The 288,358-nt window shown below is 36.1% G+C and overlaps 9 protein-coding genes across 20 annotated transcripts in view; 6 read left to right on the top strand and 3 right to left on the bottom strand.

The window, feature by feature from the left end:
* The window catches only part of LOC127153168 (NLR family CARD domain-containing protein 3), a 14,719-nt gene extending 12,772 nt beyond the window's left edge, over nucleotides 1-1,947 (top strand). Inside the window, exons 11-12 of the mRNA XM_051094125.1 lie at nucleotides 818-991; nucleotides 1,095-1,947. Coding sequence (XP_050950082.1) covers nucleotides 818-991; nucleotides 1,095-1,101 — 181 coding nt within the window. The 3' untranslated portion in view covers nucleotides 1,102-1,947. The remainder of the gene's footprint in view (nucleotides 1-817; nucleotides 992-1,094) is intronic.
* A 10,570-nt stretch (nucleotides 1,948-12,517) lies between these two features.
* On the top strand, nucleotides 12,518-91,082 carry si:ch211-126j24.1 (phosphofurin acidic cluster sorting protein 2). Of its 4 annotated transcripts, none has more exons than XM_051094777.1 (25): nucleotides 12,518-12,885; nucleotides 44,178-44,265; nucleotides 52,817-52,906; nucleotides 54,347-54,472; nucleotides 55,913-56,075; nucleotides 58,755-58,846; nucleotides 59,137-59,220; nucleotides 60,091-60,150; nucleotides 62,305-62,453; nucleotides 64,455-64,548; nucleotides 67,348-67,434; nucleotides 71,683-71,819; nucleotides 74,871-75,003; nucleotides 75,116-75,220; nucleotides 77,677-77,783; nucleotides 77,952-78,106; nucleotides 78,478-78,588; nucleotides 78,687-78,789; nucleotides 82,109-82,141; nucleotides 84,331-84,373; nucleotides 85,056-85,098; nucleotides 85,191-85,332; nucleotides 86,833-87,056; nucleotides 87,144-87,257; nucleotides 88,906-91,082. In XM_051094777.1, the coding sequence occupies exons 1-25, from the start codon at nucleotides 12,659-12,661 to the stop codon at nucleotides 89,019-89,021; spliced, it is 2,826 nt and encodes a 941-aa protein (XP_050950734.1). In that variant the 5' UTR covers nucleotides 12,518-12,658; the 3' UTR covers nucleotides 89,022-91,082. The 4 variants fall into 4 exon arrangements, with proteins under 4 accessions (XP_050950734.1, XP_050950732.1, XP_050950736.1 ...); XM_051094775.1 differs by having other exon boundaries at nucleotides 74,871-75,009; XM_051094779.1 differs by lacking the exon at nucleotides 82,109-82,141 and having other exon boundaries at nucleotides 12,519-12,885.
* Nucleotides 91,083-94,096: 3,014 nt separating this feature from the next.
* On the top strand, nucleotides 94,097-130,489 carry klc4 (kinesin light chain 4). 5 transcript variants are annotated; one of them, XM_051094423.1, is made up of 17 exons: nucleotides 94,097-94,252; nucleotides 98,287-98,329; nucleotides 102,233-102,506; nucleotides 102,699-102,929; nucleotides 105,072-105,141; nucleotides 106,092-106,320; nucleotides 107,840-107,927; nucleotides 108,260-108,361; nucleotides 110,639-110,812; nucleotides 110,905-111,004; nucleotides 113,752-113,801; nucleotides 114,514-114,578; nucleotides 114,772-114,880; nucleotides 114,968-115,087; nucleotides 128,105-128,223; nucleotides 128,360-128,423; nucleotides 128,526-130,489. In XM_051094423.1, the coding sequence occupies exons 3-17, from the start codon at nucleotides 102,258-102,260 to the stop codon at nucleotides 128,607-128,609; spliced, it is 1,854 nt and encodes a 617-aa protein (XP_050950380.1). In that variant the 5' UTR covers nucleotides 94,097-94,252; nucleotides 98,287-98,329; nucleotides 102,233-102,257; the 3' UTR covers nucleotides 128,610-130,489. The 5 variants fall into 5 exon arrangements, with proteins under 5 accessions (XP_050950380.1, XP_050950379.1, XP_050950381.1 ...); XM_051094422.1 differs by lacking the exon at nucleotides 98,287-98,329; XM_051094424.1 differs by lacking the exon at nucleotides 98,287-98,329 and having other exon boundaries at nucleotides 114,968-115,091.
* A 4,985-nt stretch (nucleotides 130,490-135,474) lies between these two features.
* On the top strand, nucleotides 135,475-143,179 carry soul4 (heme-binding protein soul4). 4 transcript variants are annotated; one of them, XM_051095156.1, is made up of 7 exons: nucleotides 135,695-135,757; nucleotides 136,434-136,500; nucleotides 137,234-137,424; nucleotides 137,599-137,690; nucleotides 138,718-138,859; nucleotides 141,439-141,622; nucleotides 141,722-143,179. In XM_051095156.1, the coding sequence occupies exons 3-7, from the start codon at nucleotides 137,265-137,267 to the stop codon at nucleotides 141,894-141,896; spliced, it is 753 nt and encodes a 250-aa protein (XP_050951113.1). In that variant the 5' UTR covers nucleotides 135,695-135,757; nucleotides 136,434-136,500; nucleotides 137,234-137,264; the 3' UTR covers nucleotides 141,897-143,179. The 4 variants fall into 4 exon arrangements, with proteins under 4 accessions (XP_050951114.1, XP_050951111.1, XP_050951112.1 ...); XM_051095157.1 differs by lacking the exons at nucleotides 135,695-135,757; nucleotides 136,434-136,500 and adding an exon at nucleotides 135,475-135,562; XM_051095154.1 differs by lacking the exon at nucleotides 136,434-136,500 and having other exon boundaries at nucleotides 135,605-135,757; nucleotides 141,722-143,178.
* Nucleotides 143,180-150,549: 7,370 nt separating this feature from the next.
* ptk7a (protein tyrosine kinase 7a) lies at nucleotides 150,550-186,925 on the top strand. The gene is made up of 20 exons (XM_051095269.1): nucleotides 150,550-150,954; nucleotides 170,988-171,284; nucleotides 171,735-171,837; nucleotides 173,863-174,047; nucleotides 174,163-174,310; nucleotides 174,577-174,707; nucleotides 175,343-175,609; nucleotides 178,051-178,187; nucleotides 178,392-178,527; nucleotides 178,706-178,825; nucleotides 179,262-179,411; nucleotides 179,538-179,682; nucleotides 179,802-179,929; nucleotides 182,881-183,081; nucleotides 183,166-183,315; nucleotides 183,432-183,661; nucleotides 185,131-185,211; nucleotides 185,296-185,447; nucleotides 185,730-185,908; nucleotides 185,994-186,925. Exons 1-20 carry the CDS (start codon nucleotides 150,873-150,875, stop codon nucleotides 186,152-186,154), a joined length of 3,183 nt encoding a protein of 1,060 aa, XP_050951226.1. The 5' UTR covers nucleotides 150,550-150,872; the 3' UTR covers nucleotides 186,155-186,925.
* Nucleotides 186,926-189,623: 2,698 nt separating this feature from the next.
* mark1 (MAP/microtubule affinity-regulating kinase 1) lies at nucleotides 189,624-248,240 on the top strand. Of its 2 annotated transcripts, XM_051094846.1 has the most exons (18): nucleotides 189,663-190,153; nucleotides 203,758-203,961; nucleotides 204,719-204,772; nucleotides 217,703-217,751; nucleotides 222,492-222,557; nucleotides 222,648-222,718; nucleotides 226,167-226,223; nucleotides 226,319-226,555; nucleotides 228,675-228,794; nucleotides 231,535-231,634; nucleotides 231,812-231,924; nucleotides 232,269-232,422; nucleotides 234,216-234,397; nucleotides 234,527-234,624; nucleotides 234,936-235,100; nucleotides 236,438-236,695; nucleotides 243,055-243,099; nucleotides 246,654-248,240. In XM_051094846.1, exons 1-18 carry the CDS (start codon nucleotides 190,103-190,105, stop codon nucleotides 246,994-246,996), a joined length of 2,367 nt encoding a protein of 788 aa, XP_050950803.1. In that variant the 5' UTR covers nucleotides 189,663-190,102; the 3' UTR covers nucleotides 246,997-248,240. The 2 variants fall into 2 exon arrangements, with proteins under 2 accessions (XP_050950804.1, XP_050950803.1); XM_051094847.1 differs by lacking the exon at nucleotides 243,055-243,099 and having other exon boundaries at nucleotides 189,624-190,153.
* Nucleotides 248,241-249,139: 899 nt separating this feature from the next.
* Nucleotides 249,140-260,478, bottom strand: zgc:172076. Its single transcript, XM_051094848.1, has 9 exons — nucleotides 260,334-260,478; nucleotides 260,187-260,233; nucleotides 258,643-258,841; nucleotides 255,091-255,251; nucleotides 253,649-253,781; nucleotides 253,237-253,393; nucleotides 253,035-253,158; nucleotides 251,634-251,823; nucleotides 249,140-249,680 (listed from the first exon to the last, which is right to left on the bottom strand). Exons 1-9 carry the CDS (start codon nucleotides 260,365-260,367, stop codon nucleotides 249,520-249,522), a joined length of 1,206 nt encoding a protein of 401 aa, XP_050950805.1. The 5' UTR covers nucleotides 260,368-260,478; the 3' UTR covers nucleotides 249,140-249,519.
* A 2,446-nt stretch (nucleotides 260,479-262,924) lies between these two features.
* Nucleotides 262,925-275,665, bottom strand: traf5 (Tnf receptor-associated factor 5). The gene is made up of 11 exons (XM_051095569.1): nucleotides 275,524-275,665; nucleotides 272,869-273,092; nucleotides 272,706-272,763; nucleotides 272,516-272,617; nucleotides 272,250-272,414; nucleotides 272,092-272,169; nucleotides 269,869-269,943; nucleotides 269,650-269,742; nucleotides 269,402-269,521; nucleotides 266,563-266,731; nucleotides 262,925-263,974 (listed from the first exon to the last, which is right to left on the bottom strand). Exons 2-11 carry the CDS (start codon nucleotides 273,084-273,086, stop codon nucleotides 263,409-263,411), a joined length of 1,644 nt encoding a protein of 547 aa, XP_050951526.1. The 5' UTR covers nucleotides 273,087-273,092; nucleotides 275,524-275,665; the 3' UTR covers nucleotides 262,925-263,408.
* A 1,440-nt stretch (nucleotides 275,666-277,105) lies between these two features.
* Nucleotides 277,106-287,754, bottom strand: rcor3 (REST corepressor 3). The gene is given in 13 exon segments (XM_051095252.1): nucleotides 277,106-278,635; nucleotides 281,840-282,081; nucleotides 282,167-282,224; nucleotides 282,337-282,414; nucleotides 282,512-282,631; nucleotides 282,633-282,731; nucleotides 284,417-284,495; nucleotides 284,613-284,734; nucleotides 286,122-286,283; nucleotides 286,365-286,417; nucleotides 286,508-286,585; nucleotides 287,222-287,278; nucleotides 287,378-287,754. Coding segments are annotated over 13 exon segments (1,626 nt in total). The 5' UTR covers nucleotides 287,502-287,754; the 3' UTR covers nucleotides 277,106-278,281.
* Nucleotides 287,755-288,358: the final 604 nt, after the last annotated feature.

Genomic DNA, 288,358 nt, shown 5'->3' with positions numbered 1-288,358 from the left:
TTTTATATACATGTATAGGCCATTAAATAACAAAGTACATAAGTGTAAGCCAAAATGAAACATACAGATAAATAATTACAAAAATTACAAATTGACAAGTCTTTCTCCAATCCATGAATAACAGATTTACATGTACTCAGTGGCACCAAGCCTTGTACATTTTAATATGTTTATATAAGAGGCAACAGAATACATAGATACAAGATAGGACAGGATAGAACAGACTAAAAGCTCAAGGATGAAAGGAGCAGTAGGCACATCATCTAAGACTTTTTGACTTCTGTCTATCGCAGACTTACCAAGTTGTATTGAAGTGACCTAACAAACTATACATTTTGTTCTGAACATAGAGCAGGCAGTTGACTTAAAGGCATAGGTTAACCTTGCACTATGTGACTAAGTGCAGACTGGCGAGTTTCTGATCATGAGATCCACTAACTCCGGCTGGCGTGAGACTCAGATGCGATACTGGGTCCCTGATGAATAAATAATTGAAACTAGGATGTCTAGAATAATCAATATTATTAATAATAATATGTCATAGTTATACTATAATGATACTCTTGTTTTAATATTATCACTTATATAGTATTACGAAAGGTTTGAAGAGTAAAGATGATAAAACTAATTCAGTATCACACTTGTGAATCATGTGCATTTAAATTAATGTCTTAGCTGCTGGTAAGTTCTCTACAGCACAGGTCTTGGTTTATAGAAGACGTTGTGCTCATACAAACACACACACACACACACACACGCATGAAAAATCTGACCATAAAGCTTAAACACAATCATTCATGTTCTTCACTCTCTGTAGACTGTGGCGCTGCAGTATTGGAGAGGGAGGCTGTGCTGCTCTGATTTCATCTCTGAGGTCCAACTCCTCGAACCTGAGAGAACTGAATCTGAAATATAATAAACCAGGAGACTCAGGAGTGAAGCTGGGCTCTGCTCTACTGGAGGATCCAGACTGTAAACTGAAGAAACTACAGTAAGTTATTCAGTGCTTTTATAGTAAGCTAGTCAATGCTTTTATTTATTACCTTGTATTAAAGCAGATCTTAGTGTATTTTATTTTTCTCTATATTGTACAGTATTTGACAGTGGAAACTCCACAAGCTCCAAACAAGTGAACCAAAACAACATTATCACCTGGACAAAGGATTTTTGTTATAAATTTTTATTCAGCCAAGAGTTTTTGCTCCAGTCTCATGGGAACTTTTTTGGCATACTAATCACACTGTAAAAAATTGTGTGTGAAATTACGTTATATTCCAGAGTAAAAGCTGCATTAACTCCCTGAGGTTGATGGTCATGTCGTATCAGTATCAGTGTCAGTATCAGTGCAAAATACACTAAAATACTTATCATTTTTGATGATACAGATATAAGCAATACATTATTGTCTATAGAAAGCTGTCTACTTTTAAATGAAATTAGAAAACATGCTGAAATCAAATGTTCTGTAAGTAAGTCATTATCTGTAATGTGTGCTATTCATACTATAATCATCCATGTGAGAACACCCATATTACCTCTGTAAACAAAGCATGAAGATTCATCAAATTCATCTCAGCTAATTTTCATTTCTGGAAAAAGACTCGTTGTGAGAAATACGAGAGAATTTACCTAGAAGAAGAAAGTGATGCGACGCGCGGCTTGACCCATTGGAGGCTTTCATTCTGATGAGTTTATTGCTTGCATTCGTTGTTGTAATTGTTAACATTGACACATTTTACTAGTTAGACTTTTCCCAAAATTCCTGACTACATGTATGAAATCAAATGAAACATTTTGAAATATGTGTCATGTCATTGCATCTAAAGGTCTCACAATGTCATCGTTTTATAATGTTCTATAACATAACAATGCAATATAAATGTAATATGACTGTTTACACTGCAATATTAGTGATTGTTAATGTTATAATTGCTCCTGATATCACACGGTAAGTGACTGTTCAAGTCTCAGTGTTTAGATCAGTGTGCTTAATAAAGTGTCTTTGACCTTCACTGTTTATTTTGATTATACTGTGTTGTAAATAACATACAAATAATAAAAAAAAAACATTATTTTAATGTTTCCAGACCTAAAAGCTATGCCTTGACCCCTTAACAGCTGCTTGATGTGTCTAGTCATCCATGGTTTACTGTTCTGATAATGTCTGATCCATTTCTAAACAGTAACATTATCAGTACAGGTGTAAATATAAAGCCCTACAGTTGTGAGCATACGCTGGGGTGAGAAATAAGGAAAGGTGGTCAGACTGGCCCAGGTGACGGCAGGTATTTGAGACTTTATATCCTTCCTTGATGTTACTATATAAATGATCCAGTGTGCTTTGACCTCTCGTCGAACATGTAACATACTGACAAAATTTAGGAAGGACGGTCTTTATATTTGCACGATTAAAGTCCCCAGCTACAATAAAAATCCTGTCGGGATGCACACACTGCAGTTTGTTGATTGCTACATTAACATGATATATATTGTACATTATAATATAGGCCTGAACATGATAAGAATGTTCAATACATTTCATTCTAATAATATGTATGACAATGTGGTCATATAGTTCAAGTCCTAATGCAGCCTCAAGAGGGAGCCATGAGATAAAATATCACAAGATATTTTGACAATTTATACTGTATGTAGTAAACAATTAATTAAATATGTAAAATATGAATAATTTAAAAATAGATCTCTATTTTAAAACAAATCTAACACTGGCCCATATGGGATTTCAGAAATCTTGGTAAATTGCTTTAAATATTTATTGCCAAGCTTTATTCCAATGAATATTATTCAAAGAAACTCGTAGTTCAGTTTTTCTTTTGGGGTAACTTTTTTGTGATGAAAAAAAATACTGTTTAATATCCACTGCTTTTCAAAAGTTTGGTATCAGTTTTTTTTTTTTTTTTAGAAAAAAATAAAGTTTGAATGTGCTGTTTTTTGTTGTTGTTGTTGCTGTTTTTACTTTTTAACCTAATCCTGAAAAAGTATCTATCTATCTATCTATCTATATTGTGACGCAGTTATGGAGGAATCCGGAGACGTTGGATCCATCTGCAACAACTTTATTTTACACACAAACGATATCGGCAGGCAATGGTCAACAACAGCAGACTGGCGTAGTGAAGGCAGAGCAAACGGGGTAGTCAGAGTCCATGCAAAAGGTCGGGGCAGGCGGCGATCAAAGGGAATAGTCCGAGGAGATAGCGAGGGTCGATGAAGGGCAGGCAGCAGAGATTCACATACACGATAAACAGTCCGGTTGGCAACGGGTAAGCAGTCCGATAGGTAAACGCTCGGGATTGATAGCATAACTAACAAAACTTCGCAGAGAACTGGCGGGCGCGACGCTCTAAAATGGCCGACAAACAAGAGTGAACCGGAGGGACCCGGAACCGGAAGTGGAGCCCCAGGCACGGGATTGTGGGAAATGTAGTGACTAGAACTCCGGGAGAGGGCTCCCGCTGGCGGGGAGAAGAGGGAGCCACAGAGACCGTTCTTGTAACAGAGCCCCCTGCGAGTGCCTCCTGGCACGAGGAGGTAACCGGCGCCCGGGGTCTACCCCTTCCGCGGGGTCCCGGTCGATCTGGGTGTGATGCGTGGAAGTCCGTGGTGAGAGAAGGGTCGAGGATATCTTCGGCAGGTACCCAGGACCTCTCCTCGGGGCCAAAGTCCTCCCAGTCGACCAGGTACTGAAGACGACCCCTCCGGCGCCGGGAGTCCAGAATGGTGTTCACTCGATAGACCTCCTCGCCATCGATGATCAGGGGTAGGTCCCTGCGGAGCGGTCCCCTCTAGGTTCTCCACTCCCTCCGGGCGGCCAGCGGGCTTTAACAGAGACATATGAAAGGTGGGTGAGATACGGTATTCTGGTGGGAGTTCTAGTCTAAATGATACTGGGGTTATCTGACGACTGATTCGGAAAGGACCCACGTACCTGGGGCTTAGTTTTTTGCTGGGTAGACGTAGGCGTAGATCCCGGGTGGAGAGCCAGACCCATTGTCCTGGTTCGTAGGAAGGCCCGGGCGGCGTCTCCGATCGGCCTGTGTCCGAGCTCGACGGACGGCCCGTTGTAGATGAACATGGGCCCGGTTCCAGGTCTCCTCGCTCCGTTGGAACCAGGAGTTGACTGCAGGTAGATCAGAAGGCTCCCCGGACCAAGGGAACAGGGGGGGCTGGTATCCTAGAATACACTGAAACGGAGTGAGGTCAGTGGAGGGTTTGCGTATGGAGTTCTGGGCGTATTCTGCCCATAGGAGGAAACGGCTCCAGTCCTCCTGGTGGTCTTGACAGTATGAGCGTAGGAACCTGGTCAACTCCTGGTTCAGCCTCTCGACTTGTCCATTGGCCTGAGGGTGGTAGCCCGAGGTAAGGCTTACATTGACCCCCAATAGGTGGAAGAAGCTGGACCATAACCTCGAGGTGAACTGGGGGCCTCGATCGGATACAATGTCCTCTGGGAGACCATAAAAACGAAAGACGGAGTTGCACAAGGCTTCTGCGGTCTCCATAGCGGTGGGGAGCTTGGGAAAGGGGATGAGCCGACAACCCTTGGAGAAACGATCAATGACTGAGAGGATGGTGGTCTGACCGTGGGAGGAGGGAAGATCAGTGATGAAGTCTACGGCAATGTGGGACCAAGGGCGGTTAGGGACCGGGAGAGGCTGCAGAAGGCCGGCAGGAAGTTGATGAGGGGTCTTGGAGGTGTTGCATACAGAACAGCTTTTAACAAAAGTGATGGTGTCAGCACGAAGGGATCGCCACCAGAAACGGTTGCGTAGCAGCTCGATGGTGGCTTCTATCCCAGGGTGGCCGGAGCTGGGAGTACAATGAACCTCTGATAGGACTCGAGGACGCAGATGAACCGGGACGTAGGTCAAATCAGCGGGGCAGTCGACTGGAGGAGGGTCCTGAGCCTGTCCCTCAGTGATCTCAGTCATTATATCCCAGGTTACAGGGGCCAGAATGACAGACGTGGGCAGAATGGTCTCTGGTGGCGTGGTGGTGTGGTCGGGTTCGTGGATGCGCGAGAGGGCGTCCGCCTTGGTGTTCTGCGAACCGGGTCGATACGTTATTTCGAAGTGGAAGCGGGTGAAGAACAGCGCCCATCTGGCCTGACGGTGATTGAGAACCTTGGCGGAGCGAATATATTCAAGGTTTCTGTGATCGGTTAGGATGGTAAATGGATGTCGTGCACCCTCCAGCCAGTGCCGCCACTCTTCCAGGGCGAGTTTGATGGCCAACAACTCCCTGTTGCCGACGTCGTAGTTTCGTTCTGCGGGGCTGAGCTTGTGAGAGAAGTAAGCGCAGGGAAAGGTCTTGGGGGGTTGACCCTGTCGTTGAGAGAGCACAGCCCCCACGCCGGTACTGGAAGCGTCTACCTCGACGAGGAAGGGCAGGTTGGGATCTGGGTGGTGTAGAATGGGTGCGGTGGTGAACCTCTGGCGAAGCTCGTCGTAGGCCTGGATGGCAGAAGGGGTCCAGGTGAGACGAGTCTTACCCTGTTTCAGCATAGACGAGAGTGGAGCTGCCACGGTGCTAAAGTTACGGATGAACCGGCGGTAGAAGTTTGAGAAGCCTAGGAAGCGCTGCAGTTCCTTGATGGTTCTGGGGCGTGGCCAGTTGCGAACCGCATTCACCTTGGTCTCATCCATGGCGACCCCCTCTGGGCTAATGACGTAGCCGAGGAAGGATATGCTCTGCTGATGGAACTCGCACTTCTCCTCCTTAGCATACAGTTGGTGTTCTATGAGGCGCTGAAGAACGGCCCGGACATGTTGAACGTGATCAGAGTAGGAGTTCGAATAAATCAAGATGTCGTCAATGTAAATGATGACCCATCGGTTCAGCATGTCCCGAAACACGTCGTTGACGAAGGCCTGGAAATAAGAAGGACTATTGGCCAGGCCGAAGGGCATTACCTGGTACTCATAGTGCCCAGTGGTTGTGGAGAAGGCTGTCTTCCACTCGTCCCCCTCACGGATTCTGATGAGGTTGTATGCAGATCGTAGGTCCAATTTGGTGTAGATCTTGGCCGAGCGTAGCTGTTCCAAGGCTGGGGGTACCAGCGGGAGTGGATAGCGGTACTTTATGGTGATGTCGTTGAGAGCGCGATAGTCGATGCACGGGCGCAGTCCACCATCCTTCTTCTTCACGAAGAAGAACCCAGCTGAAGCAGGAGAGGTTGAGGGACGGATGAAACCCTTGGCAAGCTCCTCCTTGATGTACCGATTCATGGCCTCCGATTCTGGCTGCGAAAGAGGGAAGATGCGTCCCCTTGGGAGGGACGGCCCCGGGAAGGAGATCTATGGCGCAGTCCCCCGGGCGGTGAGGAGGTAGCTGGGTCGCCTTGGTGGTGCTGAAGGCCTCAAGGAGATCCTGGTACTCGGCTGGTATGGGATCTTTGAGTTCGGTGGAGGTTGGCGTGGAGTTAGCTTGGTGGATAGGCTGAAGACAATGTTGCTTGCAGTGAGGGGACCAATGAGCGATGGTGCCTGCTGACCATGAGATGATGGGCTCGTGGTGGTTAAGCCATGGAAATCCGAGGATGATTGGTGTGCGGGGGGAAGAAATAATGAAAAACCGGATGGTTTCTTGGTGATGCGGCTCTAAGCAGAGGATGAGGTCATCGGTGGTGTGTTCAACTCTGCCGGTCCCTAACGGTCTCCCGTCAAGGGCGGCCACTGCCACAGGTGGAGCACAAGAGAGAATAGGCAGACGGTTAGTGTTGACAAAGTCCCTGTCTATGAAGTTTCCGGCGGCACCGGAGTCTATTAGTGCTGTAGTCTTCACAGAAATGTCCCTGGTCTTGAGAATTACAGGTACTTCACATTGACTAAGATGAAGATTACCAGAACTCACCGAGGTTGGTGGACGAGGTGGTCGGGTGGGGCAGGTGGCTCGGAGATGACCCGGCTGTCCACAGTACAGACAGAGATGATTCCTGATTCGTCGCTCCCTCTCCTCCACGGTCAGTTTAGTTGCTCCCAGCTGCATGGGTTCCGGAACGGTCGCGATGGGTGGTTGGGTCGGGGGTTGGGAGGTAAAGGTTCGGCCAGGTTTGCGGGCGCGCATCACGTTGTCGATCCGGATCGAGAGGTCGATATACTGGCTGAGCGTTAGCCCCTCGTCACGGCATGCTAGCTCCACCTGGAGGTCCTGGTTGAGTCCCTTACGGTAATGTAGTTTGAGGGGGCCATCATTCCAACCACTCTGGGCCGCCAGCGTACGGAAATCTAGCGCGTAATCGGCAGCTGTACGTCGTCCCTGCTTCAAAGCCACAATTTGCTCCCCCGCCTCGCTGCTCTCTGGCTTGGGCTGAAATACCTCCTTAAAGCTCTGTAGAAATGTAGCAAACGAGGGAAAAGCGGGCCGTCCCACATCCCAGACCGCGGTGGCCCACTCTAAAGCTCTACCAGTGAGAAGGGAACAAACGAAAGCAATCTTACCCTCATCAGTAGGATATAGATGCGGCTGCTGGCTGACAAACAGGGTGCATTGGAGAAGAAACCCCTTGCATTTGGATGGCGCACCGTCGAATTTCTCCGGGAACGCTAGCGGGGGCTCGCGGTGATGGGCGCGGCCGCCGCGGGTGGAATGGCGGCCGGAGGTGGAGCGGGAGGGGTCGCGACCTGCAACCCCGTATGGCCTGAACAAGCTGCTCGGTGAGTGCGGAGAGGTGATCCAATTGTTGCTGGTGACGCGTCAGAACAGAGGCTTGAGCGGATACTTCTGACGCGATCTGGCTCGTTGTCGCTGGATCCGTTGGTGGCGAAGTTTTCTGTGACGCAGTTATGGAGGAATCCGGAGACGTTGGATCCATCTGCAACAACTTTATTTTACACACAAACGATATCGGCAGGCAATGGTCAACAACAGCAGACTGGTGTAGTGAAGGCAGAGCAAACGGGGTAGTCAGAGTCCATGCAAAAGGTCGGGGCAGGCGGCGATCAAAGGGAATAGTCCGAGGAGATAGCGAGGGTCGATGAAGGGCAGGCAGCAGAGATTCACATACACGATAAACAGTCCGGTTGGCAACGGGTAAGCAGTCCGATAGGTAAACGCTCGGGATTGATAGCATAACTAACAAAACTTCGCAGAGAACTGGCGGGCGCGACGCTCTAAAATGGCCGACAAACAAGAGTGAACCGGAGGGACCCGGAACCGGAAGTGGAGCCCCAGGCACGGGATTGTGGGAAATGTAGTGACTAGAACTCCGGAGAGGGCTCCCGCTGGCGGGGAGAAGAGGGAGCCACAGAGACCGTTCTTGTAACATATATATATCTATATATATATATATATATATATATATATATATATATATTAATAAATATGAATTATTTCTGAAGGATCATGTGACACTGGTAGACTGGAGGGATGGCTGATGAAAATTCAGCTTTGAATCACAGAAATAAATTATATTTAAAAAAAATAATAAAATAGAAAATAATTGTTTTAAATTGTGATAAGATTTCACAACATTACTGGGTGTCTTTTTCTCGCTCTTCCAATTGTTGATCTCTAAATTCAACCTGAGCAAAAGATAAAAGATTTAAAAAAAAAAAAGCAAACAAAAAACATTAAAACCTTTAATTGTAAACCGTTGAACGGCAGTGTATTTATGGACATATTGGGTAAAAAAATATCTTTACCCCTGAAAAGTACATTGTATTTTTTTCTGTGCTAAATAGTTTTGGTGTCTGATAGGTTACACTTAAATAAATAAAAAAAAATAATATTAATAATTATTGATAAATACTAAGCAATTCTTTAGTTGTTCCAAGCCGTCAGGCTAAATTAACAACCTCAGTAATTTATCCCATGGTCATGACATTTACATAGAAAAATACATTTGTTGTGTATGATAATCAGTTTTTTGCCAAAGCATGGCATTTCAGGATACAATCAACCAGTGTTGGGGAAAGTTACTTTTAAAAGTAATTTTAAATTACAATATTGAGTTACTCCTAAAAAGGTAAGTAATTACATTACTTAGTTACTTTTTATGGAAAGTAATGCATTACTTTACTTTTGTGTTACTTTTTAAATCTGGGCAGGGCTTGTTTGTTTGTTTTTAATATAAAAAGTTCTATTTTTGGCAAATTTAAAAGCCTTTTCACACCAAAAGGCTCAGGCTTTGAGAAAAGTAAATTCACTTCTGTACAGTAGACCGCAGAAGAAAAAAATATAAACTCTTCAGCAATAAAAAATAGGAAAACAAATGTTAGATTATCTTGAGTAATTTTTGCTTATTAGTATGGTTGAATTGGATCATCGAAGGTGCCGTATGAAAGGATATTTGTATTATTTAACATATTTAATTATTGCAGGTTTGCCTCATTTCTAAGTTGAATTTCACTGTTTTTATTCATTTTGAGGAATACTGAATCTGTTTTTTGTGAGTGAGATGAATTAATTCATATTCACATTTACGCATTCTAAGTAACATCTTACTCCCGATTTCATTCAACATGGGGAGATTTTAATCAATAAATGGGGGGAAAAGTAACTGGCGTTACTTATTTGAAAAGACTAATTCCGATATTTTCTTGTCAATTAAAAAGTAATGCGTTACTTTACTAGTTACTTGGAAAAAGTAATAATATTACATAACTTCCGTTACTTGTAATGCATTACCCCCAACACTGCAAGCTACAGCATCCAGCAATATGATATGTCTTTTGTTTATTTCAAGGGACATGTCTTCATTTTTACTCTTCACCTGTTCACCTTTCATGTAATAAACAAACAAATAAACACAAAGATGTTTGGTGTCCGAGAAGCATCACAGATCAGAATCTTTGTGGAAATAATGATTTACAACTGTGAGTCAATCCTATTTTCAATTTTAACTGAATAGCACAAAATAGTTGGTTAAAATAGCTGTCTTCTATCACTCACCTTAGAAAGAGTAGATGGCTGGGAACTTCAGCTGTTGAGGTGTTGTGGCACATAAATTTAGTGATTTTCAGGATTGTGGATGTCCCTCATGGTCAGAAAGACAAACACATCAACAGAATGTTACTAAGACTTAAGTGGTTGACTGATTATGTGGGTTACTGATGCTGGTAAATGTCAGACATTCAGGTAAGTCCACTGACTTCCAGGTCTCTTGGAAATAGTTATTTAGGGAAAATAGCCAATTTGATCATAGACTGACTCTAATCCTCCAAGCATGTCTTGCCCCTCGAGTTGGCTCTTCTCCAAAATATCCAATATAGACCCAAAACAGCAGCCATTGGTACCCCTGGCCCTGAATTTGACCAATTTGCAATTACTTTATGTAATTGTGGCATCTTTATTCTTTGATGGATAATATGTTGACCCTGAACAAAATGGCCAGATACATCACAGGATTCACACATATTCACAAGCCAATTCATCTATGCTCTTTGGATTGTGGGGTAAACTAGAACACCCAGTTTAGGGCTATGTCCGAAATATGCCCACATACCCTTAAACTGGGGACAGCCATTTGTAGTGGTATCTGAAACCATAATGGACGTTATCAAATGCACTCATTCAATTCCATAATGAACCACAATAATGAGCATACAACCGATGTACACTTAACGGCTAGAGAATACCCATAATGCAGTGTGAGAGTCATGCCGAACGATTTCCCCCATTTCACCAGAAGATGGCACCTGCAGCTGAATCTTCCATCCATCCATTTCCAAATGGTCCAATGTGAGTATCGTAATGGTATACATTTCTTTTTAATTGATTATTAAATGGTTAAATTGAGATTTATACATGCTAGTTTTCATTACAGAGTTCAAAATAAACCTGTTAATTACAAGTGGAGCTGCCAGCTTGCTGTAAGTTTCAAATGGTTATTAAACAACCTGCACAAATTATGCAAAAGTGGCATCACAGTCAGTGTCCAAGTGTCCAAATTCACTGATTTTCATCAACTTTTTCAGCTGGACTGTATCAGTAAGTAGTAAATGATTATATGGGGGTGATTTTGAACACAGCACAGGTCTTGCACTCTCTTCAGCTGATGAGTTGAATCAAGTGTGTTAGATGAGGGAGACATATAAAATGTGCAATTTAATGAATGAGCTCCCAATACTAGGTTCTTGGAGACTCAAAAACAGTAAGAATACCCTTACGAAATACGAAAATGAACCATGGTTTAATTATAGTGTATAAAAGTGTAGTAACCATTTTTTTTTTTTTGGTGATTACCATTTATATAACCACTACTACAAATACCATGGTTAAACTGGTTAATTGGTTACCATGGTTTATCTATAGTAACCATGGTTTTTTGGTTTTATTTGTAGTAAAACTATGGTTAATTTATGTAAAAGTGCAGATTGATGCATGTAACTCAAATGGAGCAATAGAGCTACAGTAGAGTAAGGATACATTATGAGTTGACCTTAATTAACCTGTTGTTAACCTGTACACAAAATCACCAACTTATTAATAAGTGATAGCACTGGTTTACATACATCACACACACTGTTAGCTCTCAAAAATGCCAAATTTAACCCATCATTTACACCCCTACCATATAAATACAAACACACACACACGCACACACACACACATGCACATGATAAGGATTTGCCCATCATTTTACACCATGATGCTCATGCAGCACATGAGTAAAGAAATTCACATGATTGGAAAAGATGATTAAAACATCTTAGGCATTTAATTTAATTTAGACATAAAAAATAAAACGTTACTCAGTCCCACATTTCTTCTACAGTTCTGTATGTGAATGTTAATAGTAAAATAACATTATGTACCATTAATAATGGAATAGAAGAGTAATTTATCTGGGAAGTCAAAGCTTAAGCAATACTTTTCTCTACTACATGTGATGCATCTCACTATCACAAACATGAAATCAAAATGCCAGGGTTTGTTCATGATGTACAAATACATAAGCCATTGTGCCACAAATATAAATTCTGCAACTTTACACATAATTAAGACTTCAATTAATTATCATTTAATTTTGATGTCCTCAAAAACAAAACACTGTTTTTTATGAAAAAGACAAGCTGCCATTGGAACAGAACAAATTCATATTAATGAGGTGAGAATGTTCTTGGTCAAATTTCAGATCATTTGTTCGTTGGAACGATTCCGTGATTCATTTGAGTAATACCTTTTTTACATTAATTATTTCGTGCTTTTGTATTTATATTTATCTGGTTACACTACACTACTTTTAGTATTAACATTATGTTTCAACCTTTAGAAATTAGCAGTTTCTTCAGAATGTCTGCAAATTCGAATTCGAATTCTGTCTAAATTCTAAATTCTGTTGTCAAATGTTGCGTTGTTTCTGGCAGCCAATACGTTAAAACATGTGAATGATCTTACAGGTATATTCCCAAACAGATATATTAAGTTCTCGAATCAGTTCGACTGAATCACTTAAAAGAACGACTCGTTAACGATTGGCCTACTGAACTGGAAATGGAACCCGTGATTCAGCGCCGCCTGTCGACCGACCTCAGATCGCATCTGCTCCACATTTTCTTTCGAGGCGAAGCTCCGCCTCTGGACCATCGCAAATCTGTGTATGTGAGAGAGATGAGCAGGAGCAGAAAGCCGTCCGGACCGTGTGCATGATAAGTGAGGTCCACATCCATCCCAGTCCAGCTTGAGCGTCGGTTCGATGATGGCCGCGGCTGTGGAGAGAGGAGGGGTCCGGGCCGCCTTCATGAACCCGGGTGTCGGTGCACCCGCTCCCGCACCCGCTGCCGTTGCGCCCGGAGGATCAGCCATGGCCGGAGCTGTGGGTTCGGGCTCGGGTGCGGCGGGTTTGGGTCCCATCATGCCTGTGCCTATGAATTTATTTGCAACGTGGGAGATTGACCGCTCATCTCCGAGCTGTGTTCCGAGGTACATCAAACCTAATGCTATTGTTCATGTGTGTAAATAAAGCTTCAGTATTTATCAAACACTAATGCATGCTTTTCTGTGCATGCAACATGGGCTTTAACTTGCGCATGTTATGCTTATGGAGGTCAAAACAAAACTCATGCATTCAGTGTTGTGATGGTGAGTTCTAAGAACGCATCACTGAGAACGTGAATATGTTCATTTTAAAGGACCGTTATAGACATTTATGTTTACAAGTGTCGAATACAAAAAGCATCAATAGTTGACCGGATTAATGTGCATGTTTGGTAAAACAGGTCACAACAAATCATATTTATGCGACGTTGTGATGCTGAAAAACGTAATATTTATAAACATAATGCCATATATCAGAGTGTTTACAGGCATATTTCTTTATGTGTTTAGTTTGGTTTATATACACAGAAAATCACAGTTAGCTAACATGTTTTGGGTGTCACATAAACACACCCACTAAAGTTAAAGCATTGCAAACACAGGGCATAAAAAGCTTTAGTGCCTTATTTCAATATCTGTCATCTTTTGAAAATGCCATTTTGTCTCATTATTTTGCATTAATGTCATTTAAGTGCAACTTTGCATATATTTAGTGAAAATCGGTCTTGTTTTGGTTTCAAAATGAGGATGGGGCATGTTTTATAAAGCATGTGTTAATTGCACGGAAGCTTTTTAAGTCTAAAGCAATCAGTGGTCTCAAAAGCTCTTTTGTATTCATTACAGTCAAATCAATGCAAATTTGAGCTTGTTGTGATGACCATGAGTGTCATTTGTTTGGAAAAAGATGCATATTCAGGCTTTTGAATGAAGTGAGTCACAATTATTATCTGTACATCAGTTATAAATGCTGCATTACATGATTATAACAAGTCAGTAAACATCCAGCGTATCTCAACGTAATCTCGTTCGTCATGCTTGTGTTGTTTGTGAGAGAATGCATCATCCTGATATTTACAATATCACTATGTTATTCCCTTTCCTCTTCGCCCAGTGAGTTTCTGTGTTACATATGATGTATTTTGTCCGAATGACCCAAACCACATCCTGTGTTATGAATTTAAAATCCAGTTCTTCAGGGAAAATCACCATGACAGTGAAGTTAAAAGATTGGCGAGTTGCTTTACACATTCAAAAGTAGTAAGTGATTCTGTTGGGATTTAGTTAAGGGACCGATTATTATGAACTAGTTTTTTTTATTAGCATGCATATTGCTAACATATCGGCTGTTTATGAGTACTTATAAAGCACATATTAATGCTTTTCTGCATGATCATATTTTTATGATGAGTTTATGAGGCAAAAGTCGTGGTTAATAGTTAGAACTGAAGTGTGAGCATAAAACTTTAAGATTTTAAACTTTCTGTTGTATTCTGTTAAACTAGTGTGTAGCAGGTTGATGGATTGGCAATGCAAAATCTATTGTGTAATGGCAGGTTGGATTAGTCAAGCATTGTAAAGCTGAAGCAAGCAATTGTTGTTTTAAAGGGTGTTTTCTGCAATCTTTAGATCCAGCCTTAGCGCAAAAATGGATCTTAAAGACAGAAAGATAAAACAGTCATGAATTTTGGAAAGTTCATAATTTGGGAATCTAAAACATGACGCATTGATGTAATTGTTACATCAGCATCACTAAATTTAGCAGTTTATACATATAAATCCAGTGATGGATGCTGATTTTAATTTGTCAGTACGGTGTTTCATTCATGCCATAATGAATTAAGCTACTTAGTGAATTAGCTGCTTAATAATGTTTTGAGTCTGTACTATTTATGTAGTAATTGTGCATTTTGTCTAAAAATATCTTTTGGATGTTACTGTATTTGCAGTGTATCACAAGCCTTTTATCTAAATATGTAGCAAGTGGGGATGTGTGCCACCTTTCTGTTGTTTTTTCTGTTATTTTGGATGATGGGTTCAGTACAGCGAGTAATTGTCTTACTAAAAGCAAACCTGGTGGCACATTAAGCTCCACAGAGAGCTGTGAGAACTCGTGGGACTAGATTAATCAGCTCGGCCCAGATGTGTCTCGATGGCTTCGGTAATAAGAACAGGATGCTTCCTGAGACTCGGGGCGTCCCTCAAGTATCTGGACTTGAGCGGTTCACAGCTCGAGATCTGACGCTGCTGGCCGCCCCCAAGTCTTCTCAAAGAAAGGGCAAATGTGAATTTCACTGAAATGCCAAAGCTGTTTGCTTCATTTGTTCTGCTTCATACAGCATGGCTGAACGTCTAGCAGAAGTACAGCTCTGAGTCTCTGTACCAATCAGGGTTGGGAATCAAGAACTAGAAAATATTTTTATGATCTTCAGTTCTTCAGTTATTAAAGTAAAAAGACAAAAAATACAAAGACAATAAATATACACGTATTTTTAGAGAGGCACTGATTTTGATAAACAATATGATAACACTTTATTTTATAGTGATGGAGTAACACGTTACCTATATTTAGTAAAGCAACAGTAAATTATGCATTTTAATTAAATTACAAACAGCTATCTTTAAACCAAACCTTAACTTTAATGATAACCCAATACTAAGTACATGTAGTTAATTAATATTACTCAGTATTTAATTGTGTAATTACTCTGTAACAATGACATCTTAAAGTGTAACTGATAATTCTTAATTTGTGGTCATGATTTCTTAATTCAGCTTCATGTTATGTGCACAACTGAATTTGTGTCGATTCTTTTTAATGAATTGCTTACTGAAATGGTTAGAGCTGTTCTCAGCTTTCTCAAAGTTGCTATAAGAGTTGTTAAGGAACTGAATTTGAAATCAGATCCATGATTATTAAATCTCATAATATTGCAGTGAAACTTTTAGGTCATTGTAATTATATTTTTATATTTAAGTCTAATAATTTCCTAAAATGTTCCAGGTCAAAATGACATTAACGCAATTTGAGTTATTGGAAATACTGGGACTTTCATTTAGGGTCATACATTTTCAAAATTGCAGGGTCTGTAAGTTTCAATACTTTGAGGTGTTGTGGAATGTGTGCACGAAATTTGTTACAATTGTGACTTATCTGGTTAGCATTTAATGGTCAAAGGCAGTTGCACAGACCCAAAAGAATAAATATGTATATATTTTGTTACATCAGTTTCTTAACTATTCTATAAGGGTATTTACATTTATGCATTTGGTGGATGCATTTTGAAGAATTCGACACACTGTGTTTAAGGCGTGATTAACAATCCTTGCATGAATTTTGCTGGGAATCAAACCCATTATCTTTGGTGTTGCTAATGGCATGCTGTACTTGGGTGCATTTCCCAAAAGCATCGTTAGCCAACTATGGTGCCAAGTTCATCACCAACGTAGTTCAACGATTCGGTGTTTCCTGAAACCGTAGTTCAAACGAACATTCGCAAACAGCGTCACAAACTTACATGGTTGGAACTACAGCTCTTGACCTGTGGTTAGAAACATAGTTCCTTGTTTGTAAGACATATGGGCTCAATAAATTATGTTCTGGGGCACAATAAGCAAGGTAACATGCATTACAATCTATATCTTCCATTCTATCTAAATATAAATGCATTTCAATCTATGTATTTCTGAGTAGTTTGCATATGCATAAATGCCTAAGGGAACCTGGGATTAATGAAACATCAAGTAAAGTGAAATGACAAGGAACAAAAAATAGTAAATTAGTCATCAGGTGACATGTTCAGTATAGCTGGATTTTAGAGATCGCTAATCAGTTGTATAGCAGAAATTATTACTTCACCACAGCGTGTGAAGTCCTTAACAATGGCCTAGTTGTTGAACTAATTTGGTTCAAACGACGGAGATGCGACTGTGTTCAGGAAACAGTCGTGACTAGCTAGTTCGCACAATGATGCATCGTACTATGGAGGTTAATCAGTGAGTTACGTTGTTGTACAGGAAACGCACCCCTGTAACCCTGGACCACAAAACCAGTCTTAAGTAGCACAGGTCTATTTACAGCAATAGCCAAAAATACATTGTATGGGTCAAAATTATTGATTTCTCTTTCATGCCAAAAATCATTAGGATATTAAGTAAAGATCATGTTCCATGAGGAAATTTTGTAAATGTCTTTCCATAAATATATCAAAACTTAATTTTTGATTAGTAATATACATTGCTAAGAACTTCATTTGTACAACTTTAAAGGCGATTTTATCAATATTTAGATTTTTTTGCACCCTCAGATTCCAGATTTTCAAATAGTTGTATCTCAGCCAAATATCATAAACCATACATTAACGGAAATCTTATTTATTTAACTTTCACAAGATCTATATAAATATATAAATCTCAATTTAAAAAAAAAATACCCTTATGACAGTTTTTTTGGTCCAGGGTCAAAACTAAGAAAAAGAATCTGAGTTTTAAATAAAAACAGAATAGTGTTTAAAATATTTACATTTTGTGAATAATTTTTAAAGAGTACTTGTTAAAGCTTTTTTGTTTGTTTTCATGTTTACTTTTTTGTTATCTGTAATAAGTGTTCATGCAAAAAGTTTACTGTTTTCACCGTAAATTTTTTATTTCATAGTATGATTTTTGATGCAAACCATAATCATACTCAGAATTGAATCATATATGAAGAAGCAGGTCATCTAAATAAGGCAAACTCTGAAACCTGTGCAGCCAGAGCCGTTTCATTCACAATTTAATGAAATTGCCATCGCAGTGCAGTTTAATCGTGTCTTGTATCATGATTTTTAGCGTTTCGTGAGGTAGTTGTCTACGTCCCACGTAGGAGAATCAGCTGCCGTGTAGGTATACGAATGTTGAGGGCCGCTGGAAGCGATTTATAGATTCCTCCCCTCCTTCCTCTTGTCCCTGCGAAGACAAATGAGTGTAAACCCATCCAGGCATAGATCAGGCTGCCGTAATTAAACATGCGGCTCCAATCAGTTTATGCAGCCAGTAGCATGTCAATTATTCATGCTCGTTCATTGGGCCTTAATTGGTGTGGGACTCCGTGTAGGGTCATTATTTCTGACGAAACGCCAGCTGATGTCGGCAAGGTACATGATGTTGTCCTTTCCCGGAGATCCATGGGGTGGAAATACATGCATCATTGTACCTCTTGAAAACCATTGGTTTCCGTTGCTCAAGGGTCCCTCAGGAAATTAGCTTCACAGTTCAGACTCATTTTCTGTTTTAAACCACTGATACAGAGTAAAAGGACTTCGGGGCATCAGTAAATGTCAGCAAAAATGTCTCAGTGTTTATTTTGTCCATACAAGTTGTTGAAATATAAAAATACCTTCTTTTATGTTCTGCAGGAGAAAGAAAGACATAGAGATTTGGAATATAACGGTTAATGAGGACAGAATTTTCATTTCTGGGTTAATTTTCTAGGGTTACTATCAGTGTTGCGGGTAATGCATTACAATTAACACGAGTTAATCAGATTACTTTTTTCAAGTAACTAGTAAAATAATGCATTACTTTTTAATTTACAGGAAAAATATCTATATTATATAATTATGTACAGACATGAATTTATATTTCATTCAGCCTGAGGTTTATTCATTTGACTTTTGGTGTGAAAAGGCGTTTACATTTGCAAAAAATATAACTTTTTTATATTAAAAACAAACAAGTCCAGCCCAGATTTAAAAAGTAATGAAAAAGTAATGTAACGCAAATACTTTCCATAAAAAGTAACTAGATAGCAGTGGCTGCTACTAAAAATGATCAGCTGATTACTCTACGGATTATTATTGATATTGTCATTAATAGAAACTTTAAGGAACCAGAATTGTACAATTCTTTGTGATTCCCATTAGTACTAAACGTGCATAAATGACGCAGATGTTTACTTGCTTCGGCCAGCTTTTTACTCCTCTTATCACAGACTCGCAGGAACTTATTGGTTTCAAAGCTGTTTAGCGTCGGATCTGTGATTAACCGTCTAGTTTCCTGCTATTGGATGGTTTGATGTCTTTTTCACAGTACTCTTTTTAAGAGGTCATCTTCGGTATCTGTCGACTCAACGGGAGGCATTTTAATTAATTTCGGAGCGCCTCAGGACCCCGGCTGTGTCGTTTTGCGGTTCTCTTCCCCTCACAGAGCTCATGCAGCGGTAGAGCAGCCATCATTGGATAATGCTGATATGTTGGTGCATGTTTCTGATGCATTTTGGCATGTTCTGACCCAGAAGTGAGATACGGAGCGGCATTCGTTTCTAGAAGTTAATGGGATATTTGATATCATTAGCAGCGTCCTACTACTATCTATGTATTGAGGCAGACGTATATGGGTTGTTGACATGACATGGCATATTCACTGTCCCACAAGATAAAAATGAATATAAATAATATTGTCGTTATTTAAAATGCTCTAAATCATTAAACATTTCTTTGTTCTACATAGAACTGTTGTTATAAAAGCTGCAGTGTTATTGTGCAAGTCAAATGTCAAAATTGTCCTACGGTGTGACTGTCTCAAGCATGGTTTTATAAATTATATCGAAAAGCATAAAAATGTTAATGAATACCTCCGGCATAATTGTACAAGTGTCTATTTTAGTAAATGGCAATTATTTTTTTCATTCATATATTTCTGAACGCATAGGAACTTGATACATTTTGTCTCTGAAAACCATGTCCTCTGGTGTGACACCATATGCTGATTTTAAATCGGCCAATTCCAGAGAAAACTTTAATTAGCTAAAGGACCCCATTCATGATCATGTTACTGAAGCCCCTTGTCAATCCCATGACGTGCACATGGTCAATTTTTGTCTCAGAATTGTCAAATATTTAATTCTTTTGGAAGCACTACAAAAGTGTTAGATTTTGTTGTCCTTTGGAGTGACACCCCTAAATGATATTTTTTTAAATTAAAAACTGTATGTTAACCTACATAATCATGGAAAATTATGCAAATGTGTCTTGCAAACTGCTAATGACAGGTTAGCTTGTAATAGCAAGGTCATTAATGGACACAAAAGGCTGAAACGTCCTATAGTGTGACAGAAAATGTCCTCGGGTGTGACACCTGTGCTGTCACACCAAAGGACAGGGTCTCTTTAGGAAGCATTTTAATAATTAAGATTTGTTTAACTCCTTTTTATTTATTTCTTTTAAATTATTTTCAGTGTTCTTAAATGCAATAATTGCATTAATTAAACTGTTTTCTAAAGTTTTTGCCGAAAACTTGTACTGTTATAAAGTGTCATGTAAATATAAAATGTGATACTTTGTTTTTGAAACAGAAAGAATTAAGGGAAAGAAATTAGTGGAAGAGAGAGTACACGGAAATATAGACAGAAAATTAACAGGGATCCACCAGAAGGACAGAGATATTAAGAGAACGACGCAGAAAGTAAATAGAATCACAATGATGCCTTAAAAAGAGTAGTCATATTTAGCTGTGTCGCACATGCAACAGGGGGCTAGAAGAGTTTTAGTAACATACTGATTGACTGTGAGACTGAATTTTGTTGATGAAAATATTTTTTTGTTTTGTTTAAAAACATGTTGATATTGATTGTATTAAAATATTTTTTTTTCTTCTTTGACATGTTCAAAATTAAACACTAAATATAACTACCATTTCTGTCCTTTAGTGTGACGCAATGTCCTATGGTGTGACACACATAAAATAACCACAAATTTGTTAAAAAAAAAAAACAGCTGAGTATTGCAATAGGAGAAATATAAATATCACTCATCTTTAAATTGGTATAATTTTCAGTGGTGTTGAATGGATGACAGCAAAGTTTATCTCATTGTCAACGTTTGTCTTGAAATTGTCCAACAAGTCATGGGGAAAAATTATGTTAATCATAATTTCATATGAAAGAAATAACATTATGAAAATAAACGAGTCTTTTTTTTTCTTAAGTCACACTATAGGACAAATTAATAGTGCAGTTCAGTAAAAAAACAAAAAAAAAAACAATTAAAGAATTGACAAAGTTAGTGATCCTTTATATTTTCTCAAAGGTCAGACTTCACACTACGTAAATACCTGCATTTCTTCTTCAAAAATGGTCTTTTACAAAAAAAAAAAAAAAAAAAACTTTTTTACTGGCTATTTGTCAACTACCCATATGCTGTGCCATATTACAGCAGAATAACATACCTCTGATGAGCCAGTAAAGTCAGTATATACTATATACATTAACTACTCAGTAAACATACATAAAAGACTGTAAAAATGCTTCAGTAACCTGTTATTGGCTAACCTTATCATACACTGTGAAAACCTGTAAATCATTAAAAAATTGTATTATGTGTAGTTTTACTGTAAAATGCTGTGAAATATGTTTTTTGTGCATGATTTACAATATAATCTACAGAAAAAAACAACAAAAGGACATTTCCCAGAAGGCCCTGTGTGTTTCCTCTTGTGTTTGTGCATGTTCCGCATTCATATATCAGTCTGAATGAACAATATAATGGCGTTAAATGGAAGACTAATTTTAAAAAAGGAAGCATAAACAACGTACACACTTAGATATGACCACTTTGTTACATCAAAATAAGACTTAAAATGGCTTGAAAACATGATCTTTGGGAGTTTTTAGCGAGTAATCAGCTTGGTGAAATTTAAAGTAAATCTATTGAAAGTAAATCTGTTAAAAGTTATGTTAAAAAGAATAGCTGAACATAAGTTTACAAATAAAATATTGTTACTGCCTTGAGTTATTATTTCGTAATACATGTAAAATGCTTGAAACACTAACTTGATGACATTCATACTTGGCTTTAATAAATAGAATATTGCTAACATTGTTAATGTAAAAACACTAGGGTATAGCTAGGTAGTTCCTGGTATATTATTGGTGACAGCAACTTAACAAGGGTGTTCCTAAGTGGTTTTGAGGGTGTTTTGAGTGGTTGTTAGGCCATTGGTATGTTGTTGCTATAGGGTGATCAAAGTAATTATGGGAGACTGGGATGTTGACAGCACTTTAATTTGTAGAAGACAAATGCGAGAACATCAAAGTTTAGATAAATAGTGCAAAAAAGGACAAAATCTAATTTCCTATGGTTACTTACTGAGCAAATGAAAATGAGACATGGTGTATGTTTGGGGGCAGCAAGTGCGCTTGTGTTTTGAAGGGTCTGTTGTGTTCGTGCTTGCATGCATCGAGCTGCAGAGATTGTGGCTCATGTGGTGAGAATTAACTGAGTTTGTTCTCTTCCTCCTTTTGTTCTTCCTGTAACTGTATGCATGAAGACAGTATGTATGTACTGTTCAGAAGTTTGGGGTTGGTAGGTTTTTTTTTTTTTGAAAGAAATTAGTATTTTTAGTCAGCAAGGATTAGGGATGCTCATTTTAACCGGTTAACTGTTAACCGAATTTAGACAGATTAATACAATGAACAAACTGTCATTTTTTGAACAAACTGTCATTAACCTTTTTTGTTCAGCAATTTATTGATATATTTTTAAATGTTTGCTGGATGATTAAAATAAAATAAAATTGCATTTTCGAGAAAAAAATAAGATAAATCACGTAGGCCTATAACGTCAATTCATATTTTATTATTACATTCAGAAATAGACCTGATGTCGACGCAAAATGTTTACAAACACTATAAACATAGGCTAGACTATGTTAGTTCCCCTCACTCCACAAAAAAATCCGTTCATTTAGGCTGAAGCAAAACTAACGTTGGGTCTCTCATACGACACAAATCCAAATGTTTCCGTATTCGAAATGTATTTGAATGACAAAATATTATTTATTATGTAAACCTGATTTTGTACTTCACTCGCATTCCAATATCCTCATAAAACAAATCGTTTGGCATAATATCACGGCAGTACATCGATAACGATTAAGCAGTGTGATTTTTCCATGTTTGGCTGACATTTTATTGTGCTAATGGAAAGGCTGCGTTGTCAAGTTAGCAATGCTTAAAACTGTGCAGTTACTTGATTTTTTTCCCCTTCTAACAGTGGAAACTACTCATTCTAGTCATACAGATAATCGAAACGGTAAACAGTTTGCTTTTATTTGTGTGTATTCATAATAAAAACAAATATTTGTGCTTTTGTAAAAAATAAATAAAAATAGGATGCCGTTTTCAGCCATCTTCCTTTTGCGCAGCACAAAAAATAACCTAAACTCTGCATACTAGCTACTTCTTGTGCATTTTTTTCTTTTCGTTTTGTTAACTAAGTAGAAATAGCCTATTTATTTATTATATATAGGCTAAGGCTAGCCTAGCTTTATTATGTTTTTCTCTGTTTGCATGCAGAAGTGCTGCAGGTGCATCAGTGTAAATCATCATGTTCTGTTGTTTGCTGCTTTTTGCGCATGTCAAATTAATCCCTGGAAAACAAATTTTGGTATTTTTAACGGGTCACAGACACTTATCCTTTCTACAATAATTAATAATAATTAAATAATAATTAAATAAATAATAATCAGTTAATGAGCGTCGGCTGTCGGTTACAAAAAAACAACCAAAATGAACATCCCTAGCAAAGATGCATTAAATTGTTAAAAAATGACAAGACTTTTACGTTATATTAAAATGAGTCTTTTTTATCGAAGTATTTTAAACTTTCTATTTATCAAAGAATCCTGAAAAAAAAAAAATAACTGTTTGATTCTTTTGTTTCGCCAATCATGATTACATATTCAGGTCTTTAGCGACCCGGGCCTATATATCCAGCACGGATGGATCTCTAACTTATACCACAGCAAAAAACTCTCTTGATATATTAAGAACAGTTACAGAAAAATAAAATAAAACATATTTTGTTACCTTTTGAAACTTAGAAGGGTTCAATATGAGCAGATGATTTAACCATCGCCGTACAGTACATTCAGCATCTGGCTCATATTTGTGATCTCAAACATATTCTCAAAACTATCGACTTCAAAGTCAACATTTTGATCACTGGCATCGAATAACAGTGACATTTTTATTTTATTGCGTATAGCAATAGCATATAGCGTATAGCCATTCAAAACAGTTCAATTTTTGCTGATGATATTCTTTTGTTTTATGCCTGCAATAATAATGAGTGTAACTTCACGTCATTATTGTCTATTAAACAGTGCCACCTTGAGGAATAAAAGTGAATTGCACATATTGAGTCATCAGATATGTTCATATTTTTGCACACAGAAAATATACTTACACTATTACACACCTCGGGTCTCTAGCGACCCTATACACTTTATACAAAAAAATTAAGCAAGCAGATATTCTTTATATATATATATATATATATATATATATATATATATGTATATTTCTTGTTATATTGTTTATGATGAATAAAGTGAGGAATACTAAAAAAAGTTGATGTCAAACTTAAAAAAAGAAGGAGGGGTGCATTTAAGGGTTAATTAAGTTTTTTTCTGCATTATGATATCAGCTATTAGATAATTATAGATAATAGAAGTACGATTCAAGTGTACTGTCTAAAGTACTGCATTTATGGTAAACGTAAACTGAAAAGTACTTTATAATATCCATTGAATCTTGAAAGTAATTTCAGTATCTTTGCAATTGCACATTTGTAATGATGTTGCAATTTAGTGCATTTAAAATAATAAAAATAAATGATATATAGAAAAACAACACATATGCTACAGTATGTTAGTGGACACATCAAAATAAGTTTTGCTTAAAGTCAACAAAAACCAATGAAAGTAGAACTTTTAATTAGACATTACAATGTGAATTAAAAAAAAAAAAAAAAACATAAGTTACTTCAGAACACTTGAGTGGATTATTTGGAAATAAAGTTTTAAAAAATACCTTTAAGATTTGAAGTACACTACAAGTGTACATTTAATACAATTAAGCACACTTCTTTTTCACAAGGGCTACTAAGGTCCAAAACAGAGTTACTAGGGAAAGCAGGATTTGTCTCATCAGGGAAGACATTTCCTTCAGGAAGAAATTACGACTTTCATCTCTCCCACCTTCTTTCCTTTCATCTGCTTCTCTCTCTTCCTCCCTTTATCCATCAGAGTCACTCAGGAAGATATAGCACAGGTTTCTCTCTGAATCTACTCCTCCGCAAGTAGCAAATTACCCATGAGGCCCTGGGGCATCGCTGAGAGACGAGGCGACCAATTAGCAGTGCAGCGAGCGTGAAAGTCCTGAACTTTGATAATTTGCAGTAAAGTTACAGATCACTTACACATGCTGTGAAGAAACCCGCTCTGCTCCAGAGCCAAACCAGAATAAAATGTTTTATAATTAGGGCTGAATGAGAAGCACTAGTGATGCTTGCCTTAGCAAACACCTCTAAAAATACACAATATTATAGCGATTCTTGATAGTCCTACACTGAATACATAATTTCTCTCAAATATAGTCGTAGGGAAGACAGATGGTGTGTTTTATGAACTTATGATCACTTGTTAATTTGAGCATTCTGCCATATGAGCGCTTTTATTAACACTTTGTGGAGTATTTTTAACGTGGCGTATTTCATTATTGACTCACGGTGTGAGAATGTGTGTGTGAAGTCCAAAGGCATTCGGTTTTCCATAAGAAGTGTTTCCTCTTCAGGAAGGAGCTCCGTGCAGCCACTTCCTGTGACTGTTCAATCCATCCCGGCCGTAGTTTATGTATTTATTAATAGATGCTAATTAAGTCAGTGGTGTAAATGTGTGAGATTTAGCACCTAACAGAAGATTATAGTCAAAAACAACACATCTGAACAATGAAAAACAGAATCCACGTCCCTCGCTGAAGCGTTGCTAAAGTGTTCTGCCGCAAGTAAAATACACTAGACTATGGCATTATAGTATATCTGAAGATAGATATAATAGGAGGCTATCTGAACAGTGACAGCGGGGTGACTGCAGTAACGCGACAGAGAGTAGAGGCTAATGCATGTTCAGTAGCCTGATGGTCTGTAGCACAAATGCAGGATGAGTTACACGCTGACGTGAGGATTAAGAGTTTGACTAATGATGTAATAATGATGTTTCTTTTAGTAAACACCAAGGAAGAAACAGATTCGTTCCTGTGACTCAAAGAGCAGAACATGTGTTTGAATGCAAGACAAGTCACTCTGGGTAAATCTGTCAAAATGCATATTGTAAATAATGATAATAATAATAAATGGGTGTAATATTAATGTTGTTAATAATAAAATACACATCACATTGAGGTGATACTTAACACTTACATGTAAAAGTTCAATTTGGATAAAATTTAGATTTACCAAAGGCAAATGTATAATAATAATAATAATAATAATATGTTGATGTTATTATTGTTATTATACAATAATTACTATTGGATTTACAAAATGCATATAAGGTAAATGAATAATAATAATAATAATAATAATAATAATAATAAAACAACACAATGAGATTGTTTAAATTATGAAGATGGTACTCAACACTTTCATGTAAAAGTTTATCTTAGATAAAATTGGCAAATGCATAATTCAAAAGTAATGCATGTTATTTTGGTATTATTTATATAATATAGTATTTGTTAATATTAGGGTTGCACAATTAATCAAATTTCTAAATGTGATTACAATTACAGATGCCACAATTATGTAATCATTCAAAGGAGCAGTTACAGAAAATATATATGTATGAAGAGTTCAAATGCAAAACCAGCTAAAAGCCATCTCGGTCAAAAATGAGATAATGATACTGAGTGAATGCTCTCGACACATATTATACGTCCATCAAATACTTTTTCTTCAACCTCGCCAAAATTCCAGCCTCAGCCCAATCAGAAGTACCAGTACTTACATAGAAACCTATACAAAGTAGCCAGAAAGAAATGCTAATTTGAAAGAAATACGTCAGATGGATTTAGAGGCTTTTGCATCTGAATTCTTATATATATATATATATATATATATATATATATATAAATCCACTTACATTATTCTGCTTGCTTAACATGTGTGTGTGTGTTTGTGTGTGAGAGTGTGTGTGCTTTTCCTTCAGGTTATCTTAAATTCCAAAATGAATTCAGTCATTCAAATCATCAAACAACTATATCTTTATGTTCAGTCCTCATAATGATATTCTGTGTGTGTGTGTGTGTGTGTTGAAGGAATTAGATTTTATCTGCATGCAAGAGAGATCAAGACAAAGAGCAGTGCTCCAAATACCATCAGACAGCACTGAAACACACCGATCCGTGAGATCCATGAGTCACCATCACCATCTGTGTCACAGCATACAGATACATGTGTGTGTGTGTGTGTGTGTGTGTGTGTGAGTGAGAGAGAAAGAGAGACAGCCATATACTGTCGTTCAGCATCTTACACTAAAGAGCGATTCGGCTGAAATGAAAGAGGAAGCTATGTGGATGTGGGACTGGAATAAGGGTGTAAGGGCAGACGTTCAGCCACGTCATTGTTCTGAGCCAGTGGAGTGTGAGTGATGTGCATTAAACACAATGCAGTGATCAATAGGAGATTAACAGGACGGTTTTACTGCATTATCTCCCCCTTGTTTATTCCAGGAGATTGTTGATGTTCCTCTAATGACCATTATGAATATATTAAAAAATAACACGCCGGGACTGTCAAGGGCATCTGCAGTGTGTTGCATCATGTGTAACTGCATGTTACTATGTGGTTAACGCTGATTGGACGGTTTAAGTATCAGGTGTCCTTCAAATGAATTGAGGCTGATTTCATTTCTTTTTAGCATCTTTAGTGGTGTGGATGTTTAGAACTAGTCTGGCTGCCCTAACTATCTACCTACAGCTTGCCATATACAGCAACAAAGTACCTGTGAACAATGCAACATCCTGACTGACATTATATCTGTAATGACTGTAAGTGACTGGAAATTAACACAGACAGGATGAACTCACAGTTGAATTCCAATAGAGTTTGATGTTAACATTGCTAAATAAATTGTAGAATTTATAATTTAGTATTGTATGAAGTGCTATATAACTAAAGGTAACTTGACTTGACATGACTGCACACTGCAAAAAACTATTTGTTGACTTAAAATTTTAAGTTCAGTCAACTCAAAACGTTTAGTCAACTGGAAATTTTAAGTTGTACTAAGTGACAACTTGGATATTTAAATTGATTAAACTTAAAATTTTAAGGCAGCTGGGTAACTTACCCAGCTTTTAAGTTTAACAAACCAACATTTTTGTTAAGTCAACTTAAATGTCTAATTTGTCACTTAGTAAAACTTAACATTTCAAGTTGACTAAACGTTCTTGAGTTCACTGAACTTAATCATTTAAGGCAGCCAGGTAACAAATTATTTTAAGTTGCCTCAACAAGTTTTTTTGTTTGTTTTTTTTTTTTACAGTGCACAATAGTCCTGTAAGCAGAGAAATACACAGCACATGTATATGTTCAGCCCTCTTATATGCTACAAATATTTGATAAAATAAAAAACTTTTATTGATACTTGATGGAAGTGCAAAAATTTCAATGCAAAAATCCCCAAATTCTCCACAAAGGATATAAACAATGCTGTCTTGGCAAATAGAATGCATCAGAAAAATAAAATCAAGACACATTAAAATATTGTTATCATAACTGCTATTACGGTTATTACTGACATTATTATAATTATAATTTAAGGTTCACATCTATGCTGTAATCTATGCTGACTCACACAAACAGTTTTATTTTTAGTATTATTTATATACTGTTAAACTATTTATTATTATATTTAATTATCTTTTATATTTTAAGTTTTTATTATAGTAGTTTTAAGTTCTTCTGTCATTTTCATTAGTTTGTTGGTGTTACATTTCTATTTAGCTTTATTGTCATTTTAGTTTTAGCAATTTTAGTTCTTCAGCTTAAACCTATTTAGGTTTCTATTCAGTTTCAAGTTTTTCATTTAAGTTTTCCATTTATGTATTTGTTCATTTAGCTTTATTTCAAATATTTGTGAAAAAATAAACAATCTAATCTTAAGTCTCTCAATATTTTCACTCAAAAACCGATTCACAGCAAACGGTTTGAAGCGATTCACAGAAATGACTTCAGATGCAGTGAGATTATTAAAATTTCTTTACAATTTCACTGGCAAAAAAAAAATGTCCATTTGCTATAGATAATCTTTCACCTTTTGGAAAAATTCCAATTTGCATGGCTTTCTGTTGGAATGACTGAATTTCACCTGCTGTAATTTGCAGAATGGTAAATATGATCATATGCCATTTTTTTTGCATCTAAAAAAAACATGATATTAAAAATCTCTCATAAAACGAGGAAGAAAATAATTAAATCAGTCTATTGACACAGGAAATATTCACAAATACTCTGTTTGAGCACTCTAAGCAGTCTTCAGCTGAAATTATGTGTGTATATGAACGTTTATCCTTAAAAGAGCCAATGCTTTCACATGGAACTACAGCTTGGTGACGTTCATAGACTGTTTTGCTACATTCTTAAAAATAAAGGTTCATTATTGGCATTGATGGTTCCATTAAGAACCTTTAACATCCATGGAACCTTATCAATGCACAAAAGGTTCTATAGAGGCAGATGTTTTTTTTAGATCATTAAAATGTTCTGTTCACTGAATGGTTCTTTGAGGAACCCAAAATGTCAGTCGTAGGGTGTTGGGTAAGTTACTCTAAACAAGTAATTAATTATTAGTTGCTAATTACATATTCAACAGTGTAATTAGATTAATTACTCTCTCTAAAAAGTACTTAATTACTAATTACTAACAACCTTGACAAGTTAATGAATGAAACAAGGATAAACATAAAATGGTTCTTTAATTCCTTTAAATAAATAATACATAACTACATAAATTATTCTGATCACCCTTTAGATTAGGGTCCAATTCTCACTATTAACTAACTATTAACTATGAACTTTTTATGTAACTATACCTTTGCCTCAATACACTCCAAATTACAGCTTATTAATACGTAGTAAAGTAGTTGTTGGCAATTAAATTTAAGAATTGGTAGGATTAAGGATTTAGAATAAGGTTTTCAGAATAAGACATTAATATGTGCTTTTTAAAGGGGTCATTGGATGCCCATTTTCCACAAGTTGATATGATTCTTCAGGGTCTTAAAGAAAAGTCTATAATATACTTTGGTTAAAAATTCTCAATGGTTGTGTAAAACAACACCCTTTTTACCTTGCCAAAATCAGCTCTGCAAAAATCATCTCATTCTAAGGGGTTGTTCCTTTAAATGCAAATGAGCTCTGCTCACCCCGCCCCTCTCTTCTCTCTGTGGAGTGATGAGCCTGTTTACTTTAGCCACTAAACTTGCTAACTAGTACATTATTAGAAAAGGTAATCGCAAAGATTAATAAAAAAAAAACCTTATATTCACTTCTACTGTAAGTGAAGCTGGATCACGAATGATTCGCACAAACATAGATGGATATATGTAGATCGGGAGGCGCATTCCCTTCACAAACAAATGTAATCTACTGCATCTTCAGCAGATCAGATGTTGGGAGTAAATGATGACCACTATGTTCATTATTACATCCAGCAACACAACACCTCAAACGCTCAATCTGAGATATTCTTGTCTAACTTACATCCCTGCTCCGGCATCAAAACAATGGAGGTCTGACTGTTACAGCTGATTTAAGGCGGGTCTGAGGTAAGACGCTCATGTCAATCAACTATCATGGGAGTGGCCTCTGTCGGTGTGATTTGAAAAAGGGGATATTATTTTTACAGATTAATTAAAAACCACTCCATGGATTTTTATCATTATAGGGTAGATTTGTACATACACTGACAACACACATTAATGTTCAAACAACATGTAAAAGTGAACTTTGCATCCGATGACCCCTTTAAGTAATAATAAACAGCCAATATCCCAGTAATATTTATAATGCTAACAACCAACTAGTTAATAGTGAGAATTGGACGCCGAATTATTACCAATATTCTTACTAACTCACCAAAGTATATAAAGTGAGAAGGTTACATAAAAAGCATGCATTTTAAAGTTAGACTTTAAATTTTGATGTTAAATATTGTATTGTACTGTGTATAAATGTTCTACAGTCTATACACACTCTTAATTTACAGAAAATTAAGAGTAATCCCTTACTTTACATGTTCAGGGGAAAAGTAATTAAATTTCAGAAACTAATTACTTAGTAACTAGTTACATCCAACACTGCTCAGTCGCATCACTGCAAAAAAAAAAAAAAAAGTTTAATAAACTTTTTGGAACTATTAACTGTAACGATTAGTTCATCTAAAAATAAAAATTAGCCCATGATGTACTCATCCTCAAGCCATCCTAGGTGTGCATGACTTTCTTCTTTCAGACAAATAAAATCAGAGTTACATTAAAGGTCCCATATTGTCTGACATTTCCTGGCTTTTTTCATGATAACTGAGGTCTAGGGACTATGTAACTACCATATAAGTTTCAAAACAGTCAATCCACAGTCAAATGCACACAGCCTGCATAAAGTAGCTGTGCCTTTTCACAAGCCGCTGTGACCTCCGTAAAAATGTGACGTTCGAACTACTCAGTCACCGCCTTAAGTCACCACCCCGAGCACCAACCACCATCCCACCCTCCTTTTGCCAAACCCACAGACAACATCGCGTCCATGCCATTGCTGAGCAACAACAACACGGAAACAAGTTGAGAAAACACTGTTCAGTCGATGGATGTCAGGAAACTACATCATTGTACAGGCTTCCGAACAACATTAATATAAGAAACCAGTGGCACGTCAGCTGTAGCCTCTATCACACAGTGATTCTGGAAAATACACGGATAATGTGTCCCATGATTTGCTCCGGAATTGTTTAATTTGGTTCATTCACACAGTGATTTTCTGGAATCTGTGCGTGCTTTACACACAACCCGTAAAGATCCCGTAAAGACATGTGACGTGTAATGCGACGCGTGCGATCTACGCTTCGGCGCAGTAAGGAGCTCCCTGATCGCTGCTTTATTCCAGTTTGCACATACTTTTTTGTGAAGAGTCGCACAATGTCCATCATCACAACAACACAGCCTTTATGGCATTGGTTCTGACTTTTGTTCACACAGCGCTCGTTCCGGGACTGACCCCAGCAATGTTACTATGTTCCCAATCCGGGATCGTTCCCGGAATCAATCCCGGGACGTGTTTGCATTCACATGGAAGGCACTCTGGCAACTTTCGAGCAATTTTCCAGAATCAACATGGAGTGTGAAAGGGGCTTTACTAAAGCAATAGTTACGTAGCTTTCTGCATTCGGTGTTTTTAAAAAAATAAAATAAATAATTACCATGGTGAAACATCCTGTTGAGTATCACCAAGCCACAGCAGGCTACACCATACATGACCCTAGTTACTTGTGGTTGGCCTGGCCATATGTCACAAAATCAACAGGCCAATCAGAAGAGAGGCTCATGAATATTAATTAGACGGGCCAAAATCGACCTGTTTTTGACAGAGCTCCTAAGAGAGGAGCTGTAAAAATATATTGAGATGGTTTTTGGCACTTATACCGCAAATATATATTCTTAAGGACATCAACAGGTAAAATAAACCTCCAGAAAGGTGTACAATATGTGACCTTGAAAAAATGTCCTGGCTCTTTAAACCTTTATAATGGCAGTGAATGGCTGTTGATATTCAGTAGTCCAATATAAGCACAAAAAAGTGCACCCATGGGGTTAATAAAGGTCCCCTGAAGCAAATCAGTGTGTTTGTGTAAGAAAAATATCAACATTTAAAACTTTATAAACCATAATCTCTAGTTTCAGCATTCCGGTTTTGTTTACAGCAAAGAGAGATCAGTCTCCTCTTGGCTTCTATCGAAATCCTCTGACATTTTTCTTTACAAATCCTCATTTTGTACTTCTAATTCGTTTTGTTTTGCTCTCTCCTCTGTGCTTCTAATTCATTAAGTTTTAAATATGGATATTTTTCTTATGCAAACACATCGATTTGCTTCAGAAGGCATTTATTATTCCCCGGAGCCATGTGGAGCACTTTTTATGATGGATGAATGCACTTTATTGGACTTTAAAATCTCAACAGCCATTATAAAGCTTGGAAGAGCCAGGACATTTTTTATTAAAACTCTATTGTATTTGACTAAAAGAAGGAAGTCATGTACACCTAGGATGGCTTGAGGGTAAGCAAATCAGGGGGTGATTTTTAGGTGAACTGTCTCTTTAAGAGTGGAAATTACTATTTACCTTGAAATCTAACATTTAATTTGATTCGTGTGATGTCACTTTTAAATGCACTACTATTGTGAACACCAAAAGAGGTCACTTTCAGCTGCTTGACTTTTCTGCTGTACTTAAACCGGGTACTATATGTGAAAGCGCCCTTATTGGCCGAATGAAACAATGAGTGCTCTGTATATGTATATTTAAATGTTTGTTGAGAACCTACATTGTTAATATTGCCCAGCCTTAGTTTTGTCAGTGAAATATATTTGGAAACAGTGTTTTGTTTATATGGAGTGTTTGTTCCTTTTCCCATGAGCTATGAGAGCTGCACCGCACACATAGGCAAGAGAATGTCTTGCAATGCAAGTTATTTCCTGTTTGACTCAGATCCTGCCTGCCGGGTGGCCAACCTGTGGCCTGTGAGTCAGCAGAGAAAGGGGCATGAACTTGCCCTCAGAGCGATCACAAAATAGTCTGTCTGCTGAGTCAAGCGACGTGTGTTCGTTTCAGAAAAGTAGAGCAGGGCAGTCGGTCTCTGGTGCTCCACTAGTGACCGTTAGTTTGCATATCCGTGATGCAGCAAAGATTTCAGAACACTACCTCATCGTATGGAGATGAAATACACCATACTGGAAGAGCAACGTGGTATTTGTCTTGCAAATATTCTGGTTTTTCATAAAAATTTTACAGCCTGGCCTCTGAATGAGCGGGGTTTTTATTTTTCCGGGAGGGTGTTTATTATGCAAATGTAGCAGGTTGTTGTTCATTATGCTTGAGATGCTGCAGTTACGAGACAAACACAAAGCTTTGATCTCCACCTCTCAAAGGGGAACAGAAGAGGTGTTTACGTGCCAAAGTGCACGACATTGGCATGGCTGTGCTCAGAAGTGTGCTTTCCATGCTGAAGAGGCATCTATGGGTGCTGTTTGTGCAATAATAGGAATAGAACAATGAAAACTCTGTCGTTATTTACTCACCATCGTGTCATTACAGAATTTTTACCACTGTGGAAATGAAAAGAGGAATTTTCATAATGAAAATGAAAATGGCAACTGAAGGTCTGTTCACACCAACACAAATGTTCGGCTTGAAATTCGGTCCAATTTCACACATATCAATGTGGACGGGAGGTGGCGCTTATAGAAAAGCAGAAATACCCTGGTACACTGTCAAAGATTTTTTTTTCCCTAAATTTTAAATAAAAGTTATTGTATTACATTTTACAAGAAAATACTATTTCAGTATTTTAATTTCATGTTTAATTCAGTGTGTTACTTTTCATATCTTTGTTATTGATTGTGAAATTTACTAGCAATTTTGGAGTGAAAATTGCTTTCAAAGTAAATCCTAAGTTTTTTAATGTTCACAAAACCATGTGAAACCAGTGTTCACACATTGTCGAAGACAAGAAAAAAATATCGAATAGTATTTCAGTGTTTTTAAACAGTCAATCCGATTTAAACCAAATTTAAAATTTGTGAACTGTATCCCAGGTATTCTCAAGATGCGTGATAGCTTCTTGAAGAAGCAGACCAGAATTAGTAACAAAAAAAATCTCGGATTTTTGTTAAAAAAAAAAACAAAAAAACAAATCTGTGCAAAATAGAAAACTAAATCATGATTTGCAAGGCGTACTTTGCCCATTTGCAACAAATGTTTTAAATTTAGCAGCAGCTGACTGTATAATTTCAATATATAAACAACAGAAATCAAGGTGGTTTTGTCTGTGATTTAGGTTCAGGATGTCCCAGCTTCAGGTTCTAATGGAGTTCATTGATTAGCCCTGGTCATTATGGGTGTTGGACTTCTGTCCTGCTAATGTGATTTCCTTTAGTGTTACACCCCGAGGCGGCACTGAAAATCACTGCTAATTACAGCCATTTGCTCATTTTGGGAAAAGGCACGGCCTTGAGTTGCTTTTTGAAGGTCAGTCATGGTGTCACAGATTTCATTAGTACCGTCCACTTTTACAGCAGCCTTGGTTCTGGAAGTAATATTCATTAATATTCAACAGTTAAACAGTTAAAAGCAACAAACCCATCAACTATGAGGTGAATCAAAACACTTCAAACACTGTCAATAATTAATGATGTTTTGCTGTGTATGTTGTTGTGCTGGTATCTTGGCTGAATTAGGGCTCTCATGGATAAATAAATATGACACTAAAAATGCCAGTAGGTGGCAGCAAGTTCCTGTTTTAATAAATGATTTACTGAATCATTCCGTCAAACGGTTCGTTCAAAATGGCTGATTCAGATAGAAACTAAGCAAGTGACCACCTTTATGATGGATTATTAATCACTGGTTCACTCGATACAGTCAAAAACATTTAGAAACAAAACACCACAGTGTTGCTCTGTCGTCTTTTTAAGAACATTAAAAGTCATGCTTGAAGTATTTTTGGGTTTGTGCGCAGCTCGTTACAATATCAGGTTCTGATTGATCGCTGTTATTTAGTTTTTAATTATCATACGTGGAGAATTTAAATATTTTATTTGCATGATAAGTTTTACACAGAATTAATCTAGAGGGGATGGTAGTTTTACAGAGGGGGATGTTTTTTTGTCATTTTTGTGAACAAGGGGGATGCCATCCCCCGCATCCTCCCTCAATTTAAGCCCTGGGTACAAAGCTTGCATTTAACTGTTTTAGTGGTGAAATGAACTACAATCACATAAATCATTGTGAATGACATTTAAAAATTAAAACATCCCAAATGCGGTTGTAAACGATCCCAGCCGAGAAAGAAGGGTGAGTTTTTGTTCCAGTTCATGACAGTTAGGGAATGTTGAAAAACTCCCATCTCATGTTCTCCCTCAACTTCAAAATCGTCCTGTATCATTGTTTTACCTTTTTTGTTGTGGGTGTTTGATCTTCTTTGCATGTTCACTTTGCAAACACTGTGTCTGTACTTCTGCAGCGATGCAGGATGATTTTGAAATGATTTTTGAAGTTGAGGGAGAAAATACGATTGTACAGAAGAGTCAAGGTTTTAACTAGGAAAAATATTGAAACTCTTTGGTCATTTTTGAGCGAGATGCTAACAGACTAATCAAATTCAATGATCTATGCTAAGCTATGCTAAAAGTGCTACTGCCAGACCCGGAGATCGGCTGAATGGATTCGAAAACAGTAAAACTCAACTGTTTAACTCTAGGGGGAGTTGGACAATGAGCCTATTTTCAAAAAAAGTGGAGTGGTCCTTTAAGCATGATTATTTAAAAAAAAAAAATGTCGAAATACTAATGGGATTTTACAAATATTTAAGTGACATTATGTTGGTCAAGTGAGAGTAGTCAGAGGTTTTAAATTCCAGTTTGCACTTGTGAGTTTGACAAAATGTCAGACATTTCAAGGTAAATAGTGGTTTATACTCCTAAAATTAATGGATCAAAAGGACATATTTTCAGTGATGCGATTCATTAGATCAGAGGTTCTGAACTCTGCCCGCGAGATCCATTTTCCTGCAGAGTTTAGCTCCAACATTGATCAAACTCACCTACTGGTAACTTTCTAGCAATAATAAAGAGCTTGATTAAAATGTGGAGCCCAAAGAACCTTTTAGTGAACAGAACCATTTTAATGATCTAAAGAACCATCTTCCACTTTAGAACCTTTTGTGGAATGGAAAGATTCCATGGATGTCAAAAGTTCTTTATGGAACCATCAATCCCAATAAAGAACATTTATTTTTAAGAATGTAGCAAAGTAGTCTGCACCAAGCCATAGTTTCATGTCAAAGCAGTGGTTCTGGGCATAAAGTTACTCTGCGTTACATATCACACTTTGATGATAAGCTTATTGCAATAATCTTGTTTATGGCATTTTTCATTTGGCTACATTTTGCCAACCCTGCAATGCGTTGCTTTGGCAGTTTTTATAAGAATGGTTTACAAAGGATTTACCCAGAATTTCATTGGCTCATATTTCACAAATGAGGCTCTGCATCGTTTGAAATAATACCTTTCGAGGAACTTGCACCCCCCTCAATTCACATAACCTTCAGCCCACACTTTAGGATTGCATAATTCACATCCTGTGGCATAACACGCACGAACAGAGGAACAAGGTGTTTTGGCGGCAGATACAGATTTGTGTTTGTAGCCACGTATGCCTCAATCTGTATTTTTCACATGCGTGCCCTTAAGGTGTGCCGAGATTAAGTTCATAATCAGGGTCTTAGACAGAACAGATCAAAAACACACACACACACACACACACACACACACACACCTCCCTCTGGAAACAGGCTTTGTTGTTTGCTGAACAGATTGTAGGGCAGGTACAGACTAATACTCAGTTGTCTGTGTCGGCGGACCGTGTTTTAAGACTTAGCGGGCTATTTATCATGACAGATTTACAGTCACAACTACCTTCCCATCTGACATCCACAATCCTCTGTTCGCTGTGGGAATATGTCAGAGTATTTCATAATACTGTCATGGCTGCTGTGTGTGTGTGTGATGGTGTTTGAAGGCACTGTGTGCTGTCTGGCCCTGTGTGCCACGGGCAACACCATCTCTGTTAAGCTTCTTACAGTCGGGAATCATTAGGGAGCAACCTGTTTCCGTTCATGCCAAGAGTCTGCACTCAGATTAGCACATCCTCCCCAAACACAAAAAAATGAAACCAGACCGAAGGCTAAAGGTGTCGTCGCACTGGCTAATGTGGCTCTGCAGCGCCTCTAAATTGGGTTGCTTTGACCCTCCACGACCTAGAGTATATGAGGACATGTGCAGGTCACATTTTACCATTACACATTCAGTGTTTATTGTACATTTTGTGTGTGATATTACTGTGAAGTGTAATTATGTTGGGTTTTTTTTTTAGGTCCAGTAAAATTTTCCACAAAAAATATATTTGTTTGATTTTGTAATTGCCATTAATTTGCCATTATGCCAAGATTTATTATTTATTATTATTTATTTATTTATGCAATTTAATTATGGTTGTTATATGTATCACTTGATACGCGAAATAAAATAAATGTTAACAAACAATATATATCATTTTAATTCAGATAATTCCAGAGGAAAAAAAAATATTTTCATTTAGTTTATCTAAAATAAAAATAATTGTTATCTGAAATAAAATAATTGTTAACAAACAAACAAAAATATTTATATATAAAAAAACTAAAAAATTGTTTTAATTTATATAATTTTCAAAGAAACAATTCTTATTTTCATTAACTGAACCTTGATTTACTAAAATAACTGAAACTAAATGAATGAATAGTATAGACGTATAAAAAATAATACCAATAAAAATGGCAAAGCACAATATTATAAAAATTTTACCAAAAAATAAAATAAAACAAGAACATATAAGATAAAAACTAATCCCAAATATTAGTAAAAACTATAATAGTACGACACAATAATAGTAAAAAAACAAAACAAAAAACGATGCAATAAAAAAAAATACTGCAATTAAATAAATTATAAATGAAAGAAAATACAACAAATACTTTCATAATATACAGTGCTGTTCAAACATTTCGGGTCAGTCTTATTTATTTATTTACTTTTTTATTTATTTTATTATTGCATTTTAATTAGGATTGCTATAGGTAACTTTTGCTTCCTGAAATAAAATAAATGTATATATTAATATGTATTAAGAAACTAACCTAAACTAAAACTCATTTTAATTCAGATAGTTCCTAAAGAAAACAATTCTTATTTTCATTTGTTTTTCCTGAAATAAAATGAATGTTAACAAAAAACAAAAAAAAACAAAAAAAAAAAAAAAAAAAAAAAAAAAAAAAACTACTAAAATTTACTAAAACTGAATGAATGAATGGATAAATGAATGAATGAATAAATGAATAAATAATATAAACATAAAACCAATAAAAATGGCAAAAAAAACATAACATTATTAAAACTTCACCAAAAATTCAAATAAAACGAGAAAATATAAGATAAAAACTAATCCCAAATATTAGTAAAAACTAAAATAGTATGTCACTGAAACAAACAAACAAAAAAAAAAAAAATACTGCAATTAAATAAATTATAAATTAAAGGGAATACAACAAGCACTTTCACAATATACACTGCTGTTCAAAAGTTTGGGGAAAGTTTTATTTTTGTATTTATTATTATTATTATTAGTAGTAGTAGTAGTAGTAGTAGTAGTAGTATTTTTTTTTTTTTTTTTTTTTTTTTTTTTTTTTGGAAGGGCAAAATAAATTAACCAAAGGTGACAGTAAAGATATTTGTAATGTTACAAATGAATTACCATTTCAAATAAAAATTGTTCAACATCAGTCATAATAATCATAAATGTGAGCACCAACTCAGCATATTACAATGATTTCTTAAGTATCATGTGACACTGAATCTTTTAGATTTTTTTAGAATGCTTATACAGTATATATACACACGTTTAATACTGTAAAGCTGCTTGCTTCAAAGCAATCTATTGTATAAAGTGCTATTTAAAAAAAAAAAAAAAACAAGACATATTGTGACTTGGTTTGACTGGTGTGCCAAATTGCAAAGCTAACAGTAAACCGCTGCTCAGGTATTTCCAACTTTTTACTCCTAAACTGGGGTGTCCAAACCTGCTCCTGGAGGGTCACTGTCCTGCAGAGTTCAGCTCCAACCCCAATTAAACACACCTAATCCAGATAATCAAGGTCTTTAGACTTGCTAGAAACTTCTAGGCCAGTGTGTTGGGGATGGTTGGAGCTAAAATCTGCAAGATGTTGGCCCTCCAGGAACAGGATTGGACAACCTTGCCCTAGAAAGTTCGCTGTAAGTATATCAGGGCCTTTAAGAAGAAGAAGGAGGAGGCTAGAGACGTGGCTTGGCAGGTAGTTCACATGCCCTGACACATTGTGCAATCATAATTTATCGTCTTGTTTGGGGTCAGGGGTGATTACTCTCATTGTTTTTGCAGCTAAATGAAATGCTGGTGTGACTGGCCAAAGTTCTGATTGGGATGTTGTCCTGACGAGATGCACGATCAGCAGCAGTGGTCAGGATCTTATGTAAGAGTGACACTGGATCCTGAGAGACTGAGCCAGAACTGTGAATGTGCCTCTGTTTGTGCTTTTTCTCATGATCTCTGGCATGGAATGTTTGGCCGTTCTAGGGGCTTTTCATGCCACAGGGCCTTTCAATGGCCAGCGATGAATAGCTTCAGTCGGGTGCTTGTGTTTTGAGCTGACCCAGCATAAACGTTTCTCTGCCTGTTCTCCATCAGAGCCATGAATGAAGAGCGGGAGAGGTTGATGGGACTACAAATAGAGTTGCACATCCAGTTAAAGGGGTCATGTTATGGAAAACAGGATTTCCGTTGATATTTTGACAAAAGTTCTTGAAGGGTTTATGAAATAAAGGAAAACCAAGATATGTGTTGTTGTCCTCCCTTCTAAAACACCAGGATATCAAATCTACCTATTTGTGACATCACAACATACCTCTACACGCCCCTTAATATGCGTAAAAAACATAATAAAAAATAAACAGAAAATGTTGTCTTAACAACTTTTCAAATCTAGTTGAAATTTAAAAACAAGAAAACTTTATTAGGGTCCTATCAAATCCGTTTTATTTTTTTCCAAATTCTGTTATTTCTGTTTGAATTTTTCTCAACTCCTTTTTAATGGTAAATTCAGTTTTATTAATCAAAGAGCATGTCTTAATTAATTAAAATCATGAAACTTATACAATTTCACATCAATTTAATAAAGGTTTAACAAAAATGACTTGTTTAGGGCCCTATGAAATGTTTTATTTTTTTTTCCTCACCATATGTTTTATTGTTATCAAATTCTGTGTTTTAGCATGTCTAATTATTTATATGCATACTTAATTTATTCAAATTTATTCTTAAAATAGCCTTATGAAAGGTTTGTTTTTACTGGTAGTTCTGGTTGTCAAATGAGGCCTAAAACATTAATTTAATTTATCTTTTAAATTATTGAAAATTAAGCAAACTTTTTTTTTTTTTGGCAAACAGAGGGGAATTTACTATTAAAATTAAAACATGGAACACATGTTGTGTGATTATACCCTAAAAAATAATGTTTCTTTCATTTTTTAGTAGTAGTAGTAGTAGTAGTAAAAGTAGTAATATATATCTGTCACAATGTCTTCAAGTTAAACCAGACTTTTATTTTGACGGGTTGCCGTGTCTAACTTTACATTTCTGTGTGTATATAACGCTAGTTTTCCTAAAATGGAATGGTCAAATGCTGAAATCACCACTAGCGTCACACACACTTCAGTGTGTGTAGTAAACAAAACCGCTCGTCTGCCCCATTCATTAAAACAGAGACACGCAGAACATGCAGGATTCACATTTAAATGGTATTTTTGCGGTGTAATATTTACAGATACTAGTCCGTATTGCAGTTTGATTTAAATGTAATGACCTGCTTTTGATTAATTCATTCAAACTTTGAAAATTCCGTGACACACAATAACGCGATTCAGTAAATTCCGTTTTTATGACTGGATTCCGTGATTCCGTGATTCCGTCCACATTTTCCACATCGCGTAAATCATAGGGCCCTACTTTATAGTTAAAACTTGTGTTCTCACATATGAAGAGATTAGCCAATCATAACAGAGCTCATTTACATATACAAGTCTTAAAGTTGCAGTAGTAAAAACAACCTGAAAATGTTACTGCAAAAATGTAAATTATGGCTGTTTGTTGCAGATGTAAGTAGATAATGGACAAAAAGTGAAATTATAGGGTGAATGACATCTTTAATGACCTCACTACGCACAGTACATAAAGCGTGGCTTGTAGAGTGTGTCTGTAATGTAGGACTCAAGTGTCATTAGTGTGTGGTTGTGTCTTTGTTGTGGCGTTAGAGACCAGAGCCGGGCGTACAGAGAGGAAAGGAGTGAAAATACTGAAGAAGAAAAAAAAACAAGAGTGAGATATTTCAGTCCTCAGAGAGGGTGAGTCATACAGGACAGAGAAATCGAGGTGTGTGCGTGTATGGGTGTGAATCTCAGGATAAGCTCCTGACAGGCTCATTCTCAGTTACTGGAACGTGAAGGTGAAGAAATCTCAAGGATGAAAGTGTCGGCCGGGTGGTATTTGAAGTTCAAAGGCTTTTTTCATTTTCTGTTCCGAAAATGTTCGTTTCAGTTTTAACAGAACATTGAAGTGCAGCACGCGAACACATTTGGATATTTCGCTAAGTGCGAGGAGTAATTAAACAGATTAACATAAATTTCAGACTAAACCAACTACGTTTCTGTGCTACTTGAGGGCATGAAGATGTGTAGGGCACAGCTTCCTGTCTGGCCAAAGCCATTATTGATCCAGATAAACACGACAGAGTAATTAGCTCCCAGAAGACCGTAGAATGAGTTCATACCTTCTTAACTCCTGAATCCACAAAGACAGGCCGGCTAGTGTTTGGCAGGTAGAAACACACCTTTGAGGCAAAGTGTGTAGTTTCTATGACACTAGCAGTGGAGTCAAAAAATGTTGTTTCCAAACAGATTTCCCCAAACAGTCTGCCTGTCTACCATTGGTCAGACAAACAAGAAATACTGTACCAGACTCATGCCAGTGGTTGAGCAAATTGACATTTCATTCAGACAAACAAAGCCATGTTTTGAAAGCACCACAGAGTCCATATTCTTTAGGATGTCAATGTACCATCAACACCACTGTACAAGTCAAAACACTTTGTGTGTTTGAAATGGGTGGTGAGTGGTGACAAAATACTTCTCTACCTGGATCAAAATCTGCATTTTGATATTGCTAAACTCATAGTGTCCACAAAACCGGCTGCTTAGTTTTCAGGCTTCATTTTGTCCAGTGTCTGCACTATTTCTCTCCAGAATTTATGAATGATAGAAATGTATTTTTTTAAGTATTTTTTTACACTAGAGTTGCGTGAAACTCTAAACTCCTGAAACAAAGGTTTGTCAAAGTGGGAATCTGTTGTTGTTGCTGTCTCAAGCAGTTTTTTTGATGTTACAACTATGAAACAACAGTATTGGTATGTGTTGCCACCTTGTGGACAAACTAATTATCTCCAAAAATCAAAGTGCAAACGCGAGTATGTGACCAAAATGTACTTTTTGGATGCAAATGTTTAATGTACTGCACGTGTACAGCCAAACATTTAGCCTTTCAAAGTATAATTTATTTGATTAACGTGTCAATTATGACAATTCAAATGTTTTATCTTTGTCCAGTGTCTGTGCTATTTCTCTCCAGAAGTTATGAACGATAAAAATGCGTGAATCTGTGAACCCCCCTCTCTGAACACAAATGTTCATCAGTGCAGAAGTCTGTAGTTTTTGTGTTTTGTTATTGTTGTTGTTCCCTCGATCCCTTTTTTGATTACGCTGAAAAAGTAAATTGACATCATACGCAGTAGAGCTGCACGATTAATCGTTAAAAGATCGCAATCTCAATTCAACCCCCCTTTCTGTCTTACAGCCATTCATGTTATCACAGAAATACTGGGATCAAAGTTTATAGTTCAGATATAAACACTGATGTCTATGGTAGCAATCAAAATAGAGCATGCCATCTTTTGAACGTAACTGGCATTTCAAATAATTGAAGCAATATTTGAAGTGTCGATTACATTGTTGTGCCACTAGATGGTGAAAAGTGACTTTTAAAAAATGTATTTGTCATTGAATCATTCATTCAGGAGATTCGTTCAAAAACGCTCATTCATATCCAGTAATGAAACAAGTGAAGTATTCATTAAATCATTCTTTCAAAACACTTTTTCATAATTTTAATATAAAAAATTGATGTACTAAATATATTACATTTTATATTATATGGCATATATAATAAAATGTTTAATAACTCATTCAAATTAATTAAACACTTTTAAATAGTTTGAAATAGTGTCACACATTTATTTAGTTCAGAATCGTGGGAGAATCATGATCTCTATTTGAGACCAAAAAAATAAAAAATCGTGATTTTCAATTTATCCAGAATCGTGCAGGTCTAATACGCAAACTTAGTTTGTTATGTCTTTATTATGTATGTTACATTAAACAATTAATGTTTTTCCATTTTTGCCTCAAAATGCAATTTGGTGCTGATCTCTGAACATGCGTTTTAATAGCTTTGTCTCCATTTTTTTTTTAAACAATTTGGAGCATCCACATTTAAAAGGTCATGTGAGCAACCTCACGAATAAAGAAGAAGAATGGCACCAAATAATCTCGTCTCTCTCGATCTGTCTGTATCTCAGGTTGTGCAGTCTGACGCTGAAGAAGCTGATCGTTCTGAAAGAGCTGGACCGCGAGCTCAGTTCTGTGGTTATCGCTGTCAAGATACAGGTAAAATGACACTGTTACTATGTTTGTTCTGTGTATGTTCTGGTCTGTTAAATGTGGAGTGTTGCTGTGTCGCTCAGTGCTTGATATCACACGGCCTCAGAGCTTTACACAAGACACTGTGGTAACTGTGAGCTGTTGCCAAGGCGACAGCTTGCTCAGTGGGAAGATGGGATTGAACGCAATAAGATGGCATGTGGGGGGGGGCAGAAGAAGTGCATTTTGGGATATACTGAGGGGGTAATTTCAGAGCACTTGGAGGCCCTTAGCATTCCACGTAGGTCGCTTTGGTCACACTGTTTGTGTTTGGTACTATTGTAAAGCTTTAACAGTTTAAAAAGAGAAATATTTTGACTTCTATATTACAAATATTACTAGACATTAAGTTTCTTAGGGAAACAGTACCACCTGCAAGGCTAAAATATTAGTTCACGTTTTAGACTGCACTGGTGTGGATTTGGTGTCGTCATTAGACTCAGCACGTGTCTTGATTTCTTTAGCATGAGAATCAAACTATAATCGCAAAAAGAATGGAAATACCAATCACAATTCAGCAAGACACAATTCTTCATTTTTGGAAATGATGGTTCAATTTTAAAATGGCAAACATTTTATCAGTGTAATTTGAGGGAGATCTTTAAACTTTAGAACTTGTTCGCAACCAATGTGTGGTGTGAAAAATTTGATGCAATGAACAGTAAACAAATTAAATTAATTTCAGTTTAAATAAATGGCTGTTAATGCATCTCAACATTTGCATATCTGTCAATTCAACAGATTTTTAATCTTTTCCCCATTGCATTGTGAAGAAAACTAGCCAACCGATACGTTTTTGCACTTTATTTACATCCATAGCCGCCTTGAAGAAATGATTAACAAATTTTAACAGTGAATTTAACAGAAAATTAAGAGAGTTTTAGGATCATTAATTTTGTTCTATTATGATATTATTCATGCAATTAAAGGAGAAGTCCACTTCCAAAACAAAGATTCACATATAATGTACTCACCCCCTTGTCATCCAAGATGTTCATGTCTTTCTTTCTTCAGTCGTAAAGAAATTGTTTTTTTTTTCCATATAATGGACTGATATGGTGCCCCAATTTTGAACTTCCAAACTGCAGTTTAAATGCGGCTTCAAACAATCCCAAATGCGGTTGTAAACTATCCCAACCGAAGAAGAAGGGGTATTTTTTTAATCTCAAACGCTTGTCTTGTCTTGCTCTCCCTGAACTCTGTGTATTCTGGCTCATGACAGTTAGGGTATGTCGAAAAACTCCAATCGTATTTTTTCCCTCAACTTCAAAAATCCTTTCAAAATCATCCTACATCACTGCAGAAGTACCGACACAGTCTTTGCAAAGTGAACATGGAAAGAAGATCAAACACACTTAACAAGAAAGGTAAAACAGCAATATAGGATGATTTTGAAGTTGAGGGAGAACATGAGATGGGAGTTTTTCGACAGACCTTAACTGTCATGAACCGGAACAAAAACAGTCCAGGCAGATTAAGACAAAACGAGCGTTTGACATTAAAAAGTACAGAAACGGTATTATTTTTATGAAAATAACCGATCGTTACGCTAGATAAGACCCTTCTTCCTCGGCTGGGATCGTTTACAACCGCATTTGGGATTGTTTGAAGCTGCATTTAAACTGCATTTTGGAAGTTCAAAATCGGGGCACCATATCAGTCCATTATATGGAGAAAAATCCTGAAAACATAAAGAAGGCCCTATGATTTCTACAATGCGTAAAATGCGGATGGAATCTTAGAATCCAGTCATAAAAAAACGGAACTTACCCAATAACGCAGAATGTCAATGAAATTTGTCAAAGTTCGAATGAATTAATCAAAAGTAGGTCATTACTCTTAAATCAAACTGCAATATGGACTAGTATCTATAAATACTGCACTGCAAAAATACCATTTAAATATGAATCCTGCTTGTTCTGCGTGTCTCTGTTTTAATGAATGGAGCAAACGAGCAGTTTTGTTTACTACACACACTGAAACGCATGTGACGCTCGCAGTGATTTCAGCATTTGACCGTTCCATTTTAGGAAAACTAGCTAGACACGGCAACCCGTCAAAATAAAAGTCTGATTTAACTTGAAGACATTGTGCCAGAAATATATTACTACCATTACTACTACTACTAAAATGAAACAAACACTATTTTGAGGGTATAATCACACAACATTTCTTCCATGTTTTAATTTTAATAGTAAATTTTCCTTTGTTTGCACAAAAAAAAAGTTTGCTTAAATTTTCAATAATTCAAAGATAAATTAAATTAATGTTTGATAACCAGAACATTTTAAAATACACAACACAGAATATCTAAGGGTAAAAAAAAAATCCTTTCATAAGGCTAAAATTAAGTATGCAAGGAGTAAATTATGTATGCATTCAAATAATTAGACATGCTAAAACACAGAATTTGATAACAATAAAACATGGTGAGAAAAAATAAAATATTTCTTAGGGCCCTAAACATGTCATTTTTGTTAAAACATTTATTAAATTGATATATTGACAATTGTATACATTTCATGATTTTAATTAATTAGACATGCTCTTTGATTAATAAAAATTTAATTTACCATTAAAAAGGAGTTGAGAAAAATTAAAACGGAAAAAACGGAATTTGGGAAAAAATAAAACGGATTTCATAGGGCCCTGGAAATGTTTTCCCCAAAAAACATGGATGTGATCTTAGTCCAAAGATATAATAATGTCCGAAGATGATGTCCAAAAATATAATAATTGCATGTATTAGCACATTAACTTTAAAGGGGTAGTTCATCTAAAAATGAAAATCACCCTCAAGCCATTCTAGGGGTATATGACTTTCTTCTTTCAGACAAATACAATTGGAGTTAAATAAAAATTTCCTGGCTCTTCCTAACTTTATAATGGCAGTGAGTGGCTGAGATTTTGAACTCCAATAAAGTCCATCCATCTATCATAAAAAGTCACCTAAATACACCTAGGATGGCTTAATCCTGGGGTCATTTTAATTTTTGGGTGAACTATCCCTTTAATTGTGGTGTAAGCGATATTTAAAGCAGTCTGTGGGTGAAGATCAGCCTTGTACAGCCATTTCTTACACCGTCAGTTTTCATTCCCAACAGGAAATGATTCTGTCACTCATTCTGTGAGGATTAGAGCACATCCTCTTAGGTAACATGAAGTGCACTTGTTTCGCCCACTCATCTCTTCCAGATGGATCATTGAAGGTTTTAAACAGGTTTACAGTGTGCTCATCAAACACTGAAAATAAAGGTTGCGTTATAGTCCCACAGCGGCGCCTCAGCGATTCAAATAATGGCTGTTCTTCAAAAGGACAGAAGATAGGTTTCTGACAGATATCTCATTATTTCTCCTCTTCTGCTCACTGGAGTGTCCGCTTGAATCAACACTTTGAAGGCCGAACCATTCACAGCTCTTCCGCAGTCCGGACACAAGCGTGCATTTGCTTTCATTCAGAGCTTGTTAGTGCAGAGCATTTTCTCTGTCTCTTTGTTTTGAACTCAAGAAACAGAAGGGTTGAATGTGCTTTTGCAGAGAAACCTTGATGGATTTATTCTGTGGTTCCCAGAGAGCTTTTTCTCATCATGTTAGTTCTGTGAATGGGCATAGATTTGGGTTTGGACAGGAGCCTACCACATTTTGTGCCTACCTAAATTAAGAGACTACTGAAAAATCACTATTGGCCAGTGTTGGGAAAAGTTACTTTTAAAAGTAACACGTTATAATTAGGGTTGCAAAAGGGTGAAAATTTCCGGTAAATTTCCAGAAAGTTTCCAGAAATCCCTGGGATATTCCAAAAAAACTTCCCAGGATTTCTTTTTTTTTTTTTTTTTTTTTTTTTTACTTTTTTACAACCCTAATTCTAATATTGCGTCACTTTCTAAAAAAAAAGTAACTAATTACGTTACTTAGTTACTTTTGTGGAAAGTAATGTGTTATGTTACTTTTGCGTTACTTTTTAAATCTGGGCAGGGTTTGCTTGTTTGTTTTTAATGTAAAAAGTTCCATTTTGTCAGATGCAAAAGCCTTTTCACACCAAAAGCCTCAGGCTGAAGGAAAAGTAAATTCACATCTGTACAGTAGAACACAAAAGAAGAAAGTTAAACACTCTTCAGCAATAAAACAAAAGAACAAACATTTGCTTAATAGTATGGTTGAATTGGATCATTGAAGGTCAGCCACAAATATGCTGGGTAATTAAATGGGCTTAAATACATAAAAAGAATTTGTATTATTTAATTATTGCAGGTTTGCATCATATTCTGAGTTGCATTTCACCGTTAATATTCATGTTGAGGAATACTGAATCTGTTTTTTTGTGAGTGAGATGAATTAGTGCGTGTTCACATTTATACTAAAATTAAAGTAACATCTTACAACATTGGGACAGGAGAGCTTTCAATCCATAAATGGGGGGGGGGAGCAACTGGCATTACTCACTTGAAAAAGTAAACATTTTCTTGTAAATTAAAAAGTAATGCATTATTTTACCAGTTACTTTAAAAAATAATTTGATTACTTAACTCATGTTACTTGTAATGCATTACCCACGACACTGCTACCGCCATTTGTGCATTTGCACATCTTTTGTTTGTCTAATTTGTCTAATCTAATTTATCTGTCTAATCTCCAAAACGACAGATGGAAACTCAGTGAAAATGTCATTTGAACTAGCAAGAACCAAAAGCGAGTAGTAGTTTGCTGAGATTTTACATGTACCTACTGTGGTAAATTGTTCACTGGTATTTGGTTATATACAGAAAGGTGACAACACCAACAAATAAAATATACCAGAGTGTCACGGTGCATTGAGAAATAAGGACATCAAACGCAGACCCATATTTTTGAATATACTTTACTAAGAAAACGAGCGTAGAGCAATACATAACATAAACATCAAATAACTGACGAAGGACAGAACAGAAACAGGAGTTTAAATACACACATGCTAAATGAGGGAATTAATCAAGAACAGCTGGACAAGGATTAACTAATCAGAAGCCATGGCAACTAATGAGAAATCAACAGAGATGACTAGAGCTGAACTAAACTGAACATAACTGTGACACAGAGGTTTTCAACTAAGGGGACTGGGGCCCACTAGGGGTAAAAAAGTATATTGTGAAATATTATTACAATGTAAAACGACGTTCTTCTATATTAATATACATTAAAAATCAAATTTATTCCTGTGATCAAAGCTGAAATTTTTAGCTCAGTGTTACATGATCCTTCATAAATCATTCTAATATACTGATTTATTATCAGTGATGGAAACAGTTGTGTTGCTTAATATTTTTTTGGAGCCTGTAATACATTTTTCGGGATTCTTTGATGAACAAAAAGAACAACATTTATTTAAAAATATTTTCTAACAATATACACTACTGTTCAAAAGTTGGGGTCAGTACATTTTTATAAAGAAATTAATACTTTTATTCACCAAGGATGTGTATAAAAAGTGCTATCATAGATTTACATTGTTAGAAAAGATATTTTGAATAAATGCTGTTCTATTAAAATAAAAACTATTATTTTATATTGTAATAACATTGTGCAGTATTATTGTTTTTTTTTCTGTATTTTTGATCAAATAAATGCAGTCTTGATGAGCATAAGAGACTTCTTTAAAGGGGTCATCGGATGCTAAGTTCACTTTTACATGTTGTTTGAACATTAATGTGTGTTGTCAGTGTATGTACAAATCTACCCTATAATGATAAAAATCCATGCAGTGGTTTTTAATTAATCTGTAAAAATAATATCCCCTTTTTCAAATCGAGCCGTTCTCAGATGCCGACACCGACAGAGGCCGCTCCCACGATAGTTGATTGACATGAGCGTTTTACCTCAGATCAGCTGTAACAGTCCGACCTCCATGTTTTGATGCCGGAGCAGGGATGTAAGTTAGACAAGAATATCTCTGATTGAGCGATTGAGGTGTCGTGCTGCTGGATGTAATAATGAACATAGTGGTCGTCATTTACTCCCGACATCTGAGCCGCTGAAGATGCAGTAGATTACGTTTGTTGTGAAGGGAATGCGCCTCCCGACCTACATATATCTGTCTATATCTGTCTACACGGCTAAAATAAACAGGCTCGTCACTCCACAGAGAGAAGAGAGGGGCGGGGCGAGCAGAGCTCATTAACATTTAAAGCAGCCTCAACCAGAATGAGATGATTTTTGCAGAGCTGATTTTGACAAGGTAAAAAGGGTGTTGTTTTACACAACCATTGAGAATTTTTAACCAAAGTATATTATAGACTTTTCATTAAGACCCTAAAGAATCATATCAACTTGTGGGAAATGGGCATCCGATGATCCCTTTAAAAAACATGACAAGTCTTACTGATCTTTTGAGCGGTAGTGTACATATACAGTATACATAAATAAAAGCATTAAATATTTTTTTTTTTTGCTACCGTTAAAATGTATTATACAATTCCCCAGCCCCCTGTATTACAGTTTCCACAAAAATCTGAAGCAGCACGACTATTTTATAATATTAAGAAATGTTTCTTGAGCAGCAAATCAGCATATTAGAATGATTTCTAAGGGGAGTTCTGACCCCAATCTCACCGCCTCCGCACTAGCTATTTGCCATCCTGCCAATGTTTAGGTATCTGTTCAGATATGTGCTTTTGCCATTTAAAACCCCATATTGGTCAAGTGTGTGTATGCGTTTCACGTGATGGATCACCACATTAGCAGGAAGATGAATGTAAACGCAGGGGTCCCTGTTGTCTAGTTAGTATGACAGCTCATATCCGTGACTTGCCTCTCAGATGTGCCTGCAAGTGGTTTGCAGCGCAGCGAAGTGGAACGGACAGTAACAAGGAACAAATTATTCAACACATTCAGTGTGACTGAGTCATTTTGGGTCTTGTTTTATGCTTATGCTGTCAAACCATACGGACAACATTTTAATTTGCAAGTACGAGGCAGCATTCAGTGACTTCACATTTCTTCAGTTTTGAGACTGCGTGGGTTTATTTTCAAACTTTGCTTTGATTTGCTTGAGAACGCATAAGAAGTTTCTTCTGTTGGTATTAAAGAAGTCCACTTCCAGAACAACAATTCACAAATAATGTACTCACCCCCTTGTCATCAAGATGTTCATGTCTTTCTGTCTTCAGTTGTAAAGAAATTATGTTTTTTGAGGAAAACTTTTCAGGATTTTTCTCCATATAATGGACTTCATTGGTGCTCTGATTTTGAACTTCCAAAATGTAGTTTAAATGCAGCTTCAAAGGGCTCTAAAGGGTCTTATTTAGCGAAACGATCTGTCATTTTTCTTCGGAAAATAAAATTTTGCATACTTTTTAAGCACAAAAGCTTGTGTAGCACAGGTTCTGGGATGCGCGTCCACGTACTATTGAATCATGTCAAAGGGTCACACCGAACGTAGCCAGAACTACAGACCCAGTGTTTACAAAGCGAACGCACAAAGACTACGAAAGTGCAAGTAAGTCAAACGCTGTTTACAAACAAAAAGGTACAACGATGTCAGATGATTCTGAAGTTGTAGGAGAAAATACGATTGAGTTTTTCGCCATACTCTACTCTATAGCTCAGACTATGAACTTGAACTGAACGTGATTCGTAGTAGTGATGGGAAGTTCGGATCATTTTACAGAGTCGGACCTTTGAGCCTCGTTCAGCAAAATTGACAAATCTTTTTTCGAGTCATTTTGTTCATTTAGCAAAATATAACTAAAATGTTACGTGTTACTTCCCTAACACATCTACTGCTTACACAAACGTTGATCACACTACAAACAAGACAAGACTATAATGCTATAAGAAACAGAAAAGATTCATTCATTGTTTACCTGGGTCTTTAGTCTATGATTAGCTCACCTCACCTCTTATCTGACAAGTTTTCGGGTTTGAGTCGTTCGTTCATCACTTGGCAGCCCCATAAGATGAACGAATGACTCAAAAAACCCGAAGACTCAAAACAGCTGAACTAATTCCAGTACAAAACCTATTAGGATGTTGCGCATGCGTGACTGAATGAATCACTCCTTGAGATGACAAGTTCTTCCCGAGTCACATTAAAGATTCATTCAAACTGAACAAACCATTCAAGAACGACCCATCACTAATTCGTAGCATCGTGGACGCGCATCCCAGATTTGTGCTTAAAAAGTATACAAAATTTTATTTTTCGAAAAAAATCACAGGTCGTTTCTCTAGATAAGACCTTTCTTCCATGGCTGGGATCATTTAGAGCCTTTGAAGCCGCATTTAAACCAAATTTGGGAAGTTCAAAATCGGGGCACCAATGAAGTCCATTATATGCAGAAAAATCCTGAAATGTTTTCCTCAAAAACCATAATTTCTTTACGACTGAAGACAGAAAGACATGAGCATCTTGGGGGTGAGTAAATTATTTATTATTATTATTTATCATTTATTAATTGTTGTTCTGGAAGTGGACTTCTCCTTTAATGAATACATGTGTTTGTAAGAGACTGAGATCAGATACGTGTATTTCAATGTCTTTCAGGGGTCAAAACGCATCCTGAGGTCGAATGAGTACATGCTCCCACCCAGCGGCCTGATGGAAACAGACCTGGAACTCACCTTTTCCTTACAGGTACATCAGTCTTGTTATATGTGTGTAACTGAACATATGCTGTTTAGCACTATTCCAACAGGATTCGTTTGTCTGAGTTTCATTTATTAACAGTCTGTGATTTCATGTGCCGATTTGGACGGGAATAGGTGTTACTTAAGTGAGAATGCCTATTGTCTGAATGTGGGCGTTATAGTCATGTGATCAGAATGGTTTAGGTAAATATATAAACAGAATTCAGTCGTAGTATGAATAAGAAGTCAATTGAAATAAAACATGTGTTTTAATGCATTATTATTATGTATTTAATTAAGATTCAATTCTTTCTCCAACCTGGGAAAATTGCACTGTTAAAAAACAATATTACTTACCCTTGTGTCATTGCAAGAGTTTCAAGTCCTGGCTTGTGGTTTCAAGAACCTGTTCCCTAGAAAAAACAAAACAGAAATGTGTGTTGCATATAGGGGGGAAAAAATCATTGCAATTACATGCCAGGAAATTTAATCAAATGAGTTGTAGGACTACCTTTAAATTGGAAATTGTATTTTCAAATTGTATTTGTTGTAAATTATATAAAATGGTCCACAATACAACAAACGTCTAAAGAATTGTAACTAAATTTCTAAATAGTGTTTTTTTTTTTTGTTTGTTTTTTTTTTGCTTTTATTGCCCACTTATCTAGTTGCATATTTAACTGAGAAAATGTGTCAGAATATATATGACCCTAGACCACAAAACTAGTCATAAGGGTCAATTTTTTGGAATTGAGATTTATACAGCATCTGTAAAGTGGAATAAATAAGCTTTCCATTGATGTATTGTTTGTTAGGATAGGACAATATTTGGCTGAGATACAACTGTTTGAAAATCTGTAATCTGAGGGTGCAAATAAATCAAAATATACTGAGAAAATCACCTTTAAAGTTGTCCAAATGAAGTTCTTATGCATATTACTAATCAAAAATTACGCTTTGATATATTAGGAAAATGTACAAAATATCTTTACTTAATATCCTAATGATTTTTGGCATAAAAGAAAAATGTATAATGTATTTTTGGCTATTGCTGCAAATATACCCGTGCTACTTAAGACTGGTTTTGTTGTCCAGGGCCCCATATGAGTAACTTAAAACTGATTGTTATGTCTATCCAGAAGAATTTAATTTACTCTGAAAGCTTTCATGTTTCAGGGTTTTAGTACTCTTTGCATGGAGTGTTTACTTCATTTCCACTTTCCCTTTGTTTCTTCCGAGAACCCTCTGTGTTTTTCCTCGATTTGGGTCAGATATCCGGCTTTCATAGCCGACGCTTCAAGAGTTGCTTTGACGGGAAGTGTGATGGGAAGATTTCATCAAATAAAGTGTGTGTGTTAGCGCTGTCACGGTGTTGCTGGTAAAAAGTGATGTAATCTCAAGCAACAATACGCTCAAAACACTGTTCTGTCGTACTTCCTTTCTGTAGTACCCACATTTCCTGAAGAGAGATGCCAACCGGCTGCAGATCATGCTTCAAAGGAGGAAACGCTATAAAAACAGAACTATTCTGGGCTACAAGACGCTGGCCGTTGGTGTTATTAATATGGCTGAGGTACGGATTAATCAATCACACGAACCCAGTGTCCTGTTCATTGACACTTCTGTCAAGAGAGACTGTGACCTCTATATTTGACCCTTCTCCAGCTCATACTCCCAGCTTTAATGTAAAGTCAATACATCAATACGTATGTTCTCTCACATCACACATTAAAGGAGCCATATGCACTGATATCGTAGTGATGGACTGGGCATTGTTGCGGAAAGTGTTGTGGAAAGTTACTTATAAAAGAAATGCAATACAATTACTAACAGTTACTTTCTAAAAAAGTTGGGTTAATTAGTTATTTTTATAGAAAGAAATGTGTTACATTACTTTTGCATTACTTTTTCTCATCTGGACTTGGCTTACTTCTTTGTTTTTAATATAAAATGTTATATTTTTGGCAATGTAAAAGCCCTTACATGCCAGCTGGAACTGGGGATACTTAGTACTGAGTAACTCATCTTGTAAATTAGTAAATATACTAGTGAAAAATATACTAAAATGTATTTGTAAATACATTTATTTCATGCTAAGTATACTATAAATACATTTACATATTCTGTACTTAATAAAAAAACACTGCAATTGTACTTTTAGTATACTAAACGGGTATATTTAAAGTCTGCTGAATTGGAACAACTAACATTACTTGTAAAGCAACACTGGTTGCCACAGATTTGCTATCCATCTGGGAGTAATGGCAGATATTTATATTCTCCATAGAATCACTACATAACCTTAGTATTTATATTTACCACCCTTTGTGAAAAAGTCATTAAATGCACTGTTGTATTATATCACAAATTTAGGATTTCAAATTTATTGCAAATGTAAGGTAAAAATGTAACCACAAAGTAGTGATTGCGAAGACTGAGAAAGTAGCCATTCTCAAACTCATTAGTAAGCAAATAAGAGTTCTCTGACTCTATTGTCGTGAACTATTCGTTGCCAAAAGTAATGAATGAGTGCAAAATGTTGTATTTGTAAGAGTTTCTCCATTAGGGGCCACTCATGTTAATCATATTAGAACGTTAGAACACTTTCTGACTAAACTGTCTTGTTCTTTTGTTTCGAGACAGTTATTTCTAAAAAGGTCTAGTGTATAGGAATGTTGGTGGCCTTTATGTGAGCGTGGACCTACTGGTACATTTTATTCAGCTATTTAGCTTTCTGAAAATGCCTGCAATTAATCTCGGCAGTTGTCACCCCCGCAAATTCCAAATTCCTCTCTGCTCTCTGGCGATAATCATATTCAATAGAGACTCAAACACAGAAATCACTGAGACATAGGGGACATTCATCTGCCCAAGAGGTCGATGGGGAATGCAACCTCGAATTGACAAAAAACTGAGGCTTTCAGATGGAGGTCATAAGCCATGAAAGGACAATAAGGCGTCTGAAGAATTCTCCATTGTCCATGTGTTATTTCTGAGTGTTTATGTTTTAAAGGTGATGCAGCACCCGACAGATGGAGGCCAGATTTTAGGTCTCCATAGTAACGTGAAGGAAGCACCAGTGCGTGCAGCGGAACTGAGTGTTTATTCACTGTCCAGTCAACCTATTGACCCAGAGGACGGCAGTGGTCAGCCAGAGACAAAGGCCAAAGCTTCAGGTGATTCAAATGTATCAATATATTAAAATAGAAAATGACTCTAGCAGTGTGGTCACATTTAATACAACGTTCTGTCATGAATCTCTAGATAGCACAGACTAATATTAACACATCGCACTTCACATGGTGCAGCTGATTGGTTTCTTTTCACATCAGCAGCTAATGAGCTTGCTACTCAGTATTCAAATACTAGACTAGTGCAGCACACTTTAGAAATCACCCCAGCTTCACCTGTATAGATCTGCAACAGGGTGATTTCTTCTATGTTATATATAGGGGTTATTTCATACATATTATGTGCACCAGCACTATTATTTGCTCACAGCAGCATATCTGTGGATGTATTAGGAATAGAAGGTCTTGGTACTTGATTTGCCGCAGCAGCGTAGCAGGACCAAACACATTAATATATATATATATATATATATATATATATATATATATATACAGTCAACGCCAAAAATATCAGCACCCTTGCAATTCTGTCAGAAAATGCAACCCTTCCTTAGACAATTGTTGCAGTTGCAAATGTTTTGGTACTCACGTTTATTTTATTTATTTTTTTTTGTTTGCATTGGAACAGCACAAAAAAACTGAGAAAAGTCAGAACTGAAACAATTCCACACAGAACCCCAAAAACGCACTGGACAAAATTATTGGCACCTTTAACTTAATATTCGGTAGCACCCCCTTTGGAAAAAATATCTGAAATCAGTCGCTTCCTGTAACCATGAATGAGTTTCTTACACCTCTCTAATGAAATTTTGGACCACTCTTCTTTTGCAAACTGCTCCAGGTCATTCAGATTTGAAGGATGTCTTCTCCCAACTGCTGTTCTGAGATCTCTCCACAGATGTTCTATGGGATTCAGATCTGGACTCATTGCTGGCCATTTCAGAACTCTCCAGTGCTTTGTTTGTAACCATTTCTAAGTGCTTTTTGATCTGTGTTTCGGGTCATTGTCCTGCTGGAAGACACATGACCTCTGGTGGAGACGCAGCTTTCTGACACTGGCCACTACGTTGCGCCCCAAAATTCTTTGGTAATCATCAGATTTCATGATACTGTTCACACAGTCGAGGCATCCAGTGCCAGAAGCAGCAAAGCAACCCCAAAACATCTTTCAGCCTCCACCATGTTTGACCGTAGGGACTGTGTTCTTTTCTTTGAAGGCCTCATTTCTTTTTCTGTAAACAGTGCCATGATGTCCTTTACCAAGAAGCTCTACTTTTGTCTCATCTGTTCACAGTACGTTCTCCCAGAAGGATTGTGGTTTTGTCACATAAGTTTTGGCAAACTCCAGTCTTGCTTTTTTATGCCTTTGTGTCAGCAGTGGTGTCCTCCTGGGTCTCCTACCATAGCGTCCCTTTTCATTCAGATGGTGACGGATAGTGTGAGCTGACACTGTTGTATCCTGTGTCTGCAGATCAGTTAATCTGGGTTCTTTATCCGCCATTCGAACAATCCTTTGTTGTAATTTTTCATTAATTTTGCATCCACGTCCAGGGAGGTTAGCTACAGTGCCATGGGCCGTAAACCTCTTGATGATATTGTGCACAGTGGACACAGGAACATTAAGATCTCTGGAGATGGACTTGTAGCCTTGCGATTGTCCATGTTTTTCCAAAAAAAATTGACACTTGAGTCAACTTTTCTCAATTTTAACTGGTTGCAAGTGTGATTACTATATTGCCCACACCTGTTACTTGCCAGAGGTGTGTCTAAATACCAACTACAGGAGCATCACATGCTTGAAAAGCAATTATTTCTTACAATTTTGACAAGGTGCCAATAATTTTGTCCAGTCCATTTTTGAATTCTGTGTGAAATTTGATCAAGTTTGACTTTTCTTCTCTGTTTTTTTGTGTTGTTGCAGTGCAAACAAAAACAATGAGCATGTGAATACCAAAACATTTGCAATTGGAACAAATGTTGCATTTTCTGACAGAATTGCAAGGGTGACGATATTTTTGGCAGTGACTGTATATATATATATATATATAGCTCAGAGAGTTGTCATGATAGAAGTGTTGTTGGGCAGTGCAGTCATTTCAATCGCACACAAACAGTTTTCGCAATGGGTTCAAATTATTCATGTGGATTCGCTGTGTTGACCAACAGAAAGTCGCTTGGTTTAAAAATGACTTTGGTGTGAGCTGTGCTTTGTACATCACTACACTACTGACTACAGACAATAGACGTTTTTTGCCTGTGGAATTGTAACATCTTAATGACACATACAGGCTAAATCTTTAACCACTACGCCAAACCAGCCCATATACCCAGTTGTCTTTGCAAGAGCATGATTGTACAAACCACAGTATTCCATCATTGATTGGGTTTGTTTGTGTACAGTCATTACACTGACTTAAAGATGCTAATGGGCAGTTTGAGTGCATTAAGCTGCAATAAAGATAAAAAGTCCCCCCGGAAACACTCTCTACCACAAAACATCCTCCCATCGATCATCTCAGATCACACACAGAGAAAAAAGTGACTGATTCTGCAGTACATTAAAAGGGAAAAGTAGCTTCAAATTGGAGTGATAAAATTGCTACATATTTTGAATGAATCGTTTTAATGCTTTGTTGGATGTCAGATGGTACTGTATGCCCGAGGCCTTTGCTGGATTAAAATGTCAAGTACCACGGGGTCATTAAATGTCTCTTTCTCTTGCAGACCGTTCTCCAGATATGGATAACTATTCTGAAGATGATGATGATAGTTACTCGTCAGAGCAGGAGGCGAGTGATGACGCTGTTCAAGGCCAGGTTAGGAGTTTTTGCTAGCATATCTTTATTATTGTTCTAAAAAATTGGTCACACTGGTATTAGTTTCTGGCACATAACTTTAAAACAATATGTTATGGGGAGAATTTTCTTAAAAAATAATTGTACCTATTGATAGCATTGTTTAATGACTGATTATACTGGATCTTGGGTAGTTAGTGGTTAAGAAACTAGTTTTTGAACTGTGTGGTTAATTGAATAATTTTCCCCCGTATCTTTAGAAAAGGATCTCTACCTAACGAAGCATCACATTCCTTGAAATTCTGTTTTAGGACCTTTATGATGAAGACGATGATGTTCAGCGAAAGCCAAAAAAATCTAGGAGGAAAATGATTAGAACTACATCTATGACCCGGGTATGTACACATATACTCCCTCTGCATTTATCTTGGGGAGCCAGTAACAAAAATCTTTGCACTTGCAAAGAAAGTGATCAGACCCAAAATCGAGCCCTGGGGAACACCATCTGTAAAACATCTTTGTAGAGCAGACATGACAGTTTTGTTAACTGATATGATAACAGTGCTGATTGCTGACATGATTCAACTGTATTATACTGTATATTGTTGCAATATAATCCACCCTGTTCTTGTTTTTGCATGCAGATATGTTGTCACGGCAGTACAGTTAGATGACCTAGTCTGTTATCATAGATTAATTGTCTTGAAACAAGTCACTTCAGGCAGATACCTGATGGAAACATAGATAAATTGGCATTGTGTCCTAAAGGTGGTGTTTGGTTCAGTGCTATCTAGTTCACAGAAGGTCACAGAAGGTGATGTTGTAATCCTCTTAAGCTAAGCTCACCATCAGGAACACATCAGGAAACCAAGATCAATGTGTAAACTAGAGCAACACATATAGATTTCCTTACACTTTTCTGAAGCACATTTTGAAACCCACTTTATATTAAGTGTCTAACTGGATAGCAGCAAAATTGTTTAGCAATTGAACATATGTTTGTTTTACCTAACAATATTTGGATGCAAGTACATAGCAGTTAAAGATGGCTAATAAAAAGTAGGACCAAAAATGTTAAATGCATATTTTATTTTCGTTTACTCTTGCTTTTATCTAGTTTGTCATGTTAATTAAAACATATACCAAAAAGTACCATCTTTTATTATGTTTTATGTACCATATGTAACTGTGATTGCAATGTATTGCATTGAACAATTGCAGCCCGGAAGTCTTTGATGACATAGACTCTCTTCATTTCTCTGTAGCAACCCAATTTCAAGCAGAAGTTTGTTGCTCTCCTGAAGAGATTCAAAGTATCTGATGAGGTGAGAATTTTCTTTGTCTTTCATAAGTTACAACATAGAGAAATACATGTTTGCCTGAAGTTCTGCACTCTCCACTCTCTGCTTTGCGGTCCTGTGCTTTGTAATCACAAAATCACTTCAGCCACGAAATTCAACCTTTATAAAAACAGCCCTGAGACTTGGCAATGATTGATCTAGTAGCTGAAATGTGAGAAGAGCTTTGATTTTCGCAGCGTAAGATATGATGTATTTCTCTTCTAAAACTGAACTTACTGCTGTGCTCTGAGGACACATAGGGCCTTCACATAGGTCATGCACGCTTCTAGAGCCTACAGGCAAGATTTAAGTAGCTTTGTGGTCTCATTGTTGGAGTGTAAGCTTGTTAGTGGATAGCTGTTTGACTCTTTGACTTTCTCGTCCTCTTGCCTTGGCTGCCACATTCCGTTATCCAAACCCTACAGGAAATGATCCAGATTTATTTGGCAATCAGTCCAGCAACTTCCTGATGAGACGGTGATGAGACAGTTTTGTTGCATTGGCAGGCTGTTCCCATGAGTAGTATTGCCAACGTGGGCTTGTCGATGCAATAGCTCACTTTGGGCGTGTCTCAAAAATGTAGCGTATTTCAAAACACCTATGACGTAAACCTGTGATTGACATTCGAAAAGTGACTTCACTTTTACGGAATTTCCAACAGCAGTTTAATCACCACTTTCCGGTAACTTTTATTTATTTTTATTATTTTGAGAAACCATTAAGCACCATTCATAGCAATGCAAAACATACCATGACATTAATCTGATGAACAACTAGGTAAAACCACTTTATTGGGGTTTTGCTGGTTGAATTTGGTTTAGCTGGCCAAGTTAGTATTACGCTTTTTTAAGCGGGGACAGTGGAGCAAAACAGTGCTAACAAAGTATGTTTGTGTGCTGACACAGAACAAAAATGTACAGATAATTTACTCACCCCCTTGTCATCCAAGATGTTCATGTCTTTCTTTCTTCAGTTGTAAAGAAATAATGTTTTTTTGAGAAAAACATTTCAGTAATTTTCTCCATATAGTGAACTTCAGTGGTGCCCACAAGTTTAAACTTCCAAAATGCAGTTTAAATTTAGCTTCAAGAGGCTCTAACCGATCCCAGCCAAGGAATAAGAGTCTTACATAGCCAAATGATCAGTTATTTTTTTTTTAAAATATACAATTTATATACTGCTGATCCTGCCTAGCTCTGCGATGCATATGCGCACTCCGGTTTAATACAATTAGGAAAATAGTAGAAAAACTACCATCTCATTTACTCCAACTTCAAAATTGTCTTACATCGCTGTAGAAGTACGGACCCAGTGTTTACAAAGTGAACGTGCAAAGGTGGTCAAACGCCCTTTACAAAAAAAGGTAAAACAGTGATGTAGGATGATTTTGAAGTTGGAAAAGAAAATGAGATGGGAGTTTTTCAACATACCCTAACTGTCTTGAACCGGAGGGCATAGAGTATGCGTGCACATCACGAGCATTTGTGGTTAAAAAATGTATAAATTGTAATTTGTTTTAGAAAATAACTGACTGTTTCGCTAGATAAGACCTTTCTTAATTGGCTGGGATCATTTAGAGCCCTTTAAAGCTGCATTTAAACTGCATTTTGGAAGTTCAAACTCATGGGCACCATAGAAATCCACTATATGGAGATTCTTCCTGAAATGTTTCCCTCAAAAAAACATCATTTCTTTACGAGGAAAGCGAACTAATCCTTTAAATCAACGTCCGCTTATAAAGGATGGATCAGCTGTCAACACAGTGCAGTGCTTATGATGTAAAATGAGTGAAATTTGTTTATTTTCTTATCTTGGAAAAGAAATACAAAAGTGTAAATTCTTGTAAATTCTCTATTAGGATGATCGTTCATATGCCCTCGTTACTTTTAGACCATCTCTTACCCTTTTTTTGTCTTTTGTTTACTTTTACACAATGAACTTCTTTCTGTCTTCTAGTCTCAGCTGCCTGAGGAGATAAATTTCATAGTATGAATGGGTCATGACTGGTGATTGCACTCTCCTGTGGGTTAAAAAAATTCTGGCTAAAAAAAAATTGCATTGAATGCCTGGTTTTCAGTACGCTGGCTTTTTAAAATGGGCAACATTTACATTTTATTTATTTTTTGCTGGCTCAAAAAGGTCTTGGACTCAGACCCGGTTGATCAGACGCAGGAGGTTGAAGATTTGGATCTTCTGTACGACAGTCTGGAGGTTTATAACCAGAGCGACAGTGGACCAGAGATGGAGGACAACGAGAGTCTGCTCAGCACTCCCAAACCCAAACTAAAGTAAGAGCCATGAGTCATAGCACTAGTCTGATGCATATTATACACAAAAATGGCAAGCCATTTTCAAAATCACATCTGATTGGCTGCCTTAAAGCAATTTGCTTGCTAGCAATTTGTCAGTCCACAAAGTCATGCAAAGTTCCCTGGATGTTATAAAGAAGACTAAGAAAGTAGTTTGTTTGACAAACTTTCATGTTATTAAATCTTTGACTTAAGAGTTAGTTGTAGACAATTAGTGGCAAGCAAACTAGTATATTTCACTTTGTTTCCAGAGTTATTTCAACTTTCACTTTTATCCTTGGGTGTTCCTACTGTTTCTGCTGGCTCTATTCTTATTGGTAGTCTTCAAAACTGGGGCACAAATCTTAGGACACACTGCAAGTAAAACTAAAAAAAAACAAAGGTTTGTCAGGACAAACTTTGAGGTTGGCTTGAGAAAGCCTGACCAGAAAGTTTGAAAAAGTTTTAAAAGTTTTTAAAAGGTTTCAGTCTGAAAAAGATTGAAGTTTAAAGTAGTTTTAAACCTTAAAGCGTAAAATGTTTTCAAGGAAATACAGTCCGTTAGATAGATAGATAGATAGATAGATAGATAGATAGATGATTAACATGTTACTAGTATGTTGTTAGCATATTTCTAGCATGATTAGCAAGATACTACCATGTTGCTACTATGTTATTAGCATGATTAACATATAGTTAGCATGTTGCTAGCATGTTTCTAGCATGATTAACATGTTGCTAGCATGTTTCTAGAGTTATTATCAAGTTGCTAGCATGTCTGCTACAATGTTGTTAGCATGATTAGGATGTTACTAGCATGTTGCTAGCATGTTATTAGCATGATTACCATGTAGTTAGCATGTTGTTAGCATTTTCCTAGCATTATTAATGTTACTAGCATGTTGCAAGCATGTTTATAGCATTATTAAGTTAACAGCATGTTGTTAGTATGATTAGGAAGTTGCTAGCATGTTGCTAGCATTATCATGTAGTTAGCATATTGCTAGCATGGTGCTAACATGATAGACATGTTTCTAGCATGTTGCTAGCATGTTTCTAACATTAACATGTTACTAGCATGTCATTAGCATGTTTCTAGCATTATTATTAAGTTATTAGCATGATTAGCGTGTTGCTAGCATGCTTAGGAAGTTACTAGCATGTTGCTATCATGATTAACATGTTACTATTATTTTGCTAGCATGATTAGCAAGTTATTAGCATGTTGTTGGAATGATTATCATATTGCTAGCTTGTTATTAGCATGCTTTAACATGATTAGCATGTTGTTAGCATGTTTATAGCATGATTAGCAAGTTACTAGCATGTTGCTAGTATAGATAAATAAATAGTTCAGAAATATTAGATAAGTTTGAATGAGTCAGTGGATTAGAAATATAGTATGTAGAATGAAAGTTTGATTGAGTCTCAAGGGATCCCGTGAGTTTTGACAGTTGGAGTTTGAATAGTCTTGGCTCATTTGAACATTCCATCAATGTAAGTCTATGGAATTTTTCCCAGTTTTAATCATAATTTTTAGGAAAACCGTAAGTCTGATCAGTTAGAAAAGATACAGCTTCAGATCAGTCTGAAGATCTGGGCTGAGTTTGGAGTTTGTAGAGTAAAAGCTCTAGAAGGATCATTTTAGTTTCTGTAGAAGAAGAAGAAGAAGAAGAAAAGAAGAAGTTTAAATAGGATTTCAGTAAGTTTGCTTTCTCGATATTTATTTTGTCAAAGAATCAGTTTTTTGATTGTTCTGGAGGAGAAAGTGTTTGTGTAGGAGGTACAGTTTTCAATGCATGAACCTGACCAACATCAGCCACTGTCTCATTGAATCTCAGTCAGAGTGAATGATTTCCAGTTGCTTTGTCTTTGCAAATCGCCGCCAGTGTAAATGCCTTTTAAAGAACACTTAGGAAATACTGGATCGCTGACCATGAAATCCAACTCTTGGCTCGAAGACTGTTTTTATGTTCTTAACATGTATGTTTTCCACTCAAGGCCGTTCTTTGAGGGAATGTCTCACTCCAGCTCGCAGACGGAGATCGGCAGTTTGCACAGTCAGAAGAGCCAACCGAGAGAGCCGACCTCCACTGTACGTCTGACATTTTGAATGCTTGATTATCAGTGTTACTAAGCCTAAGCAAAAGCAAACACAGGACATGCTAGTGTTGATTATATAGTATATATTGTATATTTAATTTACAGTCATGGCCAAAAATATGGACACCCTTGCAATTCTGTCAGAAAATGCAACCCTTCTCTCAGAGAATTGTTGCAGTTGCAAGTGTTTTGGTACTCACATGTTTATCTATTTTGTTTGCATTGGAACAACACAAAAAAAATGAGAACAAAAGTCAAATCTGATAAAATTCCACACAGAACCCAAAAAATGCACTGGACAAAATTATTGCTTTCTGACACTGGCCACTATGTTGTGCCCCAAAATTCTTTGGTAATCATTAGATTTCATGATACCATTCAGAGTCATGGCATCCAGTGCCAGAAGCAGCAAAGCAACCCCAAAACATCTTTCAGCCTCCACCATGTTTGACCGTAGGGACTGTGTTCTTTTCTTTGAAGGCCTCATTTCTTTTTCTGTAAACAGTGCCATGATGTCCTTTACCAAGAAGCTCTACTTTTGTCTCGTCTGTCCACAGTACATTCTCCCAGAAGGATTGTGGTTTTGTCACATAAGTTTTGGCAAACTCCAGTCTTGCTTTTTTATGCATTTGTGTCAGCAGTGGTGTCCTCCTGGGTCTCCAACCATAGCATCCCTTTACATTCAGATGCGAGCTGACACGGTTTTACCCTGTGTCTGTAGATCAGCTTGAATTTGTTTGGAAGTTAATCAGGGTTCTTTATCCACCATTCAAACAATCCTTCGTTGTAATTTTTCATTAATTCTGCTCTTCCGTCCAGGGAGGTTAGCTACAGTGCCATGGGCTGTAAACCTCTTGATGATATTGCACACAGTGGACACAGGAACATTAAGATCTCTGGAGATGGACTTGTAGCCTTGAGATTGTCCATGTTTTTCCACAATTTTTTCTCTCAAATCCACAGACAACTCTTTACACTTCTTTCTTTTCTCCTGGTTCTTTTAACTGGTTGCAAGTGTGATTACTATATTGCCCACATCTGTTACTTGCCACAGGTGTGTCTAAATACAAATTACAGGAGCATCACATGCTTGAAAAGCAATTATTTCTTACAATTTTGACAAGGTGCCAATAATTTTGTCCAGTCCATTTTTGAGTTCTGTGTGAAATTTTGAGTTTGACTTTTCGTCACTGTTTTTTTTTTTTTTTTTTTTTTTTTTTTTGTGTTGTTGCAGTGCAAACAAAAACAATAAGCACGTGAATACCAAGACTTTTGCAACTGGAACAATTTTCTGATAGAAGTGTTGCATTTTCTGACAGAATTGCAAGGGTGTGATATTTTTTGCCATGACTGTACATTTTCATCATTTTTTCTTTCTAAATCTAAGCAAAGTCAAGCCAAACTCTGTCACAGAACAGATCATAGTCTAATAGATCCGGTTTCTCTCGTAAGTAAGTTTTGATAAAATATATAGTAAATACATATTGAATTTGTCAGAAAGTATTGTAATTCCATTCATTGGGAAATTTATTTTATGATAATGTGTAAACATTCAAATATAGACCTAGAATCCAAGGTTGTTACATGCTTTTGTAGAAGCCAGAAGTCAGTTTAAATTCAAATTCAATAAAATTGTGTTTAAGTCACAATTATCTTCAAAGCAGAACAGAACTATTCCCATAAAATATGGCAAATTTTACAGATTCGGTAGACTCTCAAGCATATATATTAATAAATATTATAAATATATACACAACTGCAAATATGTAGTATTTTATACCTAAATAATATAATGAACATTTTGATTCTGTGATGTCATTAACAATGCTTCATGGGATGAGACATTCAATCCCCTATAAAATAAAGTACACAGTCTTCTTTTTTTCTCTACTTTTTGCATCAAATCTAAGCTCATAGCTGGTTTGTTTGATTAATTCCTGGAAATTCTTCATTAAAGATTTTTATTTGCATACTCTACACATATAGAAAAGAAGTGCACTTAATTGTATTGAATGTGCACATGTAGTGTACTTCAAATCTTTGAAGCATTTTGTTTAAGCCTGAATCACATATAATATTAATGATACAAAAGGCCACTTACATATACTTAAAGAGAGTGCATTTTCAGGACTTTCTTAATTGCTTACACAATTGCTTTCTTACACTCATCAGAACACTTAATTGCTTTAATAATCATTAAGAAGTACACTTATTCTGATGCGCTGTCTAAAACACATGCAAACCACTTGATTATAATTTGAACTGTATTATCCTGTGTTATTCAATATTATGTTTAAGGTTAATACATTTTAAATGTACTAAATTGCAACATCATCATCACAAATGATGTTAATTACATTTTTTTAAAATCATGACATACAATTTTGCATACAAATGACATTGAAATATATTTTAGTTTACCATAAATCTTTGTCAGTACATTCAGTCAACACATTTAAAAATATTTCAAAGACAACAGAAGTAATAGTGTAATTATATATGCGGGGCCAAAAAAGCACTCTAAAGTTCAGCTGATTGCATTTAATGTACATATAACCTATGTTTTCATTTAATTGCAAGAAACTTTCAGTTAAGTGTCTGAAAATATTATACTCGGTTCGCATTTGCGTTTTAAAGTATAATGTTCCCACAATAAGTGTTCTTTGCTGAAGTGTACTTCTTTTTCCCATGGGTATGAAGGAAATGAAAATGAGAAAACGCTTGCAGAACCAAAGCCTGAACCCCATGCTCACTATTGTGCTTTATTTCTATGTGTGTGTTGTGTTTGCAGTGTGGCGATCTGTTAACAGTAGATAAGAACAGGGCAGCGGGTGGCCGATATCCAGATGACCCTAAAGTCGTGGACTCTGCAGCTGGGGTCAGTGACAATTTCTGCATTTCTATACATTTAATGTACAACCATTTTTACACAGCTCTCTGGAATAGATCTATCTATCTATCTATCTATCTATCTATCTATCTATCTATCTATCTATCTATCTATCTATCTATCTATCTATCTATCTGTCTATTCCAGAGATAGACAGATAGATAGATAGATAGATAGATAGATAGATAGATAGATAGATATATAGATATAGATAGCATGTTGTTAGCATGTCACTAGCATAATTAACATGTTACTAGTATGTTGCTAGCATGATTAGAAAGTTACTAGCATGTTGCTAGCATGTCTCTAGCGCGTCATTTTTTTTCCCAAACCACTTAAGCGCAAACCACGCCCTCTAAGCGAAAACCCCACCCCGGAGCCACGACTCACGTCTCCGGCTCGATTTCATTGGTCAATCCGGTTACGCGGTCGCCCCTGAGAAGAAGTTTAGGAATCAATCAAGGTCGTTGATTGGAGTGGGGTTTTCGCGTAGAGGGCGCGGCTTGCGCTTAACTGGTTTGGGGAAAAAAATGACGTGTCTCTAGCATGATTACCATGTTGTTAGCATTTTATTAGCCTGTTGCTAGCATGATTAGCATGTAGTTAGCATGTTTCTAGGATGATTAGGAAATTACTAGCATGTTGCTGGCATGTTTCTAACGTGATTAGCATGGTACTAGCCCGTTGCTTGAATTCATTTAATTGCAAGAAACTTTCAGTTAAGTGTCTGAAAATATTATATTCGGTTCGCACTTAAGTTTTACAGTATAATGTTTCCACAATAAGTGTTCTTTTTAAAAGAATGCTGAAGTGTACCTCTTTTTCACATGGGTATGGAGGAAATGAAAATGAGAAAATGCTTGCAGAACCAAAGCCTGAACTCCATTTTTACTCTCTCTCTCTCTCTTTTTACTCTTTCGCTCTCTGGAACACTGTAGAATATAGGTTACTGTGTAGATTTATAGCTGATGTAGTTTATTTACTTTTCTTCTGTTGATTACCATTGTTTCTTTCTCTGTCTCTCCATTCACATCTGTCCAAAGTGAAGAGACAGTGTGTGTTTAAATGTGTTTACTACCCAGCATCACCACAACAACAGCCCTAATGAGGCTCTTTTAGAGATGGAGGAGATAGAGCCAACAAATACAGTGCATCCATGTGGGACTTTAAAATGTTGTGCAGTAGGGTACACTTTATATTCTACGTAATCGGGAAAGAATTATAGGCCTGGAAATCATTATTTACATTTCTCATAATGACTCTTCCAAACATTTATACTGTGCGTTGGACAGATTTGACCAAATCTATCAAACATCAGAGCTCATAAACAATGTCAAAATCATGTCATGCACACAAATGTAATAATATTAATCATTTGTGTGGATGTTTTATTTGTAATTATTGTCTGTATAGGTGTTATTTTAGTATTATTTATATACTATTATAACATTGGTAACACTTTACAATAAGGTTCATTGGTTAACATTAGTTAACTACATTAGTTAACATGAACAAAAAATGAACAATACTTCTACAGCATTTATTAATCTTGGTAAATGTTAATTTCAGCATTAAATCATTATTAAAATCACAAGTTGTGTATGTTAGTTAATGCACTGTGAGTTAACATGAACAAACAATGAATGACTGTATTTGTATTAACTAACATTAACAAAGATGAATAAATAGTATAAAAAATGTATTGTTCACTGTTCATTAATTTTAGTTAATACATTATCTAATGTTAACAAATGACACCTTATTGTAGTTTTACCATAATATTTATTCTTATTTTAAATTAGCCTATTATAATTTTATTTTATGTTTGAAATGTTTTTTATGTGCTCTTGTCATATGTATTATTTTTAAATATTTCTATTTAGCTTTATGTCAGTTTTAGCTTTACCAATTTGTATTTAAACTTATTTCAGTTAGTTGCCAAGGCAACATTTTTTAAGTTTTCCATCTAATATTAATATATCATTTTGTTTTAGATTATTTCAATTAAGCTAGAGATAACAGTTTTATAAAGTTTTAAATATGGATATTTTTCTTACACAAACGCATAAAATTAGCCTCAGAAGGCTTTTATTAACTACAGGAGCCATGTGGAGCACTTTTTATGATGGATAGATGCACTTTATTTGGCTTCAAAAACTCAACAGCCATTCACTGCCATTATAAAGTTTGGAAAAGCTAGGACTTTTTTTTTTCAGATTGTATTTGTCTTAAATAATAAAGTCATATACACCTAGGATGGCTTGAGGGTGAGTCAGTCATGGGGTAATTTTAATTTTTAAGTGAACTATGTCTATTAAGGTCATTGCACACTGAGTCCAAAATTTTTGTCCACGTGTTTTCGTGGTTTTTTTTTTTTTTTTTTTTCGTATTTGTCATCCTTTCCTATCAAAATACTTGGTACGAATGCGGAAATTCAGAACATGATGGACAAAATTTAAATTTTTAAGTGATTTATGTCTATGAAGGTCAATGCACACTGAGTCCAAAATTTTCATACACGTGTTTTCGTGGTTTTTTTGTATTCGTCATCCTTTCCTATCAAAATGCTTGCTACGGATGTGAAAATGCAGAAAATTACGGAAGTTTCAGAGGCAGTGTGTAAACGTTATTGACACAACGTGAGGTCGTATTTATACCATGGGTACCATAGGTACCGTACCATGGGTGCAGCAGGCACAATGATATTACGCAACTTCTGTCAACATAACCAACGTGACCACCTGCTTGCACAGGGAGACTATTTTCAGACACTGCGTAATATCATTGCGCCTGCTTCACCCATGGTACGGCAACAAAGTTCCTTGATTATTACGCCGGAATGAGAGTATAGTTCCTAGCCATATCGACCTAGAAAATCACAACCTTTTATTTTCCATCACTCTTAGTACATGATGTAACTACAGAAGAGTCAAGAAAAATATCAAAACTAACGGTCTAATCGGATTCATGCTAAGCTATGCTAAAAGTGCTACCGCCAGATCCGGAGATCGACTGAATGGATTCGAAAACAGTAAAACTCAACTGTAGGGGAGTTGGAAAATTAGCCTATTTTCAAAAAAAGTGGAGTGTTCCTTTAAATCTAAGTATTTTGTACCGTATCTGTGTAATTCTCTAGCTGTAAAGGCTATCTCTCCCAGGTTTTCTGCAACCATGCTGCGCACATCCCGAATATTTACAAACAGATAATTGGTCTATTAATTATCATGTTAATTATTGTGTCTTTTAGCCCCAACAGCAGGGGCGCTTTTTACCCCGAATACCATACTTTTACATTTTCTTTAGTTATTTAAAAACTGAAAATCATTAAGAAGACATTTGTCTGAATATATATGCATCCATTTTAGCGATTCTCATTTGCTACTTAAATCTACAACATTTTAAAAAACATCAAATATTAGATCAAGTACGCACAGAATCGACTTTGCACTGCTGCCGGCGATCGCGTCAAGGTTCAGACAATTTTGCATGTGTATCTCAAAAAGCGAATGTTTTAGAAAGTGCAATGCTATGTTTTTGTGCCATCTAGTGGTTCAGAGGAAAATAATATCAAAGGTGCCTTCAGCCCCGTTGTACTCTATGTTTTTATGAAACGTAGTGAAGAAAATACTTTGCTTTGGAATGAAATTAAGCAAAAGTTTCCCAAAATAAAAATAACAGATCCTAATTTACATATTTAAAGTAAAAATCCACGGTCCACTAGTTAACAATAACAACACTACCGAATATTAAACTATTAAGCATCTAACTCGTCCTGCACCATTTGTACCCCAAAAATGTAGACTCATATCTACAGACCATAATATCATATTAAGAGATGGGCCAGTAAGCAACCATTTAGAACACCCTTGTGGCATCAAGTTTCACGCAAGCGATCACCAGTCACATTTATTTCAAAGGAGAGAAAAATCCATTTTATCATTAGTAAAAGATGCTCTATGTTTCTTTCATAAGAGCCGTCCTGTTTTTCTGTTGTTTGGTCGCTGACTGCTGATAATTCAAGGCTGTGGTCTGTGTCGCACACTTAATCAGTTCTAACAGTATCAAGCGTGTTGAAGTCACACACACTCTCTTTCAGACACATCCACACCTCCACACCGCAATTCTGTTTTGTGGCTAAGTGGCCGTCGCCACGGCAACATGACAATTTTCACGGCCGTGCGAGCCCTTGATGAGAGCGATACATGTTCCCCGCCTGATGTTTATCTCTCCACGCAGGAGCTGGTGGAGGACGAGGCGGGCGGCGGCGTGGCAACATGTGACGCCAGCATGAGCTGGGACGTGAGCGCTGAGAAATTAGCAGGAACGGTGGGCAAACTCTGCAAGGCTGAGTCGCAGACTCTCATGTCGCCTAGGTAACACATGCGACCTTCTATTCTTGCCTTCCTGTTTTCCTTTTCCATCTGTTTTCTGTTGCAACCTCTCTCTCACACTCAAACTCCTGTTTTTCAACTAAACAAGATGGCAATTTTCAATGTTGAATTTAATCATAGTCATATCAGATGTTCCCACATCTGGGTGTTTCTTCAACTTCAGAGGATGTACGTTTGGTGCGAAAACACTGTGCAATAAAAATTTTAGTTTGAATGAACTGGTGGTAATGTGTCTGTTCAGACAGATGCAAATCTTTGCATGCCATCAATTTGTGGACAGGGCTGTTGACACATTTTTTCCATCGCACTGAGAAACTAATAAAATACTCTGGACAACTAATAAAATTTGCACTTCTGGACACATGTCCAGAGCCGCTACTGTGACATAAAACTACCACTTGATTACTTGGTAAGCAAGTACTTCTGTCTTATCATCCTGACAAGTAAACGCAAATAGAAAGTTGTGCATTTTTGCATAACAAGGATGTTTCTGCTCTAATGTAAGTGCCACCTACTGTCAGAAAATGAAACTGCATCTTCATTCAGATTGTTGGTAGTTTTTTAAGCATTGGTCTAAAGGGGTGATCTATTGTAACTTGTAACTGCAATTCCACCCCTGTCCAGTTGGTGTGCTCCAGTGTGGCAGCAAGTTCCAGAACAAAAAAGAAACTGTCACAAATCTTTTGCTGTTTGTTTCATTGTGCACAGGCGAGTACACAGAAGCTACAACAATCTATTAAAAAGCACCAAAACGGTATTTATTGCTTTAATTTCCTAATGAAATGGACAGAATTTGAAATCTGAGACTTTTTATATCAAAGTAACAAAGCACAAAGCATAGCCTATTGCAATTTATTGGATCAAAGGTGCACTATGTACTGTTCATTCATCAACTGAAACAGCATAGAACAAAAGATCGACTGGGATTTAAGAATCTGTATTGGTTCATAAAAATGAGAATGTATTCAAATCAAGAAATATTTTAGTTCATCTTTTCTCTTCAAAATAAATGTATAAGCCTATACCATCTTGTAGGTTCATGATAAGAAATACAAATGTGAACAAAAATGAAGGAATTTTACGACCCTGTCCGTCAAAATGACGGATAATGTTAAAGTCTAACGCAACCTCTGATATATATATTAGGGCTGTCAGTCGATTAAAATATTTAATCAAATTAATTACATGATGTTTCAAATTAATTGCAAAATACCCACGAAAGATTAAAGCTATTTTTGTGTTAAATGAGAAAGTATGAAGTAGACATTACAAATTGTAGCTTTAGAAAGAAATAATTTATTTAATTCAACATAGAATTTATTACACATAAACGTTTAGGCTGCACTATGTAAACTATGAAACATAAAAGAATATAATTTGAGAAACATCCCAGTATTTTTCATGTTCATACAATGAAAGTCATTGGTAACCAAAACAGCTTTGTTACCAATTGTCTTCAAAATATTTCAGTAAATGATGACAGAATTTGTATAAAATAATACTGTAAATAAGAAACTAAATCTGCCAGCAGGTTGCAATAAATGTCTTTATGAGTCATTCATTCATTTGATTCGTTCAAACGGCTGATTCATTCAGGAACGTAAAATAAATGGCTCTCTTTATGAATGGGCTTTTGAATCATTCATTCACATGATTCGTTCAAAACGCGGATTCATTCAGAAACTAAACACTGCTGTATTGCTCGGAGATGCACAACAATTCTGCTATGGCTTCAAAGGTAATATGTTCTCTGCAAAATTGAGCAAAAACACATAATTTTGTCTTTAAAATATAACACAATATCTTCTTATTTACTGAACTGTTATATATATACATATATATTTATATATATATATATAATATGAGACAAAGCACGTAAAGGGGCATTTTTTGCACCAATATCTTGAATATGAGGGCGTAACTGCATTTTTAGAGTTGTTGCCCTGCATCATATTTGTCAACAGTCAACTGTATGAAATATAAGATGATAGATCTGACAGATCTGGGGATTAACTGCGTTAAAATATCTCAATCTCATTATTTTAACTAATTAAGTTAATGCATTAAACTGACAGTCCTAATTTTTACACAAATTACAACTGTAGTTTTGTTGCAGAACCAATAATTTTGCCCTAATAAAACTTTATAATGAATGAACTGGTGGTAATTAATTTGTTTAGACCGACACTAATATTTGCATGGCAACGACTTACGGATAGGTTCTTTTTTTCTTCTTTTTTTTTGCAACCAGTAAGACTGTTGCATAAAACTAAAATTTGCCTTGAAAATTGAAAAGTCATAATGAAACTGAAGTAGAAAAACATCTTCTTTTATTTCTATTTCATGCCGATTTTAAACTAGCAAGAGTGTGAAAAGTATGTTTTAAGAGAGTCTATTTTCTAATACTCCACACGACTAAAAGTGCTTAGTTGAAGAAACACTCATTTCTCTTGTGGTCCATCATAACATCAAGTCGTCTGTTCTTCCATGCAGTTTTCTAGTTGGTTGTTCTCACAGGCTTCTGCTAGATGGCATATGTGTGTGTTTGCATTGGTTAATGAGCTCATTAAGACTCAGTCCCCGAGCGATGGGCTCACAGACACTTTAGGAAATGTGGAACGCAGCAGCGCATCACTGATTCGCCTCTTTTTAGCTTCTTTCTGTGGTGCCTTGGGAGGCAGAAGATGCCACAAATTGTGATGCACTATCTACTCAATTACTGTGCTACAGATCTTAGTTTAGACTGAAATAACAACTGTGAAGTGGTTCTCATCTATGAGTTGAATGTACATTTATATCCAATCCACCTGGCTCGTCTAGAAACCAGCTACCATATTTTAAAACACACTAATTGTCATCAGCAGGTTTTAGTTTGATTTTCCAGGATGGAGGGCTTGTGTCAAAAACTTCTTGGAGGAGCTATAATAAATTTGAGGTTTATTACCCTGTGGGTAGGTTAGAGATTTACTGGCTGGAAACGACTGTTCTCATTCCAGCAATTCTAATATGTCTTTCTCCTTGTTTGGTTGCCAGTAAAACAGACAGTAAGCTGCAGCGACGTCCACGGAGCACGTCCATGAAGGACAGACAGAACTCTAAAGCTCAGAGCGATCGCACCAGCAGCATCGAGAGCGAAACCTCACCAGACTCCAGACTCATCACACAGGTTTGTGTAAGTGTGTGTTTGTGTCTGCCGGTTACAATGATAAAGAAATATTGGAAGACTAATTTATGTGTACGAGTGCTGATTTTCTGACCCGACCTCTTTCCTGTCACAGGTCCCAAGGAAATCGGTGTACGATCAGCTAAATCAGATCTTGAACTCAGACGAACATCTGCCAGAGAATATCATTCTTATTAACACTACAGACTGGCAAGGGCAGGTGTGTGTTTTTTAAACTGTAAATGCTATTTTGGTTTGTTTTTTAATATATATTTGTGTCTAGTTTTTCAATGAAAATATCGAAACATACATAAGCAAGATCAATTTAACTGACAATCAAAATTGTGTAATATAACACTTGTTTTCAGAGAATGTATCTTGTATTAAGTAATATTTTTCTTACTATGTTGGCAAATCTATTCTTCTTACTGAACCTTACTAAATTTTGTACATTTGGTTCTTTACATTCCTAACATTTTTTGTCATTTTTCATTTCAAGAAAACATATCATTTTGATGTTTAGTATGTTTCAATATTTTAGTGAAAAATTGGGGGAAAAAGAAAATTAGTAAAAAGTAAAAAGAATATTAAAGAAAATTACAGATTAAGCAAATGTCCTTGAGTTTATTTTAGAAAAAATGTGATTTTGTAAAGTCACTTTGAAAGATTTTAAGCAACTTCTGTAGCCAAGTATGTAAATTAGTTAATATGTAAGTTTTCTTTCCATGCTGGCAAATAATTTTTGATGTTTTGTTAAGTATGTTTCAATATTTTTTAGTGGAACACAGAAAAAAAAGGAAAAGAAAATGAAGAAAATGGCCAAGTAAAGTGAAAACAATAGTAAAGAAAATTACCAGATAAGAAAAAGGTTTTTGTGTGTATTTTAGAGTTATTTCATTAAAAGCATTAAAAGATAAGTCTAGTTTTAAGATTTTTATCAACTTTTTTAGTTGAATATTTAAATTAGTTCATATGTAGCTTTTCTTACCACGTTGGCAAATCGTTTTTGATGTTTTGTTAAGTACGTTTCAATATTTTAATGAAGCACAAAAAAAGAAAATTAGGAAAATGACCAATTAAAGTAAAAAGAAAAGTAATGTAAAGAAAATTACCAATTAAGAAAATATTTTTGTGTGTTTTAGAGTCATAAAAAAGATGATTTTGTAAAGTCAAGTTTTGACATTTTCTTAATTCCCTTTTTTTATGTTTTCCACTAAAAATATCGAAACATACTTACAAAACATCAAAACGATATGTTTTCTTGAAATTAAAAATTACAAAGGAGCCTAATTAACCATATGAACCAAAATTTAGTAAGGTTTACACGTAAAACAGGAAGAATTTATTTGCTGACATGGTAAGAAAATGTACATATTAACTAACATATTCAACTGCAGAAGTTTCTAAAAATCTTTAAACTTACAAAACCACATTTTTATGGAATAACTAAAACACACGTTTTCTTATTTGGTCATTTTCTTTACTATTCTTTTTACTGTACTTGGTAATTTTCTTAATCCTCTTTTTTTCACTAAAAATATTGAAACATACTTACAAAACATCAAAATGATGGTTTCATGAGATTGAATATTACAAATCCTACAAGAAACCTAATGAACCATATGTACAGAAATTTAGTAAGGTTTACACGTAAAACAGGAAGAATTTATTTGCTCACATAGTAAGAAAACTACCATTTAAGAAGATGTTTTTGAGTGTATTTTAGAGTTATTCCATGTCTGCAAATAAATTCTTCCTGTTTTAAGTGTAAACCTAACTAAATCTTGGTATATATGGTTCATTAGGTTCCTTGTAGGATTTGTATTTTTTAATCTCAAAAAAACATATAATTTTGACGTTTTGTAAGTATTACATTTTTTAGTGGAAAAACAAAGAAAAGAGAATTAGAGAATATTTTGTGTATGTGTGTGTATTTTATAGTTATTCCATTAAAAAAGGTGATTTTGTAGTCAAGTTTAAAGATTTTTAGCAACTTCTTTAGTTGAATATGTAAATTTGTTCATATGTAAGTTTTACCTTGTTGGCAAATCATTTTTTATGTTTTGTGAAGTATGTTTCAACATTTTCTAGGGTAAAACGAAAAAAAAAGAAAATGACCAATTAGAGTAAAGAGAAAATTAAGGAAAACTACCAATTGAGAAAACATTTCTGTGCACATTTTACAGTTATTCCATAAAAAAAGTGATTATGTAAATTCAAGTTTTAAGATTTTTGACAACTTCTGTAGTCAAGTATGTAAAATAATTATTATGCAAGTTAGTGGGTTAGTGTTACTATTTATTTGTCATTTTTCCTTCTAGTTATTAAACTAGAAAGCTCCTCTAGTAATTAAAAATAATACAAGAGGAGACATGTCCTTGATTTACTTGTCCCAGAGTTCACTGTTTGATATATTGAACAGTACATTATTTTAATAAGAGATGATTATGATGGAAACACAGAGCCAATGCATTAACCTGGGGCCACAAACAGCTTTTATCACTTGTCTTGTCTGTTTGGATTTATTTGGACATTCGTCCTTCCCTGAGGCTGATGTCTATCGCAGGGATAGCCATCGCAGTCCTCATAACTTGTTTTCATTCACACTGTCTTTTTAGCATCCGCACTAATTTCCTCGTGCTGCTTTTTGAACCGTGAACTCTGTTTCTGTGGCAGTATTTGAATGAGATTCTTCAGGAGCACAAGCAGCCTATTGTGTCCACCGTTTCCCCCGCAGATGTTCAGGCCGCCTTCAACACCATCGTCACCAGGATTCAACGATTGTAAGCCTCACTGACCACAAAAATTCTTTGCTGTGCATTCACAATACAGAAATAAACCCTAGCATGCTTTATAAGTGAGACTTTTTTTTTTTTTTTTTTTTTTTTTGGGGGGGGGAACTAGAGTATGTTTTAGTAACATTTTTTGTATCTCTCATGTCATTGTGTCAGCTGCAACTGTAATGCACAAACACCACCAACCATTAAAGTTGCAGTGACGGGCGATCAGAGTTACCTCAGCACGGTTCTTCGCTGTTTTGTGGAGCAGCTCGCCAACAAGACGCCCGATTGGTTGAGCTACATTCGGTTTCTAGTCATTCCTGTCGGTAAGCAAGATAAAGCATCTGAAGCATGTGCCAAATTTATTATATATGTTAATGGCAATGGCTTTTCATTGCTGCTTTTCATATAAACTTCCATTAGAAAAACGTGAAGTGGGATTTTGTGACAGATTTTTCATATTTCTGTTTTGGCGGCTTAATGGGAGGATTCAGACAATTTGATTAAATCATTATTATTATGTTCCTAATAGAGTTGCGGCCCAGCTGGTGGGATTATTTATGCACCAAAGCCAGTTTTTAGTCATATTAGGTGCTTAGTGAGTGCTTATTTTGGACGTTGGTCTATGTGAAAGACAACTACTTTATTCTGCAGTATTTCTTCAATGTGAACAAAATGTACTTTTGTTTTGGATCAGGTTGCCATCCACTGGCTAAGTACATCTCAGCATTTGACAGTAAGTTCAATAACATCTTCATGGACGCAGGATGGAGGGACATGTTCGGGAGGTTAGAAGCTCCTAATTCAGGTTAGCGTGTCTGCTATTATGGGCTCTTTAGATATAATGCCTTTATAATCTGAACTGATGTTGATCTTTAGTGTTTGATGTTTACAAAATGTCCACAGACAATATAGATGTGGCTGGACGTGTCTCGCAGTATCTGGCTGGAGCCAATCTCTCCCACCAGTTCCCTATTTCTGAAGCAATGCTCACTTATAAACAGAAAAGGTATGGTTGTATGCGTACGTGAGAATTTCTAATTAATGATGTAAATGTGACAGCATGTGTCAGTGATACTTAAATGTAGTGTATGTTTGTTCACCATCTGACCAAAGTACAGTTGAATTTAGTATGGGTTAGTCTTAGAAAATTTAGTGTGCCCTAGCCATATTTTACCCCAAATTTAAAAGAAAAATATAATAAATTATTTATTAAATTATTTTACTTTAGGAAAATCAAGGTGTTTTACAATTATTGAACTGTGTTCACAAAATGATTTATTACAGTCTAAAATCAACACTGACAATAAGAAAAAGTGCAATTGTGCAGACACGTTTCAGTAATGAGAATTTAGGGGAAATGATTTACATAAAATAATTGATTTACATAAAATAATGCTAATGGAACTTAAAGGATTAGTTCATTCCAGAATTAATCTTTCCTTATCATTTACTTCTATTTCATCCAAGATGTTCATTTCTTTCTTCCTACAGTTGAAAAAAATAAAGGTTTTTGAAGAAAACATTCCAGGATTTTTCCCCATAAAGTGGACTTAACGGGTCCTATTATGCTCTTTTACAAAGTCTGGATTTTGTTTTGGGGGCGTACAAGAATATGCTCTCATACTTGGTGGTTCGAAAAACGCAGTATTTTTAACATAATTTACATTATTACAATACTTTTCTCCCCAGCCAGGCACAAATGGCTCAATTAGTTCTGGGTTTAATGAAGGCCCGCCTTCCGAAAAACAAAATGAGTTGTGATTGGTTAGCTGTCACACTGCGTTGTGATTGGCGAACAGCTTAGATGGTGTTTCAGGACTGCCACACCCGGAGGCCTTTATTGACCCTCCGGAGCCATGTGAGGCACTTTTTATTATGGATGGATGCACTTTATTGGACTTGTTTTGGACTGATGAAGAGAAACTCTTGTCTATGCCATTCTAAAGCTTGGGAGTGCCAGGATAAATTTTAATATATCTCCAATTGCATTTATTTGAAAGAAGGAAGTCATATACACCTAGGATGCATGGAAGGCGAGTAAGAATACACTACAGTAGTGTTGGATCCTATCGTCAGCCTGCCAGATCGCTGATACATGATTATCATGCTAATTTGTTTAATTATTTACATATTTAGTTTCATTTCCCGAAACCAGCTCCAGCATAAGGCTAAAAGCAGCCTAACATTAACATTATCAAAGAACATCATCACTGATTAGCCTAGCCTATTCTAGTGCAAGTTTACGCATTTAAAAAAACACTCACGTTATAAGTGAAGCTATCTACACTGTATGATGAATAAATCTCTTACCACACACTGCACACGTCTGCGGCGCGTTACGGCTTCGACGCGGCCAGTCTAGTCAGTGTTTGTGTTTATACCAGTGGCGCGTTGCAGCTCTGACGTGGCCAATCTAGTAAATGCTTGTGTTTATACCTGCCGCGCTGTGGCTTGTTGAAATGTCTTATCCCACCTCATCCCTACCCATCCCCCAACCATTCGAATTTCCGTAGGCGGGATTTATTTTAATGATATTTTGATTTATTTTAATGATATTTTGATTTATTTTAATGATATTTTGATTCTTCCAAAGGAGCCGTTCATTGTAGTTTTTGAAAAGGGATTTTTTAAAACAAAATATCTCCCTTTGGAGTGGACTTTGAGATTTGTAACTTTGTAGATCTTTTTTATGCCCAAACATACACACTACACAATGACTAAAATTCAAACAGTGAAAAAGCATAATAGGCCCTCTTTAAATGGGAATCAACAGGTTGAAGGTCCAAACTGCAGTTTCAACACAGCTTCAAAGGACTCTACACGATCCCAGCCAAGAAATAAGGGTCTTATCTAGCGAAAAGATCAGCCATTAATATATATATATATATATATATATATATATACTTTTTAACCACAAATGCTTGTCTTGCGCTAGCTCAACTTCACGCATTGTGTATTCACGTCGGAAAAGTCACGCTTGACTCGGGTGGAAGTACCAACCCAGTGTTTACAATGCGAACATGCAAAGAAAGTCAAATGCAGTTTACAAAAAAAAAGGTAAAACAACAATGTCGGACAATTGTCTCCAAGTTGGAGGAGAAAATGAGATTTGGAGATGGGAGTTTTTCGCCCTACCCTACTTTTTAAGATGAAGAACTAACCACACATGACCTTTCCAACATGATTACTTAATGCGTGAAGTCACAGACACGCATCGTAAAGCTAGTGAATCTAGTGAAGCTATAAATTTAAAAGTATATACATTTTTATTTAAAAAAAAAAAAGACAGATTGTTTCGCTAGAAGAAGACCCTTATTCCTCGACTGGGATCGTGTAGAGCCCTTTGAAGCTGCATTGAAATTGCAGTTTGGACCCTCAACTCTTTGGCTGTCAATAGCTGCGTTTTCACTGTCAGGCCAAAAGCGGGCGTGCTAGTGCGTTTCCACTGTCACTTCGGGGGCTTGATCGTGCCACGAGATACGAGATGGTTTTACAATTCTGTTAATGTTCATTGCAAACCATCAGAATAATAATAAATAACACGTTATGCTTATGAAAATGCCAGAGACTGCTGAAAGAACTTACACAAATCATATATGATTATAATCATGTATTTATTTGGTTTCTTGTTCTGTCATTGTCCTGTGCCTCTTTGATATCGGATTCTGCATCCACATATGTAATAAGTGTAATATCCGTTTAATAACTCAACTCCGGTTTTAGGGCTGTGAGCTCCCTCTGTTGCTTTGGCTGAAAGAATAACAGTAAAGTGAAACAGGACAGCGCCCAAACATCCCCACATTATATTGTTTTGTGGAAAATTAATATAATTTCTCCGTCTTTCTAGAGGCATGTTAAGGGCAGGTTTTAGAGTAGTGCTGGTCCGACAGTGGAAACACAGCATGATTTTGGCCTTGCGGTTTGAGAAAAAAGCTGCTATTGAAGTTTGTTGTGCAGAGAAAAATCCTGGAATGTTTTCTTCAAAAAATGTAATTTCTTTCTTCGACTGAATGACAAATGCAAAAACTTTTCTTTTTAATGCAAAACATAAATTCTTATTCATTTCATTTTTGCGGTGAAATGTGACATGTTTTATGAAATTCGTTTAATGAATTGCTGTGGGTATCATAATCATTATCGTCAGTTAGTCCATAAAGTAGATCAAACAATCAGTTGCACTTGCATTTTCTTTTTTTTATTATTATGTCACTCGTTTGTTTGATCTGGTTTTATTTTGTCATTGAGATGCGGACGTGTGTTGAGGATGGCACAGTAACTGTTATGCTTTGGGTTTTTCCTTCTTTTCTGTTGTTTTTGCCTTCAAGGAAGAGAAGTTTGTATTTTGATTTTTACATCAGGTACCTAATCGTGTGTTTGGGTTGACGTTTTAATGTTTGCTGTGGTATAAATCACTCATGCTCTCAGTATGTTAACCTCACACACCTGTCTGCGTGACTACTAGCTTTTGCTCACTGTGTTTTGTGTTCATAATTCAGTCTTTTTTGTGTCTTTAACCAATTATAGTTTGGTTTAACAGGTTTGGAAATAAGAGATGGTGACTAACATTAAAAAGAGACAAGTGAATTAGGGTGGTTTAGTGGTTAAAAATGTGGTAACTGAGGTTTATACTTGCAAATGTTTGTACACTAAACATTACAATTCTGTTAATTGAGGAAGTTTTTCAGCATTCATTTCATTAATGTAATCAACATATTAATAGTAAATTCAACTAATTTGATTTTAGCTGCTTGCTCTTTAAAAAAAAAAAAAATTAGAATAATAAACTATAGTTGCTTGTGTCCAAAAAGTGTTGGCTAAATGCCTTCTTATTAGAACAGGTTTTGTAATGATTTGGGAATAAAGGAACGCAGAAACCTGTTTTTACCACTGGCAAACTGTGCAAAATTAGTCCTGTGAAAAACAAATATCAAATATTGGATGAAACACAAAGTACATACACACTAACTGGAACATAAATCTGTAATAGTCTGCAGTTCTCCACCGGAGGGACAAGCACAAATACAAAGGTCACACAACCAATTATCACTTTGAAGCAGAACAAACTAGAGAAAGATAAAGGGAGATATACAAAGAGAAACCCAGGCGTACAGAAAGTGATAGAAATGAATGAAGTGATAATGGACAGCAGAGATTGTTATGCTGCAGGTGTGTCATCAGACCACATTAAAATATCCACAATAACTCCAGACCTTCCTCACCATGATTTTACAATTGTATTAGCCGATGCATTTGAGCAGAGCCTAAAATAAATGTTAAACAGTGTTCAGAACCCATTTTATTTCTGTAATGTTCATTACATGTTCTGAGCAAAATAGGACATTCAGAAAGGGAAATGTAGAACAGAACTTGATTAGATGTACTTGAAATCACATTTTACAATTTTTCTTTGTGCTCCTTGGCCAAGCAAATCAAAACTCAAAGATTCTCACAAAAAATGGTGGAGAAAAAAATAGTGACTTTAACATTTGAGAAGTTTGCTGAAATCAAAAGTCACGTGGTGCGACCAGCAAAACGTGCAGGGGAAAAAAATTAAACAGGAAATAATCATAGAGATTGACTTTTTGTACAGATCAGTAAGTCTCTTAAAATCACAAATAATTTGATTTTGTTCTGACAATGCAAGGTTGGTCAATGTCATGTGGTGCAGCTGAGTAATTTGGTATTTATTAGTAATTAATGATAATTAATTAAATAAACACTTTTTTTAAAGTAATGATTAAGTTGTGCACATGCATGTATTCATGCTATAAGGAAAATATTTAACATTTAAACTTTTAAATTTAAATTTCAACTGTTAAAATTTAAAATGTTCTTAAAAAGAACCTGGCACATGTATTTTAAAATGGATTCAAAAAAAAATTCCTTGTTTTTATTAATACCATTATCATGAAAAGTCTTAAAACTCATTGACCCAGTTGGTGGAGTTTGCCGGCTGATGGCTTCAAATTGTTTGACACCTAAAGTAGATGTTGGGTAGCAGAGAGCTTTTTCAGATTTGTGACTGGTCCTTGTACATGTTGGACAGACAAAAAAAGCTGCAATGTGGATCAGGCTTTATGCTGATAATCAAGTCTGGCTACATGAGAATACATGCTACAATTGACTAAATTCTAAATCTTGAAAGTTCCTTGTGTTCTGGTTTCTTGAATGTTGGAGAACAGATTCTATCAGTTGTAGACGACTCTTGGAGTCATGAAAGTTTAAAAGATTATAAAACAATGAGTTCCATACTGAAGCGCCCTCATAGCCTGCGGCCTTACACCCCCCTGATTGGTGGAGAATGTAAGAAGCTATCCCAGCGTCCTCTCATGGCATGAGCCCTCACACTCACTGTGATCTCACAGCACTCTGTCAATTAGAGGGCACCACTCTGTGTCACAGTATCTGATCTGACACCCCCATTCTCACCCCCCACACCCTGATGACTTCACACGCATCTCACAGACCATCCGCCCTCACTGACAGCTTAACATTACACGTCCTGTCAACCCTGTGCTAACGATTCCCTCCTGTTTGACCTCCACAGCCCTGATGAAGACTCCTGCCAGAAGTTCGTCCCATTCATTGGGGTGAGAAATGCTTTTTCTCTTTCATTTCCTCTCTGTTGTTGTTCTAGTGTCAGCTGCACTTTCCACAAATATACGTGGTTGTCCAGTTACAAAAGCATTAGAAGCACATATGTTTGTTACAATGAGAAATCTGTTTATATGCAATTCCAAACACAATCTCATTCTATATTCTCAATTTTTACACAAATTTGTTAGCTCAACCTTATGAAGCTGAGCCATTCAACCCTGTTACCACAGTTATTGTAAGAAAAAATAACAGGGCTGCTAGTTTAACCTACTGAGGTGGGTGAACAAGAAGTGTATTTCCGATTGCTTAACTTTTTTTGGAGAAAAATGTACATAATAATACCAAAATTTGTGGAATGTGTAGCGCAAATTATGTACTGGTTACTGCACATTGTATAGTGAAATTTTGAATCAGAAATGTGTAAAGATGTAAGTTAAAAAAACAACAGTATGCTACATTTCTCTTACATTCTTGTTACTCCTCATCACGGTTATATTCCACATTTATTCAAGTTATCTAATTTTTGGCATTTCGATCAAGAATGAGATGTTAGAAGTTGTTCATTCCGTCACATTGAAAATGCATTGTGTTACACGTTTTGGGGATATTCTATGCATACGGAAAATACTACTGAAACAACTGAGTAATTTAGGATTGGGATGTGTTTTCTTGCAGTTGGTAAAAGTGGGAATTGTGGAGCACAGCTTATCTACATCAGGTAGGATTTACATTTAGTCCAGAACACAATGAAAACAGTAACAGCAGTGAAACATGACTGATGCATGTTTGTGTGCTTGTGTCATCTGACAGTGGACTCTGATGACGCAGTGATGGTGGGCAGTGTGAACATGCTCTCCTCACCTCCAGCACAGACGGGAACACCGTATGGAAAAGACATGACCTCCACCCCTCCATCATCCCCCTCTGTTTCTGCCAGTCTCTCTGGAGCAGGGTACGAGAAACTATGTATGCGCTTGTGAAACGTTGTAGCGCAAATATAGCGTACCGTAAATGCCAAAAAATCCTGATTGTTGTCCCAGACAACATATCATAAATGAGGTTGGAAAAGAGCATGACGATAAATCGAATATGACCATTCAATCCTGTTACCAAAATCATTGCAAGAATAGTGTTGTTACCTAGATGTAGTGTAAACATCAAAAAATCCTGATTGTTGTCCCAGACAACATTTTGTAAACCATTTCAGTGAGAAATGAGGTTGGAAAAGAGCTTAAGTCGTCGAACACGACCATTCAACCCTGTTACCATAGTTGCTGCAAGAAACAATGTAGTGTTATCATGTTTAGTGTAAATGCTAAAGAATCCTGGTCATTGTCCCGGACAACATTTCATAAACCATATCAGTGAGAAATGAGATTAGAAATAAGCATGAGGATTAGTCTAGGATGAGCATGAGGATTAGTACATGACCATTCAGCCTGTTACCAAAGTTATTGCACGAAAAGTTATAGTGCTAGCAAGTTTTCTGTAAGTGCTAAAGAATCCTGATCATGGCCTCAGACAACACATTGTAAACTATTATGATGAGAGAGAAACGGGTTAGAAATTAGAATGAGGATTAGTCAAACAAGACAATTCAGCTCTGTTACCAAAGTTATTGCAAGAAAATATATAGTTCAGGGGTGCCTAAACTCAGTCTTGGAGGGCCGGTGTCCTGCAGAGTTTAGTTCCAACTTGCATCAACACACATGGCGAGAAATTTCTAGTATGCCTAGTAAGAGCTTGATTAGCTGGATCAGGTGTGTCTAATTGGGGTTGAAGCTAAACTCTACATGACACCAGCCCTCCAGGACCAAGTTTGGGCACTCAGATATAGTGTTACGAAGTTTAGTGGAAACACTAGAATCTTGGTCAGTTTCCTAGAAAACATTTTATAAACCATTCAGTGAGAAATGAGGTTAGAAGTAAGCATGAGGATTAATCAAACATGACCATTCAACTCTGTTACCAAAGTTGCTACAAGAAACAATGAAGTGTTCCCAAGTTTAGTGGAAACACTAAAAAATCCTGGTAATTGTCCCGGACAACACTTGATAAACCATTTCAATGAGAAATAAGAATAGAAGTAGGCATGAGGATTAATCGAACATGACCATTCAGTCCTGTTACCAAAGTTATTGCACGAAAAGTTATAGTGCTAACAAGTTTTGTGTAAATGCTAAAGAATCCTGATCATGGCCCTGGACAACATAATGCAAACCATTTTAATGAGAGAGAAATGAGGTTAGAAATAAGCATGAGGATTAGTTGAACTTCACCATTTAGTCCTGTTACCTGTCCTGTTAATTTGCCTGTTAATTTCCTGTTATTGCAAGAAAAGATATAGTGTTACCAAGTTTAATACAAACACTAACGTCAAACATGACCAATTGTGTCAGCAAAAAAGACATCTTTTACTGCAAACTTATATCTCAGACATATTTGTGTGCAGTTCTCCAGGCACCGGTGGTGAGGTGATGGGTCTTCAAGTGGACTACTGGACGTTACAGGGTGCAGAGAAGAAGAAAGAGGGCGAGAAAAAAGATGTGGGGATTAAGAACACACTGAAGAGTAATTTCCGCTCACTGCAGGTTTCCCGAATCCCCAGCGGAGGAGAGCCAACACCTCCTCCTGGAATGGCCATGACTGTTGTCATGAAAGAGAAAAACAAGAAAGGTGTGTTTAGTTAAGCAGTGAAAGTGTTTAATTTATCTTCCATGTTCTGTTACTGCTGCTTTACATCTGGTTTCCTTCCACTCTCAGTGATTTTCCTGAGCAAGAAGCCAAAAGAGAAGGATGTGGACTCAAAGAGTCAAGTGATAGACAGCATCAGCAGACTCATCTGCACCGCTAAACACCAGCACACCATGCTGAAGGGTAAACAGACACAGACACAAACCTAAACAATTCAGCCCAGAAGCCCCAGTAGAGCACTATCATAGTGAATGCATAATTTGCTGGTTGTACTCTACTGCCACCCTGTGATCACTTGTCTAAATGTAGTATTTGAAGTTACACCTTCCATGGGTCCTTAGTAAAATGGTGTGATGTAATGAGTTTCTATTTTAACAACAGTTCAAGTTTGGTGTCCATAAGAGATTTTTAAGAAATTAACGCTTTTATTCACCAAGCATGCATTTAATTGACTGATAGTGTCGGTAAAGGCATTTATATTGTTACAAAAAAAATCAAATAAAATACTGTTCATTAGAACTTTCTATTCATCAAAACATACTGGAAAAATCAGCTTGAGAAATTACTTAAGGATAAGGATAATCCTTAAACATAAGGATAAGTCAAACATGACCATTCAACTCTGTTACCAAAGTTGTTGCAAGAAACAATGAAGTGTTACCAAGTTTAGTGGAAATGCTTAAGAATCCTAATCACTGCCCAGGACAACATATTGTACACCATTTCAATGAGAAATGAGGTTGGAAAGGAGCATAAGGATAAATCGGACACAAACATTCAACCCTGTTATTAAAATCATTGCAAGAATAATGTTGTTACCTAGATTTGGTGTAAACACCAAAGAATCCTGATCATTGTCCCAGACAACATTCTGTAAACCATTTCAATGAGAAATGACATTGGAAAAAAGCATGAGGATAAGTCGAACATGACCATTCAATCCTGTTACCAAAGTTGTTGCAAGAAACAATGAAGTGTTACCAAGTTTAGTGGAAATGCTAAAGAATCCTAATCACTGCCCAGGACAACATATTGTAAACCATTTCAGTGAGAAATGAGGTTGGAAAGGAGCATAAGGATAAGGTGGACACGAAAATCCAACCCTGTTATTAAAATCAATGCAAGAATAATGTTGTTACCTAGATTTAGTGTAAACACCAAAGAATCCTGATCGTTGTCCTAGACAACATTCTGTAAACCATTTCAATGAGAAATGACATTGGAAAAAAGCATGAGGATAAGTCGAACATGACCATTCAACCCTGTTACCAAAGTTGTTGCAAGAAACAATGAAGTGTAACCAAGTTTAGTGGAAACACCAAAGAATCTTGATCACTGCCCAGGACGACATATTGTAAACCATTTCATTGAGAAATGAGGTTGGAAAAGAGCATGAGGAAAGTCAAACATGACCATTCAACCCTGTTACCAAAGTTATTGCAAGAAAAAAATATTCACAAAAATATTAATCAACTTCTTTCAGCAACTTAAGGTAATAAATGTCTCTTGAGCAGATCATGTGACACTAAAGACTGGATTGATATTTTGATCACAGCAATAAATTACACTAAAATATATCAAAATGGAATACAGATATTTTAAATTGTAGCAATATTTCATACCATTACTGTTGTGTTTTTATGTATTTTTGATCAAATAATGATAGAGACTTCTTTCTTATTTTTGTAAGATTTCCTTACTGTTCCAAACAGACTAGATTTGGTGAACTACATTTTTGGATAAGACATGACTGCAGAATATTACACTGGGTATTGATATAGTAATACTGTGTGACTTCTAACAGCAATCATTTTTATTTTTGTCTCTGCAGTGTCCATCGATGGCGTTGAATGGCATGACGTGAAGTTTTTCCAGCTCGCCGCGCAGTGGCCAACTCATGTGAAACACTTCCCTGTAGGAATCTTTGGCTACAGCAAGCCCATGTGACCTGCTGCTGCCATTCCGGAAGCTTCTCCGGCTCAAGGGGAGTTTACGGATGGGGGGATAAAAGAGACAAATGGATTTTCCTGTGGAAATGGTCAATTTGAAAGCCTGTGTCCTTGACAGAAATGTTGTTAGTGATGTTACTTGTCCTTTTTGTTGCTTTTGGCGGTGAAAGGAAACAAACGCTGTCTTTTATTTTAAGATGAGCAGCACATGTGGTAGGAATCGTACCAGCACGTACGGCAGCTTTAGTTTGCACTTTGTTGGGTTAGAGTTCGTTATTATTTCTGTGAAATTTTACGTGTTGATAATTGTTCTATGTACAATATTATAGGGTGGGATTTATGAAGTGAGCTTAATTGAATTTGTATTCTAAAAGTTTGTGTGGGGTTTGGTAATGGCGTGTTAATATTTACAAGTGGGAGAGATTAAAGGAATAGTTCGCCCATTTTATGACAGATTTGTGTGAGCAACAGTTCTCAGCAGCTCTTACATCTCATTCTGTGCCAGTTTTGATGTTCTTAAATTGATGATGACCGAAAATTGAACTTGGGGTGAACTGTTCCTATAAATGACAAATGGAACGGGCTCATTTGCAAGTGGGAGGGGCCACAGAACAGGTGGGAGGGGGTTATGTTGCTGTCTGTTAAATGATTTTAGTGTAGCTGTGAATTCTAAAGGGCACGTTCTTTAAATTTTAGTAACATGAACATTTTTAGATTAAGAAAAGTGGCTTTGGTTATTTAATACAGTACTTTATAAATTCATTACTTGGATGAATATCAAAAGCGTGTTTAGGGGATGGAAACAAATATGGACTAGTGTGGTCCTTTGGAATTTGTATGGAGAAGGCAGCTTGTGTGGGTGCAACTAAAGGGAGATCTCAGTTTGTAAAATGTTAAATGCTTTAAAAAGCCCTTTAAATCATTTTATTCCCTCTGTGTGGGGCATTGAGCAGATATTTTCACTTTTTACTCTTTTAACATTTCTACCTGCCATCTCTGACCATTCACGGTGACCGTGTTACCAGTGTTTTTGGAAGGCTTTGTGTGTTGAATACAGGGTCCAGTTACTGCCGGCTAATAAGGGCTCATACTAAAAGATTGTTGGGATGATAATAGGACGTCCGGTCCAACTTTTTGTAACTTCTGTGGTGGATCTGTTTATGTTTTCTCACTCTTCAAAAGTCCCTTTACAAAAATTGCCTGTTTGTAAATACTGAGGGAGGGTGATTGCAGCTTTACCTGTGGTTGTATCTGTGTGATTGAATGTGTGTGTGTGTGTGTGTGTGTGAGAAAGAGGTTTTCAGTATTAATTTCATTGAGTTTGCTGTTACGGCTTGTGGCGTTATTTTACAGCCAAAGCGCAAACTATGATATTGTTACATTGTGCATAAAATCGATGTTTTCATGTCTTTCATGAATAGAACTGTTACCGTTCTTTTCATTCTATGTTTTAACCTAGTTTTTGTACTGGTTTTGTTTTTTGAGGTGGACTGCTTAGGTTTGTTCAGCCATTTTGGGCCTCTGGTTGTTTTTAAGCACTACTTTTAGGGCAACATGAGATGCTTTTTTTTCTTTTAATCTGTAAAACTGAGAGAACACTAATATTTGATCTGTCTGTTTCATATAGAAATGCAGACATTTGCACAAAGCTTATTTTTAAGTTCGACAGTATTGATTTTGAATGAACCACTGAGGAAAGCTTCTCTTCTTCTTCTATTCTCTGTAACGTGTGTACATAAACGTACGGTATACTGCCATTTCATATCCTTTATACTGGTTTGAATTGTCATACAAATACTAAAATGATTTTAACCATGGCTGCATTGTGATTTTTTTAACATTTACTATTAGTATTTGTTTTTCTATTTCCCTTTTTAAAGGAGTTGAACTCTTTTATAGACTTTTCTTTTTTGTTTTGTTTTAAGACATTAACATGAAAATAAGAAAGTGAACCGGTGTGTTCTGTTTGTTGAGTGCACAGACATTTTTTTTTTTCTTTTCAGTATTTGATAAATACTTACTGGAGGATTGTGCAAATAAATGACAAATAATAAAAATACATTTGTGTTGTTTGTTCTAAAACCAAGAAGACAATATAGCTGCAAGCAGCAATTACCGGGGTTCAAGCAAATAAAGCTTTTAAGGTGTAAGTTGTTCAGAATAAGGGAATATATCATATGATATGAAGATCTAGTGTTTGTGTGAATAGATGAGCATTTTTTGAGGCCATTTACCATAGAAATCTTGTGTTTTTGAAGCCTTTTTAACTGTTATAGCGCCACCTATGGTCCGATCTCCATGAAACTTTGCATGCTTGTTAAGAATCATCTGACACACGTTTTCACCAATTTTCATAAAGTTTTGAGTTTTTGTTTAGGTTTTATAGGCTTTTGGGTATACGTGGCCACACCCCTTTTCAAAATGACCTTCTTATAGCTAACCAAAGGACAAAATTCAACATTTTTTTTTTTTTGATAATTATTGATCTAGAGAGTCCGGAGAATATTACTGCAGTGGTCTGATCAAGATTGAGCAAAAAACCTAGGACTAGTTTGCAAAAGTAGGTTTTTCACATAATTGTGAATAATTAATAAACAATCTGATTGACAGCAATGGTTCTTGAGGCAAAGTTGTTAAACATGAGGAGATCTACCAAATGATATGATAATTTTTCTTTTATGCCGAAAATCATTAGGATATTAGGTAAAGATCATTATTCCCTAAAGATATTTCGTACATTTCCTACCGTAAATATATCAAAACTTCACTTTTGATTAGTAATGTACATTGCTAAGTGCTTCATTTGGACAACTTTAAAGGTGATTTTCTCAATATTTTGATTTTTTTCACCCTCAGAATCCAGATTTTCGAAAAGTTGTATCTTGGCCAAATATTGTCCTACATCAATGGAAAGCTTATGTATTCAGATATATAAATTTTTGACCCTTATGGCTGTTTTTTTGGTCCAGTGTCACCACTACATTACGTTCTATGGTAAGTATTATTATGTTAATTATTGAGATTTTCTCATTAAATGTGCGTTCAGTTGTATTGTAGACTAGCGTTAGCATTGCTTTTCTTAGTGTACCTTAACCACTGCCATCTATCGACGGGAATCAACACGATCGTTTCTTGAGTTCAGTGAATCACATTGATAGTTTTAAAGAGTACTCTACACAATGAATAACTCTGTTACCTAGTCAACAACAAAGGGAGCATCTTGGGCATCGATATTCAGTATTTTCTCCATTAAACTGTCCTTGTTGTATGGAGTACCGATGATTAAGCTTGTGTTTTTCTTTTTCAGCTTCTTAGGCGTAAATCACGATAATGTTTATATAGTCCATTGTCTTAATTTCTACTCACCAAACATTCTTCTTTTTGTGATGAGATTTGCGACAGAGTACATACAAGTCAAACATGACTATGCTACTAGGGTGCCTAAAGAGGCGGCAACCAAAGAGCGGGAAAATTCTCCCCGACCTTATGCGCTGTTGGTGACGTAATTTCAATATGGCGAAATTATAGGAGTGACTCGTATGAGAGCACCCACACATTTTTTCTACTTCTTGTACTTTGATGAGTGATGAGTATAGTCTTTATTGCATATAAGTGCACCATTCAGATGACCTACTCCTACATACTAGGCTACATTAACCCATTTAGTCCCGGTCACAATAGTGACCGTAAAAAGTTTATTTAAAAAGCTCTAAAAACCGTACTGACTGATGTTTTAGTGCACTTCCTGCAAATATGAAAAACAAAAAAAAAAATTAAGGGTCTCAATTAAATATGTGCAGTTTCATATGTTTAGTGCAAATTGTCACATGACCAGAGCATTTTATTTCCTGTTTTTACCTTGAGAAGATGATGGCTGCATCAATCTTCAAAACGAAAGTATGTTCACATAAAGATATGACAACTATTTTTGGTACACATTATCTTTAAGGTGTCTTGTATCAATATATGAATTCACATATATTCAGTTTTTTTGAGTGTGGTCATAGAATGAGTAAACATTTTGATGGTCACAATAGTAACTTAGGTTTACAATATAGTATATATATATTTGCAATTGTTAGTGAAAATGACACAAAAATGTTGCAATGACAAAATATTGCACTTAATTAAAAATACGAATGTTACGAAAACTTACAATACTTATGTTGTAATACTGGTAGTGCTAATTAAAAAAAAAGTTATATTTTACAAAAAAAGTAACAATTTAGAAATATGTATTTTTTGTCTTTTTTTATCTTAGTGTTCCTATCAATGTTGTATAAGTTTTTTTATGCATAATAGTAACCCTATGTGATCAAAGAGTTAAAAATAGCTGGACTAAGATCTATGACTGCAGAAATATGTTTTTTTTTTTTTTTTTTTTTTTTAATAATTTGTACTGTTATTATTTGAATGTTCTTTTTGTTATTGTTTTGTATGTTCCTCTTTTCTGCAATAAAAAAATAAAACAAAATAAAATAGATCAGTGGTTCTTCCAGCAGATGGCGGTAAAATCAAAGTAAACTGTGATCTGACGTCATCCGTCACCATACATTATTATGGCGAGCGTTTTATTCTTTTCAGGAATATTTATTATAATTGAATACCTTTCTGTTTATAAACTCGAACGCAGAGATAATCTTAAGTAATAGTGGCATGGCCATAAAACGAAGGCAATGTGAACCTTACATGTGGAAATCTTATATACACACTTAAGATTCTAAACTAGAATCTAAACTAGACTAGATCCTAAACTAGATTCTAAACTGTAATTCCAGCTCCATCCAGACATGATCTATGAGACATTTGCCTTAAATTAAATGTATCTGTAAATATTTTTCTTCTCAATGCCATGTGAATATTCATTATGTGACGTTTGACGTTGCTTGGTAATCTTCCTGAAATGTCCAGTCACACAATCTCATTAATATTCATAACCAAGTCCGTAGGTTACTTCAACAGCTTTCTATTGAATGCCACCCACTTAGTGCATTTCAGCCAATCAGTAAAGACCGTCACGTAACATAATTAATATTAATGAGCCAATCCTTCACCATAGTAGGGTTGGTTGAGCGCAGCCGCAGAAAGTGCGCAGTGCCGGTCCGGTGCTCGGTGCTGCTGACCTCTCCTAGTCCGGTTCTGGATATGGGATGTATTTTGTCCTAGTTTGGCCTTGATTTAATACGGTGTCGTACATTAGTGCAGTGGACGCAGCGGAGATCGTAACAGGTATGTTATGATATGTTAATGAGGATCAGAGAGTGTCTGTAATAATACATGTCATTGTGTTAATACTCTGAGGTAATCATTGCATTTATACTGTACTGTCCAGGAAGCTTACACTTACATGGGTGCGTGTTATGAAGTAAGCAAATGATTTCTAGGGATTCGTTTTAACCGCGGTTTGATCTGTTTCTTTGATACTGTTAAGGAATATCTAGTGTATTGTGTGATGTGGGTTGCGTTTTTTTCGGACAATGTGTCATAAACTCAAATGATTGTACAGTGACCTATGGACTGTGTCACACATGCATCAGCAGTTATGCATCAGGACAACACCCCATCCTCACACTCATCTACACACAGGCACCTAGAATACAGTATTACAATTGATCTAATGCCTGCTCTAACACCCTATACATGCTTTCATACTCGTAAACACTCAGTTCAGTACAGTGAATGTAATGTTTACTGTCTCTGACAACACCCTGTACACGTAATGTCTGTTAGATCATAATGCAAACACATAATTTTCTACTATTTGCAATGTTGTGACATGTTCTTAAATAGTTTCCATGTGGTAACATCTATTTAATATTTTCAAAAATATAAGTACTGACTTATTTAACCTGACTCACGACAGGTTACACCAGTAATACAGTTATTATTACAAAAAATGCAGGTAATTAGAAAATGACACATTATAAGTACACAAATAAGATACATTAAAATATAAATACAACTAAATATAACATAAATACAACAGAATTTGAAAGAGTAAACACTATACAACAATTTACACAATTCTTTATGCATTATATAATGATATAATGAATAGTACTGCAAAAACACACAGACCCACAACTTACAAAATTACACATTATAAACAAGATATATATATTACAACAAATTTAACAAAATGTTAAATTCTGCGGATTTAAGATTAGGACTTAAACTATAATATAAACCTATATTTTGAGTTAATCTCAAACTGTTTTGTATCTCACATGCCCACTGGCCCTTTTATACATCAGGAGGAAGAGGTTTAGAGCATTTGCCTGTAGGCACGGCCACTCCTCACTTCAGCAAACAGTTCATGTCAATAATGCAGACTAGATAAGAGCCACTTGCATGACACGCTCACTGCCATTCACAAACATCAGTGCTGAATTTTGCAAAGTATATGAGGGCATTAATGTTAGATTGTGATGTTTAGTGTCTGGTTGATCTGATGATGTTTAGTTTTAATTATTTAAAGAAAATATGAGTGGTGCTTGCAAAATTCAACTCCACAATGCCAGTGCATTGCTAGGTGTTTTAAGTGCTCCAGTTAAAAATACATTTTTAGCTCTTCTACAAGGTGCAAATGTTATTTCACATGTAAGCAACAGCACAGCAGACACTAATTCAAACCACAAAGGCTGAGCAATATTAGCAAACATAATATAGACAGAACCATCAAACACTGAACTACAAATGAACAGAATATATTTAGCAAAAAATGCAGTTCACACATGCATTCATACATATACTGATATTAAAAACTGAAAATTTAAAAATTAACACTGAAATTAATTTTTTCACGTGTAATTCAATGTGAAATTTACTTTGAGTGAAAATGGTTTGAAAAGTAAATCCTACATCATTTTTTAAACTTTTATTTTATACCTCTATTATGCTTTTTCTTATTCTTTTTCTTATTCTTATTCTGCTTGTTCACAGCAATGTTGTGTAACCAAAATGCAGAAACATACAGAGAAATCATAAAAAGAAAATGATATCATAAAGATTTCCCTCATGATTGTGCATCAAGGTCAACAGGTCTCTTAAAAAATGTGGCCTGTTTATGATGAGAAAAGGTTAGTTCACATTGTAAAATGTCATGTGGTGCGACTCCCCAAAAATATAATGACATTTTAGTTAAAAATAAGATCTGTACAGTTGAGTTGTAAGGAATTTAAATTTAAACAGTTGCTGAAAATGGAGCAAAAGTCTTTTAAAACTATATAAAGTTGAATAAACCATGTTGTACATTAGATTTATTGTAATTTATTTTGGACATTCTTATTTGTCTCTGACCCAGATAGGTTTGAATCGTTCAGGTAAGGACTTGCCTGTAATATGCATTAGAGGCCATTAATCACGTGTTAGCTCTAGTCTGTTATTATATATCAGAGAATACTGAAACATTTAGGAAACAAATCCTTTCCCATTGACTCGTAATTACTGAATCACAAAGCTGACTGTAGTTTTTCACGAATACTGGATATGTACTAGCTGCCTTTGTATCAGGTTTCTGCATCTAGGGAATCAAAGCATTGATTGAAATCTTTGCTCGGTGTAGTAATACAGGACATGGAGCGGTTTAAAGACTGAATCCACATGGTTGCATCTGGACATAATGGCAGTGACAGAAGATTCATCATAATCCTTTAATGATGGGTTATTTTGGAAAGACTTGGACACCTGGAAAGAGCAAAAGATGAGTCAGTATCTTTTAAATGCAGCACTGACAATGGAGTCTATGTGTTATTTATTATCTTTGTGAAGTTGAATCTTTGTGAAGTGAAAACACATCTAGGTCATATTTCACCCCAGAATCAAATGGAAGAAATTTGAACTATTTTAGTTAGAAAAGTACAGAAAGTCTACTTTTAGCATTGGTACAGTTTTCACATTATCATTACTGTAATGTGTCAATGCATTTTTTCAGACAGAACAGTTAGTAATAAACTTTTTTTTTTTTTTCATTACAGTAATAATGGGATTTTCTGCATTATGATGTGAGGACTGTTACCATGCATCTTAATTTTCTCATTTTTAATTTTTAACCTGCAATGTTTATCATACGGAAAACAGCAAACATTTTTCATTACTGTTAGTCATAACATAATACTAAACTAATACTGTTCGTTTTAATAGCACAGCCATGCTGGCGTAATATCTACTTTGTGTTTTCCTTCTCAGATTTGATTACTGACTCAATATTTGTGTTCTATTTCTGTGTCTTTGTTGCCATGGATATTGGAGAGGGATGACTGGCTAGTTCAGTAGAAGCTGGGATACATTCACTCACTCTGAACAGATTTTAGGCGCTTGCCGACTTTGCAAGTGGTTACAAAGAAAAACTGGGAATCATATACTAAACGACCGAGGATCACATACTTACAGACTTTCAAGTTGTTCCAAACACAACAAACTCATGCAGAAACATGTGTCAGGTTGCTAGGAGACATGCGACAAATGAAAACCATACGCAATGAAAAAAATCAACTCAAAATATCAAACGTTTGACTGGATGGAATCATAGTCTGAAGCTAAAAATCACCATTGTAAGCATTATAGACTACCAGACTATCAACTTTAACTTTAACATCTTATCCAAGATGTAGATGAGCTTGTTTTTTCTCAGATTTGGAGAAATGTAGCATTACACCACTTGCTCACCAATTGATCTTCTGTAGTGAATGGGTGCTGTCAGAATGAGAGTGCAAACAGCTGATAAAAACATCGCAATCCTCCAACAAATCCATCATCAAGACGTTTTAACTTTAAACAGTTGCTTTGGACTAAAAGACAAGTCCATAATCCATAATAATGCTTCCTTCAGTGTAAAAGTGAGCCATTTCACCTGAATCATTGGAGAAGTATTTTGGCCAGAAGCGATGGTTTGAAGTTAAAAATGTCTTAGTGATGGATTCGTTTCTTACAAACATGCAGATTCTGGTTTCACAAGATGTTAACAGATGGACTGGAGTGGTGTGGATTGATTATTGTGATGTTTTTATCAGCTCATTTTGAGGGCATCCATTCACTGCAGGGAATCCATTGATGAGCAAGTGATGGAATGATACATTTCTTCAAATCTGATGAAGATAAAACTCATCTACATCTTGGGTGGTCTGAGGGTGAGGACATTTTCAGCAGTTTTTCATTTTTTGGGGGGTGAATAATTTCTTTAATGTTGTAGTTTCCATAAAAGTCTGAACAGGTGGGAATTTTATTTCTAACAGCTGTGGCTTGTCTTTGTTGTTCCTTTCTAGTTAATTATTAACAGAGGACTAGCAGCAGAGCAAGGTTTAACTTGTAAGTAAATGATTTTCATTAAAGGAAATTGACATGTAAATGGCATAATCACATTAACCAACGACATGAATGCAACTTTTAATATATTGTGTGTGATTTCATAATGTTGTTGTTTTAAAGACTGTTGATGTATTATAGAACATTTGTTCATTGTTGTACTTGTTGGTTATTAAAAGACAGAAAGGACCATTATCCGTCATGTGATTGGTCAGTGTTTTGGATGCAAGGCTTTATTGATTGAGTGGGATCACATGACCTACTGGAGGCTGAATGGAAGGGTATCACAGCATGAGACTGATGTTGTCAGGGTAAATGTAAATGATTTACACCCAGCAGATTTTTAAACTTAAAACTACTGTTGTGACAAGTTTGGTCAGTTGGGTATCCAAATAGGAGTTGAATTTTGGTTGAATTATAGCATGAAGGTAATTGTGATCGATAATTTAATTGTTTTCTTTCATGTATATGATATATGCACCATGACAGTGTTTGTTATGCTTCCGTCTTCTGTCGGCTCGCTTTCTGATTGGATATTGTTTCATTTTACATTATAATCTCCAGATCATACACACGTTTGTCTTCAGGGTTCCCCCCACACATCAGGATTTCCGACGTTATTCTGAGCAGATTTAGTTACTCTTAACACACCTCACATCTGTTCTCGTTTGTAGGTTGTGGTTTTCTCCTATGTTGTTCCTGTTTCCAAAGCACTTGTGATTACTATTCCTCATCAAGAGAGTTTCATCATCAACCAAATAACATAACAAACGAATGGACTAAAACAGTTTCTAGTGGTGTCATTCTTTCAAAAATTCTTTGTTTTGGTTTCATTTTTTTTTTTTCCTCACTCATGGACCTGCTCGACATCCAGCTGCTCTACCTGTAGCAGAACAGCCATTCGCTGGAGAACCATACCAGGAACATTTTAGATCTGCTGTTCATCCTAATCACACACTAAAGTTCACACTACAAGCACCACACAACAACAAAGCAACACAATCCCATTCATTTCAATGGAGAGTTGGCGATTGTAGGTGACGAGCAACAGAGGTTGTTGGCGACCGGATGGGGCGTGTCCAGTAATGCAACAAAAAGTGACTTTCAGGAGCGAAAGGTCGCTGCTAGTGTGAACGCAGCTTAAGGTCTAAGGCAGTGGTTTTCAAACCTGCACTGCACATTTTGTATGTCTCCCTATATCAGACACACCCTCTTAAGGTCTTGCAATCTCCACTAATGAGCTGATGAGTTAAATCAGGTGTGATAGATGGAGAAATACAAAATGTGCAGGGCTAGGGTGCCTCCAGGACAGGTTCAAAACCACTGGTCTAAGGCACACCTTCCGGCAAAAAGCCTAACAGAGAACTTTGCCACTTTCGTGGATCGAGTGCTTGTGAACAACAATTCAGGATTCACCATCTGCCTCGTGGAGGAGGATTTCACTAGCTCCACTCCAAGTCAAGAGGCCAGCCAGCTGCCTTTCCCACACTTCATGGAGCTGATGCCAGAGCCCACAGCAGACGCAGACCTTGGGCCTGCCATGATGATAGAGCAAGAAAGAGTAACTGAGCCGACCATCACATGGGAGCCCAAGCCTGATTTGACATCTGACCAGGTGTGGGAGCAGATGGTGTGTCCCTATTTCTCCTGTCTCCACTGGTTCTGTCCAGTTCTGAGTCTCCACTGGTTCCACCCAGTTCCTGTTCTCCTGTGTTCCCTCCTGAATTCCAATTGCCACTCCTCTTCAAAAACCAGCTTCCTTGGCCCTGCCTACACTGGTTCCTGTCAGTCCCTCAGCTGACCCACAGTCAGCACTATCCAGGCACTCTGATTCACCTCGTGCCTTTCAGCCTCCAGCTGGAATATGAAATAACTAATGTTTTTGAAGAGGATGTGACCAGTTCCATCCAGTCCTGAGTCTTCTATGTCTCCTGAGCCTCCACTGGTTCCGCACAGCCCTGAATCTTCCAAGTCTCTGCTGGTTCCGCCCAGCCCTGATTTTCCTGCATCTTTGCTGGTTCTGCCTGTTCCTTCACAGCCTCTCTCCCATCTCCTCTCCTAACACCAGACAGTTCCTCGGCCTTGCCTCAGCTCAGCCTCAATCAGTGCCATCCGGGTGCTCTGATTGAGCTCCGTGTACTCTTGTCTCCACCATAGCCCGTCATCCCAACAGCCCTCATTCCTCTAGCTCCTTGGTCAGTCATTGACCTGACTCTGCCATTAGATTTCACTCCTCTGGCCTCACCTCATTCCTCCATTCCTTTGGCTTCATCGAGCTCCTCTTCTTCCCTCCAGCTCTACCTTTCTCACTTGTCCCCAAGATTCCTTCCATCAAGTTGTCAGCACTATGGCTCCTCCCATCTTCAACTCCAACCTGGGGCCTCGTCCTGGCTGGCCTCTGGTTCAACAAATAGCTCCTCCTGCTCCTGGCTTTCTACTGGCTCCTTCCACCCTCCTTTCCCCCATGGACTTGTTTATTGGACTTTAGACTTTGTTTTGCCCTTCTCCTGCAACTCGCTCTCCACCAGAATCCCTGTGCTCCCTGCTCTGTTGGGCTATTTTACAGCACATGGACACGCCTTCCAGGAGTTTGAGCTACTGTAATATTTATTCTGTGTTTTCTGTTGCATTATGTTTTGTGTCAGGTCTGTGTTTATGAGTTCATTCCGTCGTTTAGTCAGTCATCCTGTTCAGCTATTGTCTGATTAATTATGTTAGTTCCTTTTGTTTGGATCATGCTTATAAGCCCTCGGTTCTCTCTTATTCTCTGTCTGTTCTCATTTGTAGACTGTATTTTCCTCCTAAGTTGTTCCTGTTTCCTGAGCATTTTTTTTTTATTAAAAGTTAAAAAACCACATTATGTAACAAATGCTTAGTCTAAAAACTCATAATTTAATAAGACTGTTAAAGAAGCATCTTTAGCACATCTAAAATTTAATATTAATTTTTCATGATGCATATTATAATATTGTGGTTCCTACATTCCCAGTAGTATTTAAAGTTTATATGATGTTTGTAATGAATATTTTATTGTAGTTATGTCAAGCTCCAAAATTCTGAATCTGTAGAAATTGATTTGTGAGTAAAAATACCTGTAAAAACCCTGTAATGACAAATTAATAGAAAACTGGTAATTAATTGGTGAATCATTTTGGTAAAAAAAATTGGTAATAAAAAGTGCAAACTCTAAAGAGCATTCAAGTATTGTAACTTGGTTATTGGAACTTATTTATTTTAAATTATTGACAAACGTAGTTTCTGTAAATAATAATAAGCTTTAAAAAGAGCATGTTTGTCATTACAGCAAAAGTACCAGAAATATTTTGGGACACCTTCAACTTTTGAGAACTGCTGCTCTAAATCAGGGGTGCTCAACCCTGGTCCTGGAGGTCGACTTTCCTGCAGAGTTCAGCTCCAACCCTGACCAAAAACACCTGAACCAGCTAATTAGGATCTGAAGGAGCAGTTGATAATTACAGACAGGTGTGTTTGATTAGGGTTGGAAATAAACTCTGCAGGAAGGTCGATCTCCAGGAACAGGGTTGGGCACCCCTGCTCTAAATAGTTAGTTGTGAGTTAATGTTTGTATAAACTCATGTATAGAGTAAAAATGTTACTTAACCACATGTCTGTAGTGTATGGTTAAAGGTTCATGGCGATGATGTCCTTTAATTTTTGTATACATTGTTGTTTTTAAAATGTATGTTTTTCTTGCAATTAATAATTCTTGTCAAATGTTCTATAATGTTTTCTTTTTTTGGACATTTAAGCACATTTGTTGCCAATTCTAGAACTGGATTAACATGTTTGACAATACATTGCCATTTAAAGTGCACAAATGATCAGATATAATTGAAATAATTCTCACGTCAGTCCACACCCTCAACTCTGTGCCTTTTCCTTTAGGCGGCCCCCTGACCTCCATCAGAGCATGTCCACAATGGTTTACCCCCATGAGGAGAGACTAGAGAAGCTGACGCAGGAGGAGATCATCTCCAGCACTAAACTGGTGATTCAGGGTCTGGAAGCTCTCAAGAGCGAACACAACTCCATCCTGCAGAGTCTGGTGGAGACTATCCAGTGCTTAAAGAAAGATGAGGAGGCCAGTTTGGTTCATGAGAAGTCCAACCTGCTCCGCAAGTCTGTGGAGATGATTGAGCTGGGCCTGGGTGAAGCGCAGGTGAGGGACGACATCATTATGAGGTGGCTGAGGTGGGGTGAATAAAGTAAATATATATAGTATAGAATAGAGTAAATACATTTTTTCTGTACCGTATTTTCTGGAAAATAAGTCACACAATTGCATTGTTGAGAGTAAAAAAAACACTGGATAAGTGTTATCTGTGTATAAGAGTCACGATAATGTGTTCAGGTGATGATGGCCCTGTCCAACCACCTGAACGCAGTGGAGTCAGAGAAGCAGAAGCTGCGGGCTCAGGTGCGACGGCTGTGTCAGGAGAACCAGTGGCTGAGGGATGAGCTGGCCAACACCCAGCAGAAACTCCAGAAGAGCGAACAGAGCGTCGCCCAGCTGGAGGAGGAGAAGAAACATCTGGAGTTCATGAACCAGCTCAAGAAATATGATGATGGTGTCTCACCAGTGGTGAGTCTCTATAAGGGTGGAGCATCATATACTGGCACAAGAAAACAACAAAATTACATGCAAATATCATGCAAATTATATTCACTTGACGTCTATTTTTATTTTCTAATATTGTAGGAAATAATATATGAAAAGAGGCCCAACTTTACACTACAGTTAGACACTTCATGAGGCCAGGTTCAAACTGCAGTGTTGTTCTGTGTTGTTATTGTGTACTAAAGCTAAAAATAAACCTAATCTTCAATTATTTTAAAGCAGAAGGAAAGAAATAAGATACAATATTAGATTATATAAGAAATGTTCCCTTGACATTAACTAAAATAAAGTAAGTTTAATTTGAAGTACTAGAATTACTTAAAGGGGTCATCGGATGACCATTTTCCACAAGTTGGTATGATTCTTTAGGGTCTTAATGAAAAGCCTATAATATACTTTGGTTAAAAATTCTCAATGGTTGTGTTAAACAACACCCTTTTCACCTTGTCAAAATGAGCTCTGCAAAAATCATCTCATTCTAAGGGGTTGTTCCTTTAAATACAAATGAGCCCCGCCCCTCTCTACTCTCTGTGGAGTGACGAACCTGTTTACTTCAGCTGCTAACTAGCACATTATTAGGAAAGGTGATTGCAGAGGTTCATAAAAAAAACCTTATACACACTACTGCTGTAAGTGAAGCTGGTTCACAAATGATTTGTGCGAACATAGACACATTTATGTAGATCGGGAGGTGCATTCTCTTCACAAACAAACATAATCTACTGCATCTTCAGTGGCTCAGATGTTCATTATAAAATTCCAGCAACACAACACCTCAGTCGCTCAATCAGAGATATTCTTGTCTAACTTACATCCCTGCTCCGGCATCGAAACAATGGAAGTTGGACTGTTACAGCTGATCTGAGGTAAAACGTTCATGTCAATCAACTATCGTGGGAGCGGCATCTGAGAATGGCTCGATTTGAAAAAGGGAATATTATTTTTACAAATTATTGTATTATGATTTTTATCATTATAGGGTAGATTTGTACATACACTGCCAACACACATTAATGTTCAAACATCATGAAAAAGTGAACTTTGCATCCGATGACCCCTTTAAAACAACATAAAAAAATTCCCTTAAAACTAGTGTCATTATTTGTTATTAATATTGTATCTATTCATTTAAGAAAATTTAAGTCTTGTTGTTGTTGGTTTTTTTTCAATGTTGTTATTATTACTACAATAGATTTTGTTTATATTCTAGAATTTTTAGGAAATATATTTGGAAAATGTGTTGAGATGTGTATGCCAGTTACTTTATGAATTAGCTAAAGTATTATTATTTATGTGTTTATTTTTAAAATGACCGTATAGTTTTTAATCATTTTTATTTCAGTTTTAGTTATTTTAGTACATCAAGTTAAATTAAATGAAAATGATAAATGTTGCAGGTAGCAGAAGTTTAAGGTTTTTCTAATACTTTCATTTAAAGTTTGTAGTTTTAGTGTTAGATAACTAAAATCTTTGATCTTATGTTTATCTTAATACATTTACACATCTTTTACTAAATTAATTACAATGTTTTTAGTGTAAGAAACCATGACTAAAATTCTAAGTGGACTTATAAATGGATAAAAGGGGAACTTTTCTGGATTAAATCTCCTCTGCAGCTATAGCCTGACTTTTCTTGGGAAATCAGCCATGTCCTTCTTCCTGTAAGTGTAGCCAACATTGATTTATTGTCTGTGTGAACGGATGGCTCTGTTTTGCTGGATGGAGATGTTAGAAAAAAGATCCTCATCGTTATTGTGTGATGAATTAGCGAATTGAATTCCCTGGCAAATAGAAAGTCCTCTCTTTTACTTCAGTCCAATGTTTTTCATTTTTCTTTCTGCAGTGGAAGCATTTGAAGGCACTCTATCTGTTAAAATGACAGTTGCCTCCAGCTTGTCATTTATATTTTATGAAGGGCTGTTTCATGCAGTTACTTCCTGAATTAATGGAGCCATTAAAATTTGAAGACTAGTGCATGGACAGAGATGCGATTGACTCTAGAAATTATCTCAATTGATATATTCATAATAACATAAGACTGAATATAAACAAGAATTATGCTAAATTGAATATTTCAATCTTTTTTTGTTTGTTTTGTTGTTTTAGGAAGAGAAAAATAGTGAGACTCCCAGAGATGCCCTTGACGATTTGTTTCCCAATGATGAAGACGACCAGGGTAAGGAAGTACAAAAATGACATGATGTAGTAATCACTCTAATTCTAAAAGAATAGCAAAGTCTACATCACAACTATAACGATAATGACTGATATAGTTAGAATCACGTTCAGAATGATTATTTTCCAGCTGATGAATGATAAAGATCTTAACAAAACAGATATTGATGGAAAACGTATCAAAATTTAACAAAATCTCCCAGGAACCTCAATTTTTGTGATATCAACTTCAAATTTGAAACACAACTTGGTTAGACATCTGGCTTTTATCACTGCAAGAAATGCTTTTCTTACTTAGATTTTTTGTCTTTTTTCCCACCAAAATATCTAAAAAAATTTAAATCAAGGATTCTTTAGACAAGTAAAAAATATTGTCTTGTTTTCAGAAAAAAACAAGTCAAAATTAAGTGAGTTTTTGCTTAGAACAAGCTAAATAATCTGACAATGGGGTAAGCAAAATAATCTTATTTCAAACTGAATTTTATATTTTATTTTATTTCATTAAATATTTTCTAGCAATTTTAAAATCTAATTTATTTTGTAAAATACGTGTTGTATAAAATATGTAAAAAAATAAAACAAAAGTTTAGTGCGGTGCATTTGGTTTACAGCAGACAAATATAACTTTATGGAACGTTATCTTATAAAACATTATCATTATATAGTTATTGTTATAGTTGTTGTTCTTTATGTTAGTAGGCCTTAGTGCTTGTCAGCATTTAGCACTACTGATACTGTATGTCACATTTGTGAACTTGGCTGTTTCATGGCCTTTGCTTTTGCACGTTCATTTAGCCATTTTAGTGTGCTACCCAATATTCAATGAAGCATTGCGTTACCAAATTGTAGATCTGATGCAAAACACAAGCATGGCATTTGGAACGGAGCTGGAGAAACAATACAGTTTATATTTTCAATATTAACAATGTTGCTCTCTGTCGCCCCCTTCAGGCCCACACCGGCACAACAGCGCCGCGCTTGCTGCCGCACAGCAGGGTGGGTATGAGATCCCAGCCCGTCTCAGAACCCTTCATAACCTGGTGATCCAGTACGCCGCTCAGGGCCGCTACGAGGTGGCCGTGCCTCTCTGCAAACAGGCTCTGGAGGACCTGGAGAAAACCTCTGGACACGACCATCCCGATGTGGCCACCATGCTCAACATCCTGGCTCTGGTCTACAGGTGTGTTTGTGTTTGGTCATGTGTAGGTGCATGTGGAGGCAAATTTCAGTCATTACAAACCTCCATGAAACACAAAAAGAGTAAAATAAGAATAAACGGGCACTGTAGCTTTCAGGCATTATAAAGGACACAAAAGCATAATTGGTCAACTTGGCTATATTTCAAAGTAGGACAGACGTCAGTATTTTCATTGAACACATAATGACTTATTAATTCAGAAAGCTTGTAATTTAGTGCACAGGTCATTTGGACTACTATGTCACTTTTATAGTGTATTAGCTTCATTTTTGAAGCTCCAGTTTCCATTATTCGTAAACAAAAAATTTCTTTTTTTGTGTTCCACAGAATATATAAGTAGTGTAAAGTAATTTGCTGTGTTTAGAGTGATGTGATTCAGAACTTACTCAACCAGCTTTACTAGAAAAGTCATGCTGGTTAACCAGATTGAATAAAGTACGAAATAAGTCCACAGATTCTGTCTGGGCCTGTTTACTTGTTTGGATGTACTTGATCATTCTTTACATTTTATCAAATTGCGTCATATTTTATATATTTTTTTAATTCCTCATTGTTTTCAGCATCCTCTGCCAGAACTGGCAATTCTGTTTTAAAAAATTTGGCAAACTTGCCACGTTGTCATGGAAAACAAATTCTCCTTTATTTAATTTAGAATATTAAGTGAAGGATATGGAAGCTCAGTTCCTGCCACTGAATAAAAAAAGAAAACAAGGTCATTGCAAATTTTTTTTTTTTCACAATTGCAAGTCATAAAGTCAAAATTATAACATATAGACTCACTATTGTGTGTAAGTCCAATTCTGGGGGAAAAGAGACTATTTTCATATGCAATCTTGCAATTCTGACTTTTTTTCACCCAATTCTGACTTATTTTCTCAAAATTGTGATATAGTCTCGCAATTGCCAATTCTGAGGGAAGAAAGAAATGAATTACAACTGCTAGTTTATATCTTGCAGTTCTACGAACATTTGATTTTTAATCAATTACAAGATAAGTTATGCTCAAAGAGTTGGTATCACTGAATAATTTAAAATGTATTTTAAAGGATCTAGTTTTAGAGTCATTTGATTGTAAATGTTTTGAGTGATCTGTGTGTAATTCTGTATATGTAAACTAATGTATTTGTTTTATGTGTAAATAAATGTGCTGCCTATCTTGGGCAGGACCCTCTTTTAAATGAGTTAGTAAATCTCAAGAGTTTTAATTCCCAGTAAAAGTCAAAATTGCGAATTTATTTTTCACAATTCTGACTTTTTTTTCAGAATTACGAGTTTAAATTACATTATATAAATGAAAATTATAGCACAGTAAGAAAAAAGTCATAATTGCAAGACGTAAACTCACAATTGCAAGAAAAAAAACTATAAGAATAAAAAGTTGCAATTAACTTTTTTTATTTTTATTCAGTGATGTAAACAGGCTTCCATAGAAAAAAAGATTGCCCACTAGACCTACTAAAATAAAATCTAAATAATACTTTATTGTATTACTTTCACTCAGGGACCAGAATAAATACAAGGAAGCTGCTCATCTCCTTAATGATGCCCTGTCAATCAGAGAGAAGACCCTGGGCAATGACCACCCAGCTGTAAGTACAACAAAACAACAAAAAAATATATATAATGTACTTGCTACTGAATGTCTTAAAACTTTGAATATCATTCAAGGATTCTGTGATTTAAATACCTTGCAAACTTCAAAACACTACAGCAGCTAGAGACGTATAGGATCTCTGGCGACTGTTAAAACCTCCGCACTTTTCACATAATTGTATAAAGCTAGGCAAAATTTTGGGGCCTGTGATTTTTGAGAAAGCTTTTGCTATATTTATGACAAATGGTCCATGAACAGTACAAGGGCGTTCTGTCTGGATCCACATGGTACCCTGTAATCAGTGTCCATATTTTGTGACTAACCCAGGTGGCGGCCACACTCAACAACCTGGCGGTCCTTTATGGAAAGAGAGGAAAATACAAGGAAGCAGAACCACTGTGCAAGAGAGCATTGGAGATCAGAGAGAAGGTACTGTCACAAATGTTTGGCCTGTTTGTTGGGCTACAAAAGCCTGTTTTGTCAACTGATTATTGTGATAAACATGGGTAGTTGACAAATAGCCAGTGAAAAATGCTTTTTTGTAAAATACCGTTTTTGAAAAAGAAGAAATGCATATATTTACGTAGTATGAAGTCTGATCTTTGGGGAAATATAAAGGGTCCCTAACTTGGTCAATTATTTCATTGTTTTGTTTTTTTTTACATTTTTACTGAACTGTACCATAAATTTGTCCTATGGTTTGACATAGCGAAAATTACGAAAAAAAAAAACAACTCTTAATAATATATAAGTAGCATGAGAGAGATTTATCTTCATTGTTAGACACTTATTTTCATATAGTGTTATTTATTTAATATGAAATTATAATTAACATCATTTTTTGTCCCCATTTTGTCAATGTTGGACAATTTCAAGACATTGACAGCAAGACGAACTTTGCTGTCGTCTGTTCAAAACTGCTGAAAATTAAACCATTTTAGGATGAGTGATATTTATATCTCTCCTATTGCAATACTCAGCTGTTTTTTTAGATATTCTGAGATAAAAAACAAATCTGTGGTTCTTTTATGTGTGTCACACTAAAGGACAGAAATGGTAGTTATTAAAGTATTTCTATTTAATTTTGAACACATCAAATGAGAAAGAAAGTTTACTTTTTATACAAACAATACCAACATGTTTTTTTTTTAATTAGTTGAATTAATTTAATTATTTTTTAATAGTTTAATTCATGTAATTATTGCATTTTAGAACACTGAAAATGATAAAAAAAATAATAATAAAAAGGAGTTAAACAAAAACTCATTTAATTATTTAAAATGCTTTTTAAAGAGACCTTGTCCTCTAGTGTGACAGTACAGGCATCACCGGTGGACATTTTCTGTCACCCCATAGGACGTTTCAGCCTTTTTATGTCAATTAATGACCTTGCTATTCCAAGCTAACCTGTTATTAGCAGTTTGCAAGACACGTCTGTATAATTTTCCATGATTATGTAGTTTAACATTCAGTTTTTAATTAAAAAATATCATTTAGGGGTGTCACACCAAGGGACAACAAAATCTAACACTTTTATAGTGGTTCCAAAAAAGTTAAATATTTGAACAATTCTGAGACAAAAATTGACTATGTGCACATGTCATGGGCTTGACAGGGGGATTCAGTAACATAACCATGAATGGGGTCCTTCAACTAATTAAAGTTTTTTTCGAAATTAAAATCAGGATATGGTGTCACACCAGAGGACATGGTTTTCAGAGACAAAATGTATCAAGTTCCTACAGTTTCAGAAATATATGGATGAGAAAAATGATTGCCATTTACTAAAATAGACACTTGTACAATTATGCCGGGGGTATTTATTAACATTTTTAAGCTTTTCTTTTTAATTTATAAAAGTTGTAATTTATTGGACCATGCGTCACACCAGAGGACATTTTCTGTCACACCATAGGACGTTTCAGCCTTTTTATGTCAATTAATGACCTTGCTATTCCAAGCTAACCTGTTATTAGCAGTTTGCAAGACACATTTGCATAATATTCCTTGATTATGTAGTTCAACATACAGTTTTTAATTGAAAAAAATCATTTAGGGGTGTCACACCAAAGGACAACAAAATGTAACACTTTTATAGTGGTTCCAAAAAAGTTAAATATTTGAACAATTCTGAGACAAAAATTGACCAAGTGCACGTCATGGGATTGACAAGGGGCTTCAGTAACACGAACATGAATGGGATCCTTCAACTAATTAAAGTTTTTTCAGGAATTAAAATAAGGATATGGTGTCACACCAGAGGACATGGTTTTCAGAGACAAAATGTGAGACAAGTTCCTACACTTTAAGAAATATATGGATGAGAAAAATAATTGCCATTTACTAAAATAGACACTTGTACAATTATGCCAGAGGTATTTATTAACATTTTTAAGCTTTTCTTTTTAATTTATAAAAGTTGTCATTTATTGAACCATGATTAAGTCACACCAAAGGACAGTTTTGACATTTGGCTCAAAAATGTTAAAAAATCTAATAAAACTGCAGCTTTTATAACAACAGTTTCATGTAGGACAAAGAAATGTTTAATGATTTAGAGCATTTTAAATAACAACATTAATTATAATGATATTAATTTTATCTTGTGGGACAGTGAAAATGCCATGTCATGTCAACAACCCATGTCTTGTCTAACCAGACAGTCATATTGTAAATATCTCTCTCCCTCTCTCTTTCCTTACTCAGGTTTTGGGGCGAGAGCACCCAGACGTGGCCAAGCAGCTGAATAATCTGGCTCTACTCTGCCAGAATCAGGGGAAGTATGAAGAGGTGGAGTATTATTACTGCAGGGCTCTAGATATCTACGAGAAAAAACTGGGACCTGATGACCCAAATGTTGCCAAGACCAAAAACAACCTGGTGATTATAATCACAATAAAACACACTCAAAGCATCCTGTATTTCATCTATAACCTGTAATAGAATTAATTGCTTCTATGTTTTCCCTGCAGGCTTCATGCTATCTGAAACAGGGCAAGTACAAGGAAGCCGAGATCCTCTACAAAGAGATCCTGACGCGCGCCCACGAGAAAGAGTTTGGATCTGTAGATGGTACGATCATTGCTTGATTATGGCACTTCATTATTCATTAGCTGACAGACTGCATGCTTTCTTCTTATGGAAGTTTTTTTTTTCTTTTTTTGGAACAATTAAAAACTGAACTGTTGTCATTGCTGAATGATACATATTGATGACCTCACCAACCAACCCACGACTTTTGATATCGTGACCTTTCTGCACACCTGGCCTCTGGTTTACTACCATTCACAGTGAGCCGTGGATTTCCCCGAAATCCAGGAGCAAACCAAAAATAACTTTTTTAATACCATGAAATATAGGATTAATTCACACTCAGAATGGGTTATGACTGTTACATGTTCTTGCCATATGTAAATATGTTTTACTGTGAAGATGAATTGACTTTCAAATATGGAGGCTATATTAGTGAACTGCTTGCCTGTGCCAGGCAAAATACTCAATGTAAATGTCTCAAAAATAAATGTGAAAGCAGAAGTGCAAAGCATTTTAGTGTACAAACAAGTGAACAGATGGTTTGTATCTGTAATTTCCCTCTCTTTTACTTTTCCGTTGAAGTTCTGTGTTGAGTCATTTGTGACTTTTCTTTTCAAAATCACATCGTTTTTTGTTAAGTATTTTTATGTTGATTTCACATTTGATTTCAATAAATCACCTTGATTAATTTCTTCATTTTTCTATATTTTCTGTTTCATATGTTCATTCCAAATTTATGTTGAGCTCTTGACATTTTTAATGCATGTTCACCTGGTGGATGGTTGGTAAATGACTAAACTTTGAGAATGTTGTTACTACAATTATTTGTTAGTTTGATCCCATACGTATGGAAGACTGTTTCTGCCTCTGAAAAAAAATTGCGTAATTGCGACTTTTTATCTCACAATTCTGAATTTTTTCTCAGAATTATATGATATAAACACACAGTTGCAAGTTACAAAGTCAGAACTGCAGGATATAAACTCGTAATCGTGAGAAATACTTTTTTTTCTCGTAATTTAGACTTATTTTTCTGACAATTGTGAATTTATATCTTTATATTCTTTCTCAGAATTGTGAGGAAAAAAAGTTGCAGTTGAGAGCTATAAAATCCAGTTCTGAGGAAAATAAAAGACTGGCTATTTTCTGATAATTGTTTGTTTATGTCACACAATTTTGACTTTATAGCTTGAAATTAGGTGTTTATATCTCGAAATTCTGAGTAAAAAGCCAGAATTTTAAGTTAAAACTCTCAATTGCAAGTTATGAAGTTAGAATTGCGGTATATAAACTTGTAATCACGAGATATAGTTGTAATTCTAAAGTTTTTTTTCTTGTAATTCAGACTTATTTTGCTCACAATTCCGAGTTTATATCTTGAAATTCTGACATTTTTCTCACAATTATGACTTATTTTTTAAGAATTTTGAGTAAAAAAAGTCACAATTGCGAGTTATAAAATCAAATTCTGAGGAAAATAAAAAACTGGCTATTTTGTGATGATTGTTTATATCATACAATTTTGACTTTATAACTCGCATTTGCATGTCTATATCTCGCAATTCTGAGAAAAAAATCTGAATTGTGAGATAAAAAGTCGCAATTGCGAGTTACACAGTCCAATTCTGAAGAAAAAGACTGGCAATTTTCCCACAATTGCAAGTTTTTACTTGTTTCTTAGAACTGCATGATATAAACTCACAACTGCATGTTATAAAGTCAGAATTATAATAAAATATAAACTTGTAATCGCGAGATATAGTCGCAATTCTAATATTTTTCTCACAATTGCGAGTTTATATCTTGAAATTCTTACATTTTTCTCAAAATTATGACATTTTGAGAAAAAACTTTATATCTCACAATTCTGAGAAAAAAAAATTTTAATTGTGAGATAAACAGTCACAATTGCGATTTATAAAATCCAATTCTGAGGAAAATTAAAAACTGGCTATTTTCTGATGATTGTTTGTTTATATCACACAATTTTGACATTATAACTCACAACTGCAAGTTATAAACTCAATATTGTGGTATAGTCCATTCTTTTTTCTTGCAATTCAGGCTTATTTTTCTCACAATTGTGAGTTTATATCTTAAAATGTTGACGCTTTTCTCGCAAATATGACTTATTTTCTCAGAATTATGAGGTGAAAAAAATTGCAGTTGCGAGTTATAAAATCCAGTGACAAATACTGGCAATTTTCTTACAATTCTGACTTTATAACTCGCAATTTCGTGTTTATATCTCGCAATTCTGAGAAAAAAAAAAGTCAGAATTTGAGATAAAAAGTTGCAATTGCAAGTTTTAAAGTCCAATTCTGAGGAAAAAAGACTGACAGTTTTCTTACAGTTGCGATTCTAACTTCATAACACGCAATTTAATTTGCAATTGCAAGTTTATATCTCGCAATTCAGTGACAAAAAAAGAGATGTAAACTTGCAATTGCGAGAAAAGTCAGATATATGAGATAAAATGTCACAGTTAGCTTTTTTTATTTTTATTTAGTGGTGGAAACAAGCTTTCATACATATGTGTAGTGATACTTTTGTAACCTAAATCTACAACTGAAGGAGGAACCCAGTCATATCTAGAAACTAGAATATAATAGAACAACAATTCAGAAAGCCTTAGAAACAGCATAGCAGTTCCCTGGCAAGATTTATGAAAACATAAGTGTGATTTTACAGTAGTTACTACAATATTTGGCAGAAACTTTCTCTGTTTTTACCATGGTGTGTTTTTGTAATGCTGAAGTAGCAGAACTGTTTCTCTGTGTCTGCAGCTGAAAATAAACCCATCTGGATGCACGCTGAGGAACGACAAGAGAGCAAAGTAGGTTTCTGCCAGTACATGCGTGTGTGTGTGGGGGGGTGAAATGCTGAGATGCTCATGTAGGAAGCTGATACAGCAAGTACAGAAAGTCACCACCTACTTTCAAACTATTCACATTTTGTCGCACAGAGCCTGAACTGAAAACACAGTTCTAGCTTTTTCTGTTTTTTCGACCACAGTGATACAATATCCAGAGGAAAAGAATCCAAACAGCTCTGAATAAGGACTGCGCTGCAGTCATTCCACAGATTCTCAATGGGATTTAGGCAGAGCCTTGACTAGGCCTCTAGAGAATGGTCACTTTCTTGTCCTTCATGGTGCTCTGATTAGGGTTATGTCATATTGAAACGGCTGAAACTTCCTGAAAGAGCGCTGCAGGTGTCCTCATTCTGTCAGTATTTTGTATTTTTCAGTCCAGAGACTCTGAAACTGCTTAAAGAGGATTCTACTACTGTAACTTGTTCTTTGGCTCGTAAAATGTGTTTGGTTTTGTCAGACATTTTGTCTATAGACTTCTTTTTAGATTCATTCCATGTGCCTTTCCTCTACTTTATGTTGTGAAAGTACTGTAAATGTTTTGAAAGGAGGCTGTGGCTTTCTGTACCCACTCTATGTGTATTTACAGCAAACATAGTTTCCCTTACTGCGAACCTGTCTGGATGATAGACAACCTCTGTGCGTGTGTGTGTTTTCCACCTCTTCTTTCTCTCAGGGAAAGTTGGCAGATGGGAATTATGGGGAATACGGCGGCTGGTACAAAGCCTGCAAGGTGAACAGGTGAGAAATAAGCAGCTACGGTTACCCAAAATTATTTTAGCCCCACAGCAAAAATTGCTGTGTGCAGTTAACTCAGTTGAATACTATTGGAAAGTTGAATACTTTCTTCAAAGAGTGCAAATGTAGTCTGAATATTAAATGTGTTGGGAATTATATGAGGCACCTATGAAACTGTGTGTGTTTTCATACGCAGCCCCACGGTAAACACCACACTGAGGAACCTTGGTGCTCTGTACCGTAAGCAGGGTAAAACAGAAGCAGCAGAGACCCTAGAGGAGTGTGCCATGAGGTCCCGCAAACAGGTGCAACATCTGTAAAAATCATAGCGATGTAAGCTGGGACATAGGATGTCTGTGTAACACATGTATATATGTGTGTTTGTGTGTCAGGGAGCGGCAGTGGACCATCAGAGAGATGGAGAGAGGCGGAGGAGCACTGCATCGATCTCTAGCGTGAAGTACGAATGCAGCAGTGACGCCGGCGAAGAGGGCAGTGTGGAGTGGAACGGGGTAAGTGAGTAATATTTCTGTTTTGTTAAGCTGCTTTAAGTATACGGAGCCTTAAGGGGACATGGTGATGAATAAAATATGAGATGGGAGAGAAAAATTATATTTTAATGCTTTTGGCATGCTATTTCAGAAGTATTGCGAAACGTTTGCATTCTTTTGCAAAAGTATTGTGGTGCCTCAAAAAACTGCATTCTCTTGCAAAATATTTGCATTCTTTTGCAAAAGTATTGTTCAACCGAGAAACTTTGTGCTCTCACAAAATATTTCCGTGCTCTTGCAGATGCATTGCGTTCCCCCAAGAAACTTTCATTCTCTCGCAACTCATTTGTGCTTTTTTTGCAAAAGTATTGTTCTCCTGAGAAACTTTGCATTCTCTTGCAAAACATTTGCGTTATTTTGCAAAAGCATTGCATTCTTCTGAAAAACTTTGCATTCTTTTGCAAAATTATTGCGTTCCCCTGAGAAACTGTGCGTTCTCTTGCAAAACATTTGCTTTCTCCAAGAAACTTGGCAAAAAAAAAATATTTACTTGCTCTTGCAAAAGTATTGTATTCAAGGAAATTTGCTTTCTTTTGCAACAGTATTGTGGTCCCTCGAAAAACTGCATTCTCTCGCAAAATATTTGCGTTCTTTTGCAAAAGCATTGCGTTCTCCTGAGAAAATATTTATGTGCTCTTGCAAAAGTATTTCGTTCCCCTGAGAAACTTTGCATTCTCTCACAAAACATTTGTGTTATTTTGCAAAAGCATTGCATTCTCCTGAAAAACTTTACGTTCTCTTGCAAAACATTTGCTTTCTTTTGCAAAAGTATTGTATTCAAGAAACGTCTTGGTTACATCTGTAACCCCCGTTCCCTGAAGGAGGGAACGGAGACGTTACGTCATAACTGACGTATTTGGGGTCTCCCTTGGGAGGCCAATCACCTCTGAATAAACTGGAAAAGGCCAATGAAAATTGGCGAGTGGATTTTGCATGCCAAGCCACTCCCCCATACATACGGGTATATAAGATGGCGGCGTGCGTCCACTTACTCAGATTTAAGCTGAGGAGCTGAACCAAAACCGAGCGCCCCAGCGCAGTCCAGAATTGTGGCAAGAGGACGTAATGTCTCCGTTCCCTCCTTCAGGGAACGAGGGTTACAGATGTAACCGAGACGTTCCCCTTCAGTCGTTCTCTACGACGTTACGTCATAACTGACGTATTTGGGGTCTCCCAAACAGATGAATCTCAACACGTAACCTTCCCAACGCCCTGAAGGCCAGAAAAACGGGCCTACCAGGGGTGCCAGGTGACTGAAGCAAACGCTGGGGGGCGGAGACAATGACAATAAGTCATGTGGTAAGACTGGAATAGATGGAAGGGGAACATGGAGATCCCATGGAAAGAATATAAGGCCACGACCGGGAGGGGTGAAGGAACCCCCTACCGGACACAGAAAACTCCGTCCTAATCTAAACTGTGGGGACCAGGAGGACCCAGAGTTCACATAAGGGAACAACTGGGAAAATAGCGCACGGATCCAATAGGAATGGCGCGGCAAGCCGACACTGAGCCGTCCTCCCGCAATTACCTGATGTTACCTTAATACACAGGAGGAGACAGGCTCCACCCGGAGATTGTATAATCTCGCGAAGGTGTTTGGTGTCGCCCAGCCCGCAGCTCTACAGATGTCTGCTAGAGAGCAGAGGAGGCGACGCATAGGAGGCGACCACACTCCGGGTGGAGTGGGCTCGAACTCCCAGGGGGCACGGCTCACCCTGACACTGGTAAGACAGGGTGATGGCATCAACCACCCAATGAGCCAACCTCTGCTTTGAGACAGCATTCCCCATCTGCTGACCTCCAAAGCAAACAAGGAGCAGCTCAAAGCATCTGAAGCTCCGGGTGCGGTCCATGTAAGTGCGCAAGGCACGAACGGGACACAGCAATGTCAAGGCTGGGTCTGCCTCCTCCGGGGGCAGAGCTTGCAGGCTCACCACCTGATCCCTAAAGGGAGTGGTGGGAACCTTGGGCACCTAGAGTCACGTGAGAATCAGCCGGACCGAACTCAAGGCACGACTCGCTGACAGAGAAGGCGTGCAGGTCCCCCACCCTCTTGATGGATGTGAGCGCGATCAGGAGCGACGTCTTTAAAGACAGATATTTCAGCTCGACTGATACAAGCGGCTCAAAGGGGACCCTCCGAAGGCCTAATAGCACAACGGAGAGATCCCAAGAGGGGATGAGGTGCGGACGAGGGGGATTTAGCCTCCTAGCACCTCTCAGGAACCTGACGATCAGGTGATGCTTCTCGAGGGACAGGCCATCAACCGCATCATGATATGCAGCGATGGCCGCCACATAGACTTTTAAAGTGGAGGGTGACAGCCTCCGCTCCAGCTTTTCTTGAAGGAAGGAAAGCACAGAGCATCTCTGTGGGTCCTCACGGCGGGAGGAACACCAATCAGCGAACAGACCCCACTTCAGAGCATAGGCCTGCCTGGTAGAGGGGGCTCTAGCCTGAATGATGGAATTAATCACTGCCTGGGAAAGGCCAGTGAAGTCTGCCGAGTCCCGTCCAGAAGCCACACATGGAGGTTCCAGAGGTTGGGACGCGGGTGCCAAATTGTGCCTATCCCCTGAGAAAGAAGGTCCTTCCTCAGGGGAATCTTCCAGGGAGGGGCTGTTGCGAGGAGCGTAAGGTCGGCAAACCAGGTCCGGGTGGGCCAAAAAAGGCGCAACCAACAGGTCCTGCTCCTCGTCCTCCCTGATCTTGCACAGAGTCTGTGCAAGGAGGCTCACTGGGGGGAAGGCGTACTTGAGGAAGCCCCGGGGCCAGCTGTGTGTCAGCGCGTCCCTGCCGAGGGGGGCCTCGGTCAGGGCGTAAAACAGCCAGCAGTGGGAGGATTCCGGGGGAAGCGAACAGGACTACCTGAGCCTCGCCGAATCGACTCCAAATTAGCTGGACCACCTGGGGGTGGAGTCGCCATTCTCCGGGATGAGAGCGCTGTCGTGAGAGCGCATCGGCTGCACGATTCAGCTCTCCCGGAATGTGAACAGCACGCAGCGATCTGAGCCGCGTCTGACTCCACAGGAGGAGATGGCGGGCGAGTTGCGACATACGACGGGAGCGCAGACCACTCTGCCGGTTGATATACGCTACCGTCGGAACATTGTCTGCTCGGACTAGCACGTGCTTGTCGCATAACATCGGCAAGAACCGACGTAGAGCTAGAAGCACTGCAAGCAACTCGAGGCAATTGATGTGCCACTGCAGTTGAGGTCCTGTCCAGGAGCCCGAGGCTGCCTGCCTGTTGCATACGGCACCCCAGCCGGTCTTGGAGGCATCTGTGTCCACAATCACGTGCTACGACACCTGACAATAGAATCTTTCCTTTTCAACTTCATTCAATTCATTTTTACCATCACCATGTCCCTTTATTGATCTTTCGCAATAACACTCATAAAATGTCCCTGCAACTTATTAGCCTATCAGAAATACTCTTTGTCCTTGTCAACCTGTCAATTTTACACACACACATTGAGTTTGCTAACATATTTTTGTTTTAAAAAGTTAATTTACTCAGTTTAGTTCAATTGTAGCCACATTTGACTAATTCATTACCTGGCTTTGGAGGGCAATATTTGATCAAAATATCTTGTTTTTGTCATATTTAAAGCTCCATAAATCAGTGCATGTTAGATGGTTGGATGGATGGATGGGATTAAATATTAATTTTATTCCAGTATTTATAACTAAATATTCAGAATTTGAAATATTCATCATCTTATTTAAACACATAAACTGAAGCTTGAATTGAGAAGCAGCTATTTAGACTGCAGGCACAATAATGATGCAGTATTTCATGGTTGTGGGATTGATGTTAAGACAGAGACAGCGTGTGTTGGTCACTGCTGCACTGCAGTCTGTTCAGTGTGCCAAAGTTGCCATAGCCCCCTGCTGATGTCATATCCTGTGTGACATCAGTGCTGTGTGACTCAGCAGTAGCAGTCATTCTCTCCTTACCCACAAACCCTCATCACTGATGCTATCATTACTACTGTTATGATGCAAAGCTATGATTAACAATTACTTCACAGCTATTTTTGCTTAACCTATAATGTCTTGTTACCATATAATTAAACATCTATGATTATAAAGCAGAAGTCCCTAATCAAAAGAGTGCAATAGAGTCATATTCTACAAGTAAAAATCCCATTCGTTTTCAACATATTATTTTAACTGTAATGTAGAAATCGTTTGAGATGAACTATGGTAATAAACATTTATTTCAGTAAACATTATCTTTTGCAGAAACTAGTGTGACTTGAATTTCATATCTAAAGCATGTTTTATTTGGTAGATCTTCACTACTCACAATCCTAAAGATAAAAAAATTGACCGATCAGAGAAATCACTGTTGGAAAACCATGGAAAAAAAATCATGGTAAAAGAGCTCAACCTTCCATTCTTACAAATAATTGCAAATTACATAATACTGTAAAAAATAAAAAAACACAATTTGTTGGGTCAGCTTAAAATAATTTGTTACCCTACTGCCTTGAAATTTTAAGTTCAGTCAACTCAAATAAGTTTAGTCAGCTTGAAATGTTAAGTTGTACTAAGCAACAACTTAGATATTTGTGTTTGTTAAACTTAACAGATGGGTAAGTAACCCAGCTGCTTTAAAATATTAAGTTGATTTAACTTAAATATCTAAGTTGTCACTTAGTATAATTTAACATTTCAAGCTGAATAAACTTTTTTTGAGTTGACTAAACTTAAAATTTTAAGGCAGCCAGGTTACAAATTATTTTAAGTTGACTCAACAATTTGTTTTTTTTTTACAGTGTACTTGTTAGACTACTTACATACAGTATATGTAAATTTTTTTTTTTCAACAATATTTTTTTGTATGTATGTTTACAATAAGGCTCCACTTTTTAACATGTGTGAACTACAACTTGTGAACTAGCAATAAAAAATACTTAAAAAGCATCTGTTAATCCAAGTTCAACATTTACTGATACATTATAAAATCAAAAGTTGTATCTGTTAATATGATTTAATGGTTCTGAGTTAACATGGTTTTATTCAAGTCAAACACTAAACCATCAACCTAAACACATTCATTTATGCTAACAAAACAACTCCTTACAGGTTAAATCTGAAGATACTAATAGACAATATGTGTGTTTATGGACAGACTCACTGCCTGTTCTTGTTTTTCATTGATCTGCCCGTCTCATGTGTGCTTTTGTGTCCTGTCTCTCTCTCTGTGTGTGTGTCTGTCTCTGTCTCTCTCTCTGCATTAGGCCTAAGCTCTCCTCATCTTCCTCTGTCTGCTCTTACAACAAATCAGATCTGATCTGCCTGATCTAAATGGATTGCTGTGCGGTTTGCTCTCTGCTGGGCGAAGTGTGTGTGGAGAAAAGCCCTGCACAGCTTTAACTCTTTGCTGAGGCTGATGGGATATCAACTTACATTCGCTGTGTGTTCTTGCTGTCTCTTTCTCTGATTCTTCCGCACACTGACTGATTTCAGTCGTTTGCTCATTCCTCCTTATTCTCTGCGATGTCTGTTTTTGTGTCTACATTGTTAACTGTGTAACACTGATTAATTATCTGTACTATACAAGCTCAGTGAAACACACGTGTTGGACTAGCAGAGTGAAACTCGTGAACAGGCAAAATGTAAAGAAATTAGAAATTGGATTTTTGTGCTGTCAAGAAAATTCCCAATATCACTACAGTAGTGTAAAAAAATATAAGTTATTAAGGGATCATTGAGATTTTTATTTATTTTTTTTATATTTTTGAAGGAAGTCTCTTGTACTGACCAAGGCTGCATTTATTTGATCAAAAATACAGTAAATTTGTGAAATATTATTCCAATTTAAAACAGCTGTTTTCTATATGAATATATGTTAAAATGTAATTTATTCCTGTGATCAAAGCTGAATTTTCAGCATCGTTTCTCCAGTCTTCAGTGTCACATGATCCTTCAGAAATCATTCTAATATGATGATTTGCTGCTCAAGAAACATTTCTGATTATTATCAAAGTTGAAAACAGTTGTGCTGCAAAAATATTACATATTTTTGTGGAAATCATTAATTTTTCAGGATCCTTTAAAGAAAACAAAGTTCAAAAGAAAAACATTTATTTGAAATAGAATGTTTTATGTATTTAATCAATTTAATGTATCTCTGCCCAACAAAAATATTATTAAAAAATAAAAAATACAAATAAAAAATCTGATGGACCCTTAACTTTTGACTGGTGGTGTCCACTTCCAAAACAACAATTTACACATAATTTACTCACCCCCTTGTCATCCAAGATGTTCATGTCTTTCTGTCTTCAGTCGTAAAGAAATTATGGTTTTTAAGGAAAGCATTTCAGGAGTTTTATTCATATAATGGACTTTATTGGTGCCCCCGATTTTGAACTTTCAAACTGTAGTTTAGACGCAGCTTCAAAGGCTCTAAACGATCCCAGCCGAGGAAGAAGGGTCTTATCTAGCGAAACAATTGAAAAATTTAATTTTTTCGGAAAATAAAAATTTGTATACTTTTTAAGCACAAAAGCTCGTGTAGCACAGGCTCTGACATGCGCATTCACAACATACTGTTGAATCATGTCAAAAGGTCACGTAGACGTAGGTAGAACTACAGACACAGTGTTTACAAAGCAAACGCGCAAAGACTAAGAAAGCACAAGTCAAACACAAAAAGGTACAACGATGTCGGACGATTCTGAAGTTGTAGGAGAAAATAAGATGGAGTTTTTTGCCATACTCTTAACTTTTTGAGCCGGAGTACACAGACGATGAACTCAGACGTGATTCGTAGTAGTGATGGGAAGTTCGGATCATTTTACCGACTCTGACCTTTGAGTCTCGTTCAGCAAAATGAACAAATCTTTTTTAAGTCATTTCGTTCATTTTAGTAAAATCGGCGTCACGTGACAGCCCCATAAGATGAACGAACAACACGAAAAACCCGGAGACTCGAAACAGGTGAACTAATTCCAGTACAGAACCTAATAGGATGTTGCGCATGCGCGACTGAACGAATCACTCCCCGAGACGACTCGTTCTTCCCGAGTCACTTTAAAGATTCATTCAAAAGAATGACCCGTGGATCCGCATCCCAGAGCCTGTGCTACATGAGCTTTTGTACTTAAAAAGTATACAATTTTTTATTTTTCGAAAAAAATGACCAATCGTTTCGCTAGATAAGACCCTTCTTCCTCGGCTGGGATCATTTAGAGCCTTTTAAGCTGCGTTTAAACTGCATTTCGAAAGTTCAAAATCAGGGGCACAATTGAAGTCCATTATATGAAGAAAAATGCTGAAATGTTTTCCTGAAAAACCATAATTTACGACTGAAGACAGAAAGACATGAACATCTTGGATGACAAGGGGGTGAGTAAATTATTTGTGAATTGTTGTTTTGAAAGTGGACTTCTCCTTTCGTAAGCACACAGGTGCCTAAAGTACAGGCCAACTCTCAGATATATTAGTATTTAATCTGCAGTATATAGCAAAAGAAAAATAAAACATGGAAATAACAAATCTGAGACTGCTGACAACCTTGCATTCTTGACCCAAAAATAATCACCATAATAATTCAAGTAAAAGGTTACATTTAAAAATGAGCATAAATTTCACAAAACAAAGAAAGTCCTACAGTTTTGAAACAACATGAGGCTCAAAGAATGATTACTGAATTTTCATTATGTAATGAATTATCACTTTAAGAAGTCACAAATCTGTGTTGGTGACCTAAAAGTAGTGATAATTTTAAATATTTCTTCTTTGTTTTAATATATTTTCTTTGTTCATCATTTACATCTTCATTTCCAAGATGTATGGTCTCAGTCTTTTAGACAATGTTACATAACATAACAGTTATCATTTACAGTTTATTTATAGCTGTTTTTATTTTATACAAAATTTACTGATTCCCATCATATTTTTTCCAGTCCTAATCATGTTTAGTTTGGTCAAGAAGTGTTTTTTTGGATTGTGTCAAGTAAGCTAAACTCATTCTTCATTGGCTTTTGTGCTGCTAAAGACATGTGACTTTTAAGAAAGACCAAAAGTTCAGACAATATCTGCTCAATATGCCAATAACAGTGGCACGGCGAGTTTTACACTCACTGTTTCTTCAGAAAATGCTATTTTTGCAATTCCGTGTGATTCCGCTAATGCCGTTGAAATTACACACTTCATCTTTGGATGTATTACTGTATGTGTTCACCATTCAAATCAGTCAGGATTTGTGAATTAGTGCGGCTGCAGCGAATTCTTCACTAGCTGTTTGACTGAAGGCCTCACTGCAGATTCATAGGATGTTTGGACTGCGTGTGTAAATATATATATGTGGCTGTTTCTGCACGCTGATGTATGTCTTCATTAAGCTCATATGACATCTAAACCCAATAAAGGCTTGGAATTAGTGGCCTGGCATCTCTCTGTGTGCGTGAATGTAAATTATAAGTGAATGTTTTATTGAAGGCGCTCACTCAGCCACACGATGACCTAGTTTCTGTCCCCGGCAGCTTGCTTTTGCCTCAGTTTTCTTCACCATGACAGCGCAGAGCATGGATTAAAGTAAAACCAAAGGGTTATTTCGGGTCTCATGAGCATATGTGTTTGTGAAACATCTAAAAGCTTTTGATTTTATCATGATGTCAGATTTAGCTTTTTATTAAAGACTGTTTGCATAGCTAATGTCTTCTACTCCAAAATGGCAGTGTGTGGCTCAGATTTGATTTAATGCTAACTCAGATGTGGATTAGATTCAGGGTATTGGATTTCCACATCGACTATAAAGGAGTAATGCTATAGTTACCCTAGTAAAGCGTAGTTACATAACCTGAGAGCATGACGTGGTATATCTGTGAATACAAACACGTCCTGCCATCTGCTGGGCTCAGAGATACACTGCAGTGCTCCAGAGCTTTTTTTAATAAAAGGCATTTTTAACACGTATTCTGGCTAATATATGGGCTAGGCTGATAAATCAACCAGGATTTGGAGATTATTATGCTCAATAACTCTGTTGGCCAATAATCTTCCCAAACTGACCAATTAACAGAAGTAGGAATTCTCCTTCGTCCTGCAGTGATCTTATACTTTTGTTAGCATCACCCTTGTTCCCTCAACAAAAATGCAATAGCATATTTCCACTGGCTTTTGTATTCAGTGTTGGGGAAAGTTACTTTTAAATGTAATGCATTACGTTGTTGTGTTACTCCATAAAAAGTTAGTTTTTATGGAATGTGTTACGTTACTTTTGTGTTACTTTATTGGCACCTGGGCTGGGATTCCTTATTTATTTTTAATAACAAAAAACCCCAAAATTATATTTTTGTCGACTGTAAAGACCCTTTCACAGCTAAATTGAAATGAATAAGCCTCAGGCTGATGGAAGTGCCTCTGTCTCTGCACTTACTCCCGATTTCTTTCAAGACGGCGACAGGAGATGTCAGTAAATAAATGAAAACAAAGTAACTTGCATTACTTATTTGAAAAAAAAAATATATTTTCTTGTACATTTAAAAGTAATGCAATACTTTACTAGTTACTAGTTACTTTAACTCATGTTACTTGTAATGCATTACCCACAACACTGTATTTATTATTGCAGATACTCTGTGACTGGCAAAGGTTTATGATTTTTACACTTTTCGTTTATCAGAATAATCTCAAATAAACATGTTTTTGCCTAAATTCAATAAAAAGCAAAACGAATAAACAAACTACACCACAGTCACTCGACTTCCACATCACCATCGCTACACTTCTGACAACTCTTTCAATTACTTTAAAAATCTACAAGTTAACAGTTTACATTTGTGAGCGTGTGAATTAACAATCTGTTAACAATTGATGACAATCTCTGTAGTACAATTAAAGGAGAAGTTCACTTCCAGAACAAAAATTTACAGATAATCTTTGTCTTCCAAGATGTTCATGTCTTTCTTTCTTCAGTCGACAATAAATTAAAACAGGATTTCTCTCCATTTAGTGGACTACAATGGTTCCCGTGAGTTTGAAATGTAGTTTAAATGCAGCTTCAAAGGGCTCTAAATGATCCCAGCCGAGGAAGAAGGGACTTATCTAGCAAAATGATCGGTTATTTCCTAAAAAAAAAAAAATCGACAATTTATACTTTTTAACCTCAAATGTTTGTCTTGTCTAGCTCTGTGTGAACTCTGTGTATTCCGGTTCAAGAAAGATAGGGTAGGTTGAAAAACTCACATCTCACTTTCTCCTCAACTTCAAAATTGTCCTACATTGCTGTAGAAGTACCAACCCAGTTGAGACTAAATGAAAGTTTTTTGACATACCCTAACTAGAAAATGACCAATTGTTTCACTAGATAAGACTCTTCTTCCTCGGCTGAAATCGTTTAGAGCCCTTTGAAGCTGCATTTAAACTACATTTTGGATGTTTAAACTCACGGGCACCATAGAAGTCAATAAAGAAAACAAACATACTGCGCTTTCTGTCGTCTCAACAGGAGCGCTTCACAAAAATGAACCGAAACTCAGTGAATACATACCTCACAGACATGATACATATATCTATAGAAAGCTTTAAATTATAACTTAACGAAACAAAGCAAATCGAAAACAAAAACTCTTTCATTATGTAATCTGTAAAGATGCATTTCTCTCTAAAGGCGCGTCTAAAGAGTAGATGGCGAGTCAGAAAACACTAGTTTATTAATAAATAATTAAAAAATCTTAAAACAAATTTTATAACAATGATCCAAAGTAATATGACATTTAATAAGCTTGCAGGCTAACAGGTTAGCAATATGCTAAGCTAATATCCTGGGGTGCGTTTCCCAAAAGCATCGTTAGCCAACTATGGTCGCAAGTTCCGTCGTTACCAATATAGTTAAATGATTCGGTGTTTCCCGAAACCGTAGTTCAAGCAAACATTCGCAAACAGCGTCACAGACTTACATGGTTGGAACTACAGCTCTCGACCTGTTGTTAGAAACATAGTCTCTTGTTAGTAAGACATATGGGCTCAATATATTATGCTCTTGGGCACAATAAGCAAGCTGACATGCAGTACAGTGTATTTTTAAGCTTCCTCTGTAAGTGCTGCTTTTGAATGGTGCACATGTGCATAAATGCCTACACTGTAAAAATTATTTCTTGAGTCACAATTTGTTGAGTCAGCTTAAAATAATTTGTTACCCTGCTGCCTTAAAATTTTAAGTTCAGTCAACTAAAATAAGTTTATTCAACTTGAAAAACTTAGATATTTGTGTTTGCTAAACTTAACAGATGGGTAAGTAACCCAGCTGCCTTAAAATTTTAAGTTGATTCAACTCAAATATCTAAGTTGTCACTTACTATAATTTAACATTTAAAGTTGAATAAACTTTTTTTGAGTTTACTAAACTTAATATTTTAAGGCAGCCAGGTTACAAATTATTTTAAGTTGATTCAACAAATTGTTTTTTTACAGTGTACCGGAACCCCGGAGTATGACGTAAGAGGGAACCCGCGATGAATCAAAGATCAAATAAAATGAAATGACAGGCAACAAAAAATAGTAAATTAGTCATCAGGTGCCATGTTCAATATAGCTGCATTTTAGAGATCTCTAATAAGTTAAATAGCATAAATTATTACTCAGTGACGTCATTAACAACGGCCCTACATTGTTGAACTAATGTGGTTCAAACGACGGAGATGCGACCGTGTTCAGGAAACAGTCGTGACTAGCTAGTTCGTTTCCACAACAGTGCATCGTACTATGGAGGTTAATCAGCGAGTTACGTTGTTGTATGGGAAACGCACCCCTGAGCAGTTAGAGAATAAGACACATTTGTTAATTTCCCATTATACATAATTTAAAAGATATTTATTGTTGTATTTACAAACTGAAGATGACATGTCCCTTAATAACCAATAACATTGCAACTTTGACGTCATTGAATTTCAGTCAGAATTGTGCGACACTCAGTCGTCATTTACGGATACCAGAGGAATGAATGAGAAATGCCGTAAGCTGCTATAAAAAGTCATTGACTTCTCAGCCTTTTTTTTTTTTTTGTGGTACACTCTAAAAGTTGTTCAATCAAAAAAGTATTGTTTAGTGTAAAACATGTTGAAGATTAGCAGATAGCAGCTGTCGATTCATTAAATGATAAGCAGTTTCCTCTAAAAAGCTGTTTATTCATCATAGTACTGTCACGGTCGTGTGTGGAGGAAGACGTAGGACGACGAAATATAACAAAAGGGCTTTAATAAAATCTAAAAGGGGTACATCCAGACAGGAACAGCAGGGAACCACACACCAACAACTCTAAGATCCCACAACAAACACTGAACTGAATCCAACTTATAAAGGGGAGCTAACCATACAAAGACAGGTGTGGGTGATTAACCAATAAAGACTTAACAAGGAACGGAACAGGAAAGACCATATAAGAGCACAGAAGGGAGAAACCAACAAAACAGTCCACAAGGGTATGACAAGTACAGCCTCTCCTCCACTGACATCTAAAAAAAAAAAAAAAAAAAAAAAAACGGCCTCTGGTCTCCTTTTCCGTGTACTGCCAGAACAGAAGCGTTAGCTTTAGCCGTTACGCTTTTTCGGCTAATGGTTGCACTCTTGCCTTCTAGTAGCTCTGTCTCAGCCAGTGGCATCCCTAGGACCCATTGGACCAGGTGGACCCATTTGGACATGAAATGTATTTAAACAGGAACTTTCTTAATCTATAATCTGTGGAATCACTTCTGTCTCTTATATGTCAAAATCAATTGTTTACTGATCTGTATTTATTGCTGTAAAACTAAAACCTCCAGTGCTAAAACTCCTTTTTAAATAATTAAATACTCTATCATAATTAGCAGACAACAATAAGCAAGTTATCCATTGGTTTACCCTAAAAACGTAAACACCATGGTGTGTGTTTGTGGTGGAACTGCCTGTCTCACCAATAGTTCTCATACCAAAATATAACAACAGTTTTAACTCAGGGCTGTGTTTGTGTTCAGGACGGGTCTCTCAGAAGAAGCGGCTCTTTCGGAAAACTCAGGGAAGTCCTGCGCAAAAGCAGCGAGATGTTGGTGAAGAAAATTCAAGGAACAATGCCACCAGAACCTCGCAACACAAAGTGAGATGCACAAACACATTGATTTGTTGTACTGGTGATGATGACTGAACTTTAAACCCAGCTTTAGCAGCTTTACAGCCGGATACAGTAGAGTGTTGTTCTTTCATGTAAATGAGTTATTTTTCATCCCACGCAGTATGAAGAGAGCCGCGTCCCTCGGTTACCTGAACAGCAACGGAGATGACAATGACTCTTTTCAGGTGAGATGGTTTAGGGAGGTTGCTGTGTGAGCTTAGGATTTAATTTGATTTGTTTTAAAGGATTAATGGAGTAATACTGATTTGTTGGTTGTCCCGTCACAGGGTTCAGGAGCAGCGAGGACGTTGAGAAACAGCAGGCCTCTGAGCTCAAGCACAGTGGAGCTGTACAAAAGCACAGACCAATGAAAATACATACATGTTCTGAATCATTTCTCACTAGATTTGTAGGAGGCTTTGGTTCATGTGCTTTTAATCATTAACTTTTTTGGCTTTTTGTGGAGTTTACATTCTCTCACGCTCGTATAAATCATGCATGTTTCTTTTTCTTTGAGTAATAGTTCGTCCAGAAATGAAAACTCATCACTGACTTATTCTCATGTGGACCACAAAAACTAATTTAACTAACAGCTCTTTTTCCATAAAATAACAGTGAATGGAGATGGGTGCCGTCAAACTCCAAAAACAACAAAAAGCTCCATAAAAGTAACTACTTGTGCACTAAATTCTTCCTAAGTCTTATTGTACAGACCAAAACATGGAAGCTTGTTTCTGCCAGGGGGTTAGGAAAAAAAAAAAAACTTTTTTTCTTGCAAATCAGAGTTTATGTCTCACAGTTCTGAGAAAAAAGAATTGTAAGATTAAAAAAAAATATATATATATATGCAATTACCTGTAGTGAACTGTTAAATGTAAACTTGCAGTTTTTGCAATTTTTTTTTTTTTTTAATTGCAAGATGTAAATTTAAAATTGCCAGAAAAGTCAGAATTGTGAGATAAATGTTCCAATTAACCTTGGTGGAAAAAAAATTGAATCGCAAAATGTTAATTCAGAATTCTGAGAAAAAAGTCCAAATTGTGAGATGTAAATTCAGAATTGCAAGAAAAAAAAAATCTGATTTGTGAGATGTAAATTCTAAATTTCAAGAAAAAAAGTCAGAATTCTGAGAAAAATAAATGTTAGAATTGCTAGATGTAAATTCAGAATTGCAAGACACAAAGACAGAATTGTTAGATGTAAATTTAAAATTGCCAGAAAAGTCAAAATTTCAAAATAAAAGTTGCAGTTAACCTTGGCGGGGGTAAAAAAAACAGAATTGTGAGATGCTAACTTAGAATTCTGCGATAAAGTCTGAATTCCGAGATGTAAATTCAGAATTTCGAGAAAAAAGTCAGAATTTCGAGATGTACATTGAGAATTCTGAGAAAAAAGTCAGAAATCTGAGATGTAAATTCAGAATTCTAAGGAAAAAAAATGTTAGAATTGCTAGCTGTAAATTTAAAATTGCCAGAAATTTCAAAATAAAAGTTGCAGTTAACCTTGGCTGGGAAAAAAACTGAATTGTGAGATGCTAACCTCTGTGATAAAGTCTGAATTGTGAGATGTAAATTCAGAATTCTGAGAAAAAATATCAGAACTGCAAGATTTAAATTCCAGACAGTGACAGAATTACTTCTATCTTCTGGTTTCTGTCTGCAGTGCTGCTGAGTGGTTTGCAATTGTAGCTCGGTGTACCTTCGTTTTTGATGATGTAGAAACTATGGACTCTCTCTTTTCTAGCACTTTAGATATGGTTGTGATATGGTTGGATATGATTAAGGAAAACAGTATGTGTCAAGAGGTATAACTGTGGTGTAACAAGCACACTCGTGCTCTAAACAGCGCAGCCCAGAAGTATTTCGTATTGCATGGCATGAATGTACCCTATCCTACAGAAAAGCATTAAAAACTGCTAGATCAAATTACTTTTCGTCTCTTTTAGAAGAAATCAAACATAACAACAGGTATTTATTCAACATAGTGCCTAAATGAATAAAAAAATAATAATTAATTAATACAGCACAGCAGTAATGACTTTATAAACTAATTTACTTCCAAGATTGATACAATTTGAGATAAAATTGTAACCATGCAGCCGTCAACTACAGTACTGCATAGGTGCGCTATAGACCTCCTGCGGAACAATTCCACTTATTCTCTACTACAGGAGAGGAAGATTTGTATAAACTTGTTAAATCATCTAAACCAACAACATCAAAAGTCAGAATAATGACATATAAACTTAAAATACTAATATTTTAATATAAATGTAATATAAAAAAAAATTGAGATTAAATGTTGCAATTACTATTTTTTTCTTGGTGAACACAAGCTTTCATTCCAAAATGTATGTTTTTACTGAGGATGAAGAAATGAATTGCTGCCACAGCTCCAAAATCTAATGAATATGTGGTGGCACCTGTGTGGAAGAAAACATTTATGGTGCCTTTTAGACAGCCCGCGTACCTTGTGTGTAAAAGAGGAGCTTGGACATTTTGCTAAACATCTGCATTTGCAAAGTCAGTCATACAGATTTAGAAAAACAGATAGGGGTGGGTGATATGACCAAAAATTTTTTTTATTATTTAACTTTAACTATATATATCAAAATACAGCTATTGTTGTTGTTTTTGTTTGTTATTAAAAATAAGGACCATTAAGCACCAAGAAGCACATTAAAAACAATAGGACAAATATAATAAATATAAAACAAAGATACGAATAAAATAAAAAGTTCACGTTTTTCAGGTAAGGCTCTCTAATATTCAGGTACAATGATGACAAACTTGATTTTTTACCATAAATATAAATGCCAACATTACTTGCGAAACCTAATATGTCACAACGACAATATTTTATATGTTGAAAACACTGGAATGTGATGGCTGCTGTGGGAGGCTTTGTATGTACAGATCTGAATTATGTAATGAGTGATTTTAACCCCAGTGGGAAAGACCAGAAATCCACCTGGCTCATTCTTTTAGGTATTAAATATCCTTTTGCCACATATTTAGCCGTGAAACTTGACCTCCCGTGACAAAACCCGCAAGAAAACCCAGTGCACGAGCATTGTTCACTCAGAGCTCAAGAGAGGTGTTGAGTTCCTCCTGACCCGATTCATCAGCCATGCATGTCAGTCGTTTTATTTTCAGTCATTCTTTATGTGATGAAGATGTCCTAATTTATAGGTAGTGCCCTAATGTGTTTCTGTAACTGCACGTAATGTATTTTTTTTAAAAGCAACAATCTTGTCATTTTTGTCATTGCAAATTAAAATTTGGAATATAAATGGAATCTGTATATATGGAATTTGAATATATGGGATTTACTTTCATTGGTTTGATATTTGTACTACACAAACCATGTGCAAGTTTTACACTCCACGTGTTTTATTGAACAATCTGTTTTATTGGTATAATAAGTTTGTTTATACTGATAAAAGCCAGTTAACCAAAGGTCTGTGGTTACCAATCATTTCATGCTCCAGTGTCCATGGACTTCTCAGGGTTCTGCTGCTTAGACTTGTTTGTCTAAGCGTCTAAGTATGTTTTAAGAGCACTTTTTTGAGAGTCATCTGTTGGGAAAAATAGATGCTTGTATGAACTTTGACTGTTTGATTTGGCTTGATTGAAATAAAAATGTAGTGAAATCATGCCATGTCCATTTCATTTTGCCATGTCCGTGCTTAAGTTTGCTCATGTTCTGGTCAGGGCAAGGGCAGAGCCATGAAAATGTCCTTGATTACATTTTACATCTGACTTTTAGTAAAGTAGTAATAAGTTATAAGTAATAATAAGTGTACTCTCCTATTTAACCCCTCAAGGAAATATTAGAAGGTGGAAAAGTGGAAAATGGGAGGTGAAAGTATTGTAGATACTACATTTGGTATGAAACTTGCTTTGCAAAAAAGTATGCTCTGTGTAGTATGATTAAAATTCTAAATTTCACTGTCATGTGACCCTACCAGCGTCAGTTGCATCGCTTCACTGCAATTCACTAATCAGCTCCCATGGCCTTATGGGATAGTAAAGACAAGTGTCCATCAAATGTGCATCAGAAGTCATCCAGGAACTTTTCGCATACTGTTTTAAGAATTCTAAGCTATAAGAATACTATATTTATCTACACTATAAAAAAACGCTGGGTTAAAATAACCCCATTTGGGTTATTTTGGTAACCCAACGCTGGGTCAAATGTGAACAAACCCTGCATTGGATTAAAGGAAAAGTCCACTTCCAGAACAACAATTTACAAATAATTTACTCACTCCCTTGTCATCCAAGATGTTCATGTCTTTCTGTCTTTAGTCGTAAAGAAATTATGGTTTTTGAGGAAAACATTTCACGATTTTTCTGCATAAAATGGACTTCATTGGTGCCCCGATTTTGAACTTCCAAAATGCAGCTTCAAAGGGCTCTAAATGATCCCAGCCGAGGAAGAAGAGTCTTATCTAGCGAAACGATTGGTCATTGTTTTCAAAAAAAAAAATGTGTATACTTTTTAAGCACAAAATCTCATGTAGCACAGGCTCTGGGATGCGCATCCATGTGTCGTTCTTGAATGATTTGTTTATTTTGAACAAATCTTCAATGTGACTTGGGAAGAACGAGTCGTCTCGGGGAGTGATTCATTCAGTCACGTATGTGCAACATCCTATTAGGTTCTGTACTGGAATTAGTTCACCTGTTTCGAGTCTTCAGGTTTTTGAGTCATTCGTTCATCTTATGGGGCTGTCATGTGATGCTGATTTTGCTAAAATTAATGAAAAATTTGTTCATTTTGCTGAACGAGACTCAAATGTCCGAGTTGGTAAAATGATCCGAACTTCCCATCACTACTACGAATCACATCTTTGAATCACCACAAGTTCATCGTCTGTGTACTCCGGCTCAAAAAAGTAGAGTATGTCAGAAAACTTCATCTTATTTTCTCCTACAACTTCAGAATCGTCCGACATCGTTGTACCTTTTTGTTTGTAAACAGCGTTTGACTTACTTGCAATTTCTTAGTCTTTGTGCATTCGCTTTTTAAACACTGGGTCTGTAGTTCTGCCTACGTTCGGCGTGATTCAATAGTATGTGTGCGCGCATCCCAGAGCCTGTGCTACACAAGCTTTTGTGCTTAAAAAGTAAACAAATTTTTATTTTCAGAAAAAAAAAAAAGATTGTTTCACTAGATTCTTCCTCGGCTGGGATCATTTAGAGCCTTTGAAGCCGCATTTAAACTACATTTTGGAAGTTCAAAATCGGGGGCACCAATGAAGTCCATTATAAGGAGAAAAATCCCAAAATATTTTCCTCAAAAACCATAATTTCTTCACGACTGAAGACAGAAAGACATGAACATCTTGGATGACAAGGGGGTGAGTGAATAACTGTTGTTCTGGAAGGGGACTTCTCCTTTAAATGTTATATTTTTATTTCTAAAATCGTTGTTAAACGAGTTCAAATGTATGCTAAGTTGAAAATTATATGCTGCATAATTCAATTTGTCTTATATTTTTTGTCTATGGGTGTTTTCACTTGTTTCAAATGTTCATGTTTTGATTATTACTGTTGTCTCTAGTAATTCTGTGTCTGCTTTTTAATTTCCAAACTATTTTTGGTTAATTTGAAGCCAGCAATAGTAATAGTAAATGCAGCTTCAAAGGCTCTAAATGATCCCAGCCGAGGAAGAAGGGACTTATCTAGCGAAACGATTGGTTATTTTTTTCCGAAAAATTTAAATTTGTATACATTTTAAGAACAAAAGCTTGTGTAACATTAGCTCTGGGATGTGCGTTCACGTACTATTGAATCAAGTCAAAAGGTCACACGTTACGTAGGCGGAACTACAGACCCAGTGTTTACAAAGCGAACGCACAAAGACTAACAAAGTGCAAGTAAGTCAAACACTGTTTACAAACAAAAAGCTACAACGTCAGATGATTCTGAAGTTGCAGGAGAAAATGAGATGGAGTTTTTCGCCATACTCTACCTTTTTGAGCCGGAGTACACAGACAATGAGTGTTTTTTAGAGTGCTTTGAAGCTGCATTTAAACTACGTTTTGGAAGTTCAAAATCGGGGCACCAATTAAGTCCGTTGTACGGACAAAAATGCTGAAATGTTTTCCTCAAAACCATAATTTCTTTGAACTGAAAACAGAAAGACATGAACATCTGGAATGACAAGAGGGTGAATACATTATTTGTAAATTGTTGTTCTGGAAGTGGACTTCTCCTTTAAAAGTAATAGTTTAATTCAATGTAATAAACAGTTCTCTGTTATATTTCCCTGTTTTTTAACTGAAATAGTGCTGATTCTCGTGCCAGTGATGCCGGTGAGGCTGCTATTCCCCTGGAAAAGTGCAAACTTCAGACCTCAGAAAGTACTGTGAAACTACTGACGTAATCATAGCAATGATCATCCTGATTTAAAAACCTGAATATCAAACACGTTTGATATGAAGAAGCCTTCCAATCGGGGCAGCCTTCATCGTGCCGCAGTGACGTAAACAGCGTTCAAACGTGCCCGTCAAAGGACGCAGCCTTTGAATTGGGATGCAGCTTACGCCCCTATGCACATAGCTACACATAATGAACACACGATATACACGCATATGACGTTTTCACAATGGCACGTTTTTGTAGTTTACATGGAGTTTTCAAAATGGAGTTTATATGGAGTTTTCTTTAAAACACCATTCTCAAAAATTTGCAATTTTAAGCCACCAAAACACTGTTGCATAAATGATGGCTGCATAAAACAATATCATGTAAATGAACTCAAGATATAGCACTTTGTTGTAGGCCTATTGCGTTGAGTTGTGTATTGTGAAACATACTCACTATCCGTAGAGACAGAAGACTAAAAATGAACCAATTAAATTCATTTTGACAATAATAATAATAATAATAAATAAATATAAATAAAAATAGCAATAAATATTACAAATGTAAACAGATGGTCCTTGTGGTCTCAATATGTCTGTCTCATCCTCATCCTGCTTTTTGTTAAATCAAACAGCTTTTATGATAAAATGAACATGAAAAATACTTTTTTTTTTATTTATATCTAAACCTATTTTGAGGAAGAAACTTAGTGCAGAAATTATTACCTTTTAAGTTGCTGTAAAGTATTTCCATCATAGTTCTAACTTTAGCCACACCCCTTTCTCTAAAATCCCGCCTACCTGTCAGCCAATCCGATGTCAGTAATCACGGACGCGCGTGTTTGACAAACAGAAAACGCTTCCGATTGGCTGTTTTGACGTTTTTGGCATTCTAGTGTCGGCATATGAAGATGTGATTTGTCACGACATCTGTTTCAGTGCATTTTCAAGGTAGTTAACATATTATATACGTTTTCTCACCAAAAACAAAAGCTATAGACTATAGACGCGGTAAAAACATACATTAAAGTGGTGTTTGTAAACATGCTGAGCAGCATGAGATTGAGCACTCTTCCGCGCATGCGCAGTGCGACGCCGCACAATCCCAGCGCTTGAAGCTGTGCAGTGCGTTTGTTGTGTCTACTGGTAAGTAGGTCAGTATTTATTAACACGATAATACTTTGTTTTAAATATTATGTTACAGACCAAACGATCAGTGTTATATATCGGAAGTGATCGACGGGAGTAAACGCGGTGGGCGTCATGTATTTAAAACAATGTTTTACACATTTCCGTTTGCTGGGCAAACTGGACGCTTAATATGTATATTAAAGTGCATTGATGAATGATGTAGGGAGGCTCGTGTGCAAATCCTTCAGCATTTCTACTCAGGTTTTCGTCTGTCTGCAGTCACGCGCTGTTGCGTTAAACATCAGTCTCTTTAATTTCATCCGTTCATGTTTTAACTCATGTGATGAAGATGCAATGATCACATTGCCTTTTGTCCCGATGAAATGGCTTTGTGCAAGAACAAAATCACATCGAAAAGCTTTCGATGAGGCCTTCTGTCTATTTTTTTATTTATGCTTCCTGTTTCTGATTGCTGATCGTGTGAACTTTGAGATCGCTAATGTTTATTATTAAAACATGCTGTGCTTAGTACACCTGCGTGGGTCCAGTGAATGCATTTACATTTTTTGGGAACTAAATGCATGTGTGCATGCATGTTTTGGGGGTCAAAACAGTAGAAATGTTTTTGGCACTTTCTCATGGTGCTATCAGTAATTAAGGCTGATCATGCACATGCTTCATGCCATGCTAGTGTTTTTACAGTGCCAGCTTATCTGTACTAGTTTCCACTAGTAGCAATGGAAAGGAGAAGAAATACTGTAAGTAGCTTTTTTTCTTAGACTATTTATTAAATATAAATCATATTTACTTAATATTTAAAAAATAAAATATTCTGTTTATATTGACATCACACGAACAGCATTAAAATGCTTTTTAAAAGATAAAAAAGTTAATCAAACTTGTATTATTTATGCCTATGCAAATGTTATAATTTGATTTTTCATGACACATTTGCATGTATATTTGCATTTTGGTGATGTCGTTGCAAAAGTTGATTTCAAACCAAAAAGGGAAAAAAATACACTTAATTAAAAACAAAATGCCACATAATTTAAAAAAAAAAAAAGTGACTTTTTATCTGACAATTCTGACTTTGTCACAGTTTAGAATTTATATCCTGCAATTCTGAGTCAGCACCTCACAATTTAGATTTTTTAAAAACGTTTTTATATTATACGTTATATATATATATATATGCACACACATTTTAAGGGTGCCTTATTTATTTTTATTTTATTTTAAGAAATGATTTGGTAATGATTTTTAAATTATGGAAATGATTTTTAAATTATGGAAATGATTTACATTCACAAAATGCATTTCATGATTCAGACTCATTTGTCCATGAAATTAGGCCCGGATTAGACACCGAGAGCAAGCCAAGACTAGCAAATTCATGATTTAATGTTGAATGCTGATACAAGTTTAGACATTCAAAACCGTTGCTTTGTGAAATCATTGTTAGTTTTCTCATTCGTTTTCTGTATTAAGAGTTTCCTGATCGACTGTGACATTTGGCACAATGGCTCTGATCTCCATCGAGGATCTCGACGGACTGGAGGATGAGCAGGTGGACGATGACATCGCCGACAGCTCCGAACCAATGGATGATGAGGAGCAGGACAGAATGTACGCCCACTGGCAAGCGGTTGGAAGGACACATCAGGTGTCTGTTCCCAGAGGTACGAAGCTACTGACAGACACACACTATGAAAGTGGCTGTCAACAGCCTGTGACATATTTCCATGGAAACTGAGTAGGAGACGAAATGACTGGCTGATCTAGTTCTCATAAGAGAGTCTAATGTAATCCTTATGGATCAAGCTGGTTTTAGATTGACTCTGGTTTCTGTGCAGAGATGAGAGGACCCATTCAGGAGATGACGAGAAGGAACCAGACCTCAGAACGAGAGCAAGTGCCTTTTGCAACCATCTCCAGACACGAGAAGGTAAAATCAGCTGATTTGTGCTGTTTTATGTTAGTTTGTATTTTGCTGGTTCTTGAAACACAGGGCAAAATATGCCTACAAATAGGAAAGTAGAAACATTTCCAGTTTGAAATTAATTGTTTCACTAGAACAACTGAACAATTTTCGCTTTATTTTCTCTGTGTTGTATCATAATCGTGACATTATGAGCAATTATCTCCTAAAATATCAGGCCACAACTCATTAAAAACAGAAACATAACTATTAGGGGTGTGCAATGTTGACAAAAAATGAAGATAATTAAACAATATTTTGCTGATTATGCTCGTACTTTGGCTGGTTTAGGCCTGGCATGAATAAATAAACATGATGCTAAAACCGCCAATAGGTGGCGGCAAGTCCCAGTCTTAATGAGTGATTCATTGAATCATTCATTCATATGATTTGTTTGAAAGACTGATTCCTTTAGAAATGAAGCAAGTGACACAAGCAAATCTTTATGAATGGATTATTGAATCATTGACTCAAATGATTTGTTCAAAAACAGATTAATTCAGGAACAAAACAATGCTTTATTGGGAACTATTTTCGACACTGTTGTGTCTAAAATGTAACTCACTCAATATTCATGTTTTTTGAACTGTTGTATAAAGTTAGTATAAAGTAGTCAGTTTGAAGTGGATCAAACCCTATCATAATAGTCGTCTGTTCTTGTCTTAGGACAACTTTGAACTTTTTTGATCTACTTCAAATGTTGACTACTATATTTGCAATTGCATTTATGTGCTAATGTTCAGGAAAATGCCACTATTACTATATCATATAAGAAACAAAAATCCATACATGGATTTTTTTTGCTTTTATAACTTATAACTTTATAACTTAAATTGTAGTTTCATAATGGTAGTGAGGCTTTTGGACTCTCAATGTGTTTGTGATTGTTTTTGAGTGGCATTGGCAATAATGTCAGCTCACATGCCTTTAAAACAACAATAACATATTATCATAGTTGATAAATTGATGAGCATCTGTGTATGTGTTTGTGCAGCTTGGTGAAGTCATGTACGAGGAGAGAGTGTATCCTCCAGGAAAATGGGCATGTGTCAGTAAAGCAGATACGCTGTACGAGCAAAGCATCTCCAATGCTTTTATGAAACTCATGCGCTTCATCTGCAAGGAGAATTCAACAGGTAAACATGCATACACATACACACACATACATGCATTTTCAGCTCAGTGCTCTACTGCAGGATAGCGTTAGAGACTAAATGCAGAAAATAAATTGATTCCCATTTAAAGAGAAACTTTTTACCACTTGAACTTATGATGTCACTACATGGAAATAACCTGACTTATTAATAAAGCCATGTAAGTGTGGTTTTCCTGCATTATCAGGTTACTGATGTGCATGTAAATAGTGAAAACTGGTTATTTTAATGCTGATATTTGTTAGTTATCAGCTTACTGGTGTGCATGTAAATGTGCTCACTGTCACATTAAAGGTGCAAATTTAAGGCACAAGACTGGCCAAAGTGCTGTACATAAACAAATCTAATCTTAAATCTCACACATAAAACAGAAATAAAATATATACATTTAAAAGACCAAAAAAAAATGACAGATAAGCATTCTGAAGACTACCATACTACAATGTAATGAGAAAGGTGTATTAGAAGGCCAGATTGAACAAATGTGTTTTTAAAAGAGACTTGAAAATGGAAATGGAAGGTGCAACTCTAATCTCTAGCGGCTGATTGTTCCATAACCGAGTCATGTTTACTGTTGTTTGATGAATAATTGTGGACAAAATCCAGTCATGTTATTAGGAATCCATGTGATCAGGAAGTTTGCGTGAGATTTCCACATGCAGATTTTGCAGTGGTTTCAAGTTGGTCACGCAGATTTGCCACGTTTACCAACAGAAAGCTGTGTGGTTTGGAAGTGACTTCTGTTTGAGCTGTGCTTCATACATCACTATGCTACTGACAGTAGTCAATAGACAACGTTTTTTTTTTTGTCTGTGCAGTTTTGCCGAAATCACACTAGAAGGCCGAACAGTTAGTTGAATCAAAATCAGGTGAACTAAACAGCAAAAAAAAAAAAAAGTGAATTAAAATAAACGGGTTATATGAAAATCTAACACTAAAGTGGACCAAAAAAAAAAAAAAAACAGATTTGAATCCACATTGAGTCCAGATTTACACAGACATTTTGCTACTAATACCACACCTTAAGTTGTACAGTTAGTTGAATCAAAATCAAGAAACAGATTTGAATCCACATTGAGTCCAGATTCACACAGAAATTTTGTTAGTATCACCACACCTTAAGTTGTACAGTTAGTTGAATTAAAATCAGGTGACTTGAACACCAAAATGTTTGAATTAAAATAAACAGGCTATACAAATCTAGCACTAAAACAGATTTGAATCCACATTGAGTCCAGATTCACAGTATTTTTCACCACACCATTAGTTGTACAGTTAGTCAAATCAAAATCAGGTGGACTGAACACCAAAAAAATGTGGATTACAATAAACAGGCTATAAAAAAAATTACAACTAAAGTGGACCAAAAAACAGATTTGAATCCACATTGAGTCCAGATTCACACAGAAATTTGGCTAGTATCACCACACCTCAAGTTGTACAGTTAGTTGAATCAAAACCAGGTGGACTGAACAACAGAAAATGTGAATTAAAATAAACAGGCTATAAAAAAAATCTAGCTCTAAAATGGACCAAAAAAAAAAAAGATTTGAATCCACATTGAGTCCAGATTCACACAGTAATTTTGCTAATATCACCACACCTTAAATTGTACAGTTAGTTGAAATAAAATCAGATGGACTGAACACCAGAAAATGTGAATTAAAATAAACAGGCTATAAAAAAACTATCCCTAAAGTGGACCCAAAACCAGATTTGAATCCACATTTGAGTCCAGATTCACACAGATTTTTTTTTTCTAATATCGCCACACCTCAAGTTGTACAGTTAGTTGAACAAAAAACAAGTGGACTGAACACTAGAACAGGCTATAAAAAAAATCTAGCTCTAAAGTGGACCAAAACAACAGATTTGAATCCACACAGAGTTCAGATTCACACAAAAATTTTGCTAATGTCACCACACCTTAAGTTAGTTGAATCAAAATCAGGTGGACTGAACACCTGAAAATGTGAATTTAAATAAACATGCTATAAATAAAAATCTATTACTAAAGTGGACCCAAAAACAGATTTGAATCCATATTTGAGTCCAGATTGAACAAAAAACACACACTAGAACAGGCTATAAAAAAATCTAGCTTTTTTCTAATTCACACAAAAATTTTCTAATATCGCCACACCTCAAGTTGTACAGTTATAACAGTTTTATAATAAAAATCAAGTGGACTGAACACTAGAAATGTGAATTAAAATGATCAGGCTATAAAAAATCTAGCTCTAAAGTGGACCAAAACAACAGAATCCACATTGAGTTCAGATTCACACAGTAATTTTGCTAATATCACCACACCTTAAATTGTACAGTTAGTTGAATTAAAATCTGGTGGACTGAACACTAAAAATATGTGAAATAAAGTGGGCTAAAAAACACTCAAGTGTACTTAAAAAAAAAAAAAAAAAAAAAAAAGAATTTGTCCAGATTCAGTGTGAATGCAAATAAGGACTTCTCTTCAGTTCACTTTTGGGTATGGATTTTGTGACCACTCTTATAGAATACACAGTTTCCCAGTTTGCTCATTTTAAGCTCTGTGTCACCAGGACGGTATCTTGGCATGTCAATACCTGTTGTGAATGAGATTACGATGACAGATGACGGCACTAACTTCAGGAAGGATGTATTGACGGCATATTATCTGCCTGCCGAGTTCCAGGCCAGACCGCCTGAAGCGAACGATCCTGATATTAGAATCGTTCACAGGGACTCGATTCGGGTCATAGCCAGGTACCCAACCACCCTTCCTAACCAGACCCTTGGATATCAGCTTTTAGATCTGTATGAATGTTCTAGAATGATTATAGTTCATCCTTCCTTCCATTCTAGGGTGTTTTATGGCACCACAACAGAGGAGACCATCTCTCGTCAGATTAGCATGCTTTGGGAGCTTCTGGGCAACTCTGAGGATGTTCTCCAAGACCGTTACATGGTAGCCGTTTATGAGAATCCTGGCGTACCCCAACGCAGAAATGAGATCTGGTTCATTCGCCGTGGCTCGTGAACGTTTCACAGCTCGCCTTTTAAGCCAGCAGAGATGTTTGAATAGCTGAATGTCTCGAAATGAAGGGGTGAAGCTAGTCACAATCAAAACCCATTTATCCTTTTATATTGTTGTGAGTGCGATGCAGAAAATATTTGTTTTTAATCAGTGAGTAAAGAAACTGCAGCTTGTTTCATAAGATATAGATTATACACTAACATTACAGCACTGTATATAGCCTGCTGTTGATTTCAGGGTCAACGTGGAATTGCTAAGAGACATCAGCAGGTGACTTCACCCTGGCATTATTTTTTACTTGGACAGTATGAAGACGATTTATTATGCTTCCTGTGTTTTTTGCTTGATTTAAATATTCAACACTACTTGAATTCGCTGTTATTGTTCGATTTGTTTTAGTGCAGAAAATTGTTTATCTAGGTTTTCCGTAGTGCCCTAACATGGTGTCAGCAATGATAACGGATATTATAATGTTCACAACTAATCTGTGAACGGTAAATCCTTCAATAATGGCATTTGTAGCTTGTTAGTTGCTTTATATGTGGGTTGAGAAACAGGTTCAGGTTTTAGGAAAAAAGTATTTACAGCTCTTCATACTTATCATATTATTGTAATTTTAAGTAGTCATTTAAATTTTGTGTTGGAAAACTGTTGTAAATTTAAAATATTTTTTGTACTTTTGTGTAACAGAGTTTCAAACCATTTATTAGACAATCATTGGTCAGAGCTTTTCTGTCTCTAAATCTCAATTTACATTTTTATCTCATGAGCCAGTCAAATTATTACCTGTTAGATATTAGTAGTCTATTCCAGTTTAAATTTGCCACGAGTATGGCAGTAGTATGGTTTTTACGGGTATGCTTGTTGACCTCTTTTCTAAAGATGGAGTCTACAAGTCTAGTATATCTAAACACAGCTTTTTCTCCAAATGAATGGGACCACCTGGCAAAATAGCCCTTTGCAGCAGTATTGTTTCTGAGCACTATTTGATCTCAAGTAACTGCATTTACTTAATGTATTTTGTTGTTGTGTTTTAAATGATCTAATCACTGTTATGACACTTTTTTTAACATGATTCCTTGCTTTTGTGACATTGATGGCTTAGGTTGTACTTTTAATTGATGTTTGCCCTGTCAAAGTAAAGTCTGAAGTCTGTAATAATACTAATAAACCTTATTTAAAGAACACTTTGTGTATATCAACATGCTTTACAAAGAACTGAAAAAGTTTAATAAATGTATACAAATAAAGTGTTTAAATAAATGGTGTCTAATGTTGTCGTGGATAACTAAAGCACCAATTCAGAATGAGCACGTTTAAAATAAATAGTTTATACTACTATACAATAGTTTTATGTCCAACTCACTTTTGTGCTTAAAATAGTCTAGAAAAACATTTGTTGTGGAAACTGAACTCATTACAAGCCGCGGTTGCGTGTGACCTCACTGACATGAATCTTCAGAAACAGATCTTCAGTGAAATTAGGTCAACACATGATGTCTGGTAAGAAATGTGACATAGAAATGTGAAAGTTAATATATAAACAGTGATTATTTACATGTTCATCCATGAAGTTTACAAATGTATATTAGTTTAATAACTGGACACAAGTTTTCATTCTGTAAGTTACCATAACCAGCTAATGGATAAACGTCTTACTGTATATTAGATGAAAAGCAATATGTGAAAAGTGTAGTACTTACAAATTCACAGTATTCATAAAACGGCAAGCAAAACGTACCTGGATGACCTACTATTTCGGAGATTCTGAGGTGCACATCTGATAGGCACTCATGCTATCCCATGAGGCCATGATTGAAGAGAATGGCCGTAGGTCATATGACAATGACAACATGATGAATGTAGAACATCCGGATTACTTTCATAGCGCACATTAATACAATAACATTTTTTATTGGTCACTAAGTACTTAATCAAAAGAAGTACCTAGAAAGTATGTGATTTCAAATGTATGTAATTGCATAACATGGTTTTGGATCACACATGTTGTTTAAAATTCTCAAATTTCAAAACTGTTTTACGAGTTTTTGGCTACTGACAAAAATGTTTTTGGAAAGATGTTTCATAAGCTGAAAAAACTAAACAACAGTGCAATCCATTGAAGGCAGTTGTGGTGCTCCTCTGACGAAGGTTTATTGTAAGACTAGAGGGCATATGGGTGTGGCGAGACAATAACCAATTATCTTAATGCCACCTGAGACAGGCCTGAGGAGCAGGCAAGTATCTTCGAATGAAATAACTCAAGATTTTATAAATTCAACATTCCACCCTATTCTAAGTGGAAATGTAAAAGGGTTTTAGGGAACATTTAAGATATTTTTTAAACATTAATTATTTTTAGAACTTTTAAAGTTAACTGTAAAACCACTTTGGAAAGATATGTTTTGTAATTTGTATGTATTATTAGAAATGCATGTGTTTTAGTATCAGTTTGAATGAGTGTTTTAATTTTAATTTTAGTTCAATTTTTAGTAATTTAGTTTTGTGATTTTTATTACTTTATAATTCAGTTTAAGTTAAACCAGTTTTCTCCCTGTTAACATTCATTTTATTTCAGGTAACAAAAAATATTTTTATGGTTTTAGTTTTAGTTAACTATAATAACCCTGAAACAATACACACTTAATATGAAGTCAATATTTTAATCATTTGCTTTGGCTTCAATACAGTAACAATATAATAGCCATTTATTTAATATTCCATACATACTGTCATATATAATGTTTTCCTTGTCTTTCAAACTGTATAAATGGGACTATATTAAATATTTTAGATCATATTTAGGGGTCTAGTTGGCATCAAACTGTTTAAAAATAAGTATAGAACATTTTTTCATATTAACCCATTACATTTGGAGTTTTCCCTCCACCTGCAGCATTCAATGCAAACATTTTGGTGTTTGCAGAAAGTTTTTCTGAACCGGAGAATCCAGAATAACTGTCATAATCTAAGACTGTGTTATTATGCTACCTTCGGTAGAAATATGAAGGCTTAAGCTTTCAGCAAAAGAAAAAAAAAAACCTTCCTGAGCACTATCTCCAGCTAAATTATGAGGATTTTACATGGTGAGTGATGTCTGGGATAGCTTGAGTCTACAGTAAGCTTTCTCTTGTCAAGGAAAAGGGAGTGGATGATTGTAGTTGACTGTCAGTTTCACGGATAGTTAACAGGTGAGCAGTTAGAAGAATAATTGGGCTCCAATAATTCAAGGTACCCTAGGAAGTGTAGACTAGAGTCTATGGTAAGCCACCTAAATTAGCAGGATCAACCTTGGCAACCACATTTGACAAACACTCCCATGGGTGAAGCTGTAGAACCGGGAGCGCCTGTTTTCAGTCTCCCCACAATCCCAGTGGTGACGCCAATCTTACACCAAAAGTGCTAACTTAGCTTATTGTCTTACATAATGATCTTGCAAACTAACTCCCACAGTGCTCTTCTACAAAAAAATATATAATAAATAAAAACCTGCTCAAAAATCAGCTGAGAATCTGTTTTGTGCTGGTTAGTGCTGGTTTGGTAACATCATGAAACCAGTTGATTGATGGAGGCTTGCTAGTTAAGTTATGCCAGCTTCCAGACCACAACATACAGTATCCTGGATGGACTGGCAAACTGGTAGTAAAAAAATGACAGACTTCCCTCTGATGACATATGCAGGACTTCCCAATCATTGGCTTTGATAGCACACTTCAGCTGCATCCGAAAACTGAAATGTGCTGCCTCTGGCACGTCCAAACCCAGTGATTGTGTCACATTGTGTCTACTGAGATACCTTCATCTCATCGATTTTTAAAGGCAGCAAAGTCATATCCTTTGCTGCCCTTGATATGCCAATAATGGGTTTCATTCTGTGACAGTTGAGTTAAAAAATAAAGATTGAAAACAAATCTACCTTATAATGATAAAAATCCATGCAGTGGTTTTTAATTAATCTGTAAAAATAATATCCCCTTTTTCAAATCGAGCCGTTCTCAGATGCCTGTTGTTGTGGCGTCACACCACCAGAGGCCGCTCCCACCATAGTTGATTGACATGAGCGTTTTACCTCAGATCAGCTGTAACAGTCCGACCTCCATTGTTTTGATGCTGGAGCAGGGATGTAAGTTAGACAAGAATATCTCTGATTGAGTGATTGAGGTGTTGTGTTGCTGGTGTAATAATGAACGTAGTGGTCGTCATTTACTCCCGACATCTGAGCCGCTGAAGATGAAGTGGATTATGTTTGTTTGTGAAGGGAATGCGCCTCCCGATCTACATATATCCGTTTATGTTCCCGTGAATCATTCGTGATCCAGCTTCACTTACAGCAGAAGTGAGTATAAGCGTTTTTTTATGAATCTTTGCGATCTGCTTTCCTAATAATGTGCTAGTTAGCAAGTTTAGCGGCTAAACACGGCTAAAGTAAACAGGCTCGTCACTCCACAGAGAGAAGAGAGGGGCGGGGCGAGCAGAGCTCATTTGCATTTAAAAGAACAATCCCCTCAATCAAAGTCTATTATAGACTTTTCATTAAGACCCTAAAGAATCATATCAACTTGTGGAAAATGGGCATCCAGTGACCCCTTTGACAACACCACCATCATCATTTTCGTGTAAACACCCAATACGTGAATCTTTGAAAACGGTGACGTCATGCGCATGCGTAGTACGTGTTGATTTTAAAGGTAATCATGAACAAACAAACGTTTTTTTGTCAGTTTTCACGGATATGTGTAAACGCAAATCGATTTGAAAATGTTGCTGTGTATACGTGAAACTTTTTAAAAACGCAAGGGAAAAACTTTTTCCTTTTTGGCTACATCATTGTATTGTAAACATAGCCTGAATGTTTCAGTTGATTGTCAGTTTGCGTGTAAATGTATGTTTTTGACCAAATTTTTCCACTTTTGGAAATTTCTCATAGGAAATTGTAATAATTTAATAATATTGTACTAATTAAACATTTAAATATAATAAAACTTTTTTTTTTTTGCCTCAAAAGCCTGTCTGAAATCAGTGTCAGGAGGTATCTTCATGTGCAAAGACTGTCTGCAAGTCATTGTCTGACAGGGCAGTAACACAAGTCAGCTGCCTAAGCTTTCAGACACGGCCTTCACGTAAACTTGAGTTCTTTTGGCCACTACAGACTCTGCAGCAGTCAAAAACCAACTTCTACCCAATAGTTAACAAGCAATCGCACCCTAAACCATTGTGGTCTTCCTCTGAGTCCACACTTTCGCCTCACTGCGGGCTCGGCAGAAGTGCACATTGAGGTCACAAGTGACCTTCTGAAATCTAATAGCGAATAAGACACTCTATGGTCTTGTGGACATAATGAACACACGTACACGGTAGCCATTGTCCACACCGCAAGTGTACATGAAGTGCACCATTTAGGACAGGACCATTACATCACAAAAAGTATGGACTCAAAAGAAGACCTCAGGGTACCATTTTGGACAGAGCAATTTAGTCCACTTAACCCCCCGGCACCTGCAGTCTCGTGTTCATCTGCATCCATTTTTGCGAGCAATGCCCACATCTAAAAAAAACAAACAACTAAGTCCCTGCCCTATATATTTTTTTCATAACCTGTTACACTTGCTTGAAAATCACAATATGGAAGAGAATATCTGTTTCTATTTCAGTTTCAACACAACTTTATACTCTTGTTGGTCTACAAAAGTTGAATAATTCTTTTTATTACACTCCCATAACTTGGAAATCACAACTTAAAAATTCCCAGGTTAACTTTGATGGCAGAGGAAACCTGAGCGTACACATTGTAAATACTAGATTCAAAGAAATACTAGAAGGGACAGTTCACCCAAAAATGAAAAACAAACATTCAAATATTAACATTTGTCTTTTGATTACATTCATCATTTCTTTTCTTGTCATGATAGCCATATGGGTGATTCTATAATTGGAAAAACATTTGGCTTTTCAGAAAGTTAGAGGGGGAAAAAAGATCACTAACAGAATAACAGAAATGTTTTCCAGTATCTTATTGAAAACATATTTCATTTTAATAATTCAGTGCTTGTAATAAATTATAACTGGAAAAATCCTTCTTGTTTCAGGACAAACAGTCCTTACATTCCGAAACTTGAAACTGAGATAATATTTCACCTATGCATACCTTAAAAAAGAAATAAAAATACCCATGTCTTCACAGAACCATCCATTTGGAGCAGCTATTTTTAATCTGAAAATGCATTATATACAATAATAATAATAATAATAATAATAAAAAAAAAACACTTTGTATTTTTGTGAAAATAATTCATAAACAGAGTTGAACCATTAAGTAACAGAACTGTAAAGTAACAGAATTGACTGGTGGACTGTCAACTCTGTTACCACATTGTCAGTATTGTTAGTCTACCTTGGTAACAGAGTTTGACGGTAACAGAATTGACAATTGTATTTTTTTGCCAATAACTCTACTTGCTTGCAAGTACAGCACATGGCACTAATGAAATCATGACTAAAAGAATTTTAAACAACCCAATGTGTGATCAGTAATAAATTCTGTTTTTCTTTTGATATTGTGGTTTTGCTTTTTAGATTTTTTTTTTTTTCTCAGAGAAAGCACACACAGACGTTTCAGTGCTTCAGACCTTATTAGTGAGGGAAGGTGACATAATTTCCTGTATCTTACATAGTTGTGGGAGACAGTTCCACCAATTTAAAGGCAAAGTATGGTTCGGTATCAGAGTTGATGCAAAGTCTATGGACACATTTTTATAAGAAAAAAAGTTACTTTTAAACTATTTAATGTTTAAATTTAATGTAGACTTAGGTAAATGACTGTTTAGTGCTTTTATAAATAAAATGAATGAAATATTACTAAAACAAAAGAACAAAATAAATAAATAAATAAAAAATTGATTACACAATGATTTATACAATACACTAATTCCAACAACAAGAAATCATGATCTTCAGCCACTGAAGACACCTTTTACAAAAAATTAGTATACTGTTATGCACCATAACATCTTGTAATTCATAACAATGAGTAACAAATTATTAAAATGATTAAAAAATATATAACCATTTGAAAAAAAGCTGAAAAAATAATGAATTCGGACACCAAATGTACCTGCAGTTATAGAATCACCTATTCCTATATATAATACCTAAAAGACACAAAATTACAATGATTTTTTTTCTTTTTTTTTTTTTTTTTGCACACATAAACCAGATATAAATCAACACAATAATGGATGACAATATAATAAAATAAAACAGGAAGACAATAAAGGAGAAAGGAAAAAAAAGAGGAACAGAGGTAGCAGCTCAGATTACATAATCATCAAATCAGTACACATTTTCACAAATTTGACACTTTTTTCATTGTTAATGTTTTTAAGTGTTAAAATTAGGTAGTTGAGGTCACAAAGAAAATTATGTAATTTGGGTAATGTTGAAGAAAATTTACATTTCTGAATATAATTTTTTGCCAGTAAAATAAATATGTTTCCTATATATTCTATGTCATGTTTACAATGAGAAAAATAACAGAATATATTGCACATAGTGAAATCAATGTTTAAATTGGATTTTGAAGCAAGGAATTTGGACAAGTCAATCCAAAATTCTTTAACAAGGGGCATTTGAAAAAAAGATGATCAATTGACTCAGTATTAAAATTACAAAAATTACAGTTGAACTGAGCATTACCAAACTTAGATGTAATCTCATTAGTGGGGTATATATTATGCAAAATGTTTAAATGTAATTCTTTAACTTTGTTGGGTACACAAAATGTATAAGGTAAGAGCCATGCTTTTTCCAGTTAATCTTATCTATTAAAGAATTCCAAAAAAAATTTCCCCTTGGTGTAACTTTTTTTTTTTTTGACATAAAAAACATATTTCTTACATTTTTGTTGGGTCGTAAATACTTTTGCCATCAACCAAAAACTTTTGCTCACTTTTTACAGTTTTTTCAAATGATAAGTGGCATTAGGCGAACAAGACCATTTGGTATAGCTTTCACCACTTTAAGGAATTCCTTATGAACAACAGGGAAATTGTATTTGAAATCACCATAAGAATAAACATTCCCTTGTGGATCCAGCATATCACACAGATAATTGATACCTTTTTCATGCCAGTTTTTTTTTTAAAAAAACCCGACTTGTTCTTTACTAAAATGCTTTTGTTGTTCCAAAGCTTCACTTTATGCGGGGAGAAAATTATGAACGAAACAAAGTTTCCATGCCAAAAGTGCCTGTTCATGGCATTTAGAGAGTTTTATGGGAAGTTAACAAAAATGTAAGACCTCCCAGATTTCTATACATACTGTGTGGAATAAAATGCCAAATAGAGTCTGGTGAATTAACACAATTCTTTAGCCAATTTACTTAAAAATGCAATGAAATTGAGTTTAATCAGAGAGCGCACTTGACGTCACAGAGAGCAGCAAACCAATGCATCTGGCCAACAGAGGGCAGTCCTGATGAACAACAAATGATATTTGAGACCATTTGCTATTCTTTTGAACAACTGTGCTACTTTTGCGGCTATTTTAAATCACGGTGAATATAAGCGATATTAATTGGGTCGTTTGAACTGAGTGAAAGTAACTTCAAATGCCTGGTGTCACTGGTCTCCACTTACCTTCCTGCAGCCCCGTAGAGCCCACCCACCCATCCACTCCCACCGGAGAGAGAAACACGACTCCTGCGCTCATACAAACCCCCAGCACTGGCTGAAACACACGCTCAGAGGGGCTCTTTGTCTCCATTTCGAGGAGATTTCTGGTGAATTCAGCATGGAGCGCCTGACACATCTAACCAAACCCACAGCTCCAAACTAACGAGCACGAACTCCTGAAAGACTCGCTTTGAGGAAGACCAACAAACTGGATTTTAGCCTTTATACGACATCCTACAATTGCAGTATTTGTACATACGTGAACTTTTGAGCCTTTAATTTATACCAGTCGCTTTTATCGACTTCAACCATGGGTTTATGGACGAGAAGAAACGAGCGCAAACTTATAAACGCCGAGAGTGTTTTCCTAGCGTTTACTCTGGTCGCTGAAGGTAAGAACGTATCCATCCCTCCATGAGCGTGCATATTTGTTACACAGTACAGCATGCAGTTTTGCATGCTTCGGGAACGTCATATTCACTTATTTTCTTAATGCACAAACTAGTTTAGACACAGAGGCACGTCAAACTATCAGCCAACGCGAAGTTTAGTTGCGCGGAGACTCCTATCTGGATTCATTGCAGTTTGATGTGAGTTTACACAAACTTTCCAGTCATTGTGTTAACAAATACTTAAACGCTTAGAAAAAATGTTCCAGTGTGTTACCACTCAACTATAGCATGCTCATGCTTTTATATGAATGAATCAATCCACCCTCCTTTTCCACAAGTCCAAGTACAGTAATGGCTGAGGAGGCCTGTAAAATAACATCTGCATAATAGCCTGTAAAAGGAGACCAAGAAACGGGTCTGTCTTTTTATCTACACTTGATAGGGCGCATGCAGTGCATATTTGTAGGCGCCTAAGTGAACTTCACGAGGCACGTCTATCATTTAGGTAAAACACGAGCTGAATATCAATTGCACCAACTTAGACTTCTTGAATGTTAATTAGACTTTGCCTCGGTCAAGTCAAGTACAAGTTTATTTAAATATCCACCGCAGTGCAGCACGAAGAAGTGATTGAAATTCCAGAAAAGGCGAAGATATGATAAGTACGTTTAATGTAGGAGTCAAAGTATGGTATATAAATATGTCTATAAATAGTACAATGTGTGAGATGTTCTCATTTGAAATGTTTAGTTTTACTTGACTTAGCTTGGGTTTCTCTGCAAGCTCCTCCAGGAGTGAACAATCACATCTGTGTGGCCTTTAATGAAATATGCATGGCCTGAGCTGTAGTTTATCTTGAGGGAGTTTTGGGGAGGTGTAAGATGTTAGACCTGAAGCTTCTCTTTTGAGGACCACAAAAATGGCACATGATGTTCTGTGGAGTGACCCACAGCTGAAAGTTTTCCATTTGTATCTCCTGATTAATTGAAGCCATGAGACATGGCCACAGGAGTGTTCGTGTCTTTCGTTAAAAAAAAAACAAGAGGATATGCTTACATGTTCACAGGATTTTTACTAGAGCTTCTATCCTTGTTTGGAACCAGTCAAATCCAGTTCAAGATCCTACTGGACTTGCATATGGAAGTCCTTTTGATGTTCTGCGAGGACATTTACGTTAATGGGAACTATAATAGTTCAAGTCAAACTATGCTTTCTAAAAGATCTACTGTTTATTTTGCGGTATCTTGGAATCCTATAAAATTTTCCATTAGGATTCTTGCAGATGACATGGTTTCCCAAAGAACCCTTTAGTGATTCTTAAAAGAACCATATTTTCTCAGAGTGAAGAACATTTTAATCATCTAAAGAACCTTTAGTGCTTCCACGGATATTGAAAGTTCTATGTGGAATCATAAATTCCAAAACGGAACCTTTGTTTTTAGGAGTGTAACAGAAATTCCGATTGGAAACTTTAGCAGTTTTTGACTGATAGAGATAGCTCTGGTCATTGTTGGCGGGAGGGACAGCCTCGGGGCCCATTGAAGGAACTACAACATTTGCATGAAGACTTTAAAAGATAAAAGGGTGGAGGGTAGAAACATTTCACAGGTACTTGAGGGCACTGCTTGATCTCGGGGACGAAGGGGATCCATCTCCTGTCTTTCATATGCTAATCGCAGACAGTCTGGGAAGAAATATCCCCCGCCATGCAACGTAAAGGTGTGACTGTGTGGCCGTCGGGGCTAGTTGTATATTCAGTTATGTTTTAGGTATATCTCAGATGTTGCGTTTCACTGAAATCCATTTGATTAGATGATTTTCAATAGCATATTTGAAATTCTCATTTGTTTTGTGGTCTTGATCATATTATCATAATCATTTACTTCATGGTCTTTTTAAACGTCACTCCAACAGGAGAAAAAGGGAAAACAATGTCTCATAAATTATGAATGAGAAGACTTGAGACCTACTATTGTAGTTTTGTCTGACTAGTCCAGAAGATTTTTATGTATGTCTGGTAGACTTTCATACGTACTTAAGTTACATCTATATTTAAGGCATTTCATAGGAACTTATACAGACAAGTTTGTTTGTTAGTAGTTTGTTTCAATATGCTATAAATTCATTATTTTAAAGAGCAAATGACTGAAATGATCAGTGGAGCTCACAGTGAACATGTCCTAGCCATATTTTAACCCAAAATCAAATACAATTATATTTTGCATTTAACAAAAAAAAAAAAAAAAAAAAAAAAAAGAATTTAAAAAAGGCCAATTTTGACGACCAGTACATTTTTTGGTTTACAATTAAAGAATATTGTCCTGACAATGTTCCCTTTAATTTGTATTATTGTGATCCAAAAAAAAGCCCTGTTCAGCCACAATATTTATTAAAATCAGCCTAAATTAACCTAAATTCAGTATTAATAATATTAAACATAATAAATATATATATATATATATATATATATATATAAAATAAAAATATATATATTATTAAATATATAAATATATGGGACCAGAAATTTGATTTGACCCTTTGACCTGACCATACCTTTCTATCAAAGTTATCTAAAATTAACTAGATCTATTTGCTCTGACACAGTTTATCTCTGAGTCATATTTTATTACCATTTTCTAAACTATAGCAAATAAACTGTGATAATGTAAGAAATGTTGAAGATGTCTGAATACATTTTGATTTTACTGTATACTTGCTTAACAACTTTAGTAGTATTCAGGGTTTTTATTTATTTTTACAATACAGTACAGTAATGAAGTAATAATATTTTCCTGCATTGAGAATTCATGTTTTTTTTTGTTTTGTTTTTTGATGCACAATGCATAAGAATTTAATGATATTTTCCTTTCTTTAAGTGGAAGTGGAGACTGTTTTCATGGGAGCATTTTTTAAATGAATGCTTCTTGTTACCTTCTTAAAGCTAGTCGTCTGCATACTTCAAGTACACGTCAGGTCACGATGAGTCCATTGCCACCTGTTGTCATTTATCGACTTTGTTTTTTTGTTTTCGGAGAGCTATTTTGTTTGATCAAGTAAAAGAGAAGAGCTGAACTCCACAGGAGACGTGTTGATGGACACAACAGCTGTTTTTCTCCCTCAGACATTCAGCCGCTGACACTCTTGAGACACAGCTCTCTCCTGTTAGACCATCCCAGGATAGCGTCTCGAGGCTTGTTTCAATGTAAAAGCCACTATTGTTGAGATCACACAGGTCTTCCAGGAAGTTCACACTCGTTTAGGAGGTGAAGCCTTTTGTGATGACACTCATTGTTCTTTGTTTGCAAGTTACTGTGAGGGGGGTTAAAAAACAAGAGGACCTTTAAGAGTTTACCAGTTTAAGCACTCGTTTTGCACGTTTATAGAATCGTAGTAAAACCATTGACGCTATGAAATAACTCCATTTTTGGACAGAAGTGCACCCTGAATCACCTTGAATAAACTCAGTAGAGGCCATGTCAAGCATGTCTCAACTGGTTTGAGTCTGATTAAACTTCTCCATATTCCTGGTGTTTGGCGTCCGGCCACGTTGAATCAGAGGGGGGCAGCTGACAGCGTGCCTGTTTGATCTCTTTCTTAATTAACTTCTGTAACGACAGCCCCTGAGATGCCTTAAAGTCCCTCTCTCTGCTGCCTGCTGCCACTCTGAACGCCAGTGATGAAAAACAGAGTCTTGGCGTAAAAAGTGGAGACACGTTTATCTTGGAGCCGGTTTCAGAAACGTGAGCCCGGCTGGCTTTTATGATAATGTCGTGCTCGTATATCCATGAGATTAGTTAGCTCGGTTTTAAAGTGAAAACGTAAAGCTCTGTACCATTTTAGACTTAAAGGAGTTTTAGTATGTATCGTTGCACATATGCAAATTTTACTGGTTTGGCATGCCAGGAGTTGAAAAATTGGATGTAGCTTTCAAGGTCACCAAACGCCCATTGTGGGTTGAACTTGTAATATTCTACTTAAAAGTCTTAAAGGGATAGCTCAACCAAAATTACACATTTCTGTGGAACACAAACAGATAGACATGAAATCGAATTCATTCCTTACCTGCTGTCTTAATGTAATCTTCAGCCATCCATCCACCAAAAACCCAATCACGTAGCAGAAGCAGCTGTCTCTCCTTTACTGTAAACCAAGAGTTGTGGGTTTTGCCAAGGCTTAGTCAGGATTCTCCAATGGCCTGCTAAAGATTTTCACGAGCCGATCTTCAAAACCGTAATTCCATCATCAGGGAAATTTGTTTGACCAAATGTAATTATCTGCTCGTGATGCGTACGGCATATGAGAAGGTTTTCGTAAATTATATACGTAATCCTTCAAAGTAGTAAAAATAAAACTGGTTTTCCTGATCCACAAACTATTCATTGCTAGTGTTTTGTGAGTTTGGGTTGGGTTTTGGCTGAAATCGCTTACATTTCACCCTAAAATTTAAAAAATACACATAGAAAAGAAACTCCTTACTTTTTTTTTTTGCATGATTACAGTTTCACGACAATACAATTTCATGCAATGAATTTTGCATCATGGCAATTGATTTTAGGACAATTAAAGAAGTTTTCATGCAGTCATGCAAAAACATGGTAACATTTTACATTAAAGTCATATATTAGTTAACGGTAATGTGTTATCTAACATTAACTAACAATGAGCAATACATTTGTTACAGTGTTTATTAATTTTTGTTAACATTAGTTGATAAAAGTTAATGTCAGCTCATGTTCTTTAAATATTATCAACAGACACAACTTTTGATTTTAATAATGTAGTAGTAAATCGTGACATTAAAGCAGAAGTCCACTTCCAAAACAAAGATTCACATATAATGTACTCAGCCCCTTGTCATCCAAGATGTTCATGTCTTTCTTTCTTCAGTCGTAAAGAAATTGTTTTTTGAGGAAAACATTTCTGCATTTTTCTCCATATAATGGACTGATGTGGTGCCCCGATTTTGAACTTCCAAAATGCAGTTTAAATGTGGCTTCAAACAATTTGAGCTGCATTTTGGAAGTTAAAAATTTAGGGCACCATATCAGTCCATTATATGGAGAAAAATGCTGAAATGTTTTCCTCAAAAAACATAATTTCTTTACGACTTGACAAAGAAAGACATGAACATCTTGGATGACGAGGGGGTGAGTACATTATATGTGAATCTTTGTTTTGGAAGTGGACTTCTCCTTTACAGTGAACTTGGATTAATAAAAGTAATCTGATTACATTGCTCACTTTACTTGTAATGCGTTATTTGTCCACCAAAATTGTCCACCAGAACTAAGCGCTTTAGCGCACACGATTAATTGTTTACGTTTAACACGTTAAAAATATTTAACGCAATTAATGCAGGGGCTCCTAAAGTAACGTTAGCAGCAGCCAAAATATCCTAATAACCAGCTGTGATGTCTGTTAATCAAAGAATTAAATCAATTTAATCAAAATTAAAAAGAGGAAATCAATAACTTCTGTATTTTTAAACTTTGCTGTTATTTAATTTAGAATTTAGAGTTTGAAAACTTTATTAAATTAGGCTGTATTTTCTTGCTGAAGGTCATAGATAGCTGTATGACATTTTTTTTATAATGGGTTTATGTGAAGATTGTTTTAAGTCTACTTAAAACTTAAAAAAAACTTATTTTTTTAAAGTCTAATAAGTTAAATTGATAGCTCTAGTCAATGGTTAAATATTAGGAAAAATTCATATAGACATCAGTTGGTTTCAGCGATACTTGCCTTCAGTCATAAAAAAGATGGCTTTTACACAAATATTAAAAATATACTTCCTTTGCGTAGTTTCTACATTAATTTGAAGATTGAATGTGAAATTATTGCGATATAAAAGTATAATTAAAAACTATAATGGTAGGCGGGATTAATCACGATTAATCGCAATTAATTTCAGAAAAAATATGTTATTTATTTATTTATTTTATTTTTTGGCATTTTTGCAGTTTTTCTTTTATGGGACAGTACAGCTAGGACAGGAAGTGAGTTTGGGAGAGAGAGGGCGCGGGATCGGCAAAGGTCCACGAGGCGGGATTCAATCTCGAGACGCCCGAAGCGCAACTGTGTCATATGTCGACCATTTTATTTTATTTTATTTTTTTTAATCGATTGACAGCAGTAATATAATTTTTTTTCAGTGTTGAGGGTAAGACATTACAAGTAACGTAATCAATTACTTTTGCTCGTAACTAGTAAAGTAACACATTACTCTTAAATTTACAACTAAATTAGGAACTTTTTCAAATAAGTAACACAAGTTTCCCATTTATTCACTGACAGATCTCCTGTCCCTGAGATGAGAGAAATATGAAGTGCAGAAACAGACACTTCCCTTCAGCCTGAGGCTTAATAATTTAAGGCCTTTACAGTTGCCAGAAATGTAACTTTTGGGTTTTCGTTATTTAAAAAAATGACAAAAAGTAATCCAAAATTAACTTAATGCATTACTTTCCATAAAAAGTAACTGAGTAATGCAATTATTTACTTTTTTTTAGTAATCTAATGCATTACTTTTAAAAGTTATTTTCCCCAACACCATGTATATGTGCGTTTTGACGTGTATGTCAGGTTTTTAGAAGATAAACTGAGGGATTTGAGCCTCTGTGGAGTTGGCTGGTGAATTCTGGCCAGCTCTTCGGAGAGCGAGTGGTTCTTGTTAGTTTTGATAGGAGAATGAGAGTGATTACAAGAAGTGCATGTGCTTTACGTTACGTTCACTGGCCCTTCCCCCCATTCTGTATTTAGCATTCCCCTCCTTCACCACAATGCCGCCCAGATGATATTTAATGAGAAAAATGTGTGCGTGTTCCTCAGATGGTACCGCGTGCTGCTTTCTCCCCTCTGATACACAAGGGTAAATTCTCCAATCATTAATAAACGGGACTTCGGCCTCATTTAGTTCATGTTTAATCCAGAAGTTTGTGTTTAGTTTGACATCCCTAAAGTTTTGTTTCATCCAAACAATAGCTTTGGATTTTTAGTTGATTTCAGTGTTTGCACGTACGCTGTTTGTTGTATTGTGTCTGTTGCGTTAGACAGGATCTGTTTGTATTAGGGCTCCATGGTGTCTCCTAAAACACTCGTCAGACGCTCCTGTTGTTTAGAGTTTAAGGGCAACGCTGCAAGTGTGTGAAGCTCTCAACATGTTCAACTAATGTTCCTGTAATGTCAGAGAATGACTAGTTGCATCACATTCCCCGTCTCATACTGTAAACACGTGGAGGGTCATAGGAGGATGTGGGATGTCCTGGAGCGTCTGCATTGAGCAGCGACCCCCAGGACGGGACCGCATTCCCTGAACAAGTGCTTAGTCATGAACTTGGACTCAAATTAAACACACATGCTCTTCCTTCTCATCTTAGTGCATTTGATTTATTGATGAGGACAAGCTAAAAATTGTCTCTGACGTCTGTTTATAATACTTAGTCAAAAATAGACGATTGTGTTTTTCCTAAACATTTTCCAGCCTCTCTCTCATATTTTTTCCATCTGAAAGGGAAACTTCTACAAATGCAGTCAAAAAGGTGAGGTGCAAACATTTATTAGTGCTAATAATTTTTCACTGTGCATCTTAAATAAATCCTAACAGTACTATTTGTTTTTACATTTGTAAAAATGTAAAACAGTTTTTTTGCATTTGCACTTTTAAGACTTCTAAATGGCCTACGTAACGATTGCTTAACCTCTTAACCTACTTACTAAAATGCTCGTTGATAGTCCTAGTTGGCACTGCACCATCATTTTGTCTGTATTTTTAAATGTACTCAATTAATTACAAATTCACTTCATATACACAATGACTTTAATCTTCCTTTTACATGATGACCATTTTTAATTTCTAAATTCAAATTCATTTTGATGTTTTAAGGGGAATTAAAACATGTAGAGTGGGATATCACTCTCTGGGATATCAAGAAAAAAAGTCATTAAAATTAAATTCTTAGTTTGGCATGAACTATTATTAGTATTATAGGAAAAAGCAAACATAGCGGTTTCATTGCTTATAAATGTTTCAAAAGAAAACGCAAGAAAAATAAGAATTTATCTGCCAAATCAAAGGTCTGACCGACATGTAGAAACACACAGGGTGAAAAAAAGAGACATGAAATATCATATCCTGCAAATCTTTAGGGCTGTGTGTCAAGGTCAATAAATCTCTTAAAATATAAATATAATAAAGATAGTTTGACATGTTCATGACAAGGAAAGGTTAGTTCAAGTTATAAAATGTCATGTTTCGTGACTCCTTAAAACGTCATGTTATTTATAATAAATAATGACATTTGTAAAACAAAAAAAAAATTGAATAATATTTTAAAAAGGGAAATTATTACAATGCGTACACATTTAAGGTATAAAGAAAGTGTTTTTAGACACATTTTTAGAGTCATTTTTTTGAAAATGGTAAGCAGTGTTTCCAACCACAATGAGCACATTTCTAAGAACTTGTGCGGTGTAGTTTAAAGGAGGAGTTCACTTCCAGAACAAAAATGTATAGATAATTTTTTCACCTCCTTGTCATCAAAGTTGTTCATGTCTTTCTTTCTTCAGTCGTAAACAAATGTTTTTTGAGGAAAAAATTTCAGGAATGTTCTCCATATAATGGACGTCTGTGGTGCCCGTGAGTTTGAACTTCCAAAATGCAGTTTAAATGTGCTTGAATCTTTTAAATCAATCTTTTGAATCAATCTTTTGAGAAATAAGGGTCTTATCTAGCAAAACGATTGGTTAATTTTGGGAAAAAAAATTACCTGCCTGTACATGAAACAAGTGATGTAGTTATGAGTGAGTCATTGAATCCTTCATTCAAACCATTTTTTCCCTTTAATTCATTCAAATTAATTAGAATTTTTTAAATAATCTGCAGCAATTAATATCTCATCACAGCCTCTAGTAAATTACATGCTATTTAGTTTAGTTTAGAAATGTGGGTGAAACATGATCTATTTGGACAACAAAAAAAAATCGTCATTATCAATTTTTCCAGAATCGTGATTAATCACATACAAAATAAACGTTGGAGTTTGCCTAATATATGTATGTGTGTGTGTGTACTGTTTGTAATTATTATGTGTATATATGAATACAAGCATATTCATGTATAAATTTAAGAAATATTTATAGTATATGTATTTGTTATCATTTTTATAGAATTTATATTATATAAATAAAAATATTTTGTACATAACACATTTCTCTTAAATATATATACATTCATTTGTGGGTATTTATATATACATAATAATTACACACACACTACATGCATATATATTAGGCAAACTCAAACTTTTATTTTGTATGCGATTAATCGCGATTAATTGTTTGACAGCCCTGTTTTTTTTTCCCCTCAAAATTCATTTTTTTGTTTGCATTTTTCTTATATACTTTTTAACCTCAAATGCACATCTTGGCTAGCTCTGCGTGAACTCTGTGTATTCCGGTTCATAGCAGTTAGTGTATGTCGAAAAACTACCATCTCGTTTTCTCCTCCAACTTCAAAATCGTCCTGTTTTACTGTTTTTTGTAAAGGGTGTTTGACCCTCCTTGCGCGTTCACTTCTGCAGCAATGTAGGATGATTTTGGAGTTGGAGGAGAAAATGCAAAGGGAGTTTTTCGACATACCCTAACTGTCTTGACCCGGATTACACAGAGTTCACGCAGAGCTAGGCAAGATGAGCATTTGACTTTAAAAAGTATACAAATTGTCAATTTTGTTTTAGAAAATAACCGATCGTTTTGCTGGATAAGGGAGCGTTTAGAGCCTTTGAAGCTCATTTAAACTGCATTTTGGAAGTTCAAACTCAGGGGCACAATAGAAATCCACTATATGGAGAAAAATCCTGAATTGTTTTCCTCAAAAAACCTAATTTCTTCACAACTGAAGAAAGAAAGACATGAACATCTTGGATGACAAAGGTGTGAGTAAATTATCTATCTTAATTTTTGTTCTGGAAGTGGACTTCTGCTTTAAACTAGATTAGTTTTCCTCTTTTCTTAATTATGGACATCTTTATTTGCCATTGTCCCTGTGAACTACTGTATTGTTGTGTAGTTTTGAATGAACTATTCCTTGAAAGGTTGATGTTTTCGAATCTAAAAAGAGCTGCCATCATCATCATTGAGATGTGTCAACAAAAGCTATTTACCATTGAAAGATAAAACCAATTTCAGTCAGAGTACAGGCTGCTCTATGAGTTATCTGTATAATGCCTATAAACTTGGCGTTTGTTATTTTCAGGACTCCTGGCAATCCCCCCCGCCTCTGTCTCACCACCCATCATCGCTCACATAAACACAGAGAAACCTGTGCTTTTCTTCTGCATGCAAAGCCCTTGGCCCTGCTAATGATGTAAGGTGTTGGGTTTCCACAAGTGTGGAGGCTCAGTTTGACCTTTTTAGACCTCCTTGTGAATAGCAGTGAACACTGAATGGAGCACAATACAAACTGTGTCACGGGTTTCGCCCTGCAAACGCTGTCAACGTCCTGATATCATAATGAAGTAGACCTCATTAAAAGAACTACATTCTTTGTTTTTGTCCTGGTAAATAGTTTGGCGCAATCTTTTAATAAGTGTTTTAACAACTCAACTGCCTATGAATATTTGAAAGAAATTGTCTACCAAATCTTTGAAATTATAAGATTATGTAGACATTGTAACTTTAGTAATTTAGTTTAAACTCTTCTCTCTTAATATAGTATGTCCAGCAATTGCTGTAAATAATTGCACATAAACAAACTCCAGTTGTGACACTCCCTCAATACCAAATCGCCATGATGGCCGCTAATGTTCTGTAATATAATCCCTCTTTGGCGTCTGGCACCTCCACCAGCCGTCCGGGCTCTGATCAGACTGGATTTTCAGTGGTCCCTTCTGGCTGTTTCCTTAACCCCACCCAATCCTTCAGCCAGCACTGCTCCTGCATGCGTGTGTACTCGCCTCCATCTTGTTACGCGGTATGATCCTAGCAGTGGCACCTGTTCAGCCGCGTCCGAGCACAATATGACGACTGTGATACTGAGAACAGCTGCAAAAACAGCTTCCTTCCTGAATGAAATGAGTCTCCCACCTATTCAATAGATGATGGAGCACCTTGCAAATCTCTGTGTTTTGGGGTCAAAGGCCTGGAGGGGGCTGACGGGACGTTTGAGGGCTAACAGGCACTGATATCTAGTTTCCCTCAGGGAGTTAAACGGCTAAACGTTAAATCAAGCAAGATCTTGGTTAAACGTTTTTGATCACCATTAAAATGTTCCTTTTTCACAAAATAGAAACCACTGTTTTCTGAGCATTGATGGTAAAATATGCACATATAGTAAACATAATTAATTTTTTGAATGAAAAATAATGATACTGATACTGTTTGGCCATTATTTGGCAGTTCCAAAATCTTTTAACCACATAGATAAATGGTAACGAATTGCTGTGATAATGTGTTGACAGTAAAGCTGCATGAGTAATCATTACAAAAATTTGCGATCACATTTTGAAATAATATTTGTGTTGACTAGGCACTAGGTGGTAAAATTGGTTGCGAATTTATTGATTGTCATTCATACGTTTTCTAGGGCCCTATGAAATCCATTTGATTTTTTTTATATATAATATATATATATATATATATATTTTTTTTTTTTCTAGGGCTGTCAAACGATTAATCGCGACTAATCACATACTAAATAAAAGTTAGAGTTTGCCTGATATATGTGTGTGTAATTATTATGTATATATAAATACAAGCATATTCATATAAGTATTTATTATAATTTTTATAGAATTTATATTATATATAAATAAAAATATTTTGTACATAAATTACATATTTCTCTTAAATATATACATTAATTTGTGTGTATTTATATATACACATAATAATTACACACAGTACACACACATATATTAGGCAAACTCAAACTTTAATTTTGTATGTGATTAATTGCAATTAATCATTTGACAGGCCTGTTTTTTCCCCCAAATTTTAATTTTTTTGGATTCCATTTTTTCCCATTTTAATTTTTTTAGACTCTATTTTAATGGTTACATTTTTTAAAAAAAAAGTTCACCAAAAAGCATGTCTAATTAATTGAAATAATGGAAATTTCACAATTTAAGTTAGTTAAAGTTAGTTTCATTCTCACCAAACTCTGTGTTTCCATTCATTTTCTGGATTACAATTTAATGGTTTAGTTAAATGTTAATGTTCAAAACATGTCTAATTAATTTGATAATTTTTTTCAAAAGAAAACAGTAAAATGCTTAAGAAGTGACTCAGAGCAGTTGTGTAGATTGTGTTAATGTACTGTTATATATTGAACCCACAAAAACATCGCAACAGTCACAAGCACTTCAGTATCTGTGTAGTAAACGAAACCGTGCATCTGCACCATTCATTCACACAGTGACAAGCAGAACATGGTGAATTCATAGTTAAATAGTATTTTTACAGCTTAATATTCATAGGCACTAGACTGTATTGCGTTTTGATTTAAGTGTACTGACCTACTTTTTATTTATTGATCCAAAATTTGGCAAATTCCATGACATTCCACATTATAGAGTAAATTCTTTTTATGACCGGATTCTGTTTTTTCCGTCCGCATTTTCCGCATCGCGGAAATAATAGGGCCCTAGTTTTCATACCATCGATTTACTGAGGGTTAAGTTTAGGGTTGAGGTGGACCTTTATTATTAACCCAATCAAATCATACAAATTCATATGAAATCGCCAAATTGTAAAATAGTTACGTTTTTTCATGGGATTGGATTGGCTATTCTATACTGTTATCAAATATTGTTTGAAGACATTTTGAGTATATATGATAAAATAAATATTCTTATATTACTATCACTAAATTATTTCATCAGTTGGCTACCTTGATTTATGTTGCTATTGGCCATTGACAAACCTATCGGTCTATTGTGTTTTAACTTTAAAATCAGTAATTTCACATAAGGACAAAGTATTTCCCCAATTTGCTTTTGCAAATGGTTCAAGTTGGTCATGCAAATGCACTGCATAGTTTTCTATTGTTGTGGCTAGAATGAAACCATGTTGGTCTAAAATCCTGCTCCACATAACTGTATATAATATGTGAAATATGTGACTCTATTGCATCTCACAGTACTATTGCTTTAGTAAAATGTCATTGAAAACTCTAAAAGATTATCTCATAAACTCCAGTTCAAGTGTTATTTTCCATGGGCCGACCCTCAGCGCTCACATTTCCATGTGGGCCGTTCTCATGGTTTTAGATCAGATTAACAGCCCAATTAAACGGGTAGTGTTTTAAGAGGACAGGTGGAGTTCATCAGCAGCAGTTGATGAGGGTACGTGGAACTCTTCATGTGTCCCTGCTTGCCTTCACTCCTCTGCTTTACTGTCTCAACATCTGTGGGTGGCACAATGTGTCGGGCGAGTCTAAAATTACAGTACGGTCTGAGTCCACCACCCCAAAGGGCTTTGTTTAATATGGAGGACTTATAAATCAACAGCTCTTTCAAACTTATCCTCCCTAGCATACCGACTGTGCTTTTTGTTGCACCTTTTAATGCAAGTATGTGTCTAATGTAATATGTAATGTAATGTTTAAAGCATTTATTTTTAAAGTCCACTTCCAAAACAAAGATTTACATATAATGTACTCACCCCCTTGTCATCCAAGATGTTCATGTCTTTCTGTCTTCAGTTGTAAAGAAATTATGTTTTTTTGAAGGGAAACATTTCAGGATTTTTCTCCATATAATGGACTGATATGGTGCCCCGAGTTTGAACTTCCAAAATGCAGTTTAAATGCGGCTTCAAACGATCCCAAATGTGGTTGTAAACGATCCCAACTGAGAAAGAAGGGTCTTATCTAGCGTAATGATCTGTTATTTTAATAAAAATTATACAATTTAATACTTTTTAATGTCAAATGCTCGTCTTGTCTTACTCTGCCTGAACAGTTTTTGTTCCGGTTCATGGCAGTTAGTGTATGTCGAAAAACTCCCATCTCATGTTCTCCCTCAACTTCAAAATCATCCTATATCGCTGTTTTACCTTTTTTGTTAAGGGTGTTTGATCTTCTTTGCATGTTCACTTTGCAAAGACTGGGTCGGTACTTCTGCAGCAATGTAGGATGATTTTAAAATAATTTTTTGAGGTTGAGGGAGAAAATACGATTGGAGTTTTTCAACATACCCTAACTGTCATGAACCGGAACAAAAACTGTTCAGGCAGAGCAAGAGAAGACGAGTCTCTCTGCAATACTTGATTGTGATTGGTGAATGGCGGCTTTCTGCTAAATTGTAGAATTGACAGATTTATTTTGTGTTAATGACGGGACGGCTGTGCATTTATCCCTCATTTGTTTAATGGAAAATCAGTCATGACTTTGATACAGGCTGATTAGTGGTTCCCAGATTTTCCAGCGGCAGACTGGAGTTGGACCGCAGACGCGCCTTATAAAGTTTTGCTCCGAGATGATCGCCTGCCATCAAAGGCCCTTTGTGAAGGTGGTGAGCTTGGCCCTCACAAAAATTAAGCATGGTTTTAATATACTAAAAGTGTTGTGAGTAGTGGTGGATTGATTTCCATTTGTATAACCACAGTTTTACTACAAATATAATGGTTAAACTATGGTTAGTGTAGCAAAAACATGGTTAATTTGTGGTTACCATAGTTTAACTGCAATAACCATGTTTTGTTTTGGTCTTATTTGTAGTAATAAAGCACTTTTTGTGAAGACTTATATTTGTTCAGATTTTGTCTACAAAAAAACTGTTGCTACCAAATGTTTCGGTCCATCCGATATCTTGAGGTTTGTGTTAAAAGAGGCCAGTTTGAACAGTTTGATTAGTGTTCGAGCACAACCCATGCTCTTTGGAGAGATTTTGTGAGCAAGCCTAGTATGTACATAAAGTTTATATGTTCTTCAGCCAATCAGGTTCCTCTCCTGGTTCTCTCCTGGCTTGTTAGTTGTAGAGAGGCCATGAATGGCATCTTTGTCCCAAAAAATTCAAATTCCTCCACAGGAATCCAGGAAGTGGAGAGCAGCTTCAGCCAGGTTCGTGCTCTTGCACCAAAGCATCCTGTTCTCATCAGGGCCAATGAAAGTCGTGTGGATATTGGCTTTTTGGTTTCTTGAGAACTTGAATAAGCGTCAGCGAATAAACACAACATGGATAAATGGTTTTATTTAAAACACTGAACGCCCTATTAGTCTTTGATCATGCATACTCTCTTGCGGATTGTACTGTAGATATAGTGTATTTTTCCATTGTTTTAACCCAGTGTCTTTCTGTAATCTACATTTGGAGTTGTTTTCATGCGTTATTTAAAGCTTTCGATTGTGGTCGGTCATGGTCAGTCTGATTGTGTGGCGATTGTTGTGCAGCTGTGTGGTCGGTGTTGAGTGGTGAGTTAATTCTGCCTTATGGTCATATGGGAGCTAACAGACAAGGTCTTTTGGTCACGCAGAGCCACAGAGAGATTGTTTTTCTGACCAAGCCTTAGATGGGAAAATGCGCATAAGAAGAGCTATACATCTGTGTTTGTGTAGTTGTTTTCCTGTGTTTCGGTGAGGGTTTGTGGCAGGACTGACCCGCTACGGATGGAGGAACACATCGTTGGCTGTGGCCCTTGGTTTGTAAAGCAAACTGCATTTGTGTTAATAAAATTGGACTTGGAGTGGGTGGGGTGAGAACATGACATGTAAACAAAAGGCAAACAAAGATTTATTTTGTTAATGGGAAAAATCATGGAGCTTCTTTAGTGAATGCTTTTAAACCCTGAGGTACATTTGCCCCATAGATGTGCATAACTGAGACCCGAGATGAAATTGTCTATGGCGATGAATGTTGTAAATCCTGTCCATGGAGATTAACTTGCACTGGGTTCAAGATATTCCTTTAATGCTGTAGTAGTATGGTAGTTCTCCAGAATGCTGACAGACTTTAACTGTTATGAATAAGGTCTAAAGAAGATGCCAGACTTTGCTGTTTAAGAACAATAGAGATCTCACAGTGTCAGGTGCATGGATAAAGATCTTGTATCCTGGAGATTGGCATGTAGAGGCATGATTCTGCTTTCCATAGAGCTCTGAATACAGACGTAATGACTGCTGTCTGCGTGAGGGGAAAACAAGGATACAGCCGGGGGTGGTTTACGTGTAACATTTGGTGATGTTTATTAACTTTTGTCGAGTTCTGTGGGTGTGCATTCTTCGCAGGCGTAATCATAACCACATCCAGAAAACACAAATGCAGTCAGAAGATTTTTTTTTTTTTTTTTTTTTTTTTTTTTAGTAGGTAAAGACTACTAGGCTTGCTTTTTGTTGAGTGGATTACTTACAAATTGTAGTCCGTTGCTGATTCCAAATTACATGACGAAAATGACGGTAATATAATCAGACTACTTTTAGATTACTTTCAGATTACTTTTGACTAGGGCTGCATGATATATCAAAATGAAATCGTAATTGCGATTAGACAGAAGCTGCGATTGTCATGCGTATCTTTCAGTGAAGTACGGTTCTGTCATCAGCAGTAAATCTTCATCCGAAGGCCAGAGGGCGCTCTCGCGCAGAAACGCAAAATACATCAGAAGAAGACACGTTATTAAATGTGGTATTTTCACATGCTTTCAGATGTACACCTACACAGAGCCATAGTTCACCGAGAAGCTACGCAAACAGCTGTCAATATCGCAAACTATTTGTTTCGATTTCATAATCGCGCAATAATATCGTCTACGATTTTTTTTGCGTAACCTATCAGTGAACTACAGCTCTGTGTAGTAATTGCTGCTCCATCTGAAAGCAGGTGATGGAGATTTACTGCTGATTACAGAACCGACTTTATTGACAAAATGCGCATGGAAAATCGTGTTCGATTAATCGTGCAGCCCTACTTTGACTTCGATAATCCTGTAGCATATTGACGCAAAATACAAAGAGAAAGAAAACTTATTACATTCTTTGTTATTAACATCAAAAAGTGTTTACCTGCATGTCATGTGACCATAAAGAGAACCGTGAACATGCAAATGTCTTACTTTATTATTAACTTTTTACCTTAATATCTCAGGGGGGATTACAAGTAAATATGGTAACACTTTATTTTGCATTCTCTGATCTAGTTGCTTATTAGCAAGCATATTACTAGAATATTAGCCATTTATTAGTACTACTTAAGCACATTAATGCCTTATTCTACATGACCTTATTCTACATCCCTAATCCTGCCCATACTTAAACGTAACAACTACCTTAATAGCTATTAATAAGCAGCAAATTAGGAATTTATTGAGGGGAAAAGTCATAGTTAATAGTGAATAAGTATTTCCTAAAGTGTTACTGTAAATATATTAGCTGAAAGGGGTTCGGCTGACAAATAAGTTTGGGAATCCCTGCCCTGCATGTAAATAAGAAATAACACAAATTTGTGAATTTTAATGTGTTTGAAAGACGAAAGCCTTCCAAAAATATGGTTAATTTATCCACTGACTGATAACCTAAATAAAAATTAATGTTTGTTCATGAGTAGTTGATGCAGTGTTGACATGTTGAGGAAACACTTCTCAAAACTGAAGTGATTTTTATACATCCAGTGGTCAAATGCTGTGTGGCCTCAATTTTCTGTGTAATTATAGCCACATGACTCTTTGTGTGAATGTCTACAAAACTTAAAGACTTTCTGAATGTTTATAAGTGGTAGATTGTTTTAGACAGGAAAATTTAATAAATGAAAAAGAAGAATTAGGGAGTATTAATAAATTATGAATGATTTATTGCTATTATGTACATAATGTGTAATCATGTAGTCAGTCAAAAAGTAACTAGTCTGATTACAAGTATTTGAAAATGAAAATTAATCTAATTACAAGTACTTAATTTATGTAAACTGATTGCGTAATCCAGATTACATGCAATCAGTTACAACCCAGCTCTGTTGATGGAATAGGAATCTAAATTGGTGATAAGACACAAAGTATGCTGACAATATAAAATTCAGCAATAATTTAAGTATACCTGGACCTGAAGATCATTATATGACTTGGTCTCAAGCATGACCTGCTGACCTAAACAGGTGCAGATGGAGATGACAGACACAAAAGACAGCAGCAGATGAATGTAGAAACAGGGTTTCATAGGCCGATGCGACATTTAGTGTCAGAGTGAATTAAAGAGAGGTTATCTCCCTCCTGACAGGTGCAACCTTCCTTCACCCCCTCAAACATCCAGAGCACTCATGAAATATCTCTGTATGGTTCAAACTTCAGTCACTCATCGCAGCTGTTTATTGAATATGTTTTACTCCGCTCCACAGGGAATCCGGGCTTCGTTTCCCATTCCCAGTGCATGCTGGTCTTCTCCCAGCACGAGCTGTGCTCGCTGGAGCGAGACTGACTTCTGTCTGTCTGGATGGGAAGTCTTCAGAGCTTCACCCTGCGGGGTAGAAAATGGGCAGAGGCGCCAGAGATTAGACCCTGTCATTCACAGGGCTGCCTCTTTTTTGTTTAGGAGTAGAAGTTGGCTCGTCGGAATGCTGTTTTTACAGGAGTGGTATAAAACCATCAATTGCGTTTTCACTGGCGTATCAACGTGAACTTTACTATTGCTCACAGTCAGTTTAGGGATTTAAACCAGGGATTGGACTATGTAGCGAATTTCACAATATTGCAAACCAAATATATGAACCATATATTGGAATGTGCAACACATTCTCTGTCAATTTGATAATAAATAAAATAGCCTACATATAGCCCTATACACTGTTTTGACCATATAGTAGAGGGCGCAATCTATTCACATATCATCTTGTGTGCAACTTTGCCTTCAAACACATTTGCATTATATAAAAAAGGCTGTAGATCGCGATTGAGAATGGTCATGCTAGGCCAGAGGTGCCCAACCCTGTTCCTGGAGATCTGCCTTTCTGCAGAGTTTAGTTCCAACCCTGATCAAACACACCTGTCTGTAATTATCAAGTGCTCCTTCAAATCCTAATTAGTTGGTTCAGGTGTGTTTGATCAGGGTTGGAGCTGAACCCTGCAGAAAGGTAGATCTCCAGAAACAGGGTTGAGCACCCCTGTGCTAGGCTAATATCGCTAGACAGCACTTTGGCTTTCAAGTACAAAAACGAGATGTTGGCTGACAAGATTCACCAATAAATAACTCTTATGCTTTGGTTCTTTTTAATGAGTCAAAAAGTTTCACAAAACAGCCTTGTACTTGCTTAGGAATTAGTGGTTTGAATTGGACTCATCAGAAAACAGACTCCCTCCCTCTAATTTTTCTGTGGTGTACAGTTCGGAATAACCCAGGAGCTGGGTACACTTGGCAATCATCATAGAATTGACCTAGCAATCATTCAGAGCACCCTAACAAGGACATAGGAGCTTACTATAGAAGGTCTCGATAGTAACTAGCTTCACTTTATGCTAGCATGTTTTTTTTCACATAGTGAAAAATGAAGTACTTCTATGTATTTTGAAGTGAACAGTGTTGTCCAAATGGATCAGGGTAATGGTGAAATGTAAAAGCCCACACTTTGGGCTTCATGATGCATGTTTATACAGGTATTCGTGCACTCACCTCACATGCTTTCCTTCAGTAAACTCTTTAGTATACAATTCAGGGGAGTGTACTGCATGCTATAGCCACTCTTTGATCTAAAATGAGGCCAGTGCCAATAGTTTTACTCAAATACATAATGGTTAAGGTTATCGTTTGGGTCAGCGTTAAAAGGTCCAGTTCTTGCGTTGTCTACCCCAGCTGGGCCTGTCTGTCTAAAGCACACCTGGGCGTCTGGCCTTGAAGTTCCAGCTGGATGAAAACAAAGAACAAACTCAGAGTTTGAGGGAGGGGTGAGGGGGGTGTTCTGCTTTTTTTCAAAGCTACATTCTTTCACCTGCGTTTCAGCATCTTGCTAATCAACATCACAAGTTGTCCGTCTGGACCTGTAAGCGCTGGCAATGACCTACTAGGTTAGTTCTTTAGGTTATCTTTCTTCATGCCTGTGCTTTTTCTTTCCTGATAGTGATCCTCGTGCAGGCGGCCTCTTTCTCTTTCACCAAGGAGCCAAAATCCCAGGATGCCCTGCATGGGCGCAGTGCCATGTTACGGTGTGAAGTAAATGACCCTCAAGGTGTCATCTACTCCTGGAAACACAACGGTGAGGAGGTTACCAATTCTGAGAGGCGATTTCTGGAAGGAGGCAACCTGAAATTCACTGCCATTGACCGTACGCTTGACTCAGGAAACTTCCAGTGCTTTGCCTCGAAGAACAGCACTGCTGAGGAGTACCACACCGGCGAGGCCTCCTTTAACATCAAATGTGAGTGTTAAGCTCAAATTATCCCTTCTTTCTGAGTCTTAACAAGTTAGTCAAACTCCCTACCTCTTGCTTTTCCTGGCATGTAAAAACACATGTGAACCATTGGCCCTTCGTAGCTGGCCCACTTCACCCCCTTTGCGACTGCAGCAAGCTAAACAACGCCCGCGTGAGACAAGGTTATTTTGAGCCAGCAAGTGGAGGCCAGACAAAGCACCCCTTTATGCCCAATGCCAAGATTAATTGGTTGAAATGCAGCGTCCGGCCGCTTGTGTCAGATAACAAGTAAGGTCAACTGAATGGAGAGGCCTGTTTTTGCGGCGGGCGCAAAGCATGACCAGATGGTGTGAATGGGGGAGTTTGTTTTTGATAATGAGCACCGAGAGTTTCGACAAGGGTTTCAGCCATCTCCTGATCATCAAGCTGTTAGTCTTTAACATGTCTGTCTCACAGGGTTGGAAAGTGGCATGGTGAGTCTGAAGAGTCCAGAATCAGAGGCAGACATTCAGAGCTCCTCACAAGTCGTGCTACGGTGCAACATTGACGGACACCCACGGTGAGGAATTGCATGTCTGATTCCTAGCTTTAGATCAGAAACATGCTGTGGATGTGTGTGCATTTAGCTACACAAGCTCAATTTAATGTCATTGAGTTTTGCAGCTCGTAATGCAGAGCTCCTTGTGTTATTGTCATAAAAGTCCAGGTATGCTTAGTTTTCTGCATTATACCCTAGACCAGTGGTTCCCAACCAAGTTCCTGGAGCCCCCCATCTCTCCTTTGTCTGTCACACCTGTTTCAGGTCTTGAAATCTCTACTAGTGAGCTGATGATCTGAATCAAGTGTGTTTGTTTAAGGAGACATGGAAAACATGTAGTGTTGGGGGGCTTCAGGAATGTGTTTGGGAACCAGGGGTGTCCAATCCTGCTCCTGGAGTGCCAACATCCTGTTTAGCACCAGCACACTTGCCTGAAAGTTTCTTGTAAGTCTGAAGACCTTGATTATCTGCTTCAGGTGTGTTTAATTAGGGTTGGAGCTAAACTCTGCCGGAGAGTGACCCTTCAGGAACAGGTTTGGACACCACTGGTCTAGATGGACACTGTATAGACCATTTAAATCACAAGTGTATTTTTGCTTTTGTCCATGGACAAGTGTGTGGTGCTTGTGGACTTGTCCAAGGACATCAGTGGACTATGCTGATGAAGAAAGTTATGTCACGCACACTGTCCGTGAGCCAGAGCGAAATGTGGATAAAGGAATTACACTTTCAGTTTAAGGCACTGGTGTCCATATCTGCTACTGAATGGTAATTATCCTGCAGAGTTTAGCTCTAATCCTAATTTAACACATCTGAACAAGCTAATAAAGATCTTGCAGAATACTAGAAACTTCCAGGCTGTTGTGTTGGGGCAGGTTGCAGCTCCTGAAGCAGGTTTGGACACCTTTGGCTTAAGACGGGGTGCCCAGACTCGGTCCTGGAGGGCCGATGTCCTGCAGAGTTTAGCTCCAACTTGCCTCAACATACCTGCCAGGGAGTTTCTACTATGCCTAGTAAGAGCTTGATTAGCTGGTTCACGTGTGTCTAATTGGGGTTGGAGCTAAATCCTGCAGGACACTGGCCCTCCAGGATCAAGTTTGGGCACCCCTGGTTTAAGAGGTGTGCAACTTATATCCAGCTACCCAAATAACAATATGTCTGTTAAATGAGGCAGATTTTAAAGGTAAATTGTCCACTTAAAGGTTTATTTTAATGCCACAACTAATATTGCAAAATATTCTGTGCTCACATACTCATGAACATAGCACCAGCATTGATTTTTGACATGATAACATACCAACAAACTACATGGAGAAAGGGCTTGTGGTCACCTTTGTACTGATTTGCAATCCACTTGCAGTCATTTCAGTGGGTTGTTGATCATTGTTACTGTCTTGTTTGATGGAATTTATCATAGCATCTTTAACTGTTTGGAGCACACTATAATCTAGAGATAGAGTGCCCAAACTTGGTCCCGGTGTCCTGCAGAGTTTAGCTCCAACCCCAAATAGACACACCTGAACCATCTAATCAAGTTCTTGCAAAGCATACTAGAAACTTACCGGCGAGTGTGTTGAGGCTGAGGGCCGAGTTTGGGCACCCCGATCTAGAGATTTATATAATCTGAGGTAGCCAACCCTGTTCTTTGAGGGCTACCTTTTTGAAGACTTCAGTTCTAACTTTGCTCCAACATACTTGTTAACTTCAAGTGATTAGCTGGTTCATGTGTATTTGATTCGGGTTGCATCTAAAATAGGGGTAGGCAACTCTTGAGAATTACTGTTCTTGCATAGTTCAGCTCCAACCCTTATCAAACACAACTGAACAAGCTAATCAATGTCTTCAGGAACACTAGAAAACAACAGGCAGGTAAGTTTGATCAAGGTTGGAGGTAAACTCTGCAGGAAAGTGGACCATGAGGGCCAGAGTTGACCAGCCTTGAGCTAAATGCTGTGGCTTGGTAGCTCTCCTGGAATAGGGTTGGGTACTCCTGATTTAGAGAAACTTCCTCAGCTATTATAACCCTGCTCCTGACTAAATCTACAGGCCAACCAATCGCTGGCACAAAGATGGAACACTACTATCAGAGAAGAACTACAAAATAAACAACAAAGACAGAACGCTTACACTGCCAAACGCCAGTCCTGATGACAACGGGGTCTACTACTGTTGTGCGAAAAATGCAGCGGGCCATGTGTGCAGCAATGACAACTTCACCCTTAACATCATAGGTATGTGTGTTTCTGATGTATTTATTATATAACATTTTTAGTTTTCCTTTGAGAATCTGTCGTTTAAGTTTTACATTCCCGTTCTGTAATGAATGATCTTGATCTCTATCTGTAGATAAGAGTTTCCCTCAGCCGGTGGTGAAGCCAGAAGATTTGGTAGTCATGAGGAATGAGGAAGCACTTTTCCACTGTCAGTTCACAGCCGAACCACAGCCTACCGTTGAATGGTACCATGAGAATGAGCTGGTGACTAACAAGAGCCGGTACTATATTTTAATTCAGTTTGAGTGTAATTAGAAGTAATTTGTGTTCTACTTTGTAAAGTTTGAGTTATATGCTTTTAGAATCATGTTAGAATCATATGACTGACTTGGATTCATATGCAACAGTAATCTCATTCATTTTCTCCATAAGAAATGTGTTAGTTAGTGACAAATTATTATTATTATTATTTTTTTATTTCCTTTACAGTTGTCTTTACCATGCAACTGGGCATACATTTTACCATATGCCTCTATCTTTCCTACAGTGTCTTTATTCTGAGCAATGGAACCCTCTTCATCACTCAGGTGAAGCAGCGAAACACAGGCCTATATAGATGTGTGGCTCAAGGGCCCCGTGGCCCCCCTGTGACTCTCGAGGCCTCGTTGCGAATTGCAGGTAACAAGCTCAGACTGATTAGTGTGCAGTTAGACATGCAGTGATGTAGGAACTAAACATACCAAAGGACTTTTTTTATAACAGCCAATAGGGTAAAGTTTACATTACAGCATGAACCATGGTATGCTACTTGTTATTGCTTTTAAAAGTTGAGTAGTTCTATAATCATCCTTTAGTATGATACCATACTCAGTATATACCAGCATACAGATGATCTTAAACCTAACAGACATGAATTAAAATCTACAAAATTCCTATTTTAAATTCATATGTTTTTTAATGGATTTATTAAGGTATGAAAGTGAATTTAAAATCAGACCCAAAAGTTAAATTCCCCACCATTGCATTTTGTTGATACTGTCTGTATAGAGGTCTGGTCTGGGCCTCACATACTGGTGAACTCTGGGTTCCTGATGCATTGTGTCTGTAGAGCCATTATCTGCAGCTTCAGTAATGAAGCTCATCTAATCCATCTCTGTTTACGGCACCTGCCTGGGTGCTTTTACAGGAAAGAGCGGCTTACACCGCTCGGATAACATTGTTTTCAGTGAATCATGGACTGTTTGGAGCGCTTCTCTGATACCTCACATTACGCTTTGCTCTCAAAGTGGTTTCTTGTCATCTCTTCTCCTCAGAAATCGATGAAATGATGCCTAAACAGTCCAGAGTGTTTACCGCTGATTCTCTGGAGCGGGTGCCTTGTCGAGCACCCAGTGGACACCCCGAGCCAGAGGTTTGGTGGGAACATGCGGGACAGCGAGTTCCAGCCGAGGGCAGAGTATACCAGGACGGGCTATACCTGATTTTCAGCCCAACTCGTGGTGAAGACTCAGGAATCTACACATGTTTTGCACAAAATAAGGCTGGACAGAAGAAACAAGAGTTGACTGTCACTGTAGCAAGTAAGTCTTAGGCCAGAAACATAGCCAAATGTGCATAATGTAGATGTTAAAGGTATCAGAGTTTGCTTCTGTTACGCCCCAGAACCAACTTTAACACGTTTAGTCTGTTTTTAAGAAAAATTCAGATTAAGTCAGATTGATTTTCTCAGCTCTTCAGACTGTTGTTATGCCTGAAAGGGATACCTGTTACATTACATGGTTTAAGTGACCCAGTTCCAATTTTTAGCCTTTCATGTGGCACAGATCGGATATGAACGTCTAAGCAGAAAAAAAAGCACATGGAGTGCTGTATTCTTAGATCAGTCTCAGGGCTCATTCATATGTGGAAATAAATCTGATATGAATCAAATATGTGCATTTGTGTCTGTCATGTAAGTGGACAGATCGGATATTCCCCTGTAATTTCATTCATCATTGAAAAAGCAATGGTGGTGAATGACGTCAACTCAGGTGGACACTTTTCTGGGACAGTAAACAGTGTTGCCAAGTCTATTATTTATCTGTGGAATTGGGCTAATTTTGCACAGTTGCTGCACTGTTTTGTAGTCCACAGGTTAAAGAGATCTCTCTTAACCAGTATTTCGAAGGATGGGGAACCATGTTAAAAAACACAACTGAGCTAGTTTTGAATAGCAGTTGGACTGGGTTTGGTTTATAGACCTGGCAACCTGTCAGTACATCTATCCTGAGTTTTGGGTTCCCAGGTTTATAGTATAAATGCAGATATCAGACATGAATCATTTAAAAAAAAAAAAAAAAAAAAAAAAAACATGAAAGCTGGCCATCAGAAAAAATGGATGTAGTCAAAAAACCAAAATCGGGCATCCAGAACTGCAGTATAAACGTGGCCCATTAGTGCGACATGTAGGTAACACATTTCGGAATGCAACAACGCAAAAAAAATCCTCCTTGTGTTCCCAGAAGCATTTAATTTGCGTACTCTGTTAGCATATGGCCCTACTGTCCTCTACTAAATATCTCACATTCCACCAATTTTCCTTCATTATGACTAATACTATCTTATGAATTAAAGTCCTGTAGATGATCCATAACAGTAAGACAGAAAGTCACTCAGTGTGACACAACAGGACCTTTCAGGAGTTTAAATAAATTACTATTCCCAGTCAAACAAGTCAAAGTCCCTCAGAGACTCAGTCATCAGTTTTTTTCTTAGCTGAGTTAAACGATTCGATATAACTTTACTGTTTTGGAGCGCTAGGTTTTCAGCATTTTCCAAATGCAACAGAATAAGGCACCACTTAATCCTAATGCAAGTTTAAACTATACTTCGGTTTTTACACAAACAGTAGGCTACGTGTCCAGTGCCTGTGACCGAAATTTTGTTATCAGCATAATATGACTGTACTTTACACACACAGCCTAATTTTTCTTACCAAATTTGTGTGTTGAATTTTTTCAAACTAATTAGTTTGTCCAGAAGGTGGGAGCACTTGTCAATACTGCTGTTTCACGTTCAGAAATGAAAGGAAAGACGAAACGGCAATAACAAACTACTAGAGACAACATCAGTAGTTGTCAGTGCCCGCATCAACAGGTGCTTGCATAAGGGGGGTCACAGTTGGGGTTGACGGATTATCCTAGCTGATTATTGGCACCGATATTAAGCATCTCTATGGTTATCCGTATTGTTTTTTTTGAAAACCGATTTGCAGTTAAAAGAATTTAAAAGAATTTAAAGATTAATTTCTTCATTTTGATGTAAATTTAAATTTTTACACCAGACATATATATCGGTTCAAAATATCGGTTATTGGTCTACTTGATCTTTAATAATCTGTAACCGCATCGGCCCTGAAAAACACAGTGGTCGACCCCTAGTTCAGAGATGTGGCAGGTCCACTTTAAAAGAGTACAAAGACATTTTTATCGGTCACAACTTCTGGGGAGAAATGGCCCAGACACTGGACAAAGATAACACTTTCTAGTCAACATGTGTTGACATCCAAACTCCCAAAATGTTCCCATTTTGAGGGAATGTCCCATTTTGGATGTCTGAGGTTGAGACTGAAAAAACATGCTATTATTTTAAAACGTACTAGCAGTCTACAGTCATGCTAGTAATGTTCTAAAACATGTTAGCAGTGTGTAAAATCAAGCTAGCACTGTTAAAGCATACTAGCAGTGTGTAAAATCATGCTAGCAGCATGCTTAAACATGCTAGCAGACTGTAAAATCATGTTAGTAATGTGCTAAAACATGTTAGCAGTGTGTAAAATCTTGCTATCAATGTGCTAAAACTCGTTAGTTCCTGAAGCATGTTAGCAATATGTTAGCAGCACATTTCTGTCTATCTTACTAATAGTATTAAGTAAAAAAATGGAATATTCCTTTGCTAGATGTCTGCTGTAAAACTGTAATTTCATTTTAACTCTTGTCCATTATTGCTGTTGTGATCCTAAACATCTGCTCTTTGTGTGTAGCCAAACCTGAGTGGATCCAAAAACCCGTGGACAGTCAGCTGGAGGAGGGGCGCGCTGGATACCTGCACTGCCATACACGTGCCACGCCTGAACCCGAGGTCACATGGTACCGCAACATGCAGCCAATCAGCGCTGAGGTGAGTGGGACAGTGATGTCATACCGATATCAGATTCGTAACACAATCTCTAGCTGCCTCCTGAGGCGAGAGGAGGCTTTTGATGTGTCTGAAAACGAGGATGTGGTGACTTTTCTACTGGGGAAAGACGATCCTCTGCACATTCGATCAAGCAGTAATGTAGTAATCATGTTGTCACACACACTCTCTCTCTCTTTTGTAAAGGATGTTCGTTTCAAGCTCTTCTCCAATGGAACTTTGCGTATAAATAACGTGGAGGTGTACGACGGCCACCTGTACAGCTGTGAGAGCAAAACGGAAGCGGGAAGACTTAACGCCCAGGCGCGGGTATATGTACTTGGTGAGGAACGTTTGTTGTGTGCTGTTTTATATCTGTTGTTTTGTTGTAGGTTTTCCAATGGCTGAGGCCATTGTCTGGATGTCAAGGTGGCTGATATAATGCCTATATATAAAAGCCACTCGAGGCTGTGTTACAGAGCACTTCTCAACAGCTTTCGCTATTGCGGTGTCTGTTTCAGAGCGTCTGAAGTTCACGCCAACGCCACAGGGCTACCAGTGCCTGGAGCTCAATAAGGAAGGACATCTGCAGTGTTCAGCGAAGGGCCGACAGCCCCCGACCATCCGCTGGATCAGGACAGGTCTGACAGAGAAGATTTGTCTACCATTGTGTGGTTCACTTTAGAATGCATAAAATGAAAACCCTGAAGTATACCTTTTAAACTCCTATAGCATTCTTTGCTTTTCCCCAAATTTTTACATTTGAGACAAATGTATGCATGACTTTTTTTCAATGATTTAGTCCTGTTTAAGCTCACATTCCTGTCAAAGCCCCACCTATATATTTTTTTCATAATCCATTTTAGTCATAATACAGAACAAATGACCGTGAAATGTTTCTAAACGTAATTAGAGGACCATTCAAAGACTATAGACGGATTTGTCTGTGTTTGTGGAGTTAGAAAGCTTTGCATTATGTGTCCTTAAAAATGAAAACATCTGGTGCTGGATAAAGTTGATGACAGTCCTGGGTTTCCATGTAGTGAATGTGTGTCTTTCTCTCTGGCACCCCTGCAGATAGCAGTGATATCCCTGCGTGGGTGGAGCAGAAGGGCGGCACTCTGCACTTCACCACAGTGACGCGGGCAGACGCCGGGAACTACACCTGCCTTGCCTCCAACAGCCAGCAGGGAGAGATCAGAGCTGTTGTCCAGCTCACCGTTGCAGGTATTGGGGAAAATAAGGACAAGATACAATGTTGGAGTAAACTAAATCATGGATTTGTTTTCATAGAAAATATCCATTGATCTTTCTGTCTCTGTATTTCTTTTCTTTCTTCTCCCATTTTATTAGTTTATGTGGTGTTTAAGCTCAAGCCAGAGAATACCACAGTATATCAGGGACACACTGCAGTACTTCACTGTCAGGCCACTGGAGACCCTCCTCCCTTCATCCAGTGGAAGAAAAAGGACAAATTTCTGGAGGCGGACAAGAGCAGGTACAGCTGAACTTAATCAGTGTTTCAGCTTTCTTGAGTTCAGATTGAAGTGTTATTATTGGAAGATTTGAATTAGTATTTCCCTGTTTCAAGAATCTTCTTGTTTATTGCTAATTCAGATTCCAGAAGATGCCCAACGGCTCTTTGGTCATTCATGACGTCAGCATGGAGGACACAGGAAGCTACACCTGCATTGCAGGAAACAGCTGTAACATTGCACACACTTCAGCAGAGCTCTACGTTGTTGGTGAGTCTGATACCCTTCTCATTTTTCAAGCATTAAATCTGTTGGTTTTCTTATTTTCTGGATAAGTGTCTTTTGCAGCCCCTAAAGCTGGCTTATCATCAAATTTGTACTACTAATTATGGAGGTTCTCAAATTTGCAGTTTATTTCAGATCTTCTGGCACTAACAACCTGTCAAATATACATGTACAGTAGTGTGCAAAAGTCTTAGGCCACTAGTATTTTCACCAGCTAAAAAATGGTTTAAAGTAAGTTATTTCTATCTTTTGCTGTAGTGTGTCAGTAAAAAAATATCGGTTTACATTTCCAAACATTCTGTTTGCCATTAATTGTAATAATCTAGTGAGATTTTTGTTTGCACAGGCAGTCTGACAACAGCCAGTGCTCCACACAGAGATCTGATCTCACCATCATCCAGTCTGTCTCTGGAATGACATGAAGACACAGAAAAACTGAAACAGACTAAATCCAGAAGAACTGTTTCAACATCTCCAAGATGTTTCAAGGAACCTACCTGCAAAGCTACCTGAAAAACTATGCACAAGTGCACATAGGGCAAAAGCTGCTTTAAACACAAAGGATGGTCACATCATATGCTCATTTATTTTAGTTAATAGATGGTCATTGATAAAGAAAATCTATTTATGACATTGTTTTTGACAGCATCCTCATTTTATGTGCCTAACTGCCTAAAAATGTTAACAGTACTGTAGCTTTGTAGGTGTAGGTCTCTTAAAGCATCTTGGAGATGTTGCCACAGTTCTTCTGGATTTAGTCTGTCTCCGTTTTTGCTGTTTCTTAAGACAGACTGGATTGAATGATGGAGAGATCAGATCTCTGTTTGCACAAGGAGTCTGACAACAGCCTGTGCTCCATACAAAAATCTCACTGGATTATTATAATTAATAGCAAAATGGGAAATGTAAACTGATATTTCCTACTGACACACTATAGCAACAGACTGACTTTAACTGATTTTAAACCATTTTTAGCTGATGAAAATACTAGTGGCCTAAGACTTTTGCACAGTACTGTACATTTAAAGCCTGTTTACTGTCTTAGTATAAGTTTCTATTTTCATCGTAATTACATTGAGACTTTCCCTGTCAAAAGTTATTAAAGAGCAGGTCATATGGTATTTTAAAGTGTCCTAATATTGTCCCCTACAACAGGTTTAAATGCTCCTAAGGTCAGAAAACATTGTAATTTTATCAGAATATACATTTAATAACGAGTCTAAAGCAGTTTAAAGGTCTGTAAACCCCTTTCTGATTGGTCAGCTGGCCAAGTCTGTTGTAATTGGTCTTTCCATATACAAAGCATGTCAGAAACGAAACGCTTCACAAAACAATAATGGTGGATATGTTAGCCGAGTGCTAACATGACTAACTGATGAAACAATAGAGTTTGTAAACCAAAATACGTCTGCGTTCTTTATTATTAAGCAAAGTAATTAGAACAACGACAGTGTACATTAATCGACACATTCTTAGGAAATGAGGTCACAGTGAATTATCAACTATTTGCACTATATGCATACTTGGAAATGCACACATAACATATTAATCGTACTTTACAAGTTGTGGTTCAGAGACGCTTGTTGGTCCAAATAAAGAAGGTATGGACTTATCTTTCATGGACAAGCATTGCGTTTAGCGAATCTGCCACTGAACTCTACAACATTAGAGAAGCAGTACTCTGTAAAATGAGAAACACACAATAGAAGGGTCAAATTGTATTACTGTGGTATCATGGAAAACATCATCTTCTCGACATGATGTGTATACACACCAATTAGCGGAAGTGTTTGTAGGCAGGTCAGTTTGTTCGTATTTCGCAGGAAGATTTGACAATATGATGACTCGTTGAGGCGGTTCAGTAGACACTTTCTGTTGAGAGACATTTATCAAAAATCACAATTTTAAATGTGTGATTTGTTTAATTAAACTCTAACTTTCAGGGTCTGCCATATTACCATTTTGAATTTTGTCAAAAATGTACGCTTTGGAATTTCAGTAGCTCACAAGTATGCAGCTAAAAAAGCTGAAGTTGTATAACCACACTAGTGATTTGAATATGTTTAAAATCACCATGAAATGAAAATTCACCCCATCTAATTTCTAAATGCATGTTATATTATGAACAATTTAACCTCATAATGTCAAAATGTCATTACTTTTTTTGAATACATATTTGGTTAAATGCTTGAAAATAAGATCTGTAGTAAACACAAGATGAAGATATTTAATAGATTTCCCACTCATAAAACTTTTTATTTATTTCTAAGGTAGTTGCGAACACGTCTACAGAGGTTGATGTATTTAGTCTTAAAAACTCATAAAATGAAATTAATTTAAGATTGTCATGATAAACAAAACGTGTAAGAATCAAACTTTTGGCTTATTTTCTGCAATTTATCCAATAGAAAAATCCTTTTTGTCAATGGATCCTTAGTTGGCCTACAAAAATACATCATCCCTGCAGCACTCTATGGGACCATGTCCTGCTTGTAAAGATTAGATCTTGTTGTTGTGCTGTCCATTTATTCCTTGTTTACATTACACTTTATCTGCCACTGCTATTCTTGGAGCTGTGTACTCCTCGCAGCTGTGTTTAACCAATTTTGTACTATATGGCTCTTTGAAACCCGATATATATGCTGCAGTACAGTTTTAAAGTTCACCCTAAACCAATTTTGGGCCATCTCGGACTACCAACTCAATTTCCACATTAGGTTGAATTACAGATGCTTTGAGTCTAGCAGTGTGTTGACTTCAGAGAAAGGAGGGGCACATCAAATTGTGTTGTGGTGCAAGTTCAGGACTGTTAGATCCTAATTGAATGTTCATGCCAGCTTGTCACTTGATTCCTATAAGGAGACTATTTAAGCCGGAGTCAAAACGCTCTTTCTAAAAACCCTGTGCATTTTGTCTGTGTGTGTGGTTGTCTACAGAAAAACCAGTTCAGCACTCATTAGCAGATGATGAAAAGACCCCTTACAAAATGATACAGACTATCGGTCTGTCAGTGGGGGCAGCCGTGGCTTACATCATCATCGTCCTGGGCCTCATGTTTTACTGCAAGCAGAGGCGCAATGCCAAGAGACTCCAGAAGGGACAGGACGGAGACGAGCGAGAGGTGGAATGTCTCAACGGTGTGTGGTGTTAACTTTTGCTAGCATGAAATTGTGAAAAAAATAGACCCAGTTTTCTGATCCAGTTTTCTGATCATCCTGTAGGAGACGTCCAACAGAATGGCCACACCACAGCAGAGATCCAGGAGGAGGTGGCGCTTACCAACATGGCTGCCAGCGGAAACAACAAACGTCACAGCAGTCAGGATAAGCTCCATTTCCCCCGAAACAACCTGCACACCATCACAACACTCGGTACAGCAATTAACTACCAAAAACAAAGCCCTGCAGACTAGTTTATAACTAGCATTAACATCTTAAACAACTTTTGCAGAAATTAATGAATCTATTTTATGTTTTTCCTCTTGCAGGTAAAGGAGAGTTTGGTGAAGTGCTGCTGGCGAAAGCAAAGTCCAGTGAGGATGAGGAGGAGACTGTAGTGCTGGTGAAGAGTCTCCAGACCCGTGATGAGCAGATGCAGTTGGACTTCCGTCGTGAATGTGACATGTTTGCTAAGCTAAGCCACACCAATGTCGCTCGTCTACTGGGCATCTGTAAAGAAGTGGAACCGCACTACATGATCATGGAGTACACTGACATGGTAACATCGGCTCACTGCATCATATCTGTCTGTCTCTATATCTATCCATCTATCTATATGTCTGTTTTTCTATATGTCCATTGGTCTATCTATATGCCTGTATGTCCGTTTATTCACATATTTGTCTATATGTCTGCTTGTCTATGTATTTGTCTGTCTCCCTGTTGTCTTATATCTCTGTCTGTCTATCTGTCTGTCTGTTCATTTTTTTTTTTTTTTTTTTTTTTTTTTTAACATTCAGTCAAGGGTCTGCAGATGGAAAAATAGCCTTTTTGGCTAATTCTGGCACATTTACAGTCATGTTTATTAATGTGCATTGCCCGTGTAAACAAATAAACTAAAATCTGTCCATATCTGTCTGTCTATCTGTTGTCCTTCTGTCTCCATCTGCCTGCAACAGTCCGTCTGTCCATCTGTCTCTCTGTCTATCTATCTATGTATATATCAGTTTGTCTGTCTGTCTGTCTGTCTGTCTTTCTGTGTCCATTCGTTTGTCCATCTGTCTGTCTGTCTGTCTGTCTATCTATCTATCTTTGTCCGTTCGTCTATCTAGCCGTGTTCATTCATATATCTATCTAGCTGTGTTCATTCATCTGTCTGTCTTCTGTCTGTTGTCCATCTGTCTGTCTTTATCTGTGTCAGTTTGTCTGTCTGTCTGTCCATCTGTCTGCCTGTGTCAGTTCATCTGTCCATCTGTCTATTTGTTCATCTATCTATCTTTGTCCGTTCTTCTGTCTAGCCGTGTTCATTGATATATCTAACTGTTCATTTGTCTGTCTTTCTGTTGTCCATCTGTCTGTCTTTTTATGTTGGTTCGTCTGTCTGTCCATCTGTCTGTCTATCTATCTATCTGTCTATCTGACTATCTGTCTGTCTCTCTGTCTATCTACCTGTCCATTCATCTGTCTGTCTATCTATCTATCTTTATCCGTTCGTTTATCTAGCCGTGTTCATTCGTTTATCTATCTAGCTGTGTTCATTCGTCTGTCTTTCTCTGTCTGTTGTCCATCTGTCTGTCTGTCTTTATCTATGTCAGTTCATCTGTCTGTCTGTCCATCTGTCTGCCTGTGTCAGTTCATCTGTCCATCTGTCTATTTGTTCATCTATCTTGTCTGTCTGTCCGTCCATCTGCCTGTGTCAGTTCGTCTGTCCATCAGTCTATGTCCGTACATCTATCTGTCTATCTACGTGTCCATTCTTCTGTCCATCTATCTGTCTTTGTCCATTCGTATATCTATCTGTTTTTATCCTACTGTTGTCCATCTATCTGTAGCCAAAATTGAAGGGGTTTTACCAACTTCTCTTCTGACAACATTTTCTTTTACCCCTGATAGCATCACAGTAATGTGTTCTTGTGACATATGGCTTTATTTTAGTTGTACTTTCAAGTGCTAATTGAAATATTGTTTCCTGAGATGTTTCTTTACTCATGTTCTTGTTTCATTTTACGGTGTGTGATTTATTTTTAGGGTGATCTGAAGCAATACCTGAGAGTGTCCAAGAGCAAAGATGAGAAAGTCAAAGTCCAACCACTCAGCACCAAGCAGAAGGTAGTTAATAACTGTCTTCAATCTCTTATTTATACACACACACATCAGGACAAACCTCACTCACTCTGTGCTGTCTGCTCGCAGGTGTCGGTGTGTCTGCAGGTGGCTCGAGGGATGGAACACCTGTCCAACCAGCGCTTCGTCCACAGAGACCTGGCTGCACGTAACTGCCTGATCTCTTCCAAACGACAGATTAAAGTGTCTGCTCTGGGCCTTAGCAAAGACGTCTACAACAGGTATAATTAAAACACATTCTACAACATTTGATTTTTATTTAAGCAATTGAATTTACTAGGAAGTCCTAATCCACATTTAAAGCCAGAGCCTTTCATTTATAAAATGAGGACTGAAAAGAACATTCACTGAAGTCATCTTTTTGAATTCAAAAAGCTTCTTGTAGTGATTGTTCACACACTTGTGAATGTTCTCCATGTATTATTATTCACACTGCTTCCCTCTTGTGGTGACAAAATTTGTCATTATTTATTTTCTGTGCTTGTGTGTCTGTTTCCACACAGCGAGTACTACCACTATCGCCAGTCCTGGATTCCTCTGCGTTGGCTCCCATCTGAAGCCGTCTTTGAGGACGATTTCTCCACCAAGACGGATGTGTGGTCATTTGGAGTGCTCATGTGGGAGGTGTTCAGTTTTGGGGAGATGCCGTACGCCGACCTCACAGATGACAAAGTTCTAGAAGGTGCGCCTCACAATGAGTCAGTGGGGTTGCATATTGGCTTACGGTTGGGATTTCTTCCTAACTTTCTTCATTTGTGTCTCTACAGCTCTGCAGGAAGGGAAGCTGAAGTTGTCTCCTCCTCAGGGGTGTCCATCTCGGGTTTTCAAGCTGATGGTGCGCTGCTGGGCCGCCAGCCCCAAAGACAGACTGTCTTTCAGCGACATCACCACTGCCCTCAGCGATCTGCCCTCTGAAAGTAAAGTGTGAGAGAATTGGATGTTCCTGCAAGCCATGGTTCAAAACCCTCCATCCTAAACATTCAGATTCAAGTGTCTTGCCTCAAGAACAAAAAGACTTGGCATTTGTTATATTTTCCACCATTTCTTTCTTTTATAAATATATATATATGAATATATGTTTAATAAAATGTTTTAGAAGGTTCCTCAAACATTTGGTTCTTAATGGGGTTTGTACCAAAAGCTGCCCTGTCACCTCTCAGTTTGAGTTTGCCCGCTCAAAATGTAGTAAAATAGTGCGTTTGTTATACCAAACCATGCACTGACCAATTTTATATTTTAGAAGGATTGTCTCGGGAGCCTCTTAATTTATTTAAAAGGTCCTGTTTGTTCAATGTACAGAAAGGTACTGTTTATATGACTTTTTTTTTTATTGTTTATGACCTTTTTATATAATTCAGAAGTACTCATAGAGACAGACTGTTGAGAAAACACAGAAAATGTTTATAAGACGACTTTGTCACTGAGTTCAAATTTCAAGTGCCTGTAAAATGAAGGATGTCTTGATTTTAGTATGCTGTATGTTACGACTTGGAAAGCCTTGAATGTTTTGTTTTTATACATTTATAGTGTTTTATTGCTTAGTAAGAGTTCAGTGTTTTATCTTGTAATGGCTACCCACACGTTACATATCGGTTTCTATAAAAAGTCAGAGGTATTCTTGACTCTGGAAAAAAAAATAGTGAAAAAATGCTTCTGTCACATACTCTGCTGTTGCAATAAAATTTCACTTTTAACAAAGCTTGTTTGATTTCATGTTGTTGGTTTATTTGCACCATATAGCTTATCAGTTCTACAGAAGCTTATTGGTCATGGCTGTAAGATCCTACTTCACCTTATCACCTGCATCCAACATCAGATGAAAGTTGATTTGTAGGAACTTTAGCTCACTGACTCCCTCTGATGGTTGTAGACTTTTCAGTTCCCATATCCAGAAATAGGTTGCAGCTGTACACTTTCTGAAGTGCTGTTGTAGTGGTGAGGGCTGGGATTTCTTATTCTCTAAAGGAAAATGAGACCCTCCTGAGCTTTCTCTTCTAATTTTTACTGAAGAATATGTGGTTCTGGACCTAAAAGAAGCCTTCCTTAAGATTTGGTGGAAAAGAGCCATCACAGCCACTGGCTTAAGGAGCAGTCTTTTAGATGGTGATGGCCTTTTTTGGGTGAACTATCCTTTTAACAAGTCATCTTTACATGTTTGTTTAGCTTACACGTTTGATTCAATCTTTTAAAACCTACAGGGTTTGACCAAAATATTGAGAACACATTTCTTTAATGTTGGTTTACCACCATTTGCCTTTAATACAGCTTCCAGCCTTCTCAGAATAGGTTCATACATCTTTTGAATAGTCTCCAGCTAAATGAACATCTATTTAGAACTAGGGTTGCAAAGGGGCGGGAAATATCCAGTAAATTTCTGAACATTTCCAGGATTTTTGGAAAACTTTGGCAATTTTTGGAAATTTACTGGAATTTTTCTGCCTCTTTTTAACCCTAATTAGAACATCTGCCAGTGGTTAAAGGAGGGAATGAGCTTCTCACACTTATCTCCAAAAAGGGAAATATCCGGTTAATTTCTGAACATTTCCAGGATCTTTTGGAAACTTTGGCAATTTTTGGAAATTTACTGGAAATGTTCTGCCCCTTTTCAACCCTAATTAGAACATCTGCCAGTGGTTGAAGAAGGGAATGAACTTCTCACTCTTCTCTCTCAAAGGGGAAATATCTGGTATGTTTCTGAACATTTCCAGGATTTTCTGGAAACTTTTGGAAAACTTTGGAAATTTACTTGAAATTTTCTGCCCCTTTGCAACACTAATCAGAACAACATGAGCGTCTCACTGTTCTCTCCAAAAAGGGAAATATCCAGGAAATGTCTGAACATTTCCAGGATTTTTTTGGAAAATTTTGGAAATTTACTGGAAAATTTCTGCCCCTTTGCAACACTAATCAGAACATCTGGCTGTGGTTGAAGGATGAAATGAGCTTCTCACTCCTTGCTGCAAAAAGGTAATTATCTGGTAAATTTCCAGGACTTTTTTTTTTTTTTTTTGAAACTTTTGGAAAAACTTAATTTTTGGAAATTCACTTGAAAAGTTTTCTGCCCCGTTGCAACCCTAATCAGAACATCTGCCAGTGGTTGAAGGAGTTGAAGGAATGAGCTTCTCACTCTTCTTTCCAAAACTGTCTACAGTAGCTTGATGACATTCAAGTCAGCTGATTGAGCTGCCAAGTCAGATGCTGAAGTTCATCTTGATGCTCCAACTGTTCAGGTTTTATAATCAAGACTCCATCTTTCTCACATTTTAGCACTGGTTTCTCTGAGGTTCAGAGAAAAGGTTCAGCAATCGAAGCTCTTTCATGGATGCTGGCTTTGTGAAGTTCTCTGCGGTGGAAATGGGGTCTTCAATGTGAATATTAGGTTACGCTGTCCATTTGCTGCAGTAGTTCTGTGTTCGGACACAGTCTTTAGTGTTTGACAATCTCTATCATTGACTTAAGTTTTTGCCCATCATTCTTCTTTGCTGATGAAGTCTCACCATGCTTTATAAAAGCAGTTATAATAATAAAGACTGTTGCTCTTCAAACTCTACACAACTGGGCTGTTAAGGTTAAATGGTTAAATGATTTATCCTTATTGGATGTACACAAATTACACTACACTTACACTACACTGATATACAAACCAGAGAATATAGACAACAAAAGATAAAAAAGCAATACCTGAGAGTTCCAAAGGATATTTGGAACATTTTCCATTGTAGTCTACAAAATTTATATTAACTCGCATAGTGGGTTTTCACATTATTTTGTCCAACCCCTGTATTTGGCCATGCAGAAAATAAATAAATGAATAAATCTAGTATAGTATATGTTTTACCATTCTCTGTCTTTTAATAATAATTTAATTTGTTATCAGGCAAAAATAGTAAGAGTAGAATACTACTATGTCATTTCCAATTCAGCATATATCTTTGTGCTTCAATTTCCACTAGAATTGTGTTGCACACTTCTAGAACCCAGATGATGGCTCCCTCTGGCGGTGTGGAGCAATTTTAACTAATTCTAACAATTCTAACTAGGAACAACTGTGAAAGTTTAGAATCTATTGACTATTTCCCCAACATACAATTTAAATGAATTGTTCAGGTATAGACATGTAGGCTCTAATTTTTGTGCTCTATCAAAAAATCTCCATTAAGCTTTTAATAAGATGGTGTTAGAAACGCAGTACTGTTTTAAATCCATTAGGTGGTGATGTAAGCCAAATGTAGAGAGGCATATTGTACAGAGCTTATTTTAAGAGACAGTGGTAAACATTTGAACAGTGTAGATTCATGCAGTTTCCCCAAACATATTGTCTCAGACTGAGACATTGATTGCGCTTGTCATTAAAACATCTGCAACTGATATTATAAAACTAATTATTTTTAGCAAATGCACGGGTTAAATAGCCATACAAACTAACAGATTGATTATTTTGCGACGGATCAGTGAGTTCTTTCATCGTCCTCCCCCTCTGTGTCTCTCTGTGTGTGTTTCTATCAGGGTGGATCAATGCAGGAGCCTGAGCTCCACACACACACACATACTGAGCACACATACTCACACACACTCTCTCTCTCTCACACACACACACACGCACACGCACACGCACACGCACACACACACTAGTCCTGTCCGCGCATCCGCAGCGTCGCGTTCGCTCTGTGTCTATCTCACCCGCGGCTGACGCGGGCCGCTCCTGGATATGTGCATGTTATAGTCCGGAAAGCCGCCGCCGCATTGTAGGTTGAAGGCAAGGGGACATGCCGGTGTGACGGGGATTGGATATTCGTATCTTCCGCGTTATCTTCCTTAAGCCCGGGTCCGCTGCTCTGCTGTACCGGTGCTGGAGTGAGCGGCCTGTAAACACAAGATGTCGACCAGAACGCCATTGCCCACCGTGAACGAACGCGACGCCGAGAATGTAAGTGAATGCTACAATGTATCAGTCCGCATGAACATTCGCGATTAGAATGCGTTTGTTCTCGTTTGCGTCCTTGCGGTTTCGTTGACGCGTACACAAGCTTTAAATGGTTTAATGAACCGGATTGGAACCGAGTCAATACTCGTTTTGTCTTCTGGAGGTTTGATAAAAGATTCCAGTGTTGATTTAAAACCATTCATAGAGTTATTTTTGTTTGTATAACTATATATATATTGCTCAGGGCCGTTCAGGTGTGTATGATGCTTCCCTATCCTGTGTTAACCAATCCAGCACACTGATGATCATCATATCAGATTGATATCCCATCATCAGACCCACTGCAAGCTGTCCCACCTCATGATTCAGCGTCCCGGCACCAAATTTCATACCGTTTACATGTAACTACATTGTAATTACTGTAAATTAAGCTCAGTAGGCCTACTTTTGAGTTTATTACATGGGATTTTCAGTGACAGACAGTTGATATTCTTAATACAAATTAATGATAGCAAATTGGATTTTGGAAAATCAAATACTGGAATGAGATGCAGTTATTTTACAGAGTTTTTCCTACTTGTACTTCATTAAAATAACATGGTATCAGAAATTGTTTATGATTTATTGACAAGGCTGTTGGTAGATATTTCCCTTACGAAAATTAACCATGGTTACTATAGTTAAACCACAAATATGATAACTCTCAGGACTTCCTACACTAACCATAGTTTAACCATGGTATTTGTAGTAAAACTGTGGTTATACAAATGGTAATCAATGCGCCCAACATGGTTACTACACTTTTATTATAATAAAACCATGGTTAAATTTCACAAGGGTTGGACTGACACAAGAGGAAATAACATTTCTCAAAAATGACAATTTACTCACCTTCATGTTGTTCCAGCCCTCAGATTGTGTCCTTACCAGGTTTATAGCGATTTGGATTTTAGCGTGAATTTGGACCAATCAGATTTAACTGTAGGTGGGGCTACTTGGCACAACGGCACAGAAATGGATAATTTCGGTCGCTTTTCTCAGCTGTTTAGGATGATTTAAATAGGAAGTAATATAGTTTTTATTGCTTTATCACTTCTGGTTTGGACATACCTGCTGTTTTTATTTCTATGAAACTCAAAAGCTGATGTCGGAGACAAAATTTTGTGTGCACCTCTATTTCTGCTTTTCTGTAAGCGACACCTACTGTCACAAAATGAGTTTGCATTTTTATTCAGCCCATTGTGCTTTTTCCCCCATTGGTTCGGACATGGTGTTATGCTTTTTTTTCCTGCAAAACACAAAAGGAGATTTTTTTTTTTTTTTAAATGTACACAGCTCTTTTCAATAATTCTCGCTCTGCATTGCTCCAAAAGGTACGGCATGAAAGTTTGTTGCACCAAAATTTATAGTTTAATTCACTGAAAATTTTCCACTTTGTCTGAGCTCTTAAATCTTTTTTTACACCTCTGTTCAGATTTTAAAAAAGCTATTGGGCGGTTTATTGGCCTGCCAATATTAGGTTATCATGAAATAAATGTTATTTGAATGTATTGGAAATGCAGGGTGGTTTTGGACTTTGCATTTGATGCAAAAAATATTAATTTATAAAGGAAATGGTCATCATCAAGGATATTGATCAGTGAGTTACTGGAGAAAAGAGGCCATTTAAAGCCTGTGTCTTCTGCTCCTGTGGGTTTAATGTCATCTCAGGTTATAGGCCTGCAGAGCTCTGATTATGTAAAGGATTCCTGTACTTGTATTGTGTTAAAATCCTCCAGTGATGCGGGAAGACACTCAGTCAGTATCAGGTCTGCGGCCTGTGGGAGAATCTTTATGACTTGCTGATAATGGTCGCAGAGGGGCTGTTGACTCAATCATGTAATTACAGGCTGTGATTAATGAAAAGCACAGAAATGCTCAGAGGTCATCTGGGTGTGTGGCGTGGGTCATTAATGTAAGTAATTTATGCTGGATGGGTGGAAGAAACATCTGGAAATCTCTCTCATCGATGTTCATCTCAGCATGTCAGCAGTGTTATCGCAATTAAGTTAGAAGTGTTTATATGTAATTGCTGATCACTGTTTTTAGACAGATTCTTACACTTTTACATTTTTCCTTTCTCGGTTTTGCATATTTAAATTGAATATCTTTTGCATAGCTACTAAACATGTTTTTACACTGCTTACACGGTAACTTTCTGTAGCAAATGGAAAAAAATCTGGGAATTTTAAATTGTGGTGGACATCAACCGCAAATAACAATGGTAGTTAATAAAATTGTAAAAGTCATGGAAATATTTGTACTCGACTTGAAATTACTCCAAGTTAGAACTTATAAAATGTTAACACATCATATGCTATCATTTACCCCCTCCTAATGTTGTTCCAAGCCTATATGACTTTCTTTTTTTTGTGGAGCACAAAAGAATATTGGAAAAATGCCTTTTTTTCCATACAATGAAAGTCAATAGGCACCAATGTTCTTTGGTTGATATTCTTCAAAATATCTTCTTTGTGTTCTGCAAAGGAAGAAAAGTCATTTACGACACAAAGGTGAGTAAATGATGACAGAATCTTCATTTCTCTCTGAATTATGCATTATGGGTGTTGCAGACTCAGTTTGCATCATGAGCTCATGATACAAATTCTGATGCAGGACTATAAACCGAAAGAAGAAGAAGAGTTTGAAATAGTCATTAGATATTGATTTGGTTTTATTGCTTGGTTTGCATTCACTCTTGTCTGTTGTCATTGGGCTTGAAGTCGCAGACGGGCTGATATGTGGATAAGAGGAAGGAGTTTTGTAAAGTGCTGTTTGCTGCAGTGTGTCCTGACAGAGGTCAAAGAGGTTGGGGATATCAGTGCTCTTCTCTCTGTTATAATCAATGTGGCTGTCAAACTATAAGGCGCTCTCACCCCCCTCCATCACCGCTGCCTTACTGTCTGGGTGTACATTAGAGAACATGTACAGTGCAATAGAAAGTCCAAATGGTCAAAAAGTAATTAAAAAAAACAGGGCTGCAAGCTGCAGTTATTTTGGTAATTGACCAGTCTTATTTGAATTGCCTGAACAGTTACTTGACTATCTGGTCAACTAATATAATAATTAATATTCAACTATTTTCACCTCTGGCCCTTGAGGTCCACATTCCTGCAGAGTTTAGCTCCAACCCTAATCAAACACACCTGAACAATCTAATCAAGATCTACAGGATTACTAGAAAGTTACAGGCAGGTGAGTTTGATCAGGGTTGGAGCTAAACTATGCAGGAAAGTGGACCTTGAGGGCTTGAGTTGAGAATCACTAGGTAAAGCTAATCTGTAAATTGTTAAAGTGGACACAGATACGTCAGTGCTGATAATCTCCTATCGATCTTAATTGTTTGTTTAAGAACAAATCAAAAGCCAGTGGTGTGACCTTTGCTTTTTGGTTGCCAGCCATGGATTAACTATTCTGTAACTATTCCTATACCTTAACTACGCACTTCTAGATTGATGAGCCAGTCGGGAACCAGGACCCTGATGTCAAAAACACTCTACACCAGTTGTTCCCAACTCCAGTCATCAAGGCCAGCTGCTTTGCACACCTTATATGTCTCCCTCATTTAACACACCTGATTCAGAGCATTAGCTCGTTAGGAGAAAGATCCATGAACTGAACTGTGTGCGTCAGAAACACAGAGATTCAGAAACATACAAAATGTGCAGAGCAGTGGGCCCCGAGGACTGGCCCGTGAGATTCATTTTCTTGCAGATTTCAGCTCCAACCCTAATCAAACACACCTGAACAAGTTCATCAAGGTCTTTAGGATTACTAGGAAGTTACAGACAGGTGAGTTTGATCAAGGTTGGAGCTAGGAAATGAATCTTGCGGGCCAGAGTTGAAAAGCCCTGCTCTACAGAAATACATTAAAGGGATAGTTCTTTCGAAAATGAAAATTCTGTCATTAATTGCTCACCCTCATGTTGTTCCAAACCCGTAAGACATTAGTTTATCTTCGGAGTAGCATCGTAGTACTCTCATGAATGTGCATCCAAGACTGACAAAGAAGAGAAGAAAATGTTGGATAAAGTCGTTATTTTTGTTTTCTTAGCGCACAAAAAGTATTCTTGTAGCTTCATAAAATTATATTTGAACTACAGATGTCACATGGGCTGTTTTAACTATTTTTCTGGGCCTTGAACATGGTAGTTGCGTTGCTGCCTATGCAGGATCAGAAAGCTCTCGGATTTCATTGAAACTATTTTAATTTGTGTTACAAAGATAAACAAAGATATTACAGGTTTGAAATGGCATCAGGGTGAGTAATTGATGACAGAATTTAAATTTTTGGGTGAACTATTCTTTTAAGAAGAAAAAGAATAGTACCTTATTGTCACAAGGGGATGAATTTAGAGATGTAAGTTCTATGAGAGGGCTTTAGCAAGTTTTATCCAACCCAGGCTCTTTGGAAATACGTGTCTACATACATTTCTGCAACGCTGCAATTACGTTCCTTACTGCACGTTTCACGGCAGTTTCAAAGTAAAATGTCCAGTATTGCATGTATTGCATGAGCTACCAAGCAAACCTGCTGAATTAGAAAACTCACGCATAGTGAGTAATTGTCTGAAAATGACGCTTTATTAATCAAAACTCTGTGTGTAAATCACACTTTGTGTGAAAAGGAATGAAAGTTGTTGGAGTTTTACTGCCTCTAGTGTTAATTTAAACTGGAAACTGTAGTGATTCGTACATATAGGTAAGGTTTTTTTTTTTCAGTTTTGCAGAAATGTATATAGAGGCACATATTGATAATGTTAGATGTATCAGGCAATACTTTACACTAGTATGGATGGACATGAGTATCCAAGTACTCAAAATTTACAGACTGTTTAGGATGATTGTGAGTTATGTTCATTTTTCCTTAATCTAAATTTAGTAGAAATTATATGTAATGGTATCCCACGCTCCTTTGATTTATGGGTTGTAAGTAAGTATTATTTTAATAGATTATATTAATCGATTAATCGGTTGATTTCTTTGATTAATTGATTAAAAAACACAGATTTATTTTCTTTTTTTAAGAAAAAACAAAACAAAAAACAAAACATTAAGTTACATTCTGCCCAAGATTTTAAGGAAGTCTGTGAAGTGTGTAGTGGAGAATCACTTGCTGTCAGGACTACAGACAAGGATATAACAGTAAAATGTATGTTACACTGCTTTTTTGTCCAATTTCAACCAATTTCCTGTTTTTTTTGTTTTTGTTTTTTTTTGAGGGGCCAATCTGGGTCATGGGTGGGTATGTGTATGGGCCTTTTTTGATCTTTGGGTCCAATATTGTGAAATAAGTTCACACAAATTACATATGAATGCAAAAGGAGGCAACAAAAAATGTTACAGAGCATAGCAGCTTTCATATCTGCTCTGATAGCCGCAAAACCTCTCTGAACACTGTGTGTTTGTGTTAGAATCATCCCGTTTTCTTCAAACCAAATTTAATATTTCAAATGACAAAGTTTAAATCCTGTCAGGCTAGCAAATGTGTTTTCAAATACCTCTGGAAGTACTCGAAAATAAAAACTTAAAAAAAGGTGAACCCTGTTTACACCTGTACTTAGTTCTGTCCACTCGTGATTGGTTTGGCAACAAACATCTTAGTACTATGTGTAAACGCACCTTAATTGCGTTATTCACTGTTGTAAAATAATGTGACTGGTGGAGACAGAGACAAGCAGATGCATATAATCAATATCAAATTCGTTGTAGATTATTCTATTTATTGATTGTTTTAACTTTTATGGATAGTTGTTGCCACCCTGTGTTTAACTAACTTATGTTCCTGTAGCTCCCCTTGTGGCCACTCTGAAAATGCAATACATGCAACTGTGTAAATTTTACTGTGCTTTTCAGGAAGAAGTGTTGCATGAAATCGAGTCTGCATAGCTAGAAGTGTTTTATTTTCCATGTGCGTACTTGCTTATAGTATGTTTGAACAACAGAGTATGGAAATGAAAGTAATGCAGAGATTGAACAGAGCCATCACCATCAAAACAAACGTGAGTCAGAGCGTTTTCAAGAGCTCTTGCAGATGCGCATTGGAAGGCTTTCACTTTTACAACAGTTGCGTAACGGAGGAAAGGCTGTGAGAGTAGGGAGAGCTTTTAAAGGGACAAGTGAGTGTGTGTGGAGAGGGGGATGTGTATACAGAGATCGTACCTTGTCGGAATGTTTTTGTCCAGGCAGTGTGTTCATTGTCATGCAAAAGCAGGAATGCCGATGCTGTGTCATGAAAGCCCGCAAAACTGCAGCTGTTTCATTTCATCTGTGTTCTCTTCAGGATTCACTTTTTTTTAAATGTGGCTTCTGATCAGACTGGAGCTGTGTTCCAAAACCATGTGAGCTGCCTGGCTGCCTTCTAAGGGGCCTTTCACACAGTGTGTGTTTTTGAGACGCAGTGCAGCAGAATGGAACTGAATGCAGGTCTTTCAAAAGTTGTACTTCTTTTACTTGACATGGTGACTTAAAGCAGTGCTCACGATGCAAGACCAGTCACGACAGTCAAAATATTGATGATCTCAAACCGAACTCACTGACTGATGAGAGCTGAATGATGATACCACTGACTATGCTATAACATAATATCCTGTCTACAAATACAAATATTGGATCATTAGACTTGGATAAAATATAATTGGAGCTATCTGTACCATCAACACTGGGGTCATTGATGAACAAAAATGTCAATTATCTTGATTAAAACATTTTCTGAATAGAACTTCAAGTGAGATTCACATTTTATCTAATTTTAACTATTAAGGCAAAAAGTTATAACATTTTCTGTGCATGTTTTTTACATAGTTTTTTAAGGTAAACATTATTTCTGAGTTTTTGGGATCGCATGCCTTGCGATCAAAAAGATCAAATTGTTTACAATTATGTATATAAATATTAAGCGGTGTAGCAGTTTTGTTGAAAAGTTTAAATGAAGAAAGTAAATATACTTACTACTGCTAAAACAAATGTGTGTATAATATACTAATAATTCAAGAGCAGCTTCATACAGAATAATTCAGTTTTGCCTGTATATTAGCCTTCTGAAAGTGCAAAATCTGCTCCTGGGCAGCATTGGGTATCATGTGTTTGGATCATTCGATACCTCGCTGAGTCACCAGTTACACTGAATGCTGATTGTCAAGGCCTAGATTGGGCTTTCTGCCATTGTGCTCAAAACGCAAGATAATGTGGATCCTGGTTTCGTTTCTTGAGGCTTTAGGAGTCACTTATTCAGTAAACCACATGGTCTGAATGCTGGTGTGGAGTCAAGGTTTAGGAGTCCAGCCAGATTTGGCTGAAAATTTGATGTTTGCTCTGGAAGAGCACAGGGATGACTCCAGCTCTGATGACTGAAAATTGTCATTGGAGTTATTTTGGTTTGCGTCAGAGCGGCCAGATTCCTCCCTGGCACGAGGTTGTGTTTCTTCAAAGCTCTGCATGTGTGTTCTAATAGCTTTGTTGTTGAGAATAAATGCACTTTAGCTTTTTGCAATACTGAATTCTGCTTGCATTGATGTCAAAAATAGTTTTCTATCCAAGGCAAGGCGCCACTAAGACAGAAGCCACTAGTTGTCATTGTTTAGAGGAGCTGTGACCTTATTTGACTGCTAATCTAGAAATTAAACATCCATAAAAGAAAGGTCTCCTTACACCTAGGAATGTCATGTGGTGGCAGCCAACATGCATGGGGAGAAAAAAAAAAACATAAAGCAGGAAATGAAATCAAAGAGACGACCCAGAAGACTCACAAGATTGTGTGTCAAGATCAATAAGTCTCTTAAAGATAATTTGATCTTTTCATGACCAGGAAAGGTTGTACAATGTCATGTGGTGCTATTCCCTGAAAGCTTAATGACATTTATGAATTAAGAATTCCTGATTCTTTCTAACTTTAAAACAGTTTAACTGTTACATAACCCCCCTTTTTTAACACAGATGTGAAAATGCACTATCCAAACCTAAACGGTTGTAATTTATGAATGCTTTTGAATATAGACCTGAGGTTGGTCTTTTTTAAAAAGACAATCAGCAGATTAGTGCACAGGTGAAAGCATTTCAGTTGCTAAAGAAAATGTATTATACTAACATTTAATGTTATATACAATAAATGTTTTACAAAATATTTTGGAATCTAAAACTTTTATAAAATTGAAGCCATATGTCCAAGTTATGTTCCAAATTTGAAGTTGATGTCACAAAAATTGAGGTTCCTGCCAAATTTTAGGCGCTATACCAAAAATAACTGTCAGGTAACACCCAAAATGTATTTATTTATTTAATTTAAATGTCATAATAATTCATAATGACATTTATGAATTAAGAATTCCTGTTATTTAAAAAACTTTCTAACTTAATTAACCAGTCTTAACTGTCACATAACCGCCCTTTTATATCATAGATGTGAAAATGCACTATCCAAACCTAAATGGTTGTAATTTATGAATGCTTTGGAATATAGACCTGAGGTTGGTCTTTTTTAAAGAAGATGATCAGCAGATTAGTGCACAGGTGAAAGCATTTCAATTGCTGTGTAAAAAAAGTTACAATATTTTAAGTTTACTGTAAAGAAAATGTACTATACTAACATTTCATTTTATGTAAAATAAATGTTTTACAAAATAATTTGGAATCTAAAACTGTTATAAAATCAAGGCCATATGTTCAAGTTTTGTTCCAAATTTGAAGTTGATATCACAAAAATTGAGGTTCCTGCGAGATTTTAGGTGCTATCCCTATCCCTCAGGTGACACCCAAAATATATTTATTTATATATTGACACATTTTTCTTTCACAAATTTTTAATTGTCTATCTCAACATTACTTGTATCACAAAATATACACCAAACATGGAATCTTGAGACCTTTCCAGTGGTATGTGTTTTGTCAAGATTAGACAAATTTTCATTAAAACATTTTGTGATATGACACCTGACACCGCCCACTGGGGGAGGAGCTCGCTAAAAGGATTGTATTGCAATGTCCGATTTTAAAACTGTTTTTACATGAATTGTCACATGACAGTGAATTTTAAGTGTTTAAGCATTCAAATGATATCTGCTGTAGGATGACTGTAAATATGTGATTCCAAGATTCCAAAAAAGACAATTGTGGGATGCTGACAGTTAACAGGTTAAAAACCTTTAAAAAAAACGCGTATTCATGATATAAACGAAATATGTTAATATTTTTAACTTAACATTAAATGGAAACTTTTTTGAAAATTTCTTAAAAGTAATGAAACTTTTATGAAACCATATGAAACCTTAAACCTTATTGACAGCATTTGTGGAATAATGTTGGAAATCATACCAAAGAAAATAATTTTCACTTTAACCTCTCATTTAAAAATAAAAATTGCCTAGAAAAGAAGTCCCTGGTAAAAGGATGATTTTGAATACTTTTTACTAGAATTTCAGTAAAATGATGCCAAAATTCCAGGCTTTTAAACCCTCCATAACTCTGGACCTACAGACCAGCTTTACTGTAAACAGGGATAATTAACATTATGCCACAAATGCTGCTGATAAAGCTTGTATTGAACACGTGACAATCATGCCCTTACACTAACCTTCATTGTGAGGCAGTAAAGATGGCGTATTGACCAGGGTAAATGGATGAGATCTTTATTGGGTTACCTTAATGTCGTTGTGTGCCATGAGGAACAATAGAGGAGACATGGTGAAAGTAAGACCATGGGAGAAGGTCTTTTCTCTAGTGTTAGAGTGACGGACATTGTCTTATTTGTGTTTTATTGTGTTATATAGTACAGGTCATCCTCAGTTCACCAGAGTCACAGGATTTTACTGTATGAGTGACTCAGCAATTATTCACAACAGGCTCTTCCATTCACTGAGTTCTGGACACAACTTCAGTTCAGTCAGTTTGTCTTACCATTGTGTTTCTTGTCAGGGAAAATTGTGCTCTGTAATTTTAGTAGTTTGTGCTAGGGATGGGTGAGAATGGTCAACTAGTGGTTTAGAGTCATATAGTTAATGAATTGAGATGGGCTGTGTAAATTTTAAAGCCGGTTTAAAATTCAGCAAGGAAATGAAAATTCATCAAGTTTGAAAATGGTATAGATCTTATTGTGAACAATGCATCCATGTGTATGTTTCAGATTTTTTTGACCTTGTTAGGGGCTGTAGCCCCTATTATATGTGTACAGATTCTTCTTCTTCCCAAATGGGATTCAATGGCAGTTCTATGAAGGGAACATAGGAAAATGATGAAATTTGGCACACTTGTAGTGATGGTCATGAATAGTGATCTGACCAAATTTGGGGTCTCTAGGACCAACTCTTTAGCGCCACCACCAGTTCAAAAATTTTACATTGAAATGGAAATAACTCTTGAACTCTTTGTTTTAGAAAAACAAAACTTAGTACACCTGATTACTCTACTCATGTTGGTCACGTTCAATATCTTACATTAAGTTTGCACCCATTACAGTAGCAACCATTTTTAAAAATGCAATTTTTCGTTTTTTCACTACTCCTTCAAATTTTGTCCAATTCTTCTAAAACTTGGCAGAGATCATCTTTGGACTGAGCCGCATAGAAATGACTGAACAGAATTTTATGACCTACTGGTCAAAAAAAAAGTTATGATGCTGTAAACTTCAACAAGGTCAACCATAAATTGGTTCAAAGGCTGTATCTCGGCCAAACTTTGATCAATCAAAATGAAACTTGGCACACTTCATCAACAGCATGATATGAGGGTCCGTGCCAAAGTTGGAAACAGCGCCACATATGGACCATGAGATATGAAAAATGGCTATTTTTGCTTATAACTTTTGAACAGTCTCTGGATTCCTTGAATCATGCCGAATCTGCAGATGTCAGTTTTTCCAGAATCAGACAAACTGCTGGTCCACCATTTTGAAATTTGTCATAAATTGCAATATCTTTTGAACCACTTGACATATTTGTACAAAATTTGACAGGGCATGCCCCAGATGTACCTGAGAAGTTCCACCTAGTGTTCCAAAGATTTTTGTAAAAATGCTTATAAAATCTAAAATTTGTATCACAACAACCTTGTTCCAGCATAAAATAATTTTATTGTTATATAAAAGATAATCATGAAATAAAATTAGTACTTATATGTCTATTTAGTTGTTGAATATCTGTCAGCTATTATATTATAGCCATCAAATCATTTTCATGTTGTTTTGGTTAAAATTCCTCAACTAGTTAAGCTTCCTGTTGTTTGGCTATTTTGGAACTGTTAATAGATTTTTTTTTTTTTTTTTTACTTTTAGGATATAATACAATATGTAACTATTTACATAACTATTTTATGAGTTGGTGATTTCATATGAAGTTGCATGATGTGACAATAAATGCATTTAATACAGACTCAGATTGTAGACGTCTTATTAGCCAGCTGTACATATGTGTATCTGCATTATTATACAGAAAAACCTTTTTCCTTACTCTTTGACTGTATATGATGAAATATATCATGTGAAAATTAGTGAAATTATATAATAATTATTGTTATTATTATTATAATAATTCATGATTTTAAGGCCACATAGAGTATGTGCTTTGTGTGTACATGTAGTATCAGTGTTTTTTTTTAATAAACTTGGAATAAATTTTAGTATGAAAGTTTTTGATGAATCATGATTTGTTCACCAAAAATGAATGTAGGTTTTTTTACCCATTATTTCAACTACTAAAGATTCAACATTACTGTATGCTATACTGTATGCTGTGTACTATACATTAATGATGATATTCTCTATTGTAAAAATAACTAGTAAACTCTAAATGCATTTTTGGTACAGTAGGAGTTCTATGAACCTTCATACAAAGTACAATAAAATCCAACAGTTTTTCTTGTTCTCATTTTGGCACCCTGTTACATAATAAACTGATTTAAAGTCAAATAATATTTTTATTTGATGCGGGAAGTCATTTTCTACAAGGCTTTTCCGTTCTTGTGTGGCTTAAAACCAATCACATCGTTTCATGACGCTTAAAAAGTGGGCTTTTATGATGGCCAAAACAGATCAGGTTTCATAGTGTAGAGACAGTCTCAGGTAAATGAAGCTCCACTCCTCTGGTCCCAGCACTCCACTGGTAATGGATTCTGTTGTAAGTGCTCTCTGTGGTTGGGGCTGAAGGTCTCAGCTCATTTTCCACTTTATCCAGTAGCTTCTGTATATTGACCACCAGATTTCTACTGCGGTCTAGCTGAAGTTAACTAGCTCCAGTGCTTTCGTCAAATTGATGTAATTGTTTGACTGAGCTCAAAAATCTGCTAGAGTAACAACATAACTACAAAAGCAACAGTCTGAAAGGGGTCATCAGATGCAAAACTCACTTTTTTACATGTTGTTTGAACATAAATGTGTGTTTGCAGTGTGTGTACACAACCACCCTATAATGATAAAAATCCACCCAGTGGTATTTTTTAATCTTTATAAGTAAAATCCCCTTTTTCAAATCAAGCCATTCTCAGCTTCTTGTCAGTGTGACATCACACCAACCAAAGCCGCTCCCACGATAGCTGATTGACATGACCGTCTTACCTTAGACCCGCCCTGACTGAGTTAGTGAAGAACAGTCCGACCGTGTCCGCCATTGTGTTGGAGTCCGCCATTGTGTCGACTCTGGTGCGGGGGAAGACAAGAATGTCTCTGATTGAGCGAATGACGTGTTCTGTTGTTAGACGTAGTAATGAACATAGCAGTCATCATTTACTCCCGACATCTGAGCTGCTGAAGATGCAGAGGATTAACGTTACTTTCGTTTTTGAAGGATAAAACGAAAGTAACGTTATACTTAGCAGAAGTGAGCTTTAAAGCTTCAAACGAAATTGGGACAAAATAACATCCAAACGCATTTGAATGTGTACAGATTCCTACAAATGAAATGTAATTCTCTTTTATTTGTTGAGGATGTTGAGTTTGTTACAAAAAGTTCTGCTTTAATGGATGATAGTGTGATGTTATTCATTAAAGGTGATACATTTTATGACGCTACTTCTCACAACTGTTGTTGGGCCATTTTCAGGGGCCGTTCACACAGAACATGTCTTTGCATCTAAAAATGTCTGACGCAGTGCTCAGGAATTATTATTATTATTAATTTTTAAAAAAAAAAAAAGCCACTTTGCTGTCAAATAAAACAGCTGCCACGCCAACTTGCTAGTGTAAACAAAAAGATGAGTGCTGTTGTGTGCAAAAGTTGAAATTTTATATATGCATATATTTACAGATATTTTATATGAAAAGTGTTGCTATGATGACGTGACGTATTTAAATGACTTAATATATGTCATTGGTAATTGCAGTTTTCCCCCATTCTTTTATGACTGAGAGTTGTTTTTGTTTATAATGGTTTAATTATATCACTTTTTGTTGTTGTGTGTATTTATTTATTTATTTGGTTTGTACATCAGTTAGGGTAGTATAGGTGTTTAGGAGGGTTGAAATTAAGTTTTATTTTTTAATGTGTCATAATTTTTCAAATACATTTGGGAAACCCATTACATTGCAATTTATATATATATATATATATAATTTGAATTTAACATCTTTTCCTTTTGTCTGTTAGCACACGTCTGTCGATGGGTACACGGACACACCAGCACCACCCACGAAATCAGCAAGTCGGCAGAGTCTCCCGCGCTGCCGCAACTCGGTGGCGTCCATCACAGACGAACAGCCTCACATCGGGAACTACAGACTCCTCAAAACCATCGGCAAAGGGAACTTTGCTAAAGTCAAACTTGCCCGCCATGTTTTAACAGGAAGAGAGGTGAGCGGATACATATCTAATGTTCTGTATACAGTAATAATGCTAACACAATTGCAACTTCATTGCATTTGGAGGACAGAAATCAACAAATAGTCCAGAATTTGAAATTGTTCGACACTTGATTTTTCATAGATACGTTGTGATTATTTTTGGTAATATATAAGCTTAACCCTTGAACCCTTATTTTTCCATGTGTGACTGTTGCCATAAAGTCTGGTGCACTTTTTTTGTCTGACTCTGTCCAAGAATAGCCCACTTGGACATGAAGAAACTATTTGAGCAACATGTAATACGGCTTGGTTTTTGCATGACAGTTTTGCTGGGGTAAATATCAAATAGACCAAAATGGGGGGAAAACATTCAGATAATAACACAGCACTCCCTATGAATATATGTAGAGTCGAAATTTGCAAACTTAACAGATTAGTTCTCAAAAATATATATTTATCCAGTTTAACTCCTGACTCTCAGTTGTCCCTCATTTAAGGGAAGCTGAAGAGATTCTTTTGAGCTCTAAAATAAAGACACTTTCCTAGCTCTGGAAACGACATGCATTATTTAACAGCCTGTACGTCAGAACCCACTTGCAGGACCAACAGAAACTCCAGATTATGTAAGATATGGCGCCGGTTTGCTCTGACGCAGAGAGGGGTGATGACGTGGATGCCCCGTAGCCTTTAGATATTGAGATATATAGACTATTTAGAGGATCCTATAAATAAACTCAATTTACAGTAACACTGTATTTGTCTTTCAGGTAGCAGTGAAGATCATTGATAAAACACAGCTCAACCCCACAAGTCTACAAAAGGTGAGACCTCAATGTCTTAAGCTGGTTTTATATTGTCTATTTTTTGCTTAACTGTGATGAATGTTTTTGAAATGCGAAATCTTAATTATCTTACAAATTTTCTTTGAGCAAATATGTTTTGACATGTTCTTTGCACATTTTGTGACTTTCACCCTGTTGCCTGTATACAAGCATATATGCACACACACATACACACACACAAGCACATTAGAAATCCGGGTTTGATTTTTGTTCTCAGTATTTTTGTAGACATGACAATAATAGAACTCATCATTTAAACACTGCTGAAAAGTCCCTGTGAATGTTTGTACTGTAAACATAAGGAACAAATTAAACAAACATGGTCATTGTTTTGGTGTCACTAGCCTTCTAAAATCTAGTGATTATTTCATCCTCAATAGTTTACGTTTGCAAAAAAAAATGTGTGCAATATGCATTTGACCACGTTTTAGCAAGATACATGTTTGATCTTGATACATGTTCTAGGCATTGTTAGCATGTAGCTAGCACATTTAGCATGTTTCTAGGTATTGCTAGCACATTGTTAAAATTTTATTATGTTTAGCATGTTTTTAGGCATTGTTAGCATGTCGCTAATATGTTTTAGCAAATTGCTAACATGTTTAATATATTCCTAGGCATTGTAAACTTGTCATTATCATGTTTTTTATGTTACCAGTATGTTTTAGCTTGCTCCTAAGCATTGTTAGCTTGTTGCTAACGTGTTTTAGCAAGTTGCTAACATGTTTAATATATTCCCATGCATTGTTAGCGTGTGGTTAACATGTTTAATGTGTTTTTAGGCATTGTTAGACTGCCATTATCATGTATTTTCATGTTACCAGTATATTTTAGTTTGGTCCTTAGCAGTGGTAGCATGTTGCTGACGTGTTTTAACAAGTTGCTAACATGCTTAATATATTGCTATGCTTTGTTAGCATGTTGCTAATGCGTTAGCATGTTCCTAGGCTTTGTTAGCCTGTCATGTATTTTCAAGTTACTAGTATGTTATCCCTGCTGAAAAAAAAAACAGCTAAAACCAACCTAAGCTAGTTGGCTGGTTTTAGCTGGTCATCCAGGCTGGTTTTAGAGGGGTTTTGGCCACTTCTTTGGCCAGGCTGGTCTTAGCTGGTCAGGCAGGGAGACCAGCTGGAACAACCAGCTAAAACCAGCTACTTCCAGCTTAAACCAGCTAAAAACCAACCAACCAGCTTAGGCTGGTTTTAGTTATTTTTTCAGCAGGGATAGCTTGCTCCAAAGCAGTGTTAGCATGCTGCTAACGTGTTTTAGCAAGTTGGTAACATGTTTGATATTTTCCTATGCATTGTTAGCATGTTGTTAAAGTCTTTTAAGAAGTTGCTAACATGTTTAATATATTCTTCTGCATTTAGCATGTTGTTAATGTGTTTAGTATGTTCCTAGGCATTGTTAGCCTGCCATTATCATGTTTTTTTTTCTTGTTACTAGCTTGCTGCCAAGCAGTGCTAGCATGTTAGCATGTTTTAGCAAATTGTTAACATGTTTAATATATTCCTATGCACTGTTAGCATGTTGCTAATGTGTTTAGTATGTTCCTAGGCATTGTTAACCTGTCACTATCATGTTTTTTCATGTTACTAGTTTGTTTCAGCTTGCTCCTAAGCAGTGTTAGCATCTTGCTAACATGTTTTAGCAAATTGCTAACATGTTTAATATATTCCTATGCATTGTTAACATGTGGCTAACGTGTTTAATATGTTCCTAGGCATTGTTAGCCTGTCATTATCATGTATTTTCATGTTACCAGTATGTTTTAGTTTGTTGGCTAGTTTTAGCTGGTCATCCAGGCTGGTCTTAGCTGGTCATAACTGGTCAGCAGGTTGGTTTTAAAGGGGTTTTGGCCACTTCCTTGGCTGGCCAGGCTGGTCTTAGCTGGTCAGGCAGGGAGACCAGCTGGAACAACCAGCTAAAACCAGCTACTTCCAGCTTAAACCAGCTAAACCCAGCCAACCAGTTTAGGCTGGTTTTAGTTGTTTTTTTCAGCAGGGATAGCTTGCTCCAAAGCAGTGTTAGCATACTGCTAACGTGTTTTAGCAAGTTGGTAACGTTTAATATTTTCCTATGCATTGTTAGCATGTTGCTAAAGTCTTTTAACAAGTCGTTAACATGTTTAATATATTCTTCTGCATTTAGCATGTTGTTAATGTGTGTAGTATGTTCCTAGGCATTGTTAGCCTGCCATTATCGTGTTTTTTCATGTTATTAGCTTGCTGCCAAGCAGTGCTAGCATGTTAGCATGTTTTAGCAAATTGCTAACATGTTTAATATATTTCTATGCATTGTTAGCATGTTGCTAATGTGTTTAGTATGTTCCTAGGCATTGTTAACCTGTCACTATCATGTTTTTTTCATGTTACTAATTTGTTTCAGCTTGCTCCTAAGCAGTGTTAGCATGTTGATAATGTGTTTTAGCAAGTTGCTAACGTGCTTAATATATTTTTCATGCATTTAGCATGTTGCTAATGTGTTTAGTATGTTCCTACCCTGGTGAAAAAAACAGCATATGCTGGTAGGTATGTATTGATGCTGGGATGTTGGTTAGGTATGTTTTGATGCTGATTTAACCTGGTCCTTTGCTGGTTCATGCTGGTCATGTTGCTGGTCAAGGACCAGCATAAACCAGCAAAGGACCAGCTTAAACCAGCATCAAAACATACCTACCAGCATATGCTGTTTTTTTCACCAGGGTAGGCATTGTTAGCCTGTCATTATCATGTTTTAGCAAGTTGTTAACATGTTTAATATATTCCTATACATTGTTAGCATGTTGCTAATGTGTTTAGTATGTTCCTAGGCATTGTTAACCTGTCATTATCATGTTTCACGTTACTAGTATGTTTTAGCTTGCTTCTAAGCAGTGTTAGCATGTTGCAACCATTTTTATTACACGTTATCACACATTTTCACAGATAGACAGAGAGACTGTCAGGTAGATCAAATCTTCTCAATCCAACATAAATATCTGCTGAACTGCATGATAATAACGGCGAATAAAGGGCTTGCCTTTTTGTCTTCAAACGGAAAATGTCAGAGTGGCTGTTTCTTGGCTTTTATAAGCAGCGATGACCTTAAAGGGAATGACGCAGCCTCTCGTGATGAGAACAACATCAGAGCTCATGCAAGTCAATCAGTCTGCAGCGGAGAAATCCTCGGTGTTAGTGTCCATTGAACATTTTAAAGCAATATCCCTGTCCTTTCTCACCTTGTAGTACATCTCAGTGGGAGATTTCCAAAATCACGAAGCCGTCGTAGAATGACGTTAGCCAGCGACTGGGTTGTTTTCAGCCAGTCTTGACTGGTGTAGTTGTAGAAGCGTGACATTTTCTTCATACTGTTTCCATTAGTGGGCTAATATTAAATACCCCATTAAATGCCTTGTCAAGCATAGATTTCATAAATTTAAGAGAAAAAATTTCGAGAACCGCTGACCTAATGGATTTGCGAAAATGATGCTTTGTGGGAAAAAATACAAATAGTTTTTCCTCCCCCATTTTCCATTGTTCATCAAGAGCAGCTGAGGGGTTTGAAATTCCAAGTGAGTCTTGCATAAATTCCCTAAGGTTTTTTGTAGACGTGACCATCCAGGATCAGATGGTCACATCTGGCGAAATTACTTCCATTAAGTGACCTTTACTTGTACACGTTACTAGCACCGTTTGATGAAGGGTCGTTAATGAAGGAATTGAATTGATCTGTTTTGTTGGAATGACTTTCAAGGGCGTCAGAATGACGTTTGGTATTCGCTGTCAAAAAAACAACATTGTTAAATAATGTTGTTACTGTTATTTTATGCACTGATGTAGCTCAAAATGCCAAGGTCATGTGATTGATTCCCAGAAAATGGATCTACTGTACATTGTTTTGGATAAAAGTATCTTCCAAATGAATGAATGTGAAGTTTTATATCCTTACAGTCAATTATCATCTCATTTGAATATTTTAATGAGGCCCGTCCTCCATTGTTTGATTGATGTGCACTTTGCTTGAACAGATGGACAGTGAGGTTGTCAGTGAAACTTACACTGATTTCTCTTGCCTCACGTTTCGACGGCATGATTAATGATCTCATGGTGAGGTATACACACACACACACACACACACACACGTCAGAGCTTGTCTGTAATTACGGTTGACTCTCCTCCTCCCCAACTGGCATCATCCAGTTACTTTTTCATATTATTGAACGCCTGGCCTCATAAGTGAATTCTCTTCCAGTGCATTTATTCATCCAGAATCAGTATTCAACAATGAAAATAACAGCTGCATGCTGGTCCTGCTGGAATTTTACCCAGCACAGAGCGATCAGGGTTTGTTCTCAGTTGTGGAAACCTCTGCATGCGATTAATTGCTATCGGCTAACCTCAGCGTGTCCGAGAGCATTCCACAACCTCTGTGTCATCGCACTTCTATGAGCTCTTACTACGCGCCCATCTTCTCTCAACCAGCGTTTACTGCTTTCTCAAATGGATTCTCATTTAATCACCCTTTTGAATAACTGGTAGACCAGACACATGCTTTGGCGGCTCAAGCCCTCTGTCCTTTTTCAGGGTTTTCTTTTCTGTGAATCAAGGCCTTGAAAAGGTCTTAAATTTATATGATCATGGCATAAATTTTTGTGAGGGATTGTTTCCTCATGCGTTTCATTTTAAAGTGAAGCGAAAGCGTAATTTCTGTGCTACATGGCTTAGGTCGCTTAATATTCATTTAAAAAATATGCGGTAGATTGCGGTATGTGCTGCTTCATCTGTCAGTCACCCGAAGAAGAACTTGTCGTTTTGATTTTTTTATAGTAATAAAAATCATTTAGTTCAGTTAGAGAACAGACAATACAAGTAAAACTGAACACGGCTGCTCAATTGAATGTGCCGAATGACAGTCGCACATCAGATTTCATTTATCACCTGAAGAGTCGAGCTGACTGACTGACAAGAAGAGAGAGGTGAGAAAGACCATGGCGGAAGAGTTTCAAAATGAAATATTTTTGGATTTTGAAAAGCCTGTTAACTCCTGCCAGGTGATTTGTGGAAGTTTCATATTTATTTGGTTCCACAGTGTTTGCTGATTTTTATTTATTTAAACTGTTGATTTTTTTTTTTTTTTTTAACATTACATCAAGGTATATGCTGTGCTTCCAAGCTTTCTTATTCGTTTTGCTAATAAACGTTCTACATGTCTTATTTATTTGGTTACACAGTGTTTACTGATTTTCAGTTTTGTATACCTATTTAAACTTTGTGTAAGTTATTATTTTATATTAGGCATATAACATTGTGTTTTTTATTTGTTTTGTTAATAAAAGTTTGTTACGTTAATGCCGCTAATTTGAAAGTGAAAGTAAAATGTGCACAACGCTTTTACAAGCTACTTAAAACTGAAGGAAGTGAAGAAAAGAGGGAAAACTCATACGGACTAAAAAAACAACAGCTGCTTGATGCCGATAATTTGAAAGTGAAAGTAAAATGTGCATGGAAAAAACTACAGGTACAATTTGTCAAACAAAGCTTAGAGTGCTGTTATTGGTAGCTGAAAGTATAATAAAACTAGACAAAATATTATATAATAATAATTATGGCGTGTTGAGCTTTGTGAATGATGGGCATTTGAAGGGATTTTTTTATTACTTTTATTATTATTTGAGATTCATTTATAACTAGCGTACTTTTATATTATTTGAATCCTAAGGTCATTTTCACAAAAAATTTAAACCCTCTTTAATGTAAATTTATGTGTTTACACAATGTAAATATGGATTAAATGGATTAAAAACTAAATTTTAGATGCAAAAGCTCTGTCTTAACTACTATAAACTTAAATTTGCTGGAATCAAGATAACATTCATATGAATGAAATTGTAGAAGAAACATGTCTTTGGCGATACATTTAGGGCCCTATGAAATCTTTTATTTTTCTCCAAAATCGTTTTTTTTCCCCTCCCACATTTTCATTTTTCTGGATTTTTCTTTTTCAGTTTGAATTTTTCTATACTCTGTTTTAATGGTTAAATTAAAAGATAATATTTAAAAAGCATGTCTAATTCATTGAAATCATCACACAATTTAACAGCAATTTACAGCAAGGTTAACAAAATTGACCCTACGTTAAAAGTTCCTAAATTCAGTTTTACTTTTAGCAGCATGTCTAATTAATTGATTTTATTTTAAAAAATGCATTATTATTTTCTTCCTTTCTTTTCAGAAATACTGTGTTGTGTATTTACTTTTTTTTTTTTTTTTTTCTTTTTTGTAAATAAAGTGTTCTGGTAAATATTCTTTTATAATGTTTTAATAATACTTTTATTAGCAGTACTATCATTATATTAAGTATTATATTTCTGTCACAGTTTATTCAAGTTAAACCAAACTTTTATTTTGATGGGTAGCCGTGAAGACCTTTAAGTTTCTGTTTGCATATGATATGGCGATAGTTTTCTCAAAAGAAATGGTAAAATGCACATGAAGTGACAGTTATATGTTCATGTACTCCTATATTGAAGCAGCAGAAGTTTAAAACACTGTGAGACACACTTGTGTGTAGTAAACAAAACCGTGCGTCTGTGCCTTTCATTCACACAGAGACACGCAGACCATGCAGGATTCAGATTTAAATAGTATTTTTGCAACTTAGCATTCACAGATACTAGTCCATCCCCCGGTTTCACAGACATGGCTTAAGCCTAGTCCCTGACTAAAGTGTGAATCTGAGCTGTTTCAACTGAAAGAAACTTGCACTGATTGATCTTGAAATATGTCAGTGCCCTTGTTTTGTCTCAAGATGCACACCAGTAATGTTTTTAGGCATGTTTATAAAAGTTATTTTAAAATCCTAATTGAACTATGGCCTAGTTCTGGCTTAAGCTAAGCCCTGCATATGAAACTGGGCCATTATCGCGTTTTTAATTGAATTTATGGACCTACTTTTGATTTATTTATCCAAAATTCCATAGTATACAATAAATTCCATTTTATGACTGGAATCTGCGTTTTATAATTATAGGGCCTTATATATGGTATACCACAAATGCACATGCTCTTTTGTGCAATTCATAAGTATGCCACAAGGGTGGTCGCATTAGCAGAAATTTTGGTGAAATATTACAGGCAAAAAGGCCCATCATCATCTGTATTGTCAGTAGTGTAGTGATGTATGAAGCAGAGCTCACACAAAAGTATATTTCCCTTCATACTGTTGTCATTGAATTATTAGAGTAGAGTAAGTTGTTGGTCATAATGGTGCTCACTTTACAGCGTAATTCATCCTGTGTGAGTGTGTTTGTTCAGCCTCTGTGAGTGAGAACTAGTGACAGGAAACAGACATGTCTTGCCTGCTTGTGATCACGTCTTTATAAATCAGATGGATTGACACACACACACACACACACACACACTGCACTGTAGGACCCACTACAGGAAATGACACACTTGTCAGTGTGTGACTGGAATGTTACTGTGGTTGTTTTTAGAAATATGGCTGTAAAAATAGAAGCTCGAGCTCCTCTGCTGATTATTTACCAGAGCAGACTGCCAAGAAAAAGCACAGCTTCACTTTTTTCCCTCGATTTCCCTTTTTCTCCCTTCACTGTTTCTTTCTCCAACTGTGCAAAGGACAATGAGGACACATTCCACGAGACAGATAGATGTCAGAGGTCACATGTAAAGAGACATCTCTGCTGTGCTCATGAGATCTTGTACAAACTTCACGATATATGATGATTAGAGAACAAATATTAGCTTGTTTTAATGCTACTATGTGCATTTTTTTGCAAATGCTGTTTTAATACCGCAGTTACGTCCATCACCATAATGTCACAGTTTTGTAGACTACAAATGTGATCATTTTTAACTAATAAATCCAAATTTAAATTAAAAATAAGAACATTGGGAAATGTTTTTTTGGTTAAGGATTAGTTCACTTCCAGAATTCAGTTTTCTTGATAAATTACTCACTCCCATGTCATACTCACTCCCATATCATCCAAGATCATGTCTTTCTTCAGTCGAAAAGAAAGTAGTTTTTTTTTTTTTTTTTTTTTTGAGGAAAACATTCAGGATTTTTCTTCATGTGGTGGACTTCAATGAGAGACAACAGGTTGAAGGTCCAAACTGCAGTTTCAATGCAGCTTCGAAGGACTCTACACGATCCCAGCTAAGAAATGAGGATCTTATCTATTAAAACAATTGGTCATTTTCTAAAAAAAATACAAATTTGTATACTTTTTACCACAAATGCTCTTCTTGCACTAGCTTGGCACTTCACGTCGTTGACTGCATGCATTATGTAATCACGTTGGAAAAGTCAAGCGTGGTTCTTCGTCTGTGTACTTTGGTTTAAAAAAGGTTGGGTGAGGCAAAAAACTTCATCCCAGTTTCTCTTCGAAACTTCAAAATCATCCAACATTGTTGTTTTACTTTTTTTGTAAAGTGCGTTTGACTTTCTTTGCACGTTCGCTTTGTTTTTGTGCGTACGATTACGTAATTTGTGTTTAAAAAGTATACAACTGTTTTTATTTTTTAAGAAAATGACCGATCGTTTTGTTAGATAAGACCCTTATTTCTCAACTGGGATCGTGTAGAGCCCTTTGAAACTGCAATTTGGACCTGCAACCCATTGGCCGCCACTAAATCCTGAAATGTTTTCCTCAAAAACCTTTATTTCTTTTCGATTGAAGAAAGAAAGACATCTTGGATGACGTGGAGGTGAGTAAATTATCAGGAAACTTTATTCTGGAAGTGAACTAATCCTTTAACTATTTGCATACTGTTCATTCTCATTATGCAAAGTAGTAAGACACACTTTCCATGAACAGGGTATGCAGAGGCCTTCACTCTTAAAAATAAAAGTTGCCATAAGGGAAGCTTTTTTTGTCTAAATGGTTCCTTTAGCATCTGAAGAACCTTCTGTTTCACTAAAGGTTCTTTGTGGCGAAAGAAGGTTTTTCAGATTATAAAAAGGCAAGAAAGAGATGGTTCTTTAAAGAACCTTTGACTGAATCTACTTCTATGGCATCGTTGTAAAGAACCTTTTAAAGCACCTTTATTTTTAAGGGTGTTGAAGAAAAATGAATTAATTTTTTATTTTATTGATTTTTTTTTTTTTCAACAAAGTTTGAATAAAAGGAGGGGAACAATTAAAAATACTTACTGTTAAACCTCAGGTGGTTAGTTTTGCATTCCATTTTTTTAAACTCTGTTCCCAAACATTTCTAAATTATGTTAACAGTTTAAAGTTTTTTGGCTTTTAGTATAAATATTTGTTAGCCTTGCGGTGATGAGAAAGTCACATGATGAACCAAAGCAGCTTTTAAATATTAACATATATAGAAGGTGCACAGGGTCATTCACACAAACACTAAACACCATCATGGTGACACATATAAAAACTGAAATGACACAATAAACATTCATTTAACAACATTAGATGTAACATACAAGCCTAATGTACAAAACTGCTAAGAAAAAAACTAAGAAGAAAGACAAAAAACAAAAAAACATCAAATTTAAAATAATGTCAATTTACGGTAATTAACTGTACATTTTATGGTCTTTTACTGTTACCTTTAACCACTTAACAGGTTTTTACTGTATATTTTTACAGTTTTTTTACTGTTAAATTCACAGTCATTTTTTTACAGTTAATTTAAATAGGGTTGAATGGTTCAGCTTGGTAAGTGCTGTCAAAAAAACAATTCATGTAAAAACTTTTTTGGATGTTGGATTAAAGCAATATGTCCCAAGAAGCTGTGGTTTACAGTTAAATTTGTAACAGCTAAGGGACGTTGTTAGGCACAACACAAAGCAGAGTGCCTAAAACCTCCTTAGCTGTTATAAATTCACTGTAAACCACAGCTTCACGGGCCTTATTGCTTTTATAGAATGGTTATTCCATTTACGTAGTAAGGTTTCACTATATAAGATGGTGCAAATAAAGAGTAATGATATTAATAGAAACATTATTCTTCCAACAAACAATGTAGTTTCAGCTTCAAACATGGCTCAACCAATCAGAATCAAGGACTGGTTTTGTAAAATAATTTATATCTACATATCTAATAGTTTCTGCTCCAAAGAACATGAGATTTGTACAAATAAAGAGTAAAATACAAATAAAATATAAAAATATTTGCAGGAGCATTTGAATCTGAACGTTAGCTTTTGATGTTTGTGTGGTGTAATTGTAGAGTCCGTCTGCATGGAGGTGTTTTCTCGAGTGACATTCCCACATAGATGTTTGTGATCCCTAAAAACGCCCCGTTCCTGAAGAGGCACATCACAGAACAAAAGCGTACTTGGGCGCCTTTGTCGAGAGATAAATTGATCTGTCAGTCTGTATTGTTGGATCTTTCGGGGCCGTGCTTGATGGAGCTGATGGGTCACTCTACCTTTTTCAGCTTTTCCCGGCTCTGCTCTTCTCAGCGCTGGATGCTTTCAGACGCCGCTCATCACTTTCACTCTTGATGTGACAGTAGTGGGTGTTTTGCAAAAACAGGATACAGACTGTTTCTTATTATAATTTAAAAGCAGTAAAGACACGAAATGGTTACATATTGAATGTCAGATACACAATTGTCAAACATAATTAAATTGTAGTAAAATATTAAACATTGAGTTTTACCAAAAATGTAATATTAAGGCTTTTTGGATTTCATTAAGTGTTTTTTCAGACTAGTGGAAAGAAAACATCCAAAAGACACTGTTAAGTGTTTCTTTTATAGCACTTTATCTATTTGTGTCAATAGATTTCAATTATAATATAGTATTTTTAAAGGCCTTTTTCTCAAAATAAGTTTTTTTTCTTCTACATGGAGCCATAAATCTCCGCTTTAGTAGCACACACACCAAACTTTACATTTTTATTCCTGTCTATATCCTGAAGGTTTTTACAGAGGGATTTGTTCATATATAATTTACTTGATTATATACAACACTTTATTAAAATTGTGAAAATATATAGTTTTCTGTCTGTTCTAAGTATTTTCTGAATTATGGGGTGACAAAAATGAGATAAAGACCCCAAATTCCCTCTGTAAAAACTTCTGACTCTAATTTAAAAAAAAAAAAAAAAAAATAATAATAATAATAATAAAACTGAAACTGACTTCATCCAGTGTTCAGATTTTTGTACTAGAAATGTATGCAAATTAGCGCATATTTCATTAAATAATGCCGCATTTACATATTTAAACCTAACATTTAAAAAAAAAAACTTGTAATACAAAAAAAAAATTTTTTGGCAATTATCTTGTAATCAAGCAACAGGGTAATAACTATTAGTTAATTGTTTACTCTCTTACTCTTTCAACCTGTTAGCAAAGATATTGTAAAAGTATGTAAAATAATTTAGAGAGAGAAAATAATAATAGGAAGTTTTTTTCAGTTACGTCAAACCAGCTTTTAATCCCAAACTAATTAGCCTCTAATAGTAATAGCTTAATTAAAAATAAATGGACAATATCATTTTAGTTGCAAACCAGCTATTTAAATGGAATTTTTTAATTTGTTTAATTTAATTTAATTTAATTTAATTGTATTATTTTATTTTTCATTTCATTTTATTATTTTTTTATTTTTATTTATTTATTTATTTATTTAATTTTTTTTAGCATTTTGAGCTGTTTAGAAATTATTTTATATATATAAAAAAAAATTATATATCAAAACTTAACTGTTAATTAGTAATATGCATTGCTAAAAACGGTGATTTTGTCAATATTTTGATTTTTTTTGCACCCTCAGATTACAGATTTTCAGTTGTATCTCAGCCAAATATTGTCCTAACAAACCATACATCAATGAAAAGCTTATTTATTCAGCTTTCAGTATGCAGTTTGTACAGTATTTAATGTATTAATCTTAAAGAAATGGACCCTTATGGTTTTGTGGTCCAGGGTCACATATTTTATGTATTAGTATTTCTATTTTTACTTTATTTTTAATAGTTTCAAGCTCTATTTGCAGAAAGCGTTCACATTTTTCTCATTCGAATGCGTGCAGTGCATATTTTGGTGAATTCTGCCACACATAAATGTGTCCCGTCACATCTGTCTCCCGTCCTGTCGCGGTCACGTGTCGCAGTTTCCTCTGTGTGACGACACGCCGCGGGGCTGGATGTGCTCGTTCATTCATGCGGCACTCATTCACAGAAAACGGCCTCCTGTTGTCTTGACTAAATAAAGAGAATCTGTGAGGAGCCCCTGAGAAGAGCGCCCGTTTGTGTGTATGGCAGCGTTTTAGGATGAAGAGACAGTGGGGGGAGGAACGTGGAGTAGTGTTTAGGATCCATCCAGCATTTCCCCTTCAGGCTGCTGCGCTGCTAGTTTTCATCAGACTTTTGACTGTTGGCTGAGCATTATTCTGAACTAGACCCGCCCACTTTGATGGGAAGAGACTCTGATTGACATGTAAAGCAACCAACCACAGTTTGTTTTTCATGTGCTGCTGGATAAATATGAAAACAGATATATCCAGGAGAGAAGCGTGGTATATGTGCTCATGAATTTTTGATTTACTTGCTGCTAAGTGCTTCAGAAACTCTTGAATATGTTTCTGAATCAATGCCGTGAATCTTGCGTACTTTGGCAAAGCGGCAAGTTGTTACTCGAAAGTGCTCATTGTTGCAACCTGGTCAACTTTATGTTCCGGCAGACTCATATTGCAAAACTTTTGCGATTTTTGCAGTGGTGGACAGTAGCAAAATGTTTTACATTTGACACAAAGTACATTTTTCAAGCATTTGTACTTTTGTACATTTTATTTTGAACAAAACTCAACACCCACTGATGTCTGATTCATGAACAAGCTGATTTTTTTTTTTTCTAAGAATATGCAATTAACTGCAGATAAAAGTGAAAGGATAAATATATTTTCTCTAATGCTTTTTGTCTGTTTTTACCCACAGCTCTTTCGTGAAGTGAGGATTATGAAGGTCTTAAATCATCCTAATATAGGTAAGACGTCATGCTACAATTCATCTAAAGTACATATTCTGCACTTTTATTTGTATTTGAAATTCTCTCATTTTTCTTCCACCGAAATCATAATTTGACCCATATAATGAAATAACCTGCTTTTTGTACTTTTGATATGGCGTAAATAATCTGTGTTATGATTGGCAAACATATTCACAAGCAAAATGCTGAATTTGTGTGTGAAATTGTTTAAATGTCGTCTTTTTGTTGCCTGCGATAAATTACGGGAATATTTAAAGAATCCTATAAATGCATATAAAAAATACTGTATCAAATCAAATTTAAGTCGTTCAAGAATTGTAAAAATAAAATTAAAAATAATAATTTTAATAATTTAATTACATAATTACATGAATTACATACAAATAAAAAAAAATTCTGTAGTATTTACTAGGTATCATTATATTTCTTACATTATTAATATGTTCTGAACTAGGTTTTACTTTCTTTATTTTCAGTCTATTTTTTATATTTTCAGTTTAAGTTTTAGTAACGTCTAAGGTTCAGTAACTTTGTGGTTTTTCATTTTTGTTATTTTAATATTTTAATTTAAATATAATATTTTAATTAAAAAAATGTTCTGCACTAGCTTTTATATTTTCACTTCTTATTTATTAAATTATTAATATGTTCTGAACTAGTTTTTTTCAGTCTAATATTTATATTTTCAGTCTGTTTTATTAATTTTAATTAATTACTTTTTTTTAAATTAAATAATTAATTAAATTTTTTTTTATTTTAATATTTTAAATCAAACCTTTACAGCCCTAGTGTTAATTTAGTTATACATTTAGTTATATATTATTATTATTATTATTATTATTTTCAGTCTCAGTTTTAGTAATTTTAATTAATTACTTTTGAATTAATTATTTTTATATATATATATATGTGTGTGTGTGTGTGTGTGTGTGTGTGTGTGTGTGTGTGTGTGTGTGTGTGTGTGCAATTTCTGTAGTATTTACTACATGCTATTATATTTACTAAATTAAACTTTAATTATTTTTTTTATTTTAATATTTTAATTTAAACATTTTTTAATTTAAAAAATGTAGAAATTCAAACCTTCACATCCCTAGTGTTAGTTTAGTTATATATTTAGTTATGTATTTACATATATATATATATATATATATATATATATATATATATATATATATATAATTTCTGTAGTATTTACTACGTCTGTTATATTTATTCAATTATTATGTTCTGAACTAATTTTTATATTTTCAGTCTAAGTTTTAGTAACATGCTTTTTAATTTTTTTTTTTTATATTTATTTATGTATTATTATTATTATTATTATTATTATTATTTTACTATTTATCTTTGATTTATTTTTACTAGTTTTAGTTAACAATACTACAACACTGGTTTGAGACCCCAAAATGACCAAAACGACCTTCCTTTAAGCACTGGAGCTGTTTAGACCTGCTAACTGGAAATGATGTCTTCCTTAATCAATGTCTTGTTTTAATACACGGCTCAGTTTCATTCATGACACTGCACTTTCCCTCTCTTTTCTCTCACTCCGTTTTTATGAGATGTTAACTGGATTATTTATATTCCTAATGGAAGGGAATCACGGGAGAGTCATTCAGACGGGCTGCTTTAGCCCGATCAGCTCTGCGCGGCCGATGTCTGACCAGCTCAGCTCTTTTGTGCCTCTCTTAACGGCACAAGACTCCGTTTTCACTTCTGTATCGATTAGCATGACTGGCTGTTTCTGGCGTACCCTTCCTGGGGCCGCCTGCGTGTCACTGCTGGCTTCTGATTGGCTGAGACTGAGCTGGATTTTAGATTAATCAGACTAAAAGCTGTGATTACCCACCTATCCCTGACGTTTTTATGTCTCATCTTTCCTAACACACACATGCTGTGTTAAAAACTGCATGCAGGAAGCAGTCAGACGTTATTAGTGTCTGTCCGCAGAGAGTAAATTGAATTACAGAAGCTCTTCACATACAGTAAAGTACACTATGAAATGGAAAGACACAGGAAGCTGTGTGTGTGACGTCTTGTGTGTATTTTAGCACATCTCCATAACAAGCATCCCTGGTGTGTAGTTTCTCCATGTCATAGATGAGTTCCTGAGAGAATTTAAGCGCAGATCAGATGTGTCGTTATTCCGAACTGCTCAACACTCAGCTTTGTGGGGCTAAAATAGTGTCAAAAATGAGTGTATTTGCAAAATATATGTATGTGCAAATGCATAACCAAATTTACATCCACAAAATAAGATTCACAAAAGCAAAACATAATTTGTGAATGCACAAGAATTAGGGATGTCCCACTCAAGTTTTTTGCTGATACAGCTGAGGTCAAGTTTACACCCCCCTTATTTTGTCTTCTGGGAAACATGTACATATCTTCTGTAGCCTCTGAAGGGCAGTATTAAATGAAACAATATCATATTTGGGCAAAATAAGAAAAATGTTCACATCTCCATTCTGTTCAAAAGTTTTCACCCCCTGTCTTTTAATGTATTGTGTTTCCTTCTGGAGCATCAGTGAGCGTTTGAACCTTTTGTAATAGTTGCATATGAGTCCCTCAGTTGTCCTCAGTGTGAAAAGACGGATCTCAAAATCATACAGTCATTGATGGAAAGGGTTCGAATACACAAAAATGCTGAAAAACCACTAAATTTGTGGGACTTGAAGGATTTTTGTGAAGAACAGCAGGCAGTTTAACTGTTCAGGACAAACAAGGGACTCATGAACAACTATCACTAAACAAAAAACACAGCTGTGGATCATTCAGGTAACAACACAGTATTAAGAATCAAGGGGATGTAAACTTCATTGTTCAACAGGGTCATTTTTATAAATTACTATATATAATCATCTTTTATGTGAAAATCTTATTCAGGTCAGTACTAAATAAACAGTAACATGCATTTTGTATGATCCCTTTTATTTTGGTAAAATTAACATTATGCAGATTCTGAAAGGGGCATCCCTTTTGATGGCATCAAACTTTTGACCTCAGCTGTATAAACTTTTATGTACAATAAGAAGAATAATTGCTATATATTTATAAAAAGCACCAGTCTATTAGTCAAATCCGAATCACGACACAACTCGTTGCAACGCGTTATGAAAACAACGTCTCAGTCTGACGGCAGATAAAAGTTAACGATAATGAATGAGAGATTGTTATAAAAGTGCGTATCAAATACACTTTTAATGGTTTTAATGGTGGCTGAACACAACGTTGTCTTTTCCTTTAACGGCGGTTGTCAAACCCACATAAATGCTCCAGGGTTTGTACAAGGTGTTTAAAGTGCTTGAAGTACTTGAATTTGACTTTTTGAAATTTAAGGTCTAGAAAACCCTTGAAAATAGTAATATTCCCAAGGTACTTGAAAGTGTTTGTTTGTTTTTGTTTTTTTTACTAAGCACATATCTTTTCACACAAAATTCACAGAATTAAAAGAACAAAATACCTTTTTTGCCTATTTCAGTTAATGTCATAAAACTATGGAGCTAAACCAGTAGTAGGGCTGACGGTGTTGTGTAAACATGGCTAAAGACGCAAAAAGAGGAACAGATGAACCAAATCAATTGAGTGAGTCATTTAAGCTGGAACCGCTCTGATTGATTCAAACACATAACTTCTCTTCATTTCAGGCGATTCACTAGCAAAAGCCAGATCAAATTAAAAGAGCCATTCATTTTCGAATTTCAACATCACTTGTCAAATCGCGTATTGTAGATCGTTTGATTCAGATCGGGACTTCAAATTGCGTATCGTGAATCGTTTGATTCAGATTGGGACTTCAAATTGAATATCATGAATCATTTGATTCAGTTTGGGACTTCAAATCGTGTATTGTGAATTATTTGATTCAGATCGGGCCTTCAAATCGCGTATTGTAAATCATTTGATTCAGATCGGGACTTCAAATTGTGTATCGTGAATCATTTGATTCAGATCGGGATTTCAAATCGCGTATCGTGAATCATTTGATTCAGATCGGGACTTCAAATCGCGTATCGCCAATCATTTGATTCAGATTGGAACTGCGGAGTGGGTTTTTGAATCATTGCGTGAATTGAATGATTTGTGATCCGCGCTGAGTCCTGATCCGAAATGATGGTTTGTGAATCATTATTCAGTTCGGAACTTCAGAGCGTGGATCATGAATCATTTCATTTAGATCTTTGGAGCAGGGTCGCAAATATTTTGCTTTAGATCGGAACCTAGGAGCGCGGAGCGCAAATCATTTGATTCAGATCGGGACTTTGAAGCGGTTTTGTGAATCTTTTTTTTCTGAATTTTTTTCTTAAACAGTAGAAAACATCAAACCATAAGTGAGATCTTTGGTTTAAGTCCTTGAAAATCAAAAATGTAGTACTTTAAAAGTCCTTGAAAGTCCTGGAATTTTATTTTTCAGTGTCTGTACGAACCCTGATGCTCAAACCCACTTAAATACTGCATGATGCAAGCATGACAGCTGATGCCAAATAAGGACCAAGTTTAGGAGAGCCAGTACCAGTTTAAAAAGAAATGCTTGATTGGCCTCTGTCCTTGAATTTGGCTCGGGACATCCCTAAAAAGAATGTGTGCAATTTTGTGAGTCATAGTTTATACATGTTAATTTTGAGACTATTTTAGCTCCATATTGATCTGAACCAATATTTGGTTGATTTTGAAATGTTTTCAGCTTCAAATATTGAATCACTCTCAAATGTCATTTGTCTCTTTCTCTTCCAGTTAAGTTATTTGAAGTAATTGAAACAGAGAAGACACTTTATTTAATTATGGAGTATGCAAGTGGAGGTGAGTTTGATGGACAGGTGAGATTCATATTTAATATCACTATTAGTGCACGTCATGTCTCATATCTCTGAATGTCTCTGTTTATGTCAGGTGAAGTGTTTGACTACTTAGTCGCTCATGGGAGGATGAAGGAAAAGGAAGCTCGAGCAAAGTTTCGGCAGGTGAGACAAGCATGATATACAAGCATCTGAACCAGAATCATTGAAAATCTGCGGAGATGTAAATCTGACAAGAGAGAAATGGAGCAAATCACCTTTTTAAAAGTAAATTGAAACTTCAGATGAGGATTATGTTAGGTTACTGTCATAAACTGGGAGAAGCATGCACTGTAATATTTTGACAGCAAATGACAGTGGATGGGCAAGTTTTTTTAGAAAGATTTTTGCTCTCCCACTCTGTATTTGGCTGTAAACAAACATGACTGCTCACATACACATTTACCGATCTGATCAACAATAAAATAATCATTATCAAAGTGTTAAATCACAAGGTATATTTATAAAATAACAGAATATTAGTTATTTCAATATCTAGTTAAACACAAATAAGTATTTGTATGTTTAAAAAAGAATACTGATGTTTTTATTTTTTATTTTTTTTATTTCAAGACATTTTTGCTTGAAAATATAGTTAAAACAAACAAGTTTCTATTAGAATAGGTATTAATATGTAATAAATAAGTAGTATCTAATCAGTAAAATTGAAAGGGTTATTAGTTAATATCAAAAAAGTTACTAGCAACTAAAAATATGTAATTATAAAAAAGTACTAGTAATGTAAAAAAAGTTAGTTAGTTAATTTTTGTGTTAATAATTTAGAAAATATGGTAACACTTTAGGGAACACTCATTCACTATTAACTAATAAGCAACTAGTTTTGTAAGTGCAACAGCATTAAAATTGAAGTGCTTTTTAACACATCTCTTATTTGTTGAAACAGATATTTTTAAATAATTTGTTAAAGAATTCATAATTTGAGGTAAAATGAATGTTTCATTGAGTGACATGTTCATCAAAGTCCCTGCCTATTAATTTACATACCCTGTGATGTTTTAGTAGATATATGTGACGCTGGACCACAAAACCAGTCATAAGGGTCAGTTTTTTTAAATTTAGATATATATATATATACATCTGAAATCTGAATAAATAAGCTTTCCATTGATGTATGGTTTGTTAGGATAGGACAGTATTTGGCCGAGATACGACTATTTGAAATCTGGAATCTGAGGGTGCAAAAAAATCAAAAATCGGCTTTAAAGTTGCCCGAATGAAGTTCTTAATAAAGCATATTACTAATCAAAAATTATATTTTGATATATTTATGGTAGGAAATTTACATAATATCTTCATGGAACATGATCTTTACTTAATCTAATGATTTTTGGCATTAAAGAAAAATCGATAATTTTAACCCATACAATGTATTTTGGCTGTTGCTACAAATATACCCCAGCGACTTAAGACTGGTTTTGTGGTCCAGGGTCACATATATGTAGGTAAATACTGACATTTATTCATATGTTTTTGTGTTGGTTTGCATAAAATGAATTAATTACATTTATTGCATTTATTGTAGTATTTGTTGCCTTAAAATATATAAAAATAGTAAATGGTTAAAACGAACAAGTTTCTATTAGAATAGGTATTAATATGTAATCAGTAAGTAGTATCTAATCAGTAGTTACTAGTAAAAATGAAAGGGTTATTAGTTAAAGGGGTCATCGGATGCCCATTTTCCACAAGTTGATATGATTCTTCAGGGTCTTAATGAAAAGTCTATAATATACTTTGGTTAAAAATTCTCAATGGTTGTGTAAAACAACACCCTTTTTACCTTGTCAAAATCAGCTCTGCAAATTCATCCTGTTCTGGTCGAGGCTGCTTTGAATGCAAATTAGCTCTGCTCGCCCCGCCCCTCTCTTCTCTCTGTGGAGTGACAAGCCTGTTTATATTAGCCGCATTTATTAGGAATTATTAGGAAAGGCGATCGCAAAGATTCATTAAAAAATCCTTATACTCACTTCTGCTGTAAGTGAAGCTGGATCATGAATGATTTGCGTGAACATAGATGGATATATGTAGATCGGGAGGCGCATTCCCTTCACAAACAAACGTAATCCACTGCATCTTCAGCGGCTCAGATGTTGGGAGTAAATGACGACCACTATGTTCATAATTACATCCAGCAACACAACACCGCAATCACTCAATCAGAGATATTCTTGTCTAACTTACATCCCTGCTCCGGCATCAAAACTTGGAGGTCGGACTTTTATAACTGATCTGAGGTAAAACGCTCATGTCAATCAACTATCGTGGGAGCGGCCTCTGTGGGTGTGACGCCACAACGACAGACATCTGAGAATGGCTCGATTTGAAAAAGGGGATATTATTTTTGCAGATTAATTAAAACCACTGCATGGATTTTTATCATTATAGGGCAGATTTGTACATGCACTGCCAAAACACATTAATGTTCAAACAACATGTAAAAGTGAACTTCGCATCCGATGACCCCTTTAATATTAAAAAAAGTTACTTGCAACTAAAATATGTAATTACAAAAAAGTACTAGTAATTTAAAAATAGTTACTTGTAACACTTTAGAATAGGGAACAGTCGTTCACTATTAACTACGACTTTTCCCTCAATAGATTCCTAATTTATTTTGAAATAACTGATATTCTGCTATTTTATAAATGTACCTTGTGGTTTAACACTTTTATACTGATTGTTTTATTTTTGATCAGATTAGTAAATGTGTTTGTTTACAGTCAAATACAGTGTGGGAGAGCAGCAAACATTTTTCTAAAAAACCTGCCTATCCACTGTCATATGCTGTCAAAATATTACAGTGGATGCTTCTCCCAGTTTATTTAGCAATTTATTAGGGAAAAAATAATTACATGTATTACATTTATTGTAGTATTTGTTGCTTTAAACATTTTCATTCTGCTTGACAATGGTTTAGTTAGTAAAAGAGGAAAAAACGTAGTGTTTATATAATAAACATGTTTGCAGTAACTGATTTAGTATGTGACGTTAATAACACCATTTTAAAAAAGAAAAAAACAGAAAGATTTATAATAGTCATGTCATGATCATTAAATACATTGGGGGCATCTTCGTTTTCTTACCTTTAATGAATGTTGATTAATTTTAATAGGGTTGACTGTAGAGCACATGCACGCCCTCTAGTGGTGATAGATCACTACAGTGTTTGTCAGGTTTCCCTCTGATCAGCTGTTCATGTGATAACTGTAAACGAACAGACATCAGTTTGAGTTTGTCGTCAGGGTGAGTGTAATTAAACCCCCTGCTGTGGTGCAATAATTAATTGGCCATTTTCTGTCGTGCTTCACTAATGAAGGCAAATAAAACCCATGGACTGCAGTCGCTGCAGTTCACTGCAGGAGGTGATTAGTGAGAATATAAGACCCCTGTCTGTCTCTCAACCTCAGTGACATGAAGACATGTTAAAACGTCTGTCTAGCACACGACAACACTTGCTCTTTTTCTCGGCTTTCTCAGCTTCTATTCGCAGATGAACAAAAGAGCTGGTTGGTGGAATGATGATATTAATGTGACTTTCTGTGTGTGACTACAGATTGTGTCTGCAGTGCAATATTGCCATCAGAAGAGAATAGTCCACAGGGATCTCAAGGTGAGACACACACACGCCGTTTAATCCTGTGGTATAGATCGGCTCACCTGAGTTGTGTTTCATTGATTTCTAATAACTGTGCCTCTTTCCATAAGGCTGAAAACTTGCTGCTAGACGCCGACATGAATATAAAGATAGCGGACTTTGGCTTCAGTAACGAGTTCACCATCGGGAGTAAGTTGGACACGTTCTGTGGCAGTCCTCCGTACGCCGCTCCCGAGCTCTTCCAGGGGAAGAAGTACGACGGGCCGGAGGTGGACGTCTGGAGTCTGGGGGTCATTCTCTACACGCTTGTCAGCGGCTCACTTCCCTTTGACGGACAGAATTTGAAGGTCATTTCTTGTTATATTCAAGATTAAGGCGAGACACCGCAGGTGAATAGGGTAAAAAAAAAATTACTAGTTATCGCCTGCCTTACCCAGTTGATTGATTACATTGATAATTGCAAATATTTTTTGTATTACAAGTTTTCTAAAATGTTAAATATGCAAATGAGGCATTGTTTAATGAAATATGTACTAATTTGCATACATTTCTAGTACAAAAATGTAAACACTGGATGAAGTCGGTTTACAAATTCTTGTTTTATTTTTCTGACATATTAGAGTCAGATGTTTTCCCACAGGGAATTTTGTCACTCCATAATTCAGAAAATAATGAAAATACAAACAGAAAACAATAGATTATATATAATCAAGCAAATTATATATAAACAAATCCCTCTGTAAAAACCTTCAGGATATAGACGGGAATAAAAATGTAAAGTTTGGTGTGTGTAAGTGCTACTAAAGTGTAGATTTATGGCTCAGTGTAGGAGAAAAGGCTCGTTTTGGGAAATTGGCCTTTTAAAATATGTATTGTAATTTATATCTATTGACACAATAGATAAAGTGCTATAAAAGAAACACTTAACAGTGTCTTTTGGATGTTTTCTTTCCACTAGTCTGAAAAAACAGTTAATGAACAACCAAAAGCACAAAATCTCAAACTTGACAGGTGCATGAAAAAACAGTTTTTGCCTACAGTGTCTGCCCTTAAGACATATTTACATGCAATAAAAAAGCTGTGCAATAAAATTAAGTGAAATTATGCAAATCACTGATAAAAATCTTTAAGTGCCTTGTGTTCCATACACACTCTATTGTAATTTGAATAAAGTTATACTAATTTGAATGTAGTTACATACTGCGGTTCAAAAATATGGGGTGAGTAACATTGTTATTTGGAAGAAATTAGTTTTATTTTTAAAATAAATATGCATTTAATTGATCAAAAGTAACATTTTACATAACTACAAAGTTTCTCATCTTAATTAATGGTGTTCTTTTTAATTTCTATTCATTAATTAAACCTGAAAAAAACAGTTTTTGCAAAAAATATTAACAGTAATCATAAATGTTTCTTGAGAAGCAAATTAGCATATTATAATGATTTCCAAAGGATCATGTGACACTGAAGACTGGAGTAATGATGCTGAAAATTCAGCTTTGCATTACAGAAATAAATTACATTTTAACATAAATCACAAAGAAAATTAAATTAATAAATAATGGTTATTTTAAAACCTATTTTGATCAAATAAATGCAGAGTAAAACGTAACTATTATTTTATACTGATGACATTTCCTCCAAATTTTAAATAAAAATGTAATTTAGAGCATTTTTACAGTTGGTCAAAATATCAAAAATACCAATATTTTAACTTCAGAAGAGTTTAGAAATCAGTATTTGGTGGAATAATCTGATTTTCACTCACAACAAATGAAAATATTTGTTATTTGTTAAAGAAAAATACAATATTTTTTTATTTGAAATATGTAAAAAATTTTATCAAACATTTAAACAAGTATTAACATTTTACTCAAACCCATAGTAAATCCATAAATATAATTTTCAAGTGGTCTCTTATTTTTTTCCATAGCTGTATATTTCAAAATTTTTAATGTTTTAAATATTTCAAAACAAATAGTTTTACAAATATTTTGGGATTTCTGATTTTTAATATATTCTCAGACATAAAATACCTGTTAGCTGTAAATATTTTCAAAGTAAAACACAACTAGCCTCTCAGCATTATTGTTTAATTCCTATTTTGTGACCTGTTGTTTGCCATATACAATTCTGTTAAGTCTGCTTGCTGTTACGACCTGATGTTTTTAGCTTCATCTTTAGATGAAAATGCTGACTCAAAAGCATTAATATTTTTGGTTGATTAACTAATTTATGTATTTTTTGCCAAGTGAAAAATAGTTTCATTGCAGTGTGAATTTTTACAGTTGTTATGAAAAGGAAATAGTGTTTGCTTTAAAGACACAAAATCCACTGCTCCATCTTTAGGCTAATGTTTTTATATAGTTTACCTAAATACAAATACAGCAAGTTTCTCTAAAAGCATATTGTTCTGGCTGTATGTGTTGTGTTTGTCCTTACTCTGAATGTTGGTCCACACAGGAGCTTCGAGAGAGAGTTTTGCGAGGGAAGTATCGTATACCGTTCTACATGTCCACAGACTGTGAAAACCTTCTGAAGAAACTGTTGGTGCTTAATCCAGGCAAACGTGGAAGTCTAGAGGTGAGACTGACACACACACTTCACACACCCATATGACTTTTGGAAAGAACTTGTGGAAAAATAGTTTTCTGTGAAACACAAAATGAAATGTCTAATGCTCTTTACCATACCAAATCATACTGTGAACAGGGCAACTGTAAACTCAAGGACAAAAGCACCATACAAAGTTTCATAAAAGCAGTCATTTTGTTTCAAGTCTTTTGAAGTCAAGTGAAATTAAATCTTAATCACACATTTGAAAACATTAAACCTGGCATGTCACGAACAGTAGAAAAATTGTGTAGAAATGATGACCTAAAGTTATGGTGCAAGCAGAAACATCTCTATACAGTTATATATTCTACACAGCCTATAAACAATTAAAATAATCCGGTTCAGTGTTTGCTGAACCATATTAATATTTGGTGCTATTATATTAATATTAATATTTGATAATATTGTTGATACTAATTTTAAAAAAAGGCATTTAGTGCATATAATTTAAACAGTATCTAAGTTAAGACAAAAATATATTGCTTTTGAAAGTACATCTGCACTGTTTACAGTTGTAAAATTACAATGCTTGCAACAGTTAAACCCTCAAGGTTTTGTTTTGTCTGTGACAACAGGTTTACAAATTCTTTTCATGACAGATCTGTGTGTAATGCTATAATTGTCTGTTATAAAAATGTTGGAAATTACGTGAATGTGAAAATTAAAATGTAACGCATATTTTTGCGTTTCCTGGTGCGCTTTAAACTCTCAGCACATGCAGAGATGTTGCGTTTACTGTGACCGAAGACACTCTGAGATACAGAAAACACACACTCATGCACATTGAACCATAGTGTTTACTTCTGTAAAATACACATTTGTGACCCTGTACCACAAAACCAGACATAAGGGTCCATTTTTTTTTAATTGAGCTGTATACATAATCTGAAAGCTGAATAAATAAGATTTCTATGGATGTATAGTTTGTTAGGATATGACAATATTTGGCCGAGATACAACTATTTGAATATCTAGAATCTGAGGGTGCAAAAAAATCTACATATTGAGAAAATCGCCTTTAAAGTTGTTCAAATGAAGTTCATAACAATGCATATTACTAATCAAAAATTATGTTTTGATATATTTACAGTAGGAAATGTACAAATTATCTTCATGAAACATGATCTTTACTTAATATCCTAATGATTTTTGGCATAAAAGAAAAAAACGATAATTTGGCCCCATATAATGTATTTTTGGCTATTGCTACTTAAAGGAGAAGTCCACTTCCAGAACAACATTTCACAAATAATTTACTCACTCCCTTGTCATCCAAGATGTTCATGTCTTTCTGTCTTCAGTTGTAAAGAAATTATGTTTTTTGAGGAAAGCATTTCAGGATTTTTCTCCATATATTGGACTTCACTGGTGCCCCGATTTTGAACTTCCAAAATGTAGTTTAAATGCAGCTTCAAAGGCTCTAAACGATCCCAGCTGAGGAAGAAGGGTCTTATCTAACGATCTGTCATTTTTTCAGAAAAATACAAATTTGTATACTTTTCAAGCACAAAAGCTTGTGTAGCACAGGCTCTGGGATGCGCGTCCACGATGCTGCGAATTAGTGATGGGTCGTTCTTGAAGGATTCGTTCATTTTGAACAAATCTTTAATGTGAAGAAGAACGAGTCGTCTCAGAGAGTGATTCGTTCAGTCGCATATGCGCAACATCCTGTTAGGTTCTGTACTGGAATTAGTTCAGCTGTGTGGAGTCTTCGGGTTTTTCGATTTTTCGAGTCGTTTGTTCATCTTATGGGGCTGTCACATGATGAACGAACAATTCAAACCCGAAAACTTGTCAAAGACCCAGGTAAACAATGAATGAATCTTTTCTGTTTCTTATAGCATTATAGTTTTGTCTTGTTTGTAGTGTGATCAACGTTTGTGTAAGCAGTAGATGTGTTAGGGAAGTCATACGTAACGTTTTATTTATATTTTGCTAAAATGAACAAAATGACAAAAAAAAAGATTCAATCATTTTGCTGAAAGAGACTCAAAAATCCGAACTTCCCATCACTACTACGAATCACGTGTTAGTTCATCGTCTGTGTACTGAGTATGACGAAAAACTCCATCTTATTTGCACTTTACAATACGCTTTGTAAACGTGACCTTTCGACGTGATTCAATAGTACGTGGCGTCGTGGACGCGCATCCCAGGACCTGTGCTACACGAGCTTTTGTGCTTAAAAAGTATAAAAAAAATTATTTTCTGAAAAAATGACAGATTGTTTCGCTTGATAAGACCCTTCTTCCTCGGCTGGGATCATTTAGAGCCTTTTGAAGCTGCATTTAAACTGCATTTTGGAAGTTCAAAATCGGGGAACCAATGAAGTCCATTATACTGAGAAAAATCCTGAAATGTTTTCCTCAAAAACCATAATTTCTTTACAACTGAAGACAGAAAGACATGAACATCTTGGATGACAAGGGGGTGAGTACATTATGTGTGAATTGTTGTTCTGGAAGTGGACTTCTCCTTTAAGACTGGTTTTGTGTCCCAGCGTCACATTTGTTGTGTGCAAACTTCATGTCTGCGAGAACAGAAAGTTAGAAAGCGCTTTATCGATACTGTGGAAAACGAGTATTGAAACAGTTTCAAATATTCTGAAAAAATCTACATCCATTAACATGCTAAAACTGCTCATTGATGAGGAATTGATGACATTCATATGCAAAGGTGTAATTTATTGTCTGTCTTTGTCTCACAGCAAATCATGAAGGACCGCTGGATAAATGTAGGTCATGAGGAAGAGGAACTGAAGCCGTATACAGAACCTGAGCCAGACTTCAGTGACACCAAACGGATAGGTGTGTTTCACACATTTCCTACGAATGCATTTTTGTTAAAAATAACAGTTGAAACTCAGGAAATATTGTTTTTATTAAACACTACATGGTCAAATGTATGTGCACTTCTGCAGGGATCACATAAAATGAAAGAAATTCTGTGCGTATCATCACATTTTCTCTTTTATCCTCTTTCAGAGCTGATGATCACAATGGGTTTCCCAAAAGATGAGATCACAGAGGCATTAGTAGGGCAGAAGTATGATGAGGTCATGGCCACGTATCTTCTGCTGGGCAGAAAACCTCCAGAGGCAAGTCAAACGTGTTAATTACCTACCAGAACATCAGTCATAATTACTGATGCCACATCCTCTTAATAAAGCATATCATACGCAGTGTTATTTTGCCACTATTGAGATTACTTTCATATTTCTGTTTTCATTTTAATTTCAGTTAATGATTTAGTAATTCGTTTTTAATCAACTTTAGGTTTTTGTTTTTAAATGTGTGCATTTATATTTATTTCTATTTCATTTGTTTAATTTTATTACGTCAAATTAAAGTGCATTAAAAAGAGAAATTTTGCCTTTGTAGCTAGTTGAAAGTTTTAGTTTTACTATAATAACCCTGGCCCTGTTTTGTTTGCTTGTTTTAGTTTGAAGGAAGTGATTCGCTGTCCACCACGAACCTGTGTCAAAGGTCACGACCCAGCAGCGACCTGAACAACAGCTCTACGCAGTCACCCGCACACTCCAAAGTCCAGCGCAGTATCTCGGCCACACAGAAACAGCGACGATTCAGCGACCACGGTACAAAAACACACGTTTCAATTCTGAATAATACATTTATTTAGCCCAAAAAATGTAGTTATCAGTTATCTAATATTTAATTTGATAGTGGCGCTTTTCAGAAACAGTTGTTAGCTTATGTGGTATGCATAGAGTTGAGGTCAAAAGTTTACATCCCTTTCAGAATCTGCAAAATGTTACTTGACCAAAATAAGAGGGATCATGCAAAATGCATGTTTTTTTTATTTAGTACTGACCTGAATAAGAGATTTCACATAAAAGATTTTCACATATAGTCCACAAGAGATTTATAAAATGACCCTGTTCAAAAGTTTACATAAACTTGATTCTTAATACTGTGTTGTTACCTGAATGATCCACAGCTGTGTTTGTTTGTTTAGTGACAGTTGTTAATGTTTGTCCTGAACAGTTAAACTGTTTGCTGTTCTTCAGAAAAATCCTTTAGGTCCCACAAATTCTGTGGTTTTTCAGCATTTTTGTGTATTTGAACCCTTTCCAACAATGACTGTATGATTTTGAGATTCATCTTTTCACACTGAGGACAACTGAGGGACTCATATGCAACTATTACAGAAGGTTCAAACACTCACTGATGCTCCAGAAGGAAAAACCATGCATTAAGAGCCAGGGGGGTTAAAACTTTTGGAATGCATTGTTTTTCCTTCTGGAGCATCAGTGAGCATTTGAATCTTCTGTAATAGTTGCATTTTCCCACTTATTTTGATAAAATAATTAACATTTCGCAGATTCTGAAAGGGGTAAAACTTTTGACCACAACTGTAGGTTTTACATTTAAAAAAATGGTATAATTAATTTTTTATTATGGATTTCTTTAGTTTTAGGAGGTCTAGCTCTGGGGCAAAGGGTAAAACAATAAAATCCATACATAAAAAGCATTTAATAAGCAGGAAAAATAAAATAAGACACAGTAAATCATTTCCAAGATCATTTTAGTGTGATGATTTTTATGTAAAGAAATTTAAACCTGTCTGTTTAAAGGGGTAGTTCGTTCAAAAATTTAATTCTCAAGTTGTTCCAACCTATTTGACTTTTTTCTTTTGTGGAATGTAAAAAGACAATATGTGACCCTGGACCACAAAACCAGTCTTAAGTCACTGGAGTATATTTGTTGCAATAGCCAAAAATACATTGTGTGGATCAAAATTATTGATTTTCTTTTATGCCAAAAATCATTAGGATATTAAGTAAAGATCATGTTCCATGAAGATATTTTGCAAAGTTCCTACTGTAAATATATCAAAACTTAATTTTTGATTAGTAATATACATTAAGAACTTCATTTGGACAACTTTAAAGGTGATTTTCTCAATATTTAGATTTTTTTGCACCCTCAGATTCCAGATTTCAAATAGTTGTATCTTGACCAAATATTGATAAACCATACATCAATGGAAAGCGTATTTATTCAGCTTTCAGATGGTGTATAAATCTCAATTTTGAAAAATTAGGCTTATGACTGGTTTTGTGGTCCAGGGTCACATATTTGATATGTTGGTAACCCAACAGTTTTGAATCTCATTGGCTTTCAGAGCATTTTTTTGTTCATACTATGCAAGTCAATGGAACTGTTGGTTCCCAACATACTTCAACATAACTTTGTTTTTGTTCGTCTGAAGAATGAGTAAATGACAGAATTGACATTTACAAAAATCAGCCTCTATAAATTATTTTAAAAATAATCTATTTATCTAATTTATCTGATTCTGAGATGACATATTTACATGGATGTAAAAGTTCTATGTTGTTCTGAATATGTGTCTGATTCTGTGCAGTTGCGCCGTCCATACCTCCGGCCGTCTCTTACACCAAACGCTCTCAGGCCAACAGCGTGGAGGGAGAGAAGAAGGAGGAGTGGGACGCGTCCCGTAAGCTGCCCTCCTCCAGCTCTAAAGGAGACATGGCCGTCTCTCCTCTCGTGGCCCAGGAACGCAGGAAGTCCTCCACAGCTTCAGGGGTGAGAGGTCACACCAGCCGTTACATCACATGCCACAGATGCAGGATACAAACCCATATGACTAACACTAGTTCACACACTCTCAGTGTATCAGTGTATAGTAATGTGCGTTTGTGTTGGTGTGAACAGAATAGCGCTGCTGGCGGAATGACGAGGAGAAACACGTACGTGTGTGAGCGATCCAGTACAGATCGGTACTCAGCCATACCCAACGGCAAAGACAGCAGGTGAGCAGACTCGGAGCGCACATCTTCACTACGAAGTTTTTAAAACAGTGTATTGATTAGAGCTCTTCACATGAACATGAGCTCAACAAAAACACTGACCAATGTACAACATTGCAATTTGTTTGCATTGCACTTGGTGTGAAAGGGACATAAATATTTGCTTATCTTCCAAAGAACCTAATACACAAAACAGTTTAGTGGTTTTCAGTCAATACTGACGTTTGCAAATGTTTCTTGTTTCTTCCATTTTTATGGCTCTCGTCTCATTTATGTGTCTTCTCTGTCTCTTTCTCGTTGTCTTTCTGTCTCAGTTTGACGGAAATGTCCACGTCTGCGAGTGGATCTTCTTCAGTGTCTCCAGGAGCGTCCTCCGCGCTGGCGTCCACTCGACCGCGTCATGTGAAGTCCATGTCCGCCTCAGGCCACCCCACTAAGTCTCCGCTGCCACCCATCGAGGACAACGCTGAATTCAAGGGGTGAAGAGACGTCCTCTTTAGTATTTCAGAGACAGTGGTATTTTAGTACAGAGATGCTATTATAGCGTTTATTAATATTTTGAGTTAGTTCTGTCTATTTACTGTTTTAATTCTAGTTAAAACAGCAACATGCTAGTAACTTGTTAATCATGCTAACAACATGCTAATCATGTTATGAAAATGCTAACAACATGATAATCATGTTATAAATATAACAACATGTTAATCATACTAGAAACAGACTAGCAACATGCTAATAACTTGCTTATCATGCTTGAAACATGCTAACAAAATGCCAATCAAGTTAGCAACATGTTAATAACTTGCTAACAACATGTTAATTATGTTAAAATCATGCTATGTATCATGCAATCATTATGTTAACATGCTAGCAACATGCTACCAACTTGCTAATCATGCTAGAAACACGCTAACGACTTGCTAATTATGTTAGAAACATGCTAACAACCTGATAATCATGCTAGAAACATGTTAACAACTTGATAATCATGCTAGCAACATGCTAATAACTTGTTAACCATGCTAATCACATGCTAATCATGTTGGAAACATACTAACAACATCCTAGCAACTGACTAATCATGATAGAAACATGCTAGCAACCTGGTAATCATACTAGAATCATGCTAACAACATGCTAATTATGTTAACAACATGCTACCAACTTGCTGATCATGCTAGAAACATGCTAAGAACTTGCTTATTATGTTAGAAACATGGTAACAACCTGCTAAGCATGCTAGAAACATGCTAACAACTTACAAATCATGCTGGCAACCTGATAACTTGCTAACCATGCTAATAACATGCTAATCATGCTGGAAACATGCTAAAAAAATGGTAGCAACTGACTAATCATGATAGAAACATGTTAGCAACCTATTAATCATACTAGAATCATGCTAGCAACATGCTAATCATGTTAGCAACATATTACCAACTTGCTAATCATGCTAGAAACATGGTAACAACTTGTTAATAATGCTAGCTACATGCTAATAACTTGCTGTCCATACTAATAACATGTTAATTATGCTAAAAACATGCTAGCAACATGTTAACAACTGACTAATCATGATAGAAACATGCTAGCAACCTGCTAATCATACTATCATGCTATCAACATGCTAGCAACATGCTACCAACTTGCTAATCATGCTAGAAACATCTATCTAAAACAGGTTACTTCAAAACATTCAAACTTTAACCTTTTAAAATTACTTTAAACTTCAAACTATTTCAAAATGAAAACCATTTTTATCTTTTTTTTTTTTTTTTTTTTTTTTTTTTTTTTTTAAATCACTGTCTATCTGCAGCTCTACCCCCAGGGCTCCATCCACGTCTCCGTCAGCTCACAGCATCAGCAGTATGACTCCGGATCGGACCCGTTTTCCACGGGGCACCTCCAGCCGTAGCACCTTCCACGGGGCGCAGCTCAGAGACCGCCGCAGCGCCACATACAACGGCCCTCCCGCGTCACCAACGCTGTCTCACGACACGGGCGCTCTCGCCCAGGCCCGCAGGGGAACCTCGTCTGGATTCATAAGCAAGCTCACCTCCAAATTTGGGCGGAGGTCAGTCTCTAAATCCATCACTTACTGTAACTCTCTGTACTGCTGCCTATATGTGTCGTGAAAGTGCATTTCCTTTACAGTCTCCTGAGGTTTGTATGGAAGTCAGGTCAAGATTCAACAGAATGGCCTGCGGTGCTGTGAAAGGTCAAACCTTTGACAAATTTGAACAGAGGTCAACAATGATAGATTACACTACCGGTCAAAAGTTTAAAATAATTATATATATATATTTATATATATATATATATTATGTTTTAGAATAAAGTCTCTCATGCTCACCAAGATTGCATTTGATCAAATTTAAAAATAGTAATACTGTGAAATATTATTATTTAGTGCTGTCAAACAATTAACAATCAACTTTTACGTGTTTGGAACGACATGGGGGTGAGTGATTAATGACAAAATTTTCATTTTGGGGTGGAGTAACACTTTATTCACGATTACATGTATTTACACTTATTTACATGTATATATTTATATTCGTATAACTGATATTATATATAAATATTTCTAATATAAAAACATAACACATTTTTCTTAAATATATACATGGATGTGTGTATATTTATATATACATAATAAATATATACACACATAAATTATGTAATCAAAAACTTTTATTTTGGATGCGATTAATCGTTTGACAGCACTATTATTATTATTATTATTAGCTCTGTTTTATATATTTTAAAATGTAATTTATTCTTTTGGTAAAGATGAATTTTCAGCAACCATTACGCCAGTCTTCAGTGTCACATGATTTGATGATTAATTATTAGCAATTATTACTGGTGCTCAATTATTAATAATGGTTCTTTACATTATCATTGATGAAAACAGCTTTTGCTGCTTTTGTGGAAATTTTATGACTTATTTGATGAGTAAAAAAAAATTCAAAAGAACAGCTTTTTTTGTAATATTTTGAATGCCTTTGTCATTTTTGAGCAGTTTAAAGTGTCTTTGCTGGATAAAAGCAATAATCTTTAAAAAAAAAAATAAATCTTATTTACCCAAAACCTTTGAATGGTAGTGTATCTCTCTCAAATCACAAAACAGGTTTTAACATCCATGATAATCACAAATGTTTGTTGAGCAGCAAATCAGCACGTTAGAATGATTTCTAAAGGATCATGTGACACTGAAGACTATAGTAATGATACTGAAAATTCAGCTTTGATCACAGCAATAAATTACATTTTACAGTATATTCACACACAAAATAGTTCTTTTAAATTGTGGTAATATTTCATAATATTACAGTTTTTACTGTATTTTTGAACTAATGCAACTTTGATTATATGAGACTTATTTCAAAAACATTTTAAAAAATCTTACTAACCCACAAACATTGTTTTTATAGTGGTTTTTAGAACTTAGGTTTTTAGAATGTAACTTTCTCATTTAAGCATGCAGTATTTAAATACTTTAAATTACTTCACCTTGAGGTGCCCTTGAAATTTCGCTGAGGGACCCTAGTGGACCCCAACCCCGTGATTGAATACCAATGCTTAAGAGTGTTTACAAACCCTTAGCACAAGAAATGTCTCTTTGACAGCTAAATCCCTACACTGCAGTGTGTGTATGGGAGAACGAGAGCCAGGTGGCCTGACACACACACACGCTCATTGCTGAGCATGCATTGAGTGTGCTGCAGTCAGTGAAGGACACGGTGTAAAGTGAGCTGATCAGGCAGCTGGCTGCATCTGAAATCAGATGCTGTGGCTTAACATCACTCTCAGACCTGCCCCCTACTGCCTGATTGCAATCTCATTTGGTGACGCTAGTGGTGCAGGAATTACACACTTACGCCCGGTTTTCTTCTAAGGCATTTTTATAAGAGCTGCTTAAATATCTTAATTTAACTACAGCCTGGTCCTGGCTTAAAGGGGTGCTATTATGCTTTTTCACTTTTTGAATATTAGTTAGTGTGTGGTGTGTATGTTTGGGCATAAAAGACATCTACAAAATTACAAATCTCAAAGTCCACTCCAAAGGGCTCCTTTGGACAACAGCGTTTGTTTTCCAGGTGTTGTAATGTCACAATGTGCCTCATTAGAATATCATTAAAATAAATCCCACCTATGGAAATTCTAATGGTTGAGGGGTAGGGACGAGGTGGGGGATTAGCCTAACTTTAGCGATGCAGCGCGGAGAACCGCTTTTGGGACACTTCAATGCGCGGCTGATATAAACTAAAGCATTGACTAAAGTGGCCGTGTCAGAGCCATAATGCACCGCAGACGTGTGCAGTACAAGGGGTCGAAACAAATGCCAAGATTTATTCACCATACAGTGTAGATAGCTTAACTTATAACGCAAGTGTTTTTTTAAAATGCATAATCTTGCACTAGAGTAGGCTGATCAGTGATGATGTTCTTTGCTCATTTTCTGTACATTTTAAAGGAGAAGTGCACTTCCAGAACAACAATTTACAAATAATTTACTCACCCCTTGTCATCCAAGATGTTCATGTCTTTCTTTCTTCAGTCGTGAAGAAATTCTGGTTTTTGAGGAAAACATTTCAGCATTTTTCTTCATATAATGGACTTCATTAGTGCCCCGAATTTGAACTTCCAAAATGTAGTTTAAATGCAGCTTCAAAGGACTATAAATGATCCCAGCTGAGGAAGAAGGGTCTTATCTAGCGAAACGATCACTTTTTTTTGGAAAATAAAATTTGTATACTTTTTAAGCACAAAAGCTCATGTAGCACAGGCTCTGGGATGCACGTCCACGGTGCTACGAATTAGTGATGGGTCGTTCTTGATTTTGAATGAATCTTTATTGTGACTCGGAAGAACGAGTCGTCTCGGGGAGTGATTCGTTCAGTCCTATTAGGTTTTGTACTGGAATTAGTTCACCTGTTTCGAGTCTTCGGGTTTTTCGAGTCGCTCGTTCATCTTATAGGGCTGTCACGTGATGAACGAACGACTCAAAAGTTTGTGTAAGCAGTAGATGTGTTAGGGAAGTAACATGTAACATTTTAATTATATTTTGCTAAATTGAATGAAATTACTTGTTTCAAGATTTGTTCATTTTCCTGAATGAGACTCAAAGGTCCGAGTTGGTAAAATGATCCAAACTTCCCATTACTACTACGAATCACATCTAAGTTCATCGTCTGTGTACTTCCGGCTAAAAAAGGTCTTTTTGTTATTAAACAGCATTTGACTTACTTGCACTTTCTTAGTCTTTGTGTGTTCGCTTTATAAACACTGTACTGACAGACACTGTCTGTAGTTTTGCGTGACCTTTCGACATGATTCAATAGTACGTCATGAACGCGCATCCCAGAACCTGTGATACACAAGCTTTTGTGCTTAAAAAGTATACAAATTTTTATTTTCCAAAAAAAAAATGACAGATCGTTTTGCCAGATAAGACCCTTTAGAGCATTTAAACTACATTTAGGACGTTCAAAATCGGGGCACCAATGAAGTCCATTATATGGAGAAAAATCCTGAAATGTTTTCCTCAAAAACCATAATTTCTTTACGACTGAAGACAGAAAGTCATGAACATCTTGGATGACAAGGGGTGAGTAAATTATTTGTGAATTGTTGTTCTGGAAGTGGACTTCTTCTTTAAGGAAATGTAAGCATTATAATTATTCATTTAAGTTCTTAATAAATATATAGTGTTATTATAGATAAATGAGCCTTCTGTAATATGTGTATAGTCATTTTTACTTTCGTTCATCTGTTCAGATTTCATGGCTGACCTAAAAGTCTTGGGTCCAGGTTTTGAACAAGCTGTGTTTGTTTGTTTGTTTGTGTTGTAGAACTCTGTCTTTCAGAGCGGCGAGGTAGGGGACGATAGTTTGACATTTCCCATCAGACTTACAAATTGAAAATGTGTCCTCACACACCCTTTTCCTCAGAAATAGAGTCCTGTTGACCCGTGTGTCTCTTACTAATGATCTGTGCATCCAGCAACTATGTGAATGTTTGCACGGCCTGCAGACTGACTCTTCCTGATGATGATGTTGATGATGATGTTGATGATGATGATGACACTTCCCCCATCTGTGTGCCCTCTGACTTTACCTGTAAAATATGCTGGTGTTTAGCTGCAGTCTGGTTGAATTTGTTGAATGCTAATGGTCTGTAGTGGTCCTGTACCTGTTCCCCTTCCTCCATTTGGAATGTATCTGTGTGGTCAGAAGAAAGTTTCCCAGTTGTCACTGTCCACCACCAATTAAAGGCAGTTTTTTACTTAAGATATGCAGTAAGAATGATAATAATAAATTACAGTGATTTTACCAAAGTTAAAGGAACACTCCACTTTTTGAAAATATACTCATTGTCCAACTCTCCTAGAGTTAAGCAGTTGATTTTTACCATTTTCAAATCCATTCAGCCGATCTCCGGGTCTGGCGGTAGCACTTTTAGTGTAGCTTAGCATAGATCATTGAATCCAATTAGACCGTTAGCATCTCGCTTAAAAAATAACCAAAGAGTTTCAATATTTTTCCAATTTAAAACTTTGACTCTTCTGTAGTTACATTGTGTGCTAAGACCCACAGAAATCACAACTTTTTATTTTTCTAGGCTGATATGGCTAGGAACTATACTCTCATTTAGGCGTAATAATTAAGAAACTTTGCTGTCGTACCATGGGTGCAGCAGGCGCAATGATATTACGCAGCGCCTGAAAGTGACCGGCACTAAGTTTGTGTAGATGCAGAATTGCGCCGTGATATCATTGCACCTCATGCACCCATGGTACAGCAGCAAAGTTCCTTGATTATTATGCCGAAATGAGAGTATAGTTCCTAGCCATATCGACCTAGAAAATCACACCTTTTCATTTTTCGTCCGTCTTTGTGCACGATGTAACTACAGAAGTGTCAAGTTTTATATAAGAAAAATACCAAAACTCTTTGGTCGTTTTTGAGCAGGATGCTAACAGTCTAATTGGATTCAATGATCTATGCAAAGCTACGCTAAAAGTGCTACCGCCAGACCTGGAGATCAACTGAATGGATTCAAAAATGGTAAAACTCAACTGTTTAACTTTAGGTTAAAAAAAATAGTAGAGTGTTACTTTAAGAGATATTTACATCCATATGAAGTAGACCCTTGAAATGTGGTAAAATCACTGTAACACACAGCTAATGGTTTATTGCTTTTATAAAACAACAGCAACATGATGAAACCACAAACAGCAGTATGTATTGGTACGTTCACATCAAGGACGATAGCTTTAAATGTAATTTTTTTTTTTTAAAAATGTCCTCATTCTAAGAGAATAGTGACGTCTACACCAGTTTCCCAGCCGCTGTGTTCCACGCTAGTTCCTGTCTCTATTTCATTATTGTTATTTTAAATCAGTGCTATTGGTCATTATGTCTGTTTGTGGATTTTACAAATATTTAACCAATGAAAAGCATTCAAAGGAACCTCGTAATGCCATTGGATGCTCAGATTGTCAGTCAAACCTCATAACTCCACCCACAAAACTACACCACCATTATAATGATAACAATAGAGAAACAGTATTGTTGAAAACACTTTCAGAGTCATTTTTTTCACAAGCCAGCATTAACTCCAACATTAACCATAACCATAAAGTTTTAATAATCATTGTAAGAGAATAGCAATGTCAAAACTAATAATATTGTTGGAATCCGTTTCAGAAGTTTATTTTTTTGTAATTGTGAAATCACTGTGCTCAACCAATGCTAAGGGTGCGCAGATCAGTAAAAATCGTAATTACTTCAAATAAAAAAAGCAGGATTTGCACTCACTTATACATTTTTATTGTACAAAAAGCACAAATGGATCATCAAACATTTTTCCCCCCACAAACCAGTTCAGTCTAAGGTTTTCAGTACTGATCGTGTACAAATGCTGAAACAAATACTAACCACAAACGAAAAGAAATGTCATTGGAATCATTTTCAGAGTGATATTTTTTATTTGTTTGTTTCTTGGTTTGTTTTTCCCTGCAAACCCCACCTTCAGCTGATTCTAAACATTTCATTGGGCACACTTCAGTCGGATAAATCTTGCATGATTGAGTTGACCTATAAGATCAGCTGTGGGCGGGGATTGTGCTAAACTGGTTTGGGGGAAAAAATGGCAATTTTTTTTTTACGCTGACAAATGATAACTTTAACATCCAATCACAATCCACCACATTTAAAGAAGCTCAGGCATTTAAAGCATGAGAATACAAGTGGTGTGGATGCTAATATAGTTATTGTTATAGTTATCATTCTTGGTGTGAACGGGACTAAACTATAGGCAGTTTACAGATGCCTCTGAAATGTTGTCTGCTGACTTGTACTAATCTATGGTTTTGGAGTTTAGCTGTCCACTGTTTTCTCAATATGACCTCTGATATTTCCCAAGGGTACCCAGTGAAGGAGAGGCCCGCGGTCGGGCGTACAGTTTGAGGTGAGGTTTTTATAGATCCTCTGTCTTGTGTGAAATTGTTGCTTGTGGGGGTTTTGTTGTTGCCCCTTCTGGTCAGTCGACAAGAGTCCGTGTTAATTTAAATGGTTCAAATGTACAGTATTTGACTATGTGTGCGTGTGAGATTTTGGTGTTTTTTGCATGTTTTCTAATGATTGAACACTGTCTGCTGTCTTTCTAATATAGGTTTTACCTATAGGTTTCTAAACTACCTTGCTCATTTCGCAGTCCGTTTATAGTAGGGATGCACTGATACTGAAAATCCTAATACCTCAAATAAGCAAAAACAGACGTCCAACTTCAGCCAGCAGATGTCTAATAGCAACAAATTCCACTATACAAAATATATATTGTGAGTCTAACATACTGTATGTTTTGTTTTAGCTTCATTAGCCACAGTTTTCGTAAAGTTGCTCCAGAACAAAGGCTCGTCACACCAAGGATGATAAATATACAGAAAACTATAACAAAATATTAGCATCCAACAGACAATAACATTCTGTTTATTATAAGTGCGTAATGAAGTTATGTTGTCTGGTGATTTAAATGCTCAAGCTCTTTAATTAAAGTAGATTCTCTTTGACTATCAACATTTTTACGGAGTGTCTATTTACTGTAAGTGCAAATAGCACACCTCGTTGGCAGAGGCTATTTACTATTAACTCCGCCCACCAACGTGTGATTGGGCTAGACAACATTACAAAAGACAATAGTATAACAACAGCTCGATTGACACGATTGACCTGGGTTTGAATCCACCTTTTGCCAAACTTTTTTTTTTCCCGTTTTTAAATCTCATATCACATCGGAAATGCATTTATTTTTAATAAAAATGAAGGAAATAATCAAAAAGTTGAATAATGATAAAGTATCAGTTAGGGTTAGGGTAGGTGTAGGGAGGGCTTTATTATCCCAATAAAGTGGCATCCATTTAATAATTTGAATTCAAATTTAAATTTACACTCAGTACATTATTATTGCATACTGTTTTATAATGTACTACAATACTGAGGAGCAGACAATTGCCACTATTTGCAATAAGTAGAATAAATAGCAGAAAATCCAGCTATTTTAACATAGTGTAAATAGAATCTATAGCTATTTGTACTTAGTGTAAATAGCATATCGCTAAGAAAATACTGCTATTTTCACTTAGTGTTAATAGCCTCCATCGCTACTTAGTGCAAATAGCCACTGCTAAATTTTTATTGTTCATTAGCTGAAAAAATCGTACTTGAAAGTGTTTCCGAGAATGTTGTTCTTTTGTGTCGATATCGTTACATCTCAAATCAGAGAATTTTAATGATTTTTAAAACTTTATAGGTATAGTTATGATGCTTGGTGTAAGTGGCTCTCAAAGTCTGCTTGCACTAAAAACAATAATCATAACAATAATTATCTTAGTATACAAACCAACGTGCAATAAAATTTATTTATTTTAATAATTTAAATATATATTTGCGCACACTGCAGTTTTGTCGTCTGCCGCTTCAGAACATCAAGCTTTTTAAAGTTGGAAGAAATTGTGATTAGCTATCAATGTTTTCATCATTCATCAGCTGAAAAAATAGTTCTGAAAGTGATTTCAACAATATTGTTCCTTTGTTTCATTATCGTTATAGTGGTAGTGTGGATGTTGCTATGTTCATAAAATTACAGTGATTATTAAAACATTGTATTTATAATAATCGTATTTGATGTTAACAGCCCCTTAAGGTGTTTTCACACCAATAATGATAACCAGTATGTTAACTATATTAGCGAACCAACTAACGTTTGATAAATTGTTTCTTATAAGTGCACACTGCAGTTTTTTCATCGGGATGGAATCTGATTGGCTGTCAATGATTTTAATATTCATTAGTTGGAAAAATCGTTCCGAAAGTGATTCCATAGATATTCCTTTGTGCTGTTATCATTATAGTTGTAGTATGAAAATTGCCGTTTCTCATAGAATTATAACGATTATTAATACTTATCATTAAAACTTTATATTTACAATTATTGTACTGGATATGAACGGCCCTTAAAGGTCTTTTCGCACCAATAACCATAATGCTAACTGTAGTAGCATGCAAACCAACGCTTGATTACATTATTATTCTAAGTGCACACTGCAGTTTTCTGTAAGTGCTGAATATCTCTAAGATCAGATGGATTCTAATTAGTAATTTCAACAATATCGTTCATCTGTCACTATTGTTGATGATGATTATTAAAACTTAACCTCTTCGCAACTGTAATGGTAACTATAATGCTATTTTTATTAGTTTACAGAGCTGAGTAGATTACTTACAAATTGTAATCTGTTACTGATTCCAGATTACATGACAAAAATAGTAATCCGTTACATTACACATTTTAGGTAATATAATCAGAATACTTTTTGATTACTTTAAATTACTTTTGACCTAACTTGTTTATCACATTGATTTAAATAGGATAATATTGTACCATATTGACATAAAAATACAAAAAGTATAAGAAAATACATTCCATTTGTTGCTATTAACCACATGAAATGCATTAAAAGTTATATTACATCAAGGTTTGTGAAGAAAGTCCAAGGGGTTTATGAGTTTAATGAAAAATTAATTTTATTTAATTTAATCACCGGAAATGTTAAGCTAAAATAAATAACTTTAAAATCAATAAAAATAAAAATAAATAAATAAATAAAAAACGTACCAAAAAATGTTTGTTTGTTTTTTTGTTTACCTGCATGTTATGTGATCATAACCAATGTCAGAGAACCAATAAACATGCAAATATGATACTTAATTAAAATATTTATTTTAAAATTGTGCATTTTAATGTGTTTGAAAGACAAACGCCTTCCAAAGACATAGATATGGTTAAATAACCTGCTGTCACCACCTGAATAATGACTGATTTTTGTGTGAATGTCCACAAAACTTGAAGCCTTTCTGAATGTAAATAAGCAGTAGGCTATTTTAAAAAGTAACAATTAAAATAAAAAAAGAGGAATTAGGGTGAATTAATAAATTATGAATAATTTATTGCTATTGTGTAAATAATATGCAGCCATGTATTACATTAAAAAAAAGTAACTGTAGTCTGATTACGAGTATTTTAAAATGTAATTTAATCTAACTACAAGTACTTAATTTTTGGAATCTGATTACATAATCCAGATTACATGTAATCAGTTACTACTCAGCTCTATGTACAAACCAGTGCTCAGTAACGACTTGTTCATTATATGAGCCCATTATAAGTGCCTCTGTAAATATTCAGTTTACTTAAAGTTGCGTGGATTCTGATCGTCAAAGTTCTTATCGTTCATCAGCTGCAAAAAATGATTAATTTTTGTGATTCCAGCGATATTGTTCCTCTGTACCATTCTTATATCATTAGAATGATATATAAAACTTTAAAGTTGTTACAGTTGTTGTTGTTGGTGTGACTGTGAAGAGGCTTTAACTCTACAAAACCCAGATTTGAAGAACTCTAACTATTGTAATTTGTGATAAGAATCAGTCTGACATTCTGAGCTCTTCTGTGTTTGTTGTCAGGAGCGGATCCGGAGAACCCAAGGAGGAAGGCCGTGACTCGAAGCCGAGATCGCTGCGATTCACCTGGAGTATGAAGACCACCTCGTCCATGGAGCCGGGAGACATGATGAGAGAAATCCGCAAGGTGCTGGACGCCAACAACTGCGACTACGAGCAGCGCGAGCGCTTCTTGCTCTTCTGCGTGCACGGCGACGCGCGACAGGACAGTCTCGTCCAATGGGAGATGGAGGTGTGCAAACTGCCCCGGCTGTCCCTCAACGGCGTGCGCTTCAAACGCATATCGGGGACGTCCATCGCCTTCAAGAACATCGCTTCGAAAATTGCCAATGAGCTCAAGCTGTAAGCAAAGGGTTCGAAAAAAAAATACAAAACTATAGGGAACACTTAAAAAAAAGGAATCTCACCAGGAAGTTTGAGCACCATTTTGAGTTACTGCTTCTGTAAGCTACTGCTGTAATGTGTAGTGGAGAAAAAAAATACGAATGCAAAAAGATGAAACGAGAAAAAAGCGCCCTAGCCTGATCTTCATGACCTCTCGCATATACGCCTGGTTAAAACAACCATCTTGCAATAATATCGAAACCCTTTCAGGGTCGGCAGGACAGAGATCTGTCGAGCGAATTATCGTGACGGACTTCGACCGACTTTTTCCACATGTACAGTTAAGATATAGAATGTTTTTGTTGTATTGAATTGATGATAGAGTTGTATAATACAAGACTTTCAGCCTACTTATGTGGAGGTGTTGTATAGTCACTATTGAGCTCTGTACAGAAAAATTATGTTCAATGTGTCATACTTGTTTAGTTGCTTTCTTTCCTTGTGTTTTCTTTTTTTAGATTTTGACCACTCAGTTTTAACAGTTCTTTTAACTTATCAACATTTGTTTTTAAAGGGACAGTTGATCCCACAATGGAAGTTCTGTTATTTTCTCACCCTCATGTGTACACTTTGTGACCATTTTGAAGAATTATGCAACTTTTTCTGTAATGAACATTAAGATCCAAAAGTGAGAAAGCGCCATTATAATAGTCTACGCAACGCATTTTGTGTGTAACAGCCATACGTTACACTTTGTGTAACGGTCCAAAATAAGTTGGAACGGCATGAGGGCAAGTAAATATTGACAGAACTTTCGTTTTGGATTAATTATCCTTTTAATTCAGAGTGAGAATTAGATGTGAGCATAACAAGTGTTTTGTAGAGCAGGCAGTGTGTTTCCCAAATGCAGATGGTTTGGATGTAGAAATCGGATAGAAAAATTAGTAAACGAACGTCGGCATTAACATTCCATACAAAACATACACTGAGACTAACAGGAGTGGCCAGTTCAGCAACACTGACACCGTGTCTACACCGGACGCAACAAAGCGACCGTTGCAAATCATTTGAACTTTTGTGTCCACGTCATAATTAGCAGTATTTTGTCGCGGCAAAATAAAGTAGAACCCATTATAATCTGTGATGCTGTCTACACTGGATGCAGCGCAACACGACAAATCCCTGTGGCAAATAATTTGCAACGGTCGCTTTGTGGTGTTCAGTGTAGACAGACTTTAGCTGTTGACAACTGTCGCGTCCAGTGTAGACACGGTGTAAGCCGTGCGTTTTCCTTTGAAATCGAGAAGAAAAGTATCAACAAGAAATGTATTTATTAAGCCATTTTATGCCTTCCTGTTTTATTAACTGTAGAACTTCATCCAGAGAATGCATGACTTTTTTTTTTTTTTTTGGTAAAATGTTATTTGTTTTGTAATAAGTGGTGATGATGACAACGACGATGACGATGATGATGGATTACGACCACTCGTACTGGTACTTTCTACTAGTTCTTTTGTACTGAAGTATCGAAGGTTAAATGTGCAATGCTGTCTATGTTGTATTACTGTAATGCTGATTAAAGAGGTTGGGACTGCACACTTTTAAGGGAAGATGAGGTCAAGTTTGCGTAGTTTGAGAAAAAAGCATTAGTGACTGAAAATGTTAAAGGGTAAAGCTGTGATTTAAAGCTCAGAGAGGAGTTGAATGTTCGAATGTCGACTGTGATGTTCCATTTTGTGACGGTACATTTCCAAGACAGATTTCCTTTCCTGGATTTTATTTTTTAGTTTCATTATATATTTTTTAATGGCTGTACGGATGAAACTGTTTGGATGCGGAAGCAAGCTGAAGGCTGAGGATCTCCAAAAAATGCAATTAAACTCTTCAACACATTTCATCCTTCCACACACTCTTCCCATTTATTCTCTCGACATAGTACTGTACATTTCTGCGGAAAAATCCCTTGGGCCACTGTGGTTCAGTCCCACTGGAGCACATTAAAGCTTACTTGAAATGAGTCTTTGAACTAAAATGTGTCGTGTCCTTTTTTCAAGTACATCACATACTTCATTGCAGTCATCACATCAAGCATTTTGGTTCTTCTTGATAACCAACTGAACATTCTGTTATTCTGTTTCACAGATTATCATATATGTTTAGGATATAGTAAATGCGGCTGACTGTTAAATAAATCTGTTAAAATCTATAACGTTAGTTTAGTTTTTCAAAGAAACGCCTAGATCATATTTCAGCTCCAAATTGAAAGAAAATTAAGCCTGTATTGTGACATTTAAAAAAAAAAAAAAAGTGTGTGTGATGGACCTAAAATAGACTTCATTTTCTTTATGTAGGGTAGGGTGAAATACAATCTAGACATTTCTTCATAAGATTCACCCTTTTTGGAATTCAATACTCAACTAGCATTTATGAACATAACGCAAAACCTTTTGCAAAGTCCATTTTTCGTCATAGTGTTGACCAGAACAGAACTGTTTATGTCCAGACCAAAAGTTCTCATAAACCAAAAAGCCTCCTGATGGCTGCTTCACTTCTGTGTAGGTACCAGGTCATCAATGCCACCATTGTTTTCCAATCTTTTCTCCATTCGGATGAGAAGTTTGACTCCATCCACTACTAGCTGGGTCAGCTCGACTTCATTAAAACCAATGGTCTGCAGGTTGCTGATTTTGTAGATGCCTGGACAGCCTGCATATAAGTACAAATAAACAAACAGTTTAAGTTTGTTTATTACACAGCTCCGTGAAATACTCGATTCTGATTGGTCAGTCACCGCATTCCCAGATAACAACTGGTACGAACTAATAACACAGGCTTATCCGGGTAACAATCCGCGCTGTTTGCTTACTGGGAACACTTGGTGGAAGCTTTGCATTTGGTTGGTTAATAAAATAACATTAAAACTCAGTTCAAACTCAGATCATTGTTTATCCATTTATTCCAATTATTTAGTTTGTGCATTACTTAGTGTAGCAGCAAAATTAAGTTAGTTTCCATTCATGAACAAAAATCCTGAAAATACAGCAGTGGCAGCTGCAGTGTAATTAATGTGTGACAAATTAAAATGTTATTTGTCCTTGCTGTGATCTTTTTGTGGCCTTGATTAACAAACTTGCCCCTGGTTTCACAGACGAGGCTTAAGCCTAGTCTCAGACTAAAAGGTAAGTCTGAGCTGTTTTAACTGAAAGAGACTTGCACTGACTGACTTTGAAATATGTGACCCTGGAACACAAAACCAATTATAAGGGTCAGTTTCTCAAAACTGAGATTTATACATCATGAATAAATAAGCTTTCCATTGATGGTTTGTTATGATAGGACAATATTTGGTCGAATGCAACTATTTGAAAGTCTGGAATCTGAGGGTGCAAAAAATCAAAATATTGAGAAAATCGCCTTTAAAGTTGTCCAAATTAAGTTCTTAACAATGTATATTACTAATCAAAAATTAAGTTTTCATATATTTACAGTAGGAATTTTACAAAACATTGTTATAGAACATGATCTTTAATTAATTTCCTAATGACTTTTCCCATAAAAGAAAAATCAATAATTTTGACCCATACAATGTATTTTTGGCTATTGCTACAAATATACCCCAGCGACTTAAGACTGGTTCTGCGGTCCATGGTGACATATATCAGTGCCTTTGTTTTGTCTCAAGATGCATGCCTGTAATTTTTTTTCTATGACACATTTATAAAAAATACTTAAATGTCTTAAATGAATTATGGCCTAATCCTGCCAGTGGTCAGTTGCATAAAAGGTTTAGACAGTCTTAAAAGTTAGTCATCTAATTTTTTTTTCTTTCATTTTTTAAAATTTGGTTGCATAAAAACTTATATTAGTCTAAGCTAAATCCAAAATATAAGACTGATTACCCCTTAGTTAACCGCTAGTTGGTCAAACAAGTTCTTAAGACACTGTCTTAACATAGAGGCTAAGTTTATTCAAGCCCTGTCTGTGAAACCAGGCCTTGGTGTGAAGATCATCTGAGCAGAATTTGGTTAATGTCGCATTAAATTTGTAGAACGAATAGCAAAAATGATGAATGGTAGAAACCACTAAGTGCATTGAACTCGGATGAACACTTGAGTAGAAGTTCAAATTTGGACTGTTGGTGGCACTAGAAAATTTAGGAGAGACCCCAAAATTGCCACCATGTAAGTTGAGACAATCCCCAGTCAGTGTCCCAAATTTCACAACCTTTCACATGTGCTATAGATTTCAGTGGCACAAGAAAAACAAAGGTGTGTCCAAAATCGCATACTCTCTGAGTAGGTACTTTTGCAACTGATAAAAAGCGTGGTTTATATTGTATGAGAGTGTGTGTGTGTAGTATTTAATCTAGACGTACTACATCCATCATGGAGTCACTGTAATATGACCTACTGCATCAGCTTCATCGCTTTACTGACATAACTCATTTTCTATAGTAACGTTGGATAAAGTGTACAGAATCTTGCCTGTAATAATTTTTACCTACCGTTTTTTAAATACTGCAAATTCTGACATTCTGCTCTTTTTACACATTATTTTATATATTAGCAAAGTGTGTATATTCTGGTGCGTGTTAGTCTGTGGTTGATATCACGCATGATTTTACTGTACAGATCCTGTTCCTAATGAGTTTTGCCATACCGGTTGCTTCCATCTGAAGTCGTAGTCTGTCCAGGATGTCATCCAGGCGTTTGTTCTCGGCGACATGCAGCAGTCTTACTGTGACGCTTGCCTTCAGGCCTGTGCCAACCTCTGCAGGTGAGCTGACCACCCAACCCAAGTGAGGCTTCCAGATAAATGGATGTCTCAGTTTCTTATAAAGTGTCTCCATCTTTTAAAAAAGAAAAAAAAAAAACCTTTAGATAGTTGGTGTGAGCAGGACAAACCATATACAGTGCCTTGCGAAAGTATTCATACCCCTTCACTTTTTCATGTTTTATGTTTTGTTATTTTTTCCCCACATCAGTCTACACTCCATACACTATAATGACAAAGCACAAAACAGGTTTGTTACAACTTTGCAAATGTATTAGAAATAAAAAACTCAAATGATTCTTTTCAAATGATTTCTTGGACACTTGAAATTTAGCTCAGGAGCATTCATATTACTTGTAGATGTTGCTACACTTCGAGTGGAGTTAAACTGTGGTGAATTCATTTGAATAAGTATGATCTGAAAAGGCAAACACCTCTCAGAAAAGGTCTAACAGCTGAGCCCCATGATCATATATGGAGATGGAAGAAACTTACAGAAGGACAAATATCACTGCAACACTCCACCAGTTTGGTCTTTATGGCGGTGTGGCCAAACTCAATCCTCTCCTCAGTGAAGACACATGAAAACACACTTGGAATTTGCAAAAAAGCACCTAAAGGACCTTCAGACTGTAAGAAACAAGATTCTCTGGTCTGATGAACTTCAATTCCAAGAATCATGTTTGAGGAAAACCAAGCACTACTCATGACCGGCAGAGTACATTTCCAAAAGTAAAGTGTGCTGGTAGCAGCTTCATCCTGTGGGGATGTTTTTTAGCAGCAGGGGCTGAAGGACTCGTCAGAGTAGAAAGAAAGCTCAATGCACCAAAATGCAGAAACCTGAAAATGTCTGCCAGCCCCCATCCAAGCTGACAGAGCTTGAGAGGTGAAGAGAAGGCAAATGCAGACGTGCAAAGCTTGTCACATCATCATGCCCAAAAAGACTTGAGGCTATAAAGGTGCCTAAGCGAAGTATTGGGTTAAGGGTATGAATACTTATGCAACGTACTTATTTCAGTGTTTTATTTTTAATCAATTTGCATAGTTGTCACAAATCTGTTTTATGCTTTGTCATTATGATCTATGCAAACTGATGTGAGAAAAAAAGTAATTTAAAGCAGTTTAACATAAGGCTGCAGTATAACAAAACATGAAAAAAAAAAGAATACTTTTGCAAGGCACTGTATAGTATGTATTTATGGCATGCCTCAGGGTTCAATATTAAGACCTTTTTTTCTTTTTACTGAAAACAGATCAACATGATATTTTATGTGATAGTCGATTAACCTTCAACACATTGACGCAGATAGATTTAAGTGCCTCTTGTAAGCAGGCATCACTTCTGTAAGACACCAGTTTCAGATGGTCTTCCATGTTCACCCAAATAGCCAGGGTCCCGTCCGTACTTAACCTGATCGCAAGGCAAAAACACACTGTAAATTGCTCTGAAGCAAGCATGTTCAACAATAAACTATAAACTCTAACCAACCACAGTGCCCGTGAATCAGGCCAGTCACGAGCCACACCGATCTTTATCAAAGACAGTGGTGGAGAGTCCATCACAACGCTGCGGCCTTCATTCTCATGGCTGAGTTCATCTATGGAGTAAAGCTTCCCAGGCAAGTCCTCACCCAGCTGCTCTAAAACTACAAAACAAGTTCTATTAGCATAAAATATATCCATCTACTTAGACAAGGGGTGCCCAAACTCGGTCCTGGAGGGCCGGAGTCCTGCAGAGTTTAGCTCCAACTTGACTCAACACACCTGCTGGGAAGTTTCTAGTATGCCTAGTAAGAGCTTGATTAGCTGGTTCAGGTGTGTCTAATTGGGGTTGCAGGACACCGGCCCTCCAGGATCAAGATTGGGCACCCCTGACTTAGACTCATGATCGACTGCAGCACCTTTTTCGGCCAGTGTGTGGAGCTCTCTGCGCTCTCCTCTGCTGCAGTGCGTGGGGAAGCTGTAATCCTCAATGCTGCGGCTTGCAGTCACCTCACAGCTCAAAGCATATGCCTGGTCAAAGTCATCACCACCCTACACACATAAACACACATTTTACACATCCATACCATGCTACCACAGATATAGCACGATTCTATAGCTCCCGTGACTATATTATAATCACAAATCCTAATAATCCTAATCATAAAATGTGACACAGACAGTAATGGTGCTATAAATTTAATAAGCAGTTCAGTGCATACTTTGGCACACATCTAGAAGAAAAGGTTCTATCAGGCGCTTCATATTTGCAACCCCTAAAAGGTTCTATATAGAACCCATTTTAAGAGTTCCATCAAAAGAACCTTTAGGGTCTTTGTAGTGAGGAAAAAGTTTCTATATAGAACCCTTTAGGGCAGGGGTGTCAAAGAGTTTTGTTCCAACCTTGCTCCAACACACATACTATGCAGTTTTCAATTAAGCCTGAAGGACTTGATTAGTTGGATCAGGTGTGTTTAATTAGGGTTGCATCTAAACTCTACAGGGCTGCGGTCCTCCAGGACCAGAGTTTGACACCCCTGCTTTAGGGGTTCCCATCATGGGATCATTTTATGGATTAGATTTTTGTTTTATTTTAATTACATTTTATGGCTTTAACAGCTCATATAGATACTTAACAAGTTCCATATGGAACCTTTTAGGGGGTTCCAAATATGTAGCTCCTGATAGAACCTTTTCTTCTAAGAGTGCAAGGTTAAAATCTTTTCTGAAAATCTTAAGATGTAAAATCTATGTGAGTTTTTTTCCCAGGTGAAACATCAGGATACTTCAACTTGGCCATTTAGCCTCCATTTAATCTCATTGTTGATGTAAGGTGTTGTCATCAGTTATAAAGGGTTTGCACTTACGTCACGGTTTGGTCAGTTACCCAGATGTGCGACCATATTGTAAACAACAGGATTGCATGGTTAATGTACTACAGTAATTTGTTGTTCTGCTAATTTATGCTGTCTAAACCACAGCAAACCAAGTGGAAGCTGCTAAATCATATAGAGAAGGACTCAGTAAGCAGGAAAAGGTGCAATATTTTGACAAATATTCAGTATACAAATACACAATAGTCTTGTTCATTTTGGCCAATCATAAACACATTTTGTTCCTCAGACAGTTTGTTTGCACTCTGTTCCTTGATTTGTTATAACTTTTGGCAGTCTATAGTACTCCAAATGTTTTTCCCAGTCCAACGATTAGTACAGCCCAAAACATGACAATAACTGACCATTTTCAGCAGCAATAATCAGTCAAATTTGCGAGTTTCGTTCATTCAGTGCCTTTGTTTACTTTCAGTGCTGCCAATATGGCCGATTGATGACATGTTGTGCAAACACTCTTTTTTTCTTACCTTCAGGTTGTCATAATTGAAGTCGCTCTCTTGAACAGCATTACTGGTGATCTTGTAGCTGTGGTAAGACTCAATAACACGGTCAAAGAAGTCACAGAACAGGATATATGATTGAGCATCTCCTGCTAAACAGCCCACTGCTTTTGTTCCTGTGCTCTGCCCTGTCAGTCAAAGTCAGACAAGAACTAAGTATAACATCAGTGGACAGGGTTTACAAACACGAAGTATGATTAATATTTGAAGAGTCCATTTGCAAAAACGGATAAAATCATGTTTTGTTTTGTTTTTTATTCCACTTAAATCAAACTGCAGTTGGGTTATTTTGACATAAAGTCAAAAATAACTAAAAAAAAAATACAGCTAACACAATAGAACAATAAAAACAAGATAACATAATAAAAAACATGATTTTTGAACATTTAAAAACAGATACCTGTTTTTGCAAATAAACTCTTTATTTGTTTATGGTTTATATTTGATTTCTTATTCAGCAAGAAAGGTGTGACTAAAATTCACTTAGCCATCAAAAAGGAAATTCACAACTTCTTTGTTTTTTAGACTTAGTTTGGCAAAAATTGTGTAACTTAAAAGACTGTCAACCTTTCAGGGATGGCAAAAGTAACACATCCTTCACTCAAGCAGAAGTACTGACTACACTTTTTTACTTAAGTTAAAGTAAAGAAGTATGGGCTCAGACGTGTACTTAAGTAAAAAGTACCCAATACTACTACCTGTTTTAGTGTCACACTGGTAACTGGACCTCATGTTATACTGTCACATAAATACCAAATAACTTACATTTAAAATATTGTTAGCTAATGAATGTATCCAGGCTGAACAACCACATTGTAGAATAGGGCAGGACTGGGACAAAATTTCAGGCTGGTAAATCTCCAGGCCATCCCATACACCCACAACAACTTCTGAAACCACTGACATCCCTATTTTTTGTATGGCCATCACATTTTAAAACCTTAGGCTGGGGCCGTGCAACATAATTAAAGGTTCTTTCTTGAACGGCACCTTCACTTTCATTTTTCTCTTCATTTTTCATAATATCTCTTTGCACCTCACTTTGTTTGTTTACTTTTTTCCACTAATTTTCTTTTCCCATCAGCCATCTAACTGCTATGAACACAACTGTCTCCACCTTGTTGCAAAACAACCACCTCATTGTATTCTGTTTGTGATAACGTAACTTTTTTAGTCACATTATGACCAAATGTTGTTTGTTTTATCTTAAAATTACTTAAATACTATAGACTTAACAAAACTATATTTTCCAAATTGCCTAAATGTCAAAATTAGTACAATAATGATTACATCACAACAATATTGTTACAGAAAAATCCTAATACTGAACATGTCATTGCGTTATCAGTCCTATTTTTCTCTTACTAAAATTAAACCATGGTTTATTACAGTAAAAGTAGTCTTTTTTTGGCAGATTGATTACAATCTGTTTTATTTTACAACCATAGTTTTACTACAAATCTCATGGTTAGACTATGGTTAGTGCGGCAAAACCATGATTAATATGTGATTACAATGGTTTAACTGTAGTAAACATGGTTTTTGTTTTTCAATTTTTGTAAGGGTTGCATTGTTATCTGCCTTAGCTCCCTCTAAACGTAATTATAAAACATATGTTTTATAACATTTGTTTGCTAAATTACTACTGTGACTTTAAGGTAGATAATAATAATGTCCTTTAGCATACAATATTTTGAGTGATGATAGTAGCCTAATTAAATTTAGATTAGATTACTGTATTATTAATCCTCTGGCTGCTACTGCCAAGAGTTGCTAATGCTAATAAGCAAAGACAAAACTACAGTAGCCTGCACTGTAAAAAACAATTTGTTGAGTCAACTTAAAATAATTTGTAACCTGGCTGCCTTAAAATTTTAACTTCAGTCAACTCAAAAAAAAGTTTATTCAACTTGAAATGTTAAATTATACTAAGTAACAACTTAGATATTTGTGTTTGCTAAACTTAACAGATGGGTAAGTAACCCAGTTGCCTTAAAATTTTAAGTTGATTCAACTCAAATATCTAAGTTGTTACTTAATACAACTTAACATTTCAAGTTGAATAAACTTATTTTAGTTGACTGAAATTAACATTTTAAGGCAGCAGGGTAACAAATTATTTTAAGCTGACTCAACAAACTGTGTTTTTTTTATTTTTTACAGTGTATTGACAGATGAAACTGACCTGCACTTGAAGTCCTGAACAGGTCAGTATTTCGCCTCTGATTCTTCCGGGCACTTGATTACTCTGATTTTACTCTGACATTTTGGCGGAAATGCATGCATGAGCCGAATCGCATTTCCAGTACAGACTAACGGATTTATGATTTGTTATGGAATGGTGATCCATAAAATGTACATTAAAACTAAAGTAACGAGCCTGGTTTGAAAATGTAAGAAGTAGAAGGTACAGATTTTTGTGTAAAAATGTAAGGAGTGAAAGTAAAAAGTAGTCAGAAAAATAAATAGTGAAGTAAAGTACTGATACCTACTTAAGTACAGTAATGAAGTTTTTGTACTCGTTACTTCCCATCTCTGCAACCTTTCATCCCTTTTTTAATTATAAAATAAACAAAAATACATATAAAATATCATAATTGTAAAAATGGTAATTAATAATAGAATGAATTGAAATGTAATTTTTTTTCAAACACATCATTTAAATATCAGACAATGTACCCATTGTAGTACCTTCCCAGAACCCCAGGGGTCCACAGATATATAGAAAACCAGGACCTGATATTCAAGTGGGTTTCTTATGACATGTACTTTCTGTGAAAATGTGTGTGTGTGGTTGTATGTGGATCAAGCAATTTAGTTACCAAATGCCCCCAGAGGGAAAGTAAAACAAAAGTCCCTTGGAAAAAATAACTGCACTTAGTTTGAATGTGCACTTTAATCTTAAAAGTATGTTTTTAAAAACTGTACTTGCATATAATAGTAATGAAATAAAAGGCCACTTCTAACATTTCTAAAATACACTTTTAAAGTGTGCACTTTATAATAATGTCCATTTCAAATGTTTACTTTAAAATGCATTTTAATTAATTAAGGTTTTGGGTCAACAGCACCCTAAAATTGTAATTATTGCATTTAATATAAATTTAAATTATTATACATTTTCATCTTCTTGCAATTAACATGCAATTAAGTCTCGGAAAACATTCTTTAAAAAGCATATTATTTCCCTAATAAGTACTCATTTTTAAAGTATGCGAATGTGTAGGCTTGCTTCTTTTTCACAAAGGTTCCCATGATGAAAATTACTTACTTAATAAACATTAACGATGTCTTCAGATTTATTCAACGTATTCCCCTCTGAGGGTAGTGGGTGTACATTCATTCAGAGAAGTGATAGTTTCGTTTCTCTGCAGTCTGTAGCCGTATAACTGTAACTGTTCACTGGAGATTATGACTCATTCTATGAACTGACGGTTCTTGCGAGATGCATGAGAATGAAATTTCGATACTTTGTACTGTCAGATACACATACACACACACGTATACAAAATAACTCACCCGGATCCTCAAGTCCGGGCCGTATGATATCATCAAAAATGACCCCGCTTTCAGTTGCCCGGTTGAACTGTCGCGTATACATGTGCAGGTTGAGAATCTGGCCCATGACGGTGTGGTTTCTGTCCAGGTTCGGGAACTCGTCTTTAGGGGAACCTCTTTTCAGATTGAACCTGCTCATTGGGTCACGCGGGACTAAACTCTAGGCAAAAGACATCAGACGGATAATGTTATTAGCGTATTTTAATTCAATAATATACTTGTTTTTATTACATGTCATACAGATTATAATATTGTAAATACTATTATAGTTTTTTATTAGTAAGTTCTTTTTTTAAAAAAACGTCTATATGTACAGTAGTGACACAAGTGAGGAACGGGTCAATAGAAGAGAACAAAAACTTTTGAAAAAGCAACTTTTGATTTGAGAATACAGTCAGCATTGGGAGCAAATATTACAAGTAATGCAAGTTATGAAATCAGATTACTTTTTTCAAGTAACTAGTAAAGTAATGGATTACTTTTGAATTTCCAAAGAAATCTCTGAGACACTTTTTCAAATAAGTAGCACGTTACGTAGTCAGATTACTTTTTTATGTAACTAATCGAGTAACGCATTACTTATAAATTTACAACAAAATCTCTGAGACACTTTTTCCAATAAGTAGCACAAGTTACGTAATCAGATTACTTTTTCAAGTAACTAATCAAGTAATACATTACTTTTAAATTTCCAACGAAATCTCTGAGACACTTCTTCAAATAAGTAGTGCAAGTTATGTAATCAGATTACTTTTTCAAGTAACTAATCAAGTAATACATTTAAATTTCCAACGAAATCTCTGAGACACTTTTTCCAATAAAAGTAGCGCAAGTTACATAATCAGATTACCTTTTTCAAGTAACTAATCAAGTAACGCATTACTTTTACATTTGCAACGAAATCTCTGAGATACTTTTTCAAATAAGTAACACAAGTTGCGTAATCAGATTACTTTTTTTCAAGTAACTAGTAAAGTAGCACATTACTTTTAAATTTCCAATGGAATATCTGGGATATTTTTTAGATAAATAACGCAAGTTGCATAATCAGATTACTTTTTTCAAGTAATTAGTAAAATGACACATTACTTTAAAGTTTCCAACGAAATATCTGAGTTCCTTTTTCAAATAAGTAATGCAAGTTCCTTTCTTTTGCCACACACACACACACACACACACACACACACACACACATATATATATATATATATATATATATTGTTAAAAATTATGGTTTTAGTTTTCATCAACTATAATAACACTGATGTGAGTTTATTGTGCATTAGAAACAAACTTTTTTTCAACCAAAAAACTCTCAAACTTGTCAAAAATGCTCAAGGTTGTATAGCGAGAGGACGTGGTTGTGGCAATCCATTCGAGATCACTGAACTTTGCAACTGCCTGGCAACACTCTTTTTTTTTTTTACATCCACAAACAGACAAGAGTACGGGACTTTCCACTAGCTGGGTGTAAATGGGTTTGGTGTATTTGTGAAGGGGAATACCTCCAGCACAGGCCTGTATTTTGACTCCTTTGGGTGCTCAGTAGGTGCTGAAACAGAAATCAGACATGAGACAGAAAGTCTCAAATACATCTGTACTCTTAACAGCACATGCAATGCCATTTCATGCGTTCAAAATGTGACACTTACGTTTAATCATCCACATTTTTTCTCGTTTCCACATCTTGAGCTTTCTTTTGTTTGTTTTTTCCTGAAAATGCTTCCACAAACACACACAATGACACTCCAGCCAACAACAGCAAGATGTAGTTGTGAACTACGGCTATGAATAGCCAGTGGGGCTTATCGTCATATGAGCGCCTATTGTCCCATCACCCACCACACAAAGCACGAGCACCCATACCAGTGTCATGTTACCTGTCTCTAATAATGTAACTATTTATATGGTTGTGTCAGTGTCATACTTCACATTGAAGCTTAGGTAAAACACTTACAGTGTTGGTCTGTACAGCTACTGGAGACAAAATAGTTTTGTTTGGTTTCAATGAATAAATGTGTGGGATTTTTCATTGGAAATGGATCTGAAGATAAGTTGCATATGTACAGTATGTGTGAATGTGGATCTTTCAAAATGCACTTGCCACTGCAAAACATTAGAGGTAACACTTTACTGATAAAAGTAAATGTAAAATAAAAGAATATATGAAAGAAATGTATACAAAATGCATTAAAACAGACATTTTCAGGTTAAACATACAAATGTAAATGCACAACCATCCATTTTGGAATCAAAATAATCTGTTTACTAAAGAGGTTCATGTTTTTGTTCACTAGAGGTAAAGTAATGCTAGTTAACAACTAGATTTTTACATTTTCTGAAAAAAAATTGGGTGGCTCTTGCAAAAGCAATTACCATTATTGTAGATGTTGTGTGCAGTTTCAAAGCTGTTGCTTTTAATGCACCGTTAAGCATTTACCTTGTATTTAGCATGCTGACATGCAGTTTCTACAGTGTTTAGCACATTGCTTAGGTGTTGTTGTCAGTTTTAAGCTAGAGTGTTCTGTGTGGTTACTAGGTGTTATTTATAAGCTGTTGTTTTATATCTTCCCCACCTAAAAAAATGATTCTTAAGACTTCAGTATGTGTGATGATGAGACATCTACAAGTTACGTAAAATAAGGCTTTCAGATTTCTCATTGCGAAACCATAAAACCCTCATGTGAGTCTAAAGAAAATGGCTGAATTAAATAGGATCCATAATTGAAATCAAAAATACCTTGCACAGGTCTGCATGGCACATTTATGTGCACCACTAAAATATAAAAACTTGGCAACACATTACAAATAATGCAAGTTACATAATCAGATTACTTTTTTAAGTAACTAGTAAAGTAACACATTACTTTTAAATTTCCAACAAAATCTGAGGTACGTTTTCAAATAAGTAATGCAAGTTACGTAATCAAATTACTTTAAGTAAAACTAGTAAAGTAATGCATTACATTTAAATTTACAATGAAATCTCTGAGACACTTTTTCAAATAATGCAAGTTACGTAATCAGATTACTTTTTCAAAGTGACTAGTAAAGTAACGCATTACTTTTAAATTTCCAATGGAATATCTGGGATATTTTTTAGATAAGTAACGCAAGTTGCATAATCAGATTACTTTTTTCAATGACTAGTAAAATCACACATTACTTTATATTTTCCAACTAAATATCTAAGTTAGTTTTTTAAATAAGTAATGCAAGTTCCTTTCTTTTGCCATTTATTCACTGACGTCTTTCCTGTCCCCATGTTTAGAGAAATCGGAAGTAGGTACAAATTCAGAGGCACCTATTAATATCACTTTGGTGTAAAATGACCCTTACACATAGTAACATAATGACTTTACTGCAATATAGTAATACATTCCCTTTAAAGCGGTGATGAACTGAGAAATCAAAAATTCCCCTGATCTTTTGAACTTTTCCCCTGATTATTCTACAAACATACACTTTTGTTTACATCTGTGTGTTGCTTGGTAACCACTCTGTTGCAAACACAACCGTTTCTGAGGAACTACATTGTTTGGTGGAAGAATTATGATTTTATTAACATCATTTCACTTCCTTTGCTGTTTTATTTTTGTGAAACCTTACTACAAATATAGAATAACCGTTTTATAAAAGCAATAAGCCCTGTGAAGCCGTGGTTTACAATGAATTTATAACACTTATAAATTCACTGTAAACCAATGGCTTCTTGGGGCTTATTGCTTTATTATGCGTTTTTAACGTAAAACACAGCAGCTTTAATCTATGAAGAATGTAGGCTGTCAAACATACACAACTGTTAGCCAATCATAGCAGTGGGCGATTACTTCAGAGTCTACAATCTGCCACGCCTATTCAAACAGTGTTCTGCTAAGGGAAATTAGCCTATTACTTCTAAAGTACTGTTTTTTTATTTATAAATCTTGATAACATTATAAGTGGACCTCAGAGAACAGTACAAAATAAAAACAAAAACAATTCATGTCACCCCTTTAAAATCAACTTTCACCAACCCGAATATGGCAGTTACACACTCAGTTGCCTGATTAAACCAGAGAGGCATTCACATAGCTAGCTATAAACATGGTCCATTAAACTAACTTTAATATGAAAACAACTGTACAGTTTGAAAATATCAGAGCCAGTTGTTGGGGTGGGCTCTTACAGCTGGGACCACTGAGCTTCGGAAAAACAAACTAACCACTGTTCATCAATCAGTCACCAAGACACACTATTTGAAATGATTTTCTTTATTGACTGAAAAGCAGTGCAAAGAGAGATGGGGATAGACTAGAAAACATTAAAAACAGGGCCAGAATTGAACCCAGGTCTGTATGGTTCAACATGTTGCAGGACAAGTGCGCTACGATCTGCCCCACTCACTCTAATAAGACAACGATCATTAGGCAGACACAGATCTTAGCTTGAAATAAGCAGTAGTCATCACAATTGCAAAAAATGACTGTTTCGGGCGTTTTGGTAATACCTGACACTTTTCTCATGTGCATAATTTCATTTATGCACATCCAGACTGATATTTTCATAAATATGGCACATATGAGCAATACATTCAACACCTTCATTTGTTTTCAAATGATTCAGACTAATGAAAATCTGTGCATGTAAACATAACCAGTGTTACTACAACAAATGTCTTCAGCTGGATATTATGACACTACAGTGACTTCTGGGACAATTCATTTTTCTTACAGTCAAAATTCATGCTACAAGTCCTCTAATCCAGTTGTGTCCACCTTTACTTTGATGAAAAGTGTGTCGTCTCTCACATAAACGGCATTCCGTGGGGCCTCCAGATCGCCGTGGGATATAAATCTTGGGAAACCTGTGGCCACATTAGCATCAGACGTTGGCCGACGAAAGCTGTCACTGCTGGTATCGGGGGTGAAAGTATTGCTCTGGTGGTTCCTAGAGCCGCTTTGATCCAGTAATGTTAACGTTATGTTCTGTCTGAACGGCCACGGTAACAGTGAGTCGAAGTCTCCGCGCATTATTGTGATGTAGAGCGACAAGTGAGTGCCTCTCCCTGAGTTGTCCCCGCCGAGGTAGGCCCGCACGCTGAGCTTGTAGCCGCTACGACTGGTGTAGAAGGGGGTCGAGTTGAGGGGGGTGCCGGCCTCTTTCCGGTGCCAGTAGTCACGCACTTTCCAGATGAGCTTCCCGTCGTAGGAAGTGGATTCCAGCTGGCGGAAACGTTGCTCATTACACTGCAGCTGCTCCACGTGGATGTCTAACAAACGAGTATGACGTTGACACGTCTGCTCTAATGCACCTGAGGGACACAAACACATACAAACATCTGGATGTTATTGTTCTGTGTGAGACTAGAACCAAACTGTATAATTTACTCATCTAGCTGTTCCAAACCTGTATAAACCATGACACACCATCCCAATCTCATGGCAGTTTGTACATATTCTATGAGGTGGCTAATTCATATGATTTTGGCTTGTATTTTATGAATTCCCCAATTCATATGAATTCATCCAAATGACCTACCCCTAAACCTACCCATCACTGGGGTCTAGACAAATTGTACAAAATCATACGAATGAGGTCTTACGAATTAGCCACCTCATAAAATCTGTACGACTGGGTCGTGAGATGGTGTTGGACACAATGGGTGTCCAAACTCGGTCCTTTAGGACCAGTGTCCTGCAGAGTTTAGCTCCAACTTGGCTTAACACATCTACCTGGAAGCCTAACACATTGATTAGCTGGTTCAGGTGTGTTTGTTTGGGGTTGAAGCTAAACTCTGCAGGATGTTGGCCCTTCAGGATCAGGATTGGACACCACCATGTCTACATAAACAATATCAAACCTGGCCAGATCATACAGCTTTACAAAAGAGATTACTTCTAGACTACTTTTAAAGAGTTTTTGTCCTTTTTATAGCTTGACGTGGTCACAATACACTATAAAAGTATGGAAACGGACTGAAAAAATTGACAACATACTTTTAATCAGGAGTGTCCAATCCTGGTCCTAGAGGCCCACTGTCCCGCAAAATTTAACTCCAACCTGTTCCAAAAAACTATCTTGAAGTTTCTAGTACTCTCAAGTCCTTGAATATCTGACTTAGATGAGTTTAAAGAAGTTCACTTCCAGAACAGAAATTTACAGACAATTTACTCAGAAGAAGGGTCTTATCTAGCAAAAGGATGAGTTATTTTCTAAAAAAAAATTGACAGTTTAACTTTTTTAACCTCAAATGCTCGTCTTGTCTTGCTCTCCCAAAACTCTGTGTATTTCGGTTCATGACAGTTAGGGTATGTCAAGAAACTCCATCTCATTTCCTTCTCCAACTTCAAAATCGTCCTACATCGTTGCAGAATTACCAACCCAGTGTTTACAAAGTGAATGTGCAAAGAAGATCAAACACTTTACAACAAAGGTAAAACAGCGATGTAGGACAATTTTAAAGTTGGAGAAAAAAAATTAGACGAGTTAGACAAGATGAGCATTCGAAATTAAAAAGTATATAAATTCTCATTTTTTTTTAGAAAATAAACAATCGTTTTGCTAGATAAGACCCTTATTCCTCAGCTGGGATCGTTTAGAGCTCTTTGAAGCTGCATTCATGGGCACCATAGAAGGCCATTACATGAAGAGAAATCCCGAAATGTTTTCCTCAAAAAACATAATTTATTTACAACTGAAGAAAGAAAGACATGAATATCTTGAATGACAAGGGGTAAGTAAATTATCTGTAATTTTTTGTTCTGGAAGTGAACTCCTTTGATTAGGATTGGAGAAAATCTGAAACCCAACCTGAATCTGGACACCCAAATCATTCCATTACTGTGATGACAACAAACTTTTCGGGTCCTAAAATCTGTACCCATGAAACCCAAAGTTCTTTACCCGAAATAAATGAAAAAAAAAAAAAAAAAAAGGTAACAAAAAATGCAAAAGTTTACCTAACATGTTAAGCAAGACAGGTCAAACGGTTGCTCTCGCATATCATTAGTTGACCCAAAGAGAAGCCTAGCTAGAAGACTGTTTACATTACTATCCTGAGTTTAGCTCCAACTCTGATTAAATAATAAGACATACAGAATTGAAAACAACCAAGTGTGTTGGAACTAAATCTGCAGGAAGATAGAAGATTGGCCAACCCTGATTTACGCTAATGTCCACTTTTCCCTTGCAACAAGGCTGAGATCTATTTTCCAAATTGCTTGTCATGTAGATGGGGTTGTTGAGGCAATTTACAGTACCCAATTCATCTGTCTTACATGATGTCTTTGGATTGTGAGGGAAACCAGAACACCAAGAGGAACCAGAGACCTTCACATGCCTGAGCCCAAACTTTTGAATGTTTGCATTGTGCATTTCGAGCTTTGCCAATTCTGACAGTCTCTGCCTCAGACCTCACGCTCACGGACCGTTGCATATGGCACACAAAATTGAAAACACTTTGGGATTTTCAAAGTCGTCATCGGATTATACAGGATTTCCAGGAGTGTGTGTTGCATTCTTTAATGTACCGCCTGGAAATGAAGATGCCGTGACATGCAAGAAGAAAGCTGTCGTGTTTACAACTGTAGTGATAAGGATTTATCAGGATCAAATACACACTGAATTTTCAAAAGTATGTGAAATATTTAAAGTTTACAGCATAGACTCTTTTAAAACATGTCTGTCAAACAACGCCGGTCTGTTATGGTGGGGGCACAAAACGAAAGCGATTGGTTGCTTTACCAGGCCGTGGCCATTCAAAGCAGCCAAGTTTCCCAGGCCTACTGCCATCAGTCTGAAAGTCTGGCTACATGAGACTACCATCCTGGTAACTTCTATTTAACGCTGTCAACAGCAAACGCTGTCAACATTCATGTGTCCATGTCAGGCTTGACTTACCCAGGTGTTCCCTGAGGCTTTCTGTGACGGCCACCTGCTGTCTGAGGGAGTCCAGTGATGCCCGAAGGCTCGGGAGCTCTTCGCTCAATTCAGACCCCAGAACGCCCCGCAGATCCCTCAGTTCACGCTGAACACTGCAGATCCGCACTCTCTGCTCCTCCACAGATCTCTGCGACGCAAACACAGATCATACAGTAAACTCTGATTAGGGTGACCATATGTGCCATTTTTACAGGACACGTCCTGGCTAGGATTTCTACATTGGCTAAAATGTCCAGGAATGTTTGCGCTGTGTAGACTGATTGTTGCATGACATTCGTGAGAGCTATAGAGAGCAGACAGCTCCTTTTGCTTTCAAATCGCTCTCACAGTACTTTAATGTCATACAACGATTGGATGCGCAATTGCATTGCATTGCATTGCATTCTCTGTAGATCCCACCTTCTCACGCATCACGAATAGTCAATTATGTACAGTGCCTGCCAGTGTTGGGGGTAACCCATTACAAGTAATGCAAGTTATGTAATCAGATTACTTTTTTCAAGTAACTATTAAAGTAATGCATTACTTTTAAATTTCTAAGAAAATATCTGAGTTACTTTTTCAAATAAGTAACTCCAGTTACTTTTTTTCCTATTTATTAATTGAAAGCTCTCCTGTCCCCATGTTGAGATAAATCGGGAGTAAGATGTAAAATGTGAACATTCATTAATTAATCTTACAAAAAGCAGATTCAGTATTCCTCAAAATGAATAAAAACAGTGAAATGCAACTCAGAATATGACGCAAACCTACAATAATTAAATGTTAAATAATACAAATATCCTTTTTTATTTAATCACATTTTATTACCCAGTGTCATTGCTGCTGACCTTCCAATTCAACCATACTAATAAGCAAAAATTACTCAAGATAAACTAACATTTGTTCTTTTTGTTTTATTGCTGAAGAGTGTTGAACTTTCTTCTTCTGCATTCTACTGTACAGACGTGAATTTATTTTTCCTTCAGCCTGAGGCTTTTGGTGTAAAAGGGTTTTTACATTTGACAAAAATAGAACTTTTTATATTAAAAACAAACAACCAAGTCCTGCCCAGATTTAAAAAGTAATGCAAAAATAACAATGCATTACTTTCATAAAAAGTAACTAAGTAACGTAATTCGTTACTTTTTTAGGGAGTAACGCAATGTTGTAATGCATTACTTTTAAATGTAACTTTCCCCAACACTGATGCCTGCACGCTATCGCTATTGCACGTATGGCCTCCCAAACTGTTATGTAACAATGTGCCCATCCATGTATTTTAATGTGCATTTTTATTATTGCATAAAAATGCTGAATAGAAATGGGAATATGTGCATAAAATCTTAAAAAGTGTATAAAAACTGTATGTGCTTAATTGAGGCGGATAATTGATATCTGATAAGAACACAGGCTCATAAACTCTGATAGAAATACAATTACCTAATAAAAACAACTGTAAAAAACAAAAAACACAATTTGTTGAGTCAGCTTAAAATAATTTGTTACCCTGCAGCCTTAAAATTTTAAGTTTAGTCAACTCAAATAAGTTCAGTCAACTTGAAATGTTAAGTTGTACTAAGTAGCAACTTAGATATTTGTTGAATCAACTCAAATATCTAAGTTGTCACTTAGTGTAACTTAACATTTCAAGTTGAATAAACTCTTTTGAGTTGACTGAACTTAAAATATTAAGACAGCCAGGTAACAAATTATTTTAAGTTGACTCAACAAATTGTTTTTTACAGTGCATGCTGGTTAGGTATGTTTTGAAGCATGGCTGCTGGTTTGAGATGGCTTACGCTGGTCCTGAGCAGGAGCTAGTTGCTTATTACCAGTTAAGAACCAGCTCAAACCAGCAGCCATGCTTCAAAACATACCTAACCAGCATATGCTGTTTTTTTTTTCAACGCACTGTAAAAAAGAATTGTTGTAACTTAAAAAAGTAAGTGTTCGTGACCATGAAATGTTAAGTTGTACTACATGAAAATGTGGATATTTGAGTTGAGTAAACTTAAAATTTTAAGGCAGCACAAACACTTGCTTTTTAAAGTTGAATGCACCTAAAATGTGACTTTGCTTCAACAGATCATATGATTGAATAACTGGACATACTAGCAGATCGAATCTCTTAAATGTCGTTTTAGTCATTCTGAAATGCCTGAGCCAAAGCCTGATCAAAATGATGATCAAGTCTCATCAAAATGATCTCACAGAACTGTCACATGACTGCTTTCCCAAACATCCGAATGCAAGATAACATGACAGTGCTTGCTGTTGTGTTTCACAAGTAATTCATTATGTAGGAAGGAAAAAAAGAGCTACAGTGATTTCCCCGGCTGCAAAAGCTTCCCAGGAAGCAACGATTTTGTTCTCTTCAACAGGAGATTGAAACAGCACTTTATTGGCAAATGTTTTATGCGATATTGCAAATTTTGAATATGTTAAACATGCAACTTGGGGTGGAAACACAGCTAATGACATAACAAAACAGCTCCCTAAATATGTATGCATGTAAATTTAAATATCCAAGCTAGTCAAGCTCTTAATCGTGGCAAAACTACTACCACATAAATAATGGCAATAATAAATGAATGTGCAATGAATGATGATTACTTGATTCTCTGAATAACAATAATAGTTTATTATTATTTACAATACAATAAATTGTCCTTGATATAGATTCAGAAACAAGTCAACCGTTCCTTTAACTTGGTATTAAGAGGGTTTATGAGAATTAGATAAGACATTGTTTCTAAGATTAAATGGCAAATAGCGGTTTTGTACTTAACACAGGTTTTTTTTTTTTTTTGTTTACCTGTAAGGTAGTAAGTGTGCTGTCACACAGGGTGATATCCCGGTCCAAATTGCTGACCACAAGACTTTTGTCCTTCAGCGCCCCCTGCTGGACTAACATATCCTGCTGCAGCTGTTCCACCTACAACAATTTGTATAATACATAAAACATTTTTATTTAAGCAGTTCTAAGCAAATAATAGCATTTAATGGGATTTACATATAATACTGTTTTATGAACCAGAATCTTTCCATGAAAGCATTTCATACCTGTTTCTCAAGTTTGGTGTTGCTTTCCAGAACCAGCCGAACATGGGAACTGAACTCTGTGTTTTCATGAACTTTCACTTTCCCTCTTTTACCCTGGAAGAAAGACAGAGTTCAAAGGCTGAGAGGCTCTAGATAAACACATACATTTATTGAATGTAAACTCATTAAATACTGCAGCACTTTCACTTGCTTCAATGGTAAATATGAATGTTTTCTTACTTTGAACGTGCAGCCATAGTTTTTATAAATGCAGTCAGTCTCCACTTCAAGGCACTCATCAGCATGAGCTTGCAGCTGCGGGGGATCAACAAGCGGCAATGAGCAAATTAAAATATCAGATTATTCATGGAGGCCCTAAGGGGACATGGTGATGGAAAAATATGAGATGGGAGGGAAAATTACATTTTAATGCTCGCAAAGCTTTTGCCTTACCCCATGAACTTTAAATTAGCTTGCAAATCTTTCGCGTTCTTTCCAAACTTTGACAATGCAAAATAAAAAAATTGTTGATGGACTTAAGGTGACTACATTTTTCCAAAGTTTCTTGGATGAATGCAATAGCATTGAAATACGCAAAGTTTCAGGGGAACTAAACACAATACTTTTGTATGGGAAATATTAATGTTTTGAGAGAGAACACAAAGTTTCCCAGGGGAACACAAGAGTTTTGCAAGTAAATGCAAAAGCATTGAAGGGTCATTCCACAAAACTGATGCCTTTTCCACTTAGAAAAATTGAAAAATACAAAAAAAAGTTTAATCGATATATATATATATATATATATATATATATATATATATATATTTTTTTTTTATATATATATATTTATATATATATATATATTTATTTTTTATATATATTTTTATATATATATATATATTTTTTTTTTAAATATCCATGAAATGAAGACGGCAAAAAATTGTATTGTGCCATCTCAGGATATGCAACGTATTTTATGACTATTTTTCCACCTTATGTTTGGTATTTTACTCAACCCTGTTACTGAAACAAGCATTACTACATGCTATAGTTTAATTATAACTCATAGATAAAGGCATTCGCTCAATAATATACCGAAGGTGACCTTTAAAATGCCAAACCTAATCAATGTCATCCCTGTTAAACTCTAAAAAGTAACAGGTTGACAGTAACTGGTTTGACGATTTCGGACAAATTTGCTAATTGCTAGCTAATAGTCAAGTTGAAAGGATTTTATTTGTAGATATTGATTATAATAAATGTAAGAAATAACTGTTTAAATGTACATTTTAAAAACGGTAACAGGACTGACATTGCATGATCTTAGTCAAGCATCGAAAAAATAATTTTAGAGAAGTGAGAGAAACATGCTTGTGTTTTAAGTGTTGGAAGACTGCACTGTAAAAAATAAAAAACACAATTTGTTGAGTCAGCTTAAAATAATTTGTTACCCTGCTGCCTTAAAATGTTAAGTTCAGTAAACTAAAATAAGTTTAGTCAACTTGAAATGTTAAGTTGTACTAAGTGACAACTTAGATATTTGTGTTTGCTAAACTTAACAGATGGGTAAGTAAGCATTTTTAAGTTGATTCAACTCAAATATCTAAGTTGTCACTTAGTATAATTTAACATTTCAAGTTGAATAAACTTTTTTTGAGTTGACTGAACTTAAAATTTTAAGGCAGCCAGGTTACAAATTATTTTAAGTTGACTCAACAAATTGTTTTTTACAGTGTGGTTGAGAAATGATGTAACCTCTTAGAAATAATGTCACTTGAATGTACATTATTTTACAAGGGTTTTTTGATGGTAACAGTGCTGACATGAAATCAGGGGACACCAATAAAACAATTTGTATTTTATAGAAAAAATGCACACTTATGCCAAAAACATTGCTTAACAATGAGACTATATTTACAACAATATGCAAATGGAATCGGCAAAGGACACTCGAGACGGGAATTGAACTCGGGTCGCCACGAGCACAGTTGTGCTATGTGTTGGTGCACTAATCACAAGGCTATTGACGCCGACATATAGCACAACTGTGCTTGCGGCGACCCGAGTTCGATTCCAGTTTCGAGTGTCCTTTGCCAATCCCACCCAATCACTCTCTCCACCCAATACTTTAATGTCTGCTCTCTACTGTCCTATCTAATAAAAAAGCCCCCAAAAATATAATAAATAAAAGGAATTTTATATGCTTTCATTTTGCAAATTAAAAGTCCTGCCGAAAAAGAAAAATCAGTGAGGGACAGTCCAATAAAATATATGTTTGATTATTTCTTAGGGACGCAAAAGTCCCTAAAATATAATTTCCCATCTCATGTTTTTCCATCTTTGTGTCTTTGCTCTGTATTATTCTGAAGATAACAATTTACTTCAAGGCATGACAAAGGACACTAAATGCATATTCAGTCGAATAAAACTTTCTACAAGCAGAGTGATTTATCTGTGCCAAACCTTCAGTCTTTTGATCATCTGAAGACATTTGTTGGGACATGGGATTTCAAATTCAGGGCATGAAGTCTTCTGATGGACCTGTCATAATTCAGAGACATGATTAGAAACATGCACAGCTCAGTTGACTCTGTGCAGTGTTGACAGGGAAACATTCTGACCAGCAGTTGAGATACGGGGAATGAATGTTTGCAATGGTGGCAGGACTCCAGACGGAAGGAGCAGACGTTCCTCTGATGGTCCATTAGGTTTTTGCGTGTCACAGTTTCATTGCACCCTATATTTGAACATCTAATTCGCTCGTACTGACAAGCTTTTAGATGATCCTGAGAAAGAAAGGGTGTACTAACATTACTGAGCTCTGAACGACCAACAGACTGCTTTTATTATCAGTTTACAGCATATTACGTCATGTTTTGCCATTTACCTGAAGGTTACATAAGGTAACCCTCTGTGTGCAGTCTGGGGCGTTGGTGCAGTAGACCTCTAAGTTTAGCAGTTCGCGTTTACAGCAGTTGTCTTGAAAAACCTGCAAGCATGGGATATGCAATGAAAAAAATAAAGCTGTGCTTTTGATAAGTGAACATAAATATGCTTTAAAATAGTAATATTCTCACCTCCTCTGGTTTTATAGGAATGCTGTCTATAGGACATTTTGAACTTCCTCCATTTTCACTGAAAAGAGGAAGGTTTGCACATAGCCGAAGATATCAAGTTATGCACTTTCAGCTAAAAATAATATTTGTTCTGACGTGCAACGATTTGCTTAATTTAACTTACACGTAAGCCCTCACACACTGAGCACAGAAGATGTGCCCGCAACCCGTCTGGTGAGGGTTCAGGACGATCCCGCAACAGGACGGGCAGATGAACTGTTGCTCTAACCGCAACACAAAGCGCAGCGTGCGATTGGTCAGAATGGATTCCAGCTCCCATGACCTCATGGTCTCAGAGTTCTGACGGGACAACCCGGGACACTCGTTCTCCTCTGCGGCCATGAAAACCTGGTAACATTAATGAAAATTACACGTAGTCTGACACAGCAACAGATGTGGAAATCATTTGAAAACTGCATTGACAAATGCAATTCTATGTCATGTTCCTCTTTTGTTTTTAGCAGCTTTGATGTTGATCTATATATGTGACCCTGGACCACAAAACCAGTCGTAAGTAGCATGAGTATATTTGTTGCAATAGCCAAAAATACATTGTATGGGTCAAAATGATCTATTTTTTTTTTTATGCTAAAAATCACTGATATTAAGATCATGTTCCATGAAGATATTTTGTAAATTTCCTACAATAAATATATCAAAGCTTAATTTTGATTAGTAATATGCATTGATAAGAACTTCATTTGTACAACTTTAAAGGCGATTTTCTCAGTATTTCGATTTTTTTTTTTTTTTTGCACCCTCAGATTTCAGATTTTCAAATAGTTGTATCTTGGCCAAATATTGTCCTAACAAACCATACATCAATGGAAAGCTTATTTTTTTTCAGCTTTCAAAAACTGACTTATGACTGATTTCGTTGTCCAGAGTCACAAATCCTCCAATAACAACTGGAACAAATATTACAAAGAGCTTAATTAAGCATTCACATCATTCTTTAATATATTTTAATGCATATTCACAATTTCAAATATATTTGGCTATTTCAAGCTAAATACCCGGGTATCAGAAAGTGAATAAAAGACACAATCACACCAGTTTTATGTGAAAATTATGCTTGTAATATTTAACACAATATTAAATTAATATTATATTTTAATAATTGTGGATTTAAAAGTTTACTTCAATATTAAATTTATTTACGATAGGGTGAATTTTGAATAGTCTGGATGCCAGCATTTACCCTGTGTTTTATAAAACTTCTGTAATGAAAATAGGGCTGTCAAACAATTCCTTGCAATTAATTGCATACAAAATAAAAGTTTGAGTTTGCCTAATATATGTGTGTGTACTGTGTGCAATTATTATGTATATATAAATACACACAAATTAATGCATATATTTAAGAGAAATATGTTATGCACAAAACATTTTTATTTATATATAATATAAATACATATACTTGTAAATATAAAGTATATACATGAATGTGTTTGTATTTATACATACATAATAATTACACACAGTACACACACATATATATCACAGTTAATCATTTGACAGCCCTAGAAAAATTGGAAATTTTAAATTTGGTAATCAATTTAGAATTTTCTTCCTTGTTATTAATATCAAGTTCCATCTTAGATTTTTAGAACATCACATAAACCAAAACCAGTTCCTTTTCCTATTTCGCAATAATGTGTAATGATTTTTTTAATACTTCTGTTTTTTTTTTCTGTTTGATAAAATTAGATAAAAAGAAGCTAACTTTTTATTTCCATCCCATCCTTTTCAAATTGTATTAAGCAAGTAGCTATTACGTAAGCAATAAAATAATACAAATAACAAGCAAAACATAATTAAAAGGTTGAAGCATTTGAGCTCGACAAGGAGACTTTTACGAGACCAAAAGTCTCGTAAACCTTTATATGGAAAGACTTCCTTTTGGATTCAAAACAAAATTAGGTTTAGTTAATAAATGCACTGTGCATTTAATGCACTATGTGACCTAAAATGAATTTGAATAACCCGTATGTTAACTTGCAACATAAGTATGAGAGTAACAAGCATTGTTGGGGAAAGTTACTTTTAAAAGTAATGCATTACAATATTGAGTTACTCCCTAAAAAAGTAACGAATTACGTTACTTAGTTACTTTTTATGGAAAGTAACGCTTTAGTTTTTTAATCTGGGCAGGGCATGCTTGTTTGTTTTCAATATTAAAAGGAAAACAAACGTTAGATTATCTTGAGTAATTTTTGCTTAGTGCAGTTCGAAGGTCGGCAGCAAAGATCGGTAAATAAAAAGGGATGATTAATTGTTGACTTATAATTATTAATAACGATTTCTAATGATTAATTGTTAACTTATAAAACCATGGTAGTAGGGTTAACATTAACGTCGCCCCTATTTACAGACACAACTAAACAGAATAAAGTCTGAAAAGGAGCCTCACTGTTTCAAACAGATTATTATGACAATTACGGTAACGCATTAATCCGCGGATAATTCTTTTTAATATCGTAGTTTTTAAAGCACGATCATGCACACTACGGGCTGTTCCTGTGTGCAAACATATGGGGAATCCCCAGTGCAAGAACATGACACTATGAATCTAAACTCAACTAAAGCAGTTTACTGTTACATGCCTTTATAAAGTGAGCGCATTCACCACCCTGAGCCAAGCGTCGGCGTGGTTATCGTAAAAACACCGTCGGCGACTCAAATAACCATGTATTCCACATTTAAACATTTACTTTCGCTTTACACTATCAGCAAGATAATTCGCAATATTTATTTCAAAATGCACAGGGCTACATACCTGAGGGTTGATGGCTTTAATAGCTCATTTTGACTAATGTTGTCAAGCGCTCAGTGGATGTAATCCTGAAAAGTATTATTTGACAGCTACGCTGCTCAGCGCGCAGTGCCGATGCACTTAGTACGTCACTCTTATTTCGGGCGCGCTGCCACGCGATTAATGCGAACGGAAAACGGAATGACTAAACCTACTACGGCGAAGGCTTGACTCATGAATAATAATTGAGCAACGTCACATCAGTTACCAAGCAACGTCTGCATGAGCTAATGAATATTCATAACGGAAGCCTTGGCTGTAGTAGCTCTTGGTAATTTCTTGAACGGAAAGTGCACTGCAGGAAGTTTCTATAAACCAGTAAGACAAACTAAATGGATTATTCCGTAAAAAGAATACGATTAAAATCCTGAGACACATACGAAATAAACAACTCCAGCGTATAAACGGCAACATTAAATGAAATGAAAATGAAAGTCTGTGTTCAAACGTGTTTTAATGTTTCCATATGACGAGCACATGACACTTCACATATGAACATGCTTTAGGCACAAATTTAAAGAGACTTTTCATTATTATACATATAATGCCACCACACTCTGAGCTGCCTACAACCTGTTGTTAAAAACCAATCAAATTAGGTTGTATAAAACAAACAGGGGTACTAAAAGGAATATTACTTATCCATAAACCTAAAAATAAGAAAGTGTACCTAATATCGTCAAAAAAAAAAAAAAAAAAAAAAAAAAAAAAACATTGTATTGAGACATTAAGCACTTTTCATCTGCATTACAGTAGAAACAAAACATTAAATTAAGAAAATCATTTTGTAAGTGCCAGGAGCACAGATACACATATCAAAATCTAGTTAAGACTTCAAAAAAACTAGCAAGAAAATTACATAAATTATGAATGATTAAAATTGTACACAAGTGAAACGTGTTTACACAGTGACTGATTGCATGCACGAGAATATTCCAGCATTAATCAAAGATCCGTCATATTCTGATTATGTAAATGTCATGTATAAGCACCAAACAGACTACCATAACCAGATTAACATTTCAGTTTAGACATCTGAATAAGAACGTCTGTTGTAATCAGCATTTCGAGTCATGTAAAAAGCTTATTCAGAATATTCACCCTAACTGAAAAAGGAGTTAAAACGTCTTAAACGCCAAAGAGATCAGAATAAAGGGGAAAGAATGCACATCAGTTTATTCTGATAATGCTAATTACATGTACACAGTAATATTCAGTCTTGGATTATGTAAACATCTTTTCAGAATAAGGGTTTAACCAGAATATGGACCTTGATTGGAAAATGAGCACTACTATGATCTGATCAACTGATCTCCAATCCACAGTTTGGAATCCTGCACTTTTCCAGGGTAGAAAAAGGGTAACGCTACATGCATATTCTGATTAACAAACAGCACAACACTAATGAAACAACTCAGGTCAACAGCTTAATGTCTGGTAGGAAAATGTGGATCATTTCTGCAAGTCAAACAGGTTTATAAAATGAGGTTGAAATAAGTGTTTTATACTCAAAGGACCAAAGTAGTTTTTGGTATCTACCAGTAGAAAAAAAAAAAAAAAAAAATCTATGATTTTCATTAGCAATTAAGTATGAGATTATATTTTCTTGTTAAGAGCACTTTGATGGCAAGAGAATCTGGACAGGTGATTTTCTGTCAGTCTGTAGCACCAAATATTAAAAATACAAAACACATAAAACGACATGACACTGTAATCAACCACAAACACAACAGATGAACAACAAAACGACAAGCAAAACCCATTTAAAGAGGTCTGCCATTACATCATAGATAAGAAACAACAAGAAAAAGTGCTGAGATAAAACACAATATTTTAAAGATGTAAAGGTATAGTTCACCCAAAAATGACATTTACTTACCCTCAAGCTTTCTTAGGTGTATATAAATGAAGTTATATTAAAAATGTCCTGGCTCTTCCAAGATTTACAATGGCAGCGAATGGGTTTTGAGATGTTCAAGTCCAATAAAGTGCATCCATGCATCATGAAAAGTACTCCACATAGCTCCGAAGGTTAATAAATGCACTCTGAAGCCAATAAGTATGAAAATATCAATATTTAAAATCTCAAGTTTCTGTTAACTGTCACAGGAGAGTGTCGTTTCCCTGGATTACGTAGGATGTAAGAAGAGGATTTCGATATAAGCCAAGAGGAGACTGGTTTTCTTTTGCTGTATACAAAATTTGGTTCCCGTGAGACTAGTACATTCGCTCCACAGCTTATGCTAGAACAGTTAGCGGAAGCAAATTGCGGTTTATAAAAGTTTAAACAAGGTTATTTTTCCTTACACAAACGCATTGATTTGCCTCCAGAGCCGTGTGGAGCACTTTTTATGATGTATGGACGCAATTTTTTGGGCTTCAAAATCTCAACACCCATTCACTGCCATTATAAAGCTTGGAAGAGCCAGGAGATTTTTTTAATATAACTGATTGTATTCTGAAAGAAGAAAGTCATACATCTAGGATGGCTTGAGGGCAAGTAAATCGTATAGTAATTTGCATTTTTGGGTGAACTATCCTTTTTAAAGTACAACGTTACAACATGATTACAAAATCTAAAATAAAAAAAACAAAAGTTTAAATAAATAGAAAGTTACGTAACTAATATATACAGTTTAAAACAATCTTTTTTTTTCCTAGTATTCACAATGAGAACTGCTAATTATTACCTTCATCTGCAATGTCACAAGTATAAAACACATCAGTGTAGAGAGGAGGAGGGTGTCTCAGACTGGATGCCCACCAGAGTGGGCGGCTGCTGGCCCGGCGCTGCGGAAGCCGTGCTGGGAACAGGCGCTGTGGGTCTGGGGTTGAGGCGTGGAGGGAGGGGGTTGGAGGGTCGGATGAGTGGCGGTGGCTGGTTCAGGGCAGGACGGGGCTGAAGGAAACGGGCTTGCTGCTGCAGAGGCGGTGGCTGGCGGTGTAATGCTGGAGTGGCAGGAAGAGACGGACGCAAAAGCGGTGGGGGTTGGTTGAGAGAAGTGGAGCTGCTGGCTGCTGTTAGGGATGATGATGTGGCTATAGGAGATGGACCGGAGGCTGGGGTCACCTGACCCTAATTGTGAGAGAAAAAGTGAAGAAAACCATTGGCACAGGTTTCATTTTTTTTTTTTTTTTTTTTTTTTTTTTAACTTTATGAGGGGCACACCTAGGTGGGTGTTTAAAAAACTGTTTAGCTAAAACCATAAGAACTGATATGCTTCAAAACTTTGTTTTTTAGGAAGTTAAAACTTACTATATTTTCATGATGTACAATAACTTACATAAACACTTTTTTAAAAATACTTTGTTTTTAGGAAGTTTAAGGTCTTTCAATACAATTGTAAAAACTTCCACATTTAGGTCTTTTTAAACATTAATTTTACAAAATAAATTACATTAATAATATTTCAAGGTGAACTCACTGGATTGAAGCAACTGCTGTTAACTTTCTTTCACGGGACACTGCACTTATTCACAATTATAAAAGTACATTGTTTGCATGTTCTTTAAAGGCCATGCTGGTTAAACATTTCAGTCGTGTGCTGTTCTGACAAACACTTTTTCTGAATGCATACACCTGAAGTGTGCTTACTAGAAAGCCTGTCAAACAGCGGCGGATTACTGGCCTCAGTTACCTTTCACGTCTGATTGCCCAAACACTGACTAAAACACACAAGGTTTACTTGTAAACAGTTATGTCTACAGCAGAGGCTGCGTTAGACTTTAACAAGGTTGTAAAAATTCCATCATAATCTATCATCATCATCCGTCATTTTAATTTTCATATTTTATTAATAATAACACATTTAATTGCGTTTATTTTTATTCACTTGTTCACTTTTACTTATAAACCTACAGGACGATATAGGCTTATGCTTATTTTGAAGAAAACAGATGAATAGACGAGACCGCGTAACTTTTTTTTACGTTCAACACCACACCCCGCAGTGACAGCGATTTTAATATATTCTCATTTTTATAAACCAATATCGATTCATAAATCCAAATCGATCTTTTGGTCTATGCTGTTTGTAGGGCCCTATGATTTCCGTGATGCGTAAAATGCAGACGGAATCTTGGAATCCAGTCATAAAAACGGAATTTACTGAATAAGGCAGAATGTCACGTAATTTGTCAAAGTTTGAATGAATTAATCAAAAGTGTCATTACACTTAAATCAAACCGCAATATGGACTAGTACCTGTAAATATTACACCGTAAAAATACCATTTAAATGTGAATCCTGCATGTTCTGTGTGTCTCGGTTTTAATTGAGCAGACGAGCGGTCTTGTTTACTACACACACTGAAGTGAGCGTGACGTCTGTCGTCTCACAAAATGAGGACATAAATACATGAACAATATCTGCTGAGAGTCACTTCATGATCATTTGACCGCTCCATTTTAGGAAAACTAGCGTTCTATCATTTACACACAGAAATGTAAAGGTAGACACGGCAACCTGTCATAATAAAAGTCCAGTTTAACTTGAAGACAGATATATATTACTACCATTACTACTACAACTAAAATAAAACAAACATTATTTTTTAGGGTATAATCACACAACATTTCTTCCATGTTTTAATTTTAATAGTAAATTCCCCTTTGTTTGCCAAAAAAAAAAAAAAAAAAAAAAAAAAAAAAAAAAAAAAAAAAAAAAAGTTTGCTTAATTTTCAATAATAAAACCTTTCATAAGGCTATTTTAAGAATAAATTTGAATAAATTAAGTATGCATTCAAATAATTAGACATGCTAAATGCTCATTTTTGTTAAACCTATATTAAATTGGTGTGAAATGGTATAAGTTTAATGATTTTAATTAATCAGACGTACTCATTCATTCATAAAAAAAAAAAAAAACTGAAGGGGGCCTTTTTTTCAGTTTTTCCGTCACTGATTTAAAAAAAAAAAATCTGTCAATGACGGACAATTTTCGGTTAATGCAACCTCTGGTCTAAAGTAAGAGTAAACAGTTGAGAGGAAAACAGATGCATGGCTGTATATTAGAGATGTGTGGGGTCTTAAAGGGACAGCACACTAATAGTCCCGAGCATACTTCCACTGGTCATTAAGGAGATAGTTCAACCAAAATTAAAACACTTATTATTTACAAATTTGCATGTTGTCCCAAACCTGTATTAATTTTATTCTTGTGTTGACCACAAAATAAACAATTTGGGTAACCAAACAGTTGCTTTGATAGTAGTAAAAAAAATAAAAAATAAAAAAATAAAAATACTATGGAAGTCACTTAGGAGCAGCAACTGTTTGGTTACCCACATTCTTCAAAACAACTTATGGAACAGTGGAAAGAAACTCATTCAGGTTTACAAAAAAAACAAACAAAGAGAAAATCACTCATTGCTCTTGACTGAGTAACTTTGCAGTTTACTTGAAGAAGAATCAATGTAGGATAATTCATACAGTGGAGTGTATTTTTATATTTGTTCAATTTCTTTACTGCTACTGCTAAACACACATGAAAAATAAAAGCACTGTTTGTTATATTAGTACATCATGTGTATTTGTAATGTGCATCTTTGTTCTTATATTTTAAGATAAAAGGTAAAATAATGAAATTTTTTATCTTCACCCAATTTGGCCTAAATGTCTGCAACATGTTTTTTATTTTATATTTTGTTACCTTGTAAGGCTTTGTTTTTAAAATAGGGAAATTAGTTTGGCTTGTACTGCTTACACAATTTGCAAAATACTAAAACCAACATGACAAGGATTTGGGATAAAAATAAGGAATTTTCCCTTAAAAAAAAAAATTGTGATACGATATTTTTGCCATACCGGCCACCCCTATTTGATCATTAAACTAAGCATCAAGTGTAATCTTAAGATATTACTGGAAGATATAGAGTGACAACCAATATTTATTTCATTGAATGCAAGCAGTCTGCTATACTGTTATATAAATCTCATTGATTTTCATCACCAGATATTAGAAATTCATGACTTTTAAGCAATATAAACATCGGCAACTGCACCAAATCAAATTTCTTTGCTCAGTTTAGATCTCAGAATAAAACCACAGTTTGTCTCCATATTCTCACCAGATCAAATGAGCCACTAAATGAGCCATAAAAGCCTGATGCATCAAATATTATACTCACATAGATGTATGCAAACTTTTATTTTAAATTTCTCTCTTCAGGTCCAATTACTTGGAAAAACAAAACAAAAAAACCAAAAACAAACAAAAAAAAACAACAACATATTATGACTTTTATTTTAGAAGTCAGGTTTTAGAGGATTAAGCCTCACCTCTTCCTCCTCCTCATCTGTGCTCTTTCCTGAGGAGGTGTTGCTGTTCTTTCCATCCTCACCAGAGTTGGCCCCATCTCCGTTGGGAGTGTGAGTTCCCTGCTCCGCCTCCCATTCCTGAAGCACCTCGTCCAAGTTAAAGCGCCGTCGATAGTTGACAAAGAAATTCTTCACCTGTCCCACCGTTTTGTTCCCGATCACATCAGCTATAGCCTGGAAGTCCTTCCCGTATTTTCGTACTCCTAGTTTAATGAGGCAAAAAAGGATGTCACAAATTAAATTATGCATAAGAACGCAGTGAAACTGATATGTTAATTGTTCACCTACCTTGTACTGCCAAGAGCTGCTCATCTGTTGTCCAGCGTGCATTAATTTTTTGGGTGCACTGGAACAAAAATGCAACAGTTAGCAAAATGAAAATGGTAGTACACAAACAAAAACTAACACAACTCAGATTAAAGTGCACATGAGATCAAGTTTAAGCAGAAATGAGTCACCTCAGGCAGTCTGAATTCATCAATTCCATCTTCGATCTTCTGTTTAAGCCCACTGTTTAACTGCTTGGCATTTTGAACCTAAAGAAAACAAGGTCAGTTTGCAAAGAGGAAAGGCATTAATCCATTCCAGAATGATTTGTTCAGTATCATCTTTTTAAGAGATTCCCGCTCATACCTGTCGTTTCAGGGACACCAGCTCCATGTCCAGTTGACGCAGGACTGAGTTTGCAGCGCTGGAGCTGCAGGAGATGGCCACCACATCCTCCTGTGTGAGGTACATGCCTTTAGGTGGGCGGGCACTTGGAGCGCTGGGTGTGGTGACGGTGCTGCAGGGTCTGGTGGTCCCTCCGTCCCAGTCCAATTTTGGAGCTCAGTGTCTGAGGTTCTGCATGAGTCTATCAGGGGAAAAATAAATCACTACTGAGTAGGGCTGCGCACTACAGAGTGCGCTTTTGAGTTGACAAAGATGCAACATGGCAGTGGAATAAGAACTTTTTAACTTTTTATAATGCTGTTTCATGCATGAGATGCTGCAAGAGTGCAACAGTCGAAATGTCCACTTTACATAGAAAAAAAAACCAATGAAAAAGCAGTGCAATCGAATACAAAACCGTGTTAAAGGAGAAGTCCACTTCCAAAACAAAGATTAACATAAAATTTACTCACCCCCTTGTCATCCAAGATGTTCATGTCTTTCTGTCTTCAGTCGTAAAGAAATTATGGTTTTTGAGGAAAACAATTCAGCATTTTTCTCCACATAATGGACTTCATTGGTGCCCTGATTTTGAACTTTCAAAATGTAGTTTAAATGCAGCTTCAAAGGCTCTAAATGATTGCAGCCGAGGAAGAAGTGTCTTATCTAGTGAAACAATCTGTCATTTTTTCAGAAAATAAAAATTTGTATAGTTTTTAAGCACAAAAGCTTGTGTAGCACAGGCTCTGAGATGCGCGTCCATGATGCTACGTACTATTGAATCACGTCGAAAAGTCACGCGGAACTATACACCCAGTGTTTAAGCGAACGCGCAAAGACTAAGAAAGTGCAAGCAAGTCAAACGCTGTTTACAAACAGAAAGCTACAACGACGTTGGACGATTCTGAAGTTGTAGAAGAAAATAAGATGGAGTTTTTCACCACACTCTACCTTTTTGAGCCGGAGTACACAGACGATGAACTTAGACGTGATTCGTAGTAGTAATGGGAAGTTCGGATCATTTTACCAACTCGGACCTTTGAGTCACGTTCAGCAAAATGAACGATTCTTTCACCCCCCCTTCCTCAGCTGGGATCATTTAGAGCCCTTTGAAGCCGCATTTAACCTGCATTTTAGAAGTTCAAAATCGGGGCACCAATAAAGTCCAGTATACTGAGAAAAATCCTGAAATGTTTTTCTCAAAAAACATAATTTCTTCACGACTGAAGACAGAAAGACATGAACATCTTGGATGACAAGGGGTGAGTAAATTATTTGTAAATTGCTGTTCTGGAAGGGGACTTCTCCTTTAAGAACTATTACTGTATGTCTGATACTTCATGTTTGCATCATGGTGACAGGCTGAAAGGTGCTGATCATCGTTTTTACATAACATTTATAGTTAATAATAGTCTACTGGGGTTATACCTCAGGCATTTCAAATTTGAATTACCTTGACCTCAAAGCATTTTCCTCATATTATTTCTTAACCTATAATTTGTCAAGACAAGTTTGTACAAGATGTAGTTGTAGTTCATACATCTTCTCTGCAAAGATATTTAACAAGTGATTTGTTTAACATTTACATCATGTTGACAACTTCATGTGTGGTGCACTTGGAATAGTATTTTCTTTAACAAGAAGGTTAATAAAGAAAAAGTTATGTTGTAGTTACATTTTCAAGTTGACTACAAAAAACAACAACAACAGAGAATCAGTCATACAGTCTGGGGGGAAAAAAAAAAAAAAAAAAAAAAATACTTTTAATTTTTTGCCATATCGCCCATCCCTACTATTAAAGCATTTAAAATAGTTTAAATGTAACAATATGGTTCACAAGAATGTTTAGACACCTTTTACACACATCTGAATATTTGATATAATTACCTCTTTCTTTGCTTCTTTTGTCGGGTCATAATCACTGTCATTGGCCTCAACAGGATTGGCGTCTTCCATCTCTTCCTCACTAAAATGTCAAAAACAAAAAACAAAATGAGTACCAGAAACACTCAAAACTTGAATCGACTGATAAAAGACGGAAAAATCTTGAATCAAAAACAGGGAAAGTGAATGGACAAGTGACCTTTCATCTTGGTTATTCCGGTTTGCCAGCTTTCGTGCTTGCCGGTCCATCAAGCTTGTCCGGGACCGCGTTTTCCACGAATAGTAGTACTTCACAAGACTGGATATGGATTTGTCCGGCAACTATAATCAATTGTCAAATTCATGAATTAATGTAAAATTAAGTTATGTAAATAGGAAATGCATTTAGTAAATTTGTAAATTTACAAAGTGACATATCTGATGACTTCAATAGGGGGAAATCGCAGAGAGAAAAAAAATAAATAAAAAAATTACACCAAAATAAAATTACATTATTATTAAAAAGCCAAATTGTATTTTGTAATAAAAATATGTTTATTTATTTATTTATTTATTTTTAAGAACTAAAGGCTGGAATTGCTAAAAATATACAGTAAAAACAATTTAAATAACCATTTCCTATTTAGATAAATTGGAAAATTAAACTTATTTCTATGATCCACAGTTCAAATTTCAGCAGCCATTAATTCAGTATTCAGTGTCACATTATCCTTCAGAAATCAGTCTAATATGCTGATTTGCTACTCAATTATCAATTATTGGTGCTCACTTACTAGTAATGCATTGTATACAGCATAATATAATATCTTATGATTTTTGTGTTTAATATTTTGGAGACCTTGATGCATTTTTTCAAGACTCTTTAATAAATAAAAATATCATCAAATAATGAACGATCAGAGGAACATTCATTTGAAAGAAGCTGTGCAACTGTTTTCAAAACTGATAATAATTAAAAATGTCTTAAGCATTAAATAGGCATATTCAAATGATTTTTGAAGGATCCTGTGGCACTAAAGACTGGAGTAATGATGCTGAAAATTCAGGTTTGATCACAGCAATCAATTACATTTTAACATAGAAAACAGCTACTTTAAACTTGTAATAATATTTCACAATATTACAGTTTTAACTGTATTTTGCATTACAGAATCACAGAAATAAGTCAAAATTTAAAACACATTCAAATGGAAAACAAGTCTTTTAAATTAAAAAAACATGTTTTCATAATATTGCCATTTTTACTGTATTTCTGGTTTTTGGTGAGTATTAGCACAGTGCACACATTTAATTTTACTTTCTAACAATAATTATGCACACAACCTTAATGTATATTATTCTATGAGGTTTTTATATCTCACAGCAGTATTTATTGCACAGGTTTTTAACTTGAATTAGCATAAACTAAAAAGTCAATGCATTATAGTAAAGAACATAATGAGAACCATTTAAAAACACACAAACCTGGATGCATTATAATAATGAGAAAACTAGTTCTGCATTATGGATATGAGAAATTGTTGGTACTTGTCAAATTTCACAATTCAAATATTACACTAAAGGTTTTGCATTTTGCAAAACATTATTTCCTATTTCTCCTTTGGATTTTGACATTAACTGCGACCTGGATGCATTTATAATGAGATTAACCGTCTTAGTTTGAAGACATGTCATTGTTAGCTCAGTAATACTAGCAGCGATGACTCACCATCTGCTGGATCCTATGAAAGCTCTTCCCATGAAAACTGAACGCTTGCTCAAACAACACCTTGTCCTCCACCGTCCACTCATCAGGGAAGGGGGTGAAGTTTGGGAGATCAGCAAGGGATTTCTCAATGTTGTGTTTATGCCAGAAGAGCATGCCGAGAGCCTGTGAAGCACAGAGGACATACATGATCATCAATGATCACTGACAACATCTTGGAGGATTGTGTTTATTTTTGTAACTCACCTGCTCAACATTGTATCCATGCTTTTCTTTTGCAATTGCAATGTACTCATCCACTGTGGAGAACAAAAAGAGACACACACAAATAAAACGCATTGTCACAACTAAAAACGAAATGACCAAAAATGGAAGTTGCAAATACTTACGTTTAGAGTCAACTATTGTGTGATATGGAGACCAAACCAACATGCCACCGTTGTCTTTATCGCTGTATTTTGTGGAGCCTACAAATTTACAACACAAATAATATGTAATAAACGTGTCAAAAAAAATTGCAATGTTATTAACAGATTTTTACGAGTTAAAAACTACAAATGCAATACTTTAACGTCAGTAAGATTTTAGATTTACTAATATTTATTTAAAAAATATTCAGTGTTGCAGTTATTTAAGAGTTAAATCAGACGCTGTGGACAATTTTGTCTCACATGAGCAACAACACAAATTAAACAGTAATTCAAAGGCATATCACGCAAAACTGCTATTCTATTGCCTTAAGAATTGTTTTGACGTTATTAAACATTTTTTCCTGTTCAAATAGCTGATTTATTAACGAACAAAACCCAACATTTAACTCTTGACTCATTTTCAGTTATATGTCAAAGTTACTGGGTATATTAGCTGGCGAGTGGCTAAGCGAGAAAGCTAACATCCTTTCACAAAAAGCTTTTTATGAGTACGTAATCACACACTAACACTAAAAATCGCTTTAAAATAATAAAACTGTTCATTCGACACCGAAAATCTTTAAACGCAAGTTTAAAATATTGATTATACACAAATTGTTAGGCGCGATAGTTGTACCGAGGCTACCACCGTCAGTCAGGTTCTTAAAGGCGGAATGCAGTGCTTTGCCCTACCTGGATCAAATTCGGGAATATTAGCTTGATAATCTGATCCCACACGCATGCCCACATCTGAAAACAAGAACAACTGTGTGATGTTTCGCACTTAATAAGCAATTTGCATTTCATTAAATATATAAACAACCTCCGCAGGGGTGTTCGAGGCTATACCGTGCTCGTCGTCACTGCCGCTCTCGTCCGAAAAATGTCCATTTGAGGCGTTTGACGGGCTTTTCGTTCCATTCGAGCGACCTTTGCCTAGATATTCCGACCCTTTGTCCATCATTCCCGGCATAATGGCGATACGCGTGATTATTTTAAGCAAAAATTAAATATGTCAACACTACAGCATTTATTCTCTCTCCACTGGGCTCTGCGCAGCTGCGCCGCTGTGCACTCTGGTATCCCTCCGCTGGATCGCTCTCGTGTTTCCTTAGCTTCACTGTCCCTCTTTACATCGCTAACATCTTTTGTGTATTTTCATCAAATGTTCAAAGTAAATGTGTAGGTTTGCGTGAGTTTTGTTCTTCGTTTATCGATAAACTCAAGAGGCCGGGTCTTATTTTCCTCGCGGAAGGAATTGTTAAGCATGTAAACAAAGGTGAAGCGCGGCTCCTGTGTGCGCCACTGTTGCATCAGTTCTTTTTAGGCATGTTTTTGTTTTCATTTTTTCTTCGAAAATGTCTAAATGTTTATCTTTTGAGCATTACATTTATTAATAAACTGAGTAGGCGAGGTTTATACCTCGTGATAAATATTAGCCGTTTCAATGAATCACAATTTATGTTGTTGACTGTTCATAACGCTTCATTTTATTTTATTTATTTATTTTTTTTAATTCTGGTCTTCACAATCTGCATGTTAACATAAAATAAACCTGACTTTGCAGTGTTTATGTTTATAATTACACAAGGATCTAGTTTTGAAACTATAAACAGATGAATAAACACATTTTTTTTTTCACTTTTGCTGCCAAAATCAGTGGTGTGTGGTAGACTACTGTCATTAATAGGCTAAATGTCTTGTCTGGTTTAGTGATTTAGTACACCACAGAAATCATTTCAAACTGAGTTTGTTTTTTCAAAGTTTATGGGTTAAAAGCAAATGAAACAATGACTATAGTTGTGTCTGTTAAAAGGCACACATAAAATG

Source organism: Labeo rohita, chromosome 22 (genome assembly GCF_022985175.1).
Source record: "Labeo rohita strain BAU-BD-2019 chromosome 22, IGBB_LRoh.1.0, whole genome shotgun sequence".
NCBI lineage: Eukaryota > Metazoa > Chordata > Actinopteri > Cypriniformes > Cyprinidae > Labeo > Labeo rohita.
This window is presented reverse-complemented; position numbering and strand designations above follow the sequence as displayed.

Excerpts from the sequence above, each read along its gene's own strand:
- si:ch211-126j24.1 (XM_051094775.1), top strand. The coding sequence starts at position 12,659 with ATGATGGCCGCGGCTGTGGAGAGAGGAGGGGTCCGGGCCGCCTTCATG. Across the intron at positions 58,847-59,136 it reads ATGACGCTGTTCAAGGCCAG|GACCTTTATGATGAAGACGA; the intron begins GTTAGGAGTTTT and ends ATTCTGTTTTAG. Across the intron at positions 87,258-88,905 it reads CCAGCACACCATGCTGAAGG|TGTCCATCGATGGCGTTGAA; the intron begins GTAAACAGACAC and ends TTGTCTCTGCAG.
- klc4 (XM_051094422.1), top strand. The coding sequence starts at position 102,258 with ATGTCCACAATGGTTTACCCCCATGAGGAGAGACTAGAGAAGCTGACG. Across the intron at positions 102,507-102,698 it reads TGGGCCTGGGTGAAGCGCAG|GTGATGATGGCCCTGTCCAA; the intron begins GTGAGGGACGAC and ends TAATGTGTTCAG. Across the intron at positions 107,928-108,259 it reads TGGGCAATGACCACCCAGCT|GTGGCGGCCACACTCAACAA; the intron begins GTAAGTACAACA and ends TGACTAACCCAG.
- soul4 (XM_051095157.1), top strand. The coding sequence starts at position 137,265 with ATGGCTCTGATCTCCATCGAGGATCTCGACGGACTGGAGGATGAGCAG. Across the intron at positions 138,860-141,438 it reads CTGCAAGGAGAATTCAACAG|GACGGTATCTTGGCATGTCA; the intron begins GTAAACATGCAT and ends CTGTGTCACCAG. Across the intron at positions 141,623-141,721 it reads TCGATTCGGGTCATAGCCAG|GGTGTTTTATGGCACCACAA; the intron begins GTACCCAACCAC and ends CTTCCATTCTAG.
- ptk7a (XM_051095269.1), top strand. The coding sequence starts at position 150,873 with ATGGGTTTATGGACGAGAAGAAACGAGCGCAAACTTATAAACGCCGAG. Across the intron at positions 183,316-183,431 it reads GCACACCATCACAACACTCG|GTAAAGGAGAGTTTGGTGAA; the intron begins GTACAGCAATTA and ends TTCCTCTTGCAG. Across the intron at positions 185,212-185,295 it reads CACTCAGCACCAAGCAGAAG|GTGTCGGTGTGTCTGCAGGT; the intron begins GTAGTTAATAAC and ends GTCTGCTCGCAG.
- mark1 (XM_051094846.1), top strand. The coding sequence starts at position 190,103 with ATGTCGACCAGAACGCCATTGCCCACCGTGAACGAACGCGACGCCGAG. Across the intron at positions 222,558-222,647 it reads TATGGAGTATGCAAGTGGAG|GTGAAGTGTTTGACTACTTA; the intron begins GTGAGTTTGATG and ends TGTTTATGTCAG. Across the intron at positions 231,925-232,268 it reads TGGGCAGAAAACCTCCAGAG|TTTGAAGGAAGTGATTCGCT; the intron begins GCAAGTCAAACG and ends TGCTTGTTTTAG.
- zgc:172076 (XM_051094848.1), bottom strand. The coding sequence starts at position 260,367 with ATGTGGAAACGAGAAAAAATGTGGATGATTAAAC. Across the intron at positions 255,252-258,642 it reads GCCCGGACTTGAGGATCCGG|GGCAGAGCACAGGAACAAAA; the intron begins GTGAGTTATTTT and ends TTTGACTGACAG. Across the intron at positions 251,824-253,034 it reads TCTGCGTCAATGTGTTGAAG|ATGGAGACACTTTATAAGAA; the intron begins GTTAATCGACTA and ends CTTTTTTAAAAG.
- traf5 (XM_051095569.1), bottom strand. The coding sequence starts at position 273,086 with ATGGCCGCAGAGGAGAACGAGTGTCCCGGGTTGTCCCGTCAGAACTCT. Across the intron at positions 269,944-272,091 it reads AGATGATCAAAAGACTGAAG|CTGCAAGCTCATGCTGATGA; the intron begins GTTTGGCACAGA and ends GATCCCCCGCAG. Across the intron at positions 269,522-269,649 it reads ACACCAAACTTGAGAAACAG|GTGGAACAGCTGCAGCAGGA; the intron begins GTATGAAATGCT and ends AAATTGTTGTAG.